Raw genomic sequence first — 213,927 nt, 5'->3', positions numbered from 1 at the left:
CCTGTATGGTTCTAAATAGGAGCCATACTACTAGAAACTGCATGCCTGAGTTCAACTGACTGTAAAGTCCTGGAGAACTCAATTGCCCAGGGATCTTTATTGTGATGTGCTTCTAGCATGTCCTGGACTACTTGAAAGATTTTGGAACAAAGTTCTTTGGTTAATGGCTAGAGGTACGTGGCCACATAAAGTTCATGGAAGAGTGCTGTTGGAAATTGGTATTTGTAACTCAGCTTGAAGTAAAGCTACTGTTTAGAAAATAACAAAAGACATTTATGATCCCTGACAGGAGAGTCTTCCTGGAGTCTTCACTGGAGATCGGTCTGTGGCTGCTTCTCAACTGTGGCTAAGTAACATGCTGGAGGAGGTGGAGAGCCTAATGACAACCTCGAGGATCAGCTACAGTCTTTATTATGTGGTGTTCCTGCTCCTGCCTCCTTACAGGAGATGTATTAGCTTCAGATATAGATGGGGCTTGGAAGAGGGAAGAAATGTTTTGGAGGAGGTTGCAGGGAAGATGGGGGCCCCTGGCTGATGAAGAGAGAGGACACCATGAGAGGAAGGAAGGCAGGCAGGCAGGCTTGTGATATTGACATAGGAGAGAGAACAACATCTGGCCAATATCTTCCTAAGTTTTCTCTCATCTGCCTCGCTCAAAATTGTGGTCAAAGACTCACATTTATAGAATTAGGATTTCACGGTTGTGTGGTGGAAAAGGAAATAGAAATGGATGTTTCTTCAAGCTTGGGACACAGTAGATGAGCATTTCAGGAGAGAATTCAAGCAGAAAACTACCAGAGTTTGCTTTTAGGTGTTAATGCTTGTGAAGTTTCTGAAAGAGAGAAGTTCCTCAGAATGAATAAAAGAAAAAAAGCTAGGAATAGAAAAGTATCTTCTTGACAAAAAGTTTGAGGGTTAAATTTGAACCTTCTTGATGTCAAATTTTCCCAGTTCTCTCCACCAAGTTCTGTCTGGGTAAGCACAGGCAATATTTACAATTATGATTAACTTCAAAACAAAAGCTGCTAAATTTCTGTAACCTGTATTTTAAAAAGAAATTCCTTTGCAACTGAAATACATGAAGCTAAATTTAGACATATTTCTACAACAGTTGTTGGTTACTTTAGCCATCTTTGTGCTCTCCAATTTGTGGAATTTATAATTTCTAGTTCATACTTAAAATCAGCAGTTGAATTAATATTTTTTAACATACAGTGAGTTTCAATTATGAATATAAGTAGTTTTGTAAATTCCTTTTAAGTTATCTCAAAATCTTATCTCAGTTGATAGGTACCATTTTAATATTTGTTTTAAACTTAATTAGTTGTATATTTGAATGTACTGAAAGTGTGTTTTTCAAGGAAACCCATGACACATACTAGAAAAATAGTGCCCCTTTTAAAATGCTTTCACTTCTGTAGATGACAAAAATATACTTGTCTGTGTGAACTGTTATTACTCCCTGCAGCTTAACATGGCAGTGGTGCTGCTATTATGTAGTGAGTTGTTAATGAAAAACTTAAGCTGGAAATAGGGCACAGGGCTTAACAGTGTTGATAGCTGAATAACAACTCAATAAGTTTTGTGGTGTATTTTTTTTCACAGCTGATTTTAAAGCCATGGTTGGAAGTTAACTTTCCTAATAGATATTATCTATGTCAAACAAAAAATAATTCAGGAAAGATTGTACTTTAGAGATGAGGTTATCACAGTGGTCTCTTAAGATTTTTTCAATTATTATTTCATACATATTTAACTCCAAAAAATGAAAGAGCAACAAATACATTGAGTGGTGTTTTCTATGATGAAAAGCATGTAAATATTTGAAAAATATTTTTATAATAAAGGAATTAATACAAATGTTCACAGAGATTCTGTACTCATTCCCTATGGGCACAACCCCAAAGCCAGTTTCATCAGCAAGTTTATATACATTCTTATGTATGTCATCACTTCTTGGCTTGAAAGGAGTCCAATGTGAATCAGTATTCATGTTTTATTAAATAAAATATGCTATTACACTTCCTTATTCTGTGTGCTTATATATATAAAATGGCTCAATTAAGAAGAGGTGAGTGGGAAGAAACATGAATTCATACAGTTTATCCACCCACAAATGTACTTTAAAACTGTAATTACAAGTATGTAATTTCTTACGTTTTGAATCCTGTTGTATGTCGTGACTCGCTGTTTTCTCCTCCTGGTGGGAAGATTACTTTTTATCTCCTAAAGTTACAAAACAGTCGATTTTTCCTCCCTGAGGGGTTTTATGGAGACACTCAGTTTAATGCCATAGTGTTAGAAGAATGTATCCTAAAACTTTTTTCATAGTCAGGACTAATTGCAGAATCATATGTCTTTCCATTCTCTTGTTAAACTGTGGAGACAGCGGTATGTAAATGAAGTCCAGGATCAGGGCAAATAAGGGAAGGAAACAAGTAATCTTCTCTGATAATAAAACATGGGACTCTTAACAAATCAATATTGGATAGACTCTGATATTTTTCTGACCCAAATGAATATTCTTTATTTTTGTGCAATAGCAAATTGAGTAATAGTCTGTTTTAATTAAGTTTCCAGGTAGAAACATTTGTTAAAAGTCAAAATTTAATTCAGCTCTAGCACGCTATAAAAGCAATACTCATTTGCTATGCAAGTTTTTGATGTCTAGACCTCCTGCATACACTTAATACTGTTTTTCATAAGCATTGCTGTGCTTTCACATTCATCTAGTGCACAGCCTCCCCTTTATACATCCTAACCATGTGTTTGGTCCTTCAGTACTTTTACTGGCTGCTTTATTTAAGAAATATTCACTGGTTTTATTTCAGGAGACATCTTAATTAAACTGGTGCAACCTAATTTTAATGCATTTTAAAAGTGGTTTATTTTGATTCATCATAAACCTGCTCCTAAAGGTATAAACAGAAATTAGGAAAAAAAATACCTTGAATGAAAATGTAACCTACATTGAGAGAAAACGGATGGTAACAAACCAGTTATTAGCAGTTTAGTCTTGTGACTTAAGCAAGTCATACAAGGTATGACTTAACAGATTGAGTCTGGGAATAGGAGAAAAGTTGTGTGCACTGTGAGCCCTTCACTTGTTTCCACCTGTGCATTGTGCAATTGGGGGTGGATTATTCACAGGTGCAGCTTTTTCAGTTTTGTGGAAAACCCTGAAAAATCACAACATGAAGAATGAGTCACCATTTCAGGCCACAGAACAGCAGCTCAGATACATCCCAGTTTGCAGACATTCATGCTGCTCCAGGTCAGCAGACATGATGGAACCCAAAGTGCTTTCTGCTGGCAGCTTCACAAATCCATGGTGGTTACCACTTGTGTGCAAGAACAGAATCAACGAACTGTGGGCAATGGTGATTCACAGGAGCAAAGTTATTTATACTGAAGGTTGCATCAATGAAACTGCCCTGTCATTAGTCAAAAAAGTGATGGGTTAGGACCACTGTCTTTCTCTTAAATGGCATTTCTCAATGTATGAGGCAAGCACTCATGAACAGCATGCAGAGTGCAATGGCAGAAGTGTTAGTAACAATAAACTAGCTCAAATTTCCTGTGGGGATGCAGAGGGAACACAGTATGTCAGCAGCTGCTATGATGATACCAAGAATCTAATTTTTGATTTACAAGTGACAGTGTCCACATACTGCAACTATTCTTGCCCAGGTAAAACAGCAGCTTTGGACATAAATGCCTAAAGCAGACACAGCAGTGCAAATGCAAGTGCAGGCACTCTGTGTGCATCTTAGGATTTTCAAGTGTCAACAGCACTGGAAGTCGCCTCCTTCTGACAGAGTTTGTGTGTAAGGCAGCTGGGTGCTCCGTAACCGTGCAAAAATGGTGCTGGGTGTAACTGCCCTCGCCCGCTACGGAGGGAAGGCGAAGAGCACAACTGCAGCAGCTTCGCTACCGAAACACAACATGACCACACGGCAGTTGAGTTCCCACCGTGCCAGCTCATAGCCATCTGTCCCAGGCCCGCAGGCCTCCTCCACGCCTCAGCCTCCCTGCCAGGAGCTAACGGCAGGGTCACACACCCCCTGCACCGCCAAGGCACCTGCCTGGACACGCTGTCACCTCTCGGCTTCCCGAGGCGACCGGGGAGCCGTCTGCCCTCCTCCACATAACCGTCCCTCGCCCAGAGCGGTCGGGCTGCCGGGCCGTTCCCGGACCTCTGGGTCTCACCAGGCCGCGGAGGACGCGAACGGGCCGGGGCAGCCCCGACCGCCGGCAGCCGCGCTCTGCCCCGCCCCCTGGCGGGGAGGAGGAAGCCGGCCCCTCCCAGAATGCCTCGCGCGCGCCAGAGGCCGGCGCGCCTGCGCGCTGCGCGGCCGGCTCCCAGCTCAGCGCAAGATGGCGGCGGGCGCCTCGGACCCCCTGGAAGAGATGCTGCTCTTCTCCGAGGAGGTGGACGAGAAGGCGGTCAGCGACCTGGTGGGCTCCTTGGAATCGCAGCTGGCCGGCGGCCGGGGCTCTGCCGAGGCGCCCCAGACCAGGACCTCCGCCCCGTCCCAGCAGCAGCAGCCGCAGCAGCAGCAGCACCAGGGGAGCCTCGCGGGGGGCAGCAGCCCGGTCCGGCAGCAGCAAGGGCATCCCGCGCCCCCTCCTGCGCCCGGGGTAGAGGAGGCGGCGGGGTGCCCCGGAGCCGCGGAGAGCCGAGCCCCTGCCCAGGGGCCGCTCCCGTCCCCGTCCCCCCCGGCGGCAGCAGCGGCGGCAGCGGCGGCGGCAGGGAGGGGAGTGAGTGTAAACAGTAGTAGTGTGCAGCAATCACATGGACCGGCTCTCCTCAGCAGCGGCGGCGGCAGCCCCGCCGCCCCTGCCCCGCCGCAGCCCGCTGCCCCCCCGCCCGCCGGCGCCCCTGCCCAGCCTGTCAACAACCATGTGGCTGCCGGCGCCGCTGTCCGGGACGCGGGGAGCCCCAGCCCCGGCGGCAGCCCGCCCGCCGCTGACAGCGCACCGCCGCAGCGCGCCGAGGCCGCGGCGGGGAACGAGACCCCCGCGGGGGGCACCGGGCCGGCGGGAGCGGCGGAGGGCGCCGCCGCCACCGCGACCGCGCCGCTCCCCGGCGAGGCGGCGCCCAACGGGGAGGGCGCCGGGGGCCGGCCAGCGGCAGCCCCACCAGTCAGCAGCCACGGCAGAGCCGACGCCGCCACAGCACAGACCAAGCCCGCGCCCGGCCCGCTCCCCGCAGTAAACGCACTCAGTAACTCCGCCAGCCCCGCGCCCAACGCGGCCGCCCCGCCGGGACAGGGTTCGGCCGCCAACTGCGCCCCGGCGGCCCCCGGAGCCGCGCCCAAGCCGGCGGTCACCGCCGCGGGCGTCGCCAAGGCGGGCACTGCCCTCCCCGTCGCCCCCGCCGCCCCCCAGGCCCTGTCGCCCAGGCCGGCGATGGGCGCTGCCCCCCGGATCGTGGCCCCCCAGCTGATCGTGAGGCCGCCGCAGCAGCCCGCCATCCAGCAGACCACCATCCAGCTGCCCCCTGGCTTCACCATCCCGCCCGGTAAGTGCGAACACGGCGGCCACAGGCTCGCCGCCCCTTCTAACCTCTTCTTCTTGGCTGAGGGATATTTTTTTTCCAAAGTTGTCGTCTTCCCGCTGCTCGACGTGCTGGAGACAAAAGCAGAGCCACCTGTGAGGGCGGCTTCTGACAAACCGGCTGCCGGTAATGAGGATGTAATTGGTGCGGGACGGGCGGTTGCTAATGCAAACTAATTATGACTGTTGGTTGATGAGTTACTTGTTTTATCTTAGGGATAGAGCGGCAGTCAAGGTAAGGTGTTCGCTGTGGTGTAGTGAGCAGTTGAGTGCGAGATAGAAAGTTGGGCTGTTGGAATGTTTTTACATATGTTTTGAAGGACTCTTGTTTTCTGCTTTACTCTTAATAGCCTTTAGAAGTTTTCCCTCAAGGGTGTCTTAGGCTGTGAGTCAGGTGGCAAAGTAGCAGGCTAATCTGTGTAATTTAAACTGTTTCGTGTTGGTAAGTGTGAAGGCGTCATTCTCTGCTGCATCTCTGCAGTCTTTACATGACCAGATTTTATTTCTGACTCTGAAGCAACTGTTGCATCCTGTCTATTCTCCTTTTACTTTCTTATCTTTCATTGATAAAAGTTCAGCAAGGTTGTTAACTAACCAAAACAGCATCCCTTTATCGTAGTGACACCTCCTCTAATTGTATATTGTTTTGTCTGGTGTTTTGAAGGGACCTCTTCAGGAATTTTCATGTTGAAAAAAGTTGGTAACTTTGTGCCTTCTTGATTTAGGACCCGATATACTATTTGAACTAATTTTGATTTTTTTGCTATTAATAGCATGATAATACATGGAGATACTTGTGAACTCTGAAATAACTTATTTCTTCCACCATGCTTCTTAAAATAGTTGATATTTATTAGCTAAGTGAAGCAAAAGTGTGATGGTGTAGAAGCTTGCTTCTAAGTGGAATTCTAGTAGATGTGTCTTTGGCCATAGTTTATGAAACTCCTGCTCCAAATTCTCATGCTCTGACCAGATAAGGTTTTGTGGTTTCATGAGGACCTAAGTTAAAACAGTTAAGAGATTATTATTCAGATTGTATTAGTGCCTTTAGCCTTGATTTCCTAATATTAATCTGTTTGATAGTTAATATACACATATGTTAATATGTATCATAACTCTGCATGCAGTTTCTGAAGTTTATTGTGTCAATACTTTGTTCTGCTACTTAATTTTCAAGTGGAAGAGGAAGACAGCCCTTGAAAGCAATCTGGTCCAAGGTTTAGCAAATGTTATGGAAATAATACTGTGGAAAGTTAAAATTTTATTTTATTACAAGATAGTTTGAAATCCATTAAATTTACATAAACATGAAGATAGTATGTTCTAAGGTCAAAGGTATTCAGAAAATGCTCTTTTTTTTTTGAGTTTTTACTCTCTAAATTAGTGAAGATTGGAAACTCCTGTGTCATAAACTTCTGTCTAAAGCAAAAAGTTTTAATTGGTTTCTGATAGTATGTTATTTTAGCATATAATACTCCTAAGTTGTGTACTTCATCTTTACATGGCTGATAGTAAGAAAAAACAATTATCATACTTTAACTAGATGTTAATTTGTACATATTGGTCAGTAAAATAAAGCTAAACTTCTCCAAATTTAATTAAAACATAACATTAATTCATGAACATTTTTGCATTTATAGTGGTAATTATGTCTGCAACTTTTATTGAAATTGTGTGGTGTATGTTGTAATTTTTTTCCTTTTTTTTTTTAATTTGGAAAGAGTTTTAGAAAATTGGAAGATAAGTTAACAAAACACCTGTGAATCAGTGTAATGCAAATAGAGCGTGTATTTTTTAATGTGTGCTAGGCATTGTGCTATGAGGATTTTTATATAAGGTTCACAATCAGAGAAGTGATAGTTTTGTAAGAGAGGCTTTTAGATGTGATCCTTGCTACAGCTCTCTTGCCTTTTGCCTTAAAGCTCGATTTCCACAAATATTCAGTTTGTAGTGGCAGAAATTTGCCTTCTCTTTGTGTTTTCAGTGGTGGCAGTTGGCTGGAGCACCTAAGGCTCTGTCAGTGAGGGCTTTTTACTGGTGCTGCCGTTCATCCCTGGTCTGGGATTTGTATTTCTCTGTCAGATATTGACAGACTGACTTTCTTGGTATAAGGTACTTTTGAAATCTGTTACTTGCTTGATATAATACTGTTCAGGTTTCTTGATCCTCATGATATGTTGCAAACCATGGCCATATGCTGAGGTGTTTTGGCTTTTTTTTTTGGGTGGGGGAGCTAATATCGAGAAGTGGATGTAAGCTTTTACTGTGTTTCTTTTCCCTTGCAAAGTTAAAAGATATATGTGAAGCAATTTGCACATAGAGATAAGTTGTAGAAATAACATCTACTGACTTTATCAACAGAATAAAAGTTGACTTCCAAGATCCTTATATTTTGGTTCTCCAGTAGTTACAGGCAAGATGTTTTTCTGTTTGTAGAGCCATCATAACCTACGTTGTATCCTACCTATGTTAAATTATTAAAATGTACTCTGGAACTAACTTAGAAATTCCTTTAAAATAATCTGTCTGAGGAACTGCTGCTTAATTCTGAGAGAACTAGAGGAAGCACATCACATGCTTGAGAGTGATCTTGAATAAGTGTGATGCTCCAGATGATTCAGGGACCAACTTAACTGTTGTCTCCTCTTTTCTCTCCTGCTGACTGGGGAAAACTCTGGCCAGTTACACTTAGGGTAAAACATGATGGCGCTGGCCGTGTTGTGTAGAAGGTCTCTATTTGCGAAATATGTTACTAGCAAATAATCTGTAAGTATTATAATTTACTTACAGAAAGTCTTAGAAAACATTTGCGAAGTACTCTGTTGATTTGAAAACAGTTCCTGTGGTGTTTTCCTAAAATATCTTGTATAATTTTGTGCTGAGGAGTAGTTGGGTTGATTCTCACAGAATCCCAGAATGTCAGGGGTTGGAAGGGACTTGGAAAGCTCATGCAGTGCAATCCCCCCATGGAGCAGGAACACCCAGCTGAGGTTCCACAGGAAGGTGTCCAGGCGGGTTTGAATGTCTGCAGAGAAGGAGACTCCACAACCGCCCTGGGCAGCCTGGGCCAGGCTCTGGCACCCTCACTGAGAAGAAGTTTCTTCTCAAATTTAAATGAAACCTCCTGTGTTCCAGTTTGAACCCATTACCCCTTGTCCTATCATTGGTTGTCACTGAGAAGAGCCTGGCTCCATCCTCCTGACACTCACCCTTTAGATATCTGTGAACATTAATGAGGTCACCCCTCAGTCTCCTCCAAACTAAAGAACCCCAGCTCCCTCAGCCTTTCCTGATAAGGGAGATGCTCCACTCCCTTCAGCATCTTTGTTGCCCTGCGCTGGACTCTCTCCAGCAGTTCCCTGTCCTTCTGGAACTGAGGGGCCACAACTGGACACAATATTCCAGGTGTGGTCTCACCAGGGGTAGAGGGGAAGGAGAACCTGGATATGACAATATTTTTTTCGTGATGTCCAAACCACTGATACAGTGATGGTCGGTGTCAAATCCATGTGTTAATGCTCAACAATTAACTAAGTCTCATATATTGTATACTCAGAAATGTCTGGCCTAATGTTTGTATGTACACATCCCCTAAAGCTGTTGTTTTGGTAAAGCTCATATGTCATTGTCCCTGGTATGTTCATACTGAATTCTGTTCTCGGCTACTGGATTGTCATTACAGTTTATTTGTGATGGATATTTCTTTCTAATTTCATTCCGCTGACGCTGGCTAGGCTGCTGAAAGTCACTGTGTGCCTATACACTCGAGTGACCACTTTTTTCACCACTGTTATCCATAAAGTACAGTTATAACCAATTCAGTTTGGAATTCAAATGAGTTTTTGTCTGCTAGTAGAGGCTCCATTTCTTTTTTGAAGGAAAATCTCATGTTACACCAGAATTAAAAAAAAAATAAAGAAAAATGTACAGTGCTATACATGAATTTTATTCTGTATTTTGTAGTTCTGTAAATATTATTCTTTATTGTATAGTTATTGTTTCTTTGTTCTCCTTAGGTATGGTCTTGGTGCGCACGGATGCTGGACAGCTTGTAATGGTGCCTCAGCAGGCTCTGGCGCAGGCTCAAATGCAGGCTCAAGTACAGACACAGGGACAGGGTCCTACCAGCATCTCACCCAGACTGTCAGTGCCCACAACTGGCCCCGTTTTTCGCTTATCAACAACTCAGGTATGTGTGGCTTGATTTCACTTTACTTTAGTGCTTTATGTTTTCCTCTCTCTTATACATTATTAGCTCATATCTTTTTGCAAAGATGCTTCCCTCCCATTTTTTGTTGGGAACGCTGGAAATCCTTATTCAAATTTTTATCTTCTGAGGCCGAGGTGGTTGTGTTTGTGTGGTTTTTTGTTTGGTTTTTTTTTGTTTTGTTTTGGTTTTTTTTGTATTTCAGAAAAAATCTACTTTATATGTAGGGTCTCTCAAGACCTTATTCAGACTGTGAGATCATTGGAGGCTACAAGACCGAGTCTTAACCAGGACGTAGTTTGGACTGTGTGCCACTGGTTCAGCAAGCACCGCTTGTTCCTCTGAATCAACAGCACTGTGATATCCCAGCGTGCCGAACAGATGCACAGGATAGATAATTTCGCTAGATATTAGAGAATAAAAAGCCAAGAACATTCAGTACAACGATTTGCAATAATTAACTTTTCTAACATATTTTATTTAAAAGAAAGTTTTGATTCCTTTGATTCACCTCTGGGTGTGATCTGTCTATACTTAATTTCAACTGTGTTATGACTACATTACCTTTTTTATATCGATTGACAGGAGAATGTGCTTTCCTACCCCAAAGTCTTCAGTGGAGTGTGTTTATTGCAACTCACAACTGATGTATTTGCAGGGGTGAAGATGTATTGGTTTTTTAATTACTTGGTGGGCTGCACTGGTTTAGAATTTTGTAGGGAGGCTGTTTAGCTTCAGGCTGTTTGGGGCTACAGCTGAACTATTTTGCTAAAATGTAGAGGCAAACATCTTTGGATGTTAGTTCAGGGCAGCTGTGCCATAACAAGAATAGGTGGAGTTTAAGGTACTTTTCCCTAAGGTCTTTGTTCGCAGATCTGATAAGTAATTCTGAGTGGAAAAAGATTAAGGGGGTATCTTTGTAATTTTTTAATTGATTCTCTTTTCAGAAGAGAAGGAAGGTGGGATAATATTGGAGACTTAAAAGTAAATTACTAACATGAGGCGATCTAAAACAGTGTAGCCAACTAGAATACAAGTTTTAGAAATGAGTGTCGCTAGGAAGATTGCAGCTCAATGGAATTGTATATATATACGTATATAAAATCCTGGAAATACTTGAGGAACTTTATGCCCTCAGAGAAGAAATAAGTGCAGTACTAGATGGGATTTGTAAAAGAACTCTTTGCAGAAAAAGCAGCTGTTTAATGTTTAAATGTGTGCTATCTGGAAGGTGAAGATGACTTGCAGAAGCTTTCAAAGATAAATTTATTTCAGGAAAAATAAACGTAGATATAAGCATGTGTTTATGTTGAGATTTTTCGACCAGTTTTTTTGACAACAACAGATCTAGACAACTATTTCTTTTCAGTTTGCATGTCTGTCTTTGGTTATTCGGGGCTTTCTTTGTAAATAGGTACAATCAGTTCTTTAGTAGTGACTACAAGGGACTGTATAGCACACATTCTAGTAATGGATCCTGAGACAAGTTCATAGCCTAAATGTAAAACAGAAATTGTGGGGTGGAACTGAACCAAGAATATGATCTCAGTCTGTTACAGTGGGTTTGTTTTAGCTGTTTCTGTTTCATACTGTTAGTTTTCTTGTAACTGTAACTGCTGTGGCCAGCATACAGAATTAAAATTCAGAGTGGAAATGTAGCAAATTAAATATTAACAAATTGTTTGTAGTCTGAAAATGTTTGAAGAATACATTTTTGTTGTACATAAAATCTTAGGAAGCATACAAAAATGTAGACCAACTGCTTGGCTGTTTGTGTGTGTGTGAGTGTGTGAGTGTGTGTGTGTGTGTGTGTGTGTGTGTGTGTGTGTGTGTGTGTTCAGGCTTTATTAGAAGACTGGAGTTTGGATCCCAAAGTCAATCTTAAGGCGTGTGCACAGCAAATCTTGGGAGTTGATCTTGTTGACCTCAGGCAGATGTTCTCTAGTTAAATGAAGCAGTTAGGGTTGCAGAAGGAGTATAATCTGACTTGCAAGATTTATATTAAAATATACCTGTGAGGATACTGCATGTTCATGTGTTTGTAGAGATACCTATTAATAACATCTGAAGGAGTTCGGGTATTAGAAAGATGTAATTGTTTTTGTGAAGAGTTCTGTCAAGATAAATACCTCGCTCCCTTAGATATTCCTTTGCACTTGTTAGTGCTAACAAGCTGGTCGAGAATAAACCAGCAAGGGCTTATGAATGGTAGATATCTTGCAGGATGCAGAAGTTTGATTATTTTAGTGTGGGGGGGATTAGAATCATACTATTGTAGCTTGTCAAGTTTGATCTCGTGTGATGGATCTTTGTGGTGGCTGCCCAAACTGTACCGCATCATTTTTTAATTTGTTGTAATTAACAAGGATAAGAAATAACTAATATTGTCCTTGGGAAATAACATTGAAATTCCATGACTCCGCATGTGGTCTGCAGACTCTTCTTTTGTTTTACAATGCTTATGTTTGACCTTAGGGTGTTCTTTAAAAATTATGATTGACAGCCTTTTAAAGCTTTTTTTTTTTTTGTAAACGTTTAAGTTCTAAGGGTTTATCTTACCAGAACTAGACACTAGACTTTTATTCCGTTATGTGAATGGTTTATAACCAGAGACTATTCACTCTTTTTTTTCTGGTGGAAGTATCCAATGACAAATATTGTGCTAATGTTTTAGAAGTGTCACTTACTTGTTTGAGTAGTTATTATGATTAATCAAGAAAAAGGATCATGTTATAAAATACAGGAAATTGTGTGTACTGAAAAAGTATTTTTTTCAATGATTTATAATTATTCAGAATCAAATTCTGATGTGTCAACTACATTCTGTCAATTAACATTTTTAATAGAAGTTTAAAATCTATGGAAAATAGTGTCATGGTTTTGTCTGTAAAGTATGTTCAAGAGTCCTGGTCTCCACTGTGGCTGAACACAAGAGGTTCCACTTCAATTTGAGAAGAAGCTTCTTCATGGTGAGGGTGCCAGAGCCTGGCCCAGGCTGCCCAGGGGGGTTGTGGAGTCTCCTTCTGTGCAGACATTCAAACCCGCCTGGACACCTTCCTGTGGAACCTCAGCTGGGTGTTCCTGCTCTGGTTGGGGGATTGCACTGGATGAGCTTTCCAGGTCCCTTCCAACCCCTGACACTCTGTGATTCTGTGAAACACAGGAAAATGATGTGTGCCATGAGCTCAAGACAGACAGAATGTAAACGTTCATTTCTTGAGTCCTGTGAAATATTTTGCGAGATTGATGAACATTGCAGGCTATGTGGTTTTATCCTCTAGAACAAATACCTATCTCTCCAATACGTTAGTGGAATGATTTTTATTTTACAGTGCAGAGCTCATTAAATTTACTATTATGCTTTTATGAAATTATTTTAAGATAGCTCTATTGGAATTAAAATGCAGGGTGGTTTAAATACGTAGAATTTAGCGCTGTACTTCAGTCACTGAGTTCATGTTTTACTCTGCTTTTACCTATGTTGAAAGTCTATGCTGGTGGAAATTTGCAGTCTACCATAAGCATTCCAGGAAATATTATCCTACTATGAAGAATGTATGATCTGTCCTAGAAAAGCCATAGCTTTCATGGTTTGTAGGTATTACAGTTGCTTTTCTTCAGATTGTCCTGATTTTCAGTCAGTGTCAAGTGCCACAAGTTACCCAGCTAAGTAGTTGTTTTTAGTGCTATAGTTAATTTGTATATACTTTAAATAATTACTGTGTTAAGAAAGTGTGTTCTGAGCTAAGTAGTTAGATGTAAAACACAGATTATTAAATAACGTGCCAAAGAAATTGCAAAAGCTGGCAGTGACTTTTGGCAACTCATGAAGATGTGTTCAGGGTGGTAACTGGAGAATACAAAATGAATTGTCAATTAACTTTTAAAAATTCCAAGAAAGATCCTCTGAAAAATTACCAAAGTGTTCATCTAAATTCGAAAGCTTTTTGAAGCGTTTTAAGTGTTCTTAGATGAGATTGACTTGATCACTACGCACAGAGCTGTCCGGATTCTAAACTGCTTCTGCAGACCAGAAGCGTAACAAGATTTTCTTCCCATATTCCAGGGCCATCACTTGGTAGATCTTCTCCCAGTTATTTGCGAGGAAAACAAATCAGATTTCCCATGAAAATTCTGGCTTCGGTAGGTGGGTTTAGATCCAGGGCAGCGTGTGAGGAAGGAGCCACCTTTCCCTGGAACAGCGGAAGCTGCTGGGGCAGAGAAAGCACCGTCTGTTTTCCCTTAGCATTTAGCACAAGGGCGTAGGATAGTGCATTCCTTGAAGACGGTGACTTCATTGTTACCTGTTGCTTTGCTGAATGTTCTGAAGTCACAAACCTGTACAGAGTACCATTTACCTCTGTAGGGAACTGCTAGAGCCACCCTTCCTCCCTTCCCAAGGTAAAAAAAGTATATTTTGATAGCAGTGCCAAACACAAAAGTTCAAAAAGATTAAGATACGTAACTTCCCGTTCATCCCACGTTAATCTCTTCTGTCCATGTGCAGTGTATTACAGTCTTTGCATGATAAATGCACGAAGATAAAAGTTCAGCTAGGCAATCAGGGCACGCTGTTGATATTGCACAGCAAACTTAAATCTGATGTTCCTAACATTTTCCAGCGCTGGACTTTGCTATTTAAGTGAGTATTTGACTTCCATTGTTTGTAACCCCTTTGTCTTAATGGTTTTTTTTGCAGCTTTTAGGAGTAGAGGATGTAAGAAATTATGGTATAGCCTTGGGGACAGTTTTTCTTTAGATTCTTGGAAGAAGATAGGCAAATCCATTTTGAAAGGAACACTTGGGTTCTTTTCTCTAATCTTTAGACATTGACTTATGTTCCTTTAAGTTGCTGCTGTGTAAAATATGGATAAAATCTGGTTGTTTTCAGTTCCTCCTGGAATTCTGCAAAACTCGCTGATGGGGATATGCAAGTACCTTGCAGGGAGGATCTCGGTTCTGATCAGTTTAATGCCAAACTGAAAGGCTCTGGAGCACGGGAATGTGTCCCAAAAGGATGTGCAGGGTGTGCAGCACAGTCAGGAGCAGGGAAATGGGCTGAGTCGGAAGAACCAGGATAGGAAAGGAGCAGAATAGTGCAGAGAAAGCAGCGACTGAGAGAAGTACCTGTAATAGGAAGATGTGCTAGATATGTTAATGGTCTTTTACATTAAAAGTCTTACTGATTTCTCGAAGTAAAATATTCAAGAAAAGCATGAATAGGTGCAACCATACCATAAAATAGTTTTAGGTTAGGTCCAGTTATGAGATTGTAGAGGACTAGTGGGGGGATAGTAACTACAGTTAACTACACTTTTGTTAGGGGAAAAAAATATTGCAAAATATTTAGGTGTATAAAACCAAAACATTTTTCAGATTGTGAATATAAATTTGTCTTCTTGGTGCAACTACCAGAGGTGGCTTAAAATTGTTATCCTGGAAGTACTCAGTCTTATGGAAGATTGTGATAATCCCTTGGTGCGTTCAGAAGTGCGATTTTGTTGTACCGTGGATACAGTTTGAGTGATATAACGTTTGTTTGAAAAAACAGTTGATGAAATTAGGATGTTTAAAGCAAACATTGGTTTGAATTAACTCTGCATAATTTTAATTGAACATTTTTTTCTCTTCATGATTTTAATTTCCTTAAATTTTTTTATTTACATTAATTTTAGCTGAGTATTAAAAAGTGATTAATTTTACCAAAATCTTAGTTAAGGTACAGGATTTTTAGGAAACGAGCTGTAATTTGATGGAACTTTGGTTGATCTTAGAAGAAAATTGCTCTGGATTCTTGTGTTACAAGCAGGTCAAATAAGCATGGGTTTGCTTGTATTACTATATTCTTCAGAATATAGTAGATTATAAGTAAATATAAAGTAAATTCAGAAGTCTTTTAAAACTGATTATTTAGATTGCATTAAGTTTTTGCCTTCATGTCTAGTTTTGAAGCTTATAGTGTGAAATTATGAAAAATAGGTAAGTGCTGCCATCTAGTTTTTGAGTTTCTTTTGTTGATCTGCATTTTTCATTTGTACAGTTCATGGCTTTTCATGCTTTTGGTGCAAATTTGCTGGTTTCTGTATCTCAATACCGAGTTGGGTTTACATTCGTAACCAAAATGCAGAAAATAAGTTATTTTAAATGATTTTTGATTTAAATTATCTTGTTAGTTACAATATTCAAGTACTGCTGTACACTGAGAATATAAAGTGAGTGTCGTACGGGAAAGACCAGGGTTAGCCCGGAGTATCCGTCATCAGAACTTACACATCAGGTGAAACATGTATGGTGGAATTTTCATGAGACTGCTGCTGAAAATGGGTTTGGTCTCAGAGTTTACTGGTTTTACTTCAGTTAGTGAATTGCATTGTATATTTGTAGCGATCAGAAAAGGTGAAGTTACATGCGGAGTTTGATGGTTTAATCCAAATATTTAGGCACATAAGTGGGCTACTTAACAACGTGGTTTTGTTTCATTGCATAAATAGTCCGATCAATATATTTTGATGTATTTTTTAAAAAAAAGTCAAGTCTTTTCTAGCTTTGTTTTTTCTTGCTTGCGCAATTTTCTGACTTCTCTTCAGAACTTCTAGTTCATGAAATAAACTTTACTGATTTGTTTTCTATGTTTATGAAGTTTCACTTTACCATCCTTTTTTGAAATGAAGAAGTCCTTTGAGCTTGCGAAAAGTGCTGAATCACCTGGTTTGGAAGGGGCTTTGCTTTTGCTCTGGAATGTATTTGATACAGACAACAACAGCTTAGTCTTTGCCATCACATGTGATGTTGAGAGCAGTTCTAAACTTGGCTGCTGTTCTTGCTAAAGTGGAGCCTTTAGAATCTGAGATCGTTCTGATAATGTGCGATGCCCGTGTTTTCAGCAGTGCTTGTATTTGTAGTCGTATTTTAGTTTTGGTAAATTTTTTCTTGTTTATTGGTCTTTGGTTTCTGTTTTTCCACACCCTTTCTGCTTTTCTGACAGCTGCTTATTTTAAGCTTTGCAGAAATTGTAGGCAAATTGATAAACCCTTGTTGCCTGAAGTGCATTACCACTATTATCAAATAAGCTATTCTGTACTATTTCTTTTGTATAGACAGTTTTTGGGCTTCTTGTGCAATGTTCTGGAGAAGACATTTGTGTTAGCAGAACAGGTAGGTTGAAAAGCTTGAGAAAGTAAAAGGTGTGTGGTCTCAGCTACACTTTAACCACAAAACCATTTTCCTTCCTTTTCTTCATGGTGAGTGAATCTTTTCTGTATAAGCAAATAAGAAGTTCCTACTACTTACAATTTCTACTGTTTATGTTTTTATAGCATTAACATATCTTTTAAAACTTCTTAGAAAGCACTCAAACATTAGTAAAGCTGTAAAATTAAACATGCAAAGATCGGGAAATGCTGTAAAAAAGGTTCCTGAGCAGTCTAATAGTGGCTCCCATGTGCACATGCATTATGCTGCATGACTACATACTACTGTTATTTTTAATTTCTACATTGTATAGGCTGGACAGTCTTAATTAATGAAGAATTATGTAATATTTTTTCCTCCACTGTTCAGTTGGTTGCTTCAGGCTTATTTGCTGCATATTATCTAAGCTCCCCTTCTGAAGTGGGAATTAATAACCGAACAGGTTTTTTTGTGAAGGTTATCCCTGTAACAACTTTCTCAACAATGCAGTTGAGGGGATTATTAGCCTCTTTTTATGAGTAATTTTAAGATACTGCTTAATTTTTTGTGTTCACGTTGACTTCGTTGTCTTCATTGGCAGCCATGACCACTCTTGATCACAAACCCCACATTTCAAGTTGTCTGCTCATAAGTATATAGCATAAGAATATAGATTACAATAGATGAGCTGTATTTGCATGCAGCACAAGCACTGAGCAATTGAGGCAGGGGTAGTATCTAATTGTAGGGCTAAAATTCAGGTGCTTTTTATCCACCAGGTTCTTTGGATTAGTCCTAGTGATTATAGATGGACCAGCCACTTCACCAGAGGGTGAGAAAAGTACTTAGACAGTGGATGATACAGGTATTTGTTTATGCCAACAGGATGCTGAGACTCCAGAGGGTTTGGGCTTAGAACCCCTGGTTTCTGAAGGGTTTCTTTGGTGGCCCCAAGCTCCTCTGGCTCTTGTCTAATTGCTGCCAGTCCTGTGTTTTCCTCCCGTGTTGTTCATGAACCCAAAAGGGACGTCATGAATACGAGGAACACAGCAGCATGTCTCTGCTTTGGGGATTGATGTTTGACTCCAGTGATGCTGTGGTGGCAATGAAGGTTCTGACTCTGGCTGACATGTTAGAGATTCTGCCTCCAGTCATTTTCTGCAATTGTGTGCAAATGTCAAGTTTATAAAGTGTTAGTGCTTTGGCTCAATTTGGCTGTACTTTTACCAGAGTGGAAAAAATCAAGTCCCTGACGTACAAATTGCTCTGCAGCTGATGTTTAAGTCTATGTTCCAGATGAACCATAACCAAAAGAACTGAGAGGCAGTCAATAAGCATATGAAGTTTCTCCATGAACTCTTCAGAAATCTGGCAGAATTTTAAGTATTGACAGAGAGAGTTTGGTAATGGGGAGTGTTATGAAACCTTAATAATAGGTAGGGCTACCACCTATGCCTAGAAGATAGACTGTATAAATTAGTTACTTTAAAATGGGCTACCAGATGTGACCTTTAGCCTATGCTTCTGTCAGTGACTGTGTTCCCACTTTCGTTTTCTTTGTTAAACTCTTTTATAGTTTGAGGCATCAAGGCGTCTTGGCATGGCCTATTTGGTTTGTAAGAAGTCTTCTGGATTAATGCTTACAAATAAAATAGAGTTTTATTTCAGTTTTGGCAAGTTTCAACTGAAAGGTTATGTTCTGCTGAAATTGAGTTTGACAGAGTACCTAGTGAAGCCATGTATTGGAAGACACAGGAAGAGGTGCCAGGATGTGTATTGTGATAAACCTGCCCTTGCTTTTGTGTTAACGCTTGTTCAAACGCTATTGGCGTGTTTTCTTTCTTTGTGATTAATAGTGGCCCAGTTTAATGACAGGACTGATCATGAAATGATATGTGCAACACGCTTGTGCAAAGTAAGCTCTCTTGCTTTGTAGTGCAGAGACCGGATTGCTGGTGCCCTGAGCGTTTATCAGTAGGTGGTACTGTAGCACAGAATGCAAGTAAACCACAGACCTGTTTCTGACGATTTATACGCATCAGTGTACTAACCTGTGGCAGTTTTAATCATCTTGATTTTATGAAGATGTGGATTCACAGTGCAGTCCCTAAAAATGGTGGAGTCCTGCCTTGGCAGTGACAAATAATCCTCAGGTATTTGGGGGTATTGCCTCCATATTCAAGGGGCCTGCTTTTTCAAATGCAGCCTTGTATATTCCTTCAAATAGAGAGGCAGCTTGTTCATGCACAGCAGGTACAATGTGATTCATTCCTGTTTGCACCTTGAGCTTTGCATCTTGATCCATGTGTCCCGAGCTTTGGGGAGAACGTCTATTATTTAGGGAATGGATTTACAGGACGCAGAGTAATTCCACGCTGACTTCTTCCATGAACAATTATAATGTGCACCTATTGCCTTTGCAGAAGTGACTTTTTTGCACCCTGAAACTGGAGTCACTTGCGTTATTTGCATGAATTACGTGGGCAGGATAAACGTTGGGACATCCCCCTCCGTGCTGGCCAGGTGTGAGCCAGGTCTGTTCTGAAATCCCAGTTTCCACAGCAGCCTGTGCTGTGCTCCACTGAGAATCCCAACCTCTCTGCAGGGACAGACCCAGCTCAAGTCTGTGTACAAAAGGCTCTCTTAAGCATTCTCAAGAGTCCCCATGGAGACTGGTAGTAGATTATATACTATATTCATTCATGTTCTAATTTCCTGCCTGTTAATGTCTGAGTACAGGGAAAAAGCCTTTTAAACATCACTTTCATATGTTTAGGAAATATAAAAGTAGGCAGTGTGTCTAATCAAAAATAATACAGTTACATTTGAAAATATATATTCCTTTCTAAGCCTGTCTTGGTAATTTTGGAATTTAATAGCATCATACCAAACCTTAGCAGCTTTTCTTTAAAGAACATAATAAATTCTTTTAGGTTGTTCCATTGACACATTGGGTTGTTAAGTTTTTTATATAATGTTGATAATTTCTGTTTTCTTTTTGATGGACTTCTCATGAGATCTGTTTACAGCTTTCCTTTCACAGCAAACACAGCTATTTGTTTCTAAATAGTTTTTACCAGTTCTTCTTGAAGTATTTGTATTTGGAGCCCTTTATAATGTCTTCTGGCATCTTGTAACTGTCATTTAAAGATCATTTCCATGATAGTTAAGAATTTCTCTAGGCTAGTTCCTTGTTATGTTTCTCATCCGCTCATTCCATGCTTACCTTTTAACATCTGTGAGTTTTGGAACCACATTAGTAAACAGCTGTGTGACTTTGTTTGCAGTTCTTTTGTAGTATGGGTCTTCCTTCACATCCAACACATGGATAGATTTTCCTGCCATTTTGTGTCAAAGGCTTTTGTCACTATTGATTTCTAAAACTAAGGGTGAATTTAGTCTTCATGTTGCACGGTTTGCTCCTGTGGTCTGGCACGGTGGAACTACGTGTGAAGTGTGTGGCGTGCTTAATTGCATAATAGGCTGCTATCACACCGAAATGTAATATTTTAATTATATGGAGTTTTGTTTTCAAGTATGTTCCTGTGATGAGTTGTGGGCGTTTATTAGCTGAGGACAGTATTGTCCATGATCTCCAGCCACTTAGAAAATTTGTCTTTTCTAAGTATGTGTTTGAATGCAAATCTTAATAAATGTAAGTTATAAGAGACCAAATGGGGCCTCCATTTAAAAAAATGAGCAGTTCTCTTTTTTGTCTAAATTGCCATATTGTGTGATGTATTTCTTCCATGATGGTATTTACATTCCTGTGGAATTAAATAACAACTTTCCTTGAGACATTTTTTTATTCCTAAATCTTTGATATGGGGGTAAGAGGTTTAAATATTTCTCTCAGAACTAAAGTAAATCACAAAAACCAATTTTTGTGTTTACTGCATGAGGCCAATTTATTGAGTATGGTGCTGAATGAAGGGCAGGGAGCCAGTCATTCTCCTTGGCACTTCGGATTCCAGTTGTTCTCTGCTTACAGATTGTGCGTTCTAGGACATTGATTCTCAAAATGCTTAGACTTCATTGCTCTGCAGGTTGGTTTCTATATAGTTTAACCTGAAATTGTTTTGAAATGATTTTCTCCCCTGGATTTTCTCTCAAGAAAATTTTCTTCAAGAAAAAGCACTAGAAAATGCCAGTAAATACTCAAGTGACCACTCTATGTTACTGGCAGTTATACACTCAAATGTTGGTGAGTACTGATTTGTAAATATTACAACTGAACTAATGCATCAATGTAACTTTTTTTGGTCAAATCCTGTTTTGCTCTAATCTTTTCCACATATCTGTATGAGAAATAGCTTTTGGAGAAATGTTGCAAACATAATTGAACAGAAGAAAACTTCTTTTTGCATTATTTGTGAATATATATTTAAGAACATACTACTGGTGGTTGGTGTGGGGTTTTTTTCCAGCGTTAATAATCATTATTCATATAATGACTATTAAGAAGTAGTCTTGGAAATCAAGTTACTAAGGAGGTAAAAAAATAAAATGCTTATTTTTCTCTTATTAGCAACCACCTTCTGTAGCCACATCCACTGTCCGCCTGGGACTTCCAGTGCAAGCCAAAGTCGTCCAGTCAACGGCTGCGCCTGTGAGTGCCACGTCTGCCGGGGCTCTGCCGGGAGGCTCTATTCTCTCACATACCACAGTAAGTAGGATATAGGAAGCAAAAGATGGATGAAGAGAAGGATGTTTGTAATTATATGGGTTTTTTTCAAAAGGGAATTTTAATGTTCATATGTTTGCTTTTATTGCAGACGTAATCTCAGAAATTAATGAGTGTATAGTCAGACTGTGTTATGCAGGTGCTGAGTGACAGCCTAAATTAAAGTTTAAATTCTGCACAGATAGAACAAAGCTCTGCGGTCAGGCTGGGCCGGGTGGTCCTGGCAGCTTCTGCTCAGCGGCTTGTGCTGCCCAGCTGAGCTCTCTGGCTTCTGCAGTCCCACTTGCTGTGCCTGTCTGAGACCTTTTAGCATTTGCAAGGGTGGCATGTTCAGTCAGAGTTAATGAGAGCTGAACCGGACGCTGGGATGTGTGTATCTGATGCTCTGTGCAGCCTAATTAGCTTTCCAGCCTTCCGAGGTTGCAGAGTGTCCAGCACTGTCTTTGCGTGATGCCCGGCCAGGTCCAGGACAGCTGTGCTCACCAGGGCTCTGCACTGGTGCAGGAGCAGATATGCCGCTGCTGGGTCCAGACGGGGTTGGGACGCTGTGTTAGTGCGTTTGTGTCATCTGGATCTGAGCTGTCACTGTGGAAAAGGCAATTGTAAACCTGATGACATGACCACAGATCATTGCAAATTGACTTCTTTATATTAAGGGCCAAAATTACAGAAAGTTATGGAAGTCACATCATCGTGGTGATCTTAAGGGGCTGGATAATAGCAACTAATTTTTAGTGGTACATGTGTTTTTGTAATAAAAAGAACTTTAAATGCGGACTTTCACTGTTCAGTAAAGGGTTACAAAATTAGGGTTATAATAAGTAAGTGAAATCAAGGGTTTTATTTTGTCAGTAGGGCTGTATTTTAAAGGAAACAGGTTTTCCTTGTCAGGCTTTCAAGAACTTTGTGGTCAAGTAAAAGAATTAAAATAAGATAATGACCTGTTTTTTCAATATAAAATATTAATAGGTATCAGTAGCTACAACGAGCGCTCAGAATTTATTCAAGACAACAGTAGCGACTGGAACATCAACCTCTCAGCAACCTGCAGTAATTGGTGGGCAAACTCAAGCTTCAGCACAAAACCAGGGTCAGCCTCGGCTGCCGCTTCCACCTCATACAACAGCACAAGTCCCAGCACAGCCCCAGGTCATACCGAGCTCTCCTGTACCTGGAACTACAGTTGTATCACAGGTAAGTTTAGAAATACCAGATACTTGGTTTTCTCAGTACTTTATGAACTTCTAAGGTCTATTCAGAAGAAGAACTTTTTCTTCATGTAACCACACTTTATGATGGAACGAATACTTCACAAACACGAAACGCTTCCCTGAATTTCAACTAAATGGGGTAAAAGTTTTGAGAGGAAGAACACTTGTGGTCGGCTTTCCCCATCCCATCATGTGTCAGCAGTGAACGAACTCTTAAGTTTCTGCAGACAGAACAATCAGGCCTTCAGTCTATGGACTTGATTATTGTCATGTTGCTGGATCTCAAAACTGTGGTTATACCAAAGAGTAACATTTCTGTTTCTCAGAGTCATTACATCATATAAAAATAATGGCTTCAAAAAATTATAAGCATCCATGTTCCTACTGATAAAGAAAATATTAGATATGATGGTATTTGAAGACTAGTTTTAATTTGATTTTACTGCTGTAGCTGGTTTGTACATAAACATAACGAAGCAATAATTTAACAAATTAAGGTAGCTTGGGAAACGTACATTGTGTATTGGGCATCACAAAGGAGAGTGCATCTCCAACAAATTGTTGTGTTACTTCTCATATTTATGGCTATTTTTATCGAAACTGATTGTAAATTATTGAATAGATTTCCTTCGTTGATTATTTCTTTGGTTAGTATTTGCGAGGTATGATGTTCAGTTACATGAAGAAGTGAAGAAAATGCCGAGCAACTGGCAGCAATAGTAAAATAGCTGCAGATGTATTTCAAATATTTCCTGCCTGAATTAGAACAATTTAATCATTTTCCGTATTTATAGTGATCAGAGCATGCATTGATCCTGATTGACAAATAGCACTGATCTGATATTCGTTTTTGCCTTTTGCAGGAAATGCAAGAGAATGTGAAAAAATGTAAAAACTTTTTAGCTACCCTTATAAAACTCGCTTCTCATAACTCACCATCTCCAGAAACGTCCCGTAATGTGAAAGCTCTGGTTCAGGATTTGTTGGTAAGTATTTAGTTACCTTTCATTTTGCCAGTTATCTGTTAAGCTCATTATTTACATAGACCAAAAACTATTGTTTTGATCGTAACGATGTTATTGCTGTAATGAAAATAGTTGGGCTACATCAAAATGCAAATATTCTGTACATTACATATCTTCAGAAATCTGTTAAAATTAATATTTCTCTTGGTTTCTGAAAGGGGAAGGGCGTCAAAGTATTTAGTATGTGTTTGTCAAAACCACTCTTGATGGATAATATTTTGGTTGATTGTTTAAAAAAATGGTGTAAAATACAGGGGTTTTGCTTATTGATTCATTAAGTTTCTTTTCCTCTGAACAGTGGTCTCTTCTGAAACAGTAAGAAATGAATGTAGGTAGATGCCTCCACACGTGGTTGAGGTTTTCTAGGGCTGAGGGAGGGTATTTTGCTACGCCACTGGGTCCAGGCAGCTCTGCAGACAGATGCCCCTGCACAAAGCCTTAACTGCAAGTGGGTTGCAAGAGGCAAAGTTGCGTTCCAGCTGCACCGAGTCTGACTCACTGTGGTCTGTAGTGCGGCAGGTGTTTCAGTGAATTGTGTAAATGTGTTGCAGCCACATGTTACTGTGGAGCTGGACAAATGGTCAAGCTGCTTAAAATAAATTGGATACAACCTTCAATAAATATATTTATTCGATATGTCTCATTACTTTGTTTTAAATATTATAAGTAGTTACCTTTATGTAGTTAATCTTGCGCAGTTTTCAAAAGTTAAAACAAGTTTTTACTGGAACCACTGAACATTATTGTTAAGTGACTGATACTTGAAAAAAGTTTTAGGCTTGTCTAAAATACACGGGTTTCTCTGTCAATGAATTCAAAGAAATTTAGATCAACTGCTTTTAAATCCAAGTTCTATCACTTCTCCTGAAGGATGCAAAGATTGACCCAGAAGAATTTACAGGCCGCCTTCAGTCGGAACTCAAATCATCTCCTCAGCCATACCTTGTACCTTTCCTTAAGGTAACATGGATGTTGTTTAGATAAATTAGATACATTTATTGCTGTTATAACACGTATAGTGTTCTGTGGTAAAAGGTAATTTTTTGCGGAGAAGCACAACATGCACGTTTGGAAGCATCAGAAGTTATTTCTATAGAATGCTTCGAGTAATTTCATAAGCTTTTTCTATGTTATTTTTGTAGTCTATGTTTGAGTCACTGATAACTTGCCAGTGATGTTGTTGAAATAATTGATTAGCTGATCCTGCTTGTAATCTGGAACTAATCTATAACAGAAGTTCTAATGTAGATACCAAAGTGATTTACATGCGGGGTAAATTTAACTTTTAATTGGTTCTCGTACATTAGCTACAGTAGCTTCCATATGCAAGATTATATACAAACATACAAAGCATGTTTAATTTTGCTCCAACAAAACCACAACTATAATTTAAAAAGCAGTTTTTGTCTAGTCCAGAACTTCTCAGTTTAGGACAGATTTCCTCACTTTCTTCTCTCCCTTCAACTTTTCTTCAGAACTCTCTCCCTCTGCTTCTGTTTTTTTGAAGTATTATTAACCCTTGGTTGTGCCTTTTCTAACTCCTGTACTGCAGTCACCTCTAACATCATGATAAGTTTTAACTTGTTTTCTTTCTTTGAAGTCCTTTCTTGGCAACAGGCATTAAGTCTTTAAATAAATACTAGAAGTTTAGAAAGAACTGTAGCTTGGGCTAAACACTGTTGCATTCTACAGCTGCCTGGGGGAGCACTTCAAAAGAATGCTACTACCACTTAAAAAGTAAAAAGTTTATTTGTGAAGGTACAGTATAACCTTTTAGAACTGTATTTTTCGGTTGAACTGGTCTGAACATGAAGCCTACAATAGTACGCTTTTCTAATCCAGTCAGAATACATTAGATCAGTAATCATACAGTAAACAGCTATTCCTGTAGGGCATCAACAGTTAAATCTTCTTGTTCTAGGTACTGGAGGCATGTCAGGAGAAGTAAATTGGTGCAGCGTACATCTCTAGCATGCGGTGGGAATAGAGTTGTTCCTGTGGTTCTGCCTTTTCTCGTTCCATTTTCTGCCCTTCCAAAGACCTAAGCTACAAGTTCTAGGTAGTCTTGAGGAGGGGAGCTGCTATGGTGGAATTAGGGCACATCAAAATTTACAGAGTGGCTAAATCCAAAATGAAAGCATATTAAAAATGCAACCGGAACTTGCCCTTTTGCAAAATATGTTCGATCTTATTTCTTTTTGACAGATAGGCAGATAGTGAAATTGGAAAGAAAGCTGCATTCTTTGAATTATGTTTACAGCAAATTTAAAAATATTTGTTGTCAACCTACTCAATTCAATATTTCATAAACTTTCTTCTGTTTTTAGAAAAGTCTACCTGCATTGAGACAATCTTTACTGAATAGTCAACATTCAGTTTTGCAAGGACAGCCGTCTCAGCAGTCACTTCAACAAACCAAGCTACCGCAAGTTATACCTCAGTCTGCCTCTGGAAGCATTTCCTCTGTTGTCGCAACGCAGACAATAGGAATAAGGCAACCAAACAACATTTGCACAGTCTCTGTATCAAATACAGTGCAGCCTCCTCAGGTTAAGGTGGTACAGTCAAATCAGAGTTCTCAACTGGTAGGTACTGCAGTATAAAAGAGAATTTCTCAAACTGAATGGCAGTTTTCAATGTGATTTTTATTACAGCTTGTTTGCTAAAATGTTTTTTTTCTTTGTATCTTATTCTGTGATACATAGTAGTACCTCATTTTATGGCAGTTCACATGTATGTTCAACCCTTCATTTAGTTAACATTATTAACATAGCTTGAATTTAAGAAAGTATGCTCTTGATATTTTTGTCTGGAATACAGTGATTGTTTTATGAGCACGCTAGAGTTTGAGTTAATTACAAAAGCTTTTCAAGACTTACAAGCAATAGTATAATTTTTAGTGTGTCGTTAGGTATGCTGCTTTTCTTAGTTTGGTCTGCATTAAAATTAACTCTATCTCCTTTTAAACTCTTCTATAACACACAGTGTTATAAAATCTTGTAGAATAGCTGTACTGTACCAGCATGTTTTGTTTAGAAATAGTGCCATACTTTGTTATTTACTGAAATATATCACTGTTGGGCCTATTGGATCATTATATGCTCAGACTCACTAATTTCAAGGACACTGTCAATGAGGCAACTATACAGCCAATTACCCACTGAGGGCGTGGTGAATTATCTTGCTGTTATATAGGATCTTGCGTGTGTGTTTAGAGGTGTAATTATGTTTAGAATCTTTACAAGGCCTTGAGTTTATACAGGCGTTTTCATCCTTCAAGCGAAGATGTACGAGTTTCTTTGTCTGTGGTTTCTGTATGTATGAGTAAAGTACTTGACTTGGTTTCAAAATCGACAAGTGTGTCAGGTTGGTAAAACTTTATATTATCAAGATTCAGAAGTACACATATGATAATGTAAAACCTTAGAGTGATCTACCCTTGAGTGTATAGGCTCTCTAAAAGATATAAATAATTTGTAGAGTGTGTGGAGAAGAATATTTCTTTTGCTTTAGTTTAAAAGTAGCGGTGCACAATCTGAAAATGTCTGAGCCATCTGAGCCATGTCATTTGAACCTTACTAGCAGTTAAATGACCAATTTAAAAATCAAATTAATATAATTTTACCATCCTTTAGTGAGCATATTTTCAATGTGTAAGAACATCTTGGATGGGAAGACTACGGACTCTGACTTTTGTAATACCCACAAGACATTTGGATATTTTGCACCTTAGCTTGGCTGCTTTCTGCTCAGCCACCTGTGTTCTTTCTTTTTCTCAGATGGGTACTCTCCACACTTTCTGGACTGTTGTGTTAATTAGAAAAGTGTTCCTCAGTCTTTTCGTGACTTCTTTTTGATTTGTCAGACTGAATTGACAATAGCTTTGGTTCTTCCAGGTAAGGGAAAGGGAGTTGGTTGTAACTAGAGGCAGTAGGTGTAAAAATTACTCCCTGTCCTGAGGAAAGCAAAATTCTGACAGCAGCTGACAGGTTCCTTACAAGTAAAAACATTCATGGCCAGTTAAGTCTAGCCTTATCTCATGCCACCATCTTAGGACTAACCTCAGCTTGCACCTCACCTTTTGAGAAACGCTTATGTAGAACAAAAGTGTGTCTGTAAGTTTACAGGAATTCTTACTCTTATGATCATAGTTCTCATGGAATATTTTGTGAATGGTATAAAGCCAAATTTATAGGAGAAACACCTTCTGTCTCTCACATGTCAATGCATACTCCAAGCAATTGTGCTGTTAACTGAAGTAGTGATTAACAATGTGGAGAGTTGCTCTGTCATCTCTTCAATATACCTGTGCAATATGAGGGAGCTGAAAACTGCTAAAGAAATATATTGTAGAGATTGATCTGATGGGCAAAAAGTTGTTTTTCTGTGTGTAAGGAGGTTGTAGATCTAGGACTGAATTTTCATCCTACTGGGTATGTGAAATGACTGCTATGTTTTCAAAAGGTAGCAAACTGTGCAGAGCAAAACTCTGCTTATTACTATTCCTTTCCTAGAAAATACTTAGGGAGAAGTGAATACATCAGAAGTTATAATTTATTTGCTTTATTGCAAAATGGGCTTTCTGTATTTGCTTTCAATTTGTCAGTAATTAGTTAACAGAAGCAAGCATTACATTAACAAAATACTTCTTAATGGCCCTCAAATTATTTCTGTACAGACAAAAGCAGCATCAGACAGTAAGGCTTACTGCATAAAAGCACCTTACATAGCACAACCACCGTCAGCTCGGGTGCCAAGCAGACAAATCAGCAGCATCTCCATATCACACTAATGATTGTTCCTAAGTATTTCCTTCTTTGTGGTGACAGTGATCACGCTCTTCACTCTTCTTAGTCCTCCTTGAAATGGGAGCACAGCAAAGAGCTGCTGGCCATCTTGCCTGGGCCTGGTCCGGAAGAGGAGGATTACAGCTGGCTGGCCTGGGGGTGCCCACGGCTCATGAAGGGAACTGGCTGAGCTCCAGATTTTCCAAGCCTGAGGCTCACGGGAGAGGGTTCCAGCTGGCTTTGCGAACTGTCCAGCTGCGGAAGGGCAAGCTTGTTTTAGGAATATAGATCCTTTCATACCAGTCAGTTTGCAATAGTCTAGTTTCTTTTAAAATGTGGAGAATCTGTTAGCTGTTCCTTTCTTTTGACTTTCCTGTTTTACGAAGGGATCAGATGTGGTGATAGCTCTTCCAGTTATACGGATGTATCTTGCAATACTGGAGTTCTCTGTGAACTGTTCAGCATGCAATGGAGATTCAGCATTCAGTGTGGGCTGCGGACTGGAGGAAAGCAAGTGTCACTCCAGTCTTCAGAAAGGGCAAGAATTGAGGACCCGGGTAACTATAGACGGGTCAGCCTCACCTCCATCCCTGGGAAACTGATGGAATGACTTCTCCTTGGTGCCAACTCAAGGCACATCAGCGATAAGAGGGTCATTAGGGGCAGTCAACATGGCTTCACCAAGGGGAAGTCATGCTTGACCAACCTCATTGACTTTTATGAGAACATAACAAGATGGATGGATGATGGCAGAGTGGTGGACGTGGTCTACCTTGACTTGAGTAAGGCATTTGGCACAGTCTCCCCCAGCATCCTCACAGCTGAACTGAGGGAGTGCGGTCTGGATGACCGGGTAGTGAGGTGGAGTGGCTGAAGGGAAGAAGCCAGAGAGTTGTGGTCAATGGGGCAGAGTCCAGTTGAGGCCTGGATCTAGTGCAGTGCCTCAGGGGTCAGTACTGGGGCCTATATTATTCAATAGATTCATCAATGATTTGGATGAGGGAATAGAGTGACTGTCAACAAGTTTGCTGATGACACCAAGCTGGGAGGAGTGGCTGACACACCAGAGGCTGTGCTGCCATCCAGAGACCTGGACAGGCTGGAGAGTTGGGCAGGGAAAAATGTAATTAAATATAACAAGAGAAAGCGGTTCAAATTGGAACACAAGAGTTTCCACTTAAATTGAGAAGAAACTTCATCTCAGTGAGGGTGCCAGAGCCTGGCCCAGGCTGCCCAGGGGGGTTGTGGAGTCTCCTTCTGTGCAGACATTCAAACCCGCCTGGACACCTTCCTGTGGAACCTCAGCTGGGTGTTTCTGCTCCATGGGGGGATTGCACTGGATGAGCTTTCCAGGTCCTTTCCAACCCCTGACATTCTGGGATTCTGTGATTCTTAGTGGAGATGAGATTGTCTTATTTTTTTGTTTTGTGAAGTATTGGAATCATGTGCCAAACCCAGGAAAGAGCTGTGCTCAAAGAGACAGATAGTACTGGTAACTACTTCTAGCTAGGGAAAGGGGAATAATCTTAGGCTAATATTTTATTGATGAGACACTAATGAGATAAGCCAGCAATCAATTTTTTAAATTGTTCTAAATGCAATGTTCAAAGTTTGTCTAAATTGTCATTCTTAGCGACAGGAGCTTTATATAGCCTTATATATGCAGACATTACCTGTCTTGTTCTGGATGTTACAGCAGGTAAAATTTCTATGAGTAAGAGAGATGTTCTTTATTAAATGCCTTGAAGTTGTAAGTAGATTGATGAGTAATGGAGATCGATTAGCACTTTATATATAGTGTTGCTGTTGCATCGTAAGAAGGAGGTACTCCTGGAGGTTGAAGCCAATTATTAAATTTAAATGATAAATTATAAGGGAACAGTAAGAAATTCAAAGTGATCCATCTTAATTAAAACAATTTCTGCAAAGCAATATAAAGATTTCTACATGTCTAGAATTAGGAAAGATGTATAGAAATACATGTGGACCACTGTTGCTGCAGCAAATTGTGCATAGTGTCCAGAGGGGAGATTTCACCATCCTTCTAAGTTCCATTAGAATAATATTGCTAAAATATTTACTGACACTTTCCCAGAGCCTGTCATAGTGGTTGGAGGCTGTCAAAAGGCAAAATGGAGTAATGGAATTTGGAAACAAAATAAACCAGCAGAATAAGCATTATGTTATATGGCAATATTCTGCTTTGCTTTTTAGTTCTCTACTGAAGCTTTTAATGGCATCGGTTTTCTGTTGTTGAGTGATTGTAATTTGTACATGTTTTAGCAATTCACAGGAAATAATGTTCTTTCTGTCCTGTGAGCAAGGCACCTTAGAAATGGAAGAGTAAAACAGATAATGGATAAAATGGATAAAAGGAGTAGCTTCTGTTAATGAACTAATGAAGATCTAGTTGCTGACTTGGAATTTGGTGTACAATAACATTTAAATAAAAATGGCTCTTGAGCAGCAGACGTCTGGGATTCATCAGGAGGAACAAAGCCTATACCTGACAGACTGTACCTGTTTGAAAGACAGCCTCGTAGTTTTCTGAGTTGTTATCATGGACTTTACTTTCAGAATTTTGTGGATATTGGCATTGAATGCTGTTTGGAAGCCAGTAACAAAAGATGGTAATTAAAGGGCAGACTTGAAAGCAAAAACTAAAAGGAAAGCATAAGAGAATTAAACACATGTAACTTGGTCAAACATTCACTAAAGAGGAGCATAAAAAACATTTACAAATATTTTAAGGGTTTAAACATCAAAGCATATCAATGAATTTGAGTGGTCTAAGAGAGTATTGATATAATTAAGGGAAGTAGCATTTAGGCAGGATATAGGGCAAAATATCCTTACAGTAAGACAGGTTATGAGATGGTAGATCAGGCTCCCAAAGGTAGTGATGAAAAAGCTGTCGTTGAAAACATTCAAGATAGAATTGTATAATAAATTGAGGAGCAGGTAGGACAACTGATCTAATGGCTTTTGGTTTTATTTTTCTTCATCGCTTCTTTCAGAACATATACCCAATGGAACAATATTGTTGTCGTATTAACATTAAACATTACCAACTGAATTTTTAAAATGTCATTTTCTTAATTTGGAAGGAAAAATAATGCTTATGCAAATTTTGAGGCACTGTTGAAAAATTTTGTTACTATTACAGTGTGGTAAACGGTGGTAAATATGAACTCTAGGCCCATAAAAGCATGAACATTGTAAGTTAATGCTGCCAGATTACATGATAGCTGAGGTTTGATATGACATTTATCTTCAGGAGTGAGTAGACTGATAAATCACAAGTGGCATAGCCACAAGTGAGTTATCAAGTGTTTACTCATGAGTGAAGATAAATGTCATATCAGACCATAACCATTCTGAATTTTGTACAAGTGGCTTGTTTCTTCCTTCCACAGTACTTTTTTTTTTTTTTACCTTAATTGAGAGAAAAAATGCTTGGTAAAGGATATATTTTCCAAATTCATTGAAATTTTCCATTATTTGCAGAGACGTCTTTCATATGCTTTTGTTTTTATTGCTGTATTTTATACACTTAAGATTTTGGATCAGATGCTTTTATTGCAATGTGTGATTTGTGTAAATTGAGTCGTGCTGATTTTGCAGCCCTTGTCAAGTAATGGGGAGCATCTTGAGGGGGCCGTATACATCTGCACTGGTGAAGGAGCATCTAGATTGTTGAGACCTGCAAAATCCTTGTCCTTGAACACTTTAGCAGTTCTAACTTAGTTGTCCTAAAGGACTTTTCAATGGTTTGTAGGTAATAGCTTTTATTTTTATTTACTATCTCCCGTTCAGGTAAGAGAGAAAACCAGACGTTACCAGTCTTTCTACGTTTATACGTTTCTATTTTTATACATTTTAGGCTGAATTCTTTCTAAGTCTGTATTTGTTGGTCATCTGTTTTGTTCATGATTGGTCTGTGTTCACATCTGTAATCTGTTCTTTGTCCTGCAATAACATATATGGTAGAAGATTCACACCTGTCATGGTATGATCATCACCTTTTGGCTTGAGATTAGGACAGGAGAGCACTATTACTTTATTCTCATATAATTATTGAATTTAAGCTTTTTGAAGAAGTGCCTTAAGAAAAATGAATGTTTCAGCTGGCACCACTTTGTTATTCTGGTTATCAATAGTGTGGCTGTTAAATAGCCTTTTATCGTCTTCATAAGTCTACTTGTTCTGTGGAAGCACCTTTGTATCAAGAGCCCTTCTTACAGATGTGAAAACAAAGTGGAGTTTCAAAATGGCCAAATCACATTAAATCTTTTTTCTGTGCCTTCGTGGTTATTGTTCTGCTGTTGTGCTTGCTGTCTTTTAGTGGTGGAAATGATGAAAATAGCTTCCCTTCTTTTTAGTGGAGCTGGAATGATGAACAGTTTCTGTAAACTTTGGAGACTTTTATGTTCTGTCTTGTTGCCTTTTCTGACTCAGCATTTTTATAAAATCACTACTATTACGATGAAGGATGTAGTGATGGAAGGTTGGAAAGGACTTCTGGAGGTGTCTAGTCCAACCTCCTGTTTACAGGTGAGCATGTTGCCTGAGGCCTTGACCTCAGTATCTTCAAGGGGAGATGACACAACCTCTCTGGGCAACCTGCTCCAGTGCTTGTCCACCCTCATGGTCCATTTTTTTTCCTGATATTAGATTGAAATGTCCCACATTCCAGCTTGTGCCCATTGTGTCACATCCTTCTGCTCTGCACCTCTGAGAGAGTCTGATTCTTCTCTACACCTTCCCAGTAGGTGGTTGCAGACAGCAGTAAGGCCTCCCCTTTTCTGAAGGCTGCAGTAGTGTCACTGGTAACCTCGGTATAATAAAACATCCACTTCTGTATCTTCTGTATCAGTCCGGGTTAGTAAATTGATGCTTACAAGCTGGTCATTTGGGATTCAGCATGTGAATAGATAAATTACATGGGGTACACTTATTGTATGCATTTTTAGGTTGTCAGAAATACAAAATACTTTCATTAAGTTAATCATCTCCCAGACTGGCTTGCTAGTACCTTGTTCATTGTCTACATTTTTCAGGCCAAGTTATGGACATAATAGTAATGTTTATGCTGTTGGGAAAATAGACAAGATGATTAGAACAGTTTATTTTAATTGATGAAAGGTGGTTTAGCTAGTTTATAAATTTTAATTCAGGAACAATTACTTCTGATTCATCAGTTGTTACTATGTTCCTTGTTTGCCTGCAAAGAAGGTTACACATTCTGTTTCAGAAACAAATTGCTAATGTTAATTCCTTAATCACTTCCAGATCTGAAGATTACATCTGTGTTGAAATGTATCTTTAAAATATAGAAACTGAAATTTAAGTTAGTGTAAAATGTTGCTCTGACGTCAGGTGCAGTTGTTCATTTCAGAGAGCACATGCTTGTTGCTGATCAGATTCTATATGGAATTTAGATGATGATTTTGATCTCTGCCCCTTGGAAATGTTTATTTCTCCATTATTTTTTTCATTTTAAGCACTTTTATATAAGTTGAAGCCCTAGTACAGTACTTGTTAAAGGGCATTTTTTGAATCTATTTGATAGAGAAAACAGATGATGACTGTAATACCAGATAGTCATTCCATCCACAGGTCACACGCATCTCCTTTTTGGCCTGGCTGCTTTGCTTCACTATTCTCTGAAAACTCATTCAGTAAGTTACTGTAAAAAGTGGCAACATTCTCCTTCTCTTTCATACCAATGTAGTATTTTTTTTTCCTTCTGTGGGTTATTCTGTATCTACTTATGAAAATACACTTGTACATGTTTCTTGTGCGTCAAAATGCAGTCAAATTCAACTTTTTCCATAATTTTCACTTATCATCTCCATGTCTTTTCTGTTTTTCAGCATGGTAGCTACCTTATTCTTTCCCCCCAGTGTCACTACTTCCGCACTGCCTGTCTTGCCCAAGTGAATTTACATACGTACACTCCATTCCTTTGCTTAGTGCAGATGCTCCATTTTCCTTCAGTGTCTGTAGTTGAAGCTGAATCCTTAATATTTATTTTTTTTAACTTTTCTTTTTCTGTAAGGTAGCTATTACTAATACTTCTACATCCACAGGTTCATTATGACTTCAACTTTTAGTATTTTAGGATGTACAGAATGCAATTTTGTAACTTCAAAAGTCTTGTTCCCTCATTGCACTTTTCTTTGTAGTTTTTACCTCCCTTCCGATCTGGAAGCCCTGGTTCCTGCTGATGGAATAGTTTACGGTTTGTTCCGTAGCCTCTTTATTCTCTGCTTTTACATCTCATTTGAAAATAGTTTCTCCTTTCCTTTTCTCCATAGCGTACTTTGAAGTCAGAGATTTGACCATTCGTTATTCAGCTAAATAATATGGTTTTAGATACACTTTGTAAGAATAATACTGACTGAAGGTGCAGTGGTCACCATTTCTATCACGTAGCGGTGTGTAGTGTCACGTATTGTCTGTAGCAGGGAATGCTTCATCCTTTGGGTGCGAGACTGAGCCGTGCAATTCAGGACAAGCGGACACGTGCGATGGGAGTGGTGTTGTGAGCATGAAGAGCGCGTGACTTCTGAAGCTGTCCTGCCCGAGTTGTGCTTGTCATCTTATTCACAGCTATTTGCCTGTGTTATGTTGTCGAAGTTTATTTATGGATTTTTTGTTTTCCAGCTCTGCAGCAACCACACGTCTTTTTGAATCTTCTGTTCTTTATACCTGTGCCTACCTTGTACCCAGTTTCATGAACATACATTTTACTGTTGCTTAGACATGACCTTTGCAGAGGTTTTTTTCTTTTTGATTTGTTTATGGATCAAATTATAAGTTTCTAACCCTGTTTCACTTTTGGGTAAGGACTTCAAAACTTGATTTAGTAGTAAGTGAAACCTCGAGAATATCTGATTAACTTGTAAAAGATGATGCCTCATTCGCTACATATGATCACCACAAAACATTGTTTTCTTTCTTATGTATATCTGACTTTGGAACCCATAATATTTTAGAACTTTCTTTTAGTGTATATTTTCTTTAAACAGCATAGACATAGCAAAAAGCCAAATGGTTGTAGGTGGATACCACTAAAATTATTGCAGCACGTTCTACAAAAATGCTTTTCTTCCTAGTAAAATTTATGAATACGGAACTCTAAGCTTTCATATATACCTTACTACTATGAAATATATTTTTGATGAAGATTGTGACATATGACATTTGTGTCGAATATTATTTGATTTTTCTAAAGCATAATGGCAAAATTTGTATATACACACACACACAACCACATGCATTACATGAATATGACTTTTGTCACTAGCTGGTTGTGCTTTTAGAGATCCACATGCTTGTATTGGTAACTACAGGTATTAGTATATTTACGTTGTGTGTGTTTGTGTATAAAGAGTATAATATAAGTATACTTTTTTTTAATAATAGCAGATTATCCAGTCAACATCTGCTCAAACTGTGAAACGAAACCCTGCTTGCCAGACTACCCAGATTAGGATGCCAGTGGTAATAACTCAGACCATTAGACCACAAGGTATGGGTTTAAATGTTTTAGTGAGATTGTTACCTTTGTATGAATTTCATTGTAATTACAAACTAGTAGCATGGGAAAAACTGACACTGTTGACGTTGGCAGGCTTGACTTTTCTTTTTTACTTCATACTGGCTGAGGAATGCATGTTTTTGCTATGCAGTTTCAAGGTATTTCAGACCGATACAGTGAAATGTTTTGAAACAACGTTAGAACTAAACTCTCGCATGCTTAGGTCCTTATTCAGCAGTTTTTCATGGAAAGTTCTGAAGGAAGTCAGGAACTTGACTCCTACTGTCCTAAGCTCTAACTCTGGCCCAAGAAGGGTATTCTTCTTTTTCTCCTGATGCCTCAATTTAATAATCCCACTTTTAATTCTTACTGCTGAAGCGCAATGTGATAGTCACTGTCTCTGCAGCTGCAGAGGTCAAGGTAGGAGTCTGAGAGAAATTTCTCAACCCATGTGCTTTGTTTTTTATAATTTCCCTACCAGTTTGTTTACTCCTTGGTGAGGTCAGAGACCGAGTGCAGCAACCAGATAAGCCATGATTAGCCAGGGGAGCCAGAGGTGAGGTTTGTACACAGCTTCCCCCTCTGTGCACATCTGGATTAATGTCTGCCTGATACACCCCACTGTTCAAGAGGGTTGTTGAAGCTTTCTTGCTTTGTAATAAATATCCATTTGTTTCTTTCCACAACTAGGCCTGTTAGGCTTGGGTTTTATTTTTCCTGATTATGTTTGAGAGTATCTTTTTGGATGTGGGCACTTAGATGATTGAGGGTTTGTAATGGAATACAGAGCTTGTCATCTTTAGGTGTTGAATCAGAAATCAGACTAGTTTAAATGCACATAAAAGCTATTGCTGTCTATTTGACATGATTGCTTGGTCTTGTCTGTTCTCCTTGGGAAAATAAAGCATTAAAACCCCCAGTGATCACATTTAATAGCAGTTGATGGTTCTACCTGCTCTGTTCTCTTTGGAGAATCCAGAGGTTGGGTGGACATGGAGACCAAGCTGTCACTGTAATCCCGTAGGCTGTTTTTCTAAATTAGGAAGAAATGCATTTACTTGTCATAAAAGTTATATAGTTCATAATACTGCTTTAAGATCATATGTTGAAGTTGATAAAAACTTCAAAGTAAAAATAATTTAAAAGACAAAAACAAAACGAACAACCAAGCCAAAACCCCCTCCCATGCTGATCTCATTCTAAACTTCTGTTTTAGCAGAGAAGGATTTGTTCAGATAGTTGTGGTTCCAGTTTTTGTAATTCATTAAGGGAAAATAATGTAACTCTACTGGGGTCCATGCCAGTTATATGCAACTGAGTCATAGATATGCAGGAATGACTTTTGTGTACTCAAAGTCTCAAACACTATGTGTATATAGCGCTCTATAAAATCGAGTGAGATAGAAGAACAAGGAGAGATCTTTGAAGTCAAGTAGACATATAAATGGATTATTTTCACATGCCAAAAGACAGGTGGGACTAAAGGAAACGCAGAATATAACCCAGGTAAACTTGTGTTTAAGCAGTAAGGGAGGGCTTACTCCAGAATTTCATTTGTCAATGCTTTTTCAGGTGCATACGGATACAGTGTTTTTAATAGCCAGGCCTGTTGATTTACTAATTAGCAATATAAATTTGTAGTCATTTTTTGATAGATTTTTCCCAATGTCAGAGAGGAATAAATACCTATTCTGTAATTTACTGTCACAAGAAACGGAATGTCCACCACATTTAGCGTCATTTAGAAAACCCAGTTTTACTTCTGAGTGTAGACCTGTAAAGTCGAGATACAGATATGAATTTTAATATTTTTTTTCAAAATAAGAAAGTAAAAGACAACCTTTAGGAGGAGGTTTATGTGACATTTTACAGTGGTGGTTTTTCTTTTGCATACGCTATAAAAAAAAATTAAAATATTTTAAAAATGCTTTCAACTCTGAAAATACACATTTTTTTCACTGCAACAAACAATGACTGTATTAAAAAATTACATAGGTAATACCCTGAGCAACTGTGACTTAAAGCATCTGTATTAAGAACATTTCAGATTCTGCTTCTTTATTCTGTGCAGATCATCTAGAAAAGTGGTTTCCTGGCAATTGCAAACACAGTCATAGCCATTATGTGTCTTATAAACAGTTACGGCCAATGGTTTTTAGCTTGGAATCTTGTGTATTCTGTAAATATTGAACAAATTGTAACGTTGATGCAAATATTGTATTTTAAATTGTTCTTCTTCAACAGTTTAATCTTTAAAAATAATAACTTCCTTTGTTTGCAATTTACAGACAGTTAAATTTAGTTCCTGGACAGAAGGTTCTTTGATGTAAATTGTCTAAGACAGCTCATAATAACATTGCTTGGTGTTTTTCAGGCACAGTAGGGAAGGCACCAACAATACAAGCCGGCAAAAGTCCTGGGGGCTTTGGTGTTCAGGTCTCTGCAAATCAGAAAAACAAGCTGAATGACCCTGGAGGTGGTTCTTTCAGGTAAAAAATAATACTAAAAAAATGCAGGGGGGTGGTTGGGGGGAATCTGAACTAGAAAATAGAATTTAGGATTGGTGTAACACCAGAGGGCAGTGTTTTACTATAATTCCTGTCTTTTCTTACTGTGATTGGATGACAGTTTTCTTGCTTAATTCTATTTTTAAAAAAGGGAGGTGGTCATGACACATCTTGAGGACTTTTCTTTACATGCACTTTTTAATGTTTAATAAAGCCTTCCATTCGGTAGATTATAATAAAACTTCGGGAAATGGAATTATGTGCATGAAGTTTTTTAAAAAATACATGGGTTTTTTTGTGTGTATCGCATTCTAACATCGATATAGAACACGTCTTGCTGGGAAGATACTAATTGTGATGACAAGGCATCTTGTCGACAGGCTACTGCAGCCATCCCCTCCTTGGCGGAGGGAAAATACTGTATAGTTTTAGTTGTATGTTTTGGGGGGTTTTTGTTGTTTGGTTTGTTTTGTTTCTAATGTGTGTTTGATTGTTGTTGCTGGATTTAAAGACAAGGCGTTGCTGTACCCATTCTCCTATGCTTACTTAGGCAGTGGAGGTTGGGGCGCTCTGTGGGTCCTGGTGCTAATCAGGTGCTGCAAAGGTTCAACACAGTAGCGTTGATGCGTTGAGCTGCTGGATTGGTCCTTTTGTACGTCAAACTATTATTTTATATATATTTTGGATATTTTTACTCATTGTAGCAAAAAGCTAATCTTATGTTTACTGCATTTTGCTTTTGTTACCATCATTTACATTTTTTTCCACTGACGAAAGTACGTTTTATTTGTGTTTAAATATTTTCTTCGTTACATGACAAAATATTCCTACGTTTTTATTTTCGTCTTCTAGAATTCTTGCGTTGCTCTCACATCATTAAACCAGTAATTAATTTTCAGGCTTACACTTGTGCAGGTGAAGTAAAAGAGAATTTGTAGCTCTTTGAAATATCTCTGCTGTGAGGCATGTCAGTATTGCAACTAATAGTGCTAGTACTTAGTATTAATCTAGAAGCAAAATCATTCCATTTTTTATTTTCCAATGCTTTTGCCTCCCACTGAGTATTTAAATGATTTAAAATGTCTGTTGGGTTCAATTGTACTGTCTTAATAAGTATTTTTTATGTTTGTAAGCAACATGAGCATTTATTCTTCGTTAGTATAGCTTTCAATTTTACATACACCAAAAGGGACAGCATTTTTTTTAACTAGATGTTGTAAACTGTGCCAGGATTGATTCTTGCATTCACTTAGTTTATACATAGAATATATTAGGTTAGCTGGAATTGTTAATTTTCCCTTGGGGAGAAGCAAATGCTCAAGGCACTGATTGATAAATCAATAAATCTTTAGTGAGTTTGGTAAATAAGCTGTCAAGGGTGTATGTCATTTTTCCTCTAGAGAACAAATTTTAGTCAGAATGAATGTTTTTGTTTCCTTGCATTGTTTTCTCCTTCAAAATAGTAAGACACAAAGCTGCATTTAAATAAGTCCATAGAATTGCAAGGATTTATTAAACAGCAGCAAAGATCAAGCTTTTTCTTGGTATCTTAACAAAGAATTCGGTTGTTTGCATATTTGCATTTCAACCCCTAACCTCTCCTGAGGACAAATAGATGTCTGACTATTAAGCCTAAAGGCACAGAGCTGGAAATCTGTATTAATCCTCTGAATGCTGACTAGTTTTCCTCAACATTCCCAGCATGTGTGAAGAATGTCTTTTTAGCCAGAAGGCAAACTGGCATCTAAAGCAAAGCAAGAATTTTGAAAAATAGTTGTGTTATGTATAAATTTATTTTGCCCGTAGTGTTTTATTATTGCATATTTGTTTCATTATTTTATATTCTGCTTTCTTTAAAATAACTTACTTGAGCTTTTCACTGTTGTGAGCAAAGTGGTGGTCACTGGAAATGACAATGTGATCTTTGTTATGTTCGGTTTCTTCTATTCTGGACTGTGGGAAATACAGGAAGGAATTACAGAAAAGACATAGCAATTAGGAATTTTGCAAATTACAGCTTAGCCTTTAATGTCAGCATTTATTAATAAACTGCAAGACTGCTTACATGAGTGCCCCGAATATTATAGTAGATGTTCTGTGATGCAGAGTTTTCAACCCAAGATTTGTGTGAAGTTGTATTAATGAAATGTTATGTCACCTTTCTTGGTATTAAGATTTATTGTTGCGAAAATTTTCAGAAAGAACTGCAGGCAACTCTTTTTACACAGAATCCCAGAATGTCAGGGGTTGGAAGGGACCTGGAAAGCTCATCCAGTGCAATCCCCCCATGGAGCAGGAACACCCAGCTGAGGTTCCACAGGAAGGTGTCCAGGCGGGTTTGAATGTCTGCAGAGGAGACTCCACAACCTCCCTGGGCAGCCTGGGCCAGGCTCTGCCACCCTCACTGGGAAGAAGTTTCTTCTCAAATTTAAGTGGAACCTCTTGTGTTCCAACTTGAACCCATCCAGCTTGTCCAGGTCTCTGGATGGCAGCACAGCCTCTGGCGTGTCAGCCACTCCTCCCAGCTTGGTGTCACCAGCAAACTTGCTGACAGTCACTCTATTCCCTCATCCAAATCATTGATGAATATATTGAATAATACAGGCCCCAGCACTGACCCCTGAGGCACTGCACTGGATCCAGGCCTCAACTGGACTCTGCCCCATTGACCACGACTCTCTGGCTTCTTCCCTTCAGCCAGTTTGCAGTCCACCTCACTGCCCGCTCATCCAGACCGCACTCCCTCAGTTCAGCTGTGAGGATGCTGTGGGAGACTGTGTCAAATGCCTTACTCAAGTCAAGGTAGATCAGCATTTAGTTGACTTTCAAGCTACGTTAATACCTAAAGATGGAAATTTGAATTCCAGTTTTTGTGATTTTGTTTGTTTGTTTTACAGTAGAGTTTTAAACTAGTCTTAGTTTCAACAAAATCTTTGCAGTATGGACAGACAACTGTGCAAATACTTTGTTTTTTCTTTCTTGTTTTCAGTTTTTGTTTGTAGTTGCACAAATGCTTTTAATGAAAAGGAGAGGAAGAGTTGTTACAAGAGGTTGAATATACGAGGAAGAATTAAACTCTTAAACTGCTTTAAGACGTAGCTTGTGTTTCAAAAGAGTTTAAGAACCCAAGCTGTCGTCTTAAAAATAGCATGCATGTTGGAATGTTGGATTTATCCCACAAGACTCAGAATATAATTCAGTAAAAAACTGAAATTGTTACTGAAACAGTATAATTTGTATAAGCACAGTAACATATGCCGAGAAACGTGAAATTGTTAAATGCTGTGTTGGGCTGGAAAAGGAAAGATAGACAGCAATCATCAATCTTGACGACCACTGGATGGCATATTTGTTCCACAGAATGACTTCTGAGAACTCACTCATCTGGACTTAAAAGTTGACTTTATAGGAAATTGTTTGGCAAGAATGCCACCTCTCTTTATGTATAAATGTGGGTATGTTTCTCTATCCAAATGCAAACTCTTATTTTAATGAAGTTCTCGAAGTTGAAAAGGATATTTTGATAGAGTTTTTGCCATTAGATTGGAAGATTGTAAACCTAACTATGGTTAGAACATTTCATACCTGTCTTCCATGTAACATTAAAAAAGAAAAGAATACTGTCACAGACAGTAGATTGCCAATGAAGGATGGAAGGAGATGATTCTGTCCAGGAGCCACAGTAATAGTCTTTATATGTGCTGTTGCGTTGATAATTTCATTGGAATCCTGCTTTGTGCTCAAATTGTCTGGTTTTATTTAAGACAATATTTATTTATGCATAATGCAGTGACACATCTGTACTCTCAACAAAATTGGAATAGCTAAAATGCTAAGCGGATGAGAGGTGGAAGTTTGTACTTTCTTCAGCTATTAAGTAAAAGTACAGCTAAGTATAAACATCTCCTAAAAATTGTGTTAGGTCAAGAGTGCTATCTCAATTTTTGTACAGATGATTGGAGGAGATGAAAGTACCTCAGTCCTGGCAACCTGATCTGGAAATGCTGCATTGAGACTGTATAACTTGATGGTAGCCAGCTTATGTGGAACTGTGTGGCAAACACTTGCTAAAGCGACTGAGATCATGGGGGTTCTGTGTAGGCAAAGCATATGATTATTCTACTCAGTTAATATTTTATCCAGATCCTTTGAGTCCTTGTGCTCGGGTCCCCAGGCACTGCTGGCCCCCCAGGTATGAGAGGATCCACTAGCAATCGATATGGGATTATTGTTTAAAACTCGCATAAATTGGTTAATGTTTTGTAGTGTGGTGGGTTTTAGCTTTATTTTGTAATTCTGGCCTCATTTGTTTTCCAGTAGCTTCCACTATCTTACATAGTTTTGAGTTTGTTATGATAATTACCTTTATTTGAATATGGTTTTGCCATTAATCAAAAGGGCTGCTGGGTTTGGGCCTTGCGAGTCCTGGGTAGATTAACGTGGGCCATGTTCATTCTGTTTCAGGCATTGATATTTTAACACACTCCCCCAATATTAGAGTTTCCCCTTTTTCAGTTTTAGTTGCTGTTTTTCACTTGTAGTTAGAATCTTTTGAACTCCATTTAAGCTACCGTTAGTTGTTATGTGATGAAGTATGTTTACCAGCTGTGATGTCTGGGGTCAGTGTCACAGCAGGTTGGACAAGGCCGCAGAGCAGCTCGGTCATCTGTGCACTGAACGCACAGGAGCCCGCTTTCTTCATGGCAGTTGTGACCCTCCTATAGGTATCACATACATTCCATGTGAAATGTAAAATCAAAAATCCTTTAGACTCAGCATGAAAACCATCGAGGGAGGAGATCAATTTTGTGACACTATCCTCAGGAATTTCATTCTATGAGAAGAAATCAAGTGCTTAGCACTCGTGGAAAATAATAAAAGCTCATTTGTAGAGCGTTTTTCTGACAGTCGTCATAAATTTTTTCATTTTCTGCCTCAAGTGTTCAGCATATTTCTCCAGGTTTATACAAACAAAAATCCCTTCTTCTTCCTGCGAAAGAAAACAAAACCAATATCTAACAAACTGTAGAAGTCTTCCACCAAAACTGGCTGCTTTAGTGCACGTATCAAGGAGAGGACATGGAGGACCAAGTTTATGGTTTTCTAGACTTCTAGCCTTTTGTTCTCAGAACTTACTGGTAGCTTTTGTTTTTCACTACAGGTGTTAAATTCTAGGGTGCATAGGATGACGTCTGTGTAATATTTTTTAAAAAATATTTTATGTTAAGCTTTTATTTGTTTGCTTTATGCAGCAGTAGGAGTCTGGACTTGGGTGTGTGTATCTTTTCCATGTATATATTCTCAAAGGTTGTGTAATCACGTCTAGAATGTGCTGAAATACACTGTTTGTGTCAGTAATAGCTCCTAAACAGAATGTACTGAAAACAGATGGTTGTTTCCACAGCTATTAGTCACACCTCATAGAGGTAGGAGGCAAAAGATGCTTGGGAGATAGAGGTGCAGAAGCTCGTATTTGTTAGCCAGTACTTGGACAAGCTGTTAGCATGGGTATTGCAGGGCAAACAGCGGCCTGGAAAGTGCTGGTGCCATCTTCTCAAATACAGCTCACTTTTCAAAAACTAGTTGACGTGTTCAACTGGTTTTTGTATGTTGCCAGAGAAAATGCCAGCATATATTCAAATTGCACTTGGAATCCAGACTTACCTGTGAACATGTGGTCAAAGAATCATTCATGAATATTGCTGAGGATGCTTTGTTGCCCATTTTGATAGGAACTCGTAAAACAGCGCAGAATTCCAAATTCATGCTTTTGCTTTTAATGTCTGTGGGGTTGTTTTATTATTATTTTATCATTTTACTCCTGCTTTTCAGTATAAATAACCAAATGCTCTGTTTTTAGTGGTGATCATTGCCTTCAGTTTCCTGACCATCCAGGTTTCATTGATATCGCTGACTCTCAGATGAAGACAAGATACCTCTGTCACACCATCTGTTACAGACAAATTCTCCTGCTTCTAAAGTTTCCCTAATGTAGTCAGAGAAATACTTAGTTTTCTTTATCTAGAATATATTCTATGAAAATGGAGAGCTTAGTGGTTGTGGCTGGGCACTGGGCATGCTACCTGATGATTACTTTTGGAGAAGCGGATAATATACAAAATGAACATATCACATGCAGAATTATTTTTGTGTTTGCTTTTTGTTTTCATTACAGAGATGACGATGACATCAATGACGTTGCCTCTATGGCTGGTGTTAATCTTAATGAAGAAAGTGCCCGAATTATGGCTACCAACTCTGACTTGGTTGGAACCCAGATACAGTCCTGCAAAGATGAACCTTTTCTTGCTGCTATACCTCTACATAAACGCATACTTGAAATGGGTGAGAAACACGTCCTTTACTTTTGAGAGTGTGTTTTCTATGCAATTCTGAGTAGCAGAATATGCTTAGCACTTAAGATTGTTTTTTAGGCATTTTAATACACCATCTTGTATTCCTAAACTTTCAAGGTTTTTGTGATAAATGTAACTTTATCTCAAGTTGAAAGAAAACAGTATACTGATACTTTTATACTTCATGCTTTCTCCATGTTTTTTATATCTAAGGATCACAAAGCTCTTTGCAATCATTAATTATTTCTCACAATCCTCCTTCATGTTTTACACATGAGAAGATTGAAACAAAGAGGTAAAGTAAGTAGTACAGGTCACAGAGGACACCTGTGAATAACATTTAACAGAATGTTTAAGTTATCTCTCAAGATTTTCTTTCCCTAACACCTGCATCTTTTTATGTTCATAGTGATTTTCTTATACCACTACTTCAAAAAATGTATTTATTTATCCTGGCAAGAAGGTGCATTTATTTATTCTGCCATTTGAAAATAAAAGTTAAAAACTTTAGCAGAAAAAAATAACTATTCAAAATTAGCTAAGTTTTAAGGTTACTAAGTATGTTCAGAATGTATTTTATATGGCATACTCAATTAATATATCACTTATGTTCTAGTACCTAAATGTATCTTTTTCAACGTGATTTTGGTAATATTTAGAACCATCAGTGTCTTACGATACTAAGCTCAAATTATTTAGGGGTATAAATCTTATATTTCTTTTAGAACTATGCTTATGTCACTAGTTAATTTTTGTAATTTTTAGGAATCTAGTTCTCATAATTTTAAAGATAAGACCAAAATGTTGTTGAACGTGAGTACAGTTAGGTTTCTAAGTCATGCAGTTACTTCTGAAATATTGTGTTTATGTTCATTGAATTAATGGAAGCCTTTTTATATTGCAGTTGCAGGCAAAGTTCTTCATTGACTTATTGTCAAGCTTCACCTCTGTATTTTAATTAGTGCCCTTGCAAGTTGTCATTCAGAGAAATGAATTGTTTTGCAGGCTGCAGTTATCATGCTGTGATGGTGTGATGCTGGTGGTACAAGATGCAGTCTGGGAAAGCAAACGTGCAACGTTTTGTGGGCTGGATCACCACCACCTGAGATAGGAAACCAGCAAGGTTTTAGTGAAATTTGTTTGAGAAACGGTTGTTGAGGGATGCTTGTATAATAGTTTACACAGGTGTAAGAAAACAAAAAGGAAACAGACATAAAACTGTTAAAAAGAATGGGAAATCAGTAATGAATTTGCCATATAAGCCTTAATGAACTGTCTGGGTGTGACAATTGCTGCACAACATGAAGCTGTAATTACAAGTGCAGGACTTACAGGAATCTGTACATACTTTCAGAGCCACAGAACCCATCACACTATTCATCACTGCCTTTTGGGGTTTGCTCCTCTGAGGAACAAATCCCTATGGCTGTTTTTGAAGCTTTATTGGCTTTGATAATTGAAATGAAACTTTCAAAGCTTTTAAAAGCAGCTGCAGGGATTTACTTCTCAAAAGCAGCGAATCCAGAAGAGCGGCCACTCCTAGTGATCTCCTGCAGCCACTTTTGGAGCTTTATTTTGGCTTTACATGAAGCCTTTCATAGTTTTGAAAGTGGCTGTGGGGTTCACTAGTGGCTACTATCTGGGATCTGTGGCTCTTGAGAAAGAATTCCTTCAGCTGATTTTGAAGTTTTAGAAGCTTGCTTTTCACTGTGTGTGGCCGGATTTGTTGTTTGCATAGGACCACACACAAGTTTAGTAGTTTATGCTACTGGACACTTAAAATAAGGACATTGTAGGTTTGTGACAAAACTCAGTTTCACCATATGTTGCTGTTCCTATACACACCAGGACTAAGCAAAGGAGGCTGTGACCTTCTCAAGCACATTAGGAAAATGAAAGTATGTTATGTGAGTCCTCATTCTTCTGTTTTCATTATGCCTGTTGACAAATGAGAGAAAATGCTTTGTTTCTTTTTACTTTTACCTGAATATGACTTAAACAGACCTTATTTTTTGTCTTTAAATCTGTTCATATGTAATGATCACTTTAGTTCTAGGGCTTGCTTTTAATGTTTTAGTAAAAGAGATTTGTGGTATGTACAGTATTAGGAAACTGTTCTTCTCTCCTTTCTCAGAAGCTAGATCTGTCAAGTTTTCTGTAATATTAATCTCCTTCTCTCTTTTCTGAGTAAGAGCTCTGTCGAGCAGCTCAGTAGTGTTCCCCAAAGGCTGTTTTAGAGATTGTGCTTCCATTCACCGGAGTCAGAATATAAACTGCTAAACTGAGAGCAGATGCTGTTCAGTCTTCGGCAGTAACCACCAGCCAAATGCCTCAAAGTTATAGTGAAAGAGGTTTCTTAATATATTGTACATTCTTATCTCTACTGTAACTTAGCAGTATTATCCTCCAAAGTTTATTTTAAGTCTAAATTACTAACATTATTATTGATCCTTTTAAATAGAAAAAGTAACTGAAAGGTAATTCATGCAAAGATATTCATCCACTTCCCACATGCTTCCTTATCCATTTTTGTATCTAGTAATCATTGCCATTTGTTCGTGTAGGAAGACACGGATGTGACTGTTCCAAATTCTTCTTTGATACAAAATCAAGAGTGGGTATTTCTTAGCAGATCTTGTATTTCTTTTGCTATTCCATTCAGACTCATAAAACCTTAAACCCTGATCCTTCCATGTGGCAGCACAGCACAATGAAACATATGCAAAGACTTGTAAGGCTTTTGTCTCTCTATTTGGGAAGCTGAGAGGCAGAGGTTTGTTCTTCATGCATGTGCATGCTGATGTGCATACAAGCTCTTAAAACTTCCTAGGTCTTTAACTTTATTAGTAAAATGGGTAGTATTTCTTTGAAGAGCAAGATAAACTGGTTAGGCTCTCACAAATAAATAATACTGAAAAATCCTGACTTTTTCGTGTGGTTTTATGGGAAAGAAACAAGAAAAATAACCTTAATAATTTGTAGTTGCTTCACTTTTATTCATTCATAGGCCATTTCATAGTGGGTAAGAATGTTGTATTCGTTAGGTTTTAGAAGCTGGTTTTTGACATATGGAGTTTCCGCTGTTTATCAAAAGGGGCAATATTTTAATGAATAAAATGATGTGACTTAGCAGGTTGTTTAAAGCAGGGCAGTTTTCTCTGCTTTATCACCATCTCGTGAAAATAGAAACTCATTGTCTCAGGAATTGCTTTATTTACAGCATTGTTTCTGAGAAGAGATAAGAGGGTGAACTCTATTTTATATTTACTACTAGTGAAAGGTAGCAGGACATAGTGAAGGGTGGGATAAAGGGTGACCCTTTTTATATTGCCTGATATCTGTTCCCCTTTTCCATGGATTTAGTTATGTTGTGTACTTTCCTGAGAAGTCTTTTGCCCGAGAGTCTTTAGAATCTCCACTGGTGGTTCCGAAGTCTTTGCTTTATATTTTGTGGTTAACAGAGCATGATATCTTCACAACGTTAGAATCTGCAGCAGCTTATTCTAATAATTCCCACAGATTTTGTTTTAATTCTGTTTTCTTCTGCAATCAGATAATGCTATTTTGCTTTCAGTTGGCTGTCCCTAAAATGTCAGAACTTGTGGAGAGTCCTAACCATAAATTAACTGTCTTAATGCAATAATAATGAAATGTGTTTGGCATACTGTATTCTTTGACTTAGATTGTTTCTTTCTCTCTTTCTCTTCACTTTCAGTGTTCCTCACCCAATCTTTCTACTTCAGTTTTTATTGTTATAAAGCACTGGCCACATAGAATAAGTACAAACGTGGCATTCTAAGAAATATGGGACTGGTTTGCCCGTATTGAATACATTTTAACTGTCTATCTTGTATTTTCAAATTATTTTTGCTTAAATATGTAGGATAAAAGTGTATTGGAGAATCATCAATGGTATTTTTATTTCATATTCATTCAGAATTATTTTACGTCTGCATTAGAAAATCAATTTTCTATAGCATGATTTTATGGAATACTGTATTTATGTCTGTTATCTAGCAGTGTTATAAATTTCCTTTTGTCAATGGAACAGACTTCTGCCAACATTGCATACACCTGCAACAAAATATTACTGGGTTCTCTTGCTTCATCCAAATAGATTTTTAGGCTACAACACATGCCGTGATGCAGCCCAGTTATTATGAAGCTTGAAAATGTGCTGATGAGTCCAAATTCTCCTGGTCTGGTAGTTTAAAAGGCCCACAGTGTTCCATTCAACATCTGCAGACAAGCTTGGCTTGATAGAGTTAAACCACTGTCTCTGTCAATGTAGCAGTTGTAGGTTTAGGCTCGTCATAATTTATAGATTTACCTTTTTGTTATTTTACTTGTAATATATTTTTTAATTCTGCCCAATGAAATATTGATCATGGTTCTGCCTCGATTCTTCCTTTGGTCTGTCACACTTGAATTGCATATCTGCTATAAAAATGCATGTTAAAATGTAAGGAATGGCTTATCTGTGTTTTCTGGAGTGTGTTGAATCACAGTGGCAGCTCAGTTGTATGCATGTGTTTATATTTTAAATAAATAATTTGAATACCCTAGAGGACATTTTATATTGCAAAACCATCTGAAAACTGATTGGGATATCCCTGGTGGAACAGGCCAGTAGATTTCAGAGCCTCTATTTAAAGCATTTTTTTCCAGTTTAATAAGTCATTCTGTGATTCCCTGCTTCATCTGTTTGTTTGTCAACAGTTGTATTCATGTTTGAACGAGATGAAACTGTACTATTGATGATTGCTCTTTCATATAGCAAACAGTTCTAACATAAAAGTAGGCTTATTTCTCTGGTTGGTTCACTTTAGAGGGTTTTTATAGCTGCTTAGGTTACCGTTGTGGTGGGTTCTGAAATTGTGAGCAATGAAATTGCCTGTGAACATAATCTTTTGTTTTCACTGCGCTTTTTGTTGATGTGCCTTAGTTGTTTTCACTGTTGACTTTTAACTTTTTATCCATGATTGTCTTCAAACTGAAATATTCCTTTTAGTATCAGTTTTTGCACCAGCATCTTCCTGTCAGGATGACCTCCTTAAATACCTGTGGGCATAATTCTCGAGTGTGTTTGGAGATAATTCTAACCTGTGCTTGTTCTGAAGCACAGTGTTCTGAAGTCGTGCATTGTCCTAATGACGTGCTTAGTCCACTTGAACTGTACCTGGAGTGGTGATTTCTGGGGTTCTAGTTGCTTTTCCTCAGGAAAAAAAAGCAGCATGTTAGGTATTGTATAATTGAAATTGCAAGTTATTGTGCATGCCAAATATGTTGATTTCCTCTAGTTCCTGTAAGCTTCAGTATGTCACCTGCAGAGATGCAGCAGGTGTAGAAATGTATCTACATTCTGACATCTGGAATAGTTCTGTAACTTAGAGAGTCTGGGTTCTTTTCATTAGTATAAAAGAAGCAATTTGCTAGGAATTTTGTTTAGATGAGAAGGTCTGCGCTGCTCTCAGTCTTCTTATCAATGTCTATAGTTGTGATAATTTAGTTTCTTATGTTGAGATTAGAGTTTATTGTACATGTTCAATAGAGAATCTGGGCTTATATTCTGATTTAATCGATTGCTAATGTTACAATATTACGAGACAGTTACATTATTTACCTTTATTTTTTCATCTTCAAAAAGGGTGGGAATACATTCCCATCTTAGTATCAGCAGCAGTGTTGCCAAATAAACATAACCAGTAAGTATTTCAGCAAAATGTTAAACCATATTGTTGTTCTTTCTTTAATAGGTCCATGATTAGACTTCCTGTTTTACAAGATGTCCCAACATGTGTTGGAATGGTAACTTCAGTACCACCTGAGGGCTTGGAGTCTGCCTTTCTGTGAAAGGTAGGGCAGCTTCTGTTCAATATTTTTTGTGTATTTCTAAGGTTTTCTTTTTATTAATCTTATTAGTTCTGCTACACTACAGAAATGGAGTTATGCTTTTAGCAGTAGCACCTCTAAGTGCCAGAACTGATGTTATTTCATCAAGCAGTAATTTCTCAAAATAAAAGTATGATTATTTATGATGAAAATGAAGCTGTTTCTTCAGGCATCATTTTCAAAGGCTTTATTCCAATTGAACTGAGAGCATGACTGTACTATTTGCTCCCAGAAATATTTGGAGAATTCAAGTTTGTTTTCACCATCATACCTTGCTTCTGTTTTATGAACGTAGTGGAAGAGCCTTCTTTAAAAGGTCTTTCTGTTTCTGGAAGGCAGTTCTGGCCTTCAGGGCCTACAAAATACATTGCCCAGCTTCAGAATAAGTTTGTATCTGGGAAGTGAATGGCTTGGATTTCTTGGTCTCTGCAAAGGAGAGTAAAATTAAGATCATCGTTCTGTGGACATGCATTTTCTACCAGATTCATTTATAAAGTCCATCTCATCACGAGATTTCTGGTAATAAATACTGGGTGTAAAAATAAGAACAATAAAAAGAAAACCTTAGAGAACCATTCAATATTGCAATAAAGCTGACTTACATTATCCCTGTAGGCAAACTCCATGCTCTAGAGGTGGTACTAATGGCCCCAACTCTCAACACATGTTGGAACATCTTTGTGGAGGAGGAAGTCGTTGATCAGTGAGCAGCATCTTCAAGGATCATTTAAGGGGAAAAAAGTAAAAGGTAATATTTTATAAATACGTTGAAATGATTGATCATTATGTTTATTTGGCAATCCTGCTGCTAATACTAAGGTTGCGATGTTTTAATTTCTTAAAATTATTGAAAACCCTCAAACTTCACCTTAGTCTTTCCTTCTCCCATGAGTTTGAATTTTATTTGTTACCAGGCTTCATGTTGCTGAGTCTACTGCATACAAATTCCAGATTCTACTGTAACTCGTTGGCAAGTTGACAATTTTTTCAGTGCTTATAATGTGGAGCATATTAGTTCTGTGGTTTAACCAGTTTTGCAGTGTCTAGTGTTAAATACAGTAAGTCACAGCCAAGTGTTGCGAAGTGTTGAACTGATACAGACATTCTGCTGCTAACAAAAGGGTATTTGTTTTCAAGGGAGTAGCTGCAACACTGGATGTTGTGCCAGATGAGGTACCACCATCTGGTTTTGCACAATAATGTAGAAGTGCAACTTTAGTATCCACTGTCGTAAACTACAGCTATTTTGACAAAATGAAATGACCGTGTCCCATCTGGATAAACTTTGTAGTGTTGGATGATGTGGTGATTCATGGATTTGGTACTAATGAGTGTGGCACAAGGTCCTGATCTTGACAGTTTTTTCCGGACGTACACAGAGGAAGGTGCTGACATTTTGAAATTCAGGTTATGGTTTTGGGTCTACCCTTCTGGTGTCCTTTATAATGTCTTGTATTCTTTGTGCGTATCCTTGCCAGCTGACATACCCATCCTGCCTCCTTAAGAGGAGGCCTCATGTTGAGCCAGTCTGCCTGGCATCAGGCTTATAGTGAACAACTGTGATACCTGTTCAGATGTGTCACCAACAAGACTTTTGTAGTGTCAGAGAAATGTTTTCTCCAGGAAAAAAAAACACATTCAAAAGGTCTGAATTGTTTACAGAAGTTGCTTTAGGAAAACAGAAGCATATAGGCAAGTTCTTATGCTTGGTATTCCTTTTAATCCTTGTGTGGATGTGATGGAGTGTCCTGCTGCTGTGAGGGCTGTGTTATAGGATTCTGGCATCTGTGCCTCCACATATATTTGTCATCTCTGCCATTCTTACAAGAGTTCTTCTCCATCTCTCTCACCTGACACACCGTCATAATCATACGCTTCTTGTACTTAAGCCTGAGGACCTGTAAAGGTTTAGTATCCTTTGATCTTGGGCTTAGCCCAAGAAGCACATTCTTCTAGTCTGCATGAAAAAAGGTAGGGGATAAATCCCCAACTAACAACTTCTCTGTTGTTTTCTAAAAGACTCTTATTGGTGTCATTGCCATATTAGTTCTTTTTCACCTGGTCTCTCTAACAGTGTCTTTTAATTTGACTCTCTAGTGAGTAACTGGACACAAAAGTGCGTTGAGGAATGTACTATTATTCATAAAAACAGTAAACATATTTTCCAGTTCTCTATAGTCATTCTGTGTTTATTCTTGAATGTTCCTAAATGTCTTTGGACATGCTTATTATGTTGTATTTAGGTTTTGAGAAAACGAAGATAAAAAACAAAACAAATAGTTTTTTGAAAGCTAACACAACATGTAAGTGTAATCTGTATATTGTCATTTGACTTGTTGACACCTGAGCCTGTTTCACACTTTTAATACTCTTCTAACTGCATCTCCAACTACAGCTCTTAGAGAAAGGATGCCAGACTATATTACCCATTATAGCTTTTCTTAAGTTTTTACGCAATTATATAAATACATAACTATTTATTATGGTTTTTACTCAAAAAGTCCAATATAGTACCTGAAACAAGCCTTATGAATGGTTTTGTACCAATTCATTCACACTACAGAGCTTATGAGTCTTAATTGAATCCTACTTTGGTAAAATAATTGGGTTGGCTTTTACTTTGGAGAGAGCAGGAGAAGAGAGTATTGAAATTTGTGTAACGTTTTTTTCAGAATTTTTATCCCTTGAGGTTACATTATGATTGTATGGCTGGTCATCTTTTTTTTATGCTGTGTATTGCACTTAAAATGACTATGTATTTGAGGATTTAAATCTGTAAGTTTGGGTTTTGGTGTTTTTGTTGTTGTTTATTGGTTTTGTTTTTGTTTAAGTAACTGTTGTTTTGTGAGTTTCTCAATTTCACAAATGCTTCCTGGGGACTCATCTCAAGGTGGGTAATTCTGAAGAAGTATAGAACAGATGCTACATCCAGCAAGTTGTGAGTTCTCAAAAAGACTGTTCAATATTATCCGGAAGCCAGCTCATGAGATAATTTTTATCCTATGAGAAGATGAATCTTCTTTTACAAACAAGCTCACTGAAGTAATTAATGTAGGGCCTTCCATTATTTTGTAAATAACAATTACATGGTGATAAAAAGTCATTCTCTTTAACAAAGTCAGTTCATTACATATGAAGGTGAACTGTAAGTATTGTGTTGAACAGTGTCAGATACTGGCTCACAAAATGTTTCCCATAGCAGTTGAGGGCTTGGTGTAACACATCTTGCCCTCTGCCCATCGCACAGGGGTGCTGGTTGGTGCCTGCTGGAGGGATTCCTTCACCAAATCTCAAAGCCCTTGGCACTGATTCTCTCTGCTTTGACAGGAAACACTCCCTAGCCCGTCGCTTCCCTGCACATACTCCAGGGTGTAGGTTCCTCTGAGGCACCTGCTCAAACGACTTCATTTGGATTGGCTGTTTTTGTGAAGGTAGCAACTGAAGTTGTTTGGTTTTTCCTTTCCTCATCCTGTCTTCCAGCTCCAGACTGACTTAACAGCACAGCAAGTCAACATTTATTACATTATTTATGCGTTTAGTTAGTAAGACTTAAAGTGAAGCTTTTATTTAAAGGACTGAAACCAGAAAATCACAGCTAAAATCATACTGTTTCTTTTGGCTGGGATCACTGGGTTATTTTACACGCCTAAGAATCTTTAATCCTAATCATCATAGCTAGTGACCTGTTGTCCACACTATCACTGTAACAAGCTTTCCCCTCAGTTTTTAATGTGTTAAGTCTGGGGCTCTGGTAGCACCTCCAGCACAACCCCAAGGTATTTTGCACCCAAACAGTCTCCTCAAATTTTCCCTTTGAGCTCCATCCCCCATTCTCTAGCTTAATATTTAAGATTGGGTTTTCCCCTTTGACAGCAAAATGGCTGCAGTATCGATGGATTACTTTGTAGGCCAAGGACGCTGGTGTACAGGACATGTACCCCACTCTCAAGTCCTACCGGATTGTGACAAATCAATAGTGGCCATTTGTGGCTCCTCAGGATGCCAAGGGCCCTTAGTGCATTGGAGTTGTTTTCCAGTTGTGTTTAGTCAGCCTGATAATCAAGTACTGTTGGTCAGTTTAGTATTACTAATAGAATGATATTAGACAAAGCACCTATTGTTTTCTGTTGATTTCATGACCTGCTTTCTGTAGAGAGCAGAAATGGTGTGTCTTAGGACATACAAATATTGCTTGTCTAGTTTTAGAGGGTGAAGTGCTCTCCCCTTCCCCCCCATTTTCAACTGTCAGTCTCGAGAAAGTCCCTGTATAGTGTCAGTCTTGAACAGCGACTGCTTAGCTGATCAGAACTATAAAATCATCGGTTTCCCTTATGCTATAGAAATAGAGGAATGGAATTTATTAAAGAATTGCATAGTTTGGAAGGCTGCAGAAATCCAAGTAGTAGTTTTTCCAATACCTGGCTTTTCCTGATGGGGAAGACGGCAGAGGGACTGAGGGAAGCGGAGCTGTGGGGATGAAAGAGGATGGGGCCTTGAGTCTAAAGTTGTAGGCACAGCCTGGGTCTTCCTGTGCTGTGGGAATGAGGTACGAAGGTAGATATGATCAGATGCGTCTTTGTTGCATTATTTTAGATTTGATGCTGTTGAATGAGGTTACATGAAAGTTGAAACAAATAATGTCCTAGATTCGAGGGGGACAGATTCTGTGATTTGTTTCCATCTCGTAGTATGTAGGCCGGCTGTAACTTCAGAAGAGACCTGGGCCTAGGAATTCTGGTTCCAGTTGCATCTTGGGCCAGTATTTCATGCACAGAATTTAAAGTTGTAGAAAGTTGCTCCTGGTTTTGCGATGCTAGCAGAGAGTGCTTTGTGCAGTTCTGGTGGGCCTGTGATTAGGGCAAATAGGCGCTAATTATGCATTCTCCCAAAGTTTCTGGTGAAGGACGAGACAAATTCAAGCCCTAAGTACATGCTGTTTAACTGTTTAAAAGCAGTTCTTCAAGGCTTTTTCTGTTTTAAGTGTACACGTAAAGAGATTTTATACAGGCACTCAATAATTTATCACATCAATAATCAAAGTCAGACCTAATGTTTTACAAATAATTTTTAAAATTTTTGATCTCAATCCTGTCAGTCCTCTTAAAGTATAAATTATTAAAGTAACTTTTTGATTCTTTGAAAACCTATCTGGAAAGATAGCATTTTTCTTCTGCTTCTCAAATAGGGCAGTATTCTTCTTATGATTTATTTCAGTTTGTTTGATCAATAAAATATAATTAAACTTTTAAAGTGCAGCAAAGCCAGTACCTTTCCGATAGCGAAGCAGATGATAGCACTCTTCAGAATTGTCACTTCTTGGGACCTGGAAGTTTTCAATGACAAGGTTTAGGTGCTTTTATGTCTATAAAAAACAGCCTTGTGCTACTGACACATATGCCAATATCAGAATAATATTGCTGAACGTTTTTTCCCTCAAGGTTTTTGGAACTTATGTACAAGTTCTAACTTTATAGAAACTCTGTTGCAGTATCTCAAACTTTTAAATAGAATATAGTCTATATATAACAAAAATATTCTAACACTTATACTTCCTTTGCATGCTGTCTTGTATGCTGTAGATCTTTACTAAATGCTGACTGAACCATTGTTTGCTATTAAAGCTTCCCAATGTGTAATTAAGAATTAATATGTAGGCAGGCTTTATTGTATTGTTCTGTAAGTGCTTGACCGATCAGAAATTTGCTTAGTTTGGGGATATTAATTTGTGATCCCTCATATTTTTCATACAGGATAGTGTGACTCAACTGACTGCTTCAGTAGCATTTGATGCCTCTGAGGATCTTTTGAAACTGAGTCCTGCCACAAAGAATTGAAGTATTTTTGCAATCAGTCATCAGTTCTTGCTGGTCTTGTATAGTTCTGGTGTAGGAGAGATCTGGCAAGAACACTTGAATGAAGAACGTGACCTTAGTTATGTCTTTAAAAATATAAAAACTCAAATTTGAGTGGAGAGAGTGGTTAAAATTACAGCTTGGAGCATTGCTTTACTTCAGCTCCATTTTTGTTGTTATCCTTGATGATGTTTTTATTGTAGCTCTAGGAAAAGTTCAGAACTACATTGCTAAAGTAATTTTAAAGACTCGAAGCACATACTTGTTATCACAAATGTCTAAATTTAACAAATTTATTTAAAAACAAGCAACTTTTTTTCAAATTACACGTTTCCTGACGTTTTACTTTTAAGTGTGCGGCTCCTTACTGCTCTAAATGCAGAATGTTCGTCACAAAATTACAAGTTAAGATGGTTGTTTTATCAGTCATGAGGGACATTAAGATGATCACAAAGAAGTCAGAAAAAATGCAGCTTTTTTAACAAAAGACAGATCATAGCAGTCTATTGATAGAAATAAGGTAATTTTTCTGTTTTATCTTAATTTTCTCTTTGGGTTTTGCATTTCTTTACATATCTAAGTGTATGTATTATGACTTCTTATTGCAATGAATAGATGGCGCAATTAAGTCCAGAATCCAGAATACTAGGACCTAAATAAAAATATCTGTAGATGAAGCCACTGTCCAGTGACTTGGTTAGAGAGATGAATGATATACTGAGGATATTCGTGTTTTGTGATACAATTAAGTATGTGTAGTATTATAAAATACATGTGTATATACACATATCTTAAAACTATAAATTGTATTTCCTTTTCCACACGATCATCAGTCTAGGGAATCTTGCAAAGGGAAGACAAGCCTTTCTGTATTAAAACTGGGATTAATAATTATGCAGGCTAGAAGAATATCTCAAGGATTTCCTATTAAGATCAGCATTCTTTTCCTTTGATGGCAGACAGGATTCCAGTATGCTTTTTGTGAATGAGCAGTGAAGAAAAAGTATACTAAGAGTTTTTGATTTGGAAACTGTTAAACTTCATATGTTTCTATCATAGATTCAATTTCTACTTGGCATTTTCTCTGAGTAGCAGAAAGCAAAAAAAGACTATCTTTAAAAACTGTATCCGAACTTCTCTTAGGTTGGTGGATCCCTGAAGTGGTATGCGTGACTGTTTGTGAAAGTATAACTGGTCCAGCCTTTCCAAGTGTACGTGAGATTGTTGTTTGAGGAGCACATTGGTAATTTTCCCATCCTTGCCCCAAGTACAATCCAAGTATTTAATTAGTGTGCCAAATCTGCATGTAGTTCACAGCTCTGGAATGCACCCTGCTTCTGACATCCTATGCTAACAGGCTTTTGACTAATGTAATTCAGAACAGGGAAGGCGTGATGATGCTTCCACACATGATGAATGTTGTGCATGACAAGTTGACTTTTAAAATATTTATCTTTTTGTCTTTTTGTAGTCTGGTTTCTTGACACTCATTCATTTTGGGGGAAATATATTTTGTATTCTTTCTTCCTTAGCCTGTTTTCCAAAGAAAGCTGGCCTTAAGTGATCGAGCAGTCTATTCGCCTTCCTTCTCTTTCTCTTCAGGTAACTTTTGAATCAGTTGAAAAAGCAGTAGCTAGACAGTCCCTCTGTGTGTCCCAGTTGAGGGGGAGGTCAACTGTTCTCTCCTTTGCTTTGTGGTCTGGTTGGCTGGCAGTCAGCACTCCTGGCCAGGCAATCCTCGGGGGGGAGCTGACTGCCCAGCCAGACAGATGGACAAACATGCACCGGGAGACATGCCAGGGGTGACCCTGGATGTATGAGGGAAGTAAGGGTATTGTGCCAGAATGAGGAATATGAGCGGAGCTGGAGCTATGGAGGAGGACAGGGATCATAGAATCACTCAGGTTGGAAGAGATCTTGAGTGGTCATCTAGTCCAACCTCTTACTCAAAGCTGGGTCAACATTAAATTCAGACAAGGTAGCTTAGGGCGTTGTCTGGCTGAGTCTTAAAAACCTGTAAGGTGAGAGAGTCTACAACTTCTTTGTGTGAAGTGTACCAGTACTTAATTATCTTCGTAATGAAGAATTCTTCGCTCTATCTAGTCAGAACATCTACTGTTTCAGTTTAGGAATTTCTCATTGTTCTTCCAGGCATCCTCAATGAAGAGTCTGACTTTATCTTCTCAATCACCTCTGCCCTAAGCCTTCTCTTCTCCAGAATAAAGAACCCTCAGGTTCTCATATAGGTCATACACTCCAACCCTATAACTGTCTTGATGACTTTTCCTTGGATTCAAGTTTTGCTAAGTCTGTCTTGTACCAGGCGACCCAAAACTGACTGCAGTATTCTAGATGCGGGCTGAGTGAAGAGGAATAATTGCTCCTCTTGTTGTTCTGGTTACTGTTGATCTACTACTTTGCTGTTAATACAACCCACAGTGCTGAGTCCTGGTCACCCTGCTGCCCACCAGGCTCTCAAGTGCTTTCCAGCAGTGCTGGTGGGCAGTGCCCAGCCTGGGTCACCGCAGACAGTTGGTTCATCCCAGGTACTGTACTGCACTGCACATTCACGCTTCTTGCATTCCATGGAGCTCCTGCAGGCCCCGCTCATCAGGTCCTGCTGACTGGCAGCCCGTCCCTTGGCACTGCTCTCTGTGGGGCCATCTGCAGATCTGATGGGGGTGCTTTGCGTCTCCCCTCCAGCTCACTGAGAAAGACTAAAAAGGGCAAGTCCCAGGACAGACTCCTGAGGGACTCTGCTTATCCCTGACCTCTGGGTCGTTTTCTGGACTTGAGAATATTGTGTCGAGGGATTTCAAGAGTAGAAAGTTACTGGGACATTGGAGAGGCTGATGAAGAGGATGTAGGACAAAAATTTTGAGACCAGGTATCTCAGGGAATGATCCTGTGATTATGGGTGAATTTCTGAAGAGTTGAGTAGGCAGAACAAGCCATATAATGGTTGAGTTTACTTAGATGTTAATAAGTGATAGTTCTTCATTATGAAAGGACTGTGTGTGTTCAGGGAAGCTGGGTAGCTGTAGTTACACTGCTGAAATTCAAAGAATTGTTAACAATTATTCATTCGTACACTTGCCTAGAATACTTGGCGGAATTTTCCATTTCAATGGCTTTTCTGGATGCTAGTTAATTACATTTCCCTTCTTACTTGCATCTTATCATTTAGACTAGGGTTTTTTGAAAGCTTTGCTTACACATGTTTGCTTAATAAATGGTACATGCTCAAATAGGTCTTGATATTGCAAGTCTGACTTGCACGAATAGCTCCTACCAATATGAATAGTCCTACTGACTTCAAGGACTTAATTTGCATGAGTAACAGTTGCAGCATTGGGATTTTAATGCATATGTCTGCTTTCCATTACACGTTCAGCTTTCAGCAACTTTAGTGGAGTTCCTTCTCTATTACAGAAGACAAATTAGGCACCAAGAAAGATTTTAATTTTTTTTAAAGCGCTAAAGCAAAAGTCACTTTAAAAGCACATATATGTGTTGCTAAAATCCTTAAGGTAACGTACAATATGGAGTCAGTGATGGCTTCAGTGACTTTAAGAGATAACTTCAAAGAATCATTAAAAAAATTAATATCGGAAATATATGGCATGCAGAATTCAGCTCTGGGAAGTGTGGGAATGATGTGCTGTAGTGATGTAATAAAATATACATTTAAATAGACACCGCAGATCAAAAAAAAATACATATAAGCAAAAAAGGCAGAGCTGCGGGAACACTGCCCGCCCCACAGCCGCTGTTCCTTGGGCTGCATCCTCGGCCCTTAGCGCCGCCGCCGCAGTGCCCCCTGCCGGCGGTGGCCGGGCCCTCAGCGCCGTGATTGAACGGCCCCAGCCCGGCCCTGACAGAAGCCCAGGGTGATGCTGAGCGCTGCCAGCTCGCCTCAGATCACAGCGCTGGAGTAACAGAAGTATACATCCATGTGAGACCACTGCTCACTTCTTCGGCTTCATTTTTTAGACGTGTGATGGTTTCTTGCTCTTGAATTTGGCCAGGAAAAGATAGGAATGCCTCGCCAAAGAAATCCTCGTTCTTAAGCCTCTCAGGTTTGTATTTGCTCGGGGACTCCTCCCGCAAACCGAGATTGCCTTTGTAATTAACCATTTAGGAAACACTTTCTAAAATATTCTCAAACATCTTTCCTGTGGTGTTTTGCGTACCCGCCAACCTAGCACAAAAAAACATTCACAAACGTTCTGAAAAGACTTGTGTTCATTCCATGGAAAACTGATTCAGTGTAATCAAAATATTTACTCTTTTTTGGTGGGTCAAAATCCAATAATACATACAAAATGCAGCCACTGATTTTTTTATTATATATAAAAAGTAGATATCTGTGTTTGTGTGTACACAGTGTTCTATCCAGAAAACTGTCCCACTGGGACTACTCATATATGTCTTTCTAGGACTTCACCTTAGATTATTATGTATATTTGTATATCTACAAATTTATATCTGATGCTTAGTAATTATTTTGATGAATTTAAGAATTCTGTAGTGTTACTCATGTTCTTGTTCGTGTAGCTTAGCTTTTTTTTTTAATATATCAATACATTTCACTGTAGAGTGTTTGCTTGTCCTGTAAACTCAGCAAATAACTACAAATTTGTCTCTTAGCAGTTTGGGGGACAACTGGTGTTTTTATATAACTGTTTAGATATGACTTTATTTCCTCATATTCAGTTAATAGGGTTTTTTTCTGAAGATTTTTTATCATCAGTAGTGTGCCAACAGTGTATGCTAAACTATGCAACAGCGTGTTTTGTGCTGCAGCCTCATCGCATTGACACTGACATTCATCTGTACAAATGATCCTGAAAATAAAGGAATGTTTTTTCTCGTCTGTAACAACTGAGAACTCACATTGTCTCCTACTCTTATGCTTTGTTTTAATGTATTAGGATAAACTGCAGTAAAGTTCTTAAATGCTTTCTAAGTTGTAGAAAAATGCTCTGACTTATCTTTCAAACTTCAAAGTGTAGTCGCGCCTCTTTTCAAAGGGTCATGAATCTATCACCACAGCTCCATAAATATCCCCTCATGGATTTTTTTACATGAAAATTAAGTTATTACTTGATGTTCTTTAGAGGTTTTTTTTTATTGCTAATTCTGCTTTGTTTTGTTTTTTTTGCTTCAGCTAAAAAACTAGGAATTACTGATGTACCAACTGAGGTGGTTACTTTTATTTCCCATGCAACACAAAACAGATTAAGAACAGTGATAGAGAAAGTAACAGTGATAACCCAACACCGAATGGAATCATACAAAGTAAGTCTGCAAAGAAAGGTATTGTATGTTACAGAACCGTGCAGTGTGATGCTGGTTTTTATTAGCACATGGTAGGTGTTTTGTGTTCATTCTGTGTGCAAAGCAGGTTTTAATCACAGGTTTGTCTACCTGAGCAAATAGAAAGCGGTGGGATGATGGCACTGCTTGCCGGATCTGTCTTCCTCCTCTGGTAGAACTGGTGTGTAGAACTATGATTTCATCCATCTGTGCTAAAGTGTCTAGCATGGAGCATCTGTTAAGCTATTTCTGCTCATGGTCTGCAAATAAGACTGTTAATTCTTGATGTCTCCTCCTTTGACCAAGGTGGCCATTTCTTGGATCAAAATTGCTTCAATACATAGGAATCTATAATAACTTTACGTGTCCTTGGCTGTGAGAAATAGTAATATTTTACAAAACCTACCACTTTGTCTTAAACCAGCAGCTAAAGAATTCAGCTGTAAATTCTTCACTGTAATTAAACAGTGATTAACAACTCAAGACAAAATGCTACTCTCAGTCTATTGTTAGTGATTGTGTTATTGAAGGAAATTGAAACAATGTAGATATCTTAAACCAGGGGAAAAATTAAATAAGAATCTGCAGAACAGTTTGAAATTCAAATAAATCAAAACATCGTTATTGGTAAATATGAAATATCTTTCTGGATAAAAGTAGGGTGCTAATAGTTGTTAAAGTGGTGTAAAAGGAAGATGGCAATAACCATAGTTGCGTGTTGTATCTAAGCTGTACTGGATTTCTTCAGTGGATGCGTACATCGGTAGCTCTGGTTTGGGTTGGTTTTGTTTTCTCAGAGTTAAAGCTTCGACACACATCTTTGGACTGGGCCTTTGCCCACCTATTTCCCAAACCTGAGTCACAGTTGGATATGTGGCATTTGCAAGAGAAAACACGTTTGGGATCTGCGACCAGAATAAATGACAGTAATAGAAAAGCTGATTAAAAAAAATAAAGGCTACTATGCCTGTTTATTACCTGCAGTTAATGCCTTTCGTTGCAATTGATGGATATATTCTGTCATATTGGACTAAAAGTAAAATCTTGTTTCTTTCCAGTATTCTTCATTGGCTTCAGCAGTGCTCAATCCCTCCTTTTTCCCTAGGATGGTGTCTGAGAAGAAGACACTTTGCTTAGTCTGTGTCAAGCCAAAGATGCATTTAAAACATCTTGACAGATTCTTAGAAAAAAAAATACAGTGTTGTCTCTGATTGAACTGTAGTGTTTTCATTGTCTTCCGTCTATTTCTTGGTTAATGGTTTTCTTTGATTTCATAGCATTGTAGTCAAAATAGAAAATATTAAGCAGATAAATGAAATTTGCTCTGATATTAATGAAACAATCGGATTCTAACTGTGTTATTAACCATAGACTGGCTTTATTCTCCTGAGCTTAAAAAAACTTTAGTACAGTGGAAAGATTTTTAATGTGTAATACCTATAGTCTTCTTTAAATACATGGTCTCGATGAAAAAGCATGTTCTTGTATAACATGGTTCTTATTTTACAGGATGATGAATGGTACGAGCAAGCTACAGACGTCCGATCGCAGTTAAAGTTTTTTGAACAGTTGGAGCGTTTAGAAAAGCAAAGGAAAGATGAACAAGAGAGGGAAATCTTGCTGAAGGCTGCCAAGGTATCTGGTTTACTCTGTTTTTTCAAATTACTTAACAATTCGTAGTTTTCAAACAATTATTTTGGTTTTTAACTCATGAAGTCACGCTGCCTTATTTATGATGATCCAGATCTTACCTGACTGGGATGTTCCTGCATTTTCAAGATACATCTCTGAATGTGATGAGTTTTTGGGAATATAAGAGACAATGGCTAACATTTTCAAAGTAACTTGGTGAAATAATTTTTACAATTGCCTTTGAAATTTAATAGATGCCAGGGTTACTGTGCCATTTGAAATTCATAGCCTAAGCTTCTGGTATTTAAACACAATTCAGTAAATAGTTATGAATTTTTTTGAGGCTTTTTACTTCTTGAGTCTCTAGACTTTTTTTTTTCTTCCTTTTTCCCCCCCCAGAAAAAAAAAAAACATGTTTGTTGGTTTGTTCATTTGTTTGTTTTAGTGCAAATGCTTTGGTGTTCTGGTCACCTCTATGTAACTTCATTGTTTAAGTGATTCGAGCCTGTCTTGCCTTTATTTAACTATCAGTTCTTCTGGACTTGTTCCTTTGTAACTTTAATTCCAAAGACTGAATTTTCATACATGCGATAGAACAAACTAAGACTGTTGTTTTGAGAGCATGCAGGTATAGATAAATGTCTTGCTTATAACTGCTAATTTAATTATATTCTAGATATTATATCCAACTGCAAATAAGTTTATCCTTTAGTTTTCTCACTTTTCATTGTATTTTCTTTGGATTATTTCTTGTATATTCTGAAGAGATTATGGGGAACAAGTCAACGCACAATCGTAATAATTGGCTTCCTGATTTTGTGCCATGAGGGTTCACTAATTGAGATTTTAAAAATGAAATGAAAATACCCATGCTTATTTCAATTTTTTTTTCTCAATTTGGCTACTTTAATCTGTCCTGTTTTCACTCATAATTTTTAATTGTTCACATTGTTAAACATTCCACAGATTTCCACATAACATGTACTATATACATGTCTAGATAGGAACAGATTTATAGTTTTCATTCTTAATGCTTATTTTTTAAAAATAAAGAAATGCTTATTTATTTTTTAATATTGTTTTCTCCATTCAGTGAATATGTCTTGGTGAATTGTGTTTTCTGTATATCCTGCTGCTTATTTGTTATGCTGAATCACAGCATGTCAGGGATGGAAGGGACCTGGAAAGCTCATCCAGTGCAATCCCCCCATGGAGCAGGAACACCCAGCTGAGGTTCCACAGGAAGGTGTCCAGGCGGGTTTGAATGTCTGCAGAGAAGGAGACTCCACAACCCCCCTGGGCAGCCTGGGCCAGGCTCTGCCACCCTCACTAAGAAGAAGTTTCTTCTGAAATATAAGTGGAACCTTTTGTGTTCCAGTTTGAACCCATTACCCCTTGTCCTGTCATTGGTTGTCACCCAGAAGAGCCTGGCTCCATCCTCCTGACACTCACCCTTTAGATATCTGTAAACATTAATGAGGTCACCCCTCAGTCTCCTCTTCTCCAAGCTATAGAGCCCCAGCTCCCTCAGCCTTTCCTCACACGGGAGATGCTCCACTCCCTTCAGCATCTTGGTTGCCCTGCGCTGGACTCTCTCCAGCAGTTCCCTGTCCTTCTGGAACTGAGGGGCTACAACTGGGCACAATATTCCAGGTGTGGTCTCACCGCAGATCAGGCTGATCTGAGGTTGTGACCTCCTGTTGTCCCTTCCAACCTGAACTACTTCATAATTTGATGTTCTTTGGTTTGGGGACTTTTTTTTGTTTTAGTCTTGCATAGTATAAACTTCTGTGAAGTCAAAATTTAGGGAGTAAATACACGATCAACAAGTTTCCTATAAGTTACAGAAAGAGCAAATTAAAGACTTTTACAACAAACAAGTATAAAAAAAAAAAAAAGTCTTCTGCTTTACTTGGAAGAAATTATCTTAATTAAAGTAACAAATGTATTCATCAACTTGTGAAGCTAGAAGAGCGTCTTTAAAGCAAAATAGCAGTATTATTTGACTTGTTAAATGAGATATTATAAAACCTTACATCCCGTGCCTGGGAAATACTTGAGAAGTAGAAACTTCATACCACAAACTTAGAAGAATAATGGCTGATAGTTACATTCCAGTGAGATATTTTGGAGGAAGGCAAACTTGGCAGGAAAGGAGGAATCGTAAGGTGTGCTGTAGTAGCAATGCAACATACCATTTCTTTTTAATTAAAACCCTAAAAATTGGAAAGGCCAATACTGTTCCAGGAGCTAGCACTATCTCTTGGACCTCGGGGATCTCTGCATCATACTGCACAATGTATGCATACCAACCTAGAACATATGGCCCAAAGCATTTCTCTAATTTACTTTCTAGTGATTCTTTTTGTAATAGAAGTGTTTGAAGACATATTGGTCCCCAGAACTGTGTCAGTCACCTCCTGCTGCTGGAACAGCTTGTGTTTCAAACGTCCAGAGAATGTGATGTGTCAAATATAGAAGCCGTGCAGGGAGGGGCTGCTGCTGTCTGAATTTTTGTTCTTTGGGTTTATCTTACTGATATGTGAATAATAGAGTAAAATAATAATGGCACAAGGTATCACGTATATAACTGCATATGCAGAATGCAGGCTCCTTGAAGGAAATATTTGGGACAGTCAGCTCTTTGCCCTTGTTTGTTTTCCCAGTAAGAACCCACTGGCTGTTGTTCCCACGTGTGTGCAGGAGCAGAGATCTCTTGAATCTGCCTTTGGTGGCTGCTGTGGGAAATCACAAGGAGAGCTAAGGAAGGTCTAAAGGCTGCAGAAAGGTCAAAAGCCAGACTAAAATCACATGAGGAATTTACCTTTACATTTGACATGGTGTGTGTTGTGTGGGCTTTCTGAAAAAAACAAACCAGAACCCGACAACAACAACCGAAAACAAAGAACCCACAAAGCACAGGTCTCGCTATAGTAAAGATATGATCCTTGCTACTTTCATAGCTATTTCCAAAACCTGGAAAATGCAGGTTGTGTGTGTCAGATTGAATGAGGTTCTGGTTCTGGGCTAAGAACGGAAATATTTCTGGCAGTAGGAGGAATAGGAGTTTGTAGTTGTATTTTTGTTTGGTTTAATATATGAATTGTTTTTTGGAGAGAGTGATGCTCTCTGTAGTAAAGAGGTACATCTTAGGATTGCATTTGTTTTCAGAAAATCAATTAATAATACTTCTGTGATATAAGCTATAATGAAGTGGATCATGTTAGAATTGCTGTGTTAATTCATCTGCTCAAGCTGGCTGAATACATGTTTATTTTATTATCAAATTAATTTTGAAAATTAATTTCCAATATATACATTCTATTAGTCTATTATTTTGAGTGTTCTGTACTAGTAGCATGAGCCTGGGGTCTTAAATACAACTATCACAGGAGTAAGATCTATTCTGTAAAAAGAATAATTACATAAGGAAATGGAAAATATATATTCAGCGTTGTTTGCAAAGTTAATTAGTATTTATGGGTGATAGTGATTTTTATAGTGTTATAGGCTGAAGGGCTTTTTTATTGGAGAGGGATCATTGGAACTGGGCAATGCAGATTTCCTTAGACACAGGTCCTGCCGATACTGGAAGGGGCTCCCTCGGAGCCAGCGCTGAGTTCGCTCGTCACGCCGGCTTAATCCTTGCCCTCTCTGCTGAGAGTACAGGGGGTGTAGCGCGGCTCGCTGGGAGATGAAGCGCTCTCTGAACAGAAACTTATCACTCACTTCTGAGGAGAGGAGAGCAAAGCGGCAATTAGTGTGCTGAGATAACTTTCTGAATTTTCAGAAATTTGTCGCTTCAATTTTATTGATTTTTAAAATAAACCTTTTCGTAGACCTGTACTCTTGCATTCCACCTCACTGTGGTCGTAGCTCTGAATAGGGTTTTACCCTCAGCTATGCTGCTTTTAACTTTCACTTTTTATTAACAAAGCTAATGTGAAAGCAAAGTGTTTCATGTTGCCAATGTAATTTCTTTAATTAAAAGTGAAAGTTATAAGCTGGTACAGCCGTGGGTGAAGTTCTAATGTCATCAATGGGGAAAAATAGGTTTAAAATTGAAACTGTTGGCACAGCAGTGGCTCTCAATAGTACAGCACCTGCAGTTGTGACTCTTAACTTTATTTAATGAAAAAGAGATGAATTTGAAGCATTAAAGACTCCCAGTATATGTATTGGGAAGGGGAAGTAGAGCTGTAAGTGCCTTAACTGGGATCAGATGTTGCTGAACACAGGAGACAATCAAGTTTGGGAAGAGAGACCCTGTGAGACGTTTTCTAAAAGAGGTTTAACAAGCCGAGACTTCAGAATTCTTTAAAATATTTTTTGTTAGTGGGACAAAATGTAACAGCACTGCAGTGTTGACATTACAAATTATATCAAAATACTGAAGAATTATCATAATTAAATATACCAGAAGGACTTGACTTGAGTAAGGCATTTGACACAGTCTCCCACAGCATCCTCACAGCTGAACTGAGGGAGTGCGGTCTGGATGAGCGGGCAGTGAGGTGACTGCAAACTGGCTGAAGGGAAGAAGCCAGAGAGTCGTGGTCAATGGGGCAGAGTCCAGTTGAGGCCTGGATCCAGTGCAGTGCCTCAGGGGTCAGTGGTGGGGCCTGTATTATTCAATATATTCATCAATGATTTGGACGAGGGTATAGAGTGTACTATCAGCAAGTTTGCTGATGACACCAAGCTGGGAGGAGTGGCTGACACGCCAGAGGCTGTGCTGCCATCCAGAGACCTGGACAGGCTGGAGAGTTAGGCGGGGAAAAATTTAATGAAATATAACAAGGGCAAGTGTAGAGTCTTGTATCTGGGCAGGAACAACCCCAGGTTCCAGTGTAAGTTGGGGAATGACCTATTAGAGAGCACTGTAGGGGAAAGGGACCTGGGGGTCCTGGGGACAGCAGGGTGACCATGAGCCAGCACTGGGCCCTTGTGGCCAGGAAGGCCAATGGCACCTGGGGTGGATTGGAAGGGGGGTGGTCAGTAGGTCAGAGAGGTTCTCCTGCCTCTCTACTCTGCCCTGGGGAGACCACACCTGGAATATTGTGTCCAGTTGTGGCCCCTCAGTTCCAGAAGGACAGGGAACTGCTGGAGAGAGTCCAGCGCAGGGCAACCAAGATGCTGAAGGGAGTGGAGCATCTCCCGTGTGAGGAAAGGCTGAGGGAGCTGGGGCTCTGGAGCTGGAGGAGAGGAGACTGAGGGGTGACCTCATTAATGTTTACAGATATCTAAAGGGTGAGTGTCAGGAGGATGGAGCCAGGCTCTTCTGGGTGGCAACCAATGATAGGACAAGGGGTAATGGGTTCAAACTGGAACACAAAAGGTTCCACTTAAATTTCAGAAGAAACTTCTTCTTAGTGAGGGTGGCAGAGCCTGGCCCAGGCTGCCCAGGGGGGTTGTGGAGTCTCCTTCTCTGCAGACATTCAAACCCACCTGGACACCTTCCTGTGGAACCTCAGCTGGGTGTTCCTGCTCCATGGGGGGATTGCACTGGATGAGCTTTCCAGGTCCCTTCCATCCCTGACATTCTGTGATTCTGTGACTGTTAGACTGCCCTTCTGCATAGATACACAGAGTATCCTCCAATTTTAAAAATAATTGTAACCTATGTTTAAGTATTACATGAGTTATAATTTTTAAAATACTTTTGCTTTCTGTTTTAAGATAATTCTATGAGATACAAAATCCCCTTCTTAAAACTACGGTTACACATCTAATTAGGTGTCTGTTTTTGTGGCATTCTTCATTAACACAAGCAAGGAGAAAAGCTGAGGTTTGGAACATTTGGGAGTTTGGTAACATGTAAATGAAACCCCATGTTTCTAATGTGTTTTGAATACACACATTTAACATACGCTGCTTTTCATACTTTCAAAGTCTAATATTTCCATAGACATAATGTGATCTATGCAGTTTTCAGATAAATAAGATAGCAAGTTCTTTAACACAAAACACTTTCATTCTTAACAATTAAAATATCAGGCTGTCTGGTCTAATAAAAGCGGTTTGTGTTTTCGAGAAATGTTAACAAACCTGGTTTGGTGAATAAGTTACCAGTAGGAGACAGCATTTAATGTATTTAAAAGTATGTTATCTGCTTAGAATCACTTCTAGGTTTCTCTAAAATTACTATGGGAAGCTAGCTTCCTTCTAAAGGTGTTTATTCATCAACATGAAAATATATTACGTAAACCCAGCTTTCCTTATTTACAAATCTAGAAAAGAATGAATAGAATGGGAAAGGAGTTGTGATAAACTCCTTGAAAGAGCTGGAGGGTTCTGTGATTGCTGGGTGTTTCTGAAGCTTTAGGGCAAGGGGGTGTTGGTGCATTAAAAGATTTGGGGAAAAAAGATGTTCACAATACAGATGAGAGGCAGGATATTAAGATTTGGGTGGGAAAGGAGAAAGGAAGAGAACACCAAAAATATGAGATGACTTTGAAGAAAAACTTTTAAAAAATAGGAATGATTAGTCAGTAGCTTGATGAAAGTAAGTGTAAAATACTAAAATAATTGGTGAGTGAAAATGGTGAGATACAGACCAGCACTACAAGAGCTGAGCAGCAGCAAAATCGCTCAAACTGTTCAGAGGAAGGAAAAGATGTTCACATGTGGAGTGGAGTGTAAAGAGAAACCAGTGACATTTTTAAGCTTACCTAGGCACCTTTATTAAGCTTGACATTTTCGTTTGCTTATATTTACTTTAATCTGTGTTGCGTTAGCATTGAAGAAACCTTTTATACTTTACATTAGATAGTAAAGTGAAGAATTAGTAAAATAGTCAAAATTTTTACTTTGGCATGTTTTAGTCTCCATATGCTGCTGCTGATATTCCTGAAGCTGCCTGATTTGCAAACTGACGTGGCAGGCAGCAGGAAGGTATTTTAGTCTTAGCAATCTGTTTTAAAAATATATTAAAACTTATCCGAACACAAAAAGAAACAGAAAATGACATTAAAATTCCTTAGTTTTATTAGTGTTACTAATACAAGTAATGACACATCCAGTATAAAGCTGGGATGCTACTTGTTTGAAAGGAGAGCAGCCTGAGCTCTTTGCAAATGCCATTTGCTGTGGGTTCAAGGAATAACCAGAAACTCATTGTGTTGTTCTAAATGGAGAGGTAGTTCTACCTTCACCTTCAATCTGGGTTTATATATCTAACATCACCTGGTATTTTAAATCTTCATTATTGAAAAAATTCCCGTATTTAATATAAATCAGGAGTTGAGTACCTGCTTTTGGTTGTCTGTTTATCGTGAGTGAGCTGGAGGTTTACATAGAGTAGAGCATCGACTTTTCTTGCCTGCTTTGGGCCCTGCTTTTTCAGATTATCCTGAACCCCAAATCTACTTTAATTTGGTCAGTTTCTGGGGAAAAAAAAAAAAAAGCCCCAACTTTTAAATGTGTTATTTTTGAGTTTTTCCTTCACTTATGGAGCCCAGGAAATTGCAATGTTACTTTGCATCTATTGCTTTAATTTTTCTTACCGTGTCCCCAAACACAATGTAGATCTGGTATGTTTTCCAGGATTCTATCACTTTCTTGGAGAAACTTGGTAACAGTATTAGAAGTCTCAGCTTGATTCTCCCAGGACACTCTGCTCTCTCCTTAGGCTGAAGTGCTTTTAACTTGTACTTTGCATTTGGCAAACAATTCGCCTTCATGCACTAGTATAACAACACTTTGTATTTCTGTGCTGCTTTCACTGCGAGACTCAGAAGGCAAGAAAAGTTCATTGTTCATTTATAAATTTATCATCAAAACCCATGAAAGGGCTAAATATTATTTTCCTGACATCATACTGGAGAAACTGAGGTACACAGTGATTGAACTGGCATCACAAAATGACAGCAAGGACTTCATTCATAAACACCTACCGAAGTCCATCTCCTAGACAAGCAACTCATTCAATGTGTTGGTTGGTTTGTTATTAACCTAATAGGTATAAATATAATCAAGTTCTTAGTAATTCCTCTACTGAATTAGAGTCCCAGCTCTATGGCAGATCCACGTATTTCATGAAATGCCTATTTTTCTTTAGAAAGTAACTAGATCAGATTATCTACCATTTTTCTTTTTGTCTGGCTACAGCAGTTAGAAGGAGTTTCAGTCTGCATTAAGTTGGAGTTTCTTTCTTAGTTGGCACAGCTACAACATGTGAGTCTAATTGGTGATTAGTTACCAGCAGATTTAAATTTCTCATTACTCCAGAGGCCATCCTGTCAAACCACCTTTTATGCTGACAGGCACAATATCACTAGTAGGTGGTGGTAGAAGATGAAGCTCATGTGCACAGTGGAAGAGTCAAGCACATCATCCAAAAATCCCATTGTTGTTGAATTTGGCCATGCTTTGTCATCACTGTGTTTTATGTATGTGCTATGTTAGCTGAAAAAATAATCCCAGTTTAAAAGCAAAACAAATCCAACAACAACCCCAAACCGATGGGGAAAAGGATAGAATGTCATTGATGCCCTGTCTGCCAAATCATAGTCAGGCTCTCTCCAGGTGCACCAACAATATTACACGTACCCTTACCCCTAAAACTTGTCTCCCTTTGGTTTTCTTCATGGATTTTTAACTTCTGGACACAATATGTTATGAAAAATTCAAACGACAGGAAAAAATCTGAGCATATATAAGTTTGCAAGCAAATATTCTTTCAAGTTTCAGGTCTGTCTTCAGTATAGAAAGAGGCAGAGAAGGCAGATAGATAAATAGGAGAGGGCATACATATTCCTTTAGGACTTGTGTAAATGATATCACTTGAAATCTCAAAGAAATACCAAAATAAAACAATTACTTTTTTCTGGATGCTGACCAATAATGCAATTAAAGAGTATAAGGAATATATAATATATAATACCTCTCGAGTTTTGCATCCCATCAGTTTGAGTATGCTTAGTGAGCATAAATAAGAATTTATTAGTTTTAACATATGGTTGTAAAACAGTCTACATGTGAAGAAATGTACTGTTATGGGTTGTTATTGCAATTATACAATTATTCTTAACAGTCTTAGAGCTATTGTTTCTGATTCTGAAGGAAATTATGAAAGTTGCCATTTGCTAATATTTCTCTGGTTTTAAAACATTCATTTTATTAGTAGTGCAAGAATGAGTTTAACTTACGTGTATTTCTGTGCTGTACTCAAAGTAAGCTCACGCAGGTAGGAATATCTTCATTATGAAGACTTACCGGTTGGGAGGGCGACTTTACAAATGTTTTCTCCACGTTCTCTACCAACAGCTGAATAAAAGCTTAGTAGCAAACAGTAAATTATTTTAAAATAAGTGACTGTAAGGAGTTTAAATATAAAAGTTCAGATAATGGAAAGGGGTGTCGCTTCTGCTCTCAGATGCTTTAATTTGTATTAAAATCTAAACCTGTATGGAAACTTTAGCATTGACAAAAACATGGTGTGGTTTGATTTATTTATTTATTTATTTTTAATTTAAATGTAGGGTAGATCTTATTTACAACTGAATATTTAACAGTCTTTTGGGTGAGGCCTACAGGTTCGAAATTGCACTTCTATGAATCGAAGCATCCCATATTTGACACCTTCTATCCTGCTCCCCTTTCTTTGCTATTTTTTAACTTACTGCAACAGATGAGGGGTTCTTAAACCATCTGTTAACCTTTTTTCCCCATTTTTTTTCAAACACGCAGAGTCGCTCAAGGCAAGAAGACCCAGAGCAAGCGAGACTGAAACAAAAAGCAAAGGAGGTAAGCAGAGCTAGAGATCATTACACTTGACATTTCAAGGCTTGAACATATTAATTTTTTATGCCTTGCTACTTGTATATCGTTAATAAAAATCTGACTAAAAACTTTTTAGGATGTATTTGTTGCTTTGCCTTTGATCTTAATGTTTGCAAACTAATACATTAATACATGTGAAGCCTAAGGAGATTTTATAAGAGAATATTTCCATACATTACATTTTCATTTCCATTTTAGGTAGCTGTAGCTTTTGTTGGCTTGTTGATGACAGCAGCACTAGATTTTGGTGGAAAATATATGCCTTTGTCTTTTTGTAAAATGTCACTTTCTTAGAAATGTGCTACTTAACAGATTTGTTCTGGTAAGAGTCTTTCAAGTAATGGAATTGCCAGTCATTTTCTCTGTAGTGTGGCTCGGTGAACTATTGACTCATCAGTTGAAATGACAATAATCTAGAAATTATAAAATAATTTTGGATGAAGTTTGGAGATGTTATTTTGGAGTAACAACTTGTGAATTACTGAGTACCTTTGTTGTAAATGAGTGTGGCTCTCCTTTGCGTATGGCGTTTCATGGCTTAGGATCAGGTTGTAACTTAAATCAGTTAGACTGAAATATCTATTAATTGAAAGTCATTCCTTTTGAAAAAAATTAGCAATGTTGTTTGCAGCAAACTGATGCTTCTCTTTTTAGCCAATCTCTTCAGATATGTGCATTGGAAAGTAATAATTATACATTAGAAGGTAATATATTCAGAAAAGCGCACATAAGTTATTTTGTATTGACCTGTTCTTCCTGTTTTGTTTCCCTGTTGGCAGTATTCTATCATTCCGTTAGCTATACAGATTTTACATATATAACAGTAAAAAAAAATCCAAGTACACAGAGGAGTCTTATTTGCCTTTTTTTCCATTACGTGTTTCTGTAGTAAGATTTGCTGAAATGAGTTCTTGTAAGCATTAGACCAGGCCTTAGTGTCTCCCGAGCCTGGTTTGCCAAGCAAGTCTTCAGGTGAAATAGAGTAATCAAGTTATTTCTCCTTGTCTGGAGACATTCAAACCTACCTGGACACCTTCCTGTGGAACCTCAGCTGGGTGTTCCTGCTCCATGGGGGGATTGCACTGGATGAGCTTTCCAGGTCCCTTCCAACCCCTGACATTCTGGGATTCTGTGTTGCTGGAAGTGAAAACAAGCTAGAAATAAATGCTTTTTGTGCTGCTACAATATTTGCATTCATTGTTATTCTCTTTGGCCATGGAAACTTGGGGATGCAAAAGTAAACATCAGGGCTAGTAAAACCACGTTTTCTAGTAGTAAGAGTGAAATAGTGGTTCTCCTTGTGGCTTTGACAGGAGACTTGCGCTCCAGCCAGTGTTGTTGCTTTTGGTGTAGCTGCAGGACGACTTTTCCCTCTGTGAAAATTCGGGTTGTTGGTATGAGCTGTGTGTCTTACCCACTAGAGGGAGTGACGCTGTGCTGACATGTCAATGAAAGTGTGTGGAATCTATTCTGAGTAATGGTGATGGTGCTTTTAATAAAGATGTAGCAAATATTTTAGTGGTAACCTAACTAAAAATGTTTAGATCAAGCTGGTGTGTGATTTTTTTAAAGTAGTGGTGTTCCTGGATATGATAACACATTTCAGTAAATGCAGAATTAATACTACATTTTCCATTTGAGTGCTGCACCCTATTCTTTTGTAGATTAGCCCTGCCTTTTTTCCCACCCTTCTAATGAAAGTCTGTGATTTACTGGCGCTGTGCCTCTCTCTGAAGTTCAATTTCATTCTACATTTTTGAAACCGTAAGAAATATAAGCATGTCTCTGTTTTTAGTAATTAGGGTTCTAAAGCTCTTTTTGAACTGTTTTAAAGACTTTAGCTAAAATACATTTAATAAGAACATATTATTTTGCATTAACTTTTGCAAGGGGGGGTGTTGAAGTGGAACTGGCAAGATTTTGGTTTAATATTGCTCGTATTTTTTTCTGCATCGGATACTGAGTAAGTGCTAACATCTCGAATTGGCACTGCCAAAATAAAAACCCATTTTATTGTATAAAAGGTCTATTACAGTGTCACAGAATGGTTAGGGTTGGATAGAGGGTGATTGGCATGGCTTTATGATTTGAAATTAAAAGTTTTGAGACAACTTCTACAAAAATATCAGAATTTCAAGACTTCACTTCCAGCTGGGCTACTCTTAAATGACCCATAACTGAGAGAGAAATTGGGTTTCTTCCAGGTTTTGTATAAGCTCATGAATATAATACTGTCAGCTTTGATACTAAGCTGGATTTGAAGCTGTGTTTCCATGATTTCCATGTCTTGAACATTGCCTGAAGACCTTTGTTGCTCAGCTATTCTTCTGGCCAGTAGTAAAGTGGCTACAAGGTAGTGTTTTAAAAAGACGGCATCCGAGAAACCTGCAGCGTTTTTAGCTTGTGTTACTTGTTTAATTATATGATTGTCGGATAGTTTGTTTTTTCATATCAGCAAAGCAGTGGTAATGTCATTACTGTGATCTGGAAATGGCTGATGTTCTGGCTCCGCAGTGTGCCCGTGTTTGCACAGTGATGCTGCTGCGTTCCTGCTGCTCACCGGCCCGTCTGGAGCTGTCCTCTTCTAAACCAGGTGTGATCCATACTGTGCCCTGGTTACCTGCCACATAGAAATGGATTAATATCTAAAACAAATGGAACCGATATATGAAGTCTGATAAAGAGAGTATAGCCCAAGATACTTAATGAAAACAGAAGTCAAAGGGAGGAGGTGAAATACCAAAAGAATTAATTTGAAGTCTTAAAGAAAGTCTTTTAAGAATAACTTTTCAAAACATGGAAAGAACTCTAGAAAGCATTGTCTTGGAATGCAAAATAAAGGTACCAACTCAAGGATAATAGGATGAAGAGGGAAGAAAGACTAGCAAAGGGTATTTGTTCCAAAGCATTCTCCTTTATGGGTATTTGTGAGTCTTTCATTCCACAATGCTTTGGTTTTCTTCCTAATTTAAGAAGAAAAAAATTAGTTCAATTTCTTTCACAGAACTACCATTAACAAGTCCCCTTCTTGCTTATTGGTGTCTTCAAGAAAACGTACAGGGAGATGACTATGTCCTTTGAACGCATTTAAAAATGAATTTGGTAAGGTGAAGACTCTCATATTTTGTTCTGTAACTCCATCTTACTCCATTTATTAGCCAGTCTTCAAACCACTCTGCATGTTGTTTAAACCACAGAGGCATAAATCAAGTTTAATTGCGTTTAAATACTTACCAAAACAAACAGAAGGTCCATCTACCTGTGGTCTTATTGCAGAGACCAGATGTAACAGTCAGCTTTCATTCACACACAGACAAGCACTGTTTAGTGAAGTCAGTGCACACCCACTCTTATTTCAGTTTGATTGACTTATTTTGCTTTAGCATTAACCTGTTTCAAATGGACTCAACTGAAAGCAGTAGGAGAATGTGCTTGTGGGGTTTATATTGCTTGAAACTCTCCATTTACTTTCACACTTTCAAACTGGTGCAGCTTTTTGTCAGTGGACATTATACGATTGTTTTAATGGTAAATCTATTTAATAAACTAGTGAAAAACATTTTCCATTGAGACTATTTCAGAGAAAAATGCTGCTTTTCACCTGTTACTTCTTACATTATTTTGTAATGTAAATTCTGAAATGTTTGACTCAGTAAAACTTAATGTAAGAAATAATATAATTTGTGAGCAGTGTTTACTTAATAGTGCTTGATTAAAGTTTGAAAAAAAAAGGTTTTAGAAAATACACTGATTTAGCTCTCCAATGAAGCATGGAAAGTCACAAAGAAAGAAATGGTGAGTTCTCTAATTTCCATTATAAAGGTTCGTTAAATAGGACATAAAACAGGCCATATAACTGATAGCAGGAGTGGATCAAGATTAGGAATAACTGAGTCAACACCTAGTAATTAATAATAGAAATTAGTTAAAAGAAAGTCAGGGAAGGTAAGATCCTAAATATCTGTCATGGATATTTTTGTACATATTCAGTGTCTGTTGGCCAAAAACCTTTTAATTTAAAAGTCAAATAGCTGAGTTTGATCCTAAAAGATTAACTTGGTTAAAATCTTGGTGTCATCACTAACCAAGAATATTGCATAATAATAAAAACTCAACCCAGACACCAGAAATGTCTGGGCATGTATCCAGGACCTAGATCAGTTGAGATAAGTCGGTTGAATCTGCTCTCAGATGTACTCGTTAGCCGTGGCAGTGAAACCTCGGGTTTGAAGGGCAGACAGGAGCTGGCCGAAGCCCTTTCCCGGCGACAGGTGTGTGAGCAGGTTGGTGACGGCACCGTCCCGCTGGCGGGAGCTCTGGGAGCAGCCGGTTCCTGCACCAGCAGCGCTGGGACAGCTGCTCCCAGTGCAGCACGGGGGTGACCCCTCTGCGTGGGGATGGCACCCTGGCTGCAGGGACATCTGCAACAAGAGCCTGTCTCAGCTAGGTTTTACATATGGAACTGTACCCTTTTCTGAGCTACGTGCACAGAAAAATCTGGACTGCTAGCAGATAGTCTTCTCTAAGAAACCACAGAATCCTTCTCTTACTTAAAAATAGTAATGAAACATACATCACGTGGGTATATCTTCTGTGGCTCTCACACTGCCTTAGAAATTTTCAATCCCACATAAAAGGAGAATTACTGAAAAGCAGAATTACTGAAACTCCAGCATCATAACAAGTAGATTATTGAAACAATTTTACTCTATATAATTTCTCGTCAACATATTCATATTTATCAACTCAGTAGGAGTGGTTTCTTTTAAAATATTTAAATAATTCTTTACTTCAGTTATCCCTGTTCTTATAAGGCATTACTGAAAAGCAAATGAAAATGATTTTGTTTGGTTTAAGTTTTAGTCACCTTTTTATCAAAACCAAAGTCCTTAAAGGTTGTACTAGTCGTGCAGTATCTCTTGTGATGAGAAGTCTAGAGAAGTTTTCTATTTTATCATGCCTGACACAAAAATATTGATTCAAAAGCAACAATCTTATCTTAAAAAGGTTTCTTATAAAACATTCCGCTGAGAAATGGAGCACTTGGACAGAAATAAGTTTAAATTAAATTTCCACTTGGCTCTCTAACCCATCTGAGGGTCAGTCAGTGGAAAGAACAAAGAGCTGGGGATATGATACCTGAAGTAATGATAGCGCAATATTTCGGCAATAACAATTCCTCAGAACTGAGTTGCTTCATGGTTTTCTGCATCAGGTTACCACTGCTATGGCTGTGATGCAGAAGGAACGCAAGCATTTTTGTCAATGCATGTAGAAGGTCAGATAACAGAGTCACTCGTTTACACTTTCCTGTTACCACAGGTCTATTGTTTGTACACAGAAAAATGCTGCAGGAGAATGCTTGGACTATTCTGGTGCAAAGCCCATGAACACTGCCATGGATTTGGCTTTAGAGTACAAGGGTTTCCTGAAGTTATAGAGTGTTGCAGTGACTCCAGATGTTAGTATTGAAGTATTCTCAGAGTATTCTCAGAGAAGCAGTTCTATCTTTTACCGGTCAATTGGTGGCGGTTGTTTGGCTGGAGACGAAGTGTGGTGTTCTCCTTCTGTACAGGGTCGTAAAACTGCATCATTGACAAAACAAAAGCCAGGGGATCGAAGGAATGGCCATAATATTTTCCAACTGGGTCAATTTGTTTTATTCCTGCTTAAGTAAAATGCATAGTGATTAGAGTTGGAGCAAGGGCATCTTTTCTCTTACCCGAGCATGACCCAAGATTACTTCATTAGTCTAGCAGAAATCAAAATTAAATCAAATCCTGTCCAACATAACGATTTCCTTCTACAAAATCATGTTGGTGGAGTTCCATAGCGATGCATGATTTTAATGTAAAGATACTGCCTAGTTTAGTTACAAGAATGCTAAATACACTGCCTTTCCTAAGTAACAAGCTATTTCATACTTGATATATCTTTATAATATAAGAACACTCTTTTTATGTTTCATACTTGCTACATAGAAAATCAATTCTTAAAACTTTGTTTGCTCCCTCACTAGAGTTATATAAAATTTGAATGCACTGTGTGAGAAAGATCATTAGCATCGTATCAAAGTGTTGTTTTACCTCATGAAGAGCTGTGTCGGATTCGTGAGGTTTTGTATGTCGGGTGTTTGCAAGCACCGATGAACGAGGTTGCACACCTTGGAGAATGGGGGCTAACGCAAAGCAAAATGACGTGAGAAAGGAAAGGAAGAGGAAAGCAAGTTGTCCGGTCACGCGTTGTTCATTGTCGAGCTGATGTCTCATGTCAGTGTAGAACTGAGTCTAGAAGAGGTGTTTGAAAGATAGCAGCCTTCAAATTAACACAGCAGTGCAATTTCCTTAGATGTTGTATGACAAATTTGTACTGATGCAATCTGCTGTTTGAGACACTAACAGCTATGGGCACAAATGATATGTAGTAGCTGTCTTACCTTGCTACCAAAAGGTTCCCACGTGGCAGTCTGAGAATTTGGAGACAATAAAGTAAGAGCTGTATACGTTTCTCAAAGTTGGCTTTTCTTTTTGAGATTCTTTCTTGTTTTCTCACCTTTCTCGACAAATTTTTAAGTAAGCGTGTGCTCTAATTTTCAAATAAAACTAGTGAGAAAGACTTGAGACTCATTTTCAAATTAGAGTTTCGATCTGTTGTGAAATATAATTGTGTTTGAATATCTCCAAAAGAGCAAGATCTGTAGCAAATTCTGCTCTACTTCATGGATTTTATTTTTTAAAGGAGGAAAGGAAGCGGGGAGGAGAAATCCATCCCAGTAGTTTATATTCTCTTCCAGATTCCATACACACCAGTGGAGTCCTGCCTGTTGAGACTGTTGTAACAAGTAGTTTCTCATTATGAAGCAACAGGACTACTTAAATATGAATTTCCAGAACTTGGGTTTAGAACGGTATAAGCGTTTTGTAAAGAATTTTTGAAGTGCTGTTCTGAATCTCACCAAAATACTGCACTGTGAACTTCCTCTTGTAAAATGAGTTATTTGAAGGTGGTGTCTGACTTTTCCACTGCAGGAAAGTAACAGTAGTATTTTCAGCCCTTTAGATCCCCTGTGGTTTTCCTTCCACGTCGGTAGGAATAACCAGCGCTACTTGCTTTTGGGTTTTGAAGCACTGCTAAACAAGTGGAGGGTGACAGCCCCTTGTTCTAATCACTTTTGGGTGCCCAGACAACAGAGCGCAGTGAAGAGATAAGGGAACTGTTTTCTTCCACCTTGCGATGTGAGATGTGCGATAAGGATGGTTTGGCTTTGCCTCTCCTGAGTATTGACAATCGCATCCAGCGGGTCTGCGAGAGGCGGTGGGGAATGTGTGCGATGGCACTTACTTTGCCAAAGGATTGAAACATTAGTTTTATACATGTAAATAGATAAATGTACAGAAAGATATATATATATGTATATATATCAGATCAATTTCTGCAAGGAACACATCAAGAACAAATTTCCAGTTCCCTTGCTTTGTTGCCAAGAAAATTATATATGTATATACACACACACACATATATATATAAAAGATATTCTTTTGTTTGGAGCAAACCATGGACATGGAAAAATCACATAACTGTTTAATCTGGACACTGCAAGAGACTTACTTCCCTGCTGATCTGGCAAAATAATAGTGCTTTAGACTTTGGAATATGATTGCCTGTTTAATAAGTAGAGGGCAGCAAATGTCAGCTGTGTCTGCTTGTCAGAAACTGAGGAGGTTGCTTGGACAACAATCTAAATGATTATTTAGATGTTTTGGTCCCTTAGTCAAGCCTGCCCTGCAATATAAGAGCTTGCAAGGAGAGGTCAAGGTGTACTTAGGCTTCAGCCCGCAGGGCAAGTTTTCCCCCATCCTCTGTATGCACATGGGTTTCCTACTCCAAAATAAACCCGAACGAGGGCTTTAATTCTGCCGCTGAGCTAACATGTTTGTAAGCCCTGTTTGGCAGCCTCGGAGCGCCGCAGGCAGCTCACAGCTGCCAGCTTTCATCTGCCCCCGGTTCCTCCGGGCGCTGCGCGTCACATGCTGTAACCTGAGGGGACCGAGACGCACCTACTAAATCTTCTGTTCCTCTGCCCACTCAGTCTGGGCGCTGCACATTGCACCGGCAGCAGGCAGCTGGCCATCAGCGATCAGCTGCAGCCCTCCTGCTGATCGGCCTTCACCCTCCGCTTTGTGCAAGCCCCCCGCACAAAGATCTACCCCCGGTACCTACACCTCCTTCCCCGCTCTCGTCTGGAAGGATATTTGCATGTTCTGTCATCTTACAATAGCAGGACCTCGTTTGAAATGCATACGTTTCACTGCATTTCGTAAAATTGTGGAATCTGTCATCTGTTTCTAGCCTGTTAGCGGAAGATGAAAGAGTTCATGGGAGCAGAGTTACAGCTGAAGTTGGAATCATAGTAGTAAAATTTTAAAAAGAGTGATTTAGAAGTTCCTTGCCAGCACATTTTTGAGAGCGCTGATGTATGTGCATGCGATACTTCTGTGTCTGTCCACGTAATTTATTAGATAGACAAGACGTTAATTTTCACAGCTGTCTTGAAGGATATTATATTTAGCAGATTGTAAACTCAGATACAAAGAAACCATCTGATTGTGCAAACCTGCTTTGTAAAGGCATGCTATCATTTTCCTACAAGGATTGTCAGCATCTCCTGCCCGCCCATGCTGGGATGTGACAAGTTACGTACTTCCATATGTATGTATTTATTGCAGAGTAAAGTGAAGGTTAGCTTTGTTGTCGTTTTCAGGTAGTTTATTGTGGCAGAGTTTTAAGGAATATTTAATGCAGTTACCAGTAGGGTAAAAAGTGTCAGTTTTGACTTAATAAACACTAAACATTTCTGTCTGTAGCTAGGTTATATGTACACTCTTCTCCTAAACTACAAGCCAGGTGGCTGGTCAGTGATGTGTAGAGGTCATGAAATGTGTGTTAGCATCTATTTCTTATTTTTAGTTTAGTCTTATCATCAAAAATACCTTTGTGTCAGCCTGTGAGAGTCTCCCCAAAGTTACATCATCTTAGTTGAATAATGAGATACTGGTCAACATACCCTGAAAAAGTAGTTCCCCTTTAGTAACAGTAATTTTTTGAATAAACAAAATGTATTTTTGCCATTCACAATGTAAATGGTATGCTTGGTTTTTTCCCTCAAGTACGGCTTTACTAAAGTTAGATATGATTATCACTAAAATGTAAACACTTGAAAGGTAGCGCTGTATTTTTAACGTTGTTAGGCAGTTGAATAATGATTTGTAAGGCTTTTGTTTTCATTTAGCGTTGAAAATTGCTGCCGAATTAACTTCTAGCTTTCTATGGAAATGACCAGAAATGTGAATGGGGTTTTCTAGAATGGGGAGGTATGTTGTGTTGACAAGTGTCTGTACTCTGAGGTGTTACAGCTTCCTTAAAACCGATATCTCAGTATCCGTAGGATTGAAGCAAAGCAAATTGAAAACCAGTGTGATGCAATTACTGTGAAGTACTGTGAAGTACAGAGCAGGCTTCCTTACACTTCTGTGTCCTTTCCCTTTGCAAATGGTACATCTGTTTATATTCAGAAATTTACTTTCTTGAAACAGAAATAACACTGTGTAGATTTCTGAAAATTTCCTTTCATCTTCTGACGTACTACCAGGCTTTTAAAGGGCTTTTCATCCTATATGGCCAAAAGTTGTATTCTTATGTCGAGGTGCATGAAAATCTATTAATTTCCCAAAAACTGAGAATTTTTTTTTTTAAAAACAAAACACTATTCTGAAAGAAGTGCTCATATCTGGCAAACATGTCAGACGAGTCAAGTAAGTTTAGGAAGGTATCAAATAAACACAATGGGAAATTAGGCTGAAGATAAAAACTGAGCTCAGGTGTTAATTGTGTACAGGAAGATGGGAGAGAGAGAGAATGTTCACTTGATAAGAAATATAATAGAAGGGAGACTGGAACAGAGCACATTTTTATGAGAAATAGGATAATTTCATCTATTTGTTTTCAAAATCTGTGTTTAAATGCTGGAAAAGTTTGGTGTATGTTTTCATAAGGAGCCCTTAGTCTTTAGCACTTTGTGGCTTTTGTGGACATCTGCCAGCTCTGGAGAAGCGAGATAGGTCCTCCAGTACAATCTATAGGGATATTTGCTGGTTGATTATGACAGGTAATAATTAAGAAGGTTATTGAATACACATTACTACTTTACTGTATATGTTGCTGTTTAATTAAGCAAAACTCTTTCAGCTTCCTGTTTTGAGGAAGAGTAAATTCAGTATTCAACAAAATTGTTCTCTCTTTAATAATGGTCTGTAATTAGAAGTTGCTAGTTTTTCCTTCTTAAGCAATATGTTGAGGGAATCCATTGTTTACTCGAGTATGTGAGTAAATATAAATGTGGGATGATTATTTTCCACTCGAAGAATATAAATTGTTTGCATCTTTTCGCTATTTTACCTTTTCAATGATCTAGGTGACCACAAGGTAGAGTGGTCACTCTGGAGGACAGACCTCCAGCTTGTATAGAAAATATTGAAAAAACATGCAGCTACGCCAGCAAACCCCATAAACTTCTCTAATTTAGTCTCAGGTTGAAAAGTTGTGCCTTATTTTAGGATGCAGAAGTTGAACTGTGCTCTGGATTACACTAGAGATGTCACTGCTCTGAGGAGAAAGGTAACTTCAGGTCATGAGAGACCCTCTGTCATGCTTTTCTGAGACGACTTGTTAACTCCAGTTTTGTCGAAGCTTAATCTTAGTAATTTGCATAGAGAGAAAATAGACTTCACTATTGAGCTGACCTTGTGTTGTGTGTAGTCATGGTGCTCCATAGAAGGTGCTGGGCTTTTGGCAATATATGATAACGTTTTGCTCTGTATTTTTGATCTTTTGGTATAGAGCAATTATAATCCCTATTTAAATAGCTTGTACATTATGCTATCTGAAATGCATCTGTTTCTGAAATTTATCAGTTGGTGATTCTGGAAACAATAAAATTTCAGTGATCTGCTCAGCTGTACAAAAGAGAAAAAATCATAAATGTACATTTCATAAATATCCTCGGGTCATTTTAACTGAGGCATTAAAAATAATTCCTGAGTAAAAAATGCTCATCTGTCCATCTCTCTGTGTAGAGAGATTCTTTCTGGTTAGTGCTGAAATGTGAAAAATAAACCTCCTACAGCTGCTGGAGAAGGAAACACCAGCGTTTGGGAATGGGAGAGCACGGGGCAGACTGTGTGGCAAACAGGAGAATGATCCCACTGGTTTGTCTCAGGGATTTTTTGTTTTGCCCTATTTCCTCTTAGTGCATTTTTCCTCCCGTCACTTTTTAAATGTGCGTTCCTCATATTTAAAATATTATACATTGAGTTCTTCTCTGTCACACCAATTGTGACTCTGGAGTAACTCTACTGATAGCAGTAGGAGTGTTCAAAACAAACAGGATTTGTCCCTCTGGTATTAGATACAATCTCATACCAAAACATCTCCTGTGGACCATTATGATTTATTGTTGCCAGCTACATTTAACATCGTTACTTAAATGCAAAATTTTTTTGTAATTATACCTACAAAATAATCTGTGTTTATGTATCCTATGTATTTGAAAATCAACTAAAAATTTTGTAATTTTGCATTAATCCATGCTTTTGCATATTTAGCGTTTATTTCCAATCTCCTCACTTTCATTTTAAGATGCAAAGAAAAACATCGAGCTTTTTAATGCACCAAACCACTTTCTTTTTGCAGTAGTTTCACATTTAATTACGGCTGTCTTTGATAATAAATGGTGTGCCAGAGTTTGCAATATATTTTATAAAGCCACGTCCTTTGGTGAGTTGGTTACTGAAACAATAAGCGTTTGTGACAGGTTGTTTGCTGAATACTTCCTCCGTGCATATGGCAGATCATAGTTCAGTTGTTAGCAGATTATCCATTGTGCCTTGATGTTAAAAGAGGATACTTTGCAGGCTGTGTTTAAAGCTGTTCTGCACTGTCCTAAGAATGGTTGCATTGAGCGGGATCTAAGAGAAGTTAGGGAAAGTTCACATGTACTAAGAAGGGGAAAAAAAAGAACACAGCAAATAGCTTGTAGTGATTTTAGCTCTCTGCTCGTGATCTCTGGTAGTATTTATTGTGTGCTTTTCCACTGAATTTCAAACCGCTTTGAAACAGTTAATCCGTTCTGCAACGGAACATCATTAAATATCATTCAAATTTCTAGCCAGAAAAGAACCTTTAAAGGCATGTTGAAGCAGTGTTACTTAGGGACCAGTATTTTAATCCCTTCTTTTTAAAGCTGGACTGGTCAGAAAAGTGAGGGGCTTTTAGACATCAGTATTTTGAACATCAATTTTAGAACATAAGGAAATTTTACCCTATTAGAAGAGGAAAATCAGAAATACTTGTTTTTGAGATTGTGAGGATGAGGAACCTGTAATGAGGGGATAATCTGTAGCTTTCCTCACTTATTATAATGTGCCAAGGAATAAAGAGCAAAGAATATAGTGGAGTTTTTCTGGGAAGAATTAGATTCTGCTGTTGGTGACACACATTTTAGACTTCTAATATATTGAAGGATCATTAAGATCTAAATGAAAGGTTCAACTTGTAACAAATTGGTAACTATTTAAACCCCCGTGTGTTGTTTTGGAGATGGGGAGAGTATTTTTGGGAAAAGCATAAGGAAGATTGAAAGATTTAAAATATTTTACTTGAAAGGAGGTACATTTTAGATAATCTCATTTCCTTTTTAATGCAAATCTGATTCTTTGATTAGTCGCTCTTTTTATTTATCCTTAGACAAAAATTAGAAATTATTACATTTTGAGAATGTAGGCATTTTGATAATGCAATAGGAATAGTGCCACTATTCCACTCATTTTGTCTGTTGGTGAAAAATCATTTAAAGGAAAAAAAAATTTTGAATAGAATTAATCAAGGGATTCTCAAAGTGCTAAGCTTAATGTAACTGCAGTTCTTTAAAGCAGAAAAACAAGAGAGAAAACAAATAATGCCTGTTAAGCAGATGCTTATTCATGGAGGATAGCTGCTCTTTGATTTTTGGAGAGGTGGTGTGACTTGCAGTTGGAAACCTTGATTTATTGTGTCGTTATTTATATCTGCCATAAATGAAGAATAAGCATAAAACATGAAAAAGGAAATTAGACATTACACTAGTTCTCTTACTTTTAGTATTTTATTTACATGAAATATACATTTTTTTTTAATGGTGTGTTGCTGTGCCTTTTGTTGACCATATCTGTAGCCAGGTCTGTCTGCTTGTTTCCATTGGCTTGTCATGTTCACTAATTAGGGAACTGCTGCATGATTCACCTTGTTAATTAGAGGGACTTGCACACAAAGGCCCTTCGGGCAGTGCGAAAGAAGAGCCTAGCACTAGTGCCCTGAGAAAGCTACAGCCTGTGAAGTAATTCTTCTCATCTACCTTCTATTTTTTATTTGAAATGAATAAATCATTGAGATTTTCCTTGTGGAGTGAGAATGCAAGAATTCACATCTTTGTAAGATGTAAATTATATGTGATCAATAGAAGGGGATGACTACTGTATTGTACTTACAAGATTCCCTAATTTACTACTTGTCAGTGTATGAAAAATGGCTTGAAATATTTTGTCCCCACACTGTGGTATGTTGTTCCCTTGATCTGCAGGAGAAATGAGCAGTAGCGGCTTTGCCATACTTAAATCTAAAATAGAAAAGATGTAGATTATTTAAATTTTGAGCTTGTTTTGCATGCCCAGTGGAACTCTGATTTTGCAAGTGAACCCCCAGTTCTACCCTCACAACTTTTAAGGGGAGAAGAAGGTGGGTGTCTGGGTATTTTCGTTGCCGATATCGCTCTGCCTCAAATCTCACTTTTGAAAAGAGCGGCATACTTGCTATATTGTGTATTCGTTAGTTGAATATAGTTTCTGAATAGATTAAAAGTGTTTTTGTCATGTCACTTAGACTTGATCCAAGCCTCAATCCAGGCTGCAAAAACAGGATATTGCATTAAAAGTGCACAACCAGTTTCTACACCACACATTTCCCATCTGCTTATGACACTTCAGAAATTCACTTCAATGCCATTCTCTCTATTTGATTAAAATTACTTATTACAGCCAAATGATTTTTTTTCAGTGGATTGCTACATTTGCCTTATTTCCTCAGACAAGGCCGGCAGTTTCAAGATGCAGCTTTCCCATGAGAATGGTTGAGGAGTGGCGTCAAAATCTGGGCATTTTCTTTTGTAATAATCTAGTTAATAAAGCCTCTTACCAGAATTTCTGATTAAGTAGTATTTTAAATGCACTTAATTTCTGCTGTTCTGGTTTGTGGCAATGCATATAGGCAGAGAAATTTTTCTAAGAAATAGAAACATTTATTTTGAAAAATGAGGAAAGTGCTTCAGACTGACTTTTGCTCTTCACTTCCATGGAGCTGAGCTCTTCCTGTGTACTCAGCCTTCAGTTGACTTCAGTGATATACTAAGTTCATACTTTTCCCATGTTTTTCATACAGTTCTGGTGTACCGGTTCTTAATTATTTCAGATTGCAAGCTTGTACCAGAGATGGACTAGAAATCATAGCAGCAAAAGGCCATGCTATGCTATCCAAACTTGCGATGCGCAGAGAACATAGTGCAGATGAAATTCTTGATCAGAGTCTCTTAGCACTAACACAAAGCTGTAGCAGACATGGACAGTTTTCACTATGCAAGTAGCTGTTGTATTATTCAGATACAATGAGAGATTCTTTAAAAGGTACTTCCAAAAATGTTTATTTCAGAGATACTTCAGCATCTGAAAAACAGAGCAATTGATTCATGTTCCAATAGAACCTTTAGCAGTGGGCAGCGTCGCCCCGGGGCTGCTGCCTGCGCTCCAGCTGCCAGCCCGGGGAGCTGACAGAAAGCTTGGGTGGGAGGTTCATCTGAGCCTTGTATTTTCCAGTGCATGATTTTGAACAAGCAAAGCTTATTTCCTGCCTTCTATTAGTTGAGTTAGTTCCCATTATCCCCCTCTTTCTGTCAGGCCTCCCAAACTAAAGCCACAGCTCAACAAGCTTGCTGCTCTTTGTAACTCTAGTCTGTGACTCTGGGCATGACTGTCATCCATACAGGTTTTCTCTGTGTTTTATATTCCCATAATCCTATTAAAGCATCAGTTTCGGAGCCCTCACATAGTATCTGGCTTCAGGGGGTAAAGAGAACATCCTAGAAATGTCGGAGGATAGTAAACCCCCACTTAAATTAACACAGAGCCTGGGAAAAGCTCTGAACCAGTCTTTCTCACCAGTGCCCAAGAGTGGGGATATTCCTCTATTGCTTGCACCTGAATTTATGAGCCTGTGGATAAACAGTCAAGATTTTTGGCTGATATTCTTACCAGTCATATTTATACTGTTATGAGTATGTTTGTTTCCTTTGAAGAACAGTCTGAGAAGATTTGTAGTGGTCCATTGTTGCGCTGCTCCAAAATAAAACTAAGACAAATAGCAAAAAATAAAGCACTACATATTAGGGAAATTCTTCCAAAAGTTTTTCTGATCTTACAACAAGTAAGTTACCAGCATCTCAAAAAGGTGCCAGCTCTGTTAGCGCTGATCCTGCCAGCTGTCTGTGCCTCAGAATCCATTTGCTCAAGTGATTTGTGTTTTGATCAGCAAATCTACCAAACACCACTATGAGACCTGAAAAATATCAAGGCTTAAAATAAGGGTGTCTCCGGCTTAGTATGAAGAGCCTGGAACTGGCGCTACTGGAGAGCTCTTGTTCGAGGAATAGTACAACCCAAACCAGACAAAATGTGCTGGAGCCTCAACAACAGATTTTGAAGAAGGAAGAAATGTAATGACTAAGGTTACTGGAAGGACAAAAAAACCCCCTCATTGTTATAGAACTGTTTCACAGGCATTTGAGGGATATCTTACAAAACAAAACCAAACAAACACAACTAATTATTATACATTGTATACTGTAGATAGGTGTATGTAGCTTAAGAGATACTTGGAGAGTTGAAGTAAATGGTTTTAAGTTAAAATAGTGCATTGTATTTGGAAAACCAAAAAGGCAACCAAGAATATACAAAATTAACAAAAAGAAGTTCACAGATACCCATAAAGAGCATTTGTTGATTAAAGGGACTAGTGGGATATGGTGAACATCAAACTATTTGGGGAACAAAATAGTACTAGAGAGAAAGGATGTTAAAAATCACAACACTTTTTAAAATCACTTGCAAAATAGATTTTTTTGTGAGCTATGAGTAACCTTTTAGGGAGACTTCCAAAGAAATTAAACCTATGAGTATGAATATATATGAATCAGTTCAGACAGTATGTGGTCTTGAGTAGGAAGGAGATAAAACTGTAGTTTACTGATAATTATTTTTAAAATTACATGAGCAGTAAGGAGATAAAATTGTAGTTTACTGATAATTATTTTTAAAATTGCATTTAACTGGGTGATGTACATGACTTTAGAAAATTACAATTAAGAGATTTCTTCAGGGGAAAAAATGAAAGGCAGGATGCACCTGACATTTTCTGTGTTGGAAGTTTGACATATATTGTGTTGAAAGGAACAGGGCAAGTGTTAATGGAATTTTTGAATAAACTTCTAAACCGAAATGAAATTAGATGTAATAAACACAAATGTGTATTGTAAGAAGGACACTTGGTCAAAAGTACCACAGTTAAGGTTCCGGAACTGTATTCAGATGCTCATTATTTTGAGCAACATTCATCTTGGGGGCTGAAATGTTCCCAGCTTCGTCTTTGCCCGGGGTGATTTTTTTTCAAACACTATGCAATAATTTGTGACTGTTGTTAAAAGTGTGTGGAACAGAAAAAAAGCAGGAAAAGGGAACAAACCCAGCGTGCACACACCTCTTTCAGTCAAGGAAAATCTCAGTCTACTTCACATAGACGTACAACCGTTGCAGGTGATGATTGGAGCTTCCACTGAGTTGTGGTAGAACACTCATGGAGAAGCAGCATCCAGCTTCATATTGAAGAAAATGAGATAAACATTCACAGTTCTGCCAAATTCTAAAAGTCTCACGGAACATGTTTGGTGGATGATTTGCTATTACACATATGAAACTCATCTGGTATTGCATTATTGTGCTGCCACTTCTAAACTTGAGCTACTTGGGGCCGGTTCCTTACCAGTCAGTGTGCGATTGCTATAGAGGTTCTGCTGACCTTTAGAGACTCTGGTAATGCAAAGGGAGGCAGAAGCATCGCACAGGCATTCTGCAAACGTTACCGGTTTTTCAAGACTCTATCTGAAGTTCACTGATGTACTGATTTTTCTTTATCATTGTCCTGGACTTGTTGAGGTTACTGCCGGCATTTTTAATGAGTTTCATTTTTTTAATTGCACCTTCTGCTGTGGACGTCTCAGGACATGTGTAATGGTTCCGCATTTCAGGCTCTCCTCAGCAAAAAAAGATGTTTTTCCAGGGGGTGTAATCACTGTCTGAGGCTGACGGATATTGTTGCAGAACCATCAATTAAGACAACCTTTTCCCTAGCGTATGACCCTGTTATCAGGAATTAAACCATCCATCGCAAACAGAATTAGGAGGGATCTCCTTTGATGCCTATTGGCTAGAAACCATTGTTTATATGATCTTGCTTTCATCAAGCATTTCTGCCAGTTAGTGCTCTCCGTTGCCAGTGTCCTGTCCGGGGTTCATTCCTGGCTGTCTTCATTCTTGATTGCAGTGTACAGTCTGTCGATATTTATAGCTTCTGTTGTGCTGTTAGCCTCTCTCTGTCCTCTTTGCTGCTTCTTGGGCGATTATTCTGAACTATGTTGGGAATCCAGCGTAGCCAAGCTGTAGTGCTTTGTGGGCTGAGTTGGCTCTGTGACTACAGAAACTTTTACAACTCAGCTTCTATTCCCTTATCAAATCAGGTATTTAAACATACCTGACTACTTCCTCAAGCTCTTCTTCCTCCTGTATCTTCACAGTCATCTCTGTCACTGGGTTATTTTCATTCCAGCCCAAAAAACATACCTGATTTCTGCTTGTAGGTAGAGAAACACCTCCTTGAGCTTTCTCTCTCTCATGTGATGCCACTCCTCGGCTCCCTTTTATTTTCAAAAGTGTTTATGTGTAGACTTGAATTGTTAGAGTTCAAGTCATCCTCTTACTTTCTGATCACATTGAAGGGAATTTCTCTTGGTGCAGTCCTTAGGAGCTACAGCTCAGCTCCTTTTTCCATCTACATCTCTGCTTTAAACAAAGCTCATTTCAGTTTGCTGAGGTTTTGCCCTCCATTTGGAGCGGATTTCCCGTTCCTTTCAAGATGCTTTTTGCTCACACTTTTGGACAAGTAGCGTCTTTCCGAGGAGCAGCGCTGTGCCTCGTTTGCTGTTTGTCGTTCCCTTTTCCTGGGGATTCAAGTGAGCAAGACTGACTGGGATGTTTGCACAGCTGATGTTATAACACTTTTATTTCTTGTGGGAGGTTACTTTTGTGCTCGCTGAAGAGCAGTAATTCTCTGTCGACAGCACAGATCACAGCCACTACCAGGCTGTTTCATTTTCTGGGTTGGAGAAGATGTTTTAATTGAAATCTGTGGGTGTTTATACCAAGGATCCAGCATTTGTTTTACAGTTGTCTTTCCAGACCAAACTGATACCTTGAACCAATCCATAGAATTTATTCCTCTAGCCCTAGCTTATATACTCTTGGTTTAGTTGATCTTGTAGAAAAGTGGAAAATAATCTTTACTGTTCTCTGTGGTTATTATAATACTAGGTAGAGTAATAGGGGGACATAGGGGGATATAGTTGTTAAAGAAAATTAATCTATACTTGTGTGTGAAATGGCTGGTTTCTTCCAGCTGCCCAGACTGCCACAACTGTCGGTGGAAGGAGAAATCTCAGAAGAGGATATATTCACACCATATATTTATTAATATCTCAGTGGCTGTTCTCACAATGGCTTGTAGTGCAGAAAAGGGTTAAGGTAAATGCTTGGTTTCTGTTGCAAAGTTATTTACAAAACATGCCACGAATAAATGTATTCTTGGGTTTTGGAGATTATTAAATCTGATTTTAAGATCTAGTGTTGATACTTCAAATAGACATATGGCTGTCTTCCTTGTGGCATATGGCTTGTGGCACTTCTTTCTGAAATACCTAAATGTATCCTAACAAATAATGATCTAAGGAAAACAAACTAGAACTTGAGAATATCTGTTGTCAGCTTTACTTATTAAAGTAGTGAAGTGGTGTTCTTTTTGTGGTTTTAATGTATTGCTACCATCACAAAGAAGGAAATTTCATTGTGTGAAATAATATTGGTGCTTAATTCTTATACTGTACTTTTCATCCAAGGGGTTTCCGTGTGTTAAAGTTGTCATTAAGTGATGAAATACCTCTCAGTAGGTAAAAGGCATGCTAAAAATAAATTGTGATCAGATAAGGAGCAAGGAACAGCATCTCATTTGTAAGCATTTTTCTTGTATAATATATTGGAATATTTGTCTGTATTTTAGATAAATATTTTGACTTTCAAAAAAGTTAATTGTTGATTAGTGTGGTTCTGAATGAAGCATTGCTTCCTTCCCAGAAGGCATAGATTTTAATATACTATTGGTAATTATATCCATATTAATTGTGAAGAAGGCAAGTTAAAGAATGATATTGCATCAGCCGTCCAGTATGAAAATGAGAGTGTGAATGAATGCAGCTATCAAATGGTTGCATCTTGTTGGTTGATGTAGTGAGCTAGATTAATTTCTGCTAAATCATGTTAATTAAGAGGAAATTTATTTATTTTGCCAGGATGTATAAACAGGTGCTTCATTTGTTTAAATATCCAGAAATTATTAACTGGCTTAGTTAGAAGATAAACTGTATTGTAATAACAGGCTGCTTTCTAACTTTTAAAATATAATGGATCATGTAAAGTAAGAAACTTAAGTATAATACCTACGAGTATAGAATAATAGAATAATTTTGGTTGGGAGAAACCTTCAAGATCAAGTCCAACCACAACCTAACTCTGGCACTAAACCGTGTCCCTAAGAACCTCACCTACACATCTTTTAAACCCCTCCGGGGATGGTGACTCCAGCACTGCCTGGGCAGCCTGTTCCAATGCCCAACAACCCTTTCTGTGAAAAAATATTTCCTAGTATCCAATCTGAACCTTCCCTGGTGCAACTTGAGGCCATTTCCTCTTGTCCTATCACTTGCTACTTGGGAGAGGAGACCAACACCGTCCATGCTACAACCTCCTTTCAGGCAGTTGCAGACAGCTCCTGTTCTCCAGCTGAACAGCCCCAGCTCCCTCAGCCGCTCCTCACCAGCCTTGTTCTCTAGACCCTCCACCGGCTTCACTGACCTTCTCTGAACTCGCTCCAGCACCTCCATTAATTTCAGTACGTTGAAGATAGCTGCATTTTATTCACGTTATTCTTAGCGCTGAGAATTCAGAGGGTGATGACTTTGCAACTATGTACATAAAACTGGTTGCAAAGTCATTTCCACTTGATGTAGAGAGTACAGTTCCAGAGAGTACTGGGGAAAAAAGCCTCCACGGGTCAGGGTCATGCATTTGGCATCTGCTGGTACAAGAGAGGTACATCTTTAAAGTAATCTCTGTTGACACTGAAGCAGAGTAATTAAATCTGTATTAATTACACAACTCCCACAATACTGTTCAGCTATTCCAAAGCTGCAATAAACATACCTGGTTTTATGACTATTAAAAATAATTTGTATTTCTATGGCATTCATGTTGAATAAGATGTTAGCAGCCGCATCGCATGTGTAAATATCTTCATGAAAGGTATAGTGTCCCTTTCTTTTGAACCAAAGCCAAGACTGCCTTTTTTCTTTTTAAACAAAGATTATGATTTGGGATAACATTTTTGATGAAGTGTTAGATGATGAGTAGGAAAGAGATTTGGTACAGATAATCTGACACGGGGCATGAGGAAACAGAAGATAGTTGGAATGGGGGTATGAAGAAGCCAACAATGGTGGTTAGTTTGCTCTGGGATGTTAAATAACACTCAGGAATCTTGTCAAAAGTCACGCTAGTAAGTATCCATAAACTGCTAAGATGTTTTATTGTAAGCAAATTGATAGTTAATAGTAAGTATGCAAAGATGTTCCCTGAAGCCAAGTGAAGCATGCTAACCACTGCAAGATTAACGCCTCTGGTAATCAGCATCAGGATCATAATTATTTTGATTATTCTTAAATGTAATTTTATGATCCTCTGCCTTCAGATTAACTTTTTTTTTAAATACCATCAGTGATAAATAATTTTTAAAAGAGTGATAAGAATTTGTGTAATTTAGTATCTATCAAGTATTTCAGCACTTCAGTTGCTATTTTATAAAACATCAGGATACTGTGATCTTACTGATGATGCATGTGTGTTTGATGTATTTGAAATGTTTTGACCAACACTCATTAACATTTACATAAGCAGGTTGTTCTAGGCTAACACGTTTGTCAAAAATGAGTATGTGATATCAAGAACTATCTTTAGCTCTTCTTACTGAATAAAAAAGAAAGGATGAAGAACCTGAGGAATAAACAAGTGTAAACCCTTCTGCAGACTCTTGAACCTATTCCATGTTTGTGCGGTAAAACAGCGCCAAACACATGGCAGGTTTTGAAGTGAGGGCTGATCTGTCCCACTGTGTGAAATTTAGAGAAATGGCATGTTTTGCGTTACAGTTTGAATGTGCAAAAATAAGAAATAGACTAAACTCTGGTTCTTAGAGCAACTTTTCAGAGGTACTGTGTGCCTACAGTGCAGGTTGAAGCAATGACTGTACATTGCACTACAGGCAGTACAAAGAGCCAAGGAAGTATTAGCTTCCTGTTGGTTGGAAAATGGTGATTTTGGATAAGATGCTCGTATGATAATGTTTGCACGATACCGTTATCTATCAGACTGTATTTCTGACCTGCACCTCCCAGGAAATGAACACTGACTCCAGTGCAAAATTTCTTATTCTGTGAAGCCATCCACTTTACAGCTTCGGCCGAGATCACTCTAAGCCAGTTGGCCCTCGCTTAAATATTCATCAGACTTCTGATAATTGTGATAACCCTTATAGGCTGGCAAGCACGGCAAATTAGCAAAAAGATGATTGATCTTTTTTTATATGCAGTTTTATCTTCAACCTTTCCTGGATATATGTTATACTATAGTAATAATTTCTTCTCTAAGGTATTTGCCAGTATCTGGATTTGCACATCTATTTACAGTTGCCTTGAAGCCTCATAATTACAATACAGCTGAAATGTCCATTTTCTTTCCCTGACTACAAATAGGGATCAATCGAATTTTAAATGACTGCTTACGGGCTAGCTTCCGATCATGACCTTTGTAAATGATTAGAGCTCACCACTGTTGCTATCTACCTTGAAAGGGTAAGCGGGCAGGTCTGTCTAACTGGCATTTAATCTGGAAGAGAGCCAAAGATATTTGAGCTAAAAACCTAATATGAGTTGGCAAAGAGAAGTACGTATAGACCTTTGCACTACTATTTAGTTATTTTTCCACATTTCTTTTTTTATTTAGGGAATTCTTTTATTCTGTAGATAAATGGGAAGTGTATTTGTAGATAATTTTATATTGGAGTTCTGATAATAACCAAAGTTACAAAATACATAGCATAAAAATGCGGAAAAAATGGGTGTTCAAACTCTAAATATACTGAATTTTCTTTTTCTGAAGAATGGGAAAATATGTTGGATTGCTAAATGAATGAACCTGAAAAAAAACATTCTAAATAGGATACATGAAGCGGACCTGCTTTTTCTAGAGAGAAGTGAACGGAGAAAAGATACCAAACATGGGTACCTTTTTTGCGTAAACCTCCTTTCATTTTAACATTGGCGAAGATAGTTCAGGCCATACTTATGTATGCAGCTCACATTTAAGTAATGGCTGAGACACTTCCATCTACATTTGTCAGTGCAGTTTTATTTTAATGAAAAATTGTGCCTGTATCATACAATGTTGTTATTATCACCACTGAATTTCTTGAGGTTGTGTTCTGTGGGACAAGTATGGTGTACAGGAGATGAAAAACAAACACTTATCTTAATTTAGTCAGGGATTTGTGCAAATGTAAGGTTTTGAAATTAGTAAGAATGATTACTAAGAGCTATGAATGCTTTTATCTCATTAAAATCATATGCTGTGTTACCTAATCAATTGTTTTTGTATTGATGATCACAATGGTTATTAAAGTAACACTGTTCGTGGGACTGTCTCTCTTATCATTACTCTCTAAAAGGATTGTATATGCAATCTTACCTCTTTATCATGTGATGGCCAGAGTATTTTCTCTTATTTTCTGTAGTATGCTACACAGCTGTGTGGTGCAACTGGCAGGTTGCTTTCTTAGCCTCAGACTAGTGGATTGTTACCTGAATCCTCATCACGGAAAGCAGTTGAAAATTCAGTGTGTAGGGTTTGTGTGTCAGCATTACCTTCTTCTAACATTTACACAGAAGTGTTTTATTAATTTAGATATGAATTTTTTTGAGGGAAATATCAAGGACATTTGAAATATTCAAAGTAAATGTGAGATGAAATAAAATGTTTGAGATACTTTTTGAGTATTTGAATTGGTATTTACGCTCTCGTATCAGCCTTAAACTGGGCATGTATAGCTAGTCTATCGTACTTTTTGGCAATTTTAAAGGATAAGGATGGAGTTTTCAAAAACAGTTGAGTTACCTGAAGCAGAAATCCTCTGGAAAGTCAAGGGAACTTCTGGATCTTCTTTGTTACTCTACTGCAAAGCTGCACGCTCGAACGGCTCAAATGGCATTTCTAGGAACAGTAGAGTACTGCTAAGGATTGATCACCTAACGCTCACAAGTCTGAGAATAACTTTTTGAAATGGCAACAGAATAAAAACTAAACAGAGATTTTTCTCCCTCCGACAGATGCAGCAACAAGAACTTGCACAAATGAGGCAGAGGGATGCCAATCTCACTGCACTGGCAGCTATCGGTCCCCGGAAGAAACGGAAGCTTGATTCACCTGGACTGCTCACCCTAGGAGGAGAGGTGCGTGGCTATACACAGAATAAGAGAATCGATTATTTCAAACCTGGTAGGAATAACTAGAGATGCTGCATGTCAATATTTTCAGTGAGCTGTGTAACTGCGCAAAGATGATGCACATTACTAAATTAGGAGGACTGTGAGCCCAGTTTATCTTGCTACAGTTAAAATTATATCTGCTCTCAGTTCTATTTTCAAGTGTTAGCTTTCAACAGCTAATTAAAGAGTAAAGTTAATAATGAAGTGTAAGTCTCTCTCTTAAACAGCTCACCACACTTAGAGTGGTTTTCTCCTCCGCATAATCCAAAGGAAACCAGAAAAAAGATTATGGCATAAAGAAATATCTGGAAAGACGTTAACTGTAGTTTCGCTTACAGTTTAGACCAAGAGCTTGTAGTAATACCAGTATGTGTGGGTTTGTGACAAACTTTTTACAGTATGGCTGGTTATCCCCTGCAACTGCAAAGACAAGTTTGTAATCATGCTAAATTTTATATAATAATAATAATTAATAATAATAATGATAGTAGTGTGCTCAAGAAGTAGAATCAGATCTGTTAGCATACCTTTCCTGTTATTTTGAAGGCACAAGGCAATGCAAAATCCTCAAAAGCAGGTTATGTATTAGCCAAAGTGGAGAACTACAGCGATGTGCTTGCATTACCTTGGATAACTCTTACAGAGTACTGTGATGTGTAGTACAGGTACAGCTGCGCTTCTTATTTCTCCTAAAAATGCCTACACAATAGGAGTTTAAATAGTTCTCCCTATTATATGTCTGTTCTGATGAAAATGCAAACGTTTTGTTTTGAGTAACTGACTAACAGTTTTGGCTCAGACATTTGACTGTCTAAATGCCAGGCATTTCCAAAGGCCTTTTTGTTTCCCTTTTTGGATGGCTTTTATCTGAATTCTCTCTCTCTTTTAATGTACTAAGATTAGTGCTAAGGAATTAGCTGAGCCAGGAATAGAAGTGGATCTTGTTTATATTCCAAAGTTGACTTACGACTTCAGATATGTAGGAGGTGCTCCCGTTTTCTGGTCAAATTAGTTTCAGACTGAGGGAGCTTCCTGGGGTTGGTGTTGTCCTGTTAAATTCTCTTCCTTTCAGTCTCTCTCCTTGTCTCACATTCCATATTCTGTTTTCCTCCATATGCCTCTGTAAGAAATCCTGCAGCAACAGGCCAAAAGAACTTTTCATTACAAGCTCAACTGGTTGGCTTTCACACAAGATAAATTTAAAATAATTTGAACCTTCCAGTTGTACGTGAATCCCTTCAGTTTCTAACTATTGTCTTTACTTCACCAAAGGAATATTTTTCCTTAAGTATGAGAATTCAATTTTTATTGTTGATTGCCCGTGTTTTAAAGAATGATCTTTTTTCAAGCTTTTCATGGTATGATGAACCAAATTGTGATCACCTTTGGTGAAACGTTTTTATGCAGAGATATATGCCGGAATGGGTTTGTGGTAAACAGCTTCCCCCTTGCTTTAGAAGCCACTTACTCTTCTGGTACACTGTGTCAAGGAAAGATAAAGGTCTGTGGTAAATCCAAAGGCTTCTGGAGGATTTTTACCTCCTTTTGTTGTTCCTGTAACCCAGTTTTTGCTGAACTTCCACGTTATTCAATTGACAAACTATCCTTGAAGGTTTTGCCGATACATGATGTGCTGGATTCATGAACGGTGTGGCTGTTCTGCCAGTTGAGCCTGCATTGCTCCCTTTGCTCTCCCCTGGCTGCCAACCACCCTGCCCAGCCCACACTGGTGCCTGGCTCCAAGCTGCTTGCAAGGACTTGGAAACCATATCTGGATTATTCAAGTCAGTTGCAGGAGCTGTGTCAGGCACGTTGGCTGATGAAAGCTCCATTTCTGTTAAGCTTCTGAGCTACTCATAGGGCTGTGGTGCAGAAATTAATAAACTCCTCAGAGTGTTTGTAATGAAAAAGCTACTGGAAATTTGCATTGTTTACTTAAGACTATCTAATTTATCTTCTTTGGATTTCTGGAGATTATAAACAGCATAGAAAACTACATCGTGTTTTACAGACAACCCCTTAGCCCAGTTCCACCCTCAGATGTCTGACTTCCACCATGGTCTATGACCCTCTGATTTCTCTAAGCAATTTCTAAGCTTCTTAAATCCTCGCTACTGATAATCTCTGTTTGCAAGGCCTGGCTTGGCAAGAGCTTTCTTGGCCTGTCCTCTTCATTCTTTTTTTCTTTTTGTCAGAATGTCCAGTTTTTGTCACTGAAGCTGCTGGTCTCTTCATTAATCTTTTTTGACATAAATGCCTGGTTTTGTTGCAGCTGGGATGCTGCATGTTTGCCGATCCAAAGAGATATCACTTACTAATCAACCCCACTGCATGTGACAGTTTTTCCTTTTCTGAATTAACTCTCATTTGAGATTTTACTTAGTTGCATTGGCCTTTTTGTTTTTTCAATGAGAAGTGTTGGCTTTCAGTCCGACTTCCTGGTTCAACAGAAATACTCACAATTGCTCTTTGGAAGTAGGATCTTTTTAACGATACCCTTTTGATCTGAGCAGGTCGATTTAGGGAGTAGTGATGGTTATTTTACTGAAGAGAAAAAGTTGATGGAGAAGTTCAGTGTTCCTGTGATCAGGTACTATTTGTTGTATACAGAGAAACAGCTGTTACATGGCTTTTATAAATGTGAAAAAGCTTGCGCTCATAATTGCAAATATTTTTCCATCAGCACTTGTTCAAGTGTGTTTTCTTTAAACTTGTTCTCTGTCTGACATTGCCAGGGCTCATTTGGATTTCTTTGCTTCTTTTCAAGCCACACGTAAATAGACTTTTGTTTTCAGATGGCAGGATTAACTTAAGTTACCAAGGGCAGGCCCATCATTTGCTCTTCTGTACTAGTACAGCTGGGGTTTTTTGATTACTTTTACCTGGGGAGGTGGAAAATCAGCAGTTTCAGGGTACGGTTATTTTTCCATCGTATACGTTGTTTGATTCGCTTGTCCATGCAGCCATATAAAAATTTCCATTCCAAAAAATGTGGAAAAATATTTTATAGAGAAGTGAATGAGCAGGGGCAAGATGTCCTCACATAACGCTGTCCCCACACGTGTGACTGGTGTCAGACTGTGATTACACAGGGGCCTGAGCTGATCTGGCTCTGATCTCTATCCCAGTCCCTGGTAGTGCATTCCCACCCTTTCCCTTTCATTGGCTCTTGTTGTACCCTGTGCTAACCCATTTCCCTTTGATAAATTGGCAGAAAACTAACCCAATAGCAGTACAAAAGTGAATAGTTTCTGCTTAGCTTGCTGAAGGAGTTTGGCCTAGAGCCCAGCGAGCACCAGAAAAGGAATTTAAAACAAGGCAGAGGCAGCAAACTTGAGATCACCTGCTCTTCATTCGCTTGCTTTTTAGTACCTTTCTTGTCTTCTTGTATTTTAGTTAGTCTCCTGCAAACACAGCTTCCTCTGTAGCAGTCAGCAGCTCACCAGTAATTCAGCCTGCTTATTATTATAATGCAGTTTAGATAAAGAGTGGAAGAGAAGGGCTAAAAAGAAATGAGGAGCCTTTGGAAGATTTCAGCTTCTCTGCCTTGCAGAGTTGAAAATATTGCATTTGCAGAATTTTATAGTTTTTAAAATTTATATAAGGATATGGGACAAAATTATTGCAAAATACCTTTTAATTGTTAGCTGTTTTTTGGAATTCATTGCATGATTATCATGTTCGGTGTCTGACTCCTGAACAACGTCACGCAATTAGGAGCAGTACTGCCTAATCCGTATTGCTGTGTGAGAAGCGTTAATTGCTCGTTTTGGTGGCCAGCAGAGGATGGTGAAGCAGTGGATGACATAGAGGAAAGGGCAAACAGCACCTGCTCAGGCTCTTTAGGAAGCTCTTTAAAGCACCTCTACTGTCAGATTAAAAATAGTAAATTTTGAGCTGGATTTTGAATCTTTTCAGTTCACATTTTCAAGCTTTTTCCTTCAGGTGTGAGGCTTTTAAGAATTAGGATTTTAAATTGGTTTTGTTTATGAAATAGATATTTTTATGTAATTGTAAGAGTGAAAGCTTTAAGAAAAGCCTTAATCATCATAAGACCAGGTCACTTAACTTTACAAGTTAAATATTTGAGTAGTGCTAAGGTGGCAAGAATGCAGATTTTGAGTATTTCAAAGGCCCTCATTTTTTTACTATGGAATTAAAGCATAGGGGTTAAATGCAAGTATTTTTCTGTATTTAAGAACAATAATAATAATTAAGTAATTTGGCTTTTCATCAAGACCTATGGCTAGTATTCCCAAATACATAAATACAGAGTATATGTTTGAAATATCTGAGGGTATAATTTGTTTAAATATCAAGTGAAAGCCCTCTCCTGGTACTTGCTGGCACAGATGGTTTTTGAATACTGAGCTTCCAAAGGCAGCTTCAGGGCTAGTTCAGTGAATCACTGCTTATTGAAGACAGTCATTTTAGGGATAAGAAAAAAACCCTCTTTCTCACATAGTGGCAGAGCAGTCATCTTAAGGACATCCAGCAAACTATCCCCAATACCATGTTCCTCAATTTGCAGGACCATCCGTTGCGCCTGCACTCAAGGGAGATCTGATACTCATCCAGTATATTCCAACCATTATATTAGTCTAAAAGGATAATGTTCTTGCAGACCTGGAAAGTCCCAAAACAACTACAGTTAAAACAGTGCTGTTTAGTGTAGAGAAAAGCTAATTACTAAAGTGATTGTGAAATGTATTCTGGGTATGAGGCACCACATTTTTTTAATTAAATTCATCTTTCAGATGGTATAATTTGAGCATTTTAAACCTGTTTTCATGTTAAGGTTTTGTATGAAACATGATTAAGATTCTGTTTTGAGACTTGGAAATCTGTGTTATACCAGACACTTCCAAAGGCAGACATACTTAATATTCCCCTCTATTAGAGCTTTATACGAAGAGTAATTCCTAATTTCTAAGCAGAAATGTATGGATTAATTCATTATTATTTGGGGGGCACTTGGCTACTATGGCACAGTTGAAAAACAGTACTTTTGACTGTAGTATCTTTTTAATTATCCAGGACTGAACGCGATTAATTTGCACAGATTACAGCTGGCGTTCTCAGTTCATGCTTGGGTTCTCCATAGACATTTCAGCAACCCCTGCAATTATTCCTCAAATCCATCATTAATATTTTAACAATATTAAGAAGAAATTGGGATACTAGGCACTTTTCTCTTTGGAATGGGTCAGACGTGATAAAACATATGATGGAGCTCCCTCTCAGAAAACCTGGCCTTGTTTCCTTCCTTTCTTTACAGAGAGACGTGTAGTGTCTCTTGCAGCAGGGTTATGCATTGGGTTCTCTCCAAAGTGTCTACTCAAAGAATATCATGCAGATTTAGAAGTTCATGAATCAGCCAACATGACTGTGAGGCATAACTGCTTCTGACAGATCTGAAAGAATTAGAACCAATGAATAGTCTTTTATTTTGGGAAAAACCACCAGTCAGTGGGATTGCCATGCTCTGGGCAAATCTTCAGGCTATTCCCTCACCTTCTTGGATCTAAAGTAATTTTATGGCATCCACTTTCAAAGATCCTTGGAGTCACTTGTTCTACAACTCAAGTCTCAGCTTGGTCTTCATACTGTATAGTTGGCTCTTGATGAATCACTTTTTGTTTTAAGTGGTCAAGATATGTTTAGAAAGCATTGGAATCTCCAGATCCTTTACACTTGTTAAGCTTGAGTTATATGAAAGCAGATATAACAGACCAGAACACCGTTTGCAAGTGTTTATGGTCCAAGAAGTTACAGCTTGCTTTTTACGCTTTTAAACCTGTAGACTAACAGCAGAACAGGAGGAATTTTTATGATTTATGGTATCATTGCCTTTTCAAGCACTCTTGGCTTCGTGTATCTGTGACGTGATAGAGCACAGTGGGTATCTCAGACGTGTTTTGGTGTAGGATATCACTGCTGCTGACAGTTATGATTTCATTTGAGCTATCCCAGAACTATCAGTTAAATATGTGGGTTTGAATTTTCAAGGAGACAGAAGAAAGTTAAGGAGTATGTCCTTATATATATTATTTTTAATAGAGTTACATGCATACTACTTTATGAGTCTTTGAAAATCTTAAGTTTACCTTCAGCTTCTCTGGCTTGTTTTGCTTCCTGTTTTCAAAAGTCAAATCTTAAAATAATTCACACGGAATATGTTTAATATCTATTTGAAAATCAGTGTTTTGAAAGGCTATACAGGTGTTCTCCTAATTAATAATCACACTTACTTTTCTCATTCTTAAATCAATGAGATTTTGACTTAAAAATAAACTGCCTCAATGATTAATTTCTGCTTATTAAAAAATCTTTTCAAGCTGTGTTTTAGCCCATGATGAACACATTCTATTTTTTCAGAATTCTGGTTTCATTTTTTGAAATTTTACAGACTTAGCAGTGAAAAGTAGGAAGAAAAAAGCAGAAAGATGATTAATAATGCGATATGTACAGTGATGATTAATAATTCTGACTTGGAGTGAATGTACAGAAACACATTTCTGTGGCTGTTGCAAACAGGCGGGAATAGAGTCAGGAGGCGGCAGAAGGATTCTGCATGGATCTCAGTTGACAGGAGGAAAAAGCCAGGCAGCAATACGAGAAAACACAAAGTGGCTCTGTGCCAGCAAAAACGTTCCTTTTTACTAGTAGGACAGGTTTGCATACTGTGTGTATTCCTTTGATCTGTGTAACACAGAATATTCTGACAGAGGTTCAAGGATATTAATATTTTTCCCTTATTGTCCAAGACGAATTTTTACTTCATTTGGAGATGGAAATGGTATTTGACCCCACCTGGCCAAGTGATGTTGATCCAGACCTTTAGAGCATTTCTTTCTCTGCTCTTCAAAGGTTGATTACTAGAGTCTTAAGTAGTGTTTTGTTGTGTCTGTTAAATCAAAGTCCTCCTCCTTGGTTAAAAAAGGAAAAAAATATTGTGTTTTTTGAGAGGAGAAATTTTATCAACATGGTAATATTAAATACAATCTTCTTTTTTATGGATACTTCATAGGTATGGTGTGTGGCTTATTGGTGTGGAAAATGAGAACTTGGCAAAATCACCTTTGAGTAGTTGGTTCATCCATTATTTGTCAGTCCCTATAGAGATCTGCTGCGGTTACTGTGAAAGAGTGGTGTTATTCTTCCAAAAGGCAACTACCTTGAGGATTTGTGGGAACAGAGGGTATGCACCCTTGGGTTTTCTTTGGGGTTGGGTTTTTCTTTATTTTCAATTGTCTTCTCCATTTGTCTTCCCAATTTTCAGACACTGAAGGTTAAGATATATTTTGCAGCCTGTTTTTCTGCCACTTATAATTCCAGAATTCTTTTTTCTTCTGGCTAAATATAACTGTTAAGATTAAGATAACGTCTGAAAGGATCTAAGTGAGGGTTTGTCAAAGCTGACTTGAGTCTCCACTGAGTTCAGCAGGTAAGGCCCAAAGTGCTGTGGTAGTTTTAGATGTCAGTGAAGATAATTTTTGGAACTCCAGCAGAAAAGGTGCAACTTTTCCACATACACATGGGAAGGTTTAGACCTGTATCTTGAAGTGGCAAAAATTTGCCAGTGATAAAGTTCAAAGATGTGGCTCAGATATTTAAACTTTGTGCTGAACGTAGTCTTTCAGCTCTGTTAAAAACTGCCTACAAGTTTGCATGAGCAGTGTGTATTGGGCACCCAGTGTGAGAGAGATAGTAAAATGGGTGCTGTTTGACCACACTCATGAGAAGCAAGCTGTTTGAGCTCCAAACCTGCGAGAGCTCATGCTCATGCTTAGTGTTAAGCGCCATGGTTGATAACGTGCCTTGTATACACCACTAATTCCATGCCGTAACCCTTTATGGATTGCTCTGTATGTCAGCGTTCTTGTCAACCTCCTTGTGTCTCCTACTGCATGAACTCGGATTTGCTAATCTGTAACTGATTCTGATGTAGGAAACGCTTTATTTCACTTATTTATTTATATTTTTTTCAATGGTAAACTCAGGGTTTTTGTTCTGCAGACTGGCATATTGAAAAGTCTCGTGTTATTTGACCACAGAAGTCCTTGGGACCATCAGTGTGTGGTAAATGCAGGTTTGCGAAGTTTCCCAATGTGTCTTGTATATTACGGGCTGTGTTTTCCTTTCAGAGGAGTAACGTAGGAAAAAATATCTGATAGTGGGATCTTCATCTTGGTGTTCCTTTTGTTACATACTCCGTTCTAGTGAGCGAGTAGGAAAAAAGGGGTTTTGTTTTTGTTTTGCCTGGAGTCAAACAGGAGCATGCTGGTTAAAGGGATTCTGTGGGGGAGTTGGGCTGGAGAGGGCCTGAGGGAACTCGGAGAGACATCTACCACCAGCAGCTTGTCTGTGCTAGCTAATTATAGCTAGGGTACTGTTTACTTTAGTGGTGTACTCCTTATTTATTAGTTACTTAGTTACTGCTTGCCTTCCAGTTAGAGGCTGGCAGCCAGTTGCTGCAGGGGAGATGCAATGGGAAGGGAAGGGCATGGAGCAGCTCCCTGGCCTTGGCACTCTTTGTGAAACTCTTTTTTTCTTTATGTGTGTATATATGTATATATATGTATATATGTAAACGTGGAGAATGGGAGAGACAGTCAAAAAGAAAAGTTAAAACCAACTTAAAGAAATTTTTTATGGTCTAGAGGGGCTGTGGTGATAAAATTATCATGAGTGTGTCTATGACTTATCAAGCAAATTGGGTTTTTTTTCCCCTCCTGTTCCACCTGTTTCCAGAATAAAATCTCACTTTGCAGTCTATTTGAAGTTAGATTGGTTTGAATAAAATTACAATTTCTATACCTTTTTCTAACTGGCACCACTGTGCAGGAATCTGAAGTGAGTTTCACGGGGCAGTTTCACTACCTGATAAGTTAGTTTCATATCAGCACCTCTCCAAGGATGAATCCACACCCATGTATTTCATAGTTAACTAAAACAGAATTAAACTATTGTAAAGATTGTATATGGAAAGCCTAGGTCATCGAGGAGTCCAGGTCCTTAAGAGTGAGACTCCAAGGCCGTTGAACCACCTTGGGAAATCTTGCTCTAATTCACCCGCTCATTTATAACGTGAGCTTTGAGCAGGGCCCGTGGATTAACTGTCTGAAGGAGGTAGTGCAGCAGACCTATTTCCACTGCCAGTTTGTATGTTGCCTTTTAAATTCTGTTTGCAGTAATCTTGGCATAATAATTGTCTCAGCAAACAAAAGGACAAAGAACAATGGTGTTGTATGGGTGGGTGAATGAAGAGAATCTTCTGCTACTGTGTTTGAGAAAGCAGAAGGTATCTTATGCAGTGATTTCCATGCTTTAGCAGCATGGAAGTAGTGTTGGCCCATGCTGTAATTATCAATAAAAGATCTATTTCTGCAGTCTCTTTGAGCATGACAGTTTCTTGCAAAGCCAGGAGCATAAGAAGAGCTGAACATCTGTATGATGGACCAATTACTGAACAATTTAGAGGAGGCTCTGTTAGGACAGTGAGCATGCTGTAAGATCCATAAAAAAGGCAAAGTTTCTACCTCCAAAGGAGAAGGCAGGGAATAAAAGGAGCACAACAGGTTAAACAGCCTTGGCCAAAGAAGTGAGTACCCCTAGGCAGACCAGCATCTCTAATCAGTGGTAGTGGTACTAGCTCTGAGGGGAGGGAAATTCAGGCTGGTGCTCTCATGTAACATTAAACAGGACAAGCAGTCTGTCAGGGGAAACAGTCATTGGCGTGGGATTTCTTCTCTTGATCAAAAAGACAGCAGCACTGCAGCCTGCTTTATCTATAGGGGAGGTGTTGGCAGAGGGCATTTTTTTCCTAGGCCGTATCACTGGCCTGTGATATGTTTTTTGCAAGCCATAAAAGAAGTCCCCTGCATTCCTCTCTTTAGCAGGGTTTCATCAACCCCTCTCTTCCTTTTTTTTTTCATTTGTTTTATTTTTTTTCCTATTACAATTAAAAAACAAAACCATCTTTACAAAGCAGAAGGTGAGCAAAATCTATTGTACCCGGAAAATATGCCTGGTCATTGTTTCCAGAGCCAAAATGAATTTTCTCATCTCTATAAGTAATTCTTTATTCATATACAAAATGCAAGTTCAGTATGTTGTTTCCCCTTCCCTCCTTTAACTGAGCTTCACATTACAGCCTCCTCCACCTTTTTCTTTTTATTCCGGACGACATTGTCAGTCTATGAGACATCCTCAGCTGTAGCTACAATGAGATGGGATGAATTTTATGCTGCTTTTATCTTAGTAAGTAGCAGAACAAACCTCTAGTGAAGAACTGCGGGTACTGTTCCTGGCATTGTTTTCAGGTATGCAGGGTGGTCAACGTAATGGTAATTGCCAGTGATGTTAGAAAAAAAGTAATCAAGATTTTGAGTATTCTTTTCAATTCATAATATACCTTAACTAAGAACCAGTATGAAAGGGCTTCCAGAAGAAGAAAATTAAAATAGAAAGTAGATTTTTCTCTGTTTGAAGAAATTGTCAATAAAAATGACATCTTTGGAAATATTTGGCACCAGAGGGTCTTAGTTCTTGATTGAGAATCCAGAAGAATTATTTTCTTCAAGAAGTACTTTGAGTCTGAATCTTCAATTAATTACTTCTTAGTGTTGTGAAACGTTCATTCATTTGACGAGCTTACCTGTAATATGCCATGTTCTGCAGCTTTTCCTCGTTAAAGGCAAGAATTACAACAGGTGATCTGATTTCATGCCAGATCATAATTTCCAGGTTTGAGCATTTGTCAGTGTCCAAATCACTTAAGCAATAATACATTATTTTTAAAAACTCTTAATGAAGATGTAACGAATGTGTCCAGAGTCAAGTCTTAAAGTAATTGGCAAAGTCAGCTCTGTTTATGTTGACTCTGGTCTCTACGTAGTCAAATCTATAGATTGTGTATGTTCTGATTTCAGCTTGATATCTGATCAGTTTGCAGCAATTAATGAAATTTAAGAATGCTTAATGAACATTTTAATGCTTTTTGGTTGACATTCTTGATATGTGCTGGAGAATCCAACCTTCCAAGTGTCTTTAGAAGTCTCTGCCTAGATGTAGTTTGTGGCCCGTTAGTTGATGTTATTCACAGTATTTATTTTAGCTATAGTGATTAATAAGTCGGTTTGACCTATTGAGGTTTCTTTTCTACAGTGCCATATATATATAAAAATGTAATCCGTAGTTCAACATGTTCAGCCTATGTTGAGCAGTAAATCCTGGTTGGTATGAAGCCAAACGCATTTTTTACACCAGCTCCACTGAGACACAAGGTTTTCTGGACTTCAGACAACTTTTAAAGGTTATATAGTGCCTTTAAAGCCATTTATCCTGGTGATGATCATGACCAATTGCATTTTAACACAATTTTCTATATTTCTGCCCTTACTATATAAGTGTGACATACTACTGTGGTAAAATTATTAAATTGTCCTAAGTGAGTTGGTGGGAGAAAGCAAAGCAGTGTTCCTTGTGAAAATGCTTCTCCAACTGTAGATTCTACAAAATCAGAGTTTTGCTTTTCTTATTTAAATGATGACATTAACATAAGTCTTCTAATTTTGAAAGAGTTCTTCAACAAGGCCACATCGTCTCTAATTTACTTCTGAGTTATTTAATTAGACTATGCACTGAGAGTCATTGCTTTTTAAGTTACATGTGTAATCACATAAACCTTAGTAAAAACTATATATATTTATAAGGCTTTCAGAGGTATATTTTTATCTTCAGCATTTTTTTGGTATATTTGAGTGGCTCTTTTCTGAAAAATTCTGATTTGTAGTGAATTTCTGATACAATTTTCCTTCAGGAAAAGGGAAGAGGCAACTCATTAATAGCTTTTTCTACCCTCTCTGCGCTCTCCCTCTCAAGACAAAGCTACCTGACTTACGTCTGGTTAGAATGAGCATCACGTAAAACAGACAAATCAAGCTGTGTCAGATTAATCCTCCTTAAGCGGCTTACACTCCAGTTGCATAGAAAGACACCGTAACACGGAGAAGTTGTTCAGAATTGACACCAAACTAGAGATTGCATATCAAAAAAATGCTTTCCCTACCTATTCTGAAGTCTACCCTTTAGTGTGAATTGTTCTTGTAGATCTGATAATAGAACACTTCTGCCTGGCTGTGCCGTATCGTCTTGACATTTGGAATACAGATACACGAGGAGCATGTCATGTTAACAGAACACTACAACAGTCATACTTTGTCTCAATTGATGGGGGAATTGCAGCATACAGAGTAATTCGTGTTGACAGTAAGAACTTGCAGATAGGCAGCCTAAAATGGTGAAATCATTATAGAAATTTATTTAACTGGTTGAATGGCCATAGCAGATTGGTTGAGCCAGCCAAATCAAAGAGATTTGGAAGGAGATACCCTCTCTATGGCAATTTTTAAGATTAATTTGTGGTGGCTTATGTATCTTTGAAATACATATATTTTTTTCTTTGAATAAATATAGTAATATTAAAGTTAATAGTAATTGATAAAATATCAGATACATATTTTCATCTCTGTTCAGACACGTAAAGGTATTCATTTCATGGTTAGATTTTGAGGAAAACTATTGAAAAGAAGGCAACCGTGTAATTGAAAATAAACCCATTTCATTTTTATTTATATTTCATTCTCCTTAGAATAATGTGTTAGCAATTTAATGAACAATATAATTTTACATCTTGTTTTAATTTATTCACAAAATATTTTCCGATTGCTTGTTATTCTGTTTTTGAATGTATTATCCATGACAAAAATAAGATTTTTTTTGTCTGCAGAAATTGGATAAAGATGAGAGTTTGGGGTGGGTGCCTTAAGTGTTTAAACAATATAATTTATCAAAGAATGTATTTTGTTTTGTTAAGTTAATGCAGCGGCATCTCTAGGTGAAGAAGACGACAGTTGATGCTTTGGCAGTGCATTTTCTCTGCAGGTAGAGCCAGCTCCTTTTGTGGGAGTGTGACAGTCTAAGCTTTCTTCCTGCAGTTTTTTGTTCGTACGGGACAATGGTGGCTTCGAATGACAGAGGAAAGCCCGTTGGTCTGGCAGTACTTTTAATGCATTAGCATTTTTCTCCAAAGCACGTGATTCCGCAGTCAACCCTGTGTTATTTATTATTAGCGGCAACTGGCTATGAGGGAGACCTGGGAGCACCTCCTGTTCTTGACTTTAACCAAACCCTAACCGATCACCTACGTCTAGATATTTTCTTAGGAGTTAATTTCAACAAGTTTTAGTCATATCCTCTAGGATCTCCATAATACAATTCTGTAGGTACAGCACATTCTTTAAATCGCCGTTAGCAGCAGAGCACGCAGGCATGTTACAGACTTTAAGCACGAGAGACCTAAGTCTGTAGAGAGAAATATGCTTTGAGTATTATCCATATAAAAAAAAAAAGGTATCCCGAACTTTGCATTTAAAAATATTTCTCTGAAGTGTCTCTTTCAGTACAAATGCTGATGCGCGTTGGCATTAAACGATTGTGTAGGAGCGCTCTGTAGCCCAGCAGGATGGGAATTCTTCCATCCTCGGTCTGGCTCTGCTTCTGTCTGTGGCTGACTGGAGTTGGCTTTATCTGACGTGCTCTTATCTTGTTCATTGCTATTCATAACCCAGACTTGTGTGAAGATGGGCCTTTATTCATAAGAAATATTTGCCAAGTTCCTTGTTCCTTTATGTTAAGGAACAATAAGTGCTATTTAAACATATATAACTTTGATTTGTTTTCATTCTCAGTTTAATTATGCAGTGCGTATTTAGACGCATATGTCTGATTCTTGTCTTGTTTTAATTTGCCTTTGCACATTAACAAGCATGAGAAGAAAGCGAGCGAATCCCGTACTGCTTTCTAGGTAGAGGGATCTTTTGGGCCATCTGTATGTTTGGTGCTAGACCTGCTTTAGGAGAAGGTAACGGCCAGGTGATTCTCAGCTCCTGAATAATTTAAGGAAATCACCTCCAAAGATGTAGACAGTGAAAATCTGGCAAGTCCTCAGCTGTGTGAGAAAAGAGGTCTCTGACATTTGGCTCCACTCCTCTCTTCCCGACTTATTCCCCCACTCCTGCTGTCTTCAGTGTTCAGCTAGGGGAGAAAGAGGTGGAATGCGTAGTGGTGTTAGACTGGGGAAAGTAAGTGGGGAGCACAAGATGCATTTTCAATATCTTCAGCTAACTTGTATAAATTGTATTGACTAAACTCTTCTGAACCTCTTCCTTTGGTTATTCAACCAGTTGCAGTTGAGCTGACCTGTGCGATGGGTAAAGGAGAAGTAATTACTAAGAGTTTGCAAAGCAAATGAAAGGTGCATGAATCTGGGATTGATATTCTGGTACTCTGCTGTACAGGTACTGTTTAAGGTTACCATTTCTGATTGAAGTCTCTTTCCCCTTTGTATGAAAGCAGCATAATTAATCAGGCTGTAATGAATTCAGGTACTGCCAGTTTGTCACCTCAAGACAGAAGTTACCAGAGCAGGCTGAAATCCAGTTCAAATATAGTTGTGATTAGTATTTCGAATTTAAATAACTGCTTTAACATGTAGTGTAACAGTAGACACCTTTTGATAAGGTTGGGCAAGGTGTGTTGAGTGGCTTGAAATATAACTCCAAAAAGAAGTGGAAGATGCTCCAAAATTCTGCAGATTTTAAGAAAAAAAAATACTATTTTACAATGCATTTTACAGATTGGAAAGGGAACATATATCTAGAAAAGGAGTTTGCAGCTCTAAGTGTTATCTGATTTGCATATTTAATTTTGTCTTTATTAACAAAAATCTCGGCTCGTTTCAGTGTGAAAGTTGAGTCAGGCATAATCTATTAATTCAAGATCACCAAACAAAACAATGTTTTGGCTTGTGGCTTAAGTTGTTACTCTTAGTGATCTCTTACAAGTGTTCTTTGAGCAAAGGTGATGGTTTTGGCGCTGTGCACATTTTAAATTATGGGAGATCTGTGTCATTACTGTTGGGGCCACATTCAGACGCCAGGGCTTTTGTAAGTCCTATCAGTAGTTCAGTAGGAAAATTCCATGGGTGTTTTTGTTGCAAAAAAAGAAAACAGGTTCTAGTCATGGCTTTATTTGTTTAGGCAATTTAAAAAATGCTTTTTATTCATATTATTGGAGGAGATGGTATTTTAGCAGTGACTGTTTTCTACGGCTTCAAAAAGACACACACGGTGCAAGCGCCTACACCCGGTGCCATCCCTGTGACTTTTTATGGAGGTCACCACGGTGAAGTTCTGGCAGTGGAATGGTTGGTGCAAGTGCGCTCACTTTAGACAAAATCAACTGGATTATTCTAAATAATGTAAATAGGTGGTATGGGTTAGATGGGCTGATATTGCCTGGAGTGAATTAGGGAGCACTCATACGAGCTACTCTGCTGGCAGATCTTCAGGATAATAACTTCAGCAGGGGGCAGTGAGGAGCAGCTGGGGGGCATAAAGCCTTTGATCAGCACAGCTGGATCCACAGCTAACATCTGTCTATAGTCTTAGACTCGACACTTTTGTTAATAGCGAGCTGAATTTGCATTTGTTAGATTATTTTGGTAACAGTACTTTCCTGTCTCTAGTGTTCCATTTCTTTCCATAATCCCCCCTCACAGCAAAATCAGTACTGGCAATTCAGAAGAAATAGAACAATTATCTTCGTGTAACCCTTTAACAATTAGTAACTTTCCCATACTTTGCTAGCAATGGTTATTTGTGTAAGTCTCAGTAAAGAGCAGCCGTGAAATTAAAATACAGGAAGTACAGCAAGAAGCTGTTTAGTTGTGCTGTGATTGCCATCAAAGAGCCTGTGTACCTACTCAGGCTTTCTGTTTCAGAACTGATGAGGAATCCATGTACCCACATACTCGGGATATTTCAGGTTCCTGCAGCCATGGAGCTCCTCTGTGCCTGTGAGGAAGTGAACGGCTGATAGGGGGACAGGAGGCTTGAATTTACAGGCCAGTGCACACTTGACCATAACTGAGTTGATTATAAACATCCTTATAATAATGACAATTTAAAGAACACAAAGAGGAGGAGGTTAGATCGAAAAAGCAGCGTTGTGAAGTAGCAGCCTTGGTATCTGTTAAGCTGCCCAGCTTACACTTATTCACGTCTTATATGTTCTCTAGATGCTTCAGAGAAACAAATCTTGTAAACATTTGCTTATTTTTGGCATGGAATAATAAAGCAGACAAGTGTCACATGAATGATTGTGACACTTGTACAAATGTCTGTGAGCTCAAACAGGACAGGCAAATTATGTTTTGACCCATTAACTATAGCTGTCTTAGGTAGGAAAAAAAGTGCCAGTTTATCTAAATACTTGAATTCAAGCAAGCACTTCAGACTTAAAAATTCAGCAGAATCATACCTTCTAAGATTAATATTTTGTCTGTGTATTAAAAGCATGGTAAGATGTAGATCGTTCCATCCTCAGCTTACTGAAAAATTACAGCTTTGAGTGGATGACAGGGGGAGGAAAATCAAGCTGAGTGTTTTGCTTCCTTTTCATACAGATGCAGACCTTCATTTTGCCATTTCTGCTGTTCATCCATTTAACTGCAATACTGTGGAAAAGAGAAAGGTGAAGGCTTTGAATATGTCATTCTTTAGCATTATCAACTTCTCAAATTTCCTTTCCAATTCTCATCGTGTTGTGTTAAGATTCTGGGATGGCAGTAAGGAGGTTTTTTACAACACAGTAAATGTGGCTGTCTCTCCATAAATGACTAAGTGGAATAGCATGTTGCGGGGCTCAGATGTGATGCTGCAAATCATTTCTTTTCTTATTGTTTTGAAAAAAAATTAATTTGAAATAGATTATTTTTTTAAGAAACTGGACTGTGTAATTTCTGCTGTATCTCAAAATAATTCTTTGCCAATTCATCACTTTTACCTGTTCAGTGTAGATGCTTTAGTTACAGTCTCCTTATGCTAGAAGGATCATTCGGTTCCTGCGTGTTACAGCACCTCAAGATCCCAATATATTGCATTTTGTTTCCTGCCTTCTTCCTTACATGTTCCTCGCCTTAGCTTTCCTTACCTGTTCTGTTCTTTCTTCAAATAAGGAAAAAAAACAATTAAGGCAATTTTTTTCCTTAATGCTGGAGTTCATTTCCCAGAATTGAGACCTCACTTGTGAAACATTTTTTGGAAAGCTATATTATGTTAATGTATTCTCTGTTACTTGGTTTTTATTTTATAGTGGATAATATAACAATACAGCTCAGTAATTTAGGACAAAGAATAAAAGTTTTAAGTATTCATATACTCTTAATTTAAGCATTCTAACGGGTCCTCAGATTGTAACTTTTTATTAATGAGAATATTTTGGAACAAGATTAGCAGTGTGTAGCAAATAATAAACAGGCTGAGTGTGCATTTGTGTAGACTGTTTTAATATGAACGAGGAAATGAGGTTGGATCTGCTTAGCTAGGAGATAAAAAGCCCATCCAAGTTAAAAGGCATAATAGGAGTAAAAGAGTGAGGCACAGTTTTAGAATGAGATGGGAATGAAGACTTGGCAGATTAGGTTTGCCTTAAGTCTATGATAGTTAAAATAACCCTGTTTAAAATTTTGAAACTGTGATTTACATGTTCCTTTATTATTATTCAGATTAATACTAAAAGGGCAGAAGTCATCCAAGGAACATACACATTAAATTAGTTCCCTTTCATTACTCTGCAGATTCGTTTCAAAATATTTTCCTAGTGCCTTGAATTTTGTTGTTATTTTTTGTTTTTACAAGAAGTAACTTTTCTTTCTGACTGTCTATTAATGCTACTGAGAAATAAAGATGCTTTTACAAAATGCTTTCAAGCACAAAAGGAGATGGTTTTCAAGAGATTATTTTACATATTTACATATTTTACCTTAAGCATTTTGTAGTCACTGCCTACTGGTGAATGTATCAGATTTTTACACACACTTTCAAAATGAACCAGTTTTGCTTCTAAGCCATTGCAAAGGGAGGAAATGAATTCTAACTTTTTTCACTTCATTTTCACATCCTCACATTTCCTTATTTCACATGGTTTAAAACAAAATGCCTCCAGCATTATTTTTCCTTTCTCAAGAGCAAAGTGAATGTGACTTTTCTAAGGGGGTCACAGGATGCCTCAGAGGCCTGTGGGTGTTACTGGACTGCTGCCTGCTTTCAGCTTAACTGAAGGGCTTGTCATAGTTTTCATCTCCTAAGAAATTAGCCCTAGGTGCTGGCCAGAAGCAGGAGAAGGCAGCATTATGAGTCCCACGCTGGTTATTTCCCACTGACATCAAATCCTGAGGTTTTTAAATTAATCCCACACAAAGACAACCCTTCATTTTGGTGCCAGTTTGAAATTAGACTGCAGTAATGACCTTTTAAAGATGTCTAGTTGTTAAGATAACCCCCTGTTGAAACTTGAAGGTAGCCGTTGCACCCCGTGTTGACGAGACGTCGCTGGTGCTTTAGCAGATTTTGTAAAGGTGACTGGAAGTCGCGGCCGGTGACTTGACCTGTGCTGCCAACAGGAATGAAAGCGATAGCCAAGCTCCCCGCACCTCCTATCTCCCGAAATCTTGGTTCCAGAAGCAAACAAAGGGTCTTTATGAAGTTCCAGCAGGCAGATTAGTTACAAACTGGTAATAGAAGACTTGCACAAAGGGGGACTGACTTGGCCATCAGAAAAAGTTAATACGCGGCTCAGAGTGTGAATTAAAAGCATACCTTTCAATGCTTTAGCAACTGGGAAAGCTTGGAAAATGGAGCATTAACAGCAACTCTTAATATAAACAAGTAAAAGAAAGTGATTTAATATATGCTACCCTCAAGTGTTACATCTGAAGTGAAAGCTGGCCCAACAGAAAATGGGAAACACGGAATAGATTTGCGTTAATATCTAGGAAATTTTTGTCTATTGGAATAAATAGAAATTTGTATTGGTCCTAAATTAAAATTACTCACCTAATTGGTCCTGCCTATTCACCTTAGGGTTTTGCATCATAAAACTGCATGAATTTACTGTGTGCAAAATGGTCTTTCATTGCTAGTAATAAATAGGTATGAAGCTGGAGATGGTATCTCTTTGTAGTCAAAATAGGTGTATGTAAACAAAGACAAGACACTGTATAGCTATGAAAAATTGTTTTGGTAACCATTACTCTTAGCAGTTGTTTTTCTACATTTAAATGATGAAAAGATTATCATCTTGTAATGCTTCTCTTCAAATGATATCTGTAGCATTTTTTTACTTGTAAAAATTGACTATGCTCCATTTTTCAGGGTTTTAAAATCTTGCAATGCTTAAAGCCAGTTACTGTAGTACAGAATATAACTTTGCTGAGGTAAATTTGATTATGATTTTAACTGTATGTAATATATGAAAATCTCAGATGTTTAACCAGCACCAGTGGCATGTTTTCCTTTCACAATTGCGGTAGGTCTTGTAGAATGAGCACTTTTCAGCTGTTTGGATACTGCACCTTTGACTATTTACAGTTGTTTCAGTTCTATTCGTCAAAAATAGAAAATATGCATTGAACATTTTATTATTTGATGGTGTACTACACCATCTGCTGCCATGATGCACACAACTCTTACTTGTTTGGGGTAATGTACTGTGAAATCTTGGTTTGAATTTGTAGGTTTTGAAAACATACAATATACAGACATGTGAGCATTCCTGTTTTAACCCTTAGCATTATTAGAGATTTCAAGAGCTTCTTCACAGCATCTCACAAATTAAAGGCTTATCAAAGTACAGCCATAAGAGAAATACCGTTTATATCCTGTATGTCTCTTTTTGGTATTAAAATAGTGGGATTACTTGCTTTAGCAGTTTAAGGAGGTGGTAGAAAATTGAATCTCTCATTTTGTGATCGTTTCTCTTCTTTAATACATTTCACCTAGTTTAGAAGTATGGATCAGAAACTCACAAGGAAAACTGATGCCCTTTCCTGCAGCTAAATTAACAAGAATCACGTGGAAAACAATCTGAGCCTTGTATGAAAAGGGGAGCCATTAAAATTAGCCCTGAGCTATGGACTGCACCCAATATCACTCGAACTGCACTCACTGCAGATGTGGAGGCTGGCTCTCAGGCAAACTGAGCTGTGTTGTATAGCTACAATTAAAATCAACTCCTCTGCCAAAAAATAAAAGGGAGGAGGGTAGAAGGAGAACATCAAAGACAGATTGAAATGTGTAGTTAGTAATAAGAGTGGTCTCCTCTTGAACCAAGCCCTGCAGCGATTCATGGCCCCCTTGTTAATGAGAAATTTTGACCTCTGGTTTGTAAGTTAAACTTGTAATCCCAGCTAATGAAGTAAATCAATCCCAACTTCAGTCTGTTGTTCCCATTTTTCTTCGCACACTGTGTCTGGGAGTTAGTATCCAGGTCTACAAATACAATTTGGGGAAAAGAAATTATTCTGCTGCTGTGTAAGTTCTGTTTTGCAGATTCACTTTAGCATATCTAAACCAGACAGATTATTTTAACTTGTCTACGTGCTTGTAAAATGTCCTAATAGTTTGGGTGTTTTAGAGACATTTAAATAATAGGCCTATGTTACAATTTTAAAAGGAAAGCTGAACTTGTAACTCTCCCAAAATATTCATCTCATAAACAGGTTCATGCTTTAGATATGTAGCTCTGTTTGATATTATTTGAGAAGCCTTCTTTTCATTCTTGCTGTGTATTTAAGGGGACGCCGACGATAGTTTTGAATCAGAGAAAACGTCTTCCATTGCAATCTCAATTCTGAGAGAAAACGGATCCACTAGCGATAAAATGAATGCAAAGCTAAGGTACTAATTTTCATAATGGGTGGATCATCCTTTGAAATACTTACTTCTATGTCTTGTAAGCCACTGGGTGACAAAAAACCCAGCCCGAAATCCAGCCCAAGAGCCTTGGTAAAGCCTCTGCATTGGTTCCATGTCACACCATGTTATTAAAGAATCTTTAAGAGATCAGCAAATGGTAGAAAAGGAAGTGAAGTCTTTGTGGCAAAAATAAGATTACACATTTACAATGTGATTCCTTAAAAGAAAACATTACCAGATAGACTTAAAAAAAAAACCCCACACGTTTGTAGCTGCTTCACATTGCGTCTGCATTAGTAATTGGTGTTGCTGCGGACCCTTCTAAATGTTACAGACCCTTTTTTGTGCTGATCGGTTTCTCTCCAAAGAGAGGTTTTGACATTATTTCATGGCTGTTCAGTGCTACAGACGCTGTTTTACAGGGACAGAAGCTTCCTAACAAGATGTGTTTCTTTCAAATGAAGGGGTGCCCAAGCTTCCCTCTAACTGCGGGTGGCTTGCTGTGTATCCACAGGCACCTCCACCCTCCCCGGCAGCTGTGGCGCCGTGTGGCGCAGACTTTTGGCTCTCAAATTTTTGGCTCTTCATTTTCTGTAGCCATATGCCTGCAACTTGGTCAACAAACCTTACAGCATGCCACCGTGTTTTGTAGATGTCACGCGTTCAGATTTCTGTCATGAAGAGGGAACAAATGACCAAGTGCTGCTGTGTTTGATGCAATTTTATTATAGAAAATAAGTTTTTTATTTATTAGTGAAGTAGGATTCTCTGGGGAATGACACAGTTCAGCAGTTTTTCCTGCTGTGGCCTTGGGGTGCTGTATTTTGGTTACGTTGGGGTCTGTTCTTTCCGGAAGCAGAAGCCGTATTATGTTTATGCCTTTAGAAAGAAGGTGACTCCTGACTGGATTTGATTCCTTGCGGCCAGAAAGCTGACACGGGGACTTCCTGAGGGCAGGCGATTGTCAGGAGGCTGTTGGTGTGCCCAGAAGGGATGCATTCCCCCGGGGTGGGGACACAAAGGCTCCTGCAGAGCCCCACTGAATGACCTGTCATCAGCAGGTGACACCTGGCCCTTGTCTGCTGCCCTTAACTGATGGAGACTGGGGAGCACTGAGAATGGTGAGATTCGACCCAACTCCGGAAAAGGCCTCTTTGTAACCGACCCAAGGCTGTTTTGCAGCTGGGACTGGCAGGGATGGCCCCTGAGTAAGTTTCTTTTGGCTTTTCTCAGCAAAGCAAAATCTGATGGGTCCGGAAAAAGAGGTTGATGAACAGCAGGTTTTGCAGAGGACCTGCAAGTTGAGGAGGGCGAGATGCAAGAGGCCGTTTCCCAAGGAAAGGGAGGAAGAACCGTTCTTCAGAGGAACAATATATTAATGCAATCCAAATATAGAGGTTGTATCCCCTCATAAGTTTTAGCCTGTAACGTATATTTTTCCTAAGGATCAAATGTATTACTCAGAGTTCCTCTGTATCTAGAGGGACTCCATTTGGTTTATAAGTAACACATTAAGTATTGTGTATGATCTTCAAAGTACATGTGAAGGGCTAGATTAAACTGTATACTATTTTTGTTGATGATAATACTGTACAATCATTAACTATACCTGTAGTACTATTGGAGATGCTCACGACCCTCATAACGATTTGAAGCCGGGTGCTTTATGCTGCTGCAAATCATTAGCGCATTATAAGCAAGAGTTTGTAATAACCTACTTTTTGTCTCACCAAATTTAAAAGAAGCTTTGTTAATTTTGACAACAATTGGAGGAACACAGCAGTGAATCTGTTCTCAAGTGATATACCTTAGTGTATGGAGGATCCTGTTGCGAAGAACTTCGAAAATAATCATGGTTTATTAGCTGCACAGTCTTTTCCTCTTTGTTTCTATTCATTTAATTTAAAGTGAAACAACTCAGCATGCAAAACTAAAATTAGCTGCAAAAAAGGTGTAAGTGAATAAACAGGCAAATCCATTAGAGTCGATGGGTTATTGGATCCCTTGCCATTCTTCAGATGGCGGCCTATTAAAAGTGGTAATGTCTGCCTGCGGCATGGCCCTGAGGCACGCAAGAAGGCCAAGACAGGCATATTTCACATGCATCAGACACAAGAATTAAATAGACCAATGTTCCCTAAAAGACTGAAGTACATCTCTTTCTGACGTTCATCTCGGGCAAAAATTCATTGATCTCAGTATGTCCCTTGGCAATTATAAAATATTAAATCCAAGTCACACTTTTCTAGTTGGCTTAATTTTTTCTCTATTCACAGCTTTCTATTTGATCAATTTTAACAAGTTAGGAATAACATCTAATAATAAAATAAAAACTACAGAGTGAAAAAGTTTGTTCATTTGGCATTCTTATATTTTTGTATTTAGTCTTTAGACCTGACTGTCGTCTTATTGTATTTTAAATAAATTTGCACGCTAAATAGATGAAAAGAATATATACTTATACACACAAAACCCCCCTCCACTGTCTCCTTTGAATTAGCAGTTGCTTTTCAAAGCTGGATACTGGTATGTGGCCATGGTATTGCAATGAAATCTGTGTTTTAAAGCTAAATCGGTGTAGTTAATCAGCATTGTTTTTCCTACTATCAGACAGTAATTATTTCTGCTTCTTGTTTCTCTTCTAATGCCAGGGTGGAAAACGTAATATTGTAAGTAATGTACTTCTGAATTACTACTTGCACAAGCATTTTTTTTCCTGTTTTAACCAAAATTTGGGTTTATTCATATAAATACCAGTCAAGTAGCAAAATGAAAAATAACCTGTCAGAACCTGGATATTTTTTAACCGAAATTTGGAGATTGTAGCGTACAGTACAAAAGAACTAACGGCTTTGCTAGTGGTCTTTGCTGATGAGAGACTAACGTGGAGGCAGTGTTTCTGCACACAGGCACTCTACCTGTTGTGTTCGCCTGTTCCCTTCCTGCTCCGCATTCCCATCCGCCTGGCACGCTTACAACCTTCCATTCCTGAAATAAGCTCATTCGGTGGCCAACAGCTATAAGCAATCTTGGCAGAGAAGACGTCAAGAAGAATGCTTAGAGTCTTCTTGGTTGGCTTTCAAAAAATGACAATTGTGATTATTTACTATCAGCAAGATTACCCCATGGAAAGGTGGGGGAGGCCAACCAATAGGTCTTAAATTTTCAGAAAAGTGATGTTTAAGGTTTTGCTTTACATTTTGGAAGCAAGACCCTGCAGCCATGTCACTGCATCTTTATAAACTACTTGATTATTAATTTTTTTTTAAGTAACAAAAGCTATTTTAAGTATTAATTAGACAGGAAAAAAAAAGGAGTATGGCTGCTGGTATAGCTCCATTAGCACCAATGGAGAGAAATCAGCTTGCCCTCAGTGCCCAGTTTTGAACATAGACAGGTTAGATGTATATTTCTGTGCTTTCTCAATTGAATTTTTAACCTGGTAAATGTTTACATTAACATTCAACCTAGCATGTGTAAGGTTAGGTTCCTTATATGTGCTTATAGTCCTCAGCACAGGTTTGGTGATTCGCAGCCCCGAGGCAGTGACCAGTTCGCTCTGATAGCTGCGCTGAAGTTCCTGCTTCTAAAACGAGGGTGTTAGTACCTCTTATCATCCACCCTTCTCTTTTTTGGGGGTGCTGGGGTATTTTTTTGTTACATTGCTAATCGTGCCTGTCCCTTGCTGTCTCTTTGTACGGCGTATGTTGTAAGAGAGCTCATTTTCCGATGGAGCACGAAGGTGCATGTAGTTACTAATTGACCAACATCCATCCGTCCTGCCTGTGACTAACAAAGAGGTGTGAGTATAATGCAGTATTCAGGGAACACAGGAAACTGCTGGTGACCCAGAATCCCACCAGCTGTAGAGACTTTTTCCCCCCCCTTTTTCATAGAAATTGTGATCCAGGCATTTAAAAGTCACTTCAAGACCAAAATTACTTGGAAGCATATTGAGTCCTGAAAAAATGCACGTCATCTTCCCTTTGTAAAATTAATTCTTTATTCTTCTGGAAGAACCACAATTTTAAAAAGGTCTGCAATAGAACGTAGACTAAAATGCTGGTGTGTATCTCTCTCCCTATATATGCACATATATAATATTTTCTAACTGCATACCTGGTTTACTATCAGCCATTCGATATAGAATTCTAAGCTGTCCGAAACATGGCTGAGACTAATCCTGATGAAATTAGAAGAGTTGTGTTCTGTGTTTGGTGACTGCGAGTTGACGGGGTAAACTGGATCTTCCCCAGTTTCAGCATAGGACTTGGTAATGTATTCTCGGTAATGGTGCTTGTGTTGAACAGCCCACACACCTTAATGACCAGCCCAAATTTGATTTCAGTTTCTTACCTGATGGACTGACACAAAATATGTAATTTATTAAAACCCTGATTCTAATTGAAGTTTTGTCTAATTAAACATTAATAGATTGGATTCAAATGATACTTTTGTTCAAAATAGTTTCCTTTATTGATTCCCTGCTGCCACCAACCATATACTCTTAGTCTTGTGCTATTTATCTCATCCGCCCTGAACATAATTCTCGCCTGTTTGTTTTTGAATTTATAAGTTGCAGAACTGGGTTTGCTCTTGAAATCCACTTAAAATTCTGTATTTCAACAAAATGAGACAAAACTATTTTCACTTCTATTTTCCATGAGTTCACATTATATGAAAAGCTGTCCTTCCCCAACTAGCAGTTGTATTTTGTTCTGCAGAAACAAATATAGCTGTTCTTAATTAAAAAAAAAAAAATCCATTAAACATAAATTAATGATAGTTTAATCAGTTTTCTGGCTGTTTACATGTTTTTTCCTAGTCAGTTCTGCATCGTGATATTCTTGATATTCTTACACATTATGTTATGATGCTATGATCCAAAAGTGAAATTAATAGCTGTAAAAAGTGACAACATGCTATTGTAAGGATGTACAATATTGTTTATTAAAATCGTGCTGTTTAAAGAACATTTCACTGAACTTCATTTTTCTTGAACTGCATACTAATTTTAAAGGTCAGTATGGTTAGTTACCATAGTAGTGACCTAAAAATAACCTTTCTAGTATACCTGTATATTTCTGATCTGTAGTGTTAGCATTCAGAAATGTTCTTTCCCTTAGAGTTTCAGCAGCTAAATAAGTTGCAACCCCTTCAGCTATACTCATAAAAATTTGCTTCCAGACAACATGGTCTGTTTATTGTGTAATAATCGAAATGGCACTAAATTGCAATGATTGCCGAACACTTAGGAATTGCATTAACCACTTAACTGCTAAACTATTTTCCATTTTCTTCCTCACTGTGAAGTATTATATTGATTTTCCTCTTAGTTAGAGCTGCTTATTCAGCCTCTGAGATGAACAGAATATTTTAGTAGCCTTGTACATTGTCATATTTTGAGTCAATCAGCAGTGACCTTGGCTAAGAATTTTCTAGAGGTTTTTAAAAAAGCCGTTATCAAGCAAAATAGCTCACAGTACATAGCCCTGGATCTTTACAGAAAATAGGGGGAAACACAAAACATCTCTAAGTGAGTTTTAAAAATTAGAAGAATTGAATTTTTCTCTTTCTCTATGAGATGGGTTATTCCGTATTACCTTTAATATGCTGCTGCTAAGATAGATTAGTTAATAGTTAAGGTCATGTGCTGGGACTTAATTGTAGCCTGCTATGTGGTGTCGGGAGTGTAACTCAAAATCTGAATACAGTGATAGGTGAAGGATTTTAGTAGAGCCCTTCTTTTCTATGGGGCTGTTGATGACTTCTTGTTTTCCAACTGTTCGTTATTGACCGAGGTAAAACAGACGAACATTTGAGCAATATCCAACTTCCAAGCTCCATGGTGATTGCTAGCTCCACTACTTCTCTTACCAAATATTTTCCTTTAAAATTTAGTTCCTTTTCCTCTCCAAGATGTAAATCCCAGTCGTGTTTGTTTGTTTGTGAGAAAACTTGTCTTAAAAAGCAGAGGGGTTTTTCAGTTTGTGTTTTTTGTGGGGGTTTTATAAGCAAAACCTTCCTAAAATCCTGCTGCAAAAAAAAAAAGGGGAGGTGTGTGGGGGGGAAGGCTGATACAGGTAAGGAAGAGTTAACTAGAAATGGAGCGGGGATGCTGGGGGGCAGCAGTGCTGCAGAACATAGCAGTGTTCGTGCGAAGGCAAGTCATTTCCCGAAACACTGCAGACACATGGCCCCGGGCAGTCTAAAACCTTTGGAGACCAAAATGGCTCGCAGGAGTTAGAAGTAATAAGGTGTTTTTCCCTTCTTTCTCCTTCACTGAAATTCTGTAAGGTTGCTATGCATTACCAAGGAACAATGCCACTATTTTTGTGTTTTATATGGGTATTAAGATCCATTACAATTTGACATTTTTAAGATTGGTTATCCTGTAGTTTGGTGTTAAATTGAAGTTGTTTGTTTTGAATTTAATTCTTTCATTTTTCAAAGGGAAAAAAGGCAGCACTGCTGTGCTGATAGCTTATTGAAGTATGCCAGGATTTGACGTTTGAATTGAATGTTTGCTATCCCAAAATACAGGCAAAATTATCTGCAAAAGAAGTCTTGATTTTTCTATTTTTTATACCATTTTTTAAGTTTCAAAGATGCTTTCTGGCTAGCTTTTTGCCATCAGATTGTAGAAGATATTACAACATATTTAATGCACACTATTTCTGGGATTATTTTTAACACTGTGTTATGCATCCAAGACGTATTGTGCTTAATGCAACCTGCTTATGATTATTATAACCCTTATATGTTTGCAGCAGCTAAATAAACTCCACATCAAATAAATTACTGCAGCAATGTTATTAGGCCAGCAGCAATGTTAAGGACATCTGTTAACTCTTTTTCAAATGCCCTGTCCTTACTCGTTTATTCTAAACATTTCTGTTGTTAATTACTACTTAAGTACATCCAGTAGTCATTCCCACAGAGCTGTGAAGACCAGCTGAGGAGGACCAGACAGGTTTAGGTCCCAGTCTCAGCCTTGCTCTGATTGCCACTGCGAGGGGGACCTGTAGCTTATTGTTCTAGGGTAAACACAGGAAAATCAGGCAGCGCAATGGGTAATTGACACATATTTCCATTTTGGCAGTTACAGCAATAGTTGCTCTAGCCAAGGAAATCTCATCTCAATCAGCAAGGCATGGTCTGAGCAACTTGCCCTGCTTAGGCTCTCAAAGCCTAACTTCTTGTTATTAGAGCTGGTGAAACAAAAAAATGGCAATGAAACTTTCTGTGTCAAAATATGTTTTTGTCAAGGATAAAATGTTTAGCAAAAATACATCTGTTTCAAAAACATATTTGTCAAGAAGGTTTCTCAGCTCTGAGATGACATTTCTAGTGAGAAAGTGAGTCTATTGCTGAGTGGTTGCAGCCCAGATCTGGGAGATGAAAGATGAGCAGCGCCTTAGCCACTGGGTTGACGAGTCTCGCTGCCGATCGCGTTTGTTATAATGCAGAATGAAAACATTGTTGAGAATTGAAATGTTTTCCGGCTTAGTCTTTAGTATGTGGTAAAATGTTACACATCAGAACCCGGTTCACAGTTCTTTTAAAAATAATCTCTTTCCATTTGAAATTCATGTGAGACCATAACGTGTTTTCCTATCTGGCACCAAGAGTGGCCCAGGTCTCATCTTTATTTGTAATTTGGTGAGTTGCAGGTACTTGCTCATGAAAACAAACAGGATGCTGTTTTTCAAAGCTTGGGTGGAACTTAAGAGCAACTCTGGTAGATTAAAACAAGCAATAATAAAAGGACCTGCAGAAATTCTTTATAGACAGCGTCTAGAAGGTGTCTGTTTCTGTTGGGAGGTTTGCCAGAGCTATGTAGCTTTTCATCAGCATTGTAGGAAAAATAGATGCAAAGTAAGGAACAGTCGATAAGTGTTTTTGGTTTTGTCATCTGAGCAATGTCTGATTTTGAAATTACAGTCTTGCCTCTCAATATGATTGAAGCAAACCTGTAGTATATACTTAGAGTATTGCCAGCTCCAGAATTTTCTCTTGCTACTTACTACTGTAATTCAGTTAATCACAAAGCGCATGGGGCTCATTGCAGTGTGTGAGGCTGTGGAGGATCACAGCTCGGATACAAACCTCTCGTTAAATGATTCACCCGCAAACAGCCGGAGCGACCAAAGACAGGACTTACTGCCTGCAAGCGCACGAATTTCAGGTTGCAGGATGGCATCTTCTCCTTTGCTCTCCTCCTTGGCCAGACCAAGGCGCCCAGGTGAGCCCTTGACCTCCAGTGGCAAAGCCGGTAGAGAGATTCCCACACCTGCTCCCCAGAGTCTGTCAGATAAGATCATGGATTGGCCAACTTTTATTTATGGGCCAATGAATTATGCAGCTGGGGTAATTAGATGTTTTGTTTTGTGATTCAGGATTATGCTCCTGGGGTGCCAACCTAGGAAAGTCTTCGAAACTGCATAATAAAAGTTATTTTGATGCAGAAGTGGAAATATTTGAATGCAAAAGAGAATTGAGTGGGGGTAGCTAATGTCCCCCACCTGTATTTGGAGAGGGAGTGTGAAGCATAACCTCTAGTTGTTATCCCTTCAAGCTTTGATTTCTCTTGCATTGTATGGGAAAGGAATAGGCTATTGTAGCATAAACTCCAAAGGAAAATAAGTATTTCTGTCTTCCCCCCAAGTAGACTTATAAGACACGCATGTTTTTGTGTAGATGGAAAACATGTATGGAGTTATATGTGTGTATTCAGGGACTCTGTTTATTTGTGTAGTTACTGTATGCTATTTGTGTAATAGGATCCCAATTGCAACTAAAATTCAGTATTCTTTAACTAAATCATCGTTTCCATGATACCCTTCTCTGCATGTTTTGAAAGACATTTGAGGTAGCAGACTAGTATGTAGTTTTGACTTCTCTAACCTACATGCCTTATGTTTGTGCCTCAAGATAACATTGAATAACATATTTAAACTACTCATGTGTGAAAAAGCAAAATTGTATCTCATGAACTGATTTCTTCACACATTCAAAAATTGAATTCCCCTTTTGTTCAGAAACTCAACAGAAATCAGAAGGAAAACAATGTTTGCAGAAATTATGCAGTATTTCCACATGGAGACAATATGGATGCCTTTAATGAGAAGGGATTATATTAATTTTAAAGGTTAAATCATTTGACAGAGGTATTTTATAAATGTAGTGTTCGTTCTGTAGGCATTACGGTCTGGTTCAGTTGATAATGAGTCAGAAGTTTACTGAGCTGTTATGATTTGGTATTTTGAGTTGAATCTTGATATTGTAAAATAGTAATTGTTGATAACCATATTTGATTCTTTCTTCGATTTCATCACCCATGAGAACCAGTACTGTCAAGTGCTAATGCTTTATTTACATACAATAAAAACTAGCGGTGTATGTGTTCTTGTGGCTATCATTAATATTTGTTAAACATATATTTGCTTTCTATATGTCTGTGAGTATGTAGTAGTTTTGTGTGCGTATGATAAATTATACCAAAGCCATGGTCTTTTAAGGATTTTAATTACTATGTAGCTGTTCTTTGAGTTTTTCTAGACAAGGCAGACATGCAATGATGAGCTGTTCTGCAGTCCCTAGCATTAACGCTGTTAAAGCTCAGACTTTGGAACTCCAACATCTATATGAAAACAGAACTTGATAACACAGGATGCAAGTCTGAAATAACCAAAACAAAACAAAATCACAAACCAAACTCTGGGGAGAACTTATGTTTAGTGCCATATAATTAACATTTTCTTTTTCAATATGATGCTAGTGTTTAGCTTTTATGGGTATGCAGAATAGTGAGATGGTAAGGTGTTACAGTAACATTGCTGGTGGTGCAAAACCAAGTTAGACTTGGTCTGCTTCCTAGTGCGAGTTGGTTAGGCAGAGACCAAGTCAGGGGCTGTGCGGAACATCGCTACAAACCTGACGTTTGCTCTTGGAAACGGTTGAGTCACTGGAGTTCCACTGAGGGTGATGTGCTTTTTGAAATAAGAAACAAAACACTTTATAAATCAGTTTGTGAAGAGCAGTATTTTTCAGAATAAATAGTGTTCTGGTTACTGATTTGTGTCATTAACTGGCCTGTAGTTTTGAAGGAATATTTGCGTAAGAGCATGATCAAATTAAGTCACTTGGGGAGCAGCAAAGGCTTCTGAAGAGCAGCGTGTAATCCGACCATCCATTTTGCTGCAATTTAATTTTGCAAGGGTAAGTAGAAGCCAAGATCTAAGAACTCGGGCAGTTAGTGGGAAAAGCTGATATGGGATTGTCAAGGTTAGAGTTCAGATAGAGCAGATGGTAAAATAGTTATAACCTACTGTACCATATGTTACTGCCACGCGCATTCAGGTAGCACATTACATGTACTGTGTGGAAAGATCAGTGGTCCTAACGCAGGTTTTTGGAAAGACCAAAAAAGCCCTTGAAAAATTGATTTCATCATTTCAGGCCAGGTTAATGAGAAAGCTGTAAGTGGTTCAACTTCACAACACAACTCACTAGTCCAGAAAGGGACGCAAAATATTAGACACAGCATGCAACTTTATCTTTTCTAATTCTGAGGAAGCTGAAGTGAAGCTTGTATTTCAGATCTGTTCCAGGCTCATTATACTTGAATTTCTGGGGAAAGTATTTAAAGAATAAACAAATGCACAGGACTTGAATTCAGACCATTGAAAACGGGTTATGATGTGATTTATGATTTTTGTAACTTTTAATCAGGGGCCGGATTTTCAAAGGAGCACGCTATTAAGGTGCCAATGAAGTGATAAATTTCTCATTGGAAACAACTGGAGCTTCACTGGGTTAGAGTACTTTAGAAAATCTGACTCGTGATCCATGATGTCTGCTGTTATTGCTGAAATGCTTTTTAAAGAATCTGATCTGATACCATGAGAATCGGAAGGTATAAGAGAAAAAAGGGTTAATAAGTCAGAAGTACTCAGAGAAGAAGTGGAATGGTAGCAAAGAAGAAAAATGAAGGCAGAGAGTTGTGATTTGGAGTGGTGCTAAAGAGCCTCTGGGCCTGAGATTCATCTCGCATTTTATAATGCTCATGTTGTGTTGTATCATAATGCACTTGCTCCTACTCGAGCTGCTTCTCCTCTCTTATTGCCAATGGTAAAAATAGGCCAGTAGCATCACTTCGTACTACCGGGTGCATCCTGAATTCCGCGTTGTTATTCACTTGCCTCTCTAATTAATGTAGTAATCCTGTGCATGTGTAGGTTGGCGTGTGTCTGCTCGGTTGCCCTCTTCCGTCATCTGTTCGAGTTCTCACGTTGCTGATGATGGGTTTGCCAGCTCCCAAGACGCTGAATATATTGCACTCCACGGCCTTTTGTTTAACTTTGCCAAAAAAAATCCCGTCATGAGCCTGTGTTTTTTGGCTGGTATTTCGGGGAAGGTTTTTCTTCTGTAGTTTCAAACCTCTATTTATATGTTTATTTTATTTTGGGAGTAAATAGATCTGAGAGCCTTGTCAGTTTATACACTGATCAGTGTCACCTTTCAGGGTCCGTCAGTAATAGCTATGCAATATATATCAGATGATTAATGCTATTAGGAAATTTTTTTGTCTTAGACTTATTTCCTGTTATATTATAGTATCTGTTTTAATTAGAGATTGTAATGAACCCTTTGATTTTGGCTATCTGGTTTTTAATTTATTTTAAATAATAACTATATATTGGGTGTGGGTTTTTTTCCTAATAAAGGGAAGGTCATAATAGTTACTTGTTAGTTCTTCTTTTCTTGAGGTAGTCTGAGTGGTATCCGAATGTATCAGGATAGAAAGATGACAGCTTAGAGAGAACTAAAAATCGAGCTTTAACATCTGAAAAAAAATGTTTATGGAGGAAGATAAGGATTTGGGAATTCATGTAGTAAGAGGGGATTACAGGGTTTTTTAATGTTAGAGCAAAGTTGCAGTTGTCAGTATACTATAGTTAAACTGATCTGCATTTACTTAAGGTTTGACTGTCTTATTTTGTCTGATAATGGAGAAAAAGGAAGAACCTGGATTGACACTAAGAGGTTAGAGGACAGTATGAAGCAGAGGGGTTTTGTTTGGTTGGGTTTTGTTTGGCCTTTGTTATTGTTGCTTTTTGGGGGTTTTTTGTTTTGTGTTTTTCTTGGAAAAAAAAATAATAATAAGGCGATGGAAGCGTGTGTGCTGAAGCAATCTGAAGTTCCTCGGCACATGAGGTTGCGATGTGGAGGACGGGGAGCGATGGCGAGTGCTGGAGACTGGCAGATCACGGAGCGTTTCGGCTCCGAGTCCTGGAGCACTGAGCCTGGTATGGACAAGGAGAGAGGCCGGGGCTTGGAAAGGGACCCGAGAGGGGAAACAGCACGTGGTGACCCTGACGTGCGAGGGGCTGTCTCGGGGGAATGGATTGAATGAGGGCTCCGAGAAGCTTGCTGGTGTCTGTAGGGGAGAAAACCCACCTTGTGTCCTTTTTGGAGCCATTCTTCCGGGAGTTATTTGTGCCAATCCGATTCAAGTTTTCAAGTATTTTATGAACCACTACCTTAAAAAGAGTAAAGAGTGAGACTTAGTTGTGAGAAACAGAAATGTTAAGAAATCAAGAAATGAGTGGCCAAATGATTCAGCAGCTTCTCCCTGCTGAACTGTCATCTCTCCCTAACGTCTGAAATGCACCAAGCCTTAATTATATTCCATGATATATGCAGTAATAGAGTGTTAGCTATCTTCCACGTTTTATTTACAGGTATAACGTCTTATTTCCTGTACGCAGGACTGTGTTCTGACAATGTGTTTATCCTGCAAGCTGAATGTATTAATATTTAGTGCTTAATTTTATTGCCACTCAGTTCTGAGATAACCGCATCGCCTGCTTTGTTTTATTTAATAGGCTGGGTGTATGATTTTGGGCCATGTGCTACCCTCAATCCACAGAGGAGCCTCTGTTAATTATAGGGGAAGGTTTATACCCCTCTTTGTAGATTATACGAGCAACTTCTACATGGGAATAAAATGTGCCAAGAGCTGGTAGGTCTGTGGCTATTTTTGCCCTTTGTTTGGCAAGTGGTGCATAAAGTCACTTGACTGGCACGTGCACAATTGGTGGGAGCGCACAAGATGGGCCCACAGTTGCTAACATAATGATTTTAAAGTCTGGCTGTTATACATCATAATTAGGCTTAAGAACTGAGAGTCAGTTGAGATGAATGAGAGCAATTCATGCTCTCAGGAGTTGAGAAAGTGATTTTGGTTTGATTCTGCATTTGTGAGATTTTTTTTTTTTCCCCCACAAGCATCTCTGTCTTCTGCTCTTCCCCCTCCCATGGGAGGGCTGGCAATATACAAAACATCTATATGGTATCTGTGTCTCACCATAAATAGGCGAGCTGTAGTTAGCACATGAAGTGTCGTGATGCGCTTCTTAGCGCCGATTTTTTCTTCATCAAAACCGGCTGTGAATGGGCCCGGTCCCCACAGAGACCGCGTCCCCTACACTTGTTCTGCTCAGCGTGTCTTCAGTAAGAGAGAGACCAAAAAAGCAACTTTAGTGGCTAGCAATCATGTCTATTTTAATTAGATATTTAAATAACTAAATTTTACAGTTACACGTGTCTAGAGATGGATGAGTGTCAAGAATATTTTAATTATTCTACGTTTCTGATTAAACGAAAGTGCCAATCATACAGGCTACGAAAGACAGCGCCACCCACTATGTAAAGCTGAGGTAGTTTTGAACTACTATCAAGGATTACCACAAGGGAAAATTCAGGTGGGAATCACGTATGATTCAAGGAAAATGTGAATCCTACAAGTTAGGCTGCAGGGCTTCTCCCAAGGCTGGTTTGACGTTTCTTGACTCTCCAGAGAGAATACAGGGATGTACAGCATGACTGGGCTGGAGCAAGATGGGCAAGTCCTCTAAAAAACAAAACCACCACCAAAAAACCCCATGCTATTATTGAAAGATGAGAAGGGAAAAGCACCACAATGCTTGAAAAATAACAATTAAAAAAATGCAGCAGGATTAGTATTTCAAAGGGAGCGGCGCTTTATTAAACATTTGGAAAGCATGGGAGGAGAAACATTCCAAACAAAATGAAAATATATGTGTATGATGGAAACAGGATAAATAGAATATTCCACTTGTAATTACCACTGCAAGAACACGGCCCAAATTTAGAGTTCTTAATCTTAATTTTTCATTGCTTTTAAGTCCAAGTAAGGTGAGTGGATTGTGGTAGGTGTGAGATGTTTGTGGATAAAGACGTTGGCAAGGTCTGTAGCTGCAGTGAGGAGCAGGTCCATGAACAAAGTACATGAAAAGACCTGGAGCCTGCACCACTGGGCAAATCCTGACTGGGACAGGACGTCAGAGGATACAAGGCATCTGTTCTTACCACGTGCCAAGTGAGGGGCACAGAGAGACCCTGGAAAGGTTAAAAGTCTTTGCAGAATGCAGAGCCAGATCTCTGTGCAGGGAAATCTTGAGTTTTTCTGTGTTATTTAGAGATCTGCATGGATAAATTGATTAAGAAGTTAAAACTAGCTGCCGTCGGGTTTCTTCCTGAGAATGACCCGTTGAGGACCAGGCGGCTGAACACCCATCTCCCTTGAGCAGGTAAACGTCATAGCCCACACCTGCCCCACGCTTCCTTCATCTGCGTTACTTGTTTCCATTGGGGCAGACTTCTCTTCATCCCAAACTGTTTCTCACTGAAATGCCGCATAACCTGCTTTTTGCCCCTGCTCTCATTCCGTTTGGGGGGCGAACGCTCTCTTGGAGGAAGGAATAGGTGGTCAGGTTGGCATCGTGCTGAGGTCCTTCCACTGATGGTGTGATGCTGTTTTACAAAGCAGGTTTTCGACTATAATAGTACTTGCAATTGTGAGTTATCTTGGCATAATAAAGGCAAAGAGCAGGTACATATAAAGCATTCTTCTTGTAACAGCAGCCCATTTCTTTGGATTGAAATAACATCAAGTAATTATGAGCTAAAGTGATCGCATCTAAAGAAAAAATGTTCACTGTATCCATGTCTTCGTATGATTTACCTTCCTCTTATTATTTCTTAATATAAAAATTACTGCATGCTGTCTTTGAAATGTTGCAATTGTGTTGGTATTTGAAGTACTTGTAAATACTTGTGCAAATCAGTTTTTCTGATGTTTGTCTGCAGGGCGAGGTGTGTGTTTATGTGCCCAGGGGAAACGAGATGCATTTGCATCCAAGAGGGTGTAGCAAGCAACGTGGGCCAAAATGGAGTCTGTAGGAACAGTTGCACTCAAATAGTGCAGGATAAGAATGTTTGCAAACGAAAATAACTATCTTTGGAAGAAATAAGGGTGTCTAATCCTCCCTGTAAATGTTGCTGATCTGAAGGCCTAAATGATAGCTTAATCTTTCTGAAGACACTCATAAAGCCACCATATTGTGCCTATGAAGATGCACAATCTTTTTGTAGATATAATTAACAATACTGCATGCAATATAATCTTTGAGGTGCTGACAAACAGCTATTACTTACTTTTCTGTACTTCAGGGGAATACTGATTTAAGGATGTTTCAGCTCTCATTTAAGTCAGTGAAATCATTACTATTAGCCTCAGTAGGTGCTGAATTAAGTGCTATATTACGTGGGACAGCTAATCATACATAATATTATACCTGTTTTTCATGTACAAAGTGCCTCTCAGACAAAGATCTAATAGCACTTTACGCAGGTAAACATCATTGCTGCAGAATATCTCCAGAATATTTCTTATGATCCAAGACCTCTTATTCATAAGAGCAGACTCATATATACGTTATCTTCCCACTCCTTCAGTGCACAGAGGTTGGAGAGACAAAATTCCTGGTATTTTTTTTACTCCATAGACGGCTCAGCTTTGAACTATTGCTGTGCGATTCCCACTTTCAGGTTTTGGCTCGAAGTGCAAGTTTGCCATAAGGATCTGCCACGTAGCCTGGGAAGAAAACCAGCAGATCTTTTATCATTATTGCCTTGTCTCTCTGGGTCACGGAGAAGCAGTAGCGCGGTTCAGGACTATGTTCAAAGGAGAGATGTCAGGACTGAATTGTTTTCTGGTGAAGGAAGGATGGATAAAATATTAAAAGCAGTCTTCTGTTTGCCCGTATCTTTGTGTTTTTCGACAAGAATATTGCACGGTATTTCCATGGTTCTATAATTCAAAGTTGAAGGTACACAGATTTTTGGGAAAAAAAATTAATTGTTCAACAGTAGAAATCACTGTTATAAAAATCAGTGTAATTTGATATTGTATGTTCTTTCTTAAGTGAAAGCTCTTCTGTCTCAAGCCAGGAACAGGACACTTTGGGGAGCTGCTCGGTTTAATTTTCATACACCTGCTGCTGTAATTATTGTAATTTAATGCACAGAGACATTATTACTTTCTGAGCAGTGAGGGAGTTTGGCCATGAAAATTTCAGGCGAGGTGTGTCTGTCCCTCCGAGTTCTCCTTTCCAGTTGTGTTTAAACCTTTCAGGAAACACCGATGAAGCGGGCGATGGGGCAGGGGCGGGAAGGAGCTGGAGCCATTGGGCACAGGTTCCGTGGAGCGGTCGGCTGGGCGCGGGGCACACGCTGCTCCCTGCAGCCAGAAGGGCTCTGGGGTGAGCTGGGGGGACGGGTGCAGTGGCGGGTCCATCAGGCCTGGGTGATGCTCGGCTGGCTGGTGGCGAGGGGAGAAGAGCCCCCCATGGAGGGTGCTGTGGGGAGGAAGGGGAAGGTCTGGGAGGCGGGGGCAGTTTGTGGTGGGTGCTACAGGGTGTTTGTGGAGGAGGCAAGAGCTGACAAACCCTCTGTAGAGGAGCCAGGTTTATTGTGGAGACCGTTCTTTAATATCCCCCGTGCGCAGGACTGTTTGTTTTAATGTCTCTCCAGTCACTATGAGCACCTGGTTCTTGGGCAGATCATTGGATATTTACCTAGTGATCTACCAGGTCTTTGGTCAGCATTTTATTTTGAACCGTTTTTGTTCTGCTTTGCCAACAATATGAGTTTCTCATAGGGGACAACCATGAAAACAGCAAACAGGCTGAGATGGGCAGCACAAAGCTTGCGACACATCTGACATAAATTCAGAATTGCTTCAAAATGTGCACGCTGAACCAGTAATTACTCTGGTTCTTCTTAAGCCATAATTTCAAGCTAGGTAGCTTCCAACAGTTGATTTAAGATTGACAGTCCGGCACTGTTATTTAAAATACTGTAAGCTGTATATACATCAGCTGTGCTTATCTGAAGTACATTAAAGCCCCGTAGAGCAGCCGGGCTCTGATTGAGCGGGTTAACAGCGAGCGCGGCACCGTGGTGTGTTTGCAGATTCCTGCATTTGATTGGGACTGGAGAGCTGGAGATGGAAGGGGATGAGAAGTCGCTGTAACTCATGTATGTGAGCAATCTCAAAATGAAGAGGCACTTCATATATACATTATTATTATTTTTGATCTGGTCTGGAACATGTTAATTTTCCCTTACGTTATAACGAGAAGTTCTCTGATACGAAAGCTAGGACTGATGTTTGAGTGGGTGTGATTTGGTAACAGCTGGGGCGTGGTGGGCCAGGAAGTAAAGGATGTAAACAATTTACAACCGTTTATCTTTTTATTAGAGCTTTTATCTTTGTAACTCTTATTACTTGCCATAGATATAGACAACACAGGGCTGGTTTGGGTTAATGAAAAGTCTGTCATGCTGATTAAAAATATGTGATTTTTCTTGAGAAAAATCTGCATTACTTCAATTCCACTATTCTTGGCAATTAATTTTAACTATGCTTGCATTCATGTATATAATTAAAAATTGTGGCATTTAGTAGTCTACATTTTTTATATAGCATCTGCAGAATAATTTGGAGTACAATGCAGTATCAAACAAATTGGTCTTTAATTTAAATTAGAGGTCATATTGACAGATACAAATTATTGTTTTGTCAGCTTCCAGATGTGCTTCTGTACTTGCTGAAATCATTCTTAGGATTTTTTGCACCTTGTAAAATAATTACAGGACGCGATCAGGTAACTGATTGGCTTACAGGTGCAGTTGTGAATGTGCACAGCTTAACATTATATTATGATGTTGCATTAAGTGTTCTTCCTACATAACGGTTCAGTATCGGGATAAATGTGATCAATGGGACTTGCCCCATCTTAATTCCAGCTACTCTGTTCAAATAGAAAGCAGTTACACGTTGTAAATGTACCTCAACTAACTCAGGAAATGGTTTTATATGAAGAAAAATGTGAAAAAATAAGTAGTTTTCCTATTAATATGTGGTCAGTGTGATGGTTCTAGTTTGCTGTGCTATGGACAGCATTTTTTAATGAGTGGAAGGTGGCCACGTTTCTAACACATGTGTGAGTGTCACTGTGCAGGAGCTGTAGTCACAATGAGTCTGAAATAAGTATTACCTGGGGGGCGATGCACCGTGTGGGGAACAGGGAAGAAAGAAAACTATTGTTGAGTCAGCTTGATTTAAAATGAAAGTACACATGGTGGTTTCTTGGAGAGCTGGCAAAGCGGTCAGAGAGCGGGCGGGAGGCAGCCTAAGGTTGGGTGTCCTGCTAGACCTGCGGAAGATAAAGAGCACGACTTTAAATGATGCCGTTTCTTTTAGGAACACAAAGCACTTTGGCATAAAGGCTGAATTCAGGGCACCACTGAATAAATGGATCGTGCACTGTGGATACGTCTGGCTTCAGCGTGGACGAGCAACCCTTGCAGCTGCAGCACGTGCTGCTTCTATGAGCAGTGGGGTTAGGTGGTACATCAATTAATCTATTAACAAAACTGCTCCGAACTGGACAGCAAAAATGGTGCTCGAAGGTTGGGGCTTCTCCCTCTCTTGCCTTGCAAGCTCAGCCACACTCTTTTCACTACATTAAGCCTTTTGTGTTTGTGGTTGTAAGAGAACAGGATTTGCCCCACTACTGTAGTTTAGTAATCAGATATAGGAGAAATAACATGACCGGTGTCGTTCTGCACAGTCCGACTGCTGGTACCCGGAGAGCAAAGCAGCAGGGAAACAGGGCTGTGTCTTACTCCCAGCGCACCATGTGTTCCCCCTACTATCCTTCAGCAGTAAAATTACACTTAACTGTATTTTTAATGGCTAGAACCATGATCCTGGAATAAGTATTTCCTGAGGAAAGAAAGGTAGGTTATTAAGAGCAGCAGTAAGTAAATTTGGGATTTTAAAAGTATTGAAAACTTTGCCAGATGTCTTAGAGGTTTGATAAATAATTTAAATCTTTTTAGAGATTAAACCCTATTTTTCTAAGTTGGAACAGTTTATTTTGTCAGAAATCAATTGGAATTAATAAAAACTGTGGTCTCCTAAGGATGAAAAAGGAGTTGAACGTGTGTGTGTATCAGGTTTCAGGTTTGAAACTCAACAAGCCTGCAGAGTCTGTAATTACAGCCTTTCAGCTTCTAAATATTCAGATCACAGGGTTCCCAGGCCCAGTTTGTGGATGTTCTCTCCATATAGAAAGCCAGGATGAGGTATTCAGTAATTCAGTAGCTCTGAACCAATTTAAACAACCAAAAAATGATTTAACATAGCTTTAGAAAATAGTATACTGATGGTTCTCTTTATCATTGCATAACATCTGCGGTTTTGTGATTTAATTTTCCCGCTTCTCAGCCGGTGTGTGCTCCAGGAAGCCCATTCGGTGTCTCCCCACACTGAGCCTTTGTCTCATTGACCCTGAGGAGAGAACCGGGGTCCCCGTGGGACTTGCCGCTGCGGAGCACGCTTTGCATCCACCAGAGATGGCTTTCTCTGCTGCGAAGAGTTTTATCCTCAAAAGGTTCCCGAAATTAAAGTGCTCAAATACGTCTACAGTTAACACGGCTGCAGCGGGAGAATGGGTCGGACGTATTTGTCCCAAGTTGTAAATGAAGATTTGGCCTCGCGTGTGTTTTCACTTGGGTTTCTTTACTCAGGTTAACTTGGCGAGGCTCAGAAGAACAGAAAAACCCCCTCACGTAATATGAGGCTCACAGTAATCCATTTAAGATGTTTAAAACAACACAGTGATTAGCAGTTGTAAACCCGAGAGTATGAGGACGCTCCTTACTGTTGCAGGACTTCGCTCCTTACTGTTGCAGGACTTCTGACTTTGCTGTTTTCTTTGTAGGGCCTGGGCATGTCCGGCGGGAGTCCGGCTGGCGTGGGGGCTCCTTCGTCCAGGCAGTATGCACGACAGAAAATAACGCGCGTAAACCTCAGGGACTTCATCTTCTACATGGAACAGGAAAGAGAAACGAGCCATTCTCTCCTGCTCTATCGAGCTCTGCTTAAATAAAGCCAAGAACTGTACTGATTTCTCCATACAGAAGCTCAACTTGCATTGAAAAGCTGTCATTTTAATGTGCCTTCTATTTTTTTCAGAAGTCAATGTTCCAGTAATTTTGTTTTGTAAATTGTCAGACACATGCAATAAATTCCCTTTATGTAAAAAAAAAAAAAAAGAATTATAAAAAACAAATAAATGTGCAAAAGGTTTTAAAATGTTAAATCCGCAGATACAACCAACATCAAGGTCTTGCTGGATTTGGCTGTTGTAGATGAGGCTGCAGGAGATGGCGTAGGGAGTTACGCAAGTGGAGAGCCCGCTGCCCCAGCGCACCCACGGCCCGGGACCTCGCCACCGTGTTACGTTTGGTTTTCTTTATAGTTTTGATAGCGCTGTTTCCACTGACCATGGTGATACCTGTGGTTATTTTAGATGCGTTACAATTGCAGTTCTTTGCACGGCAAAGAGCCGCTGCATGCGCTCACAGATTTCATGTATTTAGGTGTTTTGCTTTTGCTGCACAGCTCGTTTCCTGAGCCATCTGCTGAACCAGATCCTAAGCGTGCGAAATCGGTGTGTTTGGGTCCCAGCTGAGTTACCTTGACTAACGTCCACTTGTTTCCTGACTCTCTTCAACCTTTTGCACATTTGTAGCAGCTGGTTAGTAACACGAATCAAAGTTGGGGTTTATTTTCTAAAAAATATCTTAATTTATTTATTGCAAAGAGTATGGTTTAATGGTGGTTTTAAAAGAGAGTATTGTTCAGTAAAGATCTTAGAGTATCTATATGGATTTTTAAAGTCACTGTAAAGGAGTTTTTGGGGCCCGTTCCACTCTCGGAGACCCAGGAGCGCGGGTTGAGCGAAGCCCATTGCCCCAGGGACTCCAAGACCCCCGTTGGAGGCTCATGGACGAGCACAGGACTTTAAGCATAAGGAGGAGTTTTAAGTACTTGGGCGGGAGGAGCGTTTTGGAACTGCTTTGCTGGGCTGGAGTTTAAGGGGCGCCCAGCAAAGTCAGTGCGAGCCGTTTAAAAAGGCCAGAACAGGGAGCAGGCAGGTGGGCACACGTTGGTGCCCATCAGACACAACAGTATTATCAGTAACCACGGAAGGGAGACGTTTGCTTATTTATCTTTTCCATTTTTACTATGTTATGCTTGCCACTTTTTTGAGGCAATTTTTTTTTTTTAATGGGAAACCATAGCAAAAGCACAAATAGAACTATTTGTCCAATAGTTTTAAAAAACAAAAGTTTTAATTATTTTTTAAGGTTTATGAAAAGCAGAAGAAAATTTATACTGCTGCTATTTAGCCAAAAGATTATTCATAAGGTATTTAAGGCCAGGAAGTGTAAAATTATGTTTTAAATGTATTGATAATTTGTACATATTGTTTATAAAGGCCTTGTGTTTATTAGAATTACGTTATTTTGATGATTTCTGTACATACTCGTAAATACCCCCAATTTGTGTGAAAACATACTCCCTTATTTGTACTTATTTTGTAAAGAAATAAAACAATTTACTAAAGTAAAACACATCGAGTGACATACAGTATTAATTTATCAAACAGGAATTTCACATTGTCTCGTAGTTCTTAAGCACTTCTCAGAAACATTTTGCGTTAGAATATTAACAGAATACCCACAAAGAAATATTAAAACCAAATACTTCAATGTTTTGTTGTGCTGATAGTTATCCTTTGTCAAACATCTAATAAAATTGTCAACAAACCTCGATGCTATTAATACAGTGAATGAATGGACTCAACAGCTGCTTTCTCAGAGCGACGAGTCCAATGAGCACAACAGAACATCCTCCCTTTGCCTTCTGGCCGAGACACGGGAGCCCTGCGGTGTCACAGGGAGTCACAGGGTGTCACAGGGCGCACAGCAAGGGCCACCGAACACCCCTGTTCTTCCAGCCACGGTTTCAGTGCTCAGCAACAGAGAATCAGAACAATTTGTTCAATCAAAGCAGGCTGGGCTCACTTTTTGGCCTCAATAATAACTCGCTGGCTGCGCACCGCAGCTTTACTGGAGCTTCTATGGTATTTTAAACCGTGTTTTAGTGACGCTGGGCAATGTTCTTAATTAAGTTACGTTGCTATGGTTTAAGGCCAGAAGTAAAAATTCAAATCAGTTTTTGCTGATATTGTTGCCTAAAAATACAGGGAAATAAGTAAGAAAGATATAAATGAAACTGTAACAAACTTTAAATAAGTGACCTTAAGTTACTAACTAAAAGAACATGTCGCAGCTTAACTTTTTTTTTCTTTGAAAGGCATATTTCTTCTAACGAAGTGATTGTTTCCACATGTCTTCCTTGCCTCGGTGCTGTTCTGCAGGCAACGCTGTGATGTCATGGCTCAAACTTTCCGTCTCGGATTCACATTTAACGCGGCGGGCGCAGCCTGGAGCCCTTTAGGGTGCCGCCTTAGCAAGCCGCCCCGAAACCAGAGCCGCTTTATTGAGCGGTAAAAACCAACGGTGAACACCAAACTGAGCAAACCCAACCGACCGCAAATGCGGCGCTGTTCCACGTACACCGAGAAGCACCGGTGGGTACCCGGCCCCGGTGCGAGGGGCAGAACCAGCGCCTGTGATGGTGAAATGTAAACACGTGGCGACCGCCTTTCCCCAGCCCGGAGGTACCGCAGGGAGCGGAACCATCAGCAGCGCCCGGTGGCTGCCGGTGCCGCCTCTGCCTGTGCAGGAGGGCGGGAGGAAGAGCGCACGGGGTAAAAACACGGAGCTACACGCGTTATTTGAACTTAAAGTGAACTCAATGTATGAAAGTAATAAATAAAACACCTTTTCTTTTTCTGTTGTAAGACATGGCTACATCAAGCTGAATGGAGCAAAGGGATGGAGGAGACACAATCGGAAGTCCTCACCTCTTTCAAACAACATGGGAGATACAGTGAGTGTTCCACCCTACTTGCTTATTTTTGATCATTTACTTTACAGAAATGTTTATGGCATGAAGTACTGTATAAGAAATGTGCATACACAAATACATGACAATTATACGTTAAGTTCTTTACAATATTAAATGTATAATATACAATTCTACAGATATCTTACATACAAAGGTGGGTGTTGCGCCATATATTCAAATATGGCAATACCTAGCAACTTTAGAATGTCGTACAAGTATAAAACCACAAAATAAAATAACTTTACAACTCTTTGAAAGTAGACAGATTTGCTGAAAGGTTCTGCTAAGTTAGCAGGCCAGTACTTATCAGCTGAGATTTCTAGAAGAGGCTTCTGAGTTGGGTAACCAAGGGGAGCAAACCTGCAGAGGGCTGATTTTCCATGGACAGGTATCCAGCACTTTTCCAAAAATCAGACCCCTGCCTAGATCGTACCTTGGATGGTCAATACCGCTCATCACTTCAGAAAATGTTAGTCCTAGACTTCATGTTTTAGATTTTACCTGATTGTAATTGATTTGCCGTTAAAGAACTGCTAATTGTTGACCACTTAATACTCTGTCCCTTGTTCTATATGGCCGCATTTATGCACCTAAAAAGAGTTTAATTAAAATTCAGCGTCTACAACAGTATTCTATAAATTAACGTGGGAGAAACTAAATTGTGATTAACACAGGAATTAGTGACTGAGGACCCAATCATGCTAAACAGCAATAAAGAGGATTTAGCAGAAGGCTATTTATAACCTCGCACCTGCAACACGGTGCTGTCTCCTGAGTTAGGAAGCCCGCGAGTCGGCGTCGCTGCTGATGGGGGCAGGAGCGGAAACGTCCTGCACACAGCGGGCTCCGGCAGAGAAAACTACACAGAGGGCAGCTACAGAATCGGTATTTTAATAATAGTTTAAAATAATAGAGAAAAACAATCTAAACAAAAGGTGGCCTGCTCTCACCGGACAATGGCAGTACAGGGTTTTATGTTTTTGCAAAAATTCCAGACCCATAAAGAGCGGTCTAGTCCAAAATTCTTAACGTTTCCTCCTAAATGTGGGCTTATACCAGGGTTAGTGAATGAGTAACGAAGGTGGCAGATCTTGCTTGGCAGAACTGCGCTTCCTTGATGGTGCGAAACTCTACAGTTTCCGAGGCAAACCAAGACTGATGTGGAGAGAACTGCAGCTCCACGCTCGGGACGTGACCCGTGGGTGATGGTGGGCAGCAGTTGATTTTGTGCTTCCAGATCCCTACTTTTGCAAATATTGCCATCATCGGTCATGTCAAATCTTTAGTCGCTTTTTTGGGTTGGTTTGTGTGGGGTTTTTGAAGTACCGAGCACCAGTTGACTATGAATCGGTCCTTTTCTGATTCTGGATTCTGTCCACAGAGAGATATTTCAGTTGGAAATGTTGTATAAAAATAAGCCATTTGCTAGCATGAGCGAGTACAATCACAGAAGTGTAACATAACGTATGGAGGTGTAAAGCACGTCTGATATGAAAGGAGGTGCGGCTGTCAGGGGGGGTTCTCAGTGCAGCTTTTAGTACCGTCTTCCTCTCGGAGGTGCCCACTTCACGCGTCACAGCATCGGGTGTTGTTGGAAAGGCCGCCAGACCCTTTCTCCTGCTGATCTCTCCAAATCGCTTTCATTAATTGGTCTTTCTGCAGAAGTCCGGTCTCGGGTCAGGCGTTTGTGAACCTTCGACTTTCTCACCACCGCAGCTGTTCGGCCCAAAGTACGTTCCCAGCAGGCCTGGGATGCTGAGCATGCTCAGGAATTTCATCGTGAAAAACAGACAACTGGTTTTTCAAATGCATTTCATGGCTGGCGACGTGACAGGTAGTTTCAGAATACCACTAATTGGCAACATAAAGTCAAAATCCGTTTGCTAATACTGTTTTGCAAATCCTTAGTGTTTCACATAAGGGACTATTAAACACTTCTACGGTTACAAAGGAGTACGGGTCGGGTCTAGTCCAGGGGCTCCTGTTTTATTCTGATGGTTGGGGTAGGTTGTGGTCGTCTGTCTTCGCGACACAGCACATATTCACTGAACTGAGAGGAATCCACCCCACCACCACAAGAAGCTGCCACGTTAAATCCCTTCTGAAATAATCTTTCGAGCACCTGTAATGTGAGGAAAAAAATCAGATTAATATTTCACACACTTTAGTGATAAAAGCATTCAGGAGCACTGGCTGTAAATGATGGATTTAGTCTTTCGAGTCCTCGTTGAATGAATATTATTCAGCTATAATTCTATAACTTATTCTTAAATGACTACACTGTGATTAAAGTCTCGCTCTCAGCAAACCTCTGTAGAAAACAAAAATTAATCAAACAAATAAGCACTCTGCAGAGCAGCTTAGTACTTTATATAGTAAAATCCTGGACTGTGGTGATATTGATGTTATCTCTTACTGCCTATAGAAAGCAACGCTGGGTTTGAGTCATAATAAAAACTGCCCATTACTCATTAGTAATATGAACAGTGTTACAGAAAGGGGCTGAAAACGCTGCTCAGCTCTTCCTTGGCAGACGAAAATGTCTGAGAGTCTGGGTGACCCTTCCACCAGATCTGCACGGAAACCACAGCTGTGATTTTCCCTCGCTGGAAGGGAGCGCTGCTTTCAGCCAAGCACGGCAGGGACGGGGTGCGGCCAAGACATGGGCAACAAGGAGATGTTCTGGCCCAAGAGAGAGGTTAATTTGTATTGCCTGAATATGTATTTTCTCTTTCTCTTCCTAAAGAAAAGTTGGTGCAATTTAGATGCACAAATTTAAGGAACCCAGAGGCAACTTTAATTTCCAAGACTGTCACACAGCACATCACCCCAGGACATACTGATCTTGGCTGTATGATAGGGGCTGTGTTTTCACATGGGTGAGCGTGTTGATATACGGTTTCCCAGCAGAGCAGGACTCACACAGACTTTTCTCGGCGTTAGGTGAGAGCAGACGCCAGCCCCACCTGTGGCAGATCTGCAAAGCAGGATCCACGGGAGGAGACGCCGGGCTCCATCTGTGCCGCGGGCAGCAATCCTGAGGCCAGGGCAGCAGCCTGGGAACGTGGTTCCTGTCTTCTCCTCCACCGATCAGTGCCACCAAGGGCAGCAGCCTGTGCTGTTCTGCAACAGCCTCAGCCAAGGTGCCACGACTGCTGCTACAGCACGTGTGCCCGCTGCGCTGGGAGGTGACCGCCGTGATTTACTAAACCTGGTGAAGTTGGTAACACCAGCATCCCCACATACCAGGCACCACGACAGGGACTGAGCTGTGTAGAAACTTGTGCACTCAGCCTAGAGAGGTATCTAAGCAATATACCCAACGTCACATGGAGTCAACTCCTACGCTTTCATGAGTTTACGTCATAGAATGAATTTGGTTTCTTTTTTGTTTTTCCCAGCCCAGTGAAGCACTTCAGCAGCTCCACCTACTGCAGAAGTACTTAAAAGCCTCATGTTCCAGGGCCGAAGCCGATGCTGTTGAAGATGTGCACCCCAGACCTGTGCCCTCGCACACAGACCCACGTCAGGCCGCGGTGCGTTTCTTGATGTGCTCTGACTGCACCATCCAGCAATATCAGTCTGGAACCTTTATTAAAGGTAACTGATTTCAAAAGCAAAACTGTATCCAACTGCACGTTGTGCCATAGTGCAGTGCAAGCCATGGCAGCATTTGCTGGTTTTAATCCATGGGAACCCTTCTTTGAGGTCGCCTGTGTCAGCCGTCTGCGTTTTAGTCCGTGGTTCGGGTTTCTAGTGGTCACTAAAACCTTGTAGCTGGTCCCTGGCTGCTGAGCGCAGGCGAAGGAGGGGAGCTGCTCTAGCACAGCTTTGCTTAAGCCACGCAGAATATGCTGGAAATCAACTTGCCCGAGGAGCTCTGCCTGGCCTTGGGACACGGGGGCTTATGTTCTCAGAAAGGCACATCTGCCAAATCTCACTGACTTTTGCCCTGATTTGTATCTACTTTATACTCTAAGAAAGTTGTAGAACTGAAAGACTGAAAAAACACACCAGCATATGGAAGAAAAATGGACCTCAACAAATGAAAAGAAGGACAGGGAGACTGTGTAATCAAAATATATTTGAGAGAGAGAGAGAGAACGCTTACAGCTCTCTCGCTTGTCCAGGCTGTAGGGAGCCTGTAGGACAGCAGTGGGGTGCAGACATTAACACTCGTTCCTGGCTCCTGGCAGGAGCTGGAGAGGGAAGAAGGAAGAAGACGTCACCAGGCTGTTTTGTGCATCCCTGTTCCTAGACCTGGCAAGATGAAGACGAGAGGCTGCAGGAAAGGAGGTTTCTTCCACTTAACTGGATAACGAAAGAGAGGATTGACAGGTAGGATTTCAGATAGAGACGTGACTTCAAAATCTTGCTAAAAACTTTCAAAAATCAATTTGCTTGTAAGACAAAACACGCGCGGGGGTGCCCTTGGCTTGCCTCGGTCCAAAGCTACAGAAGGCTGCATGTTAATGTAGGGCTTTTCTTTACCGAGCCGGCTCTCTGCAAACACACAATCCAGGTAGACGTTACACCTTAGAGCGCCGCGCGCAGAACAAAGCGATTCATTTCTGCTACCGACGTGCTCGGAGGACTACACTGCAGGCTATAATCTAGCCTTAAAAACCTTGGGATCATCAGTTTTCTCAGCAAGAAACAAAACAGGCCAAATCCTGTAAACAACGCAGAGAATGTTTAAATATTGTAGGGTTTTAAGCGTAACGTGGATGAGGTTGAGGTCAGGTCTGTGGGCAGAGCTGCTGCCATGTGCGCTCAGCATTGGTTTGTATGCGCCGGTGTGTGCTGGAGACTGAGCGGCGTGTTGAACATGAACAGATTTAAATGCCGTTTAGTGAACTTGCCTCTATGCACATTGCTTTTTCTGGAGGTAAGACACAGACAGAGGGCAACCAGTAAGTGTCTCTGAATTGAATCAGAGCTACTTTTCTGTAAATCTCCAAAGAGAATATGCCAAGAAGTAAATGAGTATCAGCTGTGATTCTCCTACATATAGGGAGGCACACACACAATATTAAATAGAGGATTTGTCCTAGGATTTAATATACTCTGTCTTCCAGTATTCCAAGCGCATCTGATTTTGTTGGAAGGTCTTCCAAATAGAAACATGATACTTTCACTTATTGCATTACTTTTAAATTTTGCGGAATACTACTGAATATATTCTAAATTATGAAGACTCAACGTTCAACATATACGAGCATTGCAGGATTTTCTCTAAGGTAAGCTTGTGTATCTCACCAGAACCTGTTGTAAGGAGTTGAAAAAGCAGTGTCAGTCTTAGGAAAACTCTATCAACTATATGTAATTACAAATGGGTGTGAATTAAGAGCTACTGTGTATTTTTTTGCTGCCACTACCTACTCAGTGTTGACATTCTGTGTTATATATGCACAGTTCTTGTCACAAAACATTTGAGGAAAATATTTTCCAAAGATCCAAAGAATTTGTAAGTATTGCAGTTGTGCTACCAAATTCATGTGGCAGGACACAGGAAGAGAAAAATGATCTATCTCAGCAAAGAGCAGGCAGAGTTCACCACATCGCTCTGAGATTCTTGGGCAATTATTCTGCTCTTCCAGCCACCGTCCCTTCTCACCCAGCTCCCTCCAGTCTATGCCTTTACTTCACTGTTCTTCCAACTGCTGATGTAATATTGGTTTGCCAAAAAATCCAGCGAAGGGCAGCGCCTGTGTCCTGACCGAAGTCCATCAGAGCCAGTGATAATTAGCAGCTGACTTCATCAGCCTTTGGTCTCAGAAATGCATCATTTTCCAGAAAGTGTTTGAAAACACTTTCTATTAATTATATAGTCAAATGATGTAATTTAGTAAAATGATGTAATTTAATAATAATATTTAGACTGTAGACTCTTTGACAGAAATCTTTTTTCACAACATAGACCTGCAAAGAGACTCTTTGATTCCACCTAAATTTTGACTGAATTCAAAACACATTCAAATACTCGCAATAATCAGCATTCAGCTTTTCCTACAAGCACACATTTCCTACCAGTTGGCCACTCCGGACAGAGCAGAACCGGGTGCTGAGCCAGGTGCTGAGCCAGGTGCTGAGCCACGTGGGCACCCAGCGCTTTGGCTCCTGCAGCTCTGAGCCCGTCCGTGCCTCGCAGTCACCCCTTGTTGTTTTACTTTTGTAATTGCTTGCGTGCACCTCGCTGCATGCCATGGACAGCACGGCTGAGACACGAACACGCTGTCCCGTGGGATGGACTGGGATGGACTCGGCGCTGGCCCCACTGCCAGCAACCCCGTCTGCCTCCCACCCCACTCCAGCCTTCTCGTTTTGGGGCAGGCCACTCTCAACCTCGCCAAACGCGAAATTGCTAAGGACTGTGCAAAAATTAACCACAGGCGCTGCACTGTTGAAGTTCAACCCAGTAAAACACATGGGAGTCTTGAACCCCAAATTACCAAAGCGAGCTGGTTTTCCAACTGTTTGAGGCTTTGTGTCTGCAGCGCAGGGTGCCCCAGGGAACACTGCCCACGGAGGGACGTGTCGGTGTCAAATGCAGGTTGTTAAACACGGCTCCATCCGCCTTTACCTACCCTGGTAACTGCAGACCTCCTAAAAACGTTGTCAGCTGGCAGTCTGGGAGATGCAGGCGCCTCAGCCAGCTGTGCAGTGACACCGGGGGAGCCGAGGGCTCCCTTGCCATCGCACCCCCTCCCCAGCTCCTCAGCGGGTCTCTGCCCACCAAGGCCAGAAAGGCATTTCCCACAGCCCATCCGCAGGGAACGGTAACTTAGGAAACATTCCCCCATCGGCTGATTTCACTTTCCAAAACACAAGTATTCTTTGCAGCTTATTTTAAAGGCGTGCATGCAAAAACCCAAGAGCTCTGTGTTGCCCTCGTTAAGGCGCAGTTTAACAGCATCATCAACGCCGTTGCCCCTCCGCAGCCCAAGGACAGCCACAACATCCCGGCTTTGGCTGCAGTGGCGCTGATCCCTTGTGAAATGGCATTTCTTGCCCACAAGGCTGCTGCCAAAACACAAGCCACATATTTATTTCCGCTACCATCCACCTATCTGTCCAGTTATCTTCTTTTGTTTCATATGTTTAATTTTAAACCTAATGTCAAAACTCTGAGTATAAAATGAAATACATTTTGTTTAAAATACTCTGGGCAATTTTTATAGAACATCCTTTTGAAAAAAAAAAAAGAAGTGCAGAGATCAATTTTTTTAAGTCCATCCTGCAGGCACCATCATTTAATTATGAGTGAGACATAAATTATGCATTTACACATTGTTGCATTTTCTATAAAATGGTGTGGAGATTTTTTTTTGTAGTTTTTGGAACTCTCTCTTTCTTCCTGGGGGCACTTTGGAGGGAAAAAAAACTGCTGCAGGCTATACATTGATGAAAAAATTAGCATTTATCAGTATAACACCATTATGAGACCAGCATGGCACTAACATACACAGAACCTAAATCTATTTTTCTGCTTAGACTTAGGAAAACCTGAAAGACTGTGATCTCACCAGGCAGAAAATGTCTCCTTGCAGTGTAAGCACTGAAGGTAATTGGGCAGAAGCAAATAATTTGCATATAATTGAACAAGAAATAGTAAAAAAAAACCCACCCCAGCAAATAGATGAGCCAGCACCGAGAGGCCATTACCTGCACTGAATTCAACCGGCAGTATCCGTTCAAAGGAAACCTAATAACATGGGTCGGGTCCTGGTTCCAGCCTGCGTTTACGGAGTTGCACATGACGTCCCCGGTCTCCGGGAAGATCTCTTCTATTAAAGCTTTCTCCCCGCTCAATGCAATTCTTTCCCCCAGATCTGGAGTCACTCTTACGACCAAGCAGTCACAAGGCTGGAAATGTTTCCTTTGTTCTTTCTCTTGTTTCCATCGCTCAAGTTCCTTAATCATAGGCTGCAGCTGGTAATACTTTGCTTCTTCATATAAAAGATTAAAGTCCTGGGAAAAAAAAAGGAAAAGAGAGAGGGAGAGAGAAACTAGAAATGCTTATAGTTCTCTGGTAAAAATGAGTATTGTTCCTGTTTGACCTACTTAGGCTTATGTATTGTCAGCAAGAGTGCAAAGGCAACAGGTATCCACGTACTTTGTCTTCGTCTTACACCTACACAGAAAACCACACTGTGTTAGTGTTGAATCTGTTTGAGCTGAACGTGAAGTTCCCATTGCCCTGAATTATTCTTTCACTTACTATCCCACAAGCTCAATGCCAGAAGGATTTACTTTTGGATTAAGAAATCAAGCTAACTGGCTGCAATATGCAAAGGCTGCTGATGTAAGAGGAGATGTCCTGAGCCCTAATCTTCGCCCTTGGCCTCAGATTTTCACTTCTGATCTTACAGCAGATCGCGGGATCCGCTGTCACCTCTTGCACACGTTACGAGACAGAGATGTCAGTTCAGCTTCACTTCTCACCTGTCTTTGCTGAGTCTGAAATTCGGCTGCAGCAGCTCAGCTGCTCCCTGCATTTCATGATTATTCATGTATTTCAAGCGTACTTTGCAGCCTGGTAAGTCATACGGAGGCAGTGACCATCCCGCTGTCTGGGAGCTCAGCTGTGCACTCCAACAACTTAAAAACCACTTCTTCCCCGCCATTTGTCCATCCCCTCGGTTGGGCTTCGGGCAATTCAGATTCCCCGTTCAATCCAATTCCCAGCTCACTGATTGAGATGTCTTCTGTGCATCCTCTTTGATAACTTTTCATCAAATTTCCAACAGATCTTCCTACCTCAGCTTAAACAGACGAGTATGTTGAGGCAAAGGGTGTCAGCAGCCCCCGGACCCAAGGAGGCAGCGGTGCCCACCAGACCAAGCCAGAGAAGAAAGAGAGGGGGAAGCACCCGGAGGTTACACCAGCCCCACCGCCTCCTTCAGCCTCCTGAAGGGTGGAGGAACAACACGAGCACAGCACCAGCTCCTCTGTCCAAAGACCTACTGGTTTGTTTCCTGGCTCTTACACCTCTTTACAGATGGAAACGCCGCACTGCAGGTACGGTACGTGACTGGTGTGGAGGGGGCTGTAGGTCAACACCTGGACATAAGGGCCAGTTCTCTACCACCGCAATGCCATGACATAAAATGACTTGATTCATTTAGGCTGGAAAGAAGGGCATGACCAAGAAGTAATCAAAAAATGGGCACCAAAATGACATGAAAAATAGCAGCAGCTCTGCTACTCCAGGACTCAGGGACGAGGGGGAATCAAAGGCCAATGAATGTGCAGCACAAAAATGAGTGACTCTTCATAGTGGCTTGGACTTAACCTGTAAAATCTGCTGCTCTGCAGAACCAGAGCAGTTAGCTGTGTTCAAATTGGGCAGCACAGACCCACTGCAGGTAGTGGAGAGGTGCTCCTTCACCCCAGGGCTGCCTACAGCCTGGAGACGTATGAATATTCACAGTGACACCAGCAAGGTTACAGAAAAAAAAGGTTACAAAAGGGACACACGGTCCTTTACATCTCTTTGATGTATGTTAAGGCTGGGACAATATGTGCACCACTAAGGGAGGAAAAAAGGACTGTAGAAACAGAGTGATAAGACCAAGTGGGAAGAAACGAGGGGAACAAACACACTCATGGGAAGGAGATGGAAGATGGAAAACGACAGGAAAATTAAAGAAGCAGCCTTGTCCCCTGATGGAAGGTATTCTTTCCCCCTCCCCAAAATCAGCACTCTGCTGAACCATTACTGCTTTTCTGTGTCCACTGGCAAAGCTCCCTGGTTACTTAGCATAGGACGGGTTTAAACCTATGGGGATCAGTGGCCTAAACTAAAAAAAACAACCTGTCCCAAACTTTCTGAAATCTTTGTGCAGGACACTGGAGCAGCACAGGCCACTACTTAACTGCAGTTATTAGAGAGGTGTGTGTGGGAGCATATCAGACGCTCATTGGGCATCTGCTGGTCCCACGTATCTATTTTTTGAGCAATGGAGAACAGGTAATGCCAAGGAAAAAGGCAGTGTAATGCTGCAGAGTGAACAGGAGCATCCAGTGCTTACTGAAGGCAATGGAAAGTCTCCCACTGTTTTCAATAGCTCCTGAAACACCAGTTCTAGAATATCTGTGTTCATGGTTACTATAAAATAACATCATTTGTAAGGTAAATCAATTGACTATGTGCTAAGAAAACTCAGCAGTAAGACCCAGAAGAGGTGGTACAGCCATAAAAAACCCAGCCCATTTGTGAAAGTAGGAGAGGTCCAGTGCTCCTGAGGCTGGATGCAAAGCCCATTATACTTTTCTTTCTAGTGGATCTCACCTTGGCTGAGCTCTGCAGTCACCTCTGAGGAGGCTGCTGTCTTCCTGGGGAGGAGAGGGGCAGTGTGACTGCAAGGCCAACTGTGCTGCTGTTCCCACATCAGTGCCAGTGGGTCAGCACGGATCTGCTAACTGCAGAGAGAAACAGCCAGCAGAAACCATAACACCGTGTCTCCCATGAACCTGATGCTGTTCTCTCACTATTACAGAGGTCCTTTATTTTTATACCTAAGATTGACTCCTGAACAGGCTGAAATCACTTTTTCTGCCTATTTTTCACATGTTATTCTTCGTCTATATGAAACAACAAACTGTCATCCTGACTCAATGTTTCTTTTCTATTTTCCTGCTGTGAAGATCTGACTCCTGGCTACGAGAGGAAGTTGCTCACTTTGAGGACAACTGCTCCATTTGCTAAGGTCAGTTTGAGAGCACTTAAAATCAGATGCAAGCGCACTGATTTTAAAACAGTATTAATAAATCAGTGTGCCAGCCTTGTGGCTCCCGTGCTACAGGTAGCCTCTATAATCTATAGGAAACTCAGATGCCCTGTGTGCTTGTGCTCCTCCCTTCCTTAAGATGAAGTAATAATATATATACATTGCCTACATCTATTTTTGTTTGAAGATCCCTAACCAGAGTGTCCAAGTTGCACATCCCCCTGAGATCCAGAGCCTTCAATAGGGCAGTTGATGGCTCCTTAGCACCTTTTGTGCCCCACCACGCCTGTCCCCACCTTCACACCTAAGGTGGTGCCAAGGTGCTGATGGTCACATCCTCCCCTGCCCCTGGGCAGGGTGACTTCACCTCCACCCACTTTGAATGGTCTTCTTGGAGCCGCGGGTCTGGGACGCTGTCTAAGGAGACTTCTCGGGATTGAGAGCGCCTGGAGCTCCCCATTTGGGTGAGTGGTTTTTTTTCTCTACTGGATATATCCTTGAATGAGTCCTTGCCTAACCCAAGCAAGTGTGAGTCCTCACCTAACCCAGGCAAGCAATTATTTATTGTGGGTGCCCGTGAGTGAGAGGCCTCTAGTTTTGTTTCTTCTGAGTGTATGCATGCATGTTGTGGATCCTCGTTACTCTTATGTTATGGTACCCCCAATAATTTCCTCAACTGATATTCAAACCTGTATTTTATGTTGTTGGAGTGCTAAATAATTGTATAAACCCTATTTCTAGTCAGTTTATTTGCCACACTTTTCCAGCTAGAAGAAGGTCTGTTTTGGAACTTGTCTGCCTAAAATTGACTTTTGCAGTGCCTTCATGACACAGGGAGTGAGTCTCAAATAAGTAGGGACAATAGCTCCTGGTTTTGCATGAAGTTATGTATTGGCAGTGAAGGGGACAGATGCTGGTCATAAAGGTCCTGGGGAAACCCCTCTGATGGTGAGGGGGTCAAGGCAGAGAATATTTGGGCTGCGGAGGAGGAGCAGCTCCTGTGCCAGGGTGTCGTGGTCCCATGTGTGGGACTCTGAACCGGAGCAGGAACAGGGAGCCGTAAGCAGCTCTGGGACGCTCGCCATGGGCTGGCGGTGAAGGAGAACCAAGCCAAACAACTAATGGTAATTTCTCAGCATGCTTCATGTGGCTTAAAATCCCCCAAACCCAGGAAAATTATATGAACTATTAGAGTGTTGCTTTCAGCGGGGAGACCTGTCAGATACTAAACACTTTCAAGTTCTGGCTTATTAGTAGTTGGAAGTGTAATTAATATTCACTGTAAACACACCAGTCAGACTTGATAATAAAGAATCACTAACCTAGGAACACATACCCCACTTTCTCTGCATTTCAGTGTTAACTTAGTCTGAAAACAACACTTAAGTAGCAAACACAATAACCCTGGTGCAGTACTAACATTCCAAACTTTGCAAAATAACCATCTGAGCAGCAATTCAAGTTGAAAAGCAACTTGCCTAACCTTGAGGCTAATAAACTGCTTGATTAAATTAAGGGGTAAAAACTAATAAATATTCAAAACACTTGATAATGCTTTGTTTGACATAAAGAACATTTAATGCAAGTCTCACTGGAAAACCTGTCAGGTTTTATACCTTAAATAGAGTTTCGCATTTAGAAACACCGAGTGATTCCATTTGCTGCCTTTGATTATTGTCTTCTGTCACTTTAATCATGCTGGTAAAATTACACAATTTCTGTGAAGTCAAATCCGTTTACAATGCAGTTTTAATATAGCTTTGCTGCACATTCTTCTATGCATTTTTATTTAGTTACTCCCTACCTAGCAATACTTTGCTTTGTTCTTGAGCCCTCATTAGCCTGGGGTTTGCTCTAAAGCTCTCCCAGGGAGGAACTAAATAAAATACAGTTAACCCTATGCAAAGAGATGGTCTGGAACAACGGACTGAGCCCGGGCACAGCGCCGGCTCTCCCCAGTCTCTCCCAGCCCTGCCAGCAGCTTGCTGTGCAGACAAGTCCTTGGCATCCACCACACTCTCACCTCCAGGCTCTTGCTGAATCCTGCTGCTTTTGTTTCACAGCACCTCTGAAATCTGGATGCTGGTCGAGGCCACCATCAGCTCAACCTCCATCTCTTCCATCCTCTCTTCTCACGCCGTCTTGTCCCACAAGGTTGTCTAAACCTCTTTCACTACAGCAACTCTGGCATTTCGCTTAATAAATCCATCCAGCCCCTCTTACAACCCGCAGGACTGATCTGGTCTTTAGCTTCACCCTAACTGTGTGTTCTCTCTCATTTCTCTGTAAAAAGCTCTTCTCACATCCACCCCTCAGTACCCTGGCTCTCGTCCAGCCTCACAGCACCCTGACCTGCTCCCCACAAACACCAGTGCTCAGGACAGCCCTTCTGGGTTGGAGCTCCAAAACCACCCGTGAAGGCCAAAGCTTCTCCCTGCCTTGGGACTAGATGTGTGCTCCCATCGCACAGCGCGTCTGCTCAGCATTCATTGTAAATACTCCCATGCCCGGGTCAAATACAATTATACCGATAACTTAGGCAAGAATGGCTGAGGAGCGGTTTGCAGCACTAGGATCAGCTGAACTCCAAAGCTAAAGCCACCATAGCAACCACAAACCTGAACTGGCTTAGTCACGACTGGCCAAGTGATCCTGCCTACCTAGTCCAACACGCAAAGTGAAATCGCACTGCACAGCACGGGAACTTTCCAGCAACACTCCACGTCCTCTAACTCTGAGCAGATCCCTGTTGCCGTCCCAATTAATTCATAATTTCATCCTGGAGTTAGTGGTTTTGTTGAATCTTGTCATCTGTAGTTGGGACACTTTTGTCTTCTAATTGTCATACATAAGGGTGACAATGTTGCAAGTTTCGTAAGTGCAAAGCCAAATAAACAAGGATAAGAGGAGAGTGTTTAAACAATCGGGATTTGGAAAGCAACAACCAGCAGCATTATTTCACAGAAAACATGTACTGCTCCTTAAAAAGCCCTCAGTAAATCCCATTTCCCAAGAATATTTTGACATTCATAAATCGTGTGAAAGATTACTTCCTGAAATCAAAGTATCTGCATCGGTTGTATCTAACACAAATCCTCATGGGTTTGTTTAAGGGTGTTTCTTTTTTATACCAACAAGAAAAAGGTTTATACAATTTAAGTCCTCTAAGTATCAAATCGAAAACATTTATTTCAGATTCTGAGTATTAATGCCTGGTAAGTGCTACTTGCTGATGTTGCTTCTTAATTGTTGTTATACCCTGATAAATAAGTTAAAATGTGAGAAAATACAATTAGTTTAGAAAAACTGATTTAGCCGTAAGCGTCATTGTTTAACTTTTTATGGTATCCATGACAACCATTGGTCCATTTATTAAATAACAGCATCCCTGGTGTAATACACAAGTACTAAAAATCCTAACAATAAACAGTAACATTTAGTTAAGTATGTTTAGGTCAAGCACACAAACCAACCTGCACCAAAACAAATGACAGAATGGGAGGAAAAAATGGATTGCAGACTATAGCTTTCCTTACCTTAAAGTCATCTGGGAGCAGGAGCTTTGATGTCCTTAGGAAGCTTAATATATATCTGAAAATTTCGCCATCTCGATCAATGAAATAATGTTGTTTTAAACTGTCCAAGACAATAGGCTCTGTGCCATTAAACAGACGACTTATTCTGAAAAAAAGAAAAGAAAAAGAAATGGGCAAGAGACAAAAATCTCATTACACCCTCAGGGCTTAAGAACATCCAGCCAATTTAGTTGCACCAATTCAATGTGCATAAGGTAACGCAGTATCTTAATTTGGTGACAAACAAGTGCACAAAGATCTATGCCTTAGACACGCGTGTGCACGTGCAGACACGCTCGCACACGCCAGCCCAGAGAGCCCGTGACCCCAACAAGGAAAGTGTCTATGAAACGCTCACCCCACGGCTGGCAGAGCCATTTTGGTGAGAACAAGCATCACCAACTCCGTTACCAGCTCCCTGTCTGCCGTGTCCTGCTAACAGAGAACCGAATGGTTACTGGGAGATGGGTTCCTGGCCATGAGTTTTTCCTCCAGCTTGGCTGTCATTTTGATCAAACACCATCAAAGCCTTTCCATGCTAGAGGAGTGGCTGTCCATACACCGAGATGAGCTGCATGGACCTATCAGTGCTGGGTAAGCGCCCATCCAACGCTCAATGTTTTGGGAAACAATCAACCAATGGCCCATGCAGCATCGGCAGTGCTGCCTGTGGGACCACAGTCCCACCACCAGTAGTCCTGGGGATTAGAGTCTGGCAGGAGAAAGCAACACAGCAGATCTTTCATGAGCAAAGAAAAAGAACGGAGACCTGTAAGAGTGGGGGATCAGCTGGTTACAGGACTAAACTACCACATCAGCTCCATGACTCCAGCTGTCCCCATGTCCTCAGCAGCATGGTCTGCAGAAACCAAACCAGGCATCTGCTGGGCTGCTGTTCCCCTCCCAATGCCTGGCTTCTCTCAGAACGCTTTGTCTTCCCATGAGAAATAACCCAGCTGAATATATGTTCTTGAAAGGAAAATCGCAGGAGACAGACAGCAACGACCTATTAAGTAATTGAGTCCATCTCTCTGACAGTGCAGCATTGTTCCCAACTGCAGAGTGTCTCGCGTTTCAAAGTCGAGTCTTAAATAACCCTGCCACTGAGGAGGACTCCATTTCCCAGAGAGACTATCCCACAGCCTGCTGGATTTCACTGTCGAGCCGTCCCTTCAGCTCAGCTATGGAATCCCTGTGTCCCTTGCTGTGACCAGGGCAAGGCTTTCCCCTGCTGTGGATACAGAGCTCACCAAACCTGCCAAAGGCAATGCCACAGCCGCAGCATCGCTGCCTCCCTCCTGCCAGCATCACAGCCCACCCCACGCTTCCTGGCCCGGCAGCGAGGGCAGTGGATATGAGACCCCCAGCGCGGCGATGGGAAGGGGCAGGTTTGCTCCCCCCGCAGCGCTGGGGCTCCTGCCTGCACTCCCACCACTGGCTTTGGGCTCCAGGATCACAACACGGTGAGATTTGCTCTCCACAGCTGCACGTCCATCTCAACTTGCTAATTTAGTTGCAAATGTAATTAACGTGCCATTTATTTCTAAATTAACTGTCGAGATATTAAATAAAACTGGACTTAGCAAGTCCCCGCTGAATTCAGCTAAAAACTTTTGTGCAAGCTCCAGGTTTTACTGCCTGCTCTCGTGTCCATGTCAGCATTCAGCTGCTCTGAGTTACTTGTGAGAATGACCAAATGCTTCCCTAAACCCTAATTATAATACATTTACTGTTCTTCTTCAACCTCTAGCTTTTCAACAGTATCAGAAAACACCATCCAGTTTACACTGCAACATTTAATTTATATAATCCCACGGTTTGGTAAGCCTCCAGTAATTCATTATTTTCTTTTTTTTGTTGTTGTTATTTTAGGGCTATTTGCCTGAGACAGTTAAATATATTGCTTTGTATAGTGTTAAAATTTTATTCCAGGAACAAGACAGTTAATTTATTTCCTTAGACATGCCCATGAGCCAGTGTGCTGTGCTGGGTTAGACTGAAAGCAGAGGAAACACTGATAGAGCAGCTTAAGGTTCAGTATGGTATATTTATCGAGTAAATTTGTGTGGAAGCTTTGTGATCTTACACCTAAACAAGCTGGGCTGTGGATTCAACCTCCTTCCCTTCGCTGCCCTTCTCTGATGTAGCAAAAGCAACGCGCCGGCTGCTGCTCGGTTCCGCCGCGCGCATGGGGGAAGGTTTGCCAACAACGACAGGGCGCAAGGAACACAGGGTTCAAAATTTTAATGGGCTGCTCTTTAATGTAGTGAAGCATTTTTTTGGTAATGAAAACAAAACATGGATTTTGAGGCCTTTGTGGAGTGCCCTGAGCTGTATTTCTTCACCAGCGAAATTACTGCTGGGGAAAGAAACTTGTAGAGTGTTGAAAGACTTAACTGCCACCCCAAAAACAGAGTGATGAATAGTTTAAGGATTTATTTGACGTTTTAGGGGGCTGCTATGTTCCAAGAACCAACTTCACAGCAGCATGTCGTAACGCTGCATGTGCAAAGCACTCCTGCTTCTCCCTTCTCACCAGTGTAAACCATACCTGTAGAAAGCCCATCAGAAAGCACAACACTGTGAGAGCACAAAGTGAACTCAAATGGCGGTTTCAAAAGGAAAGTTCACCTGACAGGGTTACTCGCCACACGTGAAGCTGTGGAAAAGAGCACAGTGACCAGGGGCAGCTCCACAGGCCCCACTGGGACCCAGTGGATGGGTCTTGGGCAGCCAGAATGAAACGCTGCGCACAGAAGCGTGGAAGCCAAACACGCGCAGGCTGTCAGAAAGCTGGCAAGTCAGTGAGTGCATGGAGATGGCAATGGTTCTGCACTGCGCGAACTTGTTGATGTTCTATCAGAAATTAGGTTCCAGTACAGTTGGGGGCCTCAGGAAGCTGCTCCCTCCAATGTCCCACCATGTGATGTGAGGTGAAGTTGTGGGCAGTGGCTGCAGCTCTCTGACTGGGCAGCAGTCACGCCGAAAATGGTTGTTTTTATGAGCGGTCATGCTGCAGTACTGTACTGGTAGACAAATTGGCTAATGGTGTTTTCAGGAGGCACTTGCTTACAGCACACAGGAATGGCGTCTCCAGTGATGTTTGTGAAGAGGTGGATGGCACAGGAAAACAGCGATGAGGCACGAAGAGCGGCACTTGGATTCTACAGCAATGGGTGAGCCTGAGCAATTAACGCTTCTTCGGCATTCCCATCTTTTGCAAGAGATGCTTCACTTCCTAATTTAAAAACACTCTTAAAACATCTGTCCAAGATCTAATTTCCAGACAGGGAACAAACCAAGCCAGGATCAATCCAAGTAGTTCCCTAGGGATGGCAAGCTTCTCTTGCCATTGCTTCCACCTCCCTGGGCAGGTCCCGCTGTGCTCGCACCATCTTCCCAGCCGGCTGTGTCTCCTCTGGCATCGCTCCTGCCCTCCCGGCAATGTGCTCCTCCCCACCACCCGGCCACTGCTCCACGGTGCTGCCCACCTCGCAGAGCCCCTGCTCCTGGCCACCGCTGCCCCATGTCCCCATGCAGCAGAGACACAGCAGGGCCAGCGCCCGGCCTCCCGCCTAGGTCTCACTGGCACCTCCAGCCCCAGCTGGATGCTCTTTCCTGCTCCTCCCAACGTACAGAACACAACCTGTTGATCCTTTTTCTACAATTTCTTTGTGTTTCTGTTGTTCCTGCTGAAGGCTTTTACATTTTCAATAATGTTTCGCCAAAACGCCAAGGGGCAAGGTTCTAGCTTTGTACCAATTTTACTATGATATTAAGATCTCCTTTTATTAGATTAAAAACAAACAATGCAGCCAGCCAACCCACAAGGACAAGAGCGCCAGTAAATTCTTTTCTTGGCCAGGGGAGGAAGCTGCATGCAAATACCTACAGACGGCTGCTCCTCGTAATGGTGGCAACCAATTTTCCGCCAGGCGAGCTCCCTGCAGCGCCTGTCGAGAAGGGAGCACAGCGGGGCCCTGCAGGGCAGTGCCTCCAGCCCCAAAGCAGAGCTCACAGCACACCATCTCTTTCATAAATTCACCCAACTCCATCTCAGAAGCAGCCAAGGCTTTTTGCCCTCCCAGCTCCCTCTGGAGCACCCTTGATCTCGCTGAGATCGTCACTGAGCACAGCCACAGCTCTGCATGTCACACTCCCGCTGCTGGGGGGTGTGACACTTTGGGATAGGAGAGTTTTTGGGGTGGGAGTGGGTTGCTTTCTGGTTTGGGGCCAGTTCAGCCTTGGCAGCTCTATTTTTGAACAGGAAACTGAAGTTCTTTCTTAATAAATCTGCTTCCAGAAGCTTTAAGAGGAGCACCCAGTATTGTGGGACCTGTGGCACAACCAGGAGCTGTGGCCAGCGCCAGCAGAGCCCTCCGCTCCAGAGCCCAAATGCCACGTGCCCGCCCAGCCAGTGCAGCTGTGCCATGTAAGTAAAACTATCACAACATTTCACTAAAAGTATTAATTTAAATAATTATGTGATTAATATTTAACTGTTCAGTGATATTTTGTCATTCATAATTTAGTTGTTTAGATTTATTAAAAATTGATTCTGTAGACACTTTTTCTGCCCAATGTCAAATCAGCAGGGAGTCCACATTTCAGCAAACTGTCATTAAAATGTGTCTCTCTCCTAATTTTATGTGAGGAGAGGGAAAAGAGAGAGAAATGCCTGTCCGTGGGCCCTCCAAGTGCGCGGGTCTATGCTCTACTCGGTGCCTTCGGCAGTACCTGCCGCTCCTCCACGCACCCTCCTGCTCCACTCAGCACAAACACGCAGTGAAGCCAACACAAGCTCTGCAGCTCTCCCTGCGCTTGATACGGTGGCTGTCAGTCGTACCTGGCTGTTGGGCCTTGCTGTGGAGCTGGAGGAGGTTGTGGGAAATGGCACAGAGAGGAGGAAGAGGGGTGTTTAGAGCTCGGACACCAAGCATGACCTGAAACTGCCCCGCGGAACATGTTAGCCAGGTGTCCCAGGTGTACAAGCAGAGTCCAGTCATTGCTGCTGAGCACAAACAGTGCTGCTTATCTCTTAAATATTTGCTCAAGGTGGGTAGGATAGATACTGTTATCTGCTTGGAAGAGAAAGAATGCTGTGAACTGGAGCAGAGGTGCTCGAGGGACCAGAGTGCTTTACTCTGTGCCTGGCACTGCTGCCTGTGTAGCTATGTCTGTTGTAAGTCTGTTACTTGTCCCACCACAAGAAAGGAACTGCTGAAGAGAACAGCAGGAAGGTAGTGCAGCAGCAGCACCCTGCCCAGCGGCGTCTGGGACAGGCAGTGGATAGTGCTCCCAGATCTTTGCAGTAGTGGTTTTCATATTTCCATTACTCTTACTGTAAAACCGATTGGGTTTGTGCACAAGTTCCCAGCAATGTAATGGAGAGGGCACCTGCCCTCCATTTCCCCAATGAGGTGTGTTTAAAAAAAAAACCTAACCCATTCAAAAAGCAGGCAGGGCTGGCCAGAAGAGGACAGGGATAATCAAGGAGAGCAGCAGATGGGTGTCTTCTGCCTTCTGGCCTGATGGTAGTTTCGAGGGAGAGATGTTAAAACCTTCTCTCTGCCAGGACACATGCTCCCTCACGCCCCGTACAGCAAGGAACGTGGCTAAGGTTGCGTCTGGCTGCAGTAGGTTTTCTGATCTGCCTCAATTTAGAACTTCAGCTATAATTAGCATGAAAGTCCGTAAACAAAACTCTGTTGTATGTTTACACCATACCTTCATAGCCTGACTGGTGATTTACAGCCCTTTTCCCATCATGGGAAAGCAAGGCTGAGAGGCACTGCCTGCAGCGCGGGTCTGCGCACACACCGCCTGGCTGGGGGACGGTGCAGAGACACCACAGGCTTCACCCCTCCGGCTCTGCCACAGGTCCACTCTAATCAAAGATAACATCTTGACCACCTTAGATTGCTTCAGGCGTACACTTGGCTCCAAGGGTGTTTGATCTGGGGAGAATTTTGTTGTAAGCATCTTTAAAATCCTTTATTTGTACAGTGATAGGAAAAAGTGTGTGTGGGGAAGTCCAAGTCTTAAATTGGGGGTATAAACTGCTGTTCTGCAAACTGTGAAATCCAAGCAGTCGTGTGTGGTTTGGGACTGGTTCATGTGCCTGAAGACACAGAGAAGTGCCCCAAAGGGGGTTCCTGCCGTAAGCAAGCCCAGATCAGGCACAGATTTCCAGTCCCAAAGGGGTGCAGGCATCAAGCCCGCAGTGTTAGGCAGGTCACCACTCCACGTGTGCTGGAGTCACCTCCAGCACCAGCTCCTTCTCCCACCACCCCTACAAGACCAGGGCGAGCATCTGCGTTTCTGCAGAGCAGCCTCAGGTGCCAGCGTCCTACAGGCATCACTCGGCCCCACACAGGCATCACTCAGCCCTGCACCCTTCAATCCCAATGGCACAAGTGAGACACGACAGATGTTCATGTACAAAACTGACCTGCAAGATGGAGGTACTAAAGCTGGTAACCCAAAAACCTCTCTCAATTTTTAACAAGAAAAGAGCATCAAGTAGCAATCTGGGTAGAGGGATGGAGGAGGTAACTCACAAGGTAACAGGTTTATCCATCTCCAGTTCCTACGGCCTTCTGCTCCTGCCTTCCAACACTTGATCCTGGAATGCCATAGGAGTTTTCTGATCCATATGCTCACTTTGCAGTGCTTTTGAATGATATTACACTCATTAACTATTAAGCACCTGAAGGAACTGCAGGATCTATTACCTAGATTTAATACTTCATATTTTGCTGTTCAGGCTAGAATATCTATTTTTGCAATAGATCAGAGCTAGTCTATATAGTATCAACATGTATTTTTAAAAGTCAATAATCCAGAAAGAACATTATCATCTACCATGCGGAATCATTCTTAAGAAGTTCTGGAAGGATTTATTATTTGCTTTTTATATTATCACTAAAAAAGCAAAATTAGATACGTAATGGATTTTGTAGTTAAAACAAAGGCATGGACAATTATGTTTTCAGCTCTCTGTTACTATCAATTAAAGTCCACTGAAGCGACAGGTAATAAAATCCACTGAAGCAGAAATTACTTATTATTTTTGAAACACCACAAAGCATTCATGGTAAGGGTAAGAGATCCTACAGGTCTTTTCTGCCTGTTGCTAACAGCCAGTCTCTATGCTTAAGACGCTTTAGCAGGTGACTGTTGGATATATAATTTCATGGAAATATATATGTATTTTTAGATTTTGATACATGACATTTATTTTTAAATTTGTACAGACAGTGTTGCCTATACGTAAATTAGCAGTTAAGACATAAATCAGAAATGCAAATCACAGGTAGAGAAGCCAGAGTCTCTTCCTGCATTAAAAAGTTCTCTTGTAGCCAAGAGCCACCCTGCTCCTGCATCCATGCGGCCAAGCATCCCTCAGGTCTGGAGGGAGGTGGAGTGGTCAAACCATTACACGAGCAGCCAGTGAGGAGGGAACTGAGGCCCCACCACCTTTACAAGGGTGTTAACCCTTCATCTCATTGGGATACTGGGACTAGGCCCCTCAGCACCGGCTGCTCGTCCCAAATTTATCAGCAGCGCATTTGTTCCCCGGGGCTGGGCTTCTGCCACCCGTCTCGTCGGGAGTCAACAGCTCGCGAGCAAAGCACTGCTTAGCCACAAGTAACGGCAGCAGAATCCAGCCCTTCGTCAGGATAATGATTTTATTTTGCCTTATTAAAGTAGCATTTGTATATTTTAGTGTGTTGTTTTAACAGCTATAAAAGACTTCACTAAACAAACAGTTTCTAGTATGTTAATTGCTGTATTATGAATCCTTTCATTGCATTTGGCGTATAACCACATTTATAGGCAAAATAAGCAGACACAGACAGAATAGCACTCATTCGCTACACCCCTCAGCATCCCGCCACATTTATTTAAGTCTTCAGTCACAAAATCCATTTACTTTGCTTAACAAGAAAAAAACATAACTTTCAAATACAGGTAGAATTTGCATTTCTCCATTGAAAGTTCCCTACGTGCCACTGACATGGCTTGTTCATCCTTTGTAATAGGGACAGTGACATACCACCCGTTATTTTTGGATGCTCAGCCACACCGTTTGCTTTTGTTAGGTCTGGCTGAGCCGCTCTGGAGTGACATGACCAGAACAGTGGCCTTGGCCGTGGCAGGTGTGCAGATCACAAGTGGCTGCAGTTACTGCACTTACTGCAGTCCAATACCGGCCAGTCCTGCCATCCCTGTTCCTAATGAGTAGTAACTACCTGTGGAGAGTGAGAGGGACAGAGCCTGGCTGACTTGCATATTTTTAATAAGAGTAACCAAATAATATTACAATGTAATATGAACCCTCAAAGCACAGAATTTGTTAGCGGTAAGAGCTAAACATTATCCTTTCAGTGAAATACGCTGAAGTTCAGGTAACTGCACAGAAGTTCAGACATTGTAGGTAATACCTATCTATCTGGGAATCCCTCTCTTCGTTTTAAATTGTGGACTTACATTTATATTAGCTGGATTTCCAGGGTTATTATTTTTTCCAGTATAAAGTTCAAGTTACTTTTGCTCTTCTTGTGTCTTTTACTTCACTTCTATGTAAGTAGTTGGGGAAGATTAAAAATATTAACGCATATTTATATTGCTAAACGTATCCTATTTTTATTATGCCATTGTTGCTGCTGCTCTGATTTGAGCACTACAAGGGTTCTTGGCATTTCACGTTTTCTCAATAGAGAATTTACACTAAATTTTTGCTGTGAAAATCAATGCAGGAACAAAAATTCTTTAATATTAAAACCCCCTTCCTAAACTAGCATCTTAGTTTCCCAAAGCATTCCCTGGTTTCCCAAAGGTCCCAATCCTGCAAGAACTGCATTTCAGTCCAAAATCTGTGGGAGTTGCGGGCACTCAACAGAATTAAGTTGTTAATACATGAGAAGGTGCACAATTCAAATACAACATTCCTGCCTATACAAGCCTTTTCTTGTTATTCCTTTAACCACCCCTTCCCCCTAAACCATGGTGCTATGAGGGCCCTGATGAGAACAGGGTTGCACCAAATTCCAGCTCTCTTGCTCCTCAGCTACTTGCTGTTAACTTCAAGTGGGACCTAACTCAGTATTTTTACTAAGATTTTCACATCGGACTAGATCTGGACACTACTTCCATTAACATCACCCTTGTGCAACTGGGCATGCTGGGAGGTTGGAAAACAGGCAGATACTAGTTTTATTTTAATACAAATGGGCTAAATCCTCACTTATTGAAGTCAAGAATGAAATTCCCACTGGGACTCAGTGAAAGCAGGGAAAATTTCAAATGGAACTCATTACTTTTCAGGGTGCAAGTCTGGCCTTCCACATCCTTTGCATGTGTGGGTGCTGTGAAACCAGTATGTTTCAGTACATGGCAGGAGACAGCGGGATGGATACCCAAGGGCTGCACAACCTTTTATAAAATGTAAATGCTGGCAGCTAACACATTTACTTTGGTACCTGCTTCTTGTGCAAACAGCTAAAATATTTAATCTGCTTGAACCACAGCCCTTTACTTCTGATCCCAGATACACAAAAGCTGAGCTTTTTCCTATGATTCTTTTATTCATTTCTAGTTCCACAAGAAGAAGTTCCCAGGCATGGTGAGCCTGGGACTCTGCAGCACCGTGCAGTCCGGGACGAGCAGAAACACCAGGAGACCCCCGGTCACCACACTTGCCTCTGCTGCATTGGGACACACCAGGGCTGCAAGACAGATGATACCAGCCTCTCTGGGTAGTGGTAGATCAGCTTTCTGCTCAAAATAAACCACCCATGCTGCCTGGGCATTTGGTTGGTATGCCAATATGCTAAACTCTTTTGTTGCTGAGAAAGATAATATGGAAAAAACCAGCCTATCCTTCATTCTTCCTCTATTTGCTTTTCCTGCAGCCCACCCTTCTGTCCTCCAGGGAGTAAACTACATTGGTTTTGCCCAGTTCCAGAATGTAAGACTGCTGCAATTACACTGCTGTACAGACACCTCCAGTACGGCTCACACCACCACTCACTCTGCCACAAAGACATTGCGGGGCATTACAGGCAGACCGTAACTGGTTATAACTCTCTACAAGCATGTATGTGATTGGGAAGTTGCGCCCAGTTCTCTTGATATGTATTTTTGTTATCATGCTTAAAATGATAAATGAAAGATGCTCCTGTTTATTCTTAGATTTCATTAATCTGTATCAAATATATTTTTCCTGGCTGTTCACTTAAAGAAACCAAACGTGTCAAGAATGATTTGTAAAAGCTATTTTGAAGGGAAAACAATTACCAAAGCCCATATATCCACTCTGAGTAGGAAGACTTGAATAACAGTTTTCGCTGGTGAGCCTGAGCCGTTAGGAGATGTAAGGCAGAAGCAAAGAGGCATTTCCAGAAGGTTTTTTGTTACTGCAGCCGGGGAGCAGGGATGGAGAGGAAGCCACTCACTAACAGGTCCGCTGGGAAGAGCCCGGCTCCACGGCCACCTCCCCAAAAAAAGCAGGACCCCCTGTCCAGGGGTTATGAAGAGGGGAGGACCCAAGAAGGAGACAGCAACACACCTGCTGCACAGAGGACACTTGTGCTACAGAATTAAGCTTGGCAAAAACTTTAAAGTAATAAGAAAACCATTAACTGTTGGATTCTGGGGAGATACTGAAAGCTGAACCTGGCTTTTCTATGTGACTGTGAGACATTCATTCTTAAATACAATACTACGGTCATGGGTTTGATTCTGGTCCCAGTGAAGTCAAGGCCAAAACATCCTTTGATTTAATTGAAAGCAGAAGCAGGCCCCCGCTTTAACCCTCATGTCTGCAAACAGAATATAACTGGATGTGAACAGAAGAGGAAATGTGTTTGGAACTGGTTACATATCCATGTGTGGCTTTTTTTTCCCCCCTTCTGTAAGATTAAAAAGCAGTCATTGAATTTTTTTCCTCATTCAACAGCAGTGTTAAGTACTACTGGCCCAAATTCAGCCCTCGTTCCCTCCCAAACAACCCCAGCAGAAGAAGAGGCCCCAGTTTCTCTCTATTGTTATCTACCGGTTCCCATGGAGTTCCACTAGCCAAATTTGTCTGTGAAATTGTATGTAAGTTTTGCAATGGCAGAATTTAGGCAGCGGTCTCCCGGAAAGCACACTACATTCCCCAAATGCCAAAGCTGCAGCCTTCGGTGTAAATCGTACTGGTACAACTTGCTGGCATAACACAGTATGACACCAAAGAGGTTAAAAAGAGTCTCTGGTTTTCATTGTCCGCTTTCTCAAGAGAGAGATTTGCTGCTGCAAAAGCATCTACCAGGTCTAAACGGATTACCTGCAGCACTGGTAGCATCTGCACTCCATTACAAGAGAAGCGTAACGGGAGCCTGCCCTTTGGACTGGGATTCCTTCAGCGATTCAGCTTTACAGTGCAAATCTCAGTTTCCAGTGCCTGCCAAATAATCCTTTCTGAGTCTAACCAAGAGTAACGGTGCAAACGCTGCATAATAGCTTCCCAGCATCCACGTGCAGGACTCCTGTCAGGTTTTGCTTTATGAGGTCCTCAGCAGACAAAAAAGCAGCAAATTGAGCCTTTGAACACACCCCAGAGTGCAATCAACACAGCACAAATGAACCCTGGAACACCTCTGCTCAGCCTCTCCGTCCTGCTGCCTGGCTCTGACAGGCAGGCAGTCGCCACAGTGACCGCATCAGTAAGGAATGCAGTGGTGCACACACGCCAAGCTGATAGCCATCCTGCCTGGCAGAGTTTCAAGTGAGAGCAAATCAGGTAAAAACAAAAAGCAAACCCCTCTAAAATGTCTACAGGTGTAATTTCTTTTTTAAGCTTCGAAAGATTGAAGTACATGCTAACCACAGCAGATGAGGTGAAAGAGTAGGCAGTTTGGTGGACAGAGCACAGAGATGTGAGTTTATAACTCTGGAGTTTAATTCCAGCTCTGCAGCTTCTCCCAGCCATGAAATTGGGTTAGGAGAGACACCAGCCTGGTGTAACTCTGTATCAATGAGGTTATACCAGGGATGAGAGTGACAACACTCAGCTGTTTCAGTCACCATACTATGCATTTAATGGTAGTACAACACAAGGGAACAGGCTGAAGTGCTGCAAGGACATACTCATCAATTTATTACATTTCATGTAGCAGAGAAACTTGGCAAAGGCACCTTGGCTAGCAGTAGCGTGGGCACAACCTGCATCAGCTACAGCTTGGCATCCTCCACACCATCTTGTTACTGTGTTCCAGAGATCTAGCCTGCCTTACGCTTTCAAATATGAATCCTGTGTTTGCATGCCTGCATATTTCTTCTATTTAAATATGCAATTTGTTCTTAAGATTTTTATTAACCCATGAATAGATTAATTCTGATTTCAGTTACACAGCTACAAACCTGGAGTAACTCCTTCAAAACCAGCAGAGTCATCTCCCTGGGGAGACCATCCGACCAGGAAAGGTACGTGCACACACCTCTAAGTACATGATGCTTTGTCTTCATTTGCCTGTTGGTTTTACACTTTCAGATGTTTTTGAGGCCGAGTACTGTGGATACCCGACAGAAGCATCTTCCTACAACGCTAAGGTTCTTTTAACTCCTCTCCACACATCACATCAGCATACATGCCTGGTATGATTCCAGAGGTCAACAGGGATACACTAGGGATTATTTTGGCCAGGTTTATTATTAGGGCAGTTTTCTAAAAGAACAGGGCTTATTTTGTTTCCATTTACACTTGCAGTAAAACTCTCATTGACTTTACTGCAAGAGAGATTTGGCCCAACATACCAATATCCAAACCACCTTCATTTATTTCAGTGAAAGCAGGCAAGGAATTAATAAGGCCCAATGTATTTTTAAATCTTAGATTTCATAAATGATCACAAGCATGTAGGTCACAATATATACACAGAACGACACCTACAACAGCCACCAGTGGGATCATTAAAATAATTAAGTTAGGCCTAGAGACAAATTCATTTCATAACATGTTCCTTACAAAACAGATACCCCCCTGCTTCATAATCTAGGGAGTCTGGTTTATAAACTTCCTAAGTAGTTCATGAAATATCCCCCTAAGCAGACCAGGTCTGCTTGCCATTGCAGGGTCTTTCTATATCAACAAACAAACAAACATCAGTGACACATATTCAAAGACCAAATATTAAAAGGTAATGCCTTGTCTGCTCCACTGGTACAGTGGTTACTGTGACCTCAGGACACGATTTCCCATACAAAGCTACTGAATTGGCATCTTTACAGAACTCCTCTCCATGCGATGACGGAGCTGGATGCACAGCACATGAAGAAGCAATCAATAAAGGACATTCCCCTTTGCTTTCAGTGTAAAGCTGCTACACCTGTGAGCCTGAGCACAGGTGCAGCACTTTACACCACCCTCACCAGCAGGAAACAGCCTCCACTAGCAGTGTATAAAAGGAGGAGACAGGTTGCTCCTATGGTATCCTATGAGAGTGGTTTCTTAAAATATGTTTCTAATGCTTTTTGTGCTACTGCCCTGAAAATGGCTGCTGAAAAGTACTTGAATTGTGCTGCTAGCACCAAAGTATCCCGTCAGGTGAGTGGTAAGCGAAGTAGCAATGAAAGAAATGATTAAGTATTTGATCAGCTAACTTCAGAAACTGTTACAGAGTGCTAAACAAAGAGTTGAATTTTTGTTTCCTTGTTTGCTGGCTTTTCGTTGTGAGTTTTGATAAACCAGACTAGTTTTCAGCCTGTTTAAAGCAGGAAGGGTGGAAATTATTAACATGCTAAGTCTAACTCAGCTACAGTCAGGTTATCCTTGCAGAAGAAGCAAGGAAGAATAAAAAAGGAGACAAGGTCAGCTAAGTTTTGCACTGAAGGTACTGGAGACACTGTTCAACATCCATCTTCTGGACCCCTCTGAGAGGCCATAAATGACATCCCCCAATTGCAGCCACGCTGCATGAGCTGCGCGGAGTTGCCTGCTCTTCCTTTTGACTAGGCAAGCTGAATAAGCTGGCAGACAGATAGGAACGTGCAGTTTTCTCAGATTCAGGGGTTTTTAGCAGCCTGTGCCAGGTGTAGCAGCACAGCTACAGTTTTATTTCTGTAAGTCAGATGAGTGTGAGTTGCTATCATCTCCTCTCCATGACTAGCTTGGTCTGCCCCTTCCTAGATGCCCTAGTACCCATTTATGCCTAGAACTCCACACAACCTAGGCTGTACACATGTACAGAGAAACAGTCATTTCTGAAACAGTGTTCGTCAGAGGCTAGCTAGGCAGTATTTTCTTGTGTGTTTGATCAAATATTCCAAGTAAACACACAAATAACTCATTCATCAAAAGGACCCAGTTTCAGCACCCAATTACAGTACTATTTGTACTCCCACAGGGTAAGCTCAGCTTTCTTCTCCAGAGCCTGCAGGCAGTCCCTGGGCAGCAGCTGTGCTGAGCCAGGCCATGGTTATGAAGTCCAGTAAGGGCTGAACACCTTGTTGTGGCTCCTCACATGCTAGTTGGTAGGAGATCCTGGAGAGGTGGACACAGGTCTGAAGAATCAGTTTCCATATAAATTCTGTCCCTCCTGTCTTCCCCAGGTCGCTGGGGTGAAGCGTTATGGAGACTGTTCTACTTTAGCACCAAAGCTACTACTCCAACTGTAGAACAACAGCCCTGCGTAATGCAAGGAAATGTGCTGTCATGGTGTATTGCCATGGGCTCTGCCAGACCCTGAATCCAGGATCTTTTCCCCATTAGTGAAAGCTAGAGACAGGGTATCTAACATCATCATTCCCAGCTGTGATCACATCCCTGTCATGGATTATTTTTATTTCCCATAGAGGCCAAGCCATGCGCCCCTTCTCTGGCACAGGTCATGCCCTGATGCTCCTAGACCCAGGACTGGTGCAACTCCTGCTGCAGCAGCTCCAGCCGGTCTGTACGATGCCATGGTTCCTCACCTGCACTGACCGTGTTCTGCCCCACACGCTGCCCAGGGGCTGTGCTGGATGTGTCCTCACAGCAATGCACGTCTGCTCCACACCTGTCCTAGAGCTTATCAAAGTGCTGCAAGGCCTTGTGTGACCTCAGCTGCAGAGTGCTCATACAGAACAGCAATACTTGGCTTTATAGGTGGGGAAAGACTGGTTCATTTTACACTACCTGATTCAGTAGCCTGGGAATAACAGTTCTTTCACTTGCTACAGTAAGTGCAACACCCACGGGATTGTATGCAGGCTTTTGGGAGACAGAGGGTGGGAAGGATTTTTTCCCTTGTCTGTTCTGCTGGTCAAAATTCCCTTAGAAACCAAAGAGAGATTTTCCCAGTCAACAACCAAATAAGAAAAAACTTAGAAGATTTATCTCTAAATTGAAGGCGCAATGATGATGAAACTAAAAATGATTTTAATCTCTATGAAAATTCTTATGTTAATTCAGAAAACGAACTGCATATAACCAAAACCTCTGGTTTTCAGCTCATTTACTTGTTCTCATCTGCAGTGTACACCTGATCACCTTGAAGAACAGCAGAGCTGCAGGGAGCCCTGGCAGGCTCACCCCTCTCTGCAGAGGGTGCGCAGTGTCGCTAGATGTGCGCAGTGCTCATGCACCGTGCCCACAACCTGAGCGTTTGTAACGTGCAGTAAAAACACTTGCTCCTGCCTCCTCAGGTGTTTTGCTTTAAAGTCAGCGTACAGTTTAACTTCACAATACCTATTAAAATTAATGAGCTCTGCGCTGCAGCTCACATGCAGGAGCACTTTGTAGCACTTTGCATGAATGTGGGCTGCTGGCTCCGACTCAGAAACTCTTTGCCTTTTGGGTAATATATAACAGTCCACAGCGTCAGAGCCTGGTGTCACCGCGCAAACGGGACACTCAACAGCTGACCCCAGTGGGAAGAGTGCCACCCCATGAAGGGTGAAATGTGCCATGGCAGCACGCTTGCCTACATCCTTCACTGTGCCTAAGGCAGCATCACTTGTCAGGTGTGCAGGGATGAGAGGGGGGGATTGAATGCACCATACAGATGGGGGGAGGTGAGGAGTTGAAGAAGTTTGGGACGCAGGTAAGTCAGGGTGGACACTACTGATACCACTGTGGCATGGGGCTGGCAGGAGAGCTGACACTGCTTCTGCTCCAGCCCAGCATCCTGCCCTCCAATGCGCTGTGTTTTCACAGCCACCACTCCCTGGTTATGAACAAATCTTGTCTTCACTCCACTTACAGGCCTTGTTTAAGGCGTGATTTACACCACAACTGCCAGCATGGGGTAAGTGACAAAATTTGCTAATTGGACACTGTTTTCAGGCAATAACATCAATAATCCACAGATTTGATGGGAAATGAGCAAATAAGTTATTATAAGAGTGACACTGGATTGAGCAAGAAATGTGAGATGTTCTTGAATATGCTAAGTCTGGAGAATGATATATCCTAAAAATATGCAAATTAGGAATTTCCCTGCTCCCTCCCAAGTGCAGAGCAGGACCCAGTATGGAGCCCTGAGTGCAAATGATGATGTGGAAGATCTGCCCTGTAGCAGGTGTGTCTGAGCTTCTGAAACCACTGCATCTGGCTATTCCAGGTAAGCAATCATGTTCTGTCAGGGACAAGAGGGGGGTCTTAAAACTTGGAAAAGCGTGTTCCCTTGAGCTCAGGCCAGGCAAGTGTGACAGCACAAAAGGTGGGGAGAAGCAGAAGATCTGGGTGTTAGTGCTGAGCTCCAGCAACTACAGAGATGGAAATGCTGGAAGAAAAAGGTAGGGGAACTAAAAACCTCACATATCTCTAGAGCAGCTAGAACCAGGTGGTCATGCTTAGTAGGAGAGCTTGTCTGAGGGTGGGTCTGTACAAGAATGACTGTTTTGACAAGAAATATTCAGAGAAGACGCATGCTTTAGGGCACTCCTTTGTAAATCACCATAAAAGTCCATTAGTTTAGAAGGGAAAGTGAGGCAGGGTTATGCCTGGAAAACTCTACTGTGTCTTGTAACAATGTCCTGGTTTCAGCTGGGATAGAGTTAACTTTCTTCATAGTAGCTGGCATAGCGCTGTGTTTTGGATTTAGGATAAGAATGTTGATAATACATTGATGTTTTAGTTGTTGCCAAGCAATGTTTATACCAAGTCAAGGATTTTTCAGCAAGAAGGCTACAGGTGCACAAGAAGCTGGGAGGGAGGACAGCTGACCCAAACTGGCCAAAGGGATATTCCGTACCATATGAGGTCATGCTGAGTACATTTTTGGGGGGAAGAAGGAGGAAAAGAGGGATGTTCAGAGTGATGGCATTTGTCTTCTCAAGTAACCATTACATGTGACAGAGCCCGTCTTTCCTGGAGATGGCTGAACACCTGCCTGCCCGTGGGAAGTGGTGAATGAATCCCTTCTTCTGCTTTGCTTGCGTACATGGCTTTTGATTTACCACTTAGACTATCTCAACCCATTACTTTTCTCACTTTTACTCTTCTGATTCTCTCCCTCATCCCACCAGGGCAAAAATGAGTGAATGGCTGTGTGATGCTTAGTTGCTGGCTGGGGTAAAACTGTGACAAAAACGTAAGGTCATTAGTTTCTGAAACAGTTAATAAAGCGTGTGCTGGTTTTCTTTGGAAGACAGAGCCTTCAGAAAAGGGGATGATAAAGCCCAGGTGCCCTGAAAGCTGAGATCAGGCTTTGCACTATGTCAGCACCGGCTCAGCACGCCTTGGGCTGTGGGGCCAGAAAGCTCCATTTTCCTGAAAAGCAAAGGCTGGGAGCAGAGAGCTCCCACACGCGGCGCAGTGTCAACTGCTGGGAAGGCCCCCTGGTCCGTGCACCCACACCAGTCCCACCTAGATGTCACCGCTTCGATTACAAATTATTCCTGCTCACTTTCGTCACATGACTAACACCGCAGAAACCATGAGCTTTTATAAATACTTTTTGAATGATAGAACATACCTAGCTTTATTAGAGGGTTACGCAACAAATACTAATTAACCAAGAATGTAAGGTAAATATATTTACCTTTTATAGCAGAACTCACAAAGAGCTCATGGTAATTCTCTGAGTTAAAAACACTATTCAGGGCTGTGAGAAGGGCAGGCTTCTGATGAAGGATCTTCTTCTGCTCTCTAACATAAATTCAAAGTGATATTAGAATTTCCAGTGAAACAGAGAAGCTGTGGCTTGCTGTGGTATACAGTGATTTGGAACCTGTACTTCTTTTCCACCTGAAGTCAATGAGACATCTGCCACTGAGCTCAGTGGAAGTAAAACTGGAAGACCTGGCAGTGTCTTTGGGTATTCCTGACTGCACATGAGGAGCTTGGACTTCAGGTGTGGGCTTGTTTTTTAAACGTAAGAATCATCTCACTCCCTTGGATAAATACAATTTGCAACTCACTCTATAGATGTGCTAGAGCTTTTGCGGCCTTTACGGTCTGTCATATAAATCCATACGCAAGTGTCAATGTGTGAAGAGGATACTTTAGAGGTCCTTTGGGTGAAAACACAAATGGAATTTGTAGAGGAAATGTTCTCAAAGATGAATAATTTGTTTTCTTAGCTGGTTACTTTAGAAATAAGATGTTGCTAGTAAGAGTCCCCAGCCCGAATTCAACATTGTTGTTTTTCTTTGTAACTGTAACTCACAACTACCAGAGCTGGGAGTTTTGGTGGGAGAACTTGCTGAAAATAAACCATAGAAATCGAGCCTCAGATCCAGGTAAGACAACATCAGCCTCCTTGTACTTCTAAAGCTTGATGACTTTAATGGCAATTTTGGGTCTGCATGGAAAGCAGCTTCAAGTAGCTATAGTAAGAGGATTAATAATCTTATTTCTGAGATAATTTCTGTGACCACCATCATTATGCTGTTGTTGATCACAATTTCTTTTCTGTTTCTCATTTTCCTTGCCTTTTACTCTCTGAAACGCTACCTTTCTTCCTTGTATGCTGTTTCATTCAAAAAGCCAAGTGGAAAGGTGTGTAAGAGTAGTATAAGGTGAGTGGTTTAGAAACCATCTTTTACAGGCGCTGTCTAACCCTCTTATCCTTTGTCACACCAGTTGTGTGCTGCTCAAGTTTTCTCATTTTAGATGAGAGAATTTATGTAGCCCATGAAAATTTACTGGGAAAAGGGCATCTACCCCCTTTAATGCCTATTCTGACATCCTTTACTTATGCAAATTTAATCAATGGACAAATGCTCTACTCACAGCTGCTGCACTAATACAAACAACATCAAAGACTTTATCAAAGTTGCTCTGGAACGACTCTGGGATCACCGAAATGCAAGATTTGGCCTCTGACTTCACACCACCAGCCACTCACTCACGTGAGTAACACTTTGAGAACCGAGTCCTTCCCCCGCTGGACTAGAGCCGACCACGTCACTTGGGAACAGCCAAGTGGGCTGAGCACCGTCAATCCTAACAAATTACAATAAGAAATGTATCGCGCTGCCTGCTGTCAGGTGTAATTTATTATCATACCAGAGGGGTGACTGGAGAGCAGGTATAGGCAGGAACTGGTCATACCTATACCTGCTCCTGCTGGGCCTCATCTTGCTGCTCTGAGAGCCCATGGAAGTCAATGTGAACCGAGTTTGTTCGGGACCTGACAGGATTGGGCCTCCTCAAAATACTATGGAAGGATAAACATGATTTGATGGTTTTCATTTTTCTGATTCCCATGTGATGTCTCTGTGTAGGCACACCCTGGTTGTATTTATACACATGCTCACATCTGTATGGGTCTTTAAACATCCACACGCAGTATCTCCTACAAGGTAAAAATCTGCTTATGATTTTGGAGCACAGATAAAGAAATAGAGGTTGTAACACAAATAAACAGGAAGTTTATTCCCATGGCTTTCAATTTCAGTAAGCGCAAACTGTATTTTATGTGACTGGAGCTAAGATTTAGCAACGTCTTTCAGCACATGCTCACATCCTTTGCTGAAATACAATCTACAAATTTGTTTGATTTCTTAGATTTGAAACTTTTAAGCTCATGCTCAAACCAAGAGTTTAATACGCTGTGCAAAATAACCCAGAAAGCTCTGCATGTGGTTAAGTATGGCCATGCCTCTGTATGTGGCCATGCACGTTATCTCTGAGCACAAGCTAACAGTGCTCTGGCATTATTTCCAGATGTGTCTCTCAGAAGAGCTCTCTCATTCCTCCTGCACCTGCAGGACACCTGGGATCCCCTTCCCAGCCAGACCACTGTGAAGACACTCTGTGCCTTATGGAAGATATACGAGGACAGTGAAGCACCAGCAGGAGTTCCAACCAACCCCCACTGAAACAACTGCAAGTACTTTGCCCTAACCGGGAGTGAGAGCAGGCCAGGCTCAATGTGGGGGAACCAACCAATGCTACAATGCAGCACTGCAGAGAACCAAATTAAAAAATAAATAAAGAAAAATAAAGCATATCCTCCATCCAGCATCATAACATATGTAGCAGTATGTCCTACTTGGGATGTTGCTGTAGAAATATACATGTTTACTATTTAATCTCTATGATTTACAGGTCTCATCCTATAAACTGTTACTCCAGCGAGAACTAAAGCTTCAGCAGCTGAAAAAGCATTCGAGCCTTCTGAGATAACACAGCACTACAAACGTAAGGCAACGCACCACAAAACCTCAGGCAGCACCTGAGCTCCGGTCAGTCACAGTTTGGTACTTTTAGTTTAAACAAAGTACAGAACCTGAAGAAATGTCCTTTTGTTATTTAGCAAACAGAAAAATAAAAAAGGGTTTAGATCAGTACTCCATTCTCTTTAAATAATATCTGTTGGATTTACTTATATTCTCCCAAAGCTTCCATAACTGAAGTTTTTATGAAGTCTGATAAGGGGCATATTTTAAAAACAGTGTCAGCAGTGTTATTTTAAAATGTGGAAACAGATGTGCTACTCCATTACAACTGCTGAATCTTCTCTATATTTTTTATACTATGAAGCATGTCTGCTTCTGTTACGAATCTATCCCCACTGAACAAATTTCTGCTCTATGATTAAAGAAGTACCAAACAGACATCACTAAACAGACACTGTCTATAAAAATCATATTGTTTTGGCCTAACCATAAAATATAGGTATTTTAATAATTGTTTCTTTTCCATAGAGAATTTCAGCAGGTCCCTCTCTTTGGAATGAAATCACAGCCATATGCTTTATGACATCAGAGGCATTTCAAGGTGTCTCCATAAATGTCATTTATTGCTCGGGAACCTAGCAAATCTGTGCAAAAATCCCTAGTTCTTTTCAATGAAAAATCTTCAAATTAAACCAGAGCTTTACACTGGTTGTCTTACCAAAAAAAAGAAATCTATCCCTTTTGGAAATACTGGCTATGCGGGTAGCACAAACCCTAGCAATGAAACCTTCTGATCCGGGCTCTGGTTTGCTGTCAAGTCAGTAGTGCTTCCTTTATCTGGTTTGCTGGGCACTCTGACCCTGCACACCCACCCCTGCTCTTGGTGACACACCAGGGACCGAACCTTCTGGAAAATGAGCAGTCTGAATGACAAAAAGCTGAACTGTTTTAGTCATCGTAACTGTAAATCCAAATTGGGTATATTTGAACACAGTGCTCTGATACATATGCTTTAACCCTTAAAACAGCGGTCCCTTTCACACTACCATCACAGGCCTGGCACTGCCCAGGATCCTCCATCCTTCACAGTGTCCAGTACCCCACAGGATAGGGAGCCAGGCAAATCATAAAGAGACTCCATGTCACAAACACAAATATACTCTCATGCCACATCTATTCATTATTTGATGCATCTATAGTCCACTCTGTGATAACGCTGGCCAGACTGAAATAAATCCTGCTAGATATGTCACCAACCTGTCCAGCACAGATCAGCTGGCTTTCAGCATGCAAAGATTCAGCCTAATCTACAGCTGCAAGCAAACAGAGCAGGTCGGCAGCCACTGTCCAGAGGAAATGACCGGTGCCACTGAGCCACGCAGTGGCCACTGAATTCAGGATTTTGGCTGGCCAAAGGGAGCACCCATTGGTCCCAGTGTAACAAAGCTGTTCTGTTTTCTTAACGGAATAAAAACAATTATTTTCTGCCCTAAATCTGAAGGAAAGAAGTTGCTCGGCACAGTTGGAAATAATCTAGGGCAGCACACCAACAGGTGCTTCAAACGTACCGGCAGAGCGCAGAAGATGTTGAGGAAGAAAATGAATAGGCTTTCTAAATAATACATAAATTTTACAGGCGTTTTTTTTTCTGTAAAGCCCCAGTGAAGTTACCGTATAAATCGGAAACTGAATTATTCATAAGTGGTGAATATATAATAAATCGTATTTCGCACTGAAATATTCCTCACAGGTACGTGTCTCTTTCCGCACAACGAACAGAAATGGGCAGCGAGCTGGTAAACACCAAGGTCTTACCTGGAGTCTGGGTACTTTGTCAGGGTAGCCAGGCTGCTGGTGTACATGTGTCCTCCTACATCGATGTGCACGGGAGCATTCGACTTGGTGAGTTGAGCTGGGAGAGGAATTCCTTGAGCAGCCAAAGGAGAAACCGGGGACCGTGTTAGAGACAGACGGGACATGCTTCTTCCCTCCTGCAAAGGGACGGCAAAAAAGAACAGTTTCTCTTAAATGTAGCAGTGCGTTACCTTTCTTTCCAGTGTGATCACAGATCTAATCAGATCATTTTTGCATCTGCCTGATCACATATTCAGCTAACAAATTATTGCCACCACTGTAATTAAGTGTATTTGCATCATTTTCTTTAAAGTACCAGAGGGGAAGAGAAAGATGCTTATTAGCAATAAGAAATCAAGAAAAAAAATTTTTCAAGGTGTCAGCCTCAAGGGGCATAAAACAAACTGCAAAATTCTAATTAAAGGTCGCGGGCTTATGTGTTAGATGTGAAATATCCCCTGACAAACGAATAACCAATTTGTGAATTGGGATTCAGGGGTTTTTGCAAGTTTGTCTCAGTAACGAGACACTTCTAAATTAGTGACTTCCTCAGTACCTAAGGCATTTAGTTTATACATGTAGTAAATTTCACATCAAACTAAGATCAATTTTCTGGTTTATTTTCAATAATTGTAAAATAAATAGATAATTTTCAGTTAAGCCTTAATATTAGACATAAAGAACTAATAAGCCTTCAGACTACAGGCACTTCATTCCTGGAAGCAGTGAAAACAGAAAGGTACAGAAACTGACCCATGCTTTCATGACAAGATGCATTAGAAATCACTGTATAATCTTCCACGTGAAATTACCAATTCAACAATCCACCTAACGTTTACTGCCCTAAAAATACTTGAAAATTAACAGAATTTCTGAACTGAGTGCAAAAATCTTCAGTTGACATATAAAGCAAAAAATACTGAAATGCCTTTAAAATGAACAGGACAACCATAGCAAAAGAAAATTCCTCAATTCTTTTTTGTAAGAAAGGCACAGCTTATTCTGCATGAAACGTGTGTCTCAAAGCCGATTTCAGTTAAATTGGTATAGACAGCATACATGTCAAACAGAAAAAAACCTTTTATAAAAGTTTAAGAAAATGTCCATCCATTCTCCCCCTTATGGCTAAAGCAACATACGCAAAACATTATAGTTGAAGACATTTCCGAATATAATCTAATTTTCTTGGTATTTTGTTCTGCAAGCATGCTACCAAACACCCAGGCTCTGCCTTACATCTGACAAGCACTTCACATGCAGCATTGCAAAGCAAATTCCCATTTCTCCCACATTACTTTGACAATGTTTCCTAGAAATCTAAAGCTGGTCTCGCCTTTCTGGCAGCAGTATTTTGCACAAGACGCCTGGCTACGCCACTCGATGAACATGCAATCAGCAACACTCTTTTAAAAACAAACAAGCAAAAAATCTGAGCTATATAGAAGGAGAGTGAAAAAATCTTAATAGATCTGGACAGCTTCACAAAGTCATCGCAACATCTCCATTTACTGTGTTTCATCGTGGTTAGCTCCTAAGAATTTCCTGCATCTACAGCACAGAAATACATCACCCCATTATGAATCCACATCCTTTTCTCTTCGCAGGCTGGATGGACATCTGCACTGAACGCGAAGCAAATACCAACTCTGTCCTAGGACTTCTGTGTCAGCCGACGCGAAATTGGGCATTAACATTTCTACTACAGCACCACCTTCAAGGAAAGTGATTGAATCCTTTCATGACTGAAGACGTTGCTTTCTTGTTTCCCACAAGAGCCTGTTGTGGGCAATCTTCAGTAAATATGTCATACAGCATAAATATAAGAACTAACTTTTAAAACCAACTTAGTATGTAAGTACCTACAGTATTTTAGTGGTGTGTTTACTAGTCTGTGGGTGCCTCATCTGTCTGCCAAGGTAGACAAAGGTTTGTTGTTTTTTTTCCTTCTTACCAAAGAGCACCATAAACTCATGTTTACTCTGTACTCCTTCACTTAAATGAAAGGGTCAGAAGATCCAGGCTGAATGTCAACCCCCTTTGTTCAGACCCCAACTATTATCACTAATGATAAAGGTACAGACCTCGCACGTACAGAGCTGCCTCGGAAAGAAATCTCACACAGTTTCACAAAACAACTGCCTAATTAGGGCTCATCTGCACCCCTTGTTACAATTTCCAAATGAAATCAAAGGACTTCCAGTCCTCTGTAAATGCGTCTTACATTTAACCGTTTGTCTCGAAATACAGACTTCAATTTTAAAATATGCACAGATAGCTAAAGATCAAGTGATCTCAATCTATTTGTGCATATTTAAACACTGCTGCTATCATAGGGTTTTGTTTAATGTTAGTATACCAGTAAATTCCTTGATCTGTAAAGAGTCTGAGATTCTCAGAGAGGCCATGCTCACACAGTAGATATTTAATTTATACTATTCACTGGAGGGACCTTTTGAACAACCCTCTGCTTTTGGCATCTCTCAGCTAGAGCATGTGTTGAAAAAACACTTAATTATAGAAAATCACTGGAAAGCTAAAATAGTTCTCAAAGTTTTATGGCTTTTCATACTTATTGAGGGTGCCACTGGCTTTCTGGAAGAGGAGAGGAGAAGGGGAATTAAAAGTACAGGCTCTTCCCCTGGTTGGAGAGGATTCATATAAAAACATGAATCCTACATTTTTATTAAAGTTGTGGAATTCATTCATTTTTTCATATGAGCAAATGATCAAGGGGTATCACTGTTAAGCAATATATAAACGGCACTGAAAACACTATTGCTCGAAAAAAATAAATATCCCCTATTTCTTAAGGTACCGTAACCCTATTTCTAATGACTATTTCCTCTTCTTAATGTAAAAAGCAGCTAAAATTCATCACACTGAGTAATGTACTTATTTTATGCACAAAGCAAAATCCTAAATGTATTTATCCAGTGAAAGTCTTTATGCACATATTTTCTAATACTGATGTGAAAATTAAAACCTTAAGGGTAAATATCGCAGAAACACTAACAAACTTCATTTATTAAACCATGTAAAATAATCCTTGCTCTTTAGTTGCCTACGACAGGATACAGCATCCCAACTAGTGGCACAGGCAATAACCCTGTTCTAATAAGTAACACAGGAACCTGCTGAAGGCAAAATCAATAGAGTCTGATTCCCAAATTATCTGAATATTTAGTTTTTCAAACATTACACACAAAGATCTTTCAGAGCCAGCTTATCTTTTTCTGCCTTTCTAAGCTAACTGCATAAGTACTGCTTGTAAAAACTATTTGCCCATGCAAAGTGAAATAATCACAATGCCATGCTCATTTACACACAAAATGATTTTGTGTCCCATTGTGCTCACAGTTGTTCAGCTCTCTAGGGGTGATTAAACTAGCTATGCTGCTACAGCTTGAGATGATTTCACTGAATCGTTTCTCCATGAAGTTGCTTCTTTGCTAAGCTGTTATTTTAACCATAAAAGGTAAACAGAAGGCAGTTGTAAGAGCTCCATTCAGCTCCGTGCCCAGGGCTATAACCCTAGGGCAGAGAATGCTGAAAGACTGCAGAATTTTCCAGGGTGTTGCCTTTCTTGCTCTAAAGCCTTCAGGAATACTGTTCATTTAATACACACTCTAGATGATACATTTCAGATCCTACTAAAAGAAAGACTTCAAAAGTGTAAGAACTTTTGGGCGGATGAAGCTTTCCCACCTCTGCACATAGCCCGGGGCCATGGTAACCAATACTGCTGTTGATGTTGGGAAAATACAGTAGAAATAAACTGCAGAGAGCAGAGCAGACAGATAGGGACAAGGGAGGTGAAAGGTTGCAGGAAAGAAACAGGCAGCAGTCTGGAAGGGATAACGAGAAAAAAGGGAAAAGAATGAAAAAGGAGGCGGCTCTGAAGGAGGGACAAAGTTAAATCACGGAGCAGGCACTTAAAAGACTGCAGATGGGAAGCAAGCCTAATTAAGGGTGTAAAAGCGCTTTGTTTCTAAAGTTTATTGTTGCCAGGATAAAAATTAATTGAAACTAATGCTGTTATTCACTCGTGCAGTTTAATTCCTTCATGCACATTTACGACGCGAAATGCAAAGGGCAGGTTTGAGGACCTGCCATGGAGCTCTCGCTGTCCCCGGGAGCCGGGCCCGGGGCCGGTCGGGCCGCAGGACCCCGGCTGGGCTGTCGCCAGGGCAGCGCCCGCAGCTGCTCCCGTGGCTGGGCCCTCGGGGAAGCTGTTCTCCTCCCCAGGGACCTGCATCGCTTTACCAGCAGACCCACGAGGGGGTAAAATCACCCGCGGCAGCCCCCCGAGCGCCCCAACCCCAGCACTCTGGGGTAATAACCGGCTGCAGAAGTTACCCCGGCGCTCCCGTGACTTCACGGCCACGTCTGCCTGTCCCCAGCCGGCGTTTGGCGCAGCCAGAGGGGCACAACTACAGACTTGGCAATTACCTTTGTCTCTATAAACAGGGACGGCGACCGCTCGGGTCTGCCTCCGAGACAACTGCTTACGCCGTGAACCGAGTCTCAAGACAAAGCAGGGGGGGGAACACGACTGCAAACCTCGGGCCCGATAGCTCCAAAATTAAAAAGTCCCCAAACATTTGCACACACCTCCACGCTGCTTCACTGAACACTGGACCGAGTGACACAGGAGATCGTGCCCAAAACTTTTAGAGGGGAGGAGGGGAGCACCCTCTGGAGCTCTGGTTGCCGGAAAAAAAAAAAAAAAAAAAGGCTTTCTCCTTTCCCCCCCGCCCCCCCTCCGCAACCCGCCTATCTCTGGCAGTCTCCAGTCTATTTAGTGCAAGTTTCACGTCACCCAAATGCCTTTCCCTGCTGATGGTCAGGGAAATCACCAGCAAGCAACGCACCCGGTCACTCAACTTCTGCCTCTTTCTTTTGAACACACTGTATGCCCAAAGGTAAAATTCAACCAAAAAAAAAAAAAAAAAGCACAACATGGCGTCCTTTACTTATTCCCACATAACAAGAAAGGAGATGTCTTAGATGAATGCAAGGAAAAAAAAAAAAAGCCAACCCCGAATCCCCGATCCTGCACATTTTCTGTGCAGCCAATGGTGGTGAGCATTAGCCAGGCTAATGTATTAATTTTGCAGAAGTGTGCCACATCGCATGCAGGAACAGAAATGCAAACTATAGCCTAGAGTGGTTTGAAGTCTACCCCAAACCAAGCCTTCCACTCTCACTGGCGCCAGAGTTTCATTCACAGCCCGCCCGTGTTTTCCATACGCGGCGCTCCCCATTGTCGCCCGCCTTCCCTTTGTGCCGAGCCGCCCCGCCGCCAGCCCCCGCGCCCCGGCCCGCGCACCCCCGCGCCGCGGCACCCCGCCCGCCCGACCCCCGCGGCTCCGCGAGTACCATGCGAGAGCGCCGAGCGAGCCGCGCTGCCTCCGCCGCGCTGGGGCTTGGCCGTCTTCAGAGCCGGGGCCGGGGCGGCAGCGCGGGCACCCCGGGCCGCGGGGCTCCGCCGGCGCTGCCCATGCTGGAGCGGAGCAAAACAAAACATACACACACGCGCGCACACACACACACGGCGCTATCAAAGCGGGGCGGCCGCAAACGGGTCCTGTAGCTTTAAAAAAAAAAAACAAAAAAACAACAAAACACCCTCCCTCCGCCGCTTCTCCTCCGGAGCCAAGAGCCGAGATAGTTTGAAGAAGAGGCACTTTCCAAAAAAATAAAAAAATAAAAAAAAAGGAGCGAGCGAAGGCGCGAGCGTGCCGCGCGGCGCGGTGCAGCGCGATGCAATGCGATGCGATGCGATGCAAAGCACGGCGCGGCGCGCACTGCGCGCTCCGGCCCCGGCGGCCGCGGGAGCCGCCGCCGCCGCGTTCCTTACCTTGAGCACAGAAGCGAGCTGCGAGCCCCCCTTTGGCTTTGGGCTCTGTTGGGTTTGTGTGTGGATGGGCTCAGCTTTTTGCTTTTATTACTATCTTTGCTCCGCAGACCCTGCTGTGATTATTATTATTTTTAAAGCTTCTCTCTCTCCTCTCCCCGGTTTTGTTGCTTCTTTTTCTATTTATTTTGTGTGTGTGTGTGTGTGGATGTGTGTGTGCGAGGGGGGAAAAAAAGCCTTTAAATGAAACTGCCGAGGCTGTTATGAGAAGAAAGGCAATAATCCCGTCTCTAAATAACAGAGGGAAGGGAGAAGAGGAGGAAAAAAAGCGAATTCTTGCTCAGGGCTTTGCAAACGCCTGCAGGGCAGAGGATTAGGCTACAATTAGCTCAGCCCTTTGCTCTCGCCCTAGCTAATTTTGCGATGAAAATTGGATATTTTTCCCTCCTTTTGGTGAAGGTCTCCAGATTTATTCCCCCCACACACACCCCGCGAATCAAATATAATACAACCCCAGAAAATGAAATAAGGCTGGGAAGGCGGCCGGCGCCCCAGCCCGCGCCCCCGGCGCCGCCGCCCGCAGAGCCCCTCCGCGCGGCGCGGTCGGGGCGGGAGCCCCGCGCTGCCCCGCGGAGCCCCGCGCAGCCCGGCCCGGCCCGGCCCTGCCGGGGGATAACGGTTCGGTGTTGGGGAGGATCAGGCCACTGTCACGTCCTTCAACAGACTTACTGAAAAGAAGAACGAGGAAAAAAAGGGGGGGGAACCGGGGGGGGGAAAGCTGATTTTAATCATTGTCATTTGGTCTGATGTAATATTTCCCCAGGCATTTTCAACTAGGCATAAATTTTCAGCTCCCAAATAAGTAACACAGGGCACGTTTCTCACATCTCTTGACTCCTCTGTTACAATTAGGGTAGCACCCACTCTGCACTTGTTGATAAACTAGATCAAGTTCAAAAATAAATAATTAAAAAAATAGCCCCGACGCCCCCCTCCCCCGCAGCACCCAGCGCCGCCGGGGTGCGGACGGGGGGTCTCGGAGGCGCGGGGGGGGCCCTGCAATTATTCCCATCCATCCATCCATCCTGCCTCCCCCTCCCTTTCACCCTTTGCTAATGTCTCGCATTGTAAACGCCAAATTTCCTGTAGGCCATTAAAACCAAATGACGTCTATCGACATGCATTGTGCTATTGCGGAGCGCCCTGGCAGCCCGCCCCCGGCCAAAAGCGCCATTTCAATTAGAGCGCGCGGCGCGATGGCGCGGGACTCCGCGGGCGGCTCCGCGGGCGCGCACCGGGGGGGTGGTGGCAGGGACCCCCCTCCAATAAAAAAAAAAAGGGGGGGGGGGGCTAAAAGCAAAGCCCTCCCTCAACTTTCAGCCACAGATGCGGGTCTGCCGATGCCTGGCGCGTTTGTGCAAGCCCCCGCGGGGGATCCGCGCCCCACTCCGCCCTGGTCCCCGCGGAAGAAGTTTGGCGGAGGGTGCGTGGCCGCTCCGCGCCCCAGCGCGCCGCAGCCGGCGGGCGGCCCCACAGCGTGGCCCCGCGCTCGGGGCAGGAGGGACCCGCCGCCTCCGCGCCCGCGGAGGAACAAACACCGCGCGTCCCGGCCGGGCTGCAGCGCCTTCTAGCGCCGCGCGGCCGCGCACCCAGTTATGCAACGGCGTGCGGCTGCCGGAAAGGTCAGGCCGGCGGCGTGCGGGAGGGGCCGCGCTCCCTCCGCTCCGCTCCGCGAGGCCACCGCGCCCGGCGGGCAGCAGGCGGGGAGGCGAGCAGGACCTCCTGAAAACGAGGGGTTTTTTTCTTTCAAAGTTCTGTTCCGTGGCAGGAATAAACAGAAACTTTTCTCCTAAGGGTAGCTTTTGCTTTTTTTTTTTTTTTTTTTTGAGTACAAACTACAGGAGAAGAGGGAAATTTTCTCATTAAAGTTACATCCCTGCAGTTAGTTCAATTACTTGATATATGCAGAAGATGTTGTAAATTTAAAGATTTAAATAGCTTACAAAGATGCCGGAGGCTCCATCAGTTAATTTCCTTAATTTATGGATTTTTAGCTGAGCTTCTGAAATGAAAAGGAGAATGAGAACTAGGTCAGCGGAGAGATTTGCATGCAGAACAGACTAAAATTTGTTTTCCTTGACCATCCCATCAGCCCAGGTGTGATCCTTCGCAGTGGTCACCGTTCCACCTCTGGCCTCCAGGCCCAGACTCTGCCTGTGAAAGTGCGGCACAAAGGGCCAGATTTTATTCTAAAATAACCTTTGCACATAAGCGTGTCCCCAGACAGTGGCTCCACCTGAGCATTGGGCAAGGCTGTAGCCCAAGTTGGCTCATTTCTCCGTCACTCTGCTCAACAAGTGCATGCGGGGAAGACGAACTCCACTGAGACTCAGTGACCCGTCACACAGCCCAAGCTTCACTTTTCTTAGGGTGCAGGTGGACTATTTGGGATGACTTGGCATCATAATTTTTATTTCATCTGTGAATTACTAGCTGCTAAATGGAAATAAATACGAGAATCTCAAACAGCAATCAGAGCATCATAAAAATAGGATGCTTCTGCATTGAGGCACAGTAAAGAGGAAAGAGAAGATCTGAATACATTGCACTGAACAAAAAGTAGAAATTGTTTTCTGACTCATCCCAACACATCTGTGACAGGTAATGGAAATGGGATGCATGGTTAATAAAGATTGGGTTTGTTTGTTTGTATGTCAAGGCAAAGACACCGTAGCACTTGGGATGAAAGAGGCACGCGCGTGGTACGTAACTTGTGTGGGATTGTTTTTACGGTGTCTAAGAAAAGGACAATGTACTTGAGAGCTTTGAGTTTTTCCTTGCCTCTATTAATGTTGAGGGTAATAAAGGTATGCGTTACAGCTCTGTATGCACGCACTCATTTCTTCTCGCTCAAGTGTGTGCGTCTTTCTGTTGTGTTTCAGTATGTATGAATATATACATATGAATTAAAACTTAAAAGATTGATATAAACTAAACAGTTTTAGGAAGCAACATTGCAATATGATTAGTATTGGTGTTTGTGATTTAACATTTCTTTTCCCACTAGATGAAGTTTCTAAGATTTGCAAGGTACGTGTCAAGGACGGGTATATAAATGGATTTTTATTTATTCACAACTCCAAGACTAATTGCTTCTCTTTGCCTGAAGGCCAAGAGATTGGTTTTAATATGACACTTCAAAAGTATTCATAGAGCTAGAGATACTAAGTGTCATTGTTTAAGAGAGAAATCTCGCTATGCAACTTGTGACCCTGAAAATAATATTATATCTTCCACTGTATTTTGAATCCTGATGTTGTTTTTCAGAGTTTCACTTCAAGCTCAACTATTAAGAAGTGTACAAAGGAAAATATTAAATAGTATGTAGTGAACAAAAAGAAGAAACGGTGTTAGAACTGAACATAACTTATTTTCTCAACAACACCATTATCCTCCCTACAAAGCGATACAAAACTTATAACAGAAGAGTCCTAAGCTGGGTTGCAGGATAATAGAATTGAAAGTTATAACGTATCACGGGTGTTTTAAAAGTTCTTGGCCAAGTGCCCAGCATGTGTTTATTAAGATATTAAATACTTCAAAATAAATACTTTGGATATTATTTCTTACCAGCAGTTCTTTGTATTCTGTGCAGAGGCTTTAAAAATGGAATTATACAGAACCTTTCTGTAACCTGTTATTTTATCTAATTATTCCATAGCTTGCTTCCATTTTTTTCAACAGGTAAAAAAATTATTGCTGCTCTTTAAGACAGTGTGAAAGAGAAGCCCATAAAGAACCTCAGCTCATTTTTATCCAATTTTGTGTATTTTCCGAAAATGACAAATGACACGTTATACAGGATGGAAAATGACTGCATTGTGAAAAGATGCAGATTTGAAGAAATATAAACTTCCTATCAAAAAGATATTCCAAATGCATTTTGAAATTATCAAATTTGAAATTTGTTGATGGTGTGAAAGAAAGTATAATGAACTGAAAAAATAACATCGACCTCTTCTACACTGTGCTGTGTGAATTTGAGTAGAAACAACTTCCAGGCGTTATCGTTCTTGAAAGCCCCGTATGGATTTATGTTAGTAGGCCTCACCCTGTCCTAGTCCTTACTCTTTTCCTTGTATTACGTGTCTTATATTGAGGTTTGAGCCTGACTGCAGGACTTCTTCTGTTACATATCTTAACCTGAGGCTTGATCCTGGCTTCCTGGCGAGGAGACCGATATTGCCACTGACTACAAGAAGTGCAGGAAAAAATCCACAGACTGCCTGACCATCCTCTCAAAAACACACCATGTTCTACAGGACATTTGAAGATGGGGGATTGGACTAGATGATCTTTTGAGGTCCCTTCCAATCCCAAACATACTGTGATACTGTGATAAAGCAGTAAATAAGACAGTTAACGGATCATTTCATGAAATGTCTGAAGCAGATAAATGAGAATTAGGGGGTTGTTTCTGTAAAACAAATGAATTGATGCCTATATGGCAATTAATACTCTTCCCAGTCATAGTTATGACACTACTGTAGTCTAGGTGGAGTTTTATTTTGGGAGGGAAGATTTGAGTATGAAATTGGTACACCTTCAGTCAGCAAAGCTTACAGTGAGCGTTCATGGATGCGACTGCGTTTAGCCCTGTCTCCCGGAGGGAAAAGTCTGACCGCAGAGGCACCAGGGAGAAACACGTCTGAGGGCAGAGCAGGCAGCCCCGGATCCTGTGACTAGCGCCATCGCTGCCGTCACCGAAGATGAGACAGCGGCAGCAGGTGTGGAAGGCTGACGTTACAAATGTGTGAGAAACCTGAAAATATTAAGCACCTTGAAATCCCAAGGCTCTCTACAGTCAGTTGACTTGTAAGGAATAATGAAAAGGAAGAATTAAGTACATCTCCCAGTTGAAGCAAGTTTTCACGCCAGTTGCAGTGCCAATCATTTTGGAACAGGAACATGACCCAGGGTTTGCTAATTAAGTCAAATAACTGCTTGTCATTCGTAGGCAGATAAAGGGTTTCCTGGGAGCAGTAAGCATGACCATGCAAAGAACAAAATCTGATCATTAAGAAATCACCAAGTCTTGTCACTCTTATCCCTTGAATGCTCTTCTGTTCTTTTCAAGAAACAGCTTGCTGCTGAGTGAGTTTACAAACCATTACTTTGTTGACTAAATACAGATGCACTGTTTTTAAAACTATCTGTTATCCAGGCCTAACTCATGACAACAGCATGATACAAAGAGATAATCTACACTGGAATGTCAAGATGAAATAGCTTGTTGGGAAATACATACAGTATTCCTATAGTGTAGGAAGGGTTTGTCTGTCTCTTCTGCTTCCAACTGTTACAAGCCAAAAATAGTTTCCAAAATTATGTTTACTTAATCAAGATGCCCCATGTTAACATTCAGCATGGTGTTTCTCAGTTTTATACATTGCCATTTTGTCGTGTGCTCTCACTCCTTAAGCTGTTACAATACTGAGGAATATTTTTAACTCATTTAAGTAACTTGTGTGGCATTAGTTTTTAGCTACTTATTAAATAAAGCTTATCCATATTATATATGTCACGGAGAGGAAAAAACATTTTTATGGCTGAGTGTAATCCATTCATTGGTTTATTAGAGACACAAAGTGCTCTGAAGAATGTCACAAATCCACATGGTGTCCCTGAGAGCTTGATTTTTGCATATGGATCGCTGACTTAGCTGAACGATGTATAAAATCCTGTGTAGCCTGGCAGCTCCCAACTGAATACACTTCTAAGGGAGGTTATATGCATTACTTCTGCCAGCAAAGGTCTGGAATATGTTAAACTGCAAAAAAATCACTTAACAGAATACAGAGAACGAAAAAAAGAGCCATAATGGCTGTTACTGTTTTTAGGATCTTTGGGCACAGGCACATCTGGAATCATAGGTGAATTGTTTCTTATTTATGAAGCAGCATTTCAGCATACTTTTTCTTTGGCAAATAACAGACTGAGGGCTCTGGATCATGGATGGCTGGGACAGAATCTGAGAGAACAGCAGCTCACTAAAGCATCATGATGATGTGAAAATGGCAAAAAACAAGGGCAAATTCTTCTGTGATTCCAGAAAAGGACAGGGTAGTGAAAGAAAGACCAGGGAAGCGAATATTCTCAGCTGCTCCACTTTCAGATCACTCTGAACAAAAGGCGGTACAAGCTGTTGTGACCCCCAGACAACAGGCTGAGTAGATAGATAAATTCTCCCAGGAGGCAAGGGAACGACTTCTTGGCTGCTAATACAGAACTTGAATTTAACAGTACATGAAGATGGAATGAAGCGCACTTTTATGCTGCAAAATATCTAAATAATAGAAAAAAAACCACAACTGGAAGGCGGAAACTAAAAAATTAATTTGAGGTTGTGATGATTGTCTGTTGGATGAAACAAAGAGTGAATTGGAGTTTGTGGGACTGTGACTAACTTGCAGATTGGGACACAGCACAAAACAAAACTCATTACCGCTAACAGTATGAGAGGGGAGCGGTAACAGTATTGTGGTCAAGGATTTCTGCATCCTAACCCCCCGATTGTTATTCCTGCCCACCTGTGACGCAGGCAGGCTCAGCTGGAGTGTTCCTACCACACACCGTGGTGGGAACGTGCTGCTACCAAAGGGTGATGCACAGCAGCGCTGCTCCTCCTGGCCTGCCGCAGAGAGCGGAGCGGCAGCCTCGGAGCCATTGTTTTAGCACAAAGGAGACAAGAGCTCTGAACCTGGCCAGCTGAGCGAGAGTCTATCCAAATCCCGCTATGCCAGAGACCCTTGGAAAGGAGGCAGTATGTCAGACATATGGTTGAAACATGCTGTGCTCCAGCCATCCTCAGCTAGCGTATGGTCTCCCGAGTACCACTGCCAGCTGGGCTCTAATTTACACTGGGCCTGAGAATCAGGGACCTTAGCGGTTCCCCTGATGGTCTCTTCTCCTTTGCTTCACTGATTTCAGATATGCAGATTTTGGAGCTTTTAATTTCCCCTGCCTGGCATCTTTTAGGGCTGACACAGAGGCATATATTTCTTTACTTAAACAGTGTGTTTGGTTGAAACGGCAGAGACCAATATTCTGTGAGAGTAAAATTTCAAAATCCCGACTCTGTAAAATTTTTAATATCCAAGGTATCACCTCAGATATTGTAGAAGTATGTGAAGTTAATAAAACAAGGCAGTCCCAAAAGTCTGACACAGAAACCGCATCACCAAGTAGTAGTAATCATACTTACCTGTTCTAAGCTGTATTTTTGAGGATGCAGCATCGTTTTTCATGGATTTGCACTCTTAACTTCTTAAACATTGGATTATTCCACATTTCAGTCAAGGATTTCTTCTCAGAAAGAGAAGAATGGGATGACTTTTTTCTTGTTGGAATAAACTCCTTAAATAAGAGGCATATTTCTCATCACGAAGTACATAGTGAATGGTGCACGGAGAAGAGAGTAACCCAAGTCTCTTTTAAACCACTGTTTAACCTTCAGTTCAGGTATTTTATTACAGTGCCATAGGTTTTGCCATCTTGTAGCCAGTCTTCAGTTTAAAGTGTTATTAAAGGAGGTCAATTTTTTATTCTTATATCCATCTTTTAGTTCGCAATTAGCCTTTGCTGCTTTTTGGAATTTCAGTCTTCAGTCACAGCCCTGAATTCCAGGCTTTTCCTGCAGAATTTTCCCCCCAACGGGCCAGAAATTTACTGCTTTTCCACAAGCATCTCCATTCATATTCCCAGAATGGCAGCGGGGACACACGATGTTTTGACTATGAAAAGGCCAGTCCTTCCAAGGGGATGAAAACTGCTTCTTTCATGCATCTGGGGAGCGAGAAAGCAGGGTGGGCGGCTGCTGCTTGAGGGTCTCCTCTCCTCAGAAGGGCTAGGGGCCACTCACAGGTCTGGACACCTTTGCCACAGTGTCCCTGTCTTGCTCCCCCTTTGGCTCGCTACACATATTTTGCCCTTCGTTTCCTCAAATGAAGAGCCCCGTCCACATTGTTCTCCCACTTGGCAGCTCTGCCACAGTAGAATAGCAAGTCCCCATCTCTCTTGTTATGCTACAGGAAACTAAAAATATCAGCCCCACTGGAGTTACTTCTACATTAAAGATGTAAGTGAAATAAAAATCACTTTTGGAGCTTTTTAATTTTTATTTAATTTTTAATTAATCTTAATTTGAATTTTGAAGCGATCTGAAAAATAGTTTTAAATGAATATATCTATATTTCGACTTTTTTTTTTTTCTTAATTTCCAGTGCTGAGAGCATGAATAATGCAGCACAAATCCTGTGGCTCCCCGCTTGAACTGCAGAAACGGCGACCTGGTGCAGGGTGCGCAGAGGGCAACTGGCGGGCCGGGTGCCGCCATGTCGGCCGGCCCGGGCAGCCGAGCTGGCCCCGGGGCAGCCCCGGCCCCCTTCTCCCCGTGGGTACGTGAGGTGGCGGGCAGGCCGGGTGCGGCGGGCAGGCCGGGTGCGGCGGGCGGGGAGGCCGCGCTCGGGGCCGGGGGAAGACGCCCGCGGCCTCCCGCGTCCCGCCGCGGCGCCTCGCTCCCGCGCGGCGCTCCACACGGCCTTCCCGCCACCCGCCGTTGCCGTGGAAACCGGGGGCTGCTGCCGCGGGGGCTGCGGGGGATGGCAGGCGCCAGGGCCCTGAGGGGACGAGCCCGGGTATGGGGCTCGGCGCTCTGAGGGCAGGGGCGGTGGGACCAAAGTCCTAGCACAGCGCGGGGGCTGGTGCTGTGGAGCTGCCCCTGGGGCTGAGGCTTGGTGCTGTGTGCGGGGACTCTCGCACCGTGGAGGGCGCCTGGCACTGCAGAGCGGCCTGCGGGGCTGAGGGCACGGGGCGGCCCCGGGCAGAGCGGGAACAGCTGCGCAGGGCAGGCGGGTGAGGGGAGGCAGGCGGGTGAGGGGAGGCAGGTGTGCCGGGGGGTGTGCCGCCCAGTTTGAGGTAAAACCGCTGTTTCTGAGCAGGTGGAAGGGCTGAGGTGCTGGCTCTGACTGTACTCCCAGCAACCTGCAAGTGTGAACAGCGGTGTCTGGGGAGCTGCTCGGAGAGCGTGGTCCTCCGAGAGGTAGGAAGTGTTGTTGTTTCTAATTAATGCCTGTGTGGTAGCCTAATCTGTGTTAGGAGTCTCTCTCATGAGTATTGTAGCAACAAAGGTATATTTTAGGATTCAGTTAATTAAAAATTACTTACAAATCTGCTTAGGTCCTGTGTTGCACTTAACTCTGCTGTTGTGCCTGTACCGCGGAAGAAATAGACCATATTTATGCAGTCGTAGCTGTAGCTTGACTAATCTTGTGTAGAGTTTTTCCTCGCTTGTTTCAATCATTCCTTACTGGATACTCAATGCTTGCGTCCTCTTGCCCATTGTGGTGGGGAGGGCAGGGCTGCTTGTGGTCCCCCAGTTGAGGAGCAGCTCCCTGGTCCCTGGGCACGGTCCCAGTGCTGCTCTGGGGGACTGGGCTGAGCTGCTGCTGGAGCTGGGCTTGGCTGTGGGGTTGAAGCCTGCAGCTAGGCCTAGGGTTTGGGATGTGCCTAGGTGCTGGGATAAAGTTTGTCAGGAGTCCTCAGGTGAGATGGTAAGATGATACGTCTTAGCTTCTGATCTAATTTTATAGTAAGGAAGTCTGTAATATGTGTTTTTGTTAGCTAGATGGATCTGTATTTTATATAAACTCAGTACCAGTGGTACAGTTCAAATACATATTAGTATTGGGGATGTTCATGACTTCTTTGTAGTGGTGTGGTTCAAGAAAATAATTTAAAAGACCTGTTTTCTTTTTGTTTAGTTTTTTAATAGATGAATATGTACATATATATGCATATTTTTGATTTAATTCCTTTTTGAGACTCAGAATAAGGGAGAAAGTCTCAAGTTGAAAGGAAGAAGTCTAGGAGTTGGCTTCAGTATGTACAGTGACTGAATAAATCTAGCCATCTAGATGCATGTAAGCTCTAGAGTTTCACGCTGCATTGCAAAGTATGGCAAGCTTTTCTCAACTGTTGGGTTTTTTTTTCTTCAAGGAATGCTGTGCCAACACCGCTGACACTTGGCTTCCCAGAAATAGATGTTTAATTCAAGTGTTTGAATTCTGAAATCATGTTACCGTTTCTCAAGTTCTCTGTGGCCTATGCAGATTAACAGAGTAGTAAGTTTGAAGAGAAATACTGCATTACCAGTCAGTTTTAAGAAAACGTTGGTGTAAACGCCTTCAACAGGATAATAAGCACTTAATTTTTGCTTTTATTAAAAAAATGTTCCAAAGAGTACTTTAAGTTTTTGTACTTTAATGAATGATTTTAAACATTTATTGTATTTGAAGAACATATACAAAAGTCTCTGTTCCTAAGTACAGGTATCTGGGAAAGTTTACCAATCTGCAGTTGATATTTGGAAGCAAAGCATGATCTTGAGCATTTTGAAGGAAGAGGACTACTTAATAATGCAAGATTACGTCGTTATTTTGAGAACAGTTACTTTTTTATTTAAAAAAAACCCAAAACACTAGGAGTGCTTCTGCCTCATTTCACAAATGCCTCTTACGAAGGTTGTCTCTGATTGTGGAAGTTGATTTGTAGTCTTAGGAATTGAACTTCTTGGCCATCTGCTTCTGTAGCTTAAACAAATCTTCAGTCTGAAGAAAGTATCAAAATTACTTGACTTGCTATCTGGAGCCTCAGTTTCTGTATGCTGTGTGGAATTACTTTTTGAAAAAGGCTGAAAGTGTCAGGATAGAATAATTTTGTGGAAATGCTGATGTTTTCAGGGGCAACTGCTTGCCTCTGGCTTGCAAATGCTGATGGTCTTAGGGATCTGATGACTCTTTTAACATGGGCAAAGGCAAGCAAACAAAAAAATCCCTGATGGCATTTAACAGTGCAGTTAGCAGAACAGGCTTGTGGTATTCTAGGACTCTTCCTTCTCATTATCTCCTTACTTGAAAAACATTGTGTTCAAGAGCATGTACAGGGCTTTAGTTAACTATGTTTATTGGACAAATTGAGCTATCACAAGCTGCATACAAGAGTATTTCATCCTTTGCAGAGCAACTGTAGAAACAATAGTTTTAGGAACAAAGCTTAAAGCAGAGCTGCTGCAACTCAAACATGGGAAGCTTTTAATAAGAATTAATTGGGGAGGAAGGGATGAAAGTGTACGTACTCATTTATTGGTGAGAATTACAGCACGCTTGCTACATTCTATGCAAACAACAGTTCTTAGCTCTTCTGTTCATGTGCTGATATGAGCCTATGTCCATCTTGCAATGTAAAACTCTTTGCTGTAATCGGTCCGTTAAGAAGTCAAGAGAGGAATTACTTATGCAAGGCAGACCAAAGCCAGTCTTGTGTGGATATCTGGTGATCTAGTGGGTATTTTCCTTCTCAAATTCAAAACTTGCATGAACCAAGTTTTGGCATTTCTTCATCTAAATAAACTTGGTCACACAATTTAATGTGGGATTTTTGTGGTGCCTGATAGTTATGCTAATAAAGTGCTAACTTCGTGATATTTAATGTTTACAGTGTTAATAGCAAAACATAATAGCGGTGACTTTATTGTGTTGGAGATTTTTAGTGTGTTATTTATAGATCTGAAACCTACAAGATATGATATAAAAGCCTTCAATATGAAAAATGTTACATTTCTGAGCAGACAGTGAGAAAATTGCCTTTTAGAGGTCAAAACTCCCAGTGCCTCTGGCAACATGGCCTTGATGTCATTTGACAGGGTGGAAACACAGCCCTTCATGGGAATAAACAGCCAATACCTGCATGATTCATTTCGTTAGGAGGGTTCTCCCATTGTTGCTAGGCAATATTTGCTAGGTGGAGTTAAAAAATAAAACAACCGAAACCTCACACAACAAAAAACCCCAAACACAACCACTGTCTCAGTGTAATAGTTCTTGTAGATTGTCTTCCTACTGATACTGATTTTTATTCTGTGTAGGTTGCTGGTGTGTGTTTTTGTTTTTGTTTGGTGGGGTTTTTTGGGTGGTTTTTTGAAATTAGGTGCTAATTCCTCCTTTCTGCAGAGTTATAGGAGAAGCATCAACTGAATCCCAATAGATGCCTTCCCCTGTGAGGGGCAGGGAGGGGAAGAGGTGGGGAAGGCATGTCACCTGGTTAGCAGAAGGCTTCCTTTCTGTCTTCCTCCCTCCATACCTTCTTAGAGCTGTCTGTTTGGAAATGCTCGGCTGTGTTGTGATGTGCAATTCTTAGAGAAGAAACATGGCAGAGACCAGCAGACGTTCATTTGAAATGATTTTCATTCACTGCGTTCCAGAATGGACTTGAAAGCAGGTCTCAGAGGCAACTTGTATGTACCAGTTTGTCTTACATATTTATTTATGACAGACTTGAATCTTCAGGATGGTATTCTATCAAATGACATACCCACTCAGCGTGATGTGTGTCTAAAAATAGGTCATTGTCAAAGGACAGGAAAGGAATTGTATAAACTTACAAACTAAACCATTGTGGTCTTGTATGATAGTACATTTGCACACTGAAGCTTAGGTAGTGCTGTGTTTGAAATTATAACTATCTATGGATTATTTTTCTAGAGTAATATACTGGCATTGCATTTATCAAACTAAAGAAGGCTGGTTGCAGACTCTAAAGGTAACTAATGCAACGGGTTACTCCTGACACAGCAGTTTGGAAATAGTCCTTGAAGTGAAGCAAACCAGAGATCATCTTGGAAGGCAGCAGGGTTAAACCAAACTTTGCTCTTATGCTTAAAATATGACTGATTTCAAATAACTCATTTTTCATGTGTGACATTATACCATAAAGCATTTATTTTGTGGTGAGATTTAGGCATTTGGGTTTGAAAATAATGTTTCTGGTTTGTGTATTTAGCCAGTGTGAATGGATTTTTTTTCCTAGAGTGAGTATTGGCAGGCCTGAAAAATAGAACCACTAGGAAATGTCCCTGTTTAAAAATAGGGCATCAAGAAAGGTGTGGTTTTTTTCATTTTAAATAACCTGTTGATGCATGCAAATGTGTGTTTTTTGGACTGTAACAGAGCAATGCAGTTTTTCCTGGTTATGACACTGTAAGCACTACTATATAAGTAAGGCCTGGAATTTAGTTACACAAGTAATGCACATTTTAGTGTTTAACTGTGATGTTGTTACTGTAAACCAAATAGAGGGACTAATATTTAATTAAGGAGGGACTGTGGAAGTGGTCAGTAAAGGAACAAATACATCTGAGCATAGGGTACTACTAACAGGATTTGAAGTTGCCAGGTAAAGGAGTAGGCAGGAAATAAAGGAGAAGTGTGACACCTGGTGGAAAGACGGCATCAGGAGCAGGAGATTCATTCGTGATAAATGGGCTTATTTGGCATGAAGGTGTGTTGTGTAATGTTTGAAAGCATGCGTACCTCAGCTGGAGATGAAAACAGGAGGAGTGACTTATCTTGTAATCTCGTACTGTCCAAACCAGTAAATGTGGCAAGATGATTATTTTCTTAATAAACAGTGATCTATCCTTCTAAGGTACCAAAGAAAGCTTACATGGTTAATTAGCTTCCCCAAGCCCTTAATCTAAACTAAAAATAAATTACTATGGTACAAGCTTAACTGCCTTTGAAGATCCAAGTAATTTTTTTCAGAAAAAATCATCACAACTATTTAGATGGCATATCCTAGTGCTTTTTTGAAGCTTGAGTCCTTTATTGAGTCCTCTGTAGTACTGCTGCCGGGGACAAGTCCCACATTGCCAGGAGCGGCTGCTGCTGCGCAGCCCTGCTTGCTGTGCTGGGACCTACTGGTCTGATGCTGATCTGGAGATGCAGTTGCAGGAGCCCAGCATTAGAGCCCCAGTTTGGTTTCTGTCAGGTACTGTGAGCATGCTCTTCTGCATAGTGCAGGAACACTGTAATATTGTGTACACGATGGAGGAGAAAAAAAAAAGGGGGAAAGAACTCTGAAGAAGAGGGGTGGAAAAGAAGAGATAGGTACCTTCTGCTTGGTGTCAGATTGCTAGAGTTAGAACTTGTGGTACTTCAACTGGAAGAACTTGCATGAAATCAGGGTGGGCTCAGAGCTGCAAAAATCTTGTTCTATTACATTTATTTCCAAAATGTTATAGTATGTTGTGGAAAAACAGCCTGCAATTCATTGGAAAACCTTTGTATTAAGGATGTTCCAGAAGCTCCTGGATCAACCGAGAGGCACGGGGGAAAGAAAATAAGAAAATTCATCTTAATCTTTCAGCTCTGCTTTAAAATGTCTGGTTCTTTTGAGGTTTCATTCCATCTGGTATTGATCATCCCATGTCACTCTGAGATTTTTCTATATTATGACTTGCTACTGAAAGATTGCTTTATTCCAACTATAGTACAAGTTCAATTGCAGTTCTGCTTTGTAGTTCAGCCTCATCTCCTGCACATAAATTCTTCCCCACACTCCCCCCATCATGTGGGATTTTCCACTTCATCAAAAGGCAATAGGTCTTGAGCTTCTCTTGTTCTTTATGCATGTTTCTTCTATTTGTAATGTTACTATATCACTTGCTAGAACGATATATTATAAGAGAGTTCTCTATTGCTATTGGCAGGGACTTTTTCTTGCTTTGGGGGCAGACTTCAACTGCAAGTTTTTGCCTGCTTGTTGGAAATAATGCTTTTTGAGAACTGGCCACTTCAAGCAGGGAAACTAGTTAGTAAATACCCCAAACCACAAATCTGGCGTTTCAGTCATTTGGTCCCAGCTGGAATGGCGTAACATTGAAATGGGACAGAGCCACATGGAGCATTTAAGATCAGCATGAGTGAGTAACCTATTCCTTCAGATCACCTGATTGATAGAGTCACAAATTGTGTGATATTTATGATATTTTAGTACCATGATGTATAAAACACGTTGTTTACTCCACAGAGTGAACTCTTCTGCTGTGCCAGCAAAACTGAAATGCAGCTTCCATTAGTCAGTTTTTGCTAATCTAAACGAGTTTGAGTGGAAGGCAGCCTATGGTAAGGAGTTTGCTGATACACTCTCCTGCAGTTTAGTTCAGTGTTGAAAATGTCCTTCCCAGTCTACCTCCTCCTCATCAGTGTGGCAGTAATTCAGTAATTACCCTTTTCTGTCTGTTTGCCAGAATAGATTGTGTAGGCACACGCACACTTGTGGAACCACATCAATTAAAATCAGTTCAATTCCCTGTTACTGTCCTGTCATACAAAGATGGGATGTAGGTCAAGCTTCAGTTTCTTCATGAGATGCTTGCTTTATGTTTTATCAAGTGGGAGGGCAACAAGCCTTATGTTTTCCTTCAGGGAACCTCGTATCAGTCAGTTGCTTTCTGAATATTATTGTGGAGCATGTACGTAAACAGACCTATTAAAAGAAGCAGGTACTGTAGTTTAACTGTTTTGGAAATCTAAGTTAGAAACACAGTTTTTAGTGATGCTGAGGCCTGATTATTTTAAAAGGTTATTTAGACTTAATCTTAGAAAAAATTTTGACTCGAGAACAGGACTGACAAGTTCTGGTTCTCAGCTATGTGTTAGTAAGGAGACAATTCTTCTTACTAAATTATAACTGGTGATGCTACTGAGTTTGTGCTGGCACAAGGTGCTTGCTTATCTGCGAATCTGATCTCAGTCTGAAAATATCTTAATTAATTCACTGAATGGACTTCCTTCTCTAGTATGCTCTTACAATTGTAAGCCCTTCATTTTTGCCTGGAGCATCTGCTTAGGTATGATAAAATGAAAATTGTCTTAATGTCACTAAATGAGGAAAAAGAAAAAAGAACATAGATCTTGGAGAGAAAATGGAGAGCGGAACAGTACAGAATAAGATATGCTGCACTTTTGTGGATGCCAGGAGAAGAGAGTCCTTTGTTTTTTGGAGAATAACTTTAAAATATGTTTATATCAATGCTGCACTTTCTTAGTAAAAATGCTAAATTTTTGGCTACCCAGATATGATATAGAGGCTTTGAGAAAGCTGACAGCTTGCCTTTGTGCATCTTGGTCTCCATTACTGGTACTGATGAGTGTGGGTGTGTGGTGGCTGTTCTGGCAGCGGATGTTGGGGAAGAGGATGAAGGTTCCTTGAGAAATCTGCTGGAAGCAAAAGTTAGTGAAACTAGGATATGAAACTTGCTTATGGAAATATACCACTGGATGCCACTGTTGCTTCATGGAATGTCATACTCGAATAACATTGGCTCTGCTTATTTGAAAAATTCTGCTTTTCCTTCACTCTCATCTTCTTGTTCTTCATTAATCTTTGTTCACATCAAAGGAAAGGAGAAATCATGCCCCACTTATTCTCTCCAGCAACATGGTGCTGTGGTTCCCGTATCTAGAAGTGACAGCTTGTCACAGGAAAGAAAAGGGAATGACACAAAGTTGGTTTTTTTTGTGTGTGGTGTTTTTTTTTCTTCTTCCCCCTTCTAAGGTAAAATCTTCTTGAAAAGAAGAAAGGTTCAGATGAAAGAGCGGCCGGTTTTCCTTGTAACTAAATTCCTTCGATCTGGCTCTGAATCCTGCGTTAATCACAACTAGACTTGGACACTGAGCCTTTATTCCTGTTTTAATGTCATCCTAGAGAGCGAGGCAGGAGGTCACTTTTGCAAATGCCTGTTTGTTTCCTTTCGCAAGTGTTGGGCATTTTGTACTTGAAAGAATGTTTTTTGCTTGTTACAATTCTTTTCCTCCTTGGGGGAAGCAGGGAGGGTGAAGGTCATCAGGTGAATTTTTGGATGGCTGTTGCTTGTTTTCACAGGCTCATTTGTAATCACCTGATTAGCAACTCAGGGACTTTTCTTTAAGTCATACAGTGGTGTGGGGTCAGTTTTGGTGTGATGTTTTTGTTTTTCTTTTAGCTTTTTTGACTGAAGCAACCCCCAAAATTAAATGAAATCAAAATCCAACAATTTCAAGCCTAATTTTCAGATGTTTTGGGGTTTGTATTCTGTATGCACCTGATTCCTGTGCTTTCGTGAGGGAGAAATATAAACAAAAAAGTTGGAAAAAACCCCTGAGACAAGCTTTTTCTGGTGTGATGGTGGTGTATGCAGCCTGCCAGCCTGGCATCTTCAGAGACAGGCCCACCTTCTGCTGCACACCTGCTTAATTGGGTGAGCCCTATGTGGTGTTGGTTCTATAAAGCGCCAGCCTAATTAATGTCAGAAATGTGGAGAAGCAGCAGACGCAATGGGAAGGATCTGTGAGAGGGCTCTGAAGGAAAAAGCAGCAATAAGCACATAGCCCTGGGAACGCTGTGCCATGTACTGGCCTGGGCAGCCAGCCAGTAGAGCCAGGGCAGACAGACAGACAGCAGGCCCTGGCCTGGGGGCTTGGCAGCAGCATGGAAGCCGTTGTGCAGCCCTCGAGCCCTGCCTGGTGCCTCTGCTGCTGGGTGAGAGGCCGAAGTGCTCACACAACCTCTGTGGGGCTGTGGGAGGGGGAAGGTTAAAATGCATCTCTGTTCTGCTGCTTCACAACTGGTTTATAAGGCAAATTAAGGGAGAGCAGGAGAAACGAGTAAATGTGCTAAGTGTATTGTCAAAGACGGACTGGTATCTGCCACACAATCCCCTGTGCTAGATGTCTGACAGCCAGAATGTGGTTTAATCATGGTACTGCTCACTGATAACTCTCTTCTGGAACCTGGACTGAAATTTTGCCTAGATTAGATATTGTAAGCAAAGTCTTGCGGTGATCAGGGCTGGATGCTCATGCTCTGTTGTTGTAGGTACTGAAGGGAAGCCTGCCAGCAGAGCTGCTACTGCTGTTGATGCCACATAAACTTGTAGCGGTGACCCAGATAACATTGTGACTGACACAGTAAGTTACAGTGTCAGGAGAAATAAATGTCTCCCGCAGCCTCTCGCAGAGCTCCAGCTGTGCTGTGGTACCTGCCCTTAAGCCCCATCTACCCAAGAAACTGACCCACTGCTGACGGGCTGTGGGATTTGCTGGGCTTTGCTCTGTGATGAACTATTTGTATATGTGGGTTCAGAAAATACAGTGTGTTTGCAATTGTTTAGAAAATATGGTAATTTAGTGTACTTATTAAAGCACCTATCCAGTATGCTTGCCTGAGCTCTGCTATATCTGTTGAGAACTCCTGGCAGTCATCTGTGTGAAGGGTGCTTTTGTGCGTTCTCCCCTCACCCACCACCCTCAGCTCTCTGTTCCTATTTCTGGCCTAGACCTGCGAGAAGGCTGCTGTTCAGTTCCTCTGGTAGCTCTGCAATCAGTTATGTTTTAATCTCTGTCCTGAGGTTGAGATCACAAGTTCTCATTTGTATTACACCGTGCAAAGAGAAGGTTCTCCCTGTTCTGTTGGCTGGCAGTAGGGCTGGTTTCATTGCTGGAGAGTACTAAGTGGCTGTGTTGTGGCTTGATATTGTGGGCTTGCTCGAACAACAAAATGTGAGGTACAGCAAGATGAAAGAAGCAGACATCTTGCTGGTATCTTTGAACAACAGCCTAAATAAAATATCACTACATTTTGTGGTTTGCAGCTATTGGAGAGAAATAGGTAAAGGAAGTTTGACTTCTGCACATGACAGCCTGGGCTTTATATATAGCGTAAGCTAGTGAAAAGTAAGATGGAACAGAGCAGGATTCAAGCCTGGGTTCTTGAGAGGTTGTGGTGAGGTTACTAGCTACCAAATGTAGAGGGCAAAGCCAGAGAAGGATTAAAACAACATAGAATACAAATGAAGTACTTAAGCTGCTGCTGCCTCTTTTCCCAGAGTTTGCTCGCTTGATCCCTGGTTCACTTCAGAGTGAGTGGATGCAGCAGATGACTCCTGAACACTATGCGCAGGTTTCTTCTTTACTGGCATATCTATATGTGCAAAGATCAGTAATAATTCCACAGTGTTAAGCTCCTTTTGAGTGTTTCTTAAGCATACAGAATTCAGTCTCTGCTGCATCAGGAGTCTTTTTAAGATAAAAATTACTGATTTGTAGCTGTAACCTCTTTAACTGAAGACTTTAATACATGTATACAGTAAACCCACTGCCAGAATGGTAAAGAAAAGTTCTATATCTCTTCCAAGGAGCAATAGACAGAGTAAATGTGTTTTGGAGCAGAGGTGGTGGGTGCCTCTCTGTGCCACAGGCATTGTTAGGGTTGTGTATGTGGCTCTGTACGTATGTTTATAGCCATGAATCATAATGAAGCAGAAACCAGTTGTTTTTACTGCATGTAAGCCTCGGCTTGCTTATCTGTTTGAAAGCAGCAACTCATTCTTTTTATTTGTAACCTTCATAATTTAATGTTTGTATATATTTTAAAGGTGACATCTTCACTATGTAGGTCTTCACTCTACAGTCTGTGCCTTTCTTCCTACTGCAGTATGTTAAAAATGTGAGGGTAATTGTTTGCAGACTCCTTTTCTATGGGGGTGGTCTTTGTAAATTTATCTGGCCTCTTAGGGGATGTTGCATCCTCTGGTTGTGGGTGTATAGGAAGTGCATTGGTACAGAATTATTTATGACTCTTTCAGTTGGTGGTGGTTCTCTGTGGTTCTTCACTGCAAGTCTTTTCAAGCTCTCAGAGGAGATTTTTCAACAGCTCCTAGCTCATAAGCAACAGCTTCCTCCATGATAACCCTGCAGCCACTCATTCTGTTCTTTCAAGCTTCTGTTTCTGTGTCACCAACAGAGTCATTAGACCAATTATTATTTAAGCTGATTGTGTATTCTGGTTTGGACTCTTTACTTTTGTACTGAGTAATTAAAGAAGGCATTTTCCCCATCAATTTGTGCTATTCATGGAAATGTTATCACTTACAGAAGATGCGGAATAGAGATTTGTAGTGGGTTTTTTTTTAAGGGTTTGAGTAAAAGTCCATGGGAAAAGTGAAGTTCTTAGCTGACTTGTAGGAACCTTGCCCTGTTGGCTTTGCTACAATACTAGATGTTTAAGAATTTCTTGCTAGTATTTTACAACATGTTTCTGTTACCCAAATATGAGGGGTTTTGTTTGTTCTTGTTTCTTTCCTATCCTCCAATGACATGAAATTAAGCTCATGCTATTTCTGTTCTAGATAGGACTCTTTAAATAGTACATGAAAACATTCTTATAATATAAAATATTTTGAGACTGAAGTCTACAGGTGAATATGTGAGATCAGGGCAGCAAGTACTGCCAAGACTGTCATCATTAAGAAAGAAGATTTTAATCTTTTGAAATAATGTAGTTATAAAAGCATAAATCTTAAAGCTGTCCAACATTAATTCTTTGATTAAAATACGAAAAAGATTAAATTATTCAGTTTGTGTTTAGGCTTTCCTCAACATTTTGGGAGCTGGAGCAAAGGTAATAACTGAAGGTCGGGGAAGATGACTGCTTGATGGGTCATTAATCTTAGTTTGCCTGTGGAATATAACTGTGAAGAAGTGTTTTGGTGTGTGTTTTACTTCCCCCCCCCCCAAAAAAAAAAAAAAAACCCAAACCTATGAAATTGTAGGTTTTGCTCTAATCTGACTTTACGGAGGAGAAATAAGGAATGTTGAAAATTGGGGCTTTCGGGGGGGTATTTGTTTTTTGTGTGTGATTTGTGGTTGTGTGGTGGTTTTTGGTTTTTCTCCAAGATAACCTGGGAGAGGGGAAGGTTGCTATGATCCAAACCAGTTGAGTTTCAAATTGAGTAAAGACTTAGTGAAGCTGCCAGTCTTTGTGCAGCTCTGAAAGCCTGTGTACTGGAGGAAGGGTTGTGACAGGGACAGGTATTCCCTGATAACTTCTATGTAGCTGCTGCTTGTTACAAGTACCTCTGAACATGAAGGTGTCTGGATTTCAATGTAAGCAGCCCAAGAACGTTCCAAAGCTTCCCACAAATTCTGTGTTTTCTGTGCTAGTGCCTTTTTCTGCTCTGGTTTTGTTGCTTGTACTCCCACTAGTTTTCTTAAAGTTGGGGTGAGACTGCAATTGTGAGAGCAGCACAAGAAATGTAGACAGTGCTCAGAGAAAAGTAGGGAAGATTTAGTATGTCTCTTCCTACTGAATACTTTGTCAGTTGGTCTTATTTATTAGGTGGTGTGTTGAGTGCCTAAAACATCCTGTGTTATTTTTGGAAAGTAAAAAAACCTTATAATGAAAGTAAGTTGTATCACTATAATTTCATCCGAAGTACTTAATGATCTGAGGTAAGAGAGAATGCAGAAGGGCCAGGTGTTGCCCTAAATATCATTAGAACTGCAGCTTTGTCTAGAGAAGTACACATTTTGCATTGGTGAAAAGGAGTTGTATTAATTATATGGCATGCCGTGCTACACATGAACACCATTGGAAGGTGAGCTTTTAAATCTTAAAACACTTCCAGTTCCTACTATCCTCATTATTAACATCCATATTTGACATTAATGCTGCTGGCAAGAGGTGAAAGCCATCCAGGGTGAAAAGAAATTAGTTTCATTTTTCAGTAATTATGGGGAAAATCCTGTTCGCTGGCTTTAGTCACAGTTATTCTCTTGCTGCTGGTTAAAAAGATCCTGATCTATGGTGTTTCACTAATGATCAACAGTTTTGGAAATGACATTTTCCAGCAGCACAGCCTGTATTACTGGGATAATTTTCCTTTTGGGCAGCTGCCAGATCTTTCAAAACCACTGGGAAAACTTAAGAAGGGTAAGTTGTTTTTTGTTTTAAACTTGATATTGCTATTGCTTGAGATGGAGACTAATGTTTCCTATTGTCAAAGGAAAAAGCCACCTCCTCCAAGACAGATATTAAAACAATCTATGGGTGAGGGGAAACAGTTGTTAGTATCACAGCTAGGTAAAGGAAGAGACACTGGAAAGTATGGCAAGAATTAAGTGGAGATGACAGGGCAGCATGCCAAGGTAGTAGCCATTGCACAGTGTGATAAGTTCTATATGGATAAACAAAATGTCTTTATTTTTCAGGTGCATTTTCCTGTTCTTATTTCAGATGGACCTTTTGTTTCGTAAGGTTCAATGACAGAGGAGTAAAAGATTGCAGGAGGAAGCTGGTAAGGCATTTTGAGAGGTGCATCCTGGAGGACTGAGTAGGTACCTCCTATTGAGAAATATGAAGGTTTAGTTTGTTCTTTTCTTGCTGTCCTACACTGGATTTATGTGGTAGTTGAAAACATCAGTGATCAAACACGGAGGTGACTACTAGGTGACTTTCTGCTGGAGTGTAGAGTGTTGCTGTTGTGGTTAATTGCCAGTACTTCTAATCTGTCTCGTATGAAGTGTTGATTCTCAAGTTATAAAGAGCTCCAAGAGGCTTCCCATGCATCTGTTTACAGTGTCTTGCAAAAGATTATGATGGTTCAAGTCCAAGCAATAACTTGGCTACTAAATTTGTGATCATTTTCTTATTTACGATAAATTCGTTGTTCAAGTGGCCTTGCAGCATCTGTGGCCACTTGCAAAATGTCTCTGACATTTTCAGTGGCATTCTGTGTGAAATGCTGTGTGTTATATTAGAACTGCTGTACTGGGGGGGGCATGGCAGGAGATGGTGACGCTTGTGTAGGGTGATATTCTGGTGCCCGAGGAACAGGTAGCTTCTTGCTGGGATGGCTTTTTGCCTTGGTTCCCCTAGATAAGTTTGAGACTTTTGATCTTCAGCAAACTTAATTGTGACAATTTTTATCTTGGTAGAACTAATTGAACTGCTTACCTTTTTATTATATTATCAATTCTACTTCAAGTGATCCTGGCTGTAGTAACTTGATCTTTGAAGCAGTTCAGCATTCTGTGATTGAGAGTTAATTAAGCTTCTTGTGCTTAGCATTATACTTCTAAATGAAGGCAGCATGCCCTTTCTTTCACTTCTTTCTGAAAGAACAGACTGTATTTTTTAAAAAAATTGCTTTTCTTGGATGATAGGTTTATTAAGTACCTGCAGCATGAAGTGTCATAACTTAAATACTTCTGGTTAAGGAATTTAATTAGATCTCGCTCTTTCTTTTTCTACCAAGATACCTTATCTTTCCCAAAATTGGAACATGGGAGTCTGCAGATATTAAAACTGCAGCAAGATGTTTTACATGAATAGTTCATACCTTTCTGTCACCCGATCGTCTGTGTAATAAAACGTCCCTATTCTTTGAGGCTGCAGGCAGTAGGATGCAAGAGGAATATACTGGGATAAGCTATGTAAGACTTCCCATAGAGCATCAGAATTGTTCTTCTACAGAGTATGAAATCTTGCCTTTGGCACTAAGCTATATTGAGTGCTTCAGAAGAGAATGAAAGGGAAAACCTTTCTCTAAGCAGGAAGGTAACTTTGAATGCAGAGCTGGTATGTGTTGATTTCTGCCTCTTCTCCATTCAGTGCTTTGATTTACTTTCTCTTTGTCTTGACTGGCTGTGCTACAATGCTGTTAGTTTTTTTGAGTTCTTTGGAGCAGGAAAAAAACTAACACAGACCTGGTACTGGTGAACTCTTGCAGCTGATCAAATGCTGTATACACTATTGTTTCTGTTTTGTGGTAAATATAAGATCTCACACTTACATTATGGTAAAAGGTAGTGTCCTTTTTATTCTAATGCTTGCTTAAGAGCTGTCTTTGATCAAAGTTAGTGCTTGTTTTGAGGTCTGCTTGGTAAGAACTTTAACAAAAAAAAAAACAACCACCACCATGCGCTGAGCTATTAGAGGTATTTAATGTAACAACAAGACTTTAATTGCCTGTGTCTGGGTATCCCTTTCTTATTTTAAGAAATAACCTCTCTGGCATAGACTACCCATACATCTGGATGTATGTACAGCTGTCTAACAGTTAAAGACCTTGATGTGTAGACAAGACCTTGTCCATGTTCTGAGTTTGAGGCTTTGATTACTCATTCAACCTTTCAGTAGATCTTCCCGTATTGCCCTTGCTTTCATTCTGGGCTAGTCTTCTGGATTTGTGGAGAGAAACAGGTATTGGGAAGGAGGAATTTGAGTTTCCTCAGGATGTGTAAGCATGACTTGGAAGATGGCAAATATGCTTATTTATAGATATGCAAATATCTATGCTTTGTAACTACAGATAAGCTGTAAGTGGGGGGGAAACTGAATTAAATAGAGAGTAGAGGAAGATGATTTGGATGATCAAGTAGTCTGATAGTCCAGTAACTTCTAAAATGTCATTACTGTGAAGGAGTGTCTGAAAGCCTGAGTTGGGTCTTGCAGTCTGGCATGTTGATCGAGAGGAGGAGGAAGGACAAGGGGAACAATTCCTATAAGAACTGTAAGGGTAACACAGAGGAGAAATTGAGTATCGGGATCAGAAGGTAACAAACAGATGAAGCTCATGGAGAACATTTATTATAGTAGTTTGGAAAAGAAAACTTCGAATTACTGTTACGAGAGGCAGAGAGACGTGGTGGCTTTTACCAAAATAGGGATGCTTGTGGAAAGACTACATAGACGTAAGGGGCAAAAAAGCCATTAAAAAAAGCAGAATGCCCCTGCTACAGCTGCTGTAGGTGAGAGGAATGCACATAAAGCAGTTCCACTACAAGGTCAGTCCTGGCCCAGCTGCCCAAGTGTGCAGTGTGTTTTCCCTTGGGCAGATCCTGTAGTGCTTCTCCCAAACCAGTTCTTCCTCCATCCAGCAGTTCTGTGCTGTCTTCCCTTTTGCCCTCTAGCTGGCTTTGTGTTCAGTACAGGTTCTGTACCCTCCCTGATTATTACTTTTTTCTTTGTAATACCCTGATCTTGAGGAACCACTGAATGAAGGCATCTATACTGAGCTTCAATGTACTTTGGCTACCTGACTTGAAACTGGCACCTCTAACCACCGTAGCCTACCTTCCCTTGCAGTCAGCCCTGTCACTCAGCCCAAGTGTGGTGTTTTGTGGGGCTGTGTGATCTTGCTGGATCAGGGGAATGATATAGAAAATTTTTATAGTGTCAATGAGGAGCAAAATTCTTTAGGCTTTTAATCTTAGTGAGTTCTCACTTGATTTAGTCAAAACCTTCCCAGATGCTAGTTACCAGTGAGACTTAACTCTGAAAAGACTTGAGGGTCTGTCTGATTCGCAGGGGGGATCAGTATCAGCCTAATGGGACCTTGGTTGAAACTTTAATTACAAGAAGACAGTGAAAGGCACTGTTTAAGAAAAAAATCTCCTTATCAAATTTTGTTGCTAGTCTAGTCAGGCTAAAAAATTCTGCTAAATCTTGATGATTAGTAAGAGTTCTTCATTTCTGTGATATTTATAGTGGTGTTAAATAAATTACAAATTATTCAGAGGCAGTATATTAAAGGAGATCTAATCAAGATATCCAGAATATTGTGACACATTTAAATCCCATAATATATAAAAAAACCCCACTTTTGAGGGTGTAAAGATACTTTATATACAATTAGAGACCGTATTATTAATAACCTTGGGCTCAGATAGAGTGGCTTCCTTTGGGATTTGAGGGTTTTTTCTATATCTCTGGAACCAAATATGTGCCTTAATTACCAATCAAACAGTCAATGAAGGCAGAACTGAAGTGTGGATGTATATACTTGAATTTGCATTAGCATTTCTTCCATAGACTTGAATTAGTGAGACCGAGTGTATCTGCAGATTAATTGCTCTCGGGAAGAATGTGAATCCATGTTATGAGCTTGGAGTTTCAAAACTGGCAGACGTGTCTGTTCTGTATCACATGATAGTTACGCCACATGCTGAACCTGCCGAAGGCAGGCATTAGTCCAAATGCAGGTGCCTTTAAAAAGTACTGAGAAGATCCAGACCATGTAGAACCAGACCACTAGTTGGGCAGGGCAGTGTAGTTTCTCCCCAGTGCTATTTCTTTGTGGATGTTTCAGGAGAGATGGATTTTGACAGGCAGTAAACAAATAATCTGTGTTGAAACCGTTCTGACTGCAGATAATTTGAAGGCCTACAGCATAAAATCTGAATTGGAGATGAGAAAAGTGTGGCAAGATACTTTGGAGAATTGAACACCCACAGGTTGCTACAGAGTCAGTGTGACTTGTGAGTGGGCAATGCTCCTCAATAGCAAGGCATGTGCCGTGTCCTTTTTACTGTAGAAACAGAAGGAAAGAGCCAACGCCTTCTAAGTCAGCTGGACTGGGAAGCTCAGGATTTGGGAAGTTGTTACTCTAGGGTGCTGTGCTTGTCAGGTATATCCACAAGGAAACTGATTTTTCGCATTGAAACTAGGGAATGAGAAAATGTGTTTGAAACCAGTCTTCGCTGTAATTCTGGGTATTACTTATTTCTTATAGTTAGAATGATGAATAGTGGGGGAGAGGTAGCTCATTGTGATAGAGGAAAAAATAGATAAAGGGCATATACTGTCTGGGACCTCGTTGGGCAATGCAACCATGCAGAAGGTAACAGAAAATGCATCTTTTATGGGAAAGGGCAACGGTTCAACTAAACCACACCAATTCAACTAAACTCATTTGTTACTGAATCAAGTCAATACAAAGCTCTCTAACTTAATCAGAATGTCCAGATAGCAATGAAATCTGATTGATTTGGAAATCTGTTTCATCAGAGGGTTACTTTCAAGGATGTAGCAGCTCTCGTGTGAGTCTTAGCTTGACTGTGACAAGTGGACTCAACTTGCTGTCATTCTGACACTGGTCAAATTGCTTTGTTTCTGACCATCTTCACTGTTGCCTTGCTCAGGTCCATCTTTAGCAACCTGCATTTGTGCTCAGCTTGTAGGCACTGCGGAGCAACTGGGTAGTGGTGTTCCAGTTAGGATTGTGTGAAATGTTTAGGTGGGTGTCATGATGCTATTTTGGAACCAGTGGTGCAGAAATGAAATGAAAAAGTGTAGTGGCTGTGTTCTAACACAATTTACTGGAATTTCATTGTTCTCATATTTATTTGACTCTTTCTCCTTCCTGTAGTTAGATATATCTATGTATCTAGTGGTTTAGGATGTCTGTGTCATCCCTATATCTTCTTTTTCTAAAATTGATTTTAGTTCTGCACATGTTCATTTCTGAGTGTTTATAAGCTGTTTAGTTTGGTCAAATACATCAGGCTTCTATTCTGAATGGTTAATCTTGAAATTCCCTATGAAAGCTTCAAGATAAAGTGCTTTTGATCATTGCCAGCTGCTGTGTGCTTCATAGGCTGTAATACAAACCTGATGTTCAATTTTGGTGGCATGATCTAATGAAGTTCTCAGATTTATTTTAGATGATAAAAAATGAACTCATTTTTTGCACAGGTAAACATGGACAAATTGTCAGATTCATAAACCATCTTGTATTCTATCTGCCACATTTTCCACACTGCTTGAAATGGTCACTGTACACACCTGATTTATAAAGACAATATCACCTTGATGAGTATACAGTGTGTCACTTGAGCAGGATTCATGTCTGTATGAATTTCAGTGGAGAAATATAATGTGAGACTGTATAAATACTGCAGCCTTGTGCTTTATCACAGTGTTTTATTGGTCAGATTACCTGTGCTGTATTGACTATGTGTTGGGGGTTGGTTTGTTTGTTTTTTTGTTGAGAGTTGGTTTGTTTGTTTTTCCTTTTTTATTGTTGGTTTTTTTTCTGTTTTAAAAAAATAATTCTGATCAAAAAGGAAATATTAGTGGGGGGGAAAATAGTTGGCTTTCTGTTATAAATTGCTATATGTGAATTAAATTACCTTGAGATCAGTAAATGCAATGGAAAACACTAAAGATTATATTGTTCTTGAATTTTCCTCCACTCCAAAGACAGGGAAGGACAGGCAGAGCAATTCTAGGGGAGCAGAGCCAAACCAGTCAGATAACAGATAACCGGGAGATGTGGCCCACCAGGTAACTGCATTAGCATACTTGACTACTGCTTGGTGTAGGAGTGGTGTTGTGAATGAATACTGTAGAAACAGATTGGCTACTTGACCCTTTCTATAAGGACAGCTAAAACTCTCCTGTGCCCCTCAGTGTATGTATCTATGCATAGGCTGGCTTTGCCTTCATGTGACTTCTCTGTGGCTACATCATGGTACCCAGAAAGGGTTATACTGGCTGAATGCACACTTAAAACAAAGATAAAATAACTTTTTCTTGTGACCACAATGTACATGAGTTTGTATCTATGAATTTGAAGGTGAACTGTAGCCTAGAGCTTTCATTTCTTAGGAAAGAAGCCACCCACACTAGTGTTTAATGGATTGGGACAAGCTCTTAGTGCAGCTGCCTGAGGCCGTTGCTTCCCATGCTGCTGCTCCCTCTGCTTGAACAAAATCTTAACACCTTCTGCAGCTGGTGACATTGCTTATGTTTGGATATGTTGAGAAGAAATTTCCTGTATTAGGTGAAAATAAGTATGGACAGGAATCCCAGATTGCGAAAATAACTGTGGAAATGTTGGATTGCGAAAGCCTCGTTCATTTTTCATAACTTGACAGCACAATTTTAAGCTTCAGGAAAAAAATGACACTGCTAGAAAAGATGAACTGATAGAGTCCTCTAAAGCTGAATGTGAAACATAGGCCCAGCACTACTGGAACAGCTGAATGTAAGTAGAATTATTCCAGTCTCATACAAGGTACATACATAATCAAAAACTTGACCTCTGCTGCAATTCTGTTAAGTGTGTGTCTTCAGTTAAAAGAAGTCTGTGGCAAAAATGGCAATGGATGGCAGAATTTGAATGGGCTTATTCATGCAACTGGGTAAAAATCACTGTGGCATGAACTGCCTGGAAAATGATACTTAACACTTCCTACATGAGCAAATTTTTATGTATCTACGGTCCTTGCAGCATGCAGGTTAATTGTCCACTGAGTTGTGTGTATGCACAAGACTTCCCAAAGTGTTTTTTTTTAAACTAAATATTTGGTGTTCTCTGGTAAACCAGGGCAGAAAAAGATTTTATAAGGCTGAATGTTTCTATTAGACCAACCATAAAGCAAGCATTATTCTCTAGCATGAGTCACAACCAGCTGTATCAATTGCTTCATAATATGTTAACTAAATAGCTTGGTGGCAGTGAGCAAGGCTTAATCCGATCTGTCTTCCCATTCTGTGTCTGTATCTTCTATACTCTCTTGCTCAAGTGATGCATTATGCATAATGCTTTCACGTATTTCAGGATTAAATTGAAGTGTGGAACAGGTGAGTGCCTGCCCTTCTTAACTTGAATCCACTCTAACTACATGTCTAACTCTGGACATTCATATTTGAATGAATAATTCTGAGAAATTTTGGCAGAAGTGACTTACCAGCAGTAAGTACCAGTTGTCACTGGTATAGCTAATGTAAAATCTCCATCTCTCTTGACTCCAGTGTATTCTTACAGTGATATCATGCTGGAAGCCATTAGAGATGTACAGGCTTGTCTGCTAGGTTCCACTGATGAAAGGTAAGAAAGTTGCTGGCCCTTCTTAATCAGAAGCTGTTGTCTTGGCATGAAAATTAGTCACATGTGTCTTGCCATATGAAGGCTGGGCTACTTCCCAAGTTGTTGTTAAAGAGTGCGCAGGTGCACGCTGAGGCTTTGAAGTCACCGCAAAAAACAATGCCAACCTGAAAATAAGCCCTTGAAGCAATATCAGCTCAGGCAGACTGTGCTCTGCCTTGTCTCATGTTGTGCTCTGCAAACAAACTACTGCTGCATGC

The 213,927-nt window shown here is 40.5% G+C and overlaps 2 protein-coding genes across 6 annotated transcripts; one reads left to right on the top strand and one right to left on the bottom strand.

The window, feature by feature from the left end:
- Positions 1-4,360: 4,360 nt before the first annotated feature.
- LOC136107302 (transcription initiation factor TFIID subunit 4-like) lies at positions 4,361-140,033 on the top strand. Of its 2 annotated transcripts, none has more exons than XM_071814330.1 (15): positions 4,361-5,524; positions 9,576-9,748; positions 21,465-21,602; positions 22,590-22,814; positions 23,695-23,817; positions 24,727-24,816; positions 26,184-26,441; positions 36,078-36,180; positions 38,564-38,678; positions 44,872-45,041; positions 61,967-62,097; positions 63,625-63,750; positions 73,438-73,494; positions 97,484-97,606; positions 138,627-140,033. In XM_071814330.1, exons 1-15 carry the CDS (start codon positions 4,378-4,380, stop codon positions 138,792-138,794), a joined length of 3,147 nt encoding a protein of 1,048 aa, XP_071670431.1. In that variant the 5' UTR covers positions 4,361-4,377; the 3' UTR covers positions 138,795-140,033. The 2 variants fall into 2 exon arrangements, with proteins under 2 accessions (XP_071670431.1, XP_065704338.1); XM_065848266.2 differs by having other exon boundaries at positions 36,075-36,180.
- Positions 140,034-140,332: 299 nt separating this feature from the next.
- Positions 140,333-191,650, bottom strand: KCTD15 (potassium channel tetramerization domain containing 15). Of its 4 annotated transcripts, none has more exons than XM_071814331.1 (5): positions 191,603-191,650; positions 178,443-178,618; positions 155,997-156,141; positions 149,393-149,698; positions 140,333-143,849 (listed from the first exon to the last, which is right to left on the bottom strand). In XM_071814331.1, the coding sequence occupies exons 1-5, from the start codon at positions 191,633-191,635 to the stop codon at positions 143,694-143,696; spliced, it is 816 nt and encodes a 271-aa protein (XP_071670432.1). In that variant the 5' UTR covers positions 191,636-191,650; the 3' UTR covers positions 140,333-143,693. The 4 variants fall into 4 exon arrangements, with proteins under 4 accessions (XP_071670432.1, XP_065704112.1, XP_065704111.1 ...); XM_065848040.2 differs by lacking the exon at positions 191,603-191,650 and adding an exon at positions 184,342-184,895; XM_065848039.2 differs by lacking the exon at positions 191,603-191,650 and adding an exon at positions 183,861-184,272.
- Positions 191,651-213,927: the final 22,277 nt, after the last annotated feature.

Source organism: Patagioenas fasciata, chromosome 13 (genome assembly GCF_037038585.1).
Source record: "Patagioenas fasciata isolate bPatFas1 chromosome 13, bPatFas1.hap1, whole genome shotgun sequence".
Lineage (NCBI taxonomy): Eukaryota > Metazoa > Chordata > Aves > Columbiformes > Columbidae > Patagioenas > Patagioenas fasciata.
Note: the sequence above shows the minus strand (reverse complement) of the source record. Positions and strands in the feature narration are given on the sequence as shown.

Coding starts and splice junctions, on each gene's coding strand:
- LOC136107302 (XM_065848266.2), top strand. CDS start 4,378: ATGGCGGCGGGCGCCTCGGACCCCCTGGAAGAGATGCTGCTCTTCTCC. Junction 73,495..97,483: donor TGAAACAAAAAGCAAAGGAG/GTAAGCAGAGCT, acceptor TCCCTCCGACAG/ATGCAGCAACAAGAACTTGC. Junction 97,607..138,626: donor TGCTCACCCTAGGAGGAGAG/GTGCGTGGCTAT, acceptor TTTTCTTTGTAG/GGCCTGGGCATGTCCGGCGG.
- KCTD15 (XM_071814331.1), bottom strand. CDS start 191,635: ATGCTGCATCCTCAAAAATACAGCTTAGAACAG. Junction 149,699..155,996: donor TGCTCCCAGATGACTTTAAG/GTAAGGAAAGCT, acceptor TTTTTTTCCCAG/GACTTTAATCTTTTATATGA. Junction 143,850..149,392: donor GCCGGTTGAATTCAGTGCAG/GTAATGGCCTCT, acceptor CTCACATTACAG/GTGCTCGAAAGATTATTTCA.